At 52.4% G+C, this 285,445-nt stretch overlaps 1 protein-coding gene across 2 annotated transcripts; it reads right to left on the bottom strand.

Moving 5' to 3' along the window:
* Positions 1-48,695: 48,695 nt before the first annotated feature.
* PLXNA2 (plexin A2) lies at positions 48,696-277,009 on the bottom strand. Of its 2 annotated transcripts, none has more exons than XM_052654101.1 (32): positions 276,790-277,009; positions 249,137-250,404; positions 243,021-243,203; positions 175,661-175,795; positions 133,515-133,615; positions 129,442-129,565; positions 127,586-127,739; positions 126,785-126,881; positions 123,556-123,670; positions 111,762-111,962; positions 109,891-109,987; positions 105,192-105,382; positions 86,313-86,464; positions 79,993-80,110; positions 77,636-77,772; positions 76,593-76,760; positions 76,366-76,459; positions 71,856-72,095; positions 71,099-71,242; positions 70,590-70,824; positions 67,700-67,842; positions 66,784-67,052; positions 64,867-64,933; positions 64,231-64,377; positions 63,454-63,613; positions 62,997-63,100; positions 57,854-57,953; positions 56,475-56,665; positions 54,485-54,654; positions 51,454-51,666; positions 50,695-50,845; positions 48,696-50,017 (listed from the first exon to the last, which is right to left on the bottom strand). In XM_052654101.1, the coding sequence occupies exons 2-32, from the start codon at positions 250,322-250,324 to the stop codon at positions 49,922-49,924; spliced, it is 5,685 nt and encodes a 1,894-aa protein (XP_052510061.1). In that variant the 5' UTR covers positions 250,325-250,404; positions 276,790-277,009; the 3' UTR covers positions 48,696-49,921. The 2 variants fall into 2 exon arrangements, with proteins under 2 accessions (XP_052510061.1, XP_052510062.1); XM_052654102.1 differs by having other exon boundaries at positions 64,231-64,329.
* Between the last annotated feature and the right edge of the window lie 8,436 nt (positions 277,010-285,445).

Raw genomic sequence — 285,445 nt, 5'->3', positions numbered from 1 at the left:
TCTACCATAGGGCTCGGCATAAAAAAAAAAGCACTGGGTAAATGTGTGTTGAATCAAATTGAATGATACGAGTTAAAAGGAGATAAGTGCTTGAAAAGAGGTGTTAGGGCGAGAAAGTTCGTTCTTTATCACTGGGGGATATGGGAGGTTTTGTTAAGAAGGTGACATCTGAAGGTTCTAGCTGATGGAAAGAGAAGAATGCTCGGGGTGCAAGGAACACCAGGGGGAAAGGCACAAAGACGGAAAAGCGCAGGCTGTTTGTTCCTTTTCTTGAGCTTCTTTGTGAATCCCTTGTGCAGTGCCTTAGACATAAACGGTGCTGAGAATAAACTGCATTGAGTGGAATTAAATCTGTGTCCCTTCTTGCCCCGCTAGGAGCGTGAGCCATGAGCTGGAGATGCCCAGTGGTCATAGAGGACTTTGGGTCAGAAGGAAAAAACTTCTCTTTGGTGCAAACACATCTAAGTGTCCAGTGTTTCATATCCTGCATCGATCAAGGTCTTGCAGAAACTAAATGGCACACGCAGACAATGCGACGGAAGGAGAGTTTAAAGGAAGAGTTAGAGCCGGGTGAAACCAGCAGGGGGGTGGGCAGTTACCTCGGGGCCAGCAAAGACCGTTCTGAGGCCTGAAGGCCAAAGGGAGGACGATGTGCCGAGTGTGAAGAGCCCTCCAGCAGCAGCTTGCCTCCTCTGCTGCCCGATCCCCGTGTGTACATGTCAGGAGGTGCAGGCCCTCTGAGCACCTTCTCCTCCTGCCCTTCGAGTCCAACTGGAAGCCTCCAGGGACACAGAGCAGGTGGGGAAGGTGAGCATAGGTCTCCAGATGGGGAATATCTAGTTTGTCTTGCTTAATTCTCACAACAACCCCACTTGGTTGTTCACTCATTAAATTGTGTCCAACCCTTTGTGACCCCATGGACTACAGCATGTCAGACTTCCCTGTTCTTCACTATCTTCCAGAGTTTGCTCAAACAGATGTCCACTGAGTCAATGAAGCCACCCAACCATCTCATCCTCTGTCACCTCATTCTCCTCCTGCCTTCAATCGTTCCCAGCATCAGGGTTTTTTCCAATGAATCAGCTCTCCACGTCAGCTGGCCAAAGCATTGAAGCTTCAGCTTAAGCATCAGTTCTTTCATGAATATTCAGGGTTGATGTCCTTTAGGATTGACAGGTTTGATCTCCTTGCTGTCCGAGGGACTCTCAAGAGTCTTCTGCAGCACCATAGTTTGAAAGCAGCAGTTCTTCAGTGCTCAGCCTTCTTTATGGTCCAACTCTCACATCTGTACATGACCACTGGAAAAAGCAGAGCTTTGACTAGATGGGCCTTTGTCTAGATTTGTCATAGCTTTTCTTCCAAGGAGCAAGAGTCTTTTAAATTCATGGCTGCAGTCACCATCTGCAGTGATTTTGGAGCAAAGAAAATAAAGTCTGTCACTGTTTCCATTGTTTTCCCTACTATTTACCATAAAGTGATGGGACTGGATGCCATGATCTTCGTTTTTTCAGTGTTTTTAAGCCAGTTTTTTTCACTCACCTCTTTCACCTTCATCAAGAGACTCTAGTTCCTCTTCACTCCTGCCATTAGGGAGGTATTATCTGCATATCTGAGGTTACTGATATTTCTCCCAGCAGTCTTGAGTCCAGCTTGTGCATCCTTCAGCTCAGCGTTTCTCATGATGTACCCTGCATAGAAGTAAAATAAGCAGGGTGACAATGTATAGCCTTGATACAGTCCTTTCCCAATTAGGGACCAGTCCATTGTTCCATGTCCAGTTCTAACTGCTGCTTCTTGACCTGCATACAGGTTTCTTAGGAGGCAGGTCAGGTGGTCTGGTATGCCCATCTCTTTCAGAATTTTCCACAGTTTGTTGTGATCCACACAGAGTCAAAGACTTTATCATAGTCAATGAAGCAGAAGTAAATGTTTTTCTGGAATCCCCTTGCTTCTTCTATGATCCAATGGATGTTAGCAATTTGATCTCTAGTTCCTCTGCCTTTTCTAAACACAGCTTGTACATCTGGAAGTTCTCGGTTCATGTATTGTTGAAGCCTGGCTTGAAGGATTTTGATATTTTTCTCGCGAGCATGTGCAATGAGTACAATTGTGTGGTAGTTTGAGGATTCTTTGGCATTGGCCTTCTTTGGGATTGGAATGAAAACTGACTTTTTCTAGTCCTGGGGCCACTACTGAGTTTCCCAAATTTGCTGGCATATTGAGTGGAGCATTTTCACAGCATCATCTTTTAGGATTTGAAATAGCTCAGCTGGAGTTCTATCATCTCTATTAGCTTTGTTTGTAGTGATGCTTCCTAGGGCCCACTTAACTTCACACTCCAGGATGTCTGGCTCTAGGTGAGTGACAACACCATCGTGGTTATCAGGTCATTAAGATATATTTTGTACAGTTCCTCTGTGTAGTCTTGCTACTTTTCTTAATCTCTTCTGCTTCTGTTAGGTCCTTACCTAACAGTTAGGTCCTTACCATTTTTGTCCCTCATTGTGCCCATCTTTGCATGAAATGTTCCCTTGGTATCTCTAATTTTCTTGAAGAGATCTCTAGTCGTTCCCATTCTATTGTTTTCCTCTGTTTCTTTGCACTGATCACTGAGGAGGGCTTTCTTATCTCTCCTTGCTATTCTCTGTAACTCTGCATTCAGTTGGGTATATCTTTTCTTTTCTCCTTTGCCTTTAGCTTTTCTTCTGTTCTCAGTTATTTGTAAGGCCTCCTCTGACAACCATTTTGCCTTTTCGCATTTCTTTTTCTTGGGGAAGGTCTTGATCATTGCCTCTTATACAATGTCACAAACCTGAGTCCAGAGTTCTGCAGGCGCTCTATCAGATCTAATCCCTTGAATCTATTTGTCACTTCCACTGTATAATTGTAAGGGATTTGATTTAGGTCCTACCTGAATGGTCTAAGTCATTTTCCCTACTTTCTCCAATTTAAGTCTGAATTTGGCAATAAGGAGCTCATGATCTGAGCCATAGTCAGCTCCTGGTCTTGTTTTTACTGACTGTGTAGAGCTTCTCCATCTTTGGCTACAAAGAATATAATCAATCTGATTTTGGTGTTGACCATCTGGTGATGCCCGTGTGTAGGACTGTCTCTTGTGTTGTTGGAAGAGGGTGTTTGCTATGACCAGTGAGTTTTCTTGACAAAATTCTGTTAGCCTTTGCCTCACTTCAGTTTGTACTCAAAGGCCAAACTTGCCTATTATTCCAAGTATCTCTTGACTGCCTACTTTTGCATTCCAATACCCTATGATGGAAAGGACATCTTTTTTTGGTGTTAGTTCTAGAAAGTATTATAGGTATTCGTGGACCTGTTCAACTTCAGTTTCTTCAGCATTAATGGTTGGGGATAGTCTTGGATTACTGTGATGTTGAATGGTTTGCCTTGGACATGAACCAAGATCATCCTGTTGTTTTTGAGACTGCACCTAAGTACTGCATTTTGGACTCTTTTGTTGACTATGAGGGCTTTTCCATTCCTTCTAAGGGATTCTAGACCACAGTGGTAGATATAATGGTCATCTGATTTCACCCATTCCAGTCCATTTTAGTTCACAGATTCCTAAGTTGTCAGTGTTCACTCTCGCCATCTCCTATTTGATCACTTCCAATTTGCCTTGATTCATGGACCTAACATTCCAGGTTCCTATGCAATATTGTTCTTTACAGCATCAGACTTTTCTTTCACCATCAGATACATCCACAGCTGAACATCGTTTCCTCTTTGGCTCAGCCTCTTTATTCTTTCTGGAGCTATTTCTCTGCTCTTCGCCAGTACCATACTGGACACCTGCTGACCTGGCGAGCTCATCTGTCATGTCATATCTGTTTGCCTTTCCATACTGTTCATGGGGTTCTTGAGGCAAGAATACTGAAGTGGTTTGCCATTCCCTTCTCCAGTGGACCGCATTTTGTCCGAACTCTCAAACATGACCGGTCCATCTTGGATGGCCCTGCCCAGCATGACTCATAGCTCCACTGAGTTATACAAGATTGTGATCCACACGATCATTCTGGTTAGTTTTCTGTGATGGTGTTTTTTGTTCTGGAGGCCATTGGATTGAAGTTCTTGCTTCTTCTTTCTTCCCTCTGATGGATGAAGATAAGAGGCTTGTGCAAACCCCACTAGGATGGTTTTAACTATTAACATCTGTGTATTATTGTTGAGGAAAACAAAGCCTGAGAGGTTGACTTTTCCAGGATCAGAAAGCTGCTACAAGAAAGTCTTGGGTCTTTACTGTGCATAGGAGCAATTGTTATGTGTGTATGAGAGAGCGAGCGAGAGCACGGGTAGGTGCTGAGCACAGGGATCCCGTGGCAGCATGGAGCCCTCATAGACCACCCTGAAAGGGAACCCTTGAAAGTTCTAGAGAAGCATTATGGATCTGTGGTTGACATTATAGTTCAGGAGCTAGACCTTGGGCATGGAAGCAGGAGGAACACCTGGGCCCCAGGCCCGGAGAAAGCTGATATGGTGATGGGCACAGTGAGCCAGAGAGGGATTCTCAAACTTTGTGGTCTCAGGAGTCTTCACACTCTTTTAACAATTATTGAGAATGCCGTAGATCATTTGTTTATGTGAGTTGTATTTCTAATATAATAGTTCCCATATTAGACACTAAAACAGAAATTTAAAAATTCTTATTTTCAATTTATTTAAAAATAACAGCAAAAAATAAAGATAATGATAGTAGAGTTATTCCATGTTACCCTGGAGAAGGAAATGGCAGCCCACTCCAGTTTTTCTGCCTGAGAAATCCCATGGACAGAGGAACCTGGCAGGCTACAGTCCATGGGGTCGCAAAGAATTGGACATAACTTAGCAATGAAACCACCACCACCACCATTCCATGTTAGTATAAATAACATATATTTATGAAATATATTTTTCAAAACAAAAATATTGTGAGAAAAGTGGCATTGTTTTCCATTAAAAAATATTTTTCATGTCTGACTGGATCCCATCTGCTTCTGCATCAATCTTTTGGGATTTGCTATTTTGGTTGAAATATGTGGAGAAAATCTGGCCTCATCCAAATACGTAGATAGAAAAGGTAGGAATTTTTCATAGTTTCTTTAGATAAATGTGGCAATTCATCTTCGATCCTAAACTAAAACTCCAAACATGACAGTTTCTTAAAGGTTATTTGCAATTGAGAGTTTGAAGCCATATCAGTAAATATTTCATACCCTATTGCATGTATTCCATGAAAATACATGGGTGATTCCTCTGCCACCAACAGATCTTTTATCCAGGCATGCCTGGACATTTGGAAAACATTATTTCACTGAGTCCTGTAGATTTGCAAATGTTGACACACCACACTATACAAGATTTTAAAAAAATCTTGTTAGTATTGTCACTGACCTCATCTGGAAAGATTTAAGTGTTGGGAAGCTATCAGTTCATGAAATTTTCCAAACTTTCCGCATGAAAGTCCAGTTTTACCATTGGCCACGTATCTGTCAAGTGTTTTCCTTAAAGTGACAGGTTCACTTTGCTCATTTTCAAGAAAATTCTAACCAAAAACATGAGTCTAAATTACCATAGCTTGTCGACTGTTCTTTCAAATAAAAATGGTGTTTCGTGAAAGGAGTAACTCATTCAGTTAACAGCCCAGTCGCTCAAGTGTTTTTTCATTTGGGACAAAGACTAGGTTTCAGTGTCTGAAAAAATGTTCTACGTGTACTTCTCATTTACTCACGCGGAACCTTAAAAGATGTGACTTAGGGTTGAGATTTAATAAAATTAACGATTTCTACTGCTTCATGAAGAGCATTCATGAAACTGTGAATATGAGATGAGGAAAACGTAAAATGACTGTTAGTTCAGTTTGGCATCATTACTGTGGTTCATGTGGGTGTGAGCTGTTTTACCCACAGCTGCCTTTGCACCAGCGTGCTAATGTCAACATAGTGAAAGAGATAAAGAATGTCTTAATATCATTAAAAAAATATTTTGACTCTTCTGACCCCTGAAAGTGTCTCGGGAATCCCAGGACTCCGTGGACCACACTTTGAGAAGTGCTGAGCTGGGCACTGGGGCGTAGGCGGTACTCAGAATGGGGAAGGCATGGCCCCTCCTGTGGCAGGAGCAGCTTCAGCCCCTTCCACACGCCCTTCACGGGCAGGGCCTGGGCCACCCGCACAGATTGCCGCAGCCAAGGGTGGGGGATGTATATGCCTGGGGTGAGGCCACTCCAATCTGAAGCTTAAGTCACTTTTCCTGCTTCCACAATGCAACCTTCAGAGAGTGGGGGCTAAAAGTGAAGCAGGGGTTGCGTAGGCAGCAGCTGCTAACACAGGAAGGAGACCCAGCAGGCCCACGGGTGGGCTCTCATTTTAGAACACACTCCGGGGAGACAGCTGGTTAGAGGTGCTGAGATGGCTCTGGGCTCTGGTGCTGGTCCTTACCCACCCAGCTCCTTTGCCCCACAACCTCTCGGAGCCTTTTCAACTCAAAGTTTTTGCTCCTTGCATAGAAGGAGAGAGTGTTCAAATGGAGGGGGAAAAAATAACCTCTCAATCTAGGCTCACAGATCTGAAGAGGAGTCAGGAATTTGAGGATCGGGGTTTAGTTCTATTTTCAATTAAAATCCTACATATGTCTTACTTGTATATTAAGCAAAATCCTCTTATGTGCAATCCTAACTGATTCTTAAGTCTGATGACTCACAGTTGCCACTTCTAAACCTATGTTTGTGGTCCATGCCTTTCTGCCTCCCACCGGAAACCCCCGACGCCCTCCTCTTCCACCCCCATGTCAATCCGCTTCCCTCCTCTGCTTTAAACTGGGCTTGAAATTCACCTCCTTCTGCGGAAATGTCCCTGGGATTCCATTCTCATTCCCTCAGTGATAAGAGCCCTAGAGCCCCAGTGTGTGCCAGGCACAGTGCCGAGGGTCTTGATGTTTCTAACTCTTCTTACAGGAGTTACTCTCTTCTCCCCTCTCTCTCTTCTGGTTCTAACATCTCATCTATCAGCACGTCCTGTGAATTTCACCTCTAGCACATAACTGGAGTCCATTCTCCTCTCTCGACCTCCACACCACCGCCCAGTCCAAGGCTCTGTCCTCTCCTGGCCATGTGGCAGCACAGCTTCTTCCTGGTCTCCATCCCAAACCCCATCCCAGCAGAACGTAGCTCCTTGAGGGCAGACACTGTGCACCACGTTCAACACTGTGTCTCCAGTATCAAGCACAAAACCTGACTCGGACTATCTGTTCAAGATTTACTTTTGAACAAACAGATGTAGGAGTGAATACATGAAGAAATAGTAGCCATTTACTAACAAAGAGAGGGAGGCTTTTAAAAGGAACGTGCCCGTGATCTCACGATCTCACCAAGAGGAGAGATGCCAGCCCTGTGTCTGGGTCCCTAAGATTTGTATACTCTCTATTATCCCACTGGCCTTGCTATAAACTCATTTCACACTTGGGTCAGATATGCACAACCCTTTTTATCAACATTTCGTTTTTGATGAGTTTAAATTGATTGTAAAGTCCTTGGGGGAAGGGAAGGATGGGAAACGGTCGCCGAAGTCCCCGCGCCTGGGAATTGCTCCTGCTTTGGGTTAGGAGGCTCAGGTTCCTCAATAGGATCCATCAATGTCAGTCTTGCAGTTCTTTAGCAAGTAATTCCACCGCACGGAAGCTAGTCTGATCGGCATCTTGCGGACCAAATTGTTTCTATGACTTAGTGAAGCCACAGGGAAGCAGTGGGCCATGGTTGCGCCGGGGTGGCAGCAAAGCAGTGGGGGAGAAGCAAGTGGGATCGAGATTCACATTGGAGGGGGAATCGGTAAGGCCCCAGCAGCTCGAGGCAGGGGGATCGCCTTTCTTGAGGGGGACCTGGACTGAACTGCAGCGCCCCTGCCATCAGCCGCCCTCCTCCCCACGCAGGCAGGCTGTGCCCTCATCCTCGAGGACATGAGTGCCCCTGACGCTGCCTCTTTCCCACCAGGAGAGCCTGAAGTCATCTTTCATCTACCCGTCTGTTCTCCCGCTCAATCTCTCCCCAAGGACAGTGGCCTCTTCCTGGGTGAGGCTCTGCTTCCTCTCATTTTCTAGTTCTGACTGTATCTCTGACCATCTTCACCTCTGAACAACCCTTTCCAGCCCCACCACTCTCTACTCAGGCCTCCCGAGTCTCCCTGATGTCTGTGGATGTCCAACCCCCGCAGCGTGGCCTCAGGCCCCATGTCCAAGTGCCCTAGCTGGTCCAGGGGCCTCTTTTCTCCTTAGGCCCCTACGCTTCAGCTGGACTCACGTCCCACTTCCTTCTGCACAAAGGCTTTGTTGTCCTTGGAAACCTTAGAGTCTTTGCTCTGGAATCCAGAGCCCTAAATGACATCTGATCCAATCTGTCACTCAGGTATCCCTTCTAGAATCATCTCTGTTACAACAGTTTCCTCTGCAATGAAATGGTCTCTACAGGCGCCCTCCTCCAGGGAGGCACCAGCTCCCCATGTGCATTTTGTTTGGTGTTTTGCAGACCTTCACACCTTAACCCCTGCTATTTGTTTTGTTTTAAATTGTGGTAAAAAAACATAACATAGACTTTACCATCATAGCCATCTCTGAGTTTACAGTTGAGTGGCATTAATCCTTTCTCATCGCTGTACAGCCATCACCACTATCCATCTCCAGAAGCTTTATATCTTCTCCCGCTGAAACTCCACACTCAGTAACCATGGATTCCCCTGCTTCTCCCAGCCCCTGACGACCCTCAGTTTGCTTTCTGTGTCTATGAATTTGACTTCTCTAGGTCACTCATATAGGAATCACACAGTGTGTTTTTGGGAATGGCTTATTTCACTCCACTTAATGTCCTCGAGGCTTATCCGTGTTGTGCGTCAGAAGTGTCTTCCTTTTCAAGGCTGCATAGTATTCCATTGTATAGATGTTCTCCGTGACCTTTATCCATTCATCTGTGAACACATTCAACTGTGACACTTGGGTGGCTTTAACCTTTAGGCGATTGTGAATGGGTCACCTGAATTAAGCATCAGACAGAAGAGCTTAGATCGCAGCTTTGTTAACTTTCTAACATGGGTAAGATGCCTAACCTCCGGGAGTCTCAGATTTCTTGCACGTGAGACGCAGGGATCTTCTGTGTCTGCCATGATTTTTATAGGAGTGAGTGGTGTAAGGGATGTGAAGCGATTGTGAGAGAACCTGATGACTAGCAAGTGCCCAGAACAGGCGAGGAAGATACCCCTGCCTGGCAGGTATCACTTATCAGACAGAGCTCTTCTTTGTGTGTGTGTGTGTGTGTGTGTGTGTGTGTGTGTGTGTGTGTTTAAAGTCACAGTAGTTTTATCTCCATCACTAAGCCTAGAATCTCAGGGGGGCAGGAACCTGAACATAATAAACAGTCACTGACTTTTTGCTGATTGTTTGCCTTGGGAATGGTTGTGTGTGGCCGTGTTATATAAGAGCATGAATATGAGTGTGTGTGTCCCTGCCTGGGCTCCCTGGGGAGCACCAGAGAGGGTGTGAGGATGCCTGCTTGGTGGGCAGGGTTGGCGTGGGAAACAATGTCTGTGCAGGCAATGTGTGCACCCGTGGGCCTGGGGGGCACAGGTGCATGCCCGTGTGTGGAGCTGCCAGGCCCTCCTTCCATGCCACCCTCTCCGTGGGGAGGCGGGTGTGTGATCCTGGAGGTGGGGCCAGAGCCAGACAGCCGTTGAAGAGTGGACGCGACGACTGTTCTGTCCAGATACAATGACTTTGTTCTGGCAGATTCTTTGTTCTGTCCAATGATCCTCCAACCACCTCCCCCCCAACCCCCATCCACGCCAGAAAGAGTTGTTTTCGGCGCCAGCCCGCCCTGCCCATCCCCGAAGCCCAACAGAAGGACTGTCGCCACTTGGCTTTTGCACACCCTGGCCTGGTGACAAGGCGCTCGCCTCCCCAGCGCCCCCCGGCTCCCCCGGCCACTGCGCGTTGGCAGGTGTGAAATATTAATTGCCTCGCTGGGGACTGGGCTCTCTCTGTCTGTCGCGTCTGACCAGAATATCATTCTCTCCTGCAAACATAATTACGGGGAGCGGGAGGGGCTGCCGGGGGGGGGGGGGGCGGGGAGGGGGCGGAGAGGAGATGCAGGGCTTTTTTTTTTTCCCTTAATCGCCTCTCGCCTGTCTGTTAATTAGGAGCCGTGCTTCGCGACACGCTGAGATATTTTGGTTAATTATGAAAGAGAAAAGGACAAATTTGTCACGTCTTTTGTTTTCGTTCCCCCACGTCTGGTGGTGACAGCGGCGTGAAGGCTGACGGACTGCTCAGGAGACGGGCGCCAGATGCTCCGCCGCCCCCAGAAGCGGGAGGGGGGCCCGGGGCCGCGAGGGGGGCGGGCGGGGGGCGACCCGCAGAGCCGGGTTCGGGGCCTGGCTCGGTGGCATCCTCGGGCGGCAAGTGGACAGGTGCACCTTCTGGGATGTGAACGCGGCCGAGCAGACGCCGGGAGCCAGTGTTTCTGCAGGAGCCCGGTCCTCCCGGGGTTGGGGAACAGGGGACACTCACTCCTGAACCGTCGGGTCTGGGCTCTTGGCCTTAGGTGAACACCCACCTGGACCAAGGCTGAACTTGCCCTCGGCAACCAGCGCAGACAGAAGGCTTGCTGCGCCTCCTAGGGTCTGAGGCAGTGTGTCTGGAGGGGAGGGTCGGAGGGTGGGGGCACAGCAGTGTGTCAGTCCCTCCGTCCTCTCCGACTTTTTGCCAAGCTCTGTACTGGACTGTAGCTGCCAGGCTCCTCTGTCCCTGGGGTTTTTCAGGCAAGAATACTGGAATGGGTTGCCATTTCCTCCTCCAGGGAATCTTTCCCACCCAGGGATGGATCCCCTGGGCAGGATCTTTACCTTCCGAGCCACAGGGAAACCCCGGGGGGTGTGCAAGCTATGTGTGAAAGTCGCTCGGTCGTGTCCAAATCTTTGCGACCTCATGGACTATACAGTGCATGGAATTCTCCAGGCCAGAATACTGTAGTGGGAAGTCTTTCCCTTCTCTGGGGGATCTTCCCAACCCAGGGATCGAACCCAGGGCTCCCGCATTGCAGGCAGATTCTTTACCTTCCAAGCCTCAAGGGAAGCCCAGGGGTGTGCAAAGTACAGTGTAACACTCTGAGCCCGTCTTGGAATAGACCACCCAGGGGATGTGGAGGGGAGCGCTGGACCTGTCTGCCAAATGTTCAGCTGACGAAGCCCTATTTCAGGTCTCAGCTTGCACCTTACTCCCGTAGGCCAGGGGAAGAACGCCACCTATGGAGTCTAGGCTCACTGAGCTTTTCCCGTGTGATGGTTGATTCTCTGTGTCAGCTCAGCGAAGTTATGGAGGCCAGCTGTTCACTCAAACGCCCATCTAGATGTTGCTACAAAGATATATTTCAGATGTTCTCAACATGAACAATCAATAGACTTTGAGTGAAGTGGATTGCCCACCTTTGTGTGTGTGTGTGTGTGTGTGTGTGTGCACGTGTGCACGTGCTCATCCAGTCCGCTGAAGGCCTGTTTTCTGAATAAGATCGAATTGACCTCAAGACTAAAACACGGAAGTCCCCCTGCAGTTTCTTGCCTTCTAGCTGCCCTACAAACTTCAGACTCAAGACTATAGCAACTTTTACCTGAACTTCAGGCCTGCCAGCTTTCTTTACAGATTTCAAACTTGCCAGCCCCTACAATTCCTTGAAATAAATCTCTTTTTTTCATATATATATATACATGCACTTAGTCGCTAAGTCATGCCTGACTCCTTGTGACCCTTTGGACTGTAGCCTGCCAGGCTCCTCTGTCCATGGGGTTTTTCAGGCAAGAATACTGGAGTGGGCTGCTGTTTCCTTCTCCAGGGGATCTTCCCGACTCAGGGATCGAACCCCTGTCTGCTGCATTGCAGGCAGCTTCTTTACCCAGTGAGTCACTGGGGAGGCCTATGTGTATACAACCTCCTATTGGCTCTGTTTCTCTGGTCGACTTCAGCTAAACCCCCATCACAGCCTGGCCTTGGACTTGCCTGCTCTCCCGTCTGCCTCCCGTGAGGGCGGATACTAAACTTGGCCCTGTAGCCTCCCCTGGGTCTGGCGGACGGCTTGCCTGTAATAGGCCTTAATTTGTATTTGTTGCATATTGAATGAGTTCATTTGGGAAACAAGAAAGACCTATATCCCCCAAGCCAATCAAACAACCATTCACGGCAGCCCAGGCAGTTCCTGACTTATAAATGGGTTGAGTTCCAAAAATTCATTTGAGTTAGTTGTCTGAAGCTTTTTCCCACAACGACAAGGATATCAGTGCTGGCAAGGCTCCCAGGCGGGCTGCCAAAAACCTATTTAACCCAGAGTATAGATTAAGTACTGTGCATTTGCCATGAAAAATAGTAGAAAACAATACTCTTGTAAAGCTAGTAATTAAAAGAGACATATGATAGTATTGAGTAAAATAGGTAAACATTTTTTATTTTGAATATTGGTGTCTGAGGAAAAATGATTAGAAGAGGATGAGAATGTAGAGAGAGACATGGAAAAGCCTAAATGGAATTTCAGAGTATTTCCAAGGGTTTTAGAAGTCCATGAGACTGAGTTTTTATTTCGTCTGATTTCTGTACAGAACTCAGGGTTGTCCCTCCCCTTCCCCGATTGCTATATAATGAGGCCAGCTTTTATTGGTCTCAGTGAAGGTCAGTGGTTTGTTCACAAATGTAACAAAAAGAGAGAGTGAAGAAATCTTCGGGTGGCGGGGGCGGGGGGTGGGGGCGGCTTTGGCAAGAGTTAGGGCTTCCCTTGCGGCTCAGCTGGTAAAGAATCTGCCTGCAATGCGGGAGACCTGGGTTCAAGAGAAAGAAAGGGGAAAAGCCCAGCATAAAACCGGAAAAGGGTGTGTGCCTGCATGGGAAACTGGGTCCCTTGTGCTGAAGTTCATTGAGTCTTGAGAGGAGATGAAAGAGAAAGAAGGCAGGCTGGAGCATGGCTCCATCAGGGCCCAGGATCTGAAGAGCTGTAAGCATGGGAGAAGGCAATGGCACCCCACTCCAGTGTTCTCGCCTGGAGAATCCCAGGGACGGAGGAGCCTGGTGGGCTGCAGTCCAGGGGTCGCTAAGAGTCAGACACGACTGAGCAAATTCACTTTCACTTTTCACTTTCATGCACTGGAGAAGGAAATGGCAACCCACTCCAGTGTTCTTGCCTGGAGAATCCCAGAGACAAAGGAGCCTGGTGGGCTGCCGTCTATGGGGTTGCACAGAGTCGGACACGACTGAAGCGACTCAGCAGCAGCAGCAGCAGCAGCAGGGATGGGGAGGTGCGCAGTTCCTCATCCCTGTCACAAGGAGGCACTGTTATCCTGTTCTCCAGAGGCTGGCGGTGGGGGTGGGGGGCGGGGGGTGTCTCAGCCTAAAGGAGTTGGAGGGAGAAAGTTGGGGAAAGCAGGAGGGCGGAGTGTGGTGGATATTTCCAAGCTGAGTGTTACTCCCACAAAGCCATCTCTGCTTATAAGGATGGAGATGAGTGATGTGGACAAGTGCCTGGAGAGCCAAACAAGGGACTTTGGCAGTGGGTGGGCCACAGGGAGGGTGAGCTTGGGACTAGCCCTTAAGGCTGGTGTGGTGGGACCATCAGGAAGGCAGGGGTCAGGCAGGCAACATGAGCAAAACTCATGAGCTAAGAGGTTGCTTGGTGTGTTCAGGAGAGGGAAATAACCCCAAGGTATTGACTTTGTGACACGAGCAACACAAGTGGGCATGTTAGGGTGGAGAGGTTTGGGGAGGGAGGGAAAGAGAGCAAGACCATAAGTTCTTTTCTTAGAAGAGCCAAGGCTTTTGAATTTGAAATAGTTTCCGATTTATAGAAGAGGTACAAAGAGAGTCCAGAGTTCTGTGTACCCTCTACCCAGCTCCCGCTGCTGCTGACATCGTACACAGTCATTATCCATTTCTCAAAATCAAGACGTGAGCATTGAAACAAGACTAACAGGTGAACAGCAGACTTCATGCTAATTTCTCCAGGGTTCCCGCTAATGCCGTTTGCTGCTCCAGGAGGCCATTTGGATGCTGCGCTGGAGTCATCCTTCACTCCAATCTGCAGCCGTTTCTCAAACTTCCCCTTACTTTTCATGACCATGGCGCTTCTGATAAGCACTAGTTAGGTGTTTTGTAGATTGTCCCCCAATTTGGGTTTGTCTGATATGTTCTTATGATTTGAGTGAGGTTATGGAGAAGGCAATGGCACCCCACTCCAGTACTCTTGCCTGGAAAATCCCATGGACGGAGGAGCCTGGTGGGCTGCAGTCCATGGGGTCGCTAAGAGTCGGACACGACTGAGCGACTTCACTTTCACTTTTCACTTTCATGCATTGGAGAAGGAAATGGCAACCCACTCCAGTGTTCTTGCCTGGAGAATCCCAGGGACGGGGGAGCCCAGTGGGCTGCTGTCTATGGGGTCGCACAGAGTCGGACACGACCGAAGCGACTTAGCAGCAGCAGCAGCAGCATGAGCTTCTGGAGAAGGAAATGGCAACTCACTCCAGCATTCTTGCCTGGAAAATTCTATGGACAGAGGAGCCTGGCGGGCTACAGTCCATGGAGTCACAAAGAGTCGGACACGACTGAAGTGACTTAGCACAAGCACGCATGGGCTTTTAGGAAGAATACCACTCTGGCAGAGTGCCCATCTCATCCAGTGACGTCACAAGGCCCATGGCCTCAGCATGACGAGCCATGGATGTGAGCCCTTCTAGGCACTCTCTGAACGTGCAGCCTCAGCCTGCTTTTCCAGAACAATCTAGTAGTCCTGCCGTCGTGTATCTTACTAGAAAAAGCCTCAGTGTTAGTCGCGCAGTTGTGCTTGACTCTTTGCGACCCCATGGACTGTAGCTCACCAGGCCCCTCTGTCCATGGAATTCTCCAGGCAAGATGCTGGAGTGGGTTGCCATTCCCTTACCCAGGGGATCTTCCCCAACCAGGGTTCAAACACCAGTCTTCTGCATTGCAGGCAGATTCTTTATTGTCTGAGCCACCAAGGAAGTTCATCCCCTGGGTAATTCCTCATCAATGTTCCCTACTAAAAAGTCTCCATTTTTCCCTCCCCATACTCTGTTTGTTAGAAGGGACTCACCCAGGCCAGACCACAAACAAGGGGATGGAATTAAGCTCCACTTTCTGGGGGAGAGTGGAAAAAAAATTGTGGAGATGTGTTAAAACCACCAGGTAATCATTGAGGGGGCAATGCTTTGAAGCTAAGCAGATATCCTCTTTCCGTGAGTTCATCACTGGGTTAGCTGATTTTACCCAAACTACAGCACAGAGGACACAGAAGTGAGATAGAGGCAGGATGAAAGATCCAAGGGCCCCTCGGACTGGGGACTGGTGTCTGAGAGCCAGAGAGATGATTCTTCTGCCTGTGGTCAGTCGCCCAGCTGCATGTTGCCGGAACCGGGGCTAGGTGAGGGTTCAGGACCTGGCCGGGGCCTCTGCAGATGGGTCACGGTGGTGACAGAAGTGTGTGGGTGCAGGTGTTGGGGGAGAGAGGTGCTCTTCGCTTGGGCTTCTGGAGATGAATTCTTGGCCATCTTTTGCGGGAAAGGGGTCAAGCACTCAGCTGTAAGAATTCAGTCTGTCTTATCCCCTGACCCTCCCTGCTGGGGGCTCTGAGACTGGCAGAAGTGGAGGAGATGCCCTCCAGCTTCTTTGAGGGTCTTACATCTGAGCTGTGATTGGAGCCCACTCAGCAACTGTCAGCAGCCTCCTCCGTGGGGTTGCAGCCTGGCACGGCGCTGACCCACTGGTTGGTGGTCTGCTGTTAAGACCCTCCTCTACCCCTCCTCCTCCCCAGACCTGGGGAGTCAGTCTTCAGCTGGGACTCACTTGAGCTCTGCTGGTGTGTAAGCAGCCGGATGCACCATCATAGGAACTGACGTCCCAGCATCGGGGCCCTCGAGGTCTTGCCCCTTCTCTTTCTCCCTCCACATCCCTTTAAAAGCCAGTGCCCAAACTGGGAGCCGTCTGTTTCTGAGAGCTGGGGATTGGATCGGCTGGAGGCATGCTTAGGACCTCCTTCCCGTCCTTGTCTCTGCCACTGTCCAGCCTTTGAGAGACAGGCTGACTTGGTGGGGTGCAAAGGGCATTATCCCAAGATATCTCCGAACTCTTGGCATCCTGGCTTGAGTCACAGCTGGTCCTTACCGTGGGTGTGGCAGGTGCCTTAAATGCACCGTGCATTGTCCCTTTCAGCATCTTTGGCCTGTCTTTGATTTACTTGATTCTACTGATCTGTGACCTGGCTCCATCTCATTTCTTCCCAAAACCCTCCCTGGATTTACTTTATTTATGTCAACTAAATTTGACCGTGGCTGATTTAACCTCAGCTCTATGCTGTCTGTATTATTGAATAGTTTCAAAGTGAACATTCAGGCTCCCTATCAAGAGTAGAAGCCCTTTGAGGAGATCTCCTGCCTCTCTAAGTCTGTGTCATTGATGGACAGGCTGAAGGGCGGAGGCTGAAGCTTTTTGTCATATGTGGTCCCTAGTGACTCAGTTCATCCTTCAGCATAATTGAAGATCTGGATCAAACTTCCAACAGTCAAAGGATGTCCTGCCTACGTGTGTGTGTGTGATTGGGTGGGGAATGTTGCTTCTTATTCTAACCCTGTGGTCAGATCTCAATACAGCAACTTCTCTATTTCTTGAAAAATTAGAAGGAGGCAGAATTATTCTTTCTCTAAGGGATTCAAAGACTCCTCCCTTCCCTGAGGCCACACCCCCCACTCCCCAATGCCTGAAGAGAGAAAGCTGGGTACCTAGACTAATGATACCCTGGACAGACATCTTCCAGCTGTCAGGAGGGGGGAAAGTACACTGGTTCTGCGCAGGGCTTTTATTTTTTTCCCTTGCTTCCTTATTTGCATTCAGTAAGGGAGTGACACTTTCTAGAACATAACCTCCCTTTCCCATTCCAGGAATCTAATTGTTATTTCTGTGTTTGTGAAAGATAAAGGATTAGCAAGAATGCTTTGCATCAAGTCGCCATTTGTAAATGCTTTGTAATTATTTATGAAATTATCCTGCATTTTACAGCATGGGAGATAATAACTTAAATTGATGTATTAAACATGCATAATCATTATTTTAACCATATTAAAGGCACCTCTGTAGAATAATCATTTCACAAACACGAAGAAAGCCTGCAGAAGTGGCACCTTAATTTAAGACATTACAGGATTTGTGACACCCAAATCCACGGCCCTTTTTTCTTGATGACAGATGGAGTTTCTTATCTGGCTGCAGTGTTCTTTCTTGAAGTGAAAATGAATTCTTAAATTAAAAAAAATATATTATCGAGGTAATTTTGGCAGTGTGGTGAAGCAATGGGAGACGAGATAAGGAGCAGAATTTCCAGGGGCCAGAGCAAAATTGGACAAACCTGATCTATCCTTGTCTTGATCCTCCCTACTCCCAGGGTACTGGGAGAGTCGTCTGGTCTTCTGCTGGGGCTCTGGGGAGGAGTTGAGAACTGACTGGTGGTGCAGGCTGGTACATCATTCTCCTGTAATGCCAGAGCTTTGGGGCTGTTCTGATCAAAGGCAACCCCAAAATAGAAGATCCATTTCACACAGCAAGTGGTCTCTGTAACGAGGAGGAGTATCGGGGAAAATGTAAAATTCGGCAAAAAGGGGTGAGGAGAAAGAGGAAAGAGGAAAAACATAATGCCAGCTTATTATTTATGTGAAGCAGGTTTATTTCATTTGTTTATGTTTTTTTTTTCTTCTTCTCCAGATTAGTGGATCCAAGGCATATATGCCAGTCTCCCTAGCAGTGCCTGGTGGGCTGCAGTCCATGGGGTCGCTAAGAGTCGGACACGACTGAGCGACTTCACTTTCACTTTTCATTTTCATGCATTGGAGAAGGAAATGGCAGCCCACTCCAGTGTTCTTGCCTGGAGAATCCCAGGGACGGGGGAGCCTGATGGGCTGCCGTCTATGGGGTCGCACAGAGTCGGACACGACTGAAGCGACTTAGCAGCCGCCGCAGCCCTAGCGGTGCAGCGGCACTATCTCTGCTGGTGGTGCCCTCTGCTGGTCACTGTCAGAATTTCAACGCTGTTTAAAGAGTGATCGACATCTCTTGGGGCTTCCCAGGTGGCGTTAGAGGTAAAGAGCCTGCCTGCCAGTGCAGGAGACGCAAGGGATGAGGGTTTGATCCCTGGGTCAGGAAGGTCCCCTGGAGGAGGGCATGGCAACCCACTCCAGTATTCTTGCCTGGAGAATCCCATGGAGAGACGGGGCTGGTGGGCTGCAAGTCCACAGGGTCGCCAAGAGATAACTGAAGTGACTTAGCACGCACATCTCTACCGGTAATGAAGCATCCCCCAGGGTCTAGGCCCTGGGTTACGTATTTTATGAGCATAATCTTAGTCAGTTCTCACAACAATCATTAGATAAAAAAAACGGAACCTCAGACAGTTTAAATGCAGATCCAGTCTCTTAACTGCTGGACGGCACTGAGTCAGCCGCCAGGCTAGAGAGCTGACCTTGGGTAGGTGGTCCTGTTATTCAGCCCCAGCCCTAGCGATGAATGCAAATCTATTCTGCATTAAAGACCATACTCCAGAGTCTAAATGATTCCATGTGGGAGTGCAGTTTAGTTTCTAACTTAAATCCATCAATATCTCAAGTGCATGCTTTTCTGGGGGTAGAGTGAGGCTTTGAAATACATGCATTATTTATTCTACGATCTAGTGATGGGCCCTGTGCATTTAAATATTGGAAGTCAGCTGTTCTTCTTTGCTCTAACACCTCATACCCAATCTCCATCAGGAAAATCTATCAGCTTCACCTTCAAAATATACCCAGGATCCAGCTGCTTTTCACCAGGTCCGCTAATTACCATCTTGGTCTAAGGCACGGTCATTACTTCTTTGTGTTACTGCGCCAGTCTCCTAACTGATCTTCCACGGTCTTCCGCGGTGGTCAGAGCCAGTCCACGAGAACATCGACTGGACCATGTCCTTTTGTTCGTCTCCTCCAGGTACAAGCCAAACGGTCTCATGAAGGTCTGTAGAATCCTACAAAATCTGGCCTCTCTGATCACGGTTGCCCTTTCTCTCTCCTTCCCTTTTCCCCTTGTTCACACTGCTCCAGCCCCAAGGGCCTTCAAGGGATTCCTGGAATACGCCAAGCTCTGCCTCTGAACTTTGCACTGACTGCTCCTTCTGTCTGGAATGCCCTTCCCTCAAATGTCTTCATAACCTGCCTCACCTCCTTTAAACTTTTGCTCAGATGCCACCTTCTTAATGAAGCCTACCCCCAACAACCTACTTAAAAGGACATCACTCTACCCCTCACTGTCAATCTTCCTTCCCTATTTTATTTTTCTGACCTGACGTTGGTGCTGAAAGTCCAGCATCTTGGAAAATCTTTTAATCCTGGAAAACTGGGATTGATGGTCCCCCAAGTGGCGGGCAGAGAGGGCACTGGAAGGTGGGGACAGCCGTCCCCAGGAGCTCCCGAGACCCTTGCTCCAGCCTGGGAGTCCGGGGCAGGGGACTGTCTTTCCGTTGCTGAAGGATGGAGAACGGCTCCATCTCAGAAAAAGCCTTTTGAGTTATTGAAATTGCTGCTTATTATGAAGAAGAAAGTGAGTTTCTATTTCCCAGTAAGTGGTGCAAGAGTAGAAAAATGATAGTGTAATGATGTTCCAGTGGAACAATTATTTTCCTGAGATGGAACAACATAAAGTATCACTTTGATTACACTCTGCCTACTTATTCCACCCCCTCCAGCTGGGTTTACTGGCCAATAAATCTTCCGGGAGCCTCCCTGACCCGGGGCTGCTACCTCCGCAGGGACTCGCTGGCTAGCCGGGTCCTCCTCTGCTCGGCTGAGCCTGCTTCTCTCAACCGCCCCTTGAGATGATTCATCTAGGCCAGAGCCAGCGGCAGAGGTGAAAGGAGATTGAGGCAGAGAGGCAGGGGGCTGATCAGAGACCCGGGGTGTGACCTTGAACCAGAGATGAAGGCCTGCCCTGGGGCTGGCTGGAGAGGACTTTGGTGGACGGACGGAGGAGAGGGGAACCAGGAAGAGATTTTAAAGGCAGTTTCGGAAGGGCTGTTTGCACGGGGAGGGAAAAGAGGAGGGTCACTCAGAAGGTGACGAGGGGTCCAAACCAGCAGAAAGCCTTTGGCGGCGTTCATTGGTGCTGCCAGCTGAGGCGAAACGTGGGCACTGTTCTTTCGCTCTCTGATTGAATCTCCAGACACACTCAGGTTGTTTGGTCCCTGAGTCCGTCTCAGTCTGCCTGTTGTTCTTGTACAGTCGCTCAGTCGTGTCCAACTCTTTGCGACCCCACGGACTGCAGGACGCCAGGCTTCCCTGTCCTTCACTGCCTCTGGGAGTTTGCTCAAATTCATGTCCATCGAGTCGGTGATGCCATCCAACCATCTCATCCTCTGTCGTCCCCTTCTCCTCCCACCTTCAATCTTTCCCAGCATCAGAGTCTTTTCAAATGAGTCGGCTCTTCGCATCAGGTGGCCAAAGTATTGGAGCTTCAGCTTCAGCATCAGTCCTTCCAATGAATATTCAGGGTTAGGCTGCCATAATAAAGCACCACAGGCTAAAAGTGAGTGAAAGTGAAAGTTGGTCAGCCGTGTCCGGACTCTTTGAAATCCCATGGACTCTACAGTCCATGGAATTCTCCAGGCCAGAACCTGGGGTGGGGAGCCTTTCCCTTCTCCAGCGGATCTTGAGTGGCTGAAATAACAGAGCTTTGGTTCTCACAGTTCTGGAGGCCTAGATCAAGGTGCTGGTCAACATGGTTTCTGGTGAGACCTCTCTCCTGGCTTCTAGACGTGTCCTCACGAGGAAGAGAGAGAGAAAGGGCTCTGGTGTCCTTTCCCTTTTCTTATAAAGGCACCAAGTCTCTCGGATTGAAGTCCTGCCTCCGATCTCATTTACTCTTTATCACTTGCTCTTTGTTCATAGGCCCTGTTTCCAAATCCATCGGGCTTTGACCTTTCATTTGGAAGGGGTAACACCAGCATCTATCCCGTCACGTTGCCTAATTAGAACTGATGCCTCCTCCTGGGCCCTGGCTTCACCCCAGAGATGCAGTCTGGGAAAAGCTCACCTCCAATCAGAGGATTACATCCTGTCCCCAGATATTTAAATCAGTGGTTCTCAAAGTGTGGTCCCTGAACCAGCAGAATCAGCATCACCTCGGAACTAGTCAGAAATGCCCACCTCAACCCCTCGAGTCAGGGATTCCGGGGATCTGTGTTTTAACAAGCCTGCTAGACAATTTCAGTGTAGGACTGAATTTGAAAACAACTGTGAATAAATGGAAGTCTCCCTTGAGAGGGCTTCCCAGGTAGTAGTAAAGAGCCTGCCTGCCAGTGCAGGAGATGTAAGAGGCACAGGTTCAATCCCTGGGTTGGGAAGATCCCCTGGAGAAGGGCATGGCAACCCACTCCAGTATTCTTACCTGCAGAATCCCATGGGCAGAGAAGCCTGGTGGGCTATACAGTCCATGGGGCTGCAAAGAGTCAGACACGACTGAAGCAACTTCGCATGCACGCATGCACTCCCCTGAGAACTGTACCTAGAGATTTTTAACCTTTAGAATCAGAGTCACTGGGAGAGCTTATAAAAATATAGGTGGTCCAGCCCCACCATCTGAGTCTGTGATACAAGGGCCTATGGTGAGGCTGGAGAATGTAGATTTCTAGCAGGTTCCCAGGGAGGCTGATGCTGCTGGTCTTGGGACTTCTGGGAGCTCTTCTGGGCGCTTTGCTGGGAAGATGCTCACCATAGACCAGGTTCCAGGTGTTCTCCGCCCCTTCACTCCAGACTGGCCGGCCCTGGCTTCCCACAGTCACGTGCACCTGGACGGCTGCTCCGTCCAGTGTGGTCTGGTGTTGGGGTTTGGGTGCCTGACACTCTCAGGCCAGAGCTTCACCAAAGGACCTGTCAATTCAGGCTCAAACCGGATGTGGGGCATAGGTCCACCTCACCGATGTCCACGAGCTGGTCCTTGTCTCTGACCCGGCCTCTTTTGCCACTTCTGTTTCAGGACTAAGTGGGACCCTGGTCAACATCTGATCAGGGTCCTGTTTCCTCCCGGCTGGTGGAGCCTGGCCTTAACTGTGCTGTGATCTCCTTCCCTAACACCCAGCTCTCGCACATCGCCACACCCTTGTTTTACTTTCTGCTCCTGAACCTGGATGCTGGAGCCAGGGCCCTCCTGCTAACTGCCAGACATGACTGATTCTCTCCTCCTGCTTCCCCGGTTTTCTGAATTTGGCCTCCTGGGAGGTGATTCTCAGCCTCTGAGCTGTCCACTTGAGCATCCTGAGGGCCTAGGCCAACCACTGCTGCTGTTTCAGCCCCAAATCCTCGGGTCCACACCAATGCTAGCAGCAGCGGCAGTTCTCACAGGGCCGGTCCACCCCTGTGGGAAGTCCTGGCCCCAAGTCCTCCATGATCTAGCCTGTCCACCCAGCTGTCCATGTCCTGAACCATGTCCAGGGATGTGACAGGCCCCCAGAGCCATGTGCCAGGACACGGTCCAGCCTGGGAGAAGCGACACTGGCGCTTGGAGATGCTGTATCGCTAAACCCCATGTTGCCATGGCCATAGAGGGATGCGCTGTGCTGTTGGCTGGACTCCCGAGTCCTTAGGATTAAGGACAGGTGGTGGGTTTTTATTGCACTGTTATCAATTATAGGGGTCCTTTAGCAATTGCTGGCTGGGAAGGAGAGGAATGAAGAAGGCTATGGTTTTTGTCCTAATTTGTTTGGTTTGGGGCTGGACCCCAAGCTCTGGAACCACAGTAATTAGCCCAGCTGCAGAATTGGGCACACGAAGCACGTGGCTGTCACTGCCTCAAGGGCCGGGCTGGCACCAGACCCTTTGGAGCTAACGAGGGGGCTGCTGTCAGCTGGGGGAGGGGTGTGAGTGTAGCAGCAGATGTAGGTTGGGGGGTGGGGGGTTTTTAGTTCCCAGCCTCCCCTCCCGACTCCTTCTCTCTCCTCCTTTGGCGTTTGGAGCTGCCCCATTGCTGAGTCTGGGGGTGGGGGTCAGGGAGGAAGGGAGTCCCCTTGGGATTAGGAGGGCAGAGGTGAGGGAGGGGCACATGGAGTGTCTGACTGGCATGGAGGCCCATTTAGTGGCCAGGCTGGGATGATCTGGTGCTCACCAGGCAGGGACAGCAGAGGGGAGCGTGGGGAAGTTGTGCAGAGGCCCGGGAGACAAGGGCAGCTGCCATTTGCCAAGCCAACCAGAAAATTGAAAAGATGGCTCGGCGTGCACGCGGCGCTCTGGGTGGGAGAAGGGTATGCACGAGTCAGGGGCATGAGGGGGCACCGGGCTCCCCAGAAGGGCTCTACGGAACCAACAACGGGGACCTGGCTGGGAGCATCTTTGCGCGTGGGGCTGGTCGGTTTCCCCCGGGAGTGCATTCCAAGTCCCGTCGCTGGAGCTACGAGCTGTGCCAGGTGTGGGCACTGTGGGTGCACACCCCCAGCCTTCAGGGGGGCTGCTCCACGGCCTCTGAAGGAGGCTTCCCCACCCTGGCTTTCCGTCCATCCTTCTCAAGCTCTAATTGAGACGCCCAGTTCCCAGCGTACCCGTGTGAACAGTTAAGCCGCTTCAGGTGCTTGACCTCTGTGTGCAGCAAGGGTGTCCAGAATTTGTGGCATTTTCTGACTCCAGGTCTCTGCTCCCGATTGTAGAAGGAAATCACGGCAGGAAAGATTTAGGGCAGACATTTAGGAAGGAACTCATAAAAGGAGGTGAGGAATGCGGGGGAAAGGAGCTGAAGGTTTTCTCAACAAGCCACTTCAGGACTCCGACTAGCAAGTCAGATGGGGTGAAGCTGATGTCTGAGGCCTGGAGGCTGGAGAGGAGTCCAGCGACCAGAGACACTGAGGGCTCTCAGAGTGGGCCGGGACCAGATGCGGACCGGGGAGCTAACATCGCGCCAGCGGCCGCTTGCTTCCTTGGCTGAGTTGTCTTCCTTGCCGTGTGCCCAGAGTGATACCGCAGGGACACAGGGCCATTCAGAGACGAGCGGGGTGCGAGGGAGGCCGGGCCGCCGCCCTTTACCTCTGCCCCGAGGGGTCTGTGGGACACACTTCCTTCCTCTTCCCGTCAGCGGGGCTGGAGGATGTGCTCTTCCCCGAACCCCTGGCAGACGGCAGCCGTTGGCATTCCCTCTGGCCCTTCCTGTTCCTAACAGGTCTGAATGGCCAGAGCTTGAAGAGGCAGTGAGTGAAGTCGCTCAGTCGTGTCCGACTCCTTGCCACCCCACAGACTCTACAGTCCATGGAATTCTCCAGGCCAGAATCCTGGAGCGGGTAGCCTATCTCTTCTCCAGGGGATCTTCCCAACCCAGGAATCGAACCCAGGTCTCCCGCATTGCAGGCGGATTCTTTACCAGCTGAGTCACATGGGAAGCCCTTGAAGAGGCAGGGAAAAGACAAAAACAAACAAACAAACAAAAAACAAAAACCAACAACAACCCAGATCCCGAGAGAGGGTCAAAGCGGTGAGAGGCCGAGAGAGAGGTATGTGAGATAACTGAACACCGGGCTCTTGGGCTGAGGTTTGGGGAAGGTGGGGAGCCTCATTTCCCTCAGGCTGAGCCCAAGCCGGCGGCGGGGGGGGGGGACACACACTCTGCTGCGCTGGGGTTGGGGGGGGGTGCGGGACGGGGAAGGGCCCGCAGCATCCATGGCTGAGACAGCTCATTCTTGTGACCCGCCGTCTCCCCCACGAGCCTCTGCCCTGCTCCACTTCCATCTCCCTCTACCAGGAACTCTGGTTGAACAGCATCAGTGCCTGTTTTGTTCATCCTGTGTCCTCTGGGCTCTGTGAGAGCTCGCTAGAGTTGGTGAAAAGAGTATAGGAAGAGGGAGGTATGGCTGCTGGCGCGCGAGCTGGGGCACAAGCCTGCTGCCATCTCCACCGTGGGCCCTTCCCGCTAGCTTCTCTCTCTTCTCCAGGCACCTCCTTTCTCCACACCCTACTACCATCTTTCTCTCTTTGCTCAGTTTTCCTGTTTCCCCTCCACAGACCTGGCCTGGTCCCTGGCTGTTCTGACGCGCACAGAAAGATGCATTTATAGCGTGCTTTCTCAAGGAGTCCTCCACGAACACCCAGTCCCTGTATAAGGATGTGCTGCCAGGGTCCCACTGTGTACTCCCTTCCTGGACCTTCCTGGACTCCGCCTGCTCACGCATCTCTCCGGGCATCTGAAAGGATGGAGCCAGGCCACATCCAGGCAGGTGGAACAGGCCCCAGCTGCGATTTAATTGTGTCCCTCTGACCACACATTACCCTGTGTTCACACTCACCTCCTGCTGTTTGTGTGTGCTAAGTCACTTCAGTCGTGTCCCACTCTGTGTGACCCTATGGACCACAGCCCACCAGGCTTCTCTGTCCATGGGATTCTTGGGCAAGAATACTGGATGGGTTTCCATGCCCTTCTCCAAGGGGTCTTCCCAACCCAGGGATTGAACCGGCATCTCCTACATCTCCTGCATTGGCAGGTGGGTTCTTTACCACTAAGCACCACCTGAGACGCCCATCCTGATGCTTGCCACCCCCTTTAAAAAATCACAGAACTTTCAAGCACCTTGACAAGAGACAAATCACATTTTCCTGATGTGACTGGCTGGATATTGGAGCACTGCTCCCAGAAGATTTATCGGTCAAAGTAGCATTGTGAGAAAGTGTCGATGCTTAGAGCTCGGTGCCTTTTATTTGAGACTAATTTGTAACACAGGCAATAATTGTAGAGGAATTTTTGAGAAAGAGGGATCAACGGGAGGACAGGTACAAACGTCAGGATGTCATCAGTGATTTGGTCAAAAAGTCAGCTTGTAGAAAATACCTGAAAATCAGTACATAGTTACCCGAGCTGCCTAAGCCTTCCATTTCATCCTGTGTTGCCGTGGAAAATAACAACCCAGGAAGATAAAGAATGAGCCAGAAATTATGCAAGATTCTCATCTGTCAAAGAAGTTGTTTATCCCACATACTGGTTTCCAGCCCTTAAAATGAACCTGGCTTGCCCATACATGTGGTCCCACCTTTGGAGACAAAAAAGAACCTCAGTGTGGTAGGTAAGCTTTTAAGATGGCTTCTAGTGATCCCTGCCTCTTGGGAGTCACTCACCTGTGTAATCCCTTCCCCTTTAGTGTGGGCTGGGCTCACTTCAGTTCAGTTCAGTTCGGTTGCTCAGTCGTGTCCGACTCTTTGCGACCCCATGAATCACAGCACACCAGGCCTCCCTGTCCGTCACCATCTCCCGGAGTTCACTCAAACTCGCATCCATGGAGTCAGTGATGCCATCCAGCCATCTCATCCTCTGTTGTCCCCTTCTCCTGCCCCAAATCCCTCCCAGCATCAAAGTCTTTTCCAATGAGTCAACTCTTCGCATGAGGTGGCCAAAGTACTGGAGTTTCAGCTTTAGCATCATTCCTTCCAAAGAAATCCCAGGGTTGATCTCCTTCAGAATGGACTGGTTGGATCTCCTTGCAGTCCGAGGGACTCTCAAGAGTCTTCTCCAACACCACAGTTCAAAAGCATCAATTCTTTGGCACTCAGCCTTCTTCACAGTCCAACTCTCACATCCATACATGACCACTGGAAAAACCATAGCCTTGACTAGACGGACCTTTGTTGGCAAAGTAATGTCTCTGCTTTTGAATATGCTATCTAGGTTGGTCATAACTTTTCTTCCAAGGAGTAAGCGTCTTTTAATTTCATGGCTGCAATCACCATCTGCAGTGATTTGGGAGCCCCAAAAAATAAAGTCTGACACTGTTTCCACTGTTTCCCCATCTATTTCCCACGAAGTGATGGGACCGGATGCCATGATCTTTGTTTTCTGAATGTTGAGCTTGAAGCCAACTTTTTCACTCTCCTCTTTCACTTTCATCAAGAGGCTTTTTAGTTCCTCTTCACTTTCTGCCATAAGGGTGGTGTCATCTGCATATCTGAGGTGACTGATATTTCTCCCAGCAATCTTGATTCCAGCTTGTGCTTCTTCCAGCCCAGCGTTTCTCATGATGTACTCTGCATAGAAGTTAAATAAGCAGGGTGACAATATACAGGCTTGACGTACTCCTTTTCCTATTTGGAACCAGTCTGTTGTTCCATGTCCAGTTCTAACTGTTGCTTCCTGGCCTGCATACAGATTTCTCAAGAGGCTGGTCAGATGGTCTGGTATTCCCATCTCTCTCAGAATTTTCCACAGTTTATTGTGATCCACACAGTCAAAGACTTGGGCATAGTCAATAAAGCAGAAATAGATGTTTTTCTGGAACTCTCTTGCTTTTTCCATGATCCAGCGGATGTTGGCAATTTGATCTCTGGTTCCTCTGCCTTTTGTAAAACCAGCTTGAACATCTGGAAGGTCATGGTTCATGTACTGCTGAAGCCTGGCTTGGAGAATTTTGAGCATTATTTTACTAGCATGTGAAATGAGTGCAATTGTGCGGTAGTTTGAGCATTCTTTGGCATTGCCTTTCTTTGGGACTGGAATGAAAACTGACCTTTTCCAGTCCTGTGGCCACTGCTGACTTTTCCAAATTTGCTGGCATATGGAGTGCAGCACTTTCACAGCATCATCTTTCAGGATTGAAATAGCTCAACTGGAATTCCATCACCTCCACTAGCTTTGTTCATAGTGATGCTTTCTAAGGCCCACTTGACTTCACATTCCAGGATGTCTGGCTCTAGGTGAGTGATCACACAATCATGATTATCCCGGTCATGAAGATCTTTTTTGTACAGTTCAAATGAATAAAATATGGTAGAAGTCTGTTTTAGGCCACTAAGTTTTGGGATCATTTGTTATACAACAGCAGAGACCCCGAGACTGATTCTTGATCTCTAGGGCCCCTTTAGAGCCCTCTGTTCACCACTGCCCCTCCTTTCTGTTCTCCAGCTTCCCAGTTCTATCTCCCAGCCCCTAACCTCTTGCTTTGACTCCATCTTTAGCTCCCCCTCCAGTTGCTCTGGTTGATGGTCAGGTCTTGGCCTTACCATGTGGCTTTGACCTTGGGACCTCTCCAGATACAATGTGAGGGGTCTTCCTTCTGATTGAACACTTTATAATCTTGTGTAAGACACCGCTTACCTCCTGAACCCTATGCTGGCCAGACCTGCCCTCCCACCTGCCCCAGACCCACCCCAAAGAGGGATCAGGGCGTCAACTGACTCACCAGAGCAGGAAAGCCTAACCAGACACTCTGGAAAGATTTTCACTGAAAGCTGAAACAACCTCCTTATCTTGAGAAAATCCCTTGCCTCCGTGGCCCTTCCCCGTTCTCTTCGCGTTCCTATCAATCTGGACTTTCCTGCATTTGTTAGCTGATGGATGGCAAGTGGTTGGCCCATTACTTTGTAAAAACAAGATGTTGTTTTCAGATATTTTTCTTTCCTCCCTCTTCCCCCTACTCCTGCCTCACTTAAAAGCTTTCATTCTTTAAGTCCAGTCAGTATTTCATTCATTATTATCATTATTTTTGGAGTTTAGACATTAAAATGATTGAGTCTGGGTTTCACTATGGGCCTCTGGTGACTTAGGATAAATATTCTCTGAGACGGAGGGAGTATTTGGATACTTTTTCTCAGTCACTCTGGTCTCATGATAGTTCTGGCTTCAGAGTAAACCTGAGGCCAACTGAAGTTGGGGCACAGAATTAGAATTCGATTCACGGTCACTGGGTTGCCCATAGATTCTGACGACTCAAATAAAAATCTAACATTTCTGTGTGGGTCTGGGGGAAACTGGACATGACATGCCTCATCTCTTGTCACCAAGACATATCCTAATAGGAGAAATGCTTGACGACACGGGAAGGGTGCCTTGCCTATAGGAGACGCATGCTAACTGTTTTAAAGTATCTGCTGCGAAGGTGAACAAGACTGTGGAGGTCCACCCACCTGCTTCCTGCAGTGGCATCATCTGTGGTCACCCTGGAATCACTGATCAGCTCAGTCCCGAAGCATTGTCTCCCTTGAGGTCCAGACCCCCAGACCTGCAGCTCACCAGACAATGCCCTTGAATGCCCCGCAAGATCGGAAAGCTTTTCATACCCCAGATCGAACTTCTTATCTTTCCCCCAAAGCTGCCCCTCATCCATTCTCTCCCATCTTCTGGAATCCCTTCGTTTTGTTCCAGCTAGAAAGCTGGGTTCGGATACAACTCCTGTGTCTCCCTCACATGTGCTTGCGGCCAGTCTCTGAGTTGGGTGGATTTTATGTTTCATGTGTTTTTTTTGGTCTTTCTTAAAGTATACATTTTATTGACGTATAGTTCATTCACAATGTTTCCAGTGCATGGCAAGGTGATTCAGTTATACATATATGCATATTATTTTTGAAATTATTTTCCATTATAGATTATTCTAAGATACTGACTATAGCTCCCTGTGCTATACTGTAAACCTCTGTTGCTTGCTGCATATCTATATTTTTAAATTAGAAATCTAGTATTCTATTCATACTAAGTCAAACAAGCAGAATCAAAACATCATACATTTTTTAGTTAGGCAAAAATTCAGAAGTTTTATAAAATACATATATATCATACATATTATTTACATATATTATACAGAAGCTTTTCTACTACGCTTGCTAAAGGCTTGAGAAAGAACATCAATAAAAAAAAGAAAGAAGAGGTGGAGAAACTAAAAAATGTAAACTAAATGAGACGGGAGCACTGACTAGGAAGTAGACACCGTGAAGCTAACTATATTGTTCAGCCGCTCAGTCGAGTCCGACTCTTTGCGACCCCATGGACTGCAGCACGCCAGGCCTCCCTGTCCTTCACCATCTCCCAGGGCTTGCTCAAACTCATGTCCTTCAAGTCCAGCCATCTCGTCCTCTGTCTCCCCTTTCTCCTCTTGCCTTCAACCTTTCCCAGCATCAGGGTCTTTTCCAGTGAGTCAAACTAGATAAAAATAAAAGATCGTCATACAGTGCAATTGTTTTTGAACGCGGCTGCTCATTAGAAGCACACCTGGAGCTCTGGAGAAAAGACAGTGTCTCGTATGTTTCTTGAGTGGGGCCCCTCCCTCCACCTCCACTGTCCCCTCATGTCTCTTCTGCGTTGCTTCTAACCGGCCCTTTGCTTCCGGGAGCCAGCTCATCCCCACATCCCTGCCAGAGAGACCAGAACTTTAAAACCATTCAAAGACTTTTTATCACCCTTGGGTAAGCTGTCCAAACTGTGAGTGTCATGGAAAGACCTTACCTGATGTGATCAGGCCCGGCTTCCTTCTGCAGCCTTTATCATTTTTTCTGAAATGCACCTTGAATTTGATGTTTTAGGCACAGTGAAGATTGTCCAACTACTTGCTTAAGGCTTTACATACTAGGTTTCCTTGCCTGGGAATCTCCTCCCATCCTGTTGGCTCCCCACTGCACCTGGGTTTCTTCTCTTTTTCCTTCCAAACTCAGCTTAGCTGCCACCTCCCCTGGCGAGTCTTCCCTATCCCCAGGCCTGGGTTGGCTATTAATATTTCTCAGTGGGCTCCTAAGTGCCTGGTGCTTGTTCTGCCATTGTTAATACCTGCTTGCCCATTGAGAGCGGGGGTGACCATGTGTCTGGTGCCTCAGACACTGCCTGGCCCACAGGAGGAGACTTGAAATAATTCACCAGGAAATGAAGGAATGTGCCAAATACACTGAAGGGGAGTTTTCCAATTTCTGGGAACCAATAGGTAATAAAAACCTCCCCCTGCCCCCTCACCCAGCAAAGAAACTTTAGCTAGTATAATGTGATAATATTATAATATAATATATAATACAATTATATATATATATATATATGCCTTCTTTGGTGGCTCACATGGTAAAGAATCTGCCTGCAATGTGGGAGACTTGAGTTCGATCCCTGGGTCAAGAAGATCCCCTGGAGAAGGAAATGGTAACCTACTCCAGTATTCTTGCCTGGGAAATTATACATAATACATATTAATAATACATAAAATATATAAATACATAAAGTCCATATATATTATATTATATATATGTAATATATAATATATCATAGTCTAATGAGTCCTAGACTCAGGGTCCTTTGCCTCTTATTAGGAGAAGTTACTGAACATGGGCTCCAAAATCCCTGCAGATGGTGACTGCAGCCATGAAATTAAAAGACACTTGCACATTGGGAGAAAAGCTATGACCAGCCTAGACAGCAGATTAAAAAGCAGAGACATTACTTGGCCAACAAAGGTCCATCTAGTCAAAGCTATGGTTTTTCCAGTAGTCTATGAATGTGAGAGTTGGACTATGAAGAAAGCTGAGCACTGAAGAATTGATGTTTTTGAACTGTGGTGTTGGAGAAGACTCTTGAGAGTCCCTTGGACTGCAAGGAGATCCAACCAGTCCATCCTAAAGGAGATCAGTCCTGAATATTCATTGGAAGGACTGAGGCTGAAGCTGAAGCTCCAATACTTTGGCCACCTGATGCGAAGAACTGACTCCTTGGAAAAGACCCTGATGCTGGGAAAGATTGAGGGCTGGAGAAGAAGGGGATGACAGAGGATGAGGTGGTTGGATGGCATCACCGACTCGATGGACATGAGTTTGAGCAAGCTCCGGGAATTGGTGATAGACAGGGAGGGCTGGCGTGCTGTAGTCCATGGGGTCACAAAGAGTCGGACATAACTGAGTGACTGAACTGAACTGAACTTAAAGTGAAGCCTTAGCTTCTGCCACCTGTGAAGCAGGAGCCACCTCACTTTCCAGACAGTGTGAGGAGCAGGCAAGGCGGCGGAGGCCAGGGTGTCCATCTCTGTAAACTCCAGGCTAGAAGGCAGTTGTTCCGTCTGCTCCCATAGAAGCCTGGACCCGGGGCAATGAACTTGTGCTTTCAAGAGCAAAGCTGACAGAGCAGACTTGATAAGGGCCCTGGTTGTCGGATATGATAATAATAGTCTCATTTATTAATATAAAGGCCCGCTAATAGAGGCGGTACTTTTAATTAGCCAACACGGCCACGATATTAATTTTTATCCAGAGTTATTTAAGTCCAAGAGCCTTCCTCCTCTCTTCTGTTAGCACTTAGCTGGAGGGCGATTGAGAACATTTGTAATTGGATTTCTGCACAGGACTTAATTATAAGGAGACAATAAAGCCCTGAAATGTGGCAGGTTCTACCCTGCTAACTATTATTTTCCAGAGACTCGCTCAGACCAATGAATGTGCAGATTTATCTAAATTACAATTTTTAAACTTAACAAAGCTTTCCCTCCCCTGCCCTGCCAGGACCCAAGAGGACTCTGCTGGGAGTGCAGCTTTGCAGGGAGGCGGGCACGGAGGCCGCATGCTTCATTCCTGTAATCAAGTCTTTCGCTCCACGGGCCACCGGGCGGCTTCCCCAGGCCCCTGGGGATCTCGGAAGAGTATTTTCTTCCCTTGGCCAAATGGCTTATTAATAGAATCGGCTTATTTATATCTCACCCAGAAAATCCCAAAGTGACACAGCAACAGGGAGATATCGAGCCAATTAGTTGCTGGGCTTGGTGTCGTGGGGGGAAAGCTAGTTATTAATTTACTGCCCTTCACCAGTGGCAGAATCGATTCAGAGGAAACCAAAAGGAAAACAAGAAGAGGAAAGCCACGTGTTTCAGATCATCTGGGAAAACTCAGAGAGACAAGGCTAAGCCACGCATACCTTCCGCAAAGCTGTCTAACCATAGGGGAGCAGGGAGACCAAGGCCCCCGTCGGGGGTCAGCCAGCTGTGGCCTGGGCACCAGCGCTCATCCAGCGTCTACAAGGGGCCCGTGTGCTCACACCACTGCGTTTGGGTCTCACAACACTCTGCCAGGTGGGCGCACTTCATCCATTTCACAGAAGAAACGCTCATTCCTTCTTCACTCATTCAGTATTTGTTGAATCTGCTCTGGAGAGACAGTGGTGGCCAGAACGGGACCTGCACTCTTGCGGCATTCTTGGCTCACGTGGAGAGCGTCCCACGATCGTTAGCCAACATCATACATGAGCCCAGGTGGACTGTGCCAAAGCCAAAGCCTGGGGAGTCACTGCTCCTTCTCCCTGGGTGCTGGGTCCTGTGCGCGGGGGGCCACGACAATGCATACTGTGTGAGGGCCCCTCTACTCCCTAACTGGGCAAGCAGGGGCGTGAAAGGGTCGCCAGTGGAGGGCAGTTGAGTTAGGGCTGGAAAGAAGAGGGTCTGCTGAGACAAGGGGGTGAGAGGGTTCTCTGTCTGCTCACAAGAGTGATTGTGGAAGAGAAACGCAAGAGAACAGTACTTTTAAAATTACACTCAGTATATTTGCAGAAGTTGGTGGCTGGGATGGGAAACATTGGAGAAGGAAATGGCAACCCATGTCATTTCAAACCATTCCCAGTATTCTTGCCCGGAGAATCCCAGGGACAGAGGAGCCTGGTGGGCTACTGTTCTTGGGCCCACAAAGAGTCAGACACGACCGAGTGACTCAGCACATATGGGAAACAGAACAAGTAAGAGATGAACTTCACCCACACTCCCACTGTCTTATTCAGATCATTCTATAACACACTGTGGACAGTCTTCCAAATCATGAAAGATTCTATGAGGGCATAATTTTAAGTGATAGGATAATATTCCATCTTGTGGCTGAACTATAATGTACTGAACTTTCCAAAACTTGGTGGATATTCAGAAACTTGGGGCATAGTTATTTCGACCTATCATTATAAATAAAAGAGATGAACGTTTATGTTTGTCCATATTTTCACTTGTTCAAAATCGAAGTGGAATTATGGCAACAAAGAGAATGAATATTTTAAAGGCTCTGGAGGCTTATTACCATGTATTCTAGAAAGATTGTACACATGTCTATCATGCTAGCAGTGTGTGAGAAGCTATGACTGCATCATACCTTCATCAATACTCCACATTGACTTTTACAAGAATTTGCTAATTTGATAGGGCAAAAAATGCATTTCATGACTGTGTTTTCTTCTCATGTATTGACTGCTAGCGAGGTTTAACAGCGCTTTGTATATTTAAACAGTTATTAATAGTTGTATTTCTTCTCCAGATAGCCTATTCTTGTTCTTTGCGCATTTTTCTTTTGTGTTTAGCGGTTTCCGTTATATATAAATGCTATTTTATATTTTAAGAACATTAATTTTTTTGATGTTTTTGTTGCAGACATTTTTCTCAGGTTGATTTTGCTGTTTATTTTTCCTTTCTATGTTTTTTTATAGACATGGTTTGAAATTATATGCAGCCAAATAGATCTATTTTTTCTTTGTGATTTTTCCAATTGCTTTTATACTTAGAAATTCCATCTCCACACTGAGATAGAAATAGTAATCTGTATTTTATTACAAGTATTTTATGGTTTCTTGTTTTACATTTAACTCTTTAATTCATCCGGAATTTAGTTTGTCCTCTCGTGTGTGATAAGGATTTAAATAGATTTTCCCTCTAAATAGTTAACATTTATCCCAGCATCATGTATTAAATAATATTCTCTTTCCCCATTGACTTGAATGCCACCTTTATCACACATACAGTTTTTTAGTATACAGTAGGATATTCTGAGCTGTCTTATCCTGTTCAGTTAGTCCTTCTATTATAATCACACTGTTTTAATTATTGTATCTTTATACAGTCACGTCTTTTAAAATATGACATATCTGTATGTGAAGTGGAGCATTTGGTTATCTGGTGGAACAAATCTCCCACAATTACCCTGTTTTACAAAAAAAATTGGCTATTCCTGCTCGTTTTCCAGATGAATTTTAGAATCATGCTGTTTAGTTCCAGAAAAAAAAACCCGATCCCATTTGGGACTTTGAAAGGGATTGGATTCAACATATATCTTAATTCATGAGCCATTTGCATCTTTGTACTGTTCAGTCTTACCATGTGGGAAAATGACACGTTCTGATTTCCCTCCCCCTCTGCTTCCTTTGTTTTGACAGGTTTAACCCTTTGAGTTAAGCGAAATTTTAGTGTAGGCTGTGAGATGAGGATCAAAATTGATTCATTTTCAAATAACCAGTTTTCCTTGATTCCAGTTTTTGCATAATTCACACCTTCTCCAATAATTAATGACGTTTCTTTCATCATTTATCAAGTCCTTAACTATACATCAGGGTCTGCTTCAAGCCTGTCTAGTCCCGCTCGTCTCTCTATTCTTGTGCTAACGCCGCACTGCTCTGATCATCGCCTTGTCTTTCCCAGCACTGGTTGGAAATGCCATCCCTTCCAGATGGCTCTTTGGAGTCGCTGCCTGTTTCTCCCAAGCTGGGATTCATTTCCTGAACAGAGTCAACCCTTTGGCCAGAACCTCTGGTCAGAGCTTTTCAGTGACTCAGAGGACTCGGATGGAGTAGCCGGATGCCAGGCTTCAGTTTCTGGTTAAGAAAGCACCGAGGTGGCTGGAGACAGAGGGCCGACCTAGGCCCCTGCCTGCTCTCACCATCTCAGGACAGCCGAATGGGGCAGCTCCAGACTCCAGACTGGGGAAGAATGCGGGAGAAGAGGGGCTAGAATATTTCCGGGAGGTGGTGTGAGATACTAACATAGACAAGAAACCTCCCCACTTCTCAAGTGACTGGTAAGCATGTGCACGCCTGGGCTAACGACATCATTTGTCTAAATTCCCCCAGAGCCCCCTGAGCCAATACCACAATTTACAGATTAGAAGTCCTGCTCAGATAGAATGTGTGCATGCTAAGTGGCTTCAGTTGTGTCCAGCTCTGTGCGACTCCATGGACTGCAGCCCACCAGGCTCCTCTGTCCAGGGGATTCTCCAGGCAAGAATACTGGAGCGGGTTGCCATGCCCTCCTCCAGGGGATCTTCCTGACCCAGGGACTGAACCTGCGTCTCTTACATCTGCCTCCACTGGCAGGTGGGTTCTTTATCATTAGTACTATCCGAAGCCCCAGAGGGAATAAGAAGCAACTAATATCACCCAGCTACTAAGCAGCAGAACCTGTTTTTCACTCCGGTTGTCTCCGATCTCAAGGCCCAGGATTATCACTTCTGTCCTTGGGTGGCTCAGGCCAAATAGGAACAGCAGCCCCTCCCCCAGGCTCCTCTGAGCTGGGAATTTGTCATCTGGAGAAAACATTTTCACCTCCTTGAGCTTTGAGGGTTCTCTGGCTCAGTGCTTATGGTGGTAGCATCTGGTGGTGTGAGCTCCAGGGGTTCGAAGCTGGTCTCCTGAGCCAGGGTGCAGAGGCCTCCTCTCCACCCAGGTTAGTGGGGTCACCTGAGGGTCCTTGCTCTTCTTAGCCATGGTGGGAACTCTGCCTGCAGGTCCTGTTCCCCACGTCCACCAGCCTGCTGCTGCCCTGACTTCCCAGCCAGCCAGGCAAGTGGGTCATCTAGCTGCTGACTCCTGAGCTTGGGTGTGTGTTGGGGGAGCCCTTGTGCCTGGTGAGGGTTGGAGCTAGGGCCTGGGGCCTGCAGGGAGAAGGAGGACGGGGAAGCCCATCGCTTGAAAAAGGATTCTGTGGACCTGGTCACATTCTGTCCAAAGCAGTGGCTGAGATGGCTAAGACAGCCAGAATTTTAAAATAATAAGCACTTGTTTATTTAATCTGGACATATATCTGGAGAAATTTGTGATTCAAAGATACATGCACCCTGGTGTTCACAGCAGTACTGTTTGCAATAGCCAACCATGGAAGCAACCTAAGTGCCCATCAATAGATGAGTGGGCAAATAAGGTGTAGCATATATATATATACAGGATACTGCTGCTAAGTCGCTTCAGTCGTGTCCGACTCTGTGCCACCCCATAGACGGCAGTCCACCAGCCTCCCCCGTCCCTGGGATTCTCCAGGCAAGAACACTGGAGTGGGTTGCTATTTCCTTCTCCAATGCATGAAAGTGAAAAGTGAAAGTCAAGTCGCTCAGTTGTGTCCAACTCTTAGCGACCCCATGGACTGCAGCCTACCAGGCTCCTCTGCCCATGGGATTTTCCAGGCAAGAGCGCTGGAGTGGGGTGCCATTGCCTTCTCCGATGGATAGACCTAGAAATTATAAAAATGAGTAAGTCAGAGAAAGACAGGTATCATATGATATTACTTACATGTAGAATCTAAAATATGATACAAATGAATTTATCTGCAAAACAGAAAGAGACTCACAGACTTAGAAAACAAACTTCTGGTTACCAAAGGGGAGAGGGTGGAAGGGAGCGATAAAGAAGGAGTTTGGGATTAACCGATACAAACTGCCATATATAAAATAAACAAGGTCAATATCCTACAATAAATTCTAGCAGAAAAGAAAATGAAAAAAATACACGCAACTGAGTCATGTTGCTGTACACCAGAAGCTAACACAACGTTGTAAATCAACTATACATCAATAAAAAGAATTTAAAAAGAAGACAATCTAAATTTGCCCCTAATCTTGGTCAATAAACAATGAGCACCTGGTCCCTTTCCCACCCGTTCAACCAGTGGGTACTTGTCCCTATGGTGCCGTCCTCCTTTCCATGAGAAGTCAGTCCTTATTCACGTCCCCACATATCGACATAGTCCCCACGTTTAGTTTCTCATGGTCTATAGCATATTCCATTCTGTCAATAATCCATAATTAAAGAAAACGCATTTCGAAAGCTGTCTGGGAAGGGCCATGCATGGACAGACTGATAACAGAGAAACTGGTGGTGGGAAGATAAAAAATGCACTTGCTTGGTGGGGGCATTTTACTTTTGGGAGCGAGGCATAGAAAATGTAACAGTGCAAACGGTTATGCTGAAGCTCTTCCTCTGGCTCAGGCAGAGCCCTGGGCTGGCAATCTAGCCACCCGGGCTCTGAGCTTGGCTTTTTGATTAATTTACTGTCTGTGTTTTTATAAGATGCTTTCTTCCTCTGGTTCTCAGACTTTTCTCTTTTTGTTCGGATAGTCATAGAATCCGTAACACTCTGGAGATGGAGGGATATTAGAGTTTACTTCATCTAACCCTCTTGTTTTACCGAGGAGGAAAAACTGAGCCCTAGAGGTCAAATGACCGGCCCAAGGTCAGGAAGTCAGCCGTGACTTTGCAGATGGCACCTCCGCCAGCCTCATGGTTGTGGGAATCACGTCAGAGATGGAGGGTCTTGCACGCCCTTGAAGAAAGGCGCGGCCAGCCCCTTCATTATTATTCACGCCAGCCCAGCTTTGAACCCTCAGAGTGGAGTGTTTCTCCATCTGAGCTGCTGACACGCGCCCCCTGTATTCCTGCCTTTCCTTCCGGATGCCCACGGGGTGGTTTCACCAGGCTCTGTCGAGAGACGGTGGCAAGGGCTGTGAGGTCTCCACCTGAGCCTGGTGACCACCTTGCTTCCCCCCTGGGTCCCGGCCCCCTGTCTCCTGTCTTCCCCATCTGTGTGAGCTGTCTTTCTCGTTGCCCTTGGAACAAGCCAGAGCACCACAGTGCTGCTATTCTGCGTTGGCAGAGTCTGTGCCCTGTTTGGCTTGTCATACGCATCTCACCATCTTGCTGCATTTCTGTCTCAGTTCCCAGAAAGCTCAACATGAACAAAGACATAGGCACGGGGGCTGGGATGATGGGGGCTGGGTGGGGCTTTGTGCCCCCTGGGAATCTGGGCTGCTCAGAGAAGCCGCAGCCAGGGAGTCCAGGTTCCGATGGTGCCTCCTGCAGCAAAACCGTCTGACTGTGTGGTGCAGACTGGAGCGAGGCCCTGGGAGCAGGTTTTGTCCATTGAACGTTACAGAACGGTGAAAAGCCAGCAATGTCACTGACGCAGAGAGGGAGGAGACTCAGAAAGTGATGAGACCAGCTCGAGGGCGAGGGGGAGGGACGGAGGGCCATCTGAGGTATGTAGAGTCCCTGTCCTTTCTTCCCTACAAGGTCTAGGGGAAGGGGCCTTGAAAAGAGAGGCGGGCAACCTCGGGGGAGTGGGACGGAGCACAGAGGAAAGGGAGGATCACATCACACGTTTCCAAGTTCAGAATTTTCTAAAGACCAAAATCAGAGACCACCAGAGGAAGGTTCCTCAAAGCTAGTGTTTTAGACTGAGGCTCTCCTTGTTATGTGCTTTGCCCAGTGTCCCCCTGACTGTTTTCTGTGTGTCTCTGATAAAAGACAGCTTTCATTCACTGCAAAGGAGCACAGAAGGAGGACGGAAATGGCAACGGGAGGGTAGGAATAGGGAGCGTCCAGGCTGGGCGGGAGACAGGGACTGGCCTCCAGCCTCCCTAACATCTGAAGTCTAGGCTGGTTCTCTGTAGGTAGGAAAACGAGGACCTCAAGACTCAGGTGACCTTTGCTATGTTCTTTGGGAATGCTTCAGAAACTATGCCCCCCAGGCTCTGAGGATCACGTCCTGACATGGGGAACTTAGACAAAAGAGCTGTGGCTGGGCCTGGGGGAGTGGCTGTTTGCCCCTCGGCGGACCCTTAAAGGAACCCAGAATTCTCCCTCCTCCGGCAGCTGCCTTCTTCACGCTCACGTTGGGAATTGCTCAGGCTCCTTGTACTGTTGCTCTCAGCTACTCCGAGTTTACTCTCTCTGATTTCTTAATTCTTATGTTGGCTCCATACTTGGCCCTTGCTGTTTCCATAGTTCCTTGAATCTGAAGCTATCATTTTTTTCTTAAGTGGGGCTGATATGAGGGTCTCATTAAACAATCCAATGGGCAGTAGTAACGGGTGGTATGTACAGAGGGCAGGGACTTAGTGCAAGCTTATGGCCCTAGGGGTTTCTTGGTGTTTGTCAGGGGATGAGTTGGAGAGGGGGAAATGGGAAGTTATTGTTGAATGGGTATAGAGGTTCAGTTTGACAAGATGAAAAGTGTTATGTGGATGGTTGCATAACAATGTGAATGTATTGAACAGCACTAAATGGCACACTTAAAAATGGTTAAGATGGTAAATTTTACGTTATGTGTATTTTACCACAGTAAAAAAAAAAAAAAAAAACGACAACAGAAACTCACCAAAGTGGATGGATTTACAGATCATTTGCACTGAGTTTAGCTTCAGTGTTTGATGGGAGGTGATCTGTTTTTCCCTCACTGTGTTGGTGAATTTTTTTATGTCAGTTTAGTTAGGCTGTGGTGCCCAGTTTGGGCAAACACCATTCTAGGCACTGCAGCAAAGTTGTTTTCGTTGTGGTTAATGTGCAGCTGGATGGCATCACCAATGCAATGAACATGACCTTGGGTAAACGCTGGGAGATGGTGAGGGACAGGGAGGCCTGGCATGCTGCAGTCCACGGGGCTGCAAAGAGTCAGACACATCTGGTGACGGAAGAACAGCAGCAACAATAACACTTATAATCGCAGCCTTTGAGAAAGCAGGCTGTCTTCCACGGTATGGGCGGGGGTGGGGGGTGGGGGCTCGTCTAACAATTGAAAGTCTTAAGAGCAACACTGTGTTTTCTCAAAGAAGAAATTCTTCCTCTGCCCTTGGACCTGAGACCGTGCATCAGCTCTTGCAGAAGTTGCTAGCCTGCCAGCTTGCCCTGCAGATTTCAGGCTTGGCAGCTTCTACAACCGTGTGAGCTGATTCCTTAAAATTTCTATCTGTCTACCTCCCTATCCACACACATACACACTCAGTTAGACACACGCACTTCCTACTGGTCTAGTTCTGGTTCTCTGGAAAACCTTGAATAACACACTCACCTGAAAGCAGCTGAGGATGGAGGTGTTCAGGTATCCAGAGGGGAAACAGGAGGGACCCTCCTCCCAGGTCTGCTGAGTGCTACGTTCTCTCTCCTCCTCCGTTTCCTCTGGAATTTGGTTCCCTGGGGTAAATGCCCTCTGCTTCCAGCCTACCTGCCCTTCTCTATTACCCCTGCCTTGGGCCTCAGAGTTGTTCCACCCCCTGGCCTTCTAGGTGGAGTGTCTTTCCTATGAGGTCCCCGACACTTTTGGACCCTGGTCCCACTGAGGCTTTCTGGAAGCCATCTCCTGACTTTGTGGGCACACGGCCTCCAGCTGTGGATTTAGCATGCACAGATTTGGTTTGATCCATTCCGCTCTTCCCCTCTGCGTTTACCTGGAGCTTGTTTGCTGGCTGGCTCCTAAGCGGTTCTGCCTCTGGGTAAAGCCTTAGTTCATCTCCTGCTTTCCTTGGTCCTCATCCATGCCTAGGTTCCTAAGGGCTTTACTCTCAGGCACCAACTTTTATTGCTGAAATCTATGAGCATTAATTCTGCTTCTTCCCACAGCCAGGGAGAGACTCTCAGAGCCTCCGGTAGGTCCTGCTGGACTGCCTGTAAAAGGAGGGTGGATGGTTAAGCCTCTCTTTCTTTCTCTCTCATTTACCTATTACAATATTTATGGAGTTCATTATATGTGTTATCTTATTTAACCTTTGCAAAACCCTTATTTAATACAGATAATCCCCATTTTATAGATTTGAAAACTGATATACAGGAAAGTTATGTGACTTGTTTCGGGCCAGGCATTTTGGGAATGGAATTTAACCCAAGGCAATCTGAATCCAAGGCCTGTGCTCTTAGCCAAGGATTCTTGAAAACTTGCTGTTAGAAAAGATGGGGAGAGTGAGGAATAAAAGAATTCGAGGCATAAAGCAAAGCCAGGAATAAGGTAAGTATTATAATGGGATGCAGAAAACCCTACCCACGTGCTGCCAGTGGACCACGGACTTAGCTCCCAGCTCCTGGCAGCCAACACTCACTGAGCAGGAGGTTTGACAACATACGGCGTCGCCCTGATCAAGCGCAGACCACCAGCAGAGCCCGCTTCCCTAAAATCGTGAAGGTTTCCCCTCAAATCGAAAGACCCAGCTCTCTGAGAATCCTAGGGCTGCAGTTGACTATGCTATTTTGTGCTTGTAGTAAAAATGAGCTCCAATTCCCACTAAGAAAAAGGGTGAGTCTTTCTCTCTTAGAATAATGATGAGCGTCGATATTAGATTGTAGATCTGAGAAAGGTTGCAACTGTAAGACTTGGTTTCGTTCCCCTCTTTGTCTAGCAGAGCCAGGTTTAGTGACGCGATGGGTTGACAGTGATCGTATCGAGCGACGGCGGCTAGTAATGGATGCTGAAGCCTGCGCTCATAGCACTTGCCTGTTACGAGGCCAAGGATCAAGGTCTGGGAAGACTTTCAAGTATTAAATGGTTCTAGAGCGAATGGAAGGCAGTGTTGTGCAGTGGAAAGAGCAGAGTAGCTGTGTGACCTTAAACAAACCCTTTAACCTCTCTGCTCCTCAGACTATAAAAATGGAATCTGCCTATCACACGAGACCCTGAAAAAGAGGATGTTTCAGTGTCTGCAATAAGGAGGTGGTTCATAGCTCCCTGCCATGTCGTCATTCATTCATCCAGAAGCTTCTGATCGGGCACCTGCTTCAGGTCCATCCGGTGCGTCCTGTGCTCTGTCCTGGGACGACGACCGTGAGCGGGACAGACAGATGCCTGGTGGATTCCCTCCTCCACAATTTCCTCCTTCCCTGAGGATAGTAGTTTCTGCAGCAGATATTCAATAACAGTGGTGCCTCAAGTTCAAGTTGCTGAGGGGAGACACGTTGGGGGGTTGGGAAGAAGATTGGAGAAAGTTTGGGGTACAAGACTCCATGCAGAGAAATGGCCTCTTCCATCCAGCCCATATGGGCCTGCGTCCCAGCCCAGCTGACCCCAGGGTCCCCAGGCAGCAGTGGCGGAAGACAGTCTCGTCTAACTGCCTCACGCCGCCGAGCCTCCAGGAGCTGGCCGGGGCCATGCCAGTGCTTCTGCTGAGGAAGGATTATAGTTTTGTCAGTGAGGTGGAACAGAGTGCCTCCAGCGCTCAAGGTCTGCATTTAGAAGAGAAGCGGAGGATGGTTTAACGTTAGCCAAATAGCCTGGTGCACTCACAACAAAACCCTGCGTGCAATTGAAAATGATGCACTAACCACACACAGACCCGGGCGACGTGATCTCCTGTCCCTCCAGGGTGCTGTGCTTGCATTTCCTCACCCTCAGGACCACCACGCATCCCTCCACTCTTGCCAGAAGCGAGTGTGTGTGTGTGTGTGTGTGTGTGTGTACACACAACACCCTAAACTCAGAGGCTGCAGAATAGGCACTGAAATCTCTTCATAGGAATTGTCTCTTCAATCTACAATAATCTCATAACTCTAGCATGTCCTAGATTTATCAACATGCACTTGTTGATATGATTTTGTTTTTCAAAATCATTTTGAAATCATTTCAAAAAGTTTTTGAAATCAAAATTTCCTAGGCCCCATTCATACATGCGTGGTCTGTCCATATAAAACTGGGCTATCCCCGAGATCAGGGTCTGTGCCTCCCCTGTCTGGCTGGAGTCACCCTGAAGGCAGGGGCTGTCTCCACCATCAGACTGGAGACTCTCTGAGGTGAGGGCTGTGTCTTATCCTTAAGGACCCTCCCCTCTTGGTGCTGGGGGCGAGGCTGTGGGCCCAGACACAGTTCTGATCTCGTGGTGGGGGAGAGCGGTGGTTTCCTGGCATGCTCAGTTGAGATGTCAAATTGACGAGTTATCCTCATCTGCTCCTTTTAGCAGCTGAGAGTGGAAGAATCACCCCCACACTCTGGAACACGAGAAAGCAAAACTGGGAAAGAGAGGTGGATGGGACATGGCACCCTCAGGCCAAACCTCAGCTCCCTACCTGGAGGCCTCTTTGCCTCTGGACTCCACGTCAGTCTGAACTGCTTTAACCCCAGGCCTCTCCCCTGGGCTGGATCTAAAAGCACACACTGTCTCTCTCCTCTTTCCCTTGATTCACACTTAATCCTGCTACGGAGAATTAAAAAAATAACAGCCCGTAAAATTCCTCCATGGCCCTGTTGAGACACTCCTTTTTCAGGATCCTTATGACTCTCAGGCTGATGAAGGCAAAGGCTGTCTTTCTCATTTAGTGTTTCGTCCCCCAGCACTCACCACAATGCCAGGCTATGGTAGGTGCTTAAAGTGTTTAATAGAAAGAAATGAATGCAATTTTCAGGAAGCACTGCGGGTGGATTTCCTCCTTTGGAGACCTCTTTCACCCCCAGGAAAGTACCTCGATCTCAGATCTGCACTGTCAGCCTCTTGTTGGAGAAAAGCAATGTTCTGGGTTTTGGGGCTAGGGGGCAGTGTTCACCTATGGGTGCAATCCAGTGTGAGTGTGTGTGTGTGTTGACACTGATAACTGGACATTCATAAGCTCCAGCTCCAGAGTGTGTGTGTGTGTGTGTGTGTGTGTGTGTGTGTGTGTGTTGACACTGTTAACTGGACATTCATAAGCTCCAGCTCCAGAGTGTGTGTGTGTGTGTGTGTGTGTGTGTGTGTGTGTGTTGACACTTAACTGGATATTCATAAGCTTCAGCTCCAGAGTGTGTGTGTGTGTGTGTGTGTGTTGACACTGTTAACTGGACATTCATAAGCTCCAGCTCCAGTGTGTGTTCTCGTGTGCGTGCGTGTGCATGTGTGTGTGTGTTGACATTGATAACTGGACATTCATAAGCTCCAGCTCCAGAGTGTGTGTGTGTGTGTGTGTGAGTGTGAGTGTGTGTGTGTGTGTGTTTACACTGTTAACTGGACATTCATAAGCTCCAGCTCCAGTGCGTGTGTGTGTGTGTGTGTGTGTGTGTGTGTTTACACTGTTAACTGGACATTCATAAGCTCCAGCTCCAGTGTGTGTGTGTGTGTGTGTGTGTGTGTGTGTGTTTGTGTGTGTGTGCGTGTGTGTGTGTGTTGACACTGTTAACTGGACATTCATAAGCTCCAGCTCCAGTGTGTGTGTGTGTGTGTGTTTTGACACTGTTAACTGGACATTAATAAATTCCAGCTCCACAGTGTGTATTCTCGTGTGCGTGTGTGTGTGTGCATGTGTGTGTGTGTTGACATTGATAACTGGACATTCATAAGCTCCAGCTCCAGAGAGAATTCTAGGAGTCCCTCAAAACAACTTAGCTCATCTTCCCATGAGTACCCTCTTCTTAAATATATCCATGAAACGTTATTCTGCGTATATGCTACCGAACAACCACGTTTCTTTGACAATATAAGGATTTTTATCCAGTAAACTTTATTTATATATAACAACAGTACAAATTGTGTCCTTGGCTTGCAAAATAGGAGTGTTTCATATTTACAATAGGTACACAATAATATATTAGAGTAACAAAAAAACTCATTTTATTGGAACATTTTAAATACGTAATTTTCTTACAGCTTTAATTTCACAACACCTGTAAAAACAACAAAACCAGACAGCTATTATTCTATTTTCTTAAAAATATATATATATAATACAGATTCCAGTGTGTCAAGAAGAGTGGGTTTGGGAAGGAACAGTTGAGGGGAGAGGCAGGCGGGCTCAGGTCCCTCGTCTCGTGGTCTAAAGAGCTTGTCCCCCCTCCCTGATACACCTGGCAATATCTGCTTTGCAGGGGGAGCCACGTTCCAGCACGTTCTCCTGCTGTGGTGCCGACGTCGGACAGCACAGGAGGACGGAGTCAGGGCCGTGACCGAAATCCGGGCGGGCCTCCCCTCTACCCTGAGGCCGCAGCACAAAGGACAGAAGGGAATGTAGTCAGCATGTCCACAAGACTTCCCAGTTTGCTGACGGGGCTGAGGCCCTGTCTCCCAGGACCTCCCTAATACCAGGGGTGAAACTTCATCTCTCATCCATGACGTCGTGAGCCCCAGAGCCCCACCTTCACTCTTGGGGAAACTGGCAGAAAGGGAAGAGGTAGGGGAAGAGAGGCGGGGTGACGAAGAGGATGCAGCCACCTTCTCAAAGCTTCTTCCTGAGACAAGGCACCAGAAGGCCCTGAACCCACAGGGTCCGCTTCCACCGCCCTGGGTCCGCCAAACTCCCCTGCGTCCTCTCACCCACAGAGCTCCCACCCCTGAGCCTCAGTTCTTTCCTGTCCATGGCCAGGCCCCAGGAGCCTGAGTCAGGACACAGCGTGGCAAGGAGCAGCGGGCCCCACTCTGGGCAGCTGCCGGCTCAGTATTTGCCACGGGTTAATAGATGAAGGCGGGAGGAGAAGGGGATGGCAGAAGATGAGATGGCTGGATGGCATCACTGACTCGATGGACATGAGTTTGAGCAAACTCCGGGAATCGGTGATGGACAGGGAGGCCTGGCATGCTGCGGTCCATGGGGTTGCGAGAGTCGGACATGACTGAGCGACTGAACTGAACTGAATGGTGGCAGGTGTGGCAACTGGGATGCACCTGGAGGCTGATCAGCCAGAGGCTTCTAGAAACATTCCTTATTTGTGCTGCCCAGACCATCGCAGTCCAGCCCACCCCATCCATCGCTTCTGCTTCGTGCTCACCAGGGCCAGGGGCCTTGACTGTTATTTCTTGTCCTCATCTGGTGGAAATGGAGGAAGGTCAGGAGCTCAAGAGGCAGGTGGAGGGCCACCAGAAGAGACGACAGCGGTGGGGACAAGAAAGGCCCTTGTGGCTGGAGGACTGTCCCCGGAAGCAGGTAAGGCAGCTGGGTCAGTCAGCTTTCTTCCGCCTTTCTGCTCCCCTTTCCTCCAAAACGCGTGCCCTCTGCAGGTCTGGGAGGAGGGCTAAGGTGGTGATAGGAACCAGCAAGTGGAAGAATGTCTGTGCGCTAGAAGGAGGTCCTTCTCAATCTCGTTCATTCCTCAGCACCTGGAGCAGGGCCTGGGGAACAGTGTTAGCTCAGGAATGCTCCCTGAATGAATGAATGCATGCAGGAAACAGCTCCATCCCACGAGTGAGGCTCCCAGGGGCTCCTTGCTTTCAATGACTGAACTTTCCAAGGATGGGGAGCGCTCCATCAGAAGTGGATCAGAGACAGTTCTGAACTGGGCTGGAGCGGGGTGACAGGAGTTGGGGGCAGGCCCGGAAGCCCCGGAGCCCCTGTGGAGGTGGGGAGGCGGCAGCAGGCCAGCTAGAGGGGCTCAGGTCAGCTCGCCCACCTCGGGCGTGGACACCCTCTGTCTTGCCAAAGGCATTTTCTAGGGTGCTTGCCCTTTTCTGGTAAACTGTCTCTTGCACACTTTGGTGAAACAAGATGGAGCTGGATCAAACTTTCAGAGACAGCAGTCTCTCTTGGCTTCCCTCCGAGATGGATGGCGTTGTGTGGGGGCAGAGGCTGTGAAATGAACACTCAGTCCTTACATGAGGTTGGGGCATCTCCATGTTGGATGGCGGTGAGGAGGGAGGCCCTCTCCTCCCATCCTGCAGGCCATGGACTCTTGGTGACCCAAAGCCAAGCAAGGCTCTACAACCTTTACCCTCATGGCCTGATGAGTCCCGTGTAGTTTTCCTTGATCTTCCTTCCTTCTTTAGGGATGCCCCCTGCCACCTCCTTCGCCAGCCCCCCTTGCCCAGTCGTCCCGAGAAATCCCGAGAAAGGTGGTGATGCCTCTCGTGTCCACTCTCTGAGCGACCATCCCCTACCATTCTCCCACTCCCCCTACCAGACCATCAGGGACTCAGCCCCAGGGGTGGTAAGTGGTCACCAAAAGTAGCCTCTGGGAAACAGCGGGTAGATGCATGGAGGTCAGGGTTGGTCATGACGCAGCTGAGATGTCTAGCTTTTACATCTTGGTGGAGCAAAGCCCGAGGTGCCGATCTAAGCAGCGGTGTGACCAGACCACCTTCATTTGGAGCTCAGAAACAAGACGAGGGGAGGAGCCGCGCTCATCTGTGGGCAGCACAGAGTCCCCCGCTCACACTCCCCTTGCCGGTATCTCCTCGCCTTTCATCCCCATATAGCGTGGGCTCTGAGCTGATAAGCTTTGGGTGCTACGAAGGGCGAACACTTTGGCTTAGTGCAGAAGGCCAGTCATTAGGATTTCTTTCAGGCTATTCGCAGGGCCCAGAGAAACTTTTAGCAGAAGTGGATTATCAGAAGGAAGTGGTCTTGGCATGGCTGGTTGTGAATTATAATGAAAACAGCACGTTTCCTGAGTATTTTGCTGAATGCTTTTCTCGTCCCATTTGTCAGCCGCATTCAGGCAAGAAACCGGACCTGAGGTGACCCGGTGATGTCTGCCGTGCGGGGAGCACAGCGATCCAAAGCCACATGCCAGCCATCGAAGCCAGCCCTCTGAGCTCCCCCTTCCCCGGCTGCTTCCTGGCAATGCAGTGTGGTCAGCAGAGTCTCTGGAAACTGGAAGGGTTTGAAGGTAAATCCTGGCCCAGAGGAGCCGAGGCCGAGTTAATTACAGAGGAAGTGACCCTGGTCTGGTCTCTCCCCGGTCCCACTTCCCAGCACTGCGGCCCCTTGCAGAGCAAGGCAGATGGGACCTCTCCAGCGGCTTCTCTTCCCATCCCTCGCCTTTCTCTCATCCTTTCCACCCTCTCTGTGGCTGCCTGCAGAGAACTTGGAGCTGGCTGCTTGGATCCTCACCAGGGTAGGAGGCCTGGAAGCTGGTGGCTGTCCAATCACCAGGGCTCTGCACCAGTGTTGTGGGGGTCCTTCCTCGAGATGCCCCCACTGCCTTCCACAGGGCCTCCGGATCAGGGCGTGGAGCTTTGGTCTCTTTATCTGGAAACTACACTCAGGACGGCTGGGCATCCATGGATTTAGGTGTCAGCAGGAAAGAGAGAAGCCCAGTGAGAAGCCACCCATTAGTCCTTTGAACTCAGGAGGACGCGAGAGGCAGAGAGAGAGAGAGAGAGAGAGGCAGAAGACGCAGCCTGGGGATGCTATCGTCCTCTCTACGGCGGCCTCTCTAGTGCTCAGACCATCAGGAGCGTCCGCGTACGAGCAAAGGGTCATCTCCCCTCTCTAGGCACAAGAGAATAAAACAAAGAAAGCACAACAATAAATACTGCAGCTTCTTGAACCTATGCTCTTCAAGTATTGCTTGCTGTAAACAGTGTTTGATTTTTGTTTTCTTTTTAATTGTAAGAAACCACGGGCAGACTGGAGCAGAGTCTGAACACCCATGTCCCCCCGTCGGCTCCCGAATGGAACCTCCCAGAGGCCTGGCCCGCGCTCCTCCAGGGCCCTGCTCCCGGCGAGCCTGGTTTACAACGGGGATGGATATAAGGCAGAGCTGCCCAGCATCCTTCGGGAGACCGGGTGTCCCCTCTGAGAGAGGCCCAGCTCTCATGTCTGGTAGTCACTGTAGGGAAACCCGAAGGAAAAGTACCAAAATCAGCTCCTCACTTGTTGAGGTTTGGGTTTAAAGAAAACAACCAAACAGTAGCAAAAAGCATCGGTGCTCTTGAGACACACATGTCTGCTGGAGAAGAGGACGCACGGACGTGCGGACATAAAGCTCAGCTTTCTGTCAGCAGGTGGAGCCTGGGGGCTCGGCTGTTGGTGCAAAGTCCCACCTTCCCCACCTCTTCTGGCTTCATCGGCCACTCTTCCTTCGGAGCGTTTGGTGCCAACTTGTGCTCATTCTTCTCCTCCTCACTTCTTAGACAAAGAAGGTTTCAAAGGCAAGGAAACGATCAATTTCTCTCAGCATCTCTTTGTAGGCTTTTTTTCCAGTTGTTGGGAACCAGGAGTTGTGCGAGGAAGGAGGGACAGGGGCAAAAGAAGGAAGGGGGACAGAAAGCAGAATTAAACGAAAGTTGGACGGGATGAACAGGGAGGCTTTTTGTTTTATTTCTGGTTTTCCTTTTTCTTAAAAAAAAATTAAATAAAGTTCTCATTATTTCCCCAATATACATCAAATGAGTTTTCATGCAAAGCAGCAGTCACAGAGGCAGAACCGTGCCCAGCTGCGCCTCTCAGCTTGAAGAACCACCTTCTCCAGGCCCCTGCATCCCTCTCGTCGTGGGTGGCTGTGATGCTGCTGGTCTCTCCCTGCAGGGACCAGCTGGGACGAAACTTGGCTGGCGTGGGGAGAGGGGCCCTCCCCTCTCCCCAGGGTTAGGGTCTCAGGAGACAGCAAGCTCTGGGGCCTGACCCCCTTCACTTGTCCTTCCTTCTGAGACACCCAGTGTGACAGCTTTCGTGGGTCCCTCTTCCCAGGAATGGGAGGCTCCATCTCTCAGCTCTCAATGGACATGGCGTTGATGAGCTGTTCCACCTTGTACGCCAGCCGCTGGCGCCGTGCCTGCTCGTCCTGCTCCAGCGCGCCGATGAGCTGAGGGATGAAAACAAAGGTGGGCAGGCTCAGCACTCAGCATGCGAGATGGCTTTCCCCACACCCTTCATCCTTCCGTCTGCCTTTCCATCCTGCCAAACGAGCACAACTCTAAATAACGCGGATGATCACCTGAACAGGGGTATGATATACGTATGTGTGTGTATGCATGTGTTTATCGAAAGCTTTTAAAACATTAGGCATACAGGAAGTGCTGTGTAAGCGTTAGCTATGACCACGATGACCACTGCTATTACTGTGTTCAGGTACGATGCTGATGCAAGACTTGCTGTCCTGAAGTTGTCCTCTTCAGGGTCTAGCCGTGTCCACCTGTCTGTCTGAAATATTTCAGCTGACAGCTTCTGCCCAACTGCAAAGAATAGTCTGATTCGCTCTTTCAGAAGGGATGAAATTCATCATCTACTTTGAACTGGGCAACAATGACAATATTCAATAAAAGTGTTACGTATTGCATTAGCAATGAAGACAAGACAAAATAAGGCGTAAGAAAGCACAGGATGAATCAGGAGAGGACAGGTTGCCTTCCAAAGGAAGAGCGGCTGACTTTTTGACTCCGTGAATGTTTTCGGAATTACCACCCATTGCTGTTGTTTAAGGATGGAGCCCGGCTTTCTGGTTAACCTGCCTGGCCCTCTTGGGGCGGGTTTCTGCCTCACCTCTTCGCTGTACTTGCTGACATACGAGTAGATCTCATTGAGGGCACTCAGCATGTTGAACTCCACGGCATGCAGGCGGGACTGCTCGGCGAGGTAGGCATTCATGTCCTGGTCACTGATGGCGGGGAGTTTGGCAATGTCTGCATAGTATCTGCCATAGAGAGGACAGGCTCCTTGGTGAGGGGCTCAGCAAAGACTCGCCTATCCGTCCCCTGACCCCAGGACCCCAGAAAGGATGGGTGTCCCCTCCTGCTTCCCTGTTCCTCTTCTAATGAAGCTTGCTCTGGCCTCTGCTCTCAAGCTGAGTTTGGGGCCTGGACACTTGTTCTCCTTCAGGCCAGAGTCTGCAGCGCTGTGACCAGACTCTCAGTATTCACATTCCAGGTCAGCGCCCTGCTAGCTGTGTGTCCTTGGTAAGTCACTTGGCATCAGTGGCCTCCTCAGTAAAAAGGGGATGATAATAAGACCTACTTCACTGCTCTGCTGGTATTTTAGTGAGATAATACATACAACATCTTCATCAAAGTGCTGGATGCTTAGCATATGCTCAGTAAAGGGTGATCAGAATGCTAAATCTGACTCAGGGGGTGCAAAGCTCCCTTTTCCTCCCCCAGCAGGAACTCTGGGCAAAGGAGAAAGAGGTGAGCATGAGGTCTGGAAGGGACCACAAGCAGGGCTTTGAGTTCTTGGTCAGTGAAGCCCAGAGAAGGGAATGAAGCAGGCACTGGGGGCTGGACCGGTCCTCAGGATACTACTGACCTCTCCACCCAGCTCTTGTAGCTGGGGATGTCCTTGGCGTAGAGCAGCTTGTTGGAAGGCGAGTCCTTGCCCAGCCGGTGCTCTGAAGTTGAGCAAGAGTCCATGAAGGTCTGGGCTACCACGGAGAGGCAGGCATCCGTGATGCTGCCCTTGTGGATGTCAAATACAAACTGGGGGTTCTTGATCACATTCACCCAGAAGCGCAGAGGGAGGCTGGAGGAGAGGGCAGAGGGGTCTCTGAGGGCTGCGTCCGGGCCCGGCCCCGTGCCATCCACTAATATTCCTCCCAACCCCACAAATGCAAAATTCTCTCCGAAGGGCAAGGGAACGGAATCACAGACAACTGGTCCAGCCAGGGCTGCGAATTAAGCCTTAGCTTTGACTGATGCTGGAAGAGAAGGAGCCCCATTGTGCCCTAACGGGAGGCGCTGACCTCGTGCTTCAACAGCTCCGAGGTGGGCATGGGTGGCTTTACTTCCTCCTGGAGGTTTTTCCCAAAGACTCCTGTGCCCCTGGGGGAGCCTAAGTCTAGAGGGCCTGCACCGCTTTCTCAGAGCCCCAGACAAAGCCCCCAGGCTCCCAGAGGCCCCTTCCTGGTGACCGCAGCCATTGTCCGGAAGGACGGGGCAGCAGCCCCAGCCTCGGAGTGGGCACAAAGGCCCCACCTGGGTTCCCCGCCCAGCCAGGCTGGCTGGCCGCTTCCCAGGGCTGGCCCCGCCACGCTGGGCGGAGGAATGGGCTCCCCTGGGAACAGCTCTTTCAGGGCGCTCCCCAGGGCGTTCTCAGCTCTGGGCAGGGGCAGAGGCAGAAGAGGAGGCCATTGTTGGCACGCTGGGAATGACTCGCTGGGGCTCTGCGTTTTTCCCACCCTGAGAGCAACTGATCAGTCGTTAGGAGAATTCTTTCTGCGACTCGGGGAATTTATAATCGGAGGAGAATGCGTTTTCTCTGCTCCTTTGGCCGTGAGGAGGATAAGCCCATTTATTCCCCTTCAAAACCAGAACAGCTGCTGTTTCTGTGGCCTTTTCCAACTTGGCCTCCTCTCCAGCCGCCCGCTGGCCCTTAACTCTTTGGGCTCCTCTCTGCAGTGAGCTCTGTCCCCATTTGTCCTCTGGGCTGACCTCCCCTCTCTCCTTCCTTGTCTCTTGAATCTCCTGGACCCCAGACCTTCCCAAATGTCTCCAAGGCCCATGCCAAGTGTTGGGAAAGATCAGCTTTGCCCAGATCCAAGGCCTTCCATTAGAACTTCTGCCTATCTCTGCAGTGAAACGAGGGATCCTTCATTTAACCTGGAGGGGGCGGCCTGGGGGAAGAGGTGGCTCCTCTGGTCCACTCTCCCTTCCCCAGCAGCTCTGAAAACTTCCAGTGTTCTCTCCTTGGACATTAGGAATCTGAGGTCTGGCTAAGAGGGCTGTCCCTGCCACAACTCCAGGGGAGGGCGTTTCTATGACTTGCCCAGATACAGCGGGCACGGGGAGGAGGACAATCCAGAACTTTCTCTTGATTTCCGGGCCGGCCTGGGGGTGGCGGTGGAGGGGAGCGCCAAAGCCACGGCAGAGCCACAGCACGGGCCCTGGGAATGCGGACGGAAGGCCGGTCTCAGGGGCCTGCCCTGGGGGGCTCCACGCCCCAAGACCACCAGACCTCTTCGCTTCGCTCTGCTGTGATCAAAAGCTGCGGCCTCTGGAGGGCTTGGCAGCCACAACACCCCAGAAAGGGAGGAATAGGTGGGGTCCAAGGCCGGGTTTTCCCCCAGTGTTTGGCTGGTTGCTAGGACTTTGGATTCCTAAATAACAGCCGGGGCCCATCTGTGCCGGCTCTGTTTTCTGAGGTAAGGGGTGAGTCCAGACAGCTGTGTGGGCGGCCTGCCCAACTCCAGGCCTGGCCCTCCTCTCTGCCCTCTCTCTGCTCCTTCCTGAGGGAAGGTCTGTGCTCTGGCTCTTGGCCAGGCCTGGCGGGACATGAGGGCCTGTCTTCAGAGTGGTCTGAGATCCAGGTTCAAAACCCAGCAGAGAGACGTCTTGTGCGAAGGGCCTTGGGGAGCCGTCTCTCCCTCCGCTGGGTCTGCCCAAGGAGGGCCCCTCCGGGGATGGAGTCAGGCCCGTGGGACCTCCTGCCTGCGGCTTCCTGAGAGCCACGGAGCTGGGCCTTAAGGGGTCGCGTGTGCAACAGCCTTCGCTCATTGGTGAGCTCAAGTTCACCGCAGGTGCAAGCTCTCCCCCGGCACTGGCCAGCCTCCCCAGGGGTCTGAGTTTAATGCAGGGCTCTCCTCATGCCAGGACGTGCCCGAGACTCTGCTGTGCTCAGGAGGCCCCACACTGCCTGGCCCGCTGCTCGGTCGTCTGGGATGTGGCTCTGTGTGTGGGTTCCCCCCGGCTCCCTCTCCCGAGAATCACAAGTTAGAAAGGAGGAGGCGTGGCCTGGGGAAGGGTCTCGGCCTGAAAGGGCAGGAGCTCCAGTGTGTGTGTCCTGGTGCTGGGCCCTGGGCCGGGAGGGCCCTGCCTTGCGCCTGGGGCACACATCAGCTCTGTGGAGCGTATGTTTGTCCTAGGAGCCTTGGATTACCCAGCCACAGCAGAGAACAGGTTCCACCCCCCCATCTTCCTGGTCCCTGCTGGGCCCTACCCCACGCCCCCACCCCCTGGTCCCTGCTAGGCCCTATCCCATGCCCCCATCTCCCTGTCCCTGCTGGGCCCTACCCCACGCCCCCACCCCCTGGTCCCTGCTGGGCCCTACCCCACGCCCCCATCTCCCTGGTCCCTGCTGGGCCCTACCCCAGGCCCCCAACCCCTGGTCCCTGCTGGGCCCTACCCCACGCCCCCACCCCCTGGTCCCTGCTGGGCCCTACCCCATGCCCCCATCTCCCTGCTCCCTGCTGGGCCCTACCCCACGCCCCCACCCCCTGGTCCCTGCTGGGCCCTACCCCACGCCCCCATCTCCCTGGTCCCTGCTGGGCCCTACCCCACGCCCCCACGCCCTGGTCCTGGCCTCGCCGGGCTGCAGCCCGCCCTGGGCTGCCCGAGGGGTTTACCAGTTGCTCTTCCAAGTGTGCCGCACGTCTGTGTCATGGATGCTGTGTCTGTCTGCCTGCTCATCCAGAAAATCGAACATGTACTTGATGGCCAGGGGGAGCGCGCTGCCCCGGTGCACAGTGCTGAACAAGGTCTCAAACAAGTCGTCCACGAACTTCTGCAGGGTGCCCTGGGGGAGGGGCGGTGGGAGAGGGTGAGGTGGGGGAGGGGGGCCGGCAGCAGACGCACAGGCCGGATGGTGCCTTGCTTGGACTGACCCTCCCTCGGAAATCTGTCTGCAACACCAGGCTGTGCAGACAGGACGGCGGAGGTGGGGGAACGAGGGTCCTTCTGGGGTGTCGGGGAGGTGGGAAGGACTGATGGGCTGCAGGTTTCCAGGAAGAACCGCCTCCAACCAGGAGCCACATGCACACTTATGCTTGTGTCCCTGCCAGGTGGGTGTGGGCAGGGGGAGTTTGATCAAAGACAGCAAGTGCTCTGAGCTCAGGCTTCCCACAGGGAATGAGCGGCACAGGCTGGTATGAGAGGGTATGAGAGGCCATCTAAAGAACCAGCCAGAGGACGGGGACCCTCCCAGCAGGAGCAGGGGAGGACCACAGAGGGTCTGGCAGGAAGGTGTGAAAGGGCTCACTGTGTTAGCAGCCTGGGATAAGTGGGGTCTGGAGTTAGGGCGGGGCGGAGGGTACAGATCCAAGAACGCTCAGGCACAGCCCTGATCACGGGGCCTTGGAGGGTATCGGCGGGCAGGGCCAAGGCTGGGCCTGGGGCCCACAGTTTGCAGGTTTAAGAAACATCTCTGAAGGTCAGTAAATGTCCAACCTTTTGGTGTCTCTTTGTGAGCATGCAGCTGCTAAGTTGTGTCCAACTCTTTGCAACCCCATGGACTGTAACCCACCAGGCTCTTCTGTCTGTGGGATTTCCCAGACAAATACTGGAGTGGGTTGCCATGCCCTCCTCCTGGGGAGCTTCCTGACCCAGGGACAGAATCCATATCTCCTGTATCTCCTGATCTGGCAGATGGATTCTTTACCACTGAGCCACTTGGGAAGTCTGGTCTCTCATCAGCATATTATTTGAAGCAAAATTTGAGACACATTCTCTAATGGTGTATTTCTGTGACACTTCAGGGAACAAGTCTGAGAAGCCACTGTATTAGAATTTCAGCAGCATTTTTGTTGGTTCAGTGGAGGAGAGTCCTGTCAAATACAAGCTATATATGGTTGCTATGCTTATAGGTATACTGTTCTCTGCTGGGGAGGCTGGCAGGCTGCTTTAGATCTCAGCTTCTGTCAGCATTTGTGGGGGTAGATGAGATGGCTTCCCAGGTGGCTAGTGGTAAAGAACTCACCTGCCAATGCAAGAGACTCAAGAGACATGGGTTTGATCCCTGGGTCAGGAAGAGTCCCTGAAGGAGGAAACGGCAGCCCACTCCAGTATTCTTGCCTGGAGAATCCCACGGACAGAGGAGCCTGGAAAGCTACAGCCCATGAAGTGGCAAAGAGTTGGACTTGACTGAAGCGACTTAGCACGCACACACGTGATGGAATGGGGAAGGGGAAGCTTTCCCTTAGACTACCAGACAGACCAGGGCTTCACGCTTTTCCTCCCAGTGTGGGCAGAAAGTGGTAGATAAGGCACTGATAGAGGAAGACGGCATGTCCGTCCATCTCATATTTACCAATAAAAACCCCAGTATCTTCTTGAAGGGTATGGGGACCCAGAAGCGAGAGCACTGGTCCTCTGCGGAGTAACGGGGGAGCTTTTGAGTGAGCCGGGCAGACCACTGTGATTTTTGCCGCAGGGTAGAAAACAGCAGTGGCCTGATCTCTAGGTAAGTGTGCCCCAGGACGAGGCCCTCCTTGTCCAGGTGGGTCCCCTTGAGGGGCAGAGCCCATGGGATCCTTCCTACGCCATGGGCCGGGTAGGGGCTGGGGCAGGACACGTCTCTGGGGTGCCCTCCCTGGGCCGAGGCAGAGCAGGGGCTGTTACCTTGGTGGCCAGCAGCCGGGTCAGGTAGATCTCTGACACCATCTTGCTGCCCCGGTCCCCCTCCTTCTGGTCCCCGTGGTCGTGGTTCTTCACCAGGTGCCACACCTTGACCCCGCTCTCCAGGTCCGGGGTGATCATGGGTGCCCGCGACCGCAGGCTGTCGGGGCTGCCTGTGTACCTGAAGGAGGAGTCTGCGGGGAAGGGAGCGGCGGAGGCCCGTGAGCGGCGCGTTTCCTCACCCTTGCTGGTAGAACCCTTCTAGAATCCCTGCCCCACTGCTGCCCTCACTAAGAACAAGCTGGTCTTGATTGGAAGGGAGCCCTTGGGGTTTCACGTTTGGTGAGTTATTTTAGTGATGCTTGGCTGGTGTGAGGACAGCCTGAAATCCTGTTACCAAAACGAGGCTCTGGAAATTCTGTGAGCTGGAGTGGCCCTGGGGAATACAGGAGTACCTCCATCCCTGACGCTTCCAGCAAAGACCAATCAATAGGTGGGATGTCAGCCAGATATTCTCACGGGGCTCTGATCGAAGTGTGGACACTAAGGGTCTGTGGATGGAAAAGCTCCCTCTCGGGAGTTAAGGCTCCTTCCTACTTAGGGCCCAGAATACAGAGCTGCCTGAGCCCCGCCTGCAACTGCTGCCTTCAGGCCTGCAGGGTCCTTTGGCTGGACGGCTCGAAGCCTAGCACCACCCAGAACTAGAGGAACGGAAACTCCTCAACCTCATCCCCAGAGGGCACTGGGGACCCAGCACTCGGGGCTGGAAGGCCTGGGATGGCCACCCCAGTGCCCACATCGGGGTACTACTGAGAGCCAAAGGGGAAGCGAAGCGAAAGCGTTAGTCACTTCAGTTGTGTCCGACTGTTTGCGATCCCATAGACTGTAGCCCCCCCGGGCTCCTCTGTCCATGGGATTCTCCAGGCAAGAATGCTGGAGCGGGTGGCCATTTCCTTCTCCAGGGGACCTTCCCAACCCAGGGAATCGAGCCTGGGTCTCCTGCATTGTGGGCAGGTTCTTTACCATCTGCGCCACCAGGGAAGTTATTTGGTCCGTATCACCGAGAGCTAAAGGGGGACGTTGTTAATGATTCAGCCAGGACAGTAAGCATACACTGGGACTGGTTTCTGCGAACGTCCCATCCAAGGGCCTCCTTGGTTCTGGGCCCTTCAGATGCCTCCATCAGACCTGGGCTATCGAAGGAAAGAGTCACGGTGCCATCTGGTGCCACAGCCCCGAGGAGACAGGCCATTCCGGACTCCTCTGATTGCAGGCCAGCTGCAGCAGCGGCACAGGCCTCCCACTGTCCGCAGGGGTGGGGAGCAGCCCCTGGAGTCACAGAAGACGCCCCTGGCCGCCCAGGCCGCCTCTGCGGTCCTCACCGTATCTGCTGATGGACGTCCGGGAGATGCTGGCAGAGGCGGGGATGTTGTAGGAAGAGGTCTGCTTGGGGACCAGGGCCACCACCGATCTGTCTGACACCTGGGGAGGATACGAGAGAGACACTTCGGGTGGATGTTGGCACCTGGGGAAATGGGATTGTTGATACTTCTAGAAGCTGACGGAATAGGTAGGGGTAGAGGGTACGGAGGTGAGGAATGCTAGGAATAATCATTGCTGCTATCAGTATGATAGCTACTTGCCACCTGTAGCTGCTGGGCTTTTACAGTCTGACTTGACCAAAGGGAGATGCCTGGGAAGTGTTTGCGCTCAGGTATGCTGGAAATGTACAAGATACACTGAATTTCAATGACTGAGGCTGAATAAAGGTATACGAACTGTCTCATTAGTAATGTTTATGTTGATTATGTGTTTAAATGACAATTATCTCAGATCAGTGGTGTTAGAGACAACGTTGTTAACATCACGTTCATCTGTTCATCTTTACTTTTTAAATGTGACTAGTAAAAAAAAGTCAAGGTATCCATGTGGTTTGTGTTTCTGTTAGAGGGAGCTGGGGTAGCCCAGCCTGCCTTCAGTTCCGTGAGTTACGTACGACTGTCCCCATTTTACAGAGGAGGAACCAAAGCCCTGAGTGGCTGAGCTTCGTCCTTCAAGGTCACACGCTTCATATACGATAGAGCTGAAATTGGCCACCAGGCTGTCGGGCTCCAGAGCACGTGTTCTTCTCATCACATTCTAATTCGGGATTTTATTTCAAGACACCCTGGTCTGAGCCCATTTTTCCCTTTGGCTCTAATTTTTTTCTGGCCTGGGTCCTATAATGGTTCAGCCACCTTGAGGAGCTTCCCCAGAGGGCAGCTGCTCCTGGGGACTCAACAGACAAAGAAGGTGTCTTGCATGTCCTCTGTGAGGGTGCCGAGGCTCAGCACCCAGCCTGCAGGGCGATGGCTGATAAATGAGGCACCATATTGAAGACATTTGGGGCCATTTTGATTTAAGATTACCCTCCATCCAATAAAAATGGAGAATCCCCAGAATTGTGGCGATCCAATTAAACCCCTAACGCAGAGGGAATAAAACAGCTATAATAATGTTATGGGCCATAAAACATTCCTATTAAACCATTTTTTATTTTAACAATTTTTATGAACTTTATAAGTTTGATTTATAGCTGCACCAGTCGTAAAACCATCTTTCTGGGTCTTAAATTGTCAGTCCCTCTCTCCCACCAAAAAAGAATTAAATGTTGGGAAGTCAAACTATAAATGAACATTAGTGCTAACGAGATTCCCTGATAGCCAGTTTTAGCGGTGGTGTTTAATTTCATCCTCCCTATAAATCTGCGGGAGCCCAGGAAGTTTTTAAAAATCTCTTTGTTAATTAAGGTTATGCAGATTTTTCTCCTGTAGGGGCTCCGAGGACCTTTGACTCCTGGGAGGGTAACAAGAGGGCAATGCTTTGACTTGATGGCATAAAGCTGCAGGGTCCAGGGCTCTTCACAGTGCCTGGAAGATGCCAAGGCATAGTTACTTCCCAGAGGGGGCAGCTCCGCGGACCATGGGCAGCTTGCACCAGGTCTGACACAAAGGGGAAACTCGCCACCTCAATCTTTCAGGAACTCTGCAACTAGCATCCTAGAAATGATACTTGAATGCCTGGCAGGGGCACGGGTTTATTCTCCTGGGGAGAATGGATTGCGTTATCGTTTATGGCTTGTTGTCACCTAAAGAGAGATTCACAAGGTGACTGGAATGACCACAGTTCAACTCAGTTCCCACTCTCATCACTAAATCGCTCTTGTCCTTAGGCTTCAGTTTTTCTCTCGACCAACACATGATGCCAAGCCGTGGTCAAGATGCCTGGCAGGGTCTGACCTTGCCTCTGTACTTACTAGCGACACGGCTTCGGGAAAGTCACTTAAGCTCTCTGTGCCTCAACTGTCTCCTTTGTCAAAGGGGATAACAATTGTGTCTAGGTTTGCTGTGAAGATTAAAGGTGTTAGAGTGAGTAAAGGTGGAGCGCAGTGCCTGGTGCCCAGTGAGAGTCAGTAAATGCTGGGGTTACTGTTGTTATTATGATTATCATCACCATCACCATCACCATCACATCACCACCATCGTCCTCACCATCATCATCACCGCTGTCACCATCACATCACCACCACCATCACCGCCGTCACCACCATCATCACCACCACGACCACCACCATCACCTTCACCATCATCATCACATCACCACCATCGTCCTCACCATCATCATCACCGCTGTCACCGTCACATCACCACCATCACCACCACCATCATCACCATCACCGTCATCTTCACCATCACCACCACGACCACCACCATCACCACCATCATCCTCACCATCATCATCACCACCATCATCACATCACCACCATCGTCCTCACCATCATCATCACTGCTGTCACCATCACATCACCACCATCACCACCATCACTGTCATCTTCACCACCACCGTCATCTTCACATCATCACCATCACCACCATCATCACCATCACCGTCACCATCACATCATCACCATCACCACCATCACCACCATCACCATCATCACCATCACCGTCATCTTCACCATCTTCACCATCACCACCACGACCACCACTATCACCACTGTCATCTTCACCATCATCACCATCACCACCACGACCACCACTATCACCACTGTCATCTTCACCATCATCACCATCACCTTCACATCACCACCATCATCACCGCCATCACCATCATCACCATCACCGTCATCTTCACCATCACATCACCACCATCATCCTCACCATCATCATCACTGCTGTCACCATCACATCACCATCACCACCACCATCACCACCATCATCCTCACCATCATCATCACTGCTGTCACCATCACATCACCACCACCATCACCACCATCACCACCGTCATCTTCACCATCAACACCATCATCTTCACCATCAACACCATCATCTTCACCATCACCACCGTCATCATCACATCACCACCATTATCTTCACCACCACCATCATCATCACCGTCATCTTCACCATCACCACCATCATCACCATTTTCACCATCACCACCATCATTACCATCACCACCATCATCTTCACCATCACCACCATCACCACCATCTCTCAAAGGGAAGAATAATCCCTGTTGTCCCCTGTCACTCAGGGCTGGCATGTGGGAAGTGCCTCGCACAGAGTAAATCTCAGTAAATATTTGAGGAATGAATGAATACATGAATGATAAATGACATTGGGGAATTGAAAGTGCTGTGCGTGATGAACACTGTAATGAAGAATATTCCGTTCTTCTGACTGGGAGTCACAGGACAGACAGCCCGTTACTAAGCATTAGGGCAGCAAAGACAGAGGAGCAGCGCATCGCTGCCTTTGAGAAACATAAATTGGGGGCGCAACGCTCTTTTCTTTTGCACTTTCTTCTTCGGTTCTAATTGGTTCATTACAACTGTGCTACAGGATGCTTTCCTCAGTGTGAAGCGGGGTGGGGCGGGATCAACAGCGTGATTATAGCTACTGTGGAGAGGTATACACATCCTGGTAAACCTCGCCTGTGGTTTCTAACATTCCCAACCGCATTCGCAATTCAGGACCGCGTCTCCACTCATTCATGAAGAGCTCAGGGTTCAGGGAGATTAAAGTCACATCACCGGCAAGTGGGGAAGCAGGGGTTTAAATAGCGCTCACAAACCCTCTTCTCTTCTCACTATACCTCACAGTCTCCATTTAGAGTGGGAGTCCAGGCCAGGTGTCAGCCTGGCAAATGCAAGGAGGATGGAGCCTGGAAGGGAACGTTTTGGGGATTTTACCCCTCCCCTAGCTTTCTGTGTGCACTGAAAGGCTCCCAGCCAGGTCCTGCTGGCCTTTAGGACCCCCAGCCTCCTGGCCCTTGGCATCTCAGTGTGTGAGAGCCCAGCATGCCAGCCCTGCACACCCTCCCCGCGTGAGGCAGGGACAGAGAGTGATGCTATTAATCAAGCAGTCCCACAGGGTCCTGCAGCCCGAGGCGCTTCCTCTGGTTAATTCCCCTCACTGACTCTCCTTTCCAGCTCCTATTTTAGTATTTTTTTAAGAATCCCTACCAGCCTACCTGTGCTTAATCTTACGGAGACCCCAGCTGTGAGCAGTTACCCTGCGAAGCAAGCAGAGTGAGAGCTGCTGCCTCTCGGATCTTCTGTTCTTTGGCTGGGATTTGTCTTTTTTGACTGTTCCTTTAGTGTGTCTGCTGGTGCGCTGAACGCTCCACCTGCTTCACCACTTCACGGGGCAGGGATCACCATTAACTCCATTTTACAGATGAGAAGAGCAAGCGCTTAAGCAGCTTCCGCAAGGACACCAGCGGGTAAGCGGCAGAAACTAAGACTCAATTCCCTGCTTCGTTGCGGGCGCGAAGTGGAAGGTAAGCCGCATTAGTCAGAAGTCAGAGAAAGTGGCAGGCGCCTCTGAACCTGTCCCTGAAAGATGCGATTTTTCTGCACGAGAAGAGCTACACTCTGTATAGGATGGGAAGGTCCCACCGGACCCCAGAGCTTAAGTCACTGTCTCAGGATGAGTCTGGACACTCGTGTTTTTACATCCCCCTGGTTATTCTAATCAGCAGGCGGGGCTGAGAATCGCCGCTCTGGACTCAGGGAGGAGTCAGACAGAGGAGATGCGCTGTGCTGTGCTGTGCTTAGTTGCTCAGGCGTGTCCGACTTTTTGTGACCCTATGGGCCACAGCGGCTCCTACAGTCTGTGGGATTCTCCAGGCAAGAATACAGGCGTGGGTAGCTGTTCCTTTCTCCAGGAGATCTTCCCGACCCAGGGACTGAACCCAGATCTCCTGCAGAGCGGGTGGATTCTTTACCAGCTGAGCCACCAGGGAAGCCCAAGAATACTGGAGTGGATAGCCCATCCTTTCTCCAGGGGACCTTCCCAACCCAGGAATTGAACCAGGGTCCCCCACATTGCAGGCGGATTCTTTACCAGCTGAGCTACCAGGGATTCCCCGGTAGATAGGGGCGACAGCAAAACTCTTTTAGGGCTTGAGGGCCTTAGAGCAAACCTTAGAGTTAGGGGGCATTTCGGGAGGGCCTGGGTCCCTGGTGCAAAGCCCCCTCACCTGATAGTGCATGAGCGTGTTTAGCCTCTTCCAGTCGCCCTCGATCTTGGTCGTGATGTCCTCGTCCTGTAGCACGACCCTGGCGATCCGGCCTTGTCGCCACTCTGGGAGGAGGGGGCGGGCAGCAGTGTGAGGGGCGGGGGCCGGGACCGCCCCGTGGGGCATTCTCTAGGGGCCTGGCAACCCTGGCTCCCGGAAGTGGGGACAATGACAGCACTTAAGATGTCCAGGGCTCTGTGGGTGCAAGGCTGGAAGGAGCCTCCTGGGAGGCGGCCACGTCTGAGCAGGCAGTGCCCTGGGAGAAGGATTTCGCCCGGCTCCCCACCTGGGAGGGGGACCCAGGCAGGCCCCCAGGGGGTGCCATCTGCTGGGCAGGGCGTCCCATCTTCCCAGCCCGCCCCCCCAGCCCCAGTGCCCTCAGGAGCTGCCCTGGTGCCCCCAAGGCCAGGGCTCCTACCCAAGTCCATGTCCACAGCCCTGGGCCGCTGGGAGTAGGGCACGTTCTTGTAGACTGCATCGAGGATCTTCTCCTTGACCTGCGTGATGGTGTCACAGTTTAACACCTTCACTGGGATCTCCGGGCTGTTCTCGTTGTCAGGGTTGACGCAGTTCAGAATCTGCAGGTGGTGATCGAGGGTGGGGGAGAGGAGATGTGAGTCGAAGATGTCATTTGGGGGTGGGGAGTGCAGCCCTGGAAACGTCTCTCACCCAGGCTCCTCCTCTTCACAGAGAAACGAGCGTCTGTCTGTCTGTGTCAGTTTCTCCCACCTCCCAGCCATCTGCCGATGGCAACCTGGGTCCTTCTCCCCACTCTTCTACTTCTCAAAGAGCCAGGACTCCACCCTGTAGCCCCCGATGGCTTAGGGGAGGCGGCCATCCCGGGTCCAGGGTTTAGGAGTGGCTGCAGGTGGGCTGACCTCCCGCCTCCCTGAAATCTCTACATTAGAAATCAGCAGACTTCTTCCCCATCATGCCAACTTTCCCAGGCCCGATGCTGGGTAATCTATGGTAAACTGAGGCAATCAGAGCTCTTTGGGTCCACCCAATGAGATGGGGAAGAGGAGCCCAGGCTGGCGTGCCCACCCTTGGGACCCTGGACTGGCCCCCAGGCGGGTCTCCCGGCCTCGCTGCAGAGCCCTCAGGCTGGCTTGGCAGCCAGACGCTGGGGCGGGGCTCAGAAGCAGGAGGTCCGCGCTGTCCCGCCAGGCTCCCGCCAGGCTCCCTGCCTCCTCACCAGGGTCTTGTAGTCGATCTGCTGCCGGATGAGCTTGTCCTCGCTCAGCGAGTAGCGCGCCTCGCCAGTGATGGCGTCGATGGGGCCCTTCTCCATCTGCTGCTTGATGGCGCAGTACAGCATGAACAGCGGCTCCCCAGCACACTCCTGCGGGCACGGGCGGGCATGGGCGGCGGGGCCCCAGCCTGCCTCCCCCTCCCTCTCCTGACCCTGCTCTCCTGCGGGCACGGGCGGGCATGGGCGGCGGGGCCCCAGCCTGCCTCCCCCTCCCTCTCCTGACCCTGCTCTCCTGCGGGCATGGGCGGGCATGGGCGGCGGGGCCCCAGCCTGCCTCCCCCTCCCTCTCCTGACCCTGCTCTCCTGCGGGCACGGGCGGGCACGGGTGGTGGGCACAGGCGGCTGTGGGTAGTGGGCACAGATGGACGTGGGCAGCGGGGCCCCAGCCTGCCTCCCCCCTCCCTCCCTCTCCTGACCCTGCTCCTAGGCCCGCGTGGTTTTGGGGCACCTGGCCAGGTAAGTTCCTGCTCCAAATGGAAGGTTGGGGGTGCATCCATGCAGCCCTGGCTGCCAGGCTCAGAGGGGCAGCTCCCCCATCCCGCTCTCACCTCCCAGTCCCTGCCCTATTCGCATTCTCACCTTCAGGAACTTGTGCAGGAGGAAGGCAAACCAATTGGTCAGCATCTTTTCCGCCACAGACTCTGTCCTGGGGAGGCAGAAGGGGTGAGCCTTCATGGAGGTCCTTCATGGAGGGCTCCCAAGAGGGTGCCTGGCTCTTTGGGTGGACTATGGCCCAAGAGAACCCAGGGCTGGGAGCCAGGACACTGCGTCCTGTCCCGACTTCGCCCCAATAGCAAGACATGAGACCTTGGGCCAGAGGCTTTTGCCTTTTGAGCCTCAATTTCCTGGGAAAATGGAGTGGCACTCTGGGTCTACAGACGCAGGTGCCAATGACACCCTCCTCCAGCCCTCTTCTGGCCTCAGGGGGATAAATACAGTTTCTCTGTCCCTCTGAGGTTTCCTGCCTGGTCTGAATACTTTATATGCATATCTAGCAGGCTCCTGGTGCCTGCCTCTCCAAACACTCAGAATCAGACTGAGTTCAGATCTCAACTCTGCCGTGGACTGGCTGTGTGATCTCGAGTAAGTCGCTTCTCTTTCTCTGGATTCAGTTTCCCCATTTCTAAATGGGGAATTAATCATAATAACAACAACCACAATTAATAACGGTAACCACCACCACCATCGTCATCGGGTACCCCACAGGGCTGTTGTCAAGGCTGAATGAGTCGATGTAGAAAAAGCGCTAAGAAGAGTGCCTAGAACCGGAAGCTGTCATCACCGCTGACACGTGGGGTCTGGATCCAGCCTCTCACATAGAGAGCCGTGTGCATGAGCGTTTAGCTAACGGGGGATCTGCTTCTGCAAGCCTTGCCACCCCCAACCCCCACGCCCACCCCAGGCCGCAGCTCTGGGGACCTGGGAAGGAACAACACGGCCCTGACAGATCCCTCAGGGATGAGGACGCTGGAGGAGTACTTTCACTCCCTGCACGTGGTGCAAATTATACCCTCCAGTTGCAGTAAATCCCAGGCATTTGCCAGGGTGGCTCAGCAACCCCGGGCCTGAGAGACAGTGACAAAGGCAGAAGAAATTGTAGCTTTCTCCGTGGGCTCCTCCCAGCACCCTCTCCCTGCATTATGCCTGAGATTAGCTCTAATTTAAATACAACAGTTCTTAATGAGAGTTTCTAATGCTCAGACTGGCAGAATGGGGGCTCTGTACTCATAACACAAAGCCATTCTTCCTCCCTCCTCACCCCACGTGGGGTCTGGAAGCCTGAGACCTTGCTAGGAGAAGGCTACGGAGGAGGTGGTGACATGGAGGTGGTTCTTTGTGCTGGATCTCTGGGGCCTCCAGAGACGGTGGGGTCGGGGGATCGATGTCAAGGTCTCTGACCCTCTTCCCTGCCGGGAAAATGGCAACTGGGGTGGGGTTGGTGGTAAGTGCTGGTGATTCAGATCCCAGAAGCTGGGCATTGAAGGCACAGGCTGCACCAAATCCTTAGCTGGGTGCTGAAGGGAGAACTCCTGCAGGGATGGGAACAGCCTCTGCCTGCGTTTCCAACATGGCAGCCACTTGTGGGGACCAAGCCCTCGGGATATGGCTAGTGCAATGGAGGGACTGAATCTCACACTTATCTAATTTTAATTAACAGCCACATGTGCTATGGCATTGGACAGTGAAACCCGAGATAAAGGGGTGGGAGAGAGACTTGGAGATGAGTGTTATTTTGCTCATGAGGGGGCTAAACAGCAGAGACGCTGCACCACTGGCCCCAGGCCTCATGATGAGCCGCTGGCCGCGCTGGGATTCAGGCTGAGATGCACTGGACGCCCAGCCCCTGTGGACATGGCCCAGCCGTCTGGGAAAGGGGACATGAGATTCTGTGCTGGGGGGCTGCAGGGACACAGGCTTTCCCGGGGAGGGGTGCTCCCCCACCACGTCCCCGTCCAGACGCCAGCTGCCTCCCCAGCCCCGGGGTGCAGGTCTGACCTCCGGAGCAGCAGCTTGGGGTGGTTCTTGTTCTCCAGGTTCTTATCGATGAGGTCGGACAGCAGCTGCTTGAGGACGTCGGTGGCGTACTCCAGGCGGCCCTGCAGGCCCGTCATGATGAGCGAGGCCACGTTGCCGCGGTCCCGCATGGAGAAGCTGCGCTGCAGCTCCAGGGTGCGGATGAAGGTCAGCAGGAACACCTTGTTGTTGATGAGCTGCGCGAAGAGCTTCAGGGCCTTCTCCACGTGCTGCTGCCCGTTGCCCTGCACCTGGGGACGGGGTTGGCAGCATGGCATCAGAGGGCGGGCTTCCGGTTCTCCCCGGGGGTGGGGGACTCAGCTGATGATGACACCAGCTCTAGGACCCTCTCCATGGCACTGATAGCCACCCCACCCCAGAGAGGCAGGAATGCCTGCTCTCTGCGTTCTGAGCTCCCAGTGGGTGGAGAGGGCTGGGCTCCAGAGAGGATGCTATACATCTGATTGCACCAAGGATCCAACACAAGGGGAGCCACCCCATCAGACTAGCTGGGTTTACTCCCCTCCCCTCCACCTCCTCTGTCCTGATGTACTCTCTTCAGTAAAACAAACTCAAACTGAGAAATGAACGGGCAAACCTCACAGAATCATGGGTCTTTCCTTAAGCCACCTCAAATCCATTTGGAAATGAGGCCAAATCTTAATTAATTCAGTCCGTAATTAAAGAATGACAGTCAGCCTTCCCCTGGAATCATCCCGAAGAACCCAGGTGCCCCCGTGGCCGTGAGATTCCTGTTCAGAAATGTCCCCGTGGTGCTGCTGCTGCTACAGGCGGTTTCTCCTCCTCACTCATGACCCTCCTCAGCTGCGGGGCATCGCCTAGGAAACCCAGGCCCTGGGTCCCCAGTGGGCAGCTGGGCGAGGGAGGCAGGTGTTACCTCCAGCTCACGCAGGACGGGATGGTCCTCGATGCCCGGGAATAGGACTCGCATAGCATAGGTCCTATAGTCCAGGTAGGGGATTCCTGAGCGGTCCAGGTCACTGGTCAGCTCGTTGATGTCTGTCTGGAGCTCGGCAAAAGCTGGGAAGGTACAGGGGAGACAGGGAGACTCAGGAGGGGAACCCAGACAGGGGAGGGGAGAGGCAGAGATGTTTGTGAAGGAGGAAGGAAGGGCTGGGATGCAGAGACAGTGCGTGTGTGGGGTGTGTGCACCTCCAGAGGGAGTGAGCTAGCTCCAGACTGCCTTTTTAGGTGGTGGGGATATGGGTGATTTCTATACTGTTTCCTCCTCCATGTGTGTATGTCTTTACTTGCAAAGTCGTGTCTGACTCTTTTGCCACCCCACAGACTGTAGCCCACCAGGCTCCTCTGTCCATCGGTATTCCCAGGCAAGAATACTGGAGTGGACTGCCATCATCTTCTCCAGGGGAATCTTCTCAACCCAGGGATTGAACGTGCAACTCCCGCATTGCAGGTGGATTCTTTCCTGCTGAGCCACCAGGGAAGCCCATTTCTTCCTCTATGCTTATCTATAATTTTGAATTTTCTATGTATTACACGTGCTATTAAAACAAAGGAAGCACATGAGACTTGGGTCATACAGGTGATACAGATGCTAGAGATAGGTGAGAGACTGGTTGAGCAGATCAAATAAAGACCAGAATAGGCAGCTTTACTCCCCTTTTCCCAGCAAAAGAAAAAAATCAGAATGCAAAGACTTGGGGGAAAATGAAAATCAAAACCACCAGGAGATACCGCTTCATACCCATTAGTATGTGTGTGTGCAAAGTCACTTTGGTCGTGTCTGACTCTTTGTGACCCTATGGATTGTAGCCGCCAGACCCTGCTGTTCATAGGATTTCCCAGGCATGAAGACTGGAGTGGGTTGCTGTGCCCTTCTCCAAGGGATCTTCCCAACCCAGGGATCAAACCTGCATCTCTACCTCTCCTGCACTGGCAGGCGGGTTCTTTAAGACTATTGTCACCAGGGAAGCTCCACCCGTTAGTATGGCTAATGTAAATAATGGAAAATAACAAGTGTTGGCAAGGGCGTGGGAAAACGCAAACCTTCGTATCTTGTTGGAGGGAAAGTAAACTGGCACCGCTGCTCTGGAAACCAATTTGATGATTCCTCAAAAAATTAAAGAATTGTTATCCTATGACCCATCAATTCCTTTCTGACATATATGCCCACAAGAACTGGAAGCAGGGACTTGAATAGATACTTGTACACTCACGTTCACAGCAGTATTATTCACGATACCAAGAGGTGGAAGCAACCCAAATGCCCATTGACAGATAACCTGATAAACAAAACGTGGTTTCTACACCTGATGGACAATTATCCAACCTGAAAAAGGAGTGAAATTCTGCCACGTGCTGCAACGTGGATGAACCTTGGAGACATGATGCTAAGGGAGATAAACCTGCCAAAAGGACAGATGCTGCCTGATGCCATTTCTGTGAGGCTCCTAGAGCAGCCGGAGTCCTGGAGACAGAAGGCAGAAGGGCCAAAGGGAGAGGAGCACGGGGAACGCCCGTTTCTGAGTACAGAGTTTCAGCTGGGAAAATGAGGGCAGTCTGGAGATGCATGGTGGGTATGGTCGCGCAACATGCTGAATGTACTTAATACCCCTGAGGAGTTTCCCAGGTGGTACTAGTGGTAAAGAACCCACCTGCCAAAGCAGGAGACAGAAGAGATCCCGGGGTTCGATCCCTGGGTTGGGAAGATCCCCTGGAGGAGGGCATGGCAGGCCACTCCAGCAATTTTGCCTGGAGAATCCCATGAACAGAGGAGCCTGGTGGGCTGCATTCCATGGGTCGCAAAGAGTTGGACACAACTGAAGTGACTGAGCATGCACACTTGCTTGCACACACACATGCACACAATGCCTCTGAACTGGAGGGGAGAGCACTAGGGTATAGAGATTAGACAGTTAAATGGTAAATTGTATGTTATATATATTTTCACACACACACACACACACAACTGAGAACGCCACCAAACCAGCCTTAGGGTGCCCTGCCTGCCAGGCCCTTGGCCAGTAGGGGCTTCCCCTTGACGGCAAGCCTGCCCCTCCTCTGTTTGCCCTACCCCTGGCAGAGGGAGGAGCCATGGCCCACTTTCCCAGCCCAGCTCCTCGCAGGGGGCTTGTTCTGATCTTGAAGTTTGCAGAAAAAGAGAAGTGTTTTGATTCCTGATTGAGATGTTTACCCAGAGAGTCTGCCGGGCTCTCAGCCCAAGGGGACACCAGGTACACCAGGTACACCAGTCACCTGGCAGTGGCGGTGTCTTGGGAGATGCAGGAAGCACAGTCTCCACCATCACAGTCTGAGATGCCCTGCATGTGGCCTTCAGAGGCTCAGCCGGCAGCACAGGGTGACAACGCCCTGGGGGAGGGGACGGGGCAGGAGGGGGGACGCGCTCTCCTGCCTTTTCTGCTGCTCCGAGGGGGGCCAGGCGAAAGGGGCCATTCCCACGTGGGGATCTAGAGTCTGAGGCCACAGGGCCCAGGAGGCTCTGCCCGTGGGGACACGGAGGGCCACCTGCTGTCCCAGGAGAGAGGAAGGTGGCCAGACTGTGGGATGAGTCAGAGCACAGCGGGACAGAATAATGTGATCAGACCTGGGGCCTCACTGCGCGCATGTCAATAGGACTTCTCTGGCCCCAAGAGCAGAGGAAGTTCAAAGGAAAACAGAGGTCGAAATGGAGGTTGACAGCTTGGGGTGGACAAGATCGGAGTAAAGATGAGAGCTGTCTCAGAGAAGAGGGGTAATAAGGCTGGTGAGGAAAGCGGTTCCGGAAGCGAAGGAACGGCCCCACTTACCTTCCTTACACTCCAGGGCCACACGGGACTCCAGGTTGTCCATCTGCATTTGGAGCCGCTTGAGAGTGAGGTCATTCTCTCGAGACTTGCGCTTGTAGGCGATGAGCACAATGATGACAATGATGAGCAGGAGGCTGCCTCCCGCCGCGATGCTCACAATGGCGGGCAGGGTCAGCAAGCTGTCTGAGATGACGCTCACGGAGCCGGGCGAGAACACCATCCCGCCCACGTGGACCTGTGTGTGACACACGCACACAAACGCTGTCGAGCCGTCCAGTCCTTCTCATTTCAGAAAGGACAGGAGCAACCACAACCACACAGTGTAGTCTGACGACCAAACAACTTCCTGCAGATTGCCTGCCTTTCTTTTCTTGTGTCCTCTGCTCCTAACCATTTCAGTATAGAACCTTGAGATGAGGGGATGTGGAGGAGCTGGAAAACCCTTTGGCTACGATAGATTATACATGCAAGGTGAGGAGGGAAGAAAGAATAGAAGGTGGTTCGCTCACCATGACCTTGTGCTCCCCCGTGAGGTTGGGAGGCTCGCAGAGGAGCTGTGTCTCGGACACGGTAACGGCACATGGGGTCTCTCCAATCAGCACTGTGTAGTTGAGTTTGGCACCTCCAGAGGCAGGAGGGCAAAGATTTTTGCCCTGCAGATAATAGCAATCTTATTAGGAATAATTGACATGTGCACACAGAAGTTAATTGCCTATGTAAGAAGAGATTAAAGAGAGAGGGTTAGGGCACCAATGCAAAAACCAAAGAGGCATTCCATCGGAGAGGACATCCATCGCCACAATTTAGAGAGGAAAAGGGAAAACAAAGGGAGGAGAGAACGAAAGGGAAGGAGAGAGCGGTAACGAGGGAGGAAGGAGAGGGCAAACAGCAAACAAGCGAAACGTTGCAGGGGAGGCCGCAGGGCGAGAGCTGAAAGCAGTGGAGGAACACACCCTTGGAGGGATGGTACCGGGCACCGTGACCGCCTCACATTTGAGGGCAGTTATGGTGGCCGCGGATGAGGTCAATGAAGGACGTGGCTGCTTCCAACGCACTGCAAGGCTTTTTGAGCCCAGTGTCCGCAAGAACACAAAATACTCCCCAGGGCTCCTTGAGAATCCCAAGCTCAAGATACGTCACTGCGTGGGTCTGTAGCTATTCCTGAGCTCCCTTCACAGGGCGTTGGCAGCGATGGAAGACTGTGGGCACTGAAGGGAGGCGAGGCCAGGATGGGAGAGGGGTGGTCTGGCCATGCTGCGCTCCTACCTTCAGAATGATGGGGGATCCTGGCTTCTGATCCAAGACTCCAGTAGGGCTGAGCAGTTCAAAGGTCGGGTTGGGGTAGTAGATGAACTTGGTGTCGTTGTAAATCAGCAAGGACTGGACATTGTTGAAGACAAATCCAAACTCGTCTGGCCGCTCCACGGTGTCCAGGCCGGGCCGATAGTCCGTGGTCAGCGAGGGTGCCAGGCAGGTCAGGGTGGTGGTGTTCACAACTTTGCACACCTACGGGGCCCAGAGCGCAGTGTTCCAACACCCAGCTGGCAACACTGCGGGGTCACACGCCCTAGTCCCACCTTCTGCTTTGTTTGGCCGGTCTCTAGTGAGCTACTTGCTTCAGGAAAAGAGCTGTGAAATTGTATTTTTCTGTTGTTGGTTTTGTGTGTGTGTATGTAGGAGGAGGGGTGCATTTTAACTTCATTTCTTCATTCGCCCACACTGACTGAGCACCTACATTGTGCCAGGCACTGTGCCCAGGAGCTGGGCCATCAGTGAAACGGTCCCAGTCCAGGGCGGAGGCAAGGATCCAACCAGCATCACAGTGTGGCCGCAGCAGAGGGCCTGCGGCCCACGAGGGGCCGTGGCACTGCTAAAGGCACGGATGGAGTGAGAAACGCCTGGATGGGGGAGTCCCCGGCACTCTAGGGGTGCCTGTGTGTGTGCACCAGCCTGTGTGTGTGTGTGTGTGTGCGCGCGTGCGCGCGTGGCCTGAGGCAGGGTGAGGGTGACTCATGGGAGCTTTCCTTTGGAAAAAAATGAATGAAATTTAACCTGGAGAATGTGTAGGACTTTCCCAGACAGCAGGGATGGTAAAGGATCAAGTTCCAGGTGGAGAAAACCCGTAGCAAATGCCTGGGAATGACGGGGCATGAACAAGTGAAGAAAAGAGCAGAACAGAAGCCGTGTCCTGTGTGTGTGTGTACATGTATGTGTGTCTATGTATGTGTGTGTGTCCATTTGTGTGTATGTATGTATAAATGTGTGTATATATATGTGTCTATGTATGTGTGTCCATGTATGTATGTGTATATGTATGTATACCGGTGTCTATGTGTGTGCATGTGTCATGCATGTGTGTACATGTATGTGTGTATGTATGTGTGTGTCCATGTGTGTATGTGTGCATATGTATGTATGCCTGTGTCTATGTGTGTGCATGTGTCATGCATGTGTGTGTATGGGTATATGTGTCTGTGTGTGTCCGTGTGTGTGTGTATATGTATGTGTATGTGTGTGTATAAATGTGTGTGCATGTGTGTATGTGTGTCCATGTATATGTGTCCATGTGTATGTGTGTGTATAAATGTGTGTCTATGTATTGTGTCCATGTGTGTATACATGTATTTATATGTGTGTATAAATTATGTGTGTATAAACGTGTGTGTCTATGTATGTGTGTCCATGTGCGTATGTGTATATGTATGTATATGTGCGTATCTGTGTCTATGCATGTGTGTGTCGTGTGTGTGTGTTCATGTGTGTCCGTGTGTGTGTGTGTATATGTGTGTATGTATGTGTGTATCTGTGTCTATGTGTGTGTGTGTGTCCTGCGTGTGTATGTGTGTATAAATGTGTGTGTGTGATGGGATGTGGGAAGCTGTGTGAGACGAGCACACAGTAGGTGTTCAGTTAATGTTTACTGACCATAGTGATGGATGAAAAAGCTCCTTCACCTCCTTCAATGTTCTAGTCAAGGTCTCACTCTTCTCCGAGAGTCCCTTCACCGTCCATGGAGGTGCGACCGTGGTATCGCCCCTGGGTTCACAATGTCCTTTTCTCCTGGGTGGGCCCTGGTCTCCAGCTAACAGCTTGCTGAGCTGGCCCTCCTCTGCCGGCTGGTCTAGGGGCTGCCCAGGCAGCAGCCCAACTGGAGACCCCGCCCTGGGGCCCGAGCGCGGTCTGGACCCCTCCCCACTCCTCCCGTCCTGCTCTCTGCAGCTGCTGGGGCTGCGGGAGGCTCGGTGTCCCAGCAACCGCCAGGGGCATGTGTGAGAACCCTGCTCAAGTACGCGCTGTCCTGGCAGCTCCACACGTGTTGTGTGTCCGGCCAACATACACAAACCCGGGCTTCACGTTTGGAAAACAAGATGGTGTGTGAGAGGGCAGAAAAAGCGGACACTTGCATGGAGATGAGGTCAGCGCTCCAAGCCTTAACCCTCCCTTTCCAGGGGGAGTTGAAGAGTTTAAAGCAAACAGTTCAGGAGGGCTCCATGCCGTCAGAGAGCAGTACCCACCCCGCCTTCCTCAGGTCCCCTCAGCAGCCCCCTATGAACCCAGAGTCCCTTTCACATGCCAGCTGGGGACACCCTGGCAGGAGGGAAACAGAGGTGCTGTCAAACGGGCAGAGGAGCTGAGCTGGGGGTCCCACCCCGGGGTCCGTGGGACAGACCCCCAGCCTGAGCACCGCCGCCCTGCCCGCCCCGTCTCCTCTCCACTCGCTCCGGTGCCCCTGGACGAGGCTCCTCTGAGAATGAGCAAACCACCCCCAGACAAACAGCCTCTGTTTGCTCCCTGCCCGGTGCTGCATCGGCACTTTGCCTGCCAAACATTCCTTCGGGTTTGGCGGCCTGCACTCTGGCCCGTCCCCCTGGGGCTGCTTCCAAACCCAGAGGCGGGGGCGTTAGCGCCAGGGCCTGAGGGTAAGGTGGGCTCCAGGCAGGGCCAAGGGGACACACAGTTCTCTCCCAGCACCCCTGAACGGGAAGGCACTGGGCAGAGCGGACTGGCTTTCCCTCCCGGGACCGGCTTGCTGGCGACATGCACCCCCAGGCCCTTCCTCTAGGCTGCAGCCCGCAGACACCAGGCAGGTCACTGTTGGTGCTCAGGGCCCCCCATCTCTCGAGAGGGAGAGGCTGCTTCTTAACTCCTTGAAGCACTGAGGTCCTGGGGGATGGGCGGGGGGAACTGCTGGGGAGATTCCTGCCAGCGCATCCTGGGGAGGGCAGTAAGACCCAAGCATTCTCAGAAGGATGTCAGCTGTTGAGGGGCCCTTCCCAGCTCTGTCTTCCCTTCAAACAGCTTCCTGGGGACTAACCATGAAGCCTTGGAGGTTGACCTTCTCAGTCATGTGCTCATCCTACAAAATTCCCTCTGTGCTAGACAAACCGTGTCTTTCATTTTCTGCATTCTGATGCTTTGACCTCTGGGGTCTTGCTGACCCTGGAGGGACTGTGCCCCCTCCCCAGGCTGGCCAGTTCCTAGAGACAGCGGACAGGAGGAGGTGGGCTGTGGCCTCAGCTTGAAAGTGGAAGGGGACACAGTCTCTCTTGCTCAGGTATCAAGCTCTCCACTGGGACACAGAGTCATGTGCTCGTCTAGGCCACAGAGCTGTTACCACGATGTGCTGGAGGTGATAGACTGGCATCCCACGCCTCTGGCACGATGGAACGTCAAGCCTACCAGCATCTCACATAGTCTAGTTACCAAGAGTCAGATGTGTGGGACTGAGCTTGGCCCTATCACCTGCCTTCTTCATGTCTGGGGGCAAGTCATTACTCCCTTCTGGCCCTATCTTCTAAGCTACACGAGGAGAAGTTTGGACCAGATGATCTCTGAGAACTTTCCAGATCTAACCTTCCGGCAAGTCTGTCATTTTGTGTATTTGTGTTTCCCAAGGAAGCTTCAAGCATGCTGGGAACGCGTCAGGAAAAAGAGCATCGATGCAACACCACCTTCTCCATCTCCATCTCAGCCTCATCAATCTCCAGAAGGTCAAAGCAGTAATAATAGTAACTCATGTGAAAAATGATGGCCATAATGGCATCTCCTGGACTATAATTATGAATACAGAAATGTTTTAGAGCATATTGACTGAAAAGAGAAAGATGGAGCCAGTGGAACAAACTAAAAAATTTATAACAACATAGCAGACATTCTGCGTTTACGATAGAGAACTTTTTTTAACGTCACAAAAATCCACAGTAGGGGAAAAAAATTAAATTACGTGGCTCTGCCCAGGACAGCGAAGTGAAATGTTCAGCTTGATCGTCTTAGCAACCAGGATGGACTTTTCTGCATGCAGTGACTAGCGTTTATCAAGTGCCAGCCTCATTGCATCTTACAGATCCATGAGGAGAGTCTTATCATCAGCATCTCTAGCCGGGGAAGGGGGGATCAGAGAGGTTAAACAACTTTATCACGGGTGTACAGCTAATAGATGGCAGCGTCCTATTTCTAATTTGAAAACATGTGAATCTGCAGCCAGAATTTCTTTACCCTCTCACACTCCTCTGATCAGACCTCGAAGGGAACATGGCAGAAAACAGGAGCCCTTTGGCACCATGTCCGAGGCTCAGAAGCCCTACTGGGATAAGGAGTCACGCGACAACAGTTATACTGTAATTATAAAAACCACTGCAAGGCCCCGGTGTTTGGGGCCATGACTGCGGACTCTGCTCTGGCAGTCGAAGGCCCCAGGGCTAACAGACCCCATCATCTTGCCAAACACACCCATAGCCGCGTTTCCTGAGGGCCGGGTGGACGCGCAGGTACTCACGTTGACAGATTCTTTGCCGTTAAACTTGACGCGGATCCGCGGCTCCTGAATGACATCCAGGTTGAAGCCCGTGATGGTCAGGGGTGTGTGGCCACTGGGAAGAAGCAGAGGCTGGGTGAGGGAGACAGCCCTCTGCAGCCGCCCCCACGCTCCGCGAGGACGCGGGCGGAGCCGCCCCGGGGCGGAAGGGGCTCGGGCGCGGCGGCTGGGCGCCTCCTCCGCCTCACCTGGCAATGCTCCACTCGGGCTCGACGCGCTGCACCCGAGGGTCGTCTATGTACTCGAACTGCAGGTTGCTGTCCACTCGGGCCCGGTCGACGCTCACGGAGACGGGGACGGGCCCCAGCCCATTGGACGACGGGGGCGAGACGCACACGATCTCGTTCATGGACCGCCTGCAGGCAGACCGCAGGAGGGTTAGGAGCCGGGGCAAGGCGGCGGCCTCTGGCCTGAGAAGGCGCTTTCCCCCAGTTGAAGGATGGGCTCTTCTGTCCTGTTCTACTCCAGGCTAGGGAACATCTCTTAGCAGTGTGTATCAGTGTCTCTTTCTACTTGAGCTCCAACTCTGGTTGGGTTGGGGAGGCAGCCAATTGGAGAAGGGGCTTAGAGAAGATGGGGCAGGGGCAAGGCTCCTTGGGGTTTGGGAGAATGCCTGTCTTTCTGGATTTTTCTAAAACATGACTATTTAGCCAGTGCCTGGAGTCTGGTTGGTCAGTTGACACATGGAGTATGTACTATGCAGAAAAGCGAACACAGAAAACACACCGTCTTGGCCCCAGGCTGTGTATGGTCCAGGCAGGAGGTCTATTGAGCAAGCTGGGTTCCCATCTAGGGATCCCTTTCAGAATTCTCTCTGGATTCTCTACATCCCCAGGCTTCAACTTTTACACACGAGAGGTGCCCCGAGGAGGCATCTGTGCGTCACGTGGGGACAGAGGCCACGCTTCTGGAGTCACCACAGTGGGGACCTAATGAATGCTCCCTCGATCCTGATGGCGGTTGAGTGCTCCTGGGAGCCCTGCTCAGAAGCAGGTCGCATGGGCCTCACTTCCAAGTGTTTGTAGGACTATTTAGCCCTTATGATGCGATTCAAACTGACTACTGGCAGGCATTTCTCGCAGTGACTGGAGCAGGGTTTGGGGCTAGGATGTGACGCATACCATGGAGACGGTGGGGCGGGCATATATGTGAACCTGCACACACATGTGCCTGTATGTGTGCACAGCCCGCACACACATGGTCTCCGAGAGCGCCTCCAAGCCCCTCTCACCCGTAGAACTCGCAGGTCTGGTTGCCCAGGTAAACGGCCACGCTGCTTCCAGACCCGAGATAGTGGCCCGTGATGGTCACCATGGTGCCTCCAGACTCAGGCCCGCGGGTGGGGTTGAGCGACAGCACAGAAGGGTTCTTTGGGAGGAAGCAGAGACATGATCACGGCTCAGGCTTTGCCCACAGGGAGAAGCCCAGGCTAGGCTTAAACAGACAGAAGGGGGAACTCCAGACACTCTCTGCCCACCCTGGAGCTGAGACCCTTTCTAAGAGGCGGCTCCGGGCATATCCAGGGAAGGCAGAAAGGCCACGCTTGGCAAGTAATTAACTCCCCGGGGAGTCTTCTGCTCATAACCCTGATGGGAAGGCAGAGATGACACTGACTAATCTATCAATTAGTTTACAAATTGAGAACAATTGAGAATGCTTCTCTATCTGCAGCAGTACTGATTTTTTTGGCACAAAATCGATAGTGCTGAATAAAGCATCCCTGTCTGGACTGGGCCACCAAGAGTCTCCGTTAATGGTCCAAGCTCACATCCTCTGAGCCGTCCCTCAGCCCGAGAGGGGCACGGCAAGGTGCCTGGTGCAGGCACTCATCAGTAATGTTGGCTTCCCCGACCTTCACCAGGAGGATGGCCTATCATTGGTTGGGATGTTCTACTAAGCCCATTAAACTATAACAATCACCCTGAAGCCTAAAAGCAATGTCATTGGCCTAGAATGCATCAGAAAGAAATTGTTTCTGCCCAGTGGGCAGCAGAGTGGAGTGGAAAGTGCATTTAACTGAGCAACCACGCAATGTGAACTCTAGTCTGCATCAGCCACTCGCTAGCGATGTGATGCAAGCAAGTTCTACTCACTCCTGGAGCAAGTTTCCGCGTCGGTCTGGGCTGGCAAGCAGTCTCGCTTGCTACTCTGCCAAGAGAGGAGGAGGGCGGCGTGGCCTCTGGAGCCCTCCCCGCTCGTCACTCTGCCATTCTCTCTCCACCTAGTCTTTCTGAGTTTGCTTCTCACACAAGACCCTCTCAGATGCGGGAGGTGGGCTGCATGTGTGCATGCACGCGTGAGTGCGAAGTCGCTTCAGCTGTGTCTTGACTCTTTGCGACGCTATGGACTGTAGCCCACCAGGCTTCTCTGTCCATGGGATTTGCCAGGCAAGAATACTGGAGGGGGTTGCCATGTCCTTCTTCAGGGGATCTTCCCGACCCAGGCATTGAACCCACGTCTCTTCTGCCTTCGGCATTGGCAGGCCAGTTCTTTACCACTAGCACCACCTGGGAAGCCCGTGGTACCCTCCAACCCAAGAGAAGACAGGTATAAGGAAAAGGTGGAGTTGCAGAGCTAACAAGGCAGAGACTGGAAAACCTAAAATAAGCAGTAAAATGCTTTAGACAGAAGAGAATTTTGTGATCTAGTAACTTTTCAATACTCTGAGCAAGGCTGGTTTGACCCCCTCTGCAGGGCGTTAACACTTTTTAAAGCCATGTTGGTTAGGTGTCAGAAAAGGGACTTCTGGGCCCCAGAAGAGGGTTGTTCTGAAGCAGTAAAGAAAGTCTTTGTGATTCCACCTGCTGCCTGGGTGTGAAGAAGCGTTTCCAGGGCTGTGCATGTGTGTATGTACATGCAACACGCCAATACACGGAGCAGCTCACTCTTATGCTCCTCTCCGTGGCCGCACACACAGACCCGTGTCCCTGCAGGATTTCAAATGGCTCCTCTAAACTTCCTCTTACAATATCCCTGGCAGAAAAAAAAGCATGTGGATAAATATAGACCCTTTTAATTAGGTCCCTCAGGCTATCTGTCCTCATTAGGCTGGAATTAGACAAAGATATCACATTGGCAGGACAAAGGGCAGCGCCTGCCCACCCTGCGTTGAGGATCCACTTTCTAAGAAAGGTCTGATGTTGCTTATTCAGAACCCTGACCTGTGGCTCCCTGGGACTCCCAAGTGTCCAAAGAAGCATTGTTGGTCATGAACTCGACTCACCCGGGAAAGACAGGCTTTCCTTCTTCTGGTCCCCTACTCAGTCTGCAAGAAGCCCGGAGGCACTGGCTTGGGAAGGGGAGGGTGGGACTTTGCTGGGAGAAGTCGGGAGCAGAACTGCCCAGGTGGGGCTAGTGGCAAAGAACCCACCTACCTGCCAATGCAGGAGACAGACGAGATGTGGGTTTGATCCCTGGGGTTAGGAAGATCCCCTGGAGCAGGGCCTGGCAACCCACTCAAGTATTCTTGCCTGGAGAATCCCATGGGCAGAGGAGGCTGGCAGGCTACAGCCCAGAGGGTCGCAAAAAGTCGGACACGACTGAAGCGACTCAGCAGCAGCACAGCCCAGCACGAGACCCAGTACTCACCACAAAGGTGTACTGTTGATGGGACTTGGTCATGAACTCCGGCTGACACTCGCCAATGCACAGGCGCACAGGCCCAGAGGTGGTTCCCACGAGGGCGTGGCCCATCTCACAGACGATCCTGACGAGAGAGCGAGCCTTCCCGTCAGAGACTTGCGGACAGCGGGCATTCCTGCCCCTGCTTGCTCACCCCACCACAGTCACAGTGAGTAACTGAACAGTCTTACACCAGGGCTGGACCAAGACGGCTTGCTCAACCGTGTGGCTGTGTGACCTTGGGTCAAGGACTTTCCCTCTCTGGGCTTTAATCTCTCATGGACACAGTGAGAAGGTGGATGAGCGCATCTCTAAAGACCTGTGTCCCTTCAAAACGCTGTGCTGCCTATTTCTATGAACAAGCCTGCAGTCCCCGGTGCCTAGTGCAGGGCTTAGCACTGAGTCCTGTCCCAATATCCGTGGGATAAACCTAATGCCCTGTAGAGAGACCGAGGGGCAGGGCAGAGGCAGTGACAGGCCAACAGTTGAACACTCCCGAGAAGAAGGACTGAGGACTGATTGGGCAAGCTGCCTCGTGTGTGGTTTGTTTCCCTCCCTGTGGTTTGCAGTGAGGGGACAGAGAAGCTGGCCAGACAGTGAGCTCCCCGAACCGGAGCTCCCAGCTGAGCGAGAGCAGCGGCGTCCAGCGGCAGCGGGGGACGGGGTGGCAGGTGGATGAGTTCATTAGCACGGCAGCCGACACTGGACTCCCACTTAATCAAGGGCTGAGCGCAGGAAGCTGGTGGGCGAGGCGGCCAACCAGCCCCGGGGTTGGAAGCCACGTCTCACGTCAACAGGAGAGCTGGAGGGAAGAGGGGGCGGGGCACTCCTGCTGCTGCTGTGCAAAATCGATGCCCCCTCGTGGGGCGGGGGCTTCCCTGGTGCCTGAGATAAGTCACAAGCACATTTACAGACCGGTTGCCTCAGCCACAGCCGCCTCTAGCAGTGGGCAGCAGCTGGAGCATATGGGAGGAAGGGAAGAAATCAGATTTTGGGGGGGACCTCTTGCCCGGAATCCTAAGGCATGGGGTGGGTGGGAAAGGGCCCCACCAGGCTTGGTAAAGAGAAACCCTCCTCCCAATGCCATTTAAGAGTTCTGAGCAGTCTGGTGCCCTTGGTAGGCTGGCTTAGTGGGGAGCCAGAAAAACAGACCCCTCTCCAGTAATCCTCAGCATTATCCAGGCACGGTGGGGAAGATCCGTGTTTAACCGAGCGATGCTTATCTCAACAGCTTCTCTAGGAAGGAAGGTAACTAAACAGAGATTTCATTTCGATGTAATAAAACTTGCATTAAACAAATACACGGTGTGCTCGTGCACACGGCATGCCACCGAGCTCCATCTCCTTCATAACAGTTAATCCCAAATAAGTACTTTCACTCCTGGTGAATATTTACTTAACATGCAATAACTGTCTTATTGCGTTTAGCATATTAAGTTCGACAAGACAGTAGTGGGTGCATGTTGAAGGCTGTTCTCCCCTCCTTTTCGCCAAGAATAAATAAATTAATTATGAACCCACAGTAAAGATGATAGTGGTGATCAATTAGTATTTTACACATAATTGTCTCCTTAAACCTCATTAGTGGAGCATTTGAGAAGCTTCATTTAAGGTACCGCATGGGGTTACCTCCACGCTGCTTCCTGCTTGGAGTAACAACCCTCCTACCGGGTTTCCTGGGCCCCAGCGCCTGCTCCTGTCTGGGGTCCCTGCCATCCGATCCTGCTGACCTGCACTCTCCAGCGGCATCAGCGGATTATCTCTGCTCTGTGCTGGAAGTGGCAGGGAGGGGAGGGCCAAGAGGAGGAGGGAGCAGATGAGTCTCTTTCTTTTCTCATCAGCGCTTTCTTGTCCCTCACTCACCCCACATTGGTCACTGTGCTGGAACCACCCTCGAGAAGAAAAAGCAGGAGGAAATCAGGGTGGGCTCAAAGTCAGGGAAAGAGGAAACGTGAGAACACGTGAAGGTCATGGGCATCTTTATTCCTCCTGGGACCTGTCTAAGAGAGGAGAAGGCCTAGGATGGCCTGTTCTGCTGTCCTTGTAGGGGGTGAACCACAGGGCTGGGGCCTCTTGGCACACTGTCTTTCCCAGAACATATTCTTGCTCAGGGTTCATGGCCCAAAAGGTGAGCTTTGCATGTCAAGCACCTGTGAGAAGGCGAACGGAGGGGCGAGGGCACTACCCCACGGCCCAAGGCTGAGCGCCTGCAGCTGGCTCTGAGTGTCCCTCCTGGAAGGGAGTGATGTGGGGCCCAGGGACCGGTCTGCAGGGAGGGGCCTGCAGCTGAGTCCTCTCCCTGCCAGTGGAGCGGGCTTCTACTTCATCCATCCCTCTCTTGAGTGGACAGGGGCAGCAGTGGGCTGCAGAAGGGTCTATCTGGTAAGTCTAAGAACTGGGTGAGAGTGCTAAGGACGCAGACCACGTTGTAGGGAACTCTGAGGACCTGTCACTCTTCTTCCTTTTCATTCCTGGGACCCAGTGCTTGCAGTGAAGGATGGAGAGGTCCCCTTGACTGAGTGGATCTGTTACTGTTACTGGTATTTGATCCCTGAGCTCGAGGGCAACTGTAGGGAGTGCAGAGGGTTATACTGAGGATGAGGGTCAAGCCAAAGTGGAGTCTCTCAATAATAACAAGAGCTCCAGCTTACTGAGCTGCCAGTGGCAGGCACTGTACCAGACAGGATCTCATGTCATCCTCAGACATCCTAAGGGTGGGTCTTACTGTCTCTATTTTTACAGACAAGGAAACCAAGGCTCCGAGGTGCTAAGTGACTCACCTATGGCCACGGAGCTGGGAAGCGGCAGAGCTGTGATTCAAATCCAGGTTCAGCCTGGCTCCAAAGCTCATGCCTTTGATGCTCCTCCACTCTGCTGCCCTAACATCAGCGGAATGCTCTCTGTGTGTTTTGTGGAAGGGACAGAGTGGACAAGGTGGCTGTCCTGGGGTGCAGCTGAGGTTGCTGGCGGAGGTGGAGGATGGTGAGGTAGGGAAGACCTGGCTGGGTTCCTAAGGCTTCGAGATTTACCCAGCTGCACCCACTCCCTCCCTGGCAGGACAGAACCACAGGCAGTGGTGTGGGTACCACTTCCTCCTTCAGGCCTTACAGGTCAGCAAAGTTCCTGTGGTTAGACTTTTGGGGACCTCCTACCTCCCTGCCTCCCTGCCTCCTCCCAGCATCCCCGATAGCTTCAGTCTTCCTGTGTATTACCTGAGACAGGAGCTGGGGATGTTTAAAGTTTCTCCTTGTAAAATGAGGAATTAGACTAAATAACCCTTTAACAGTAGCTTCCACATTTGAAGGCTTGACTCCTCCTGGTAGACAGTGGGCTTCTGGGTCCACGTTAGTGCCACCAATAATGCTTTCTAATGATGGGGGCTGCAGATCCTGTGAGGCACAGAGGCTATCATTTCTGATATCCTAGGGACCGTAGAAGTGATTGCAGAGATCTGTTTCTACAGACCCACTTTCCAGATGAGACATTTGAGGGTCATGGAGCAAAGAGACTTGCCCAAAGTCACAGAGCTCATCAATAGCTGAGCTCCTGGCACCCAGCCCAGTGCCCTCACCCCACCCTGCACCACCTCCCACAGACTGGTATGGGTGGCGCTTTTCTCCCCATGAGCACGCACCCTTGGGGTGGGGAGCACAGCACATGCAATCTAACATCCATCAAGGCATGGCTGAGCTCGTAGGTACAGCGGATGAGGGAGGCCGGGGGCGGGTCTGAGGACCTCAGCTAAGTCTGTCTCATACAGAGCCCGTCTCAGGAAGGGCTGAGCGGCAGCCTCAACCTGCCTCTCATCACCCAGGAAACGTCCTGTGATGGAGTCATCCGGCCCTCCCCAGACCTGTGGGGCGCTGATTGCAGGACTAAGCGGGACCCTTTAACCAACATTAACCTAATTGCTGAGTGATAGATGGCGTGGCACAAGCATATGGTGAGTCATTACCGTGCCTGCTAATCCTGCCCGTGCCCGGGACTCTGCACTGGGCCCATTTAGCCAAATTCATCTCTCGCAGACATCTGTAATGATTGTGCCTGCTGCTCACTGCCCGGGATGGAGGCTTTAATGATGTTAACAAACTCTGAAACCTCGAGAGCAGTAATGAGCCTGGCACGGCTGGAAGCCAGGGCTGCGTGCAGCCGAGGTGCAGAATGCGCCTGTCGCCTCCTGTCTGCCCTGCGCCCGAGGAGACGACGGGGGTGGTTTTCTAGGGTGCCTACTGGCCTAGGCAGGGACCCCTGGCAACCATTCACCTTCCCAGGCTCCTTTTGTATCCTCACTTTCAGTTTTTTTTGGGGAACTTTCTTCCCTGGGGACCTGGGTGGGTGTGATGCATTTGATTTCAAAGATGGAACAAGCTTTCCTGATGTTCCCAAGGCACGTTACGGGCTCCTCGTTTTCATCTTACTGAATTCTCCCCCAAAACCCACTCGGTAAGAATCGTGGTTTCCATGAGGCCAGTGAAGGCTGGAGAGACGGAGCAGTTCACTACGGTCTCAGGGCTGCCCGGAGTAGGTAAGGCAGGACTTAGAAGGCTTTTTGACCCCAGATCCCAGGCCATTTCCATGTTCAGCTGCCCAAGACTCAGCACCTCTCAGGTCAAAGCCTTACCCTTTCATCTCCCACAAACCCTTTCCTTTGCAGTCCTGTGGCATGTCACCAAGCTGGAGACCTGGCCTGTGTCCCGAGGCCTAGGGCATGTCTGTGAGGCCAAGGCGGATTTGGGCTCAGTGTGACTGAGTGTCTAGCTGGGTCTGCCGGGGCGCTGGGCTCTGTAGAGACCGTCTGACCACAGTCCGCAGGCTTCTGGGTCCTGTCCGCTAGCTTTCCCCTCCCCTCCTGGCTCAGAATCACTACTTAAATATTTCCCCATTCGCCTCTTCTTCATCTCTTTCCTGCAGACCTGGCCAGTCTCTCCTCCAGGATTCACTCCTTGAAGGGCCAAGGCTGACAGTGAAGGGTCCGGTCTGCAAGATCTGAAGGTCCAAAGGATCAGGCAAGCAGCTCCTGCTTCCCCTGCCGGGAATCCCCAGAGTTGGAGAACTCATCCCCCGACTCTGACCCTGTCCTGGCCATCCTGGAATCATGGCCTCTGACCCAGAAAACCACATGCTGGCGGACCATGGGATTTCCAGGCCACTCTTTACTGGGAGTCTCCCCTGGCTGTTAGGGAACAGCAAGAGGCCTGAACCAAAACTTAGGAGACCTGAGTTCCAACTCTCTACCGCCACTTATGCCCTGAATGAACGGGGGGGTGAGGGGGTGGGGGGGAATGTCACTTCACTTCCGAGTCTTTTGCTCTTAAAATAGTGATAACAACGTCTACCTCTCAGAGTCCTTACCAATTAGAAGTGAGAGGATGGATGAGAAAGCGTAAGTGCCAATGAAAGACACCCTGTCATCTTTTCATGGTTGCCAGCGCCACTTTTCTGGTTGTTACTCAGGGCTGGCTTGAGGGAGGCTGCAAGGGGTGGCGTTTAAGGGGAGAACCCGGCTTCCAGCCCTGCTCACAGCCAGGCTCCCAGTGCCCCCTGCAGAGCTGCGTGCCCGCTGGACCCAGGGTGACATGGCCCAACTCCACCTGAGAAATCACACAGAAGACCCTGGCAGCCCCCCCTTTCTCCCTAGCGGGGGAAACATCACTCCCGCTGCCCTCCCACCCCAAGCAGCCCCCCAGCCTCCTGCCCACCTCCTGTCCACTGACTCCACAGCGGCCACCACTGCCAAATGAGCACCCCAAATTGGAGCCTATGTCACTCCGGGAGCCCCGCTCGCCCGTCCGCCGCTACATGCCTATTTTCTAATTTCCAGCTGACATTTCCCTTAGTGAAATAAATGAATTTGCTCCGGCGGAGGCCCTGTTCGGATTAAGCTGCTGTCAGAGCCCCACGAGCCAAACAAATTGTTGCCTGCAGCCCACCGAGTGGGATGCCTTCCAACAGGGCGGCCGGAGGAGAAGGGGTGGGGGAGGCCAAGGAGGAGAACGGACGGGCTGGGAAGGCGGCTCAGTCAGCTAGTGGGCAGGCGGAGACCAACCGCGGGGCAGCCTGGCCCCGGCAGCCCTGACGCCAGAGGAGCCAAGGAAATGGAAATCACACTGGACAAGACGCTCGAGGAGCGGAGGTGGGCTAGGAGAGGGTCCCGGGAAGGCTTCAGCGAGTGGGGTCCCTGGGAAGAGGGAGGCCGGGGGTGGATCTTGGAGCAGTCCCAGAGGAGAGAGAGAGGGGCGAGTCCTCCCCAAGCTTTGGCAGGGTGGGCCCGAGTGGACTGGACTCACTGCTCAGCGACGATGTAATCCCCCGGCAGGGGCGTGCAGGGCACCCCGGCCACCTGCACGTGGTGGGCGATCTCCGAGAAGTCCAGGCCCAGGTTCACGCCGTGGATGGTCACTCGAGTCCCCCCTTCAGGAGGTCCGGACACTGTCAGGATCTGCGGGAGGGAAGCGGGAGGAGTAACTGGTCGGTCACGGCAGGAGGAGCCGGGGCACCCGTTTCCCTCCCCGCAGGGAGGCTTTGGAACACCTGGAGTCAGGGGGGAACTGTGTTTCCACCTCTTTTCAACTTGTCTAGGATCCCAACGTCACTATCCCGACAATGAAGTTGTACCTATTTCATTGGTTCTTTAGGACCTCCATCCGACGCCGCCTTCATTCATTCGTCCACTTATGAGAAAGAGATTAGGAGCAAGTACTGGGCTCAAGGCAGTGCTTGGATTCACTAGTTGCCTGACTGAAAGCAAGTCTCAGAATCTCCCTGAACCCCAGGTCTCTTTCGTTGGGAAGGCAGATAATCCTCTCTAACCAACCTCACCCTGGAAGCTCCCACATGGAGGGTTTCCAGGACCATCCTGTCAACTCCCAAGGGCTCTCTAATTGTGACAACAGAGGATGAGATGGTTGGATGGCATCACCGACACGATGGACATGAGTTTGAGCAGGCTCTGGGAGTTGGTGATGGACAGGGAGGCCTGGTGTGCTGCAGTCCAGGGGGTTGCAGAGTCGAACACGACTGAGCGACTGAACCGAACTGAACTAAACTGTGACATGTTATGCCGGCCACCCCTGTGTGCTAGCCTCAGCTGAGTTTACAACAATGAACAGGGAACTTGCCCTCAAGGAACTTAGTGGTCAAGGAGGAGGAGATAAGAAGGCCATAAGTAAGGCTGATGCAGGGTACATAGTGATAAGGCAGATTTGAAGGAAAGGCTGTGGGAGCTCTGAGAAGTCCCTGATTAAGGGCTGCTGCAGGGGATGACCACAGACGGAGAGTTTATTTGATATTACTCAACACACACACACGAGAGAAAAATCCTGTAACTCGATCATGCTAGTATCAAAGAAATAGCTTCCTGATTTTCCAAATTTTGCTGGCTTCTTTCCCAGTGAAGTGACGTGAAGTCGCTCAGTCATGTCTGACTCTTTGCAACCCCGTGGACTATTGCCTGCCAGGCTCCTCTGTCCATGGGATCTTCCAGGCAAGAATACTGGAGTGGGTTGCCATCTCCTTCTCCAGCGGATCTTCCCAACCCAGGGATCGAACCCAGGTCTTCCATGCTGTAAGCAGATGCTTTTACCATCTGAGCCACCAGGGAAGTCTCCCAGTAGCCAGGATCATTTATTTACTCATTTCTTAATTCAGTCACCAAATGCTGACTGTTTGATTTTATTTTGATGCAACAGGAAAAGGAACGTGTAGAATCAGGCTCTCCAAACATGTAAATTTCTATCTGAGAATGAATCAGGCTCCAGGAAAAACACAGCTCTTTGGGATCCAACAGATTCCAGGGAATAAGTTCCTACTTCGAGGTCCATAGTTATCCAAAGTAGGAGGAAATTAGACACAAACCCAACCTCAGGCAGAAGCACAGAATTTCGGAACAGGAAGGAGAGCCAGGGTATCTTATTCTAAGATCATACCACCTGTATACATGGACCAAATAGAAAAAAAAAAAAATGTCCAGGGCTCTTTTTACTGCACATTAGAGAGACAAGACAGTAAGGGAGGGAGAGAGGCAAGGAGGGTGGGACAAGGCCAAGCATCCACTAGAAACCTCCAGGTGGGGTCTCTGGGCACCGATGAGCAGTGAGCACAGGTAAAAACCCTATCGAAGGCTCTGGAGACTCTTCCTCCCGCCTGTCTTTCTCAAGGGGGCACTGCTCTCTGCCAGCGATGTCAGCACCATGCATGAGGCCTCCAGTGTGGCCGTGAGCGCCCAGGTGAGAGCAGATAGGGAGGAGATGATGGTCGCGGTGGAGACACGACTGAGCAACTGAGCAACTGAACTGATGAACACAAATCAATCAGATTCATGAGATAAATTCCTGAGGGAGGGAAGGGGGTGCCCAGAGGCCTGGGCACTGGGTGTGGGGTTGGAGGTCAGGGGGAGTCAGGGCGATTTGGAAAGAAAGGAGCTGGCAGGAGGAACCTGTAGCCCCATGCCTTTCCTGTCTCTGGGGATTCTAAAAATAACCAACATGAGATCTTGGTTGTTCCACCCTCCCCTGGTGCCACTTCCTCAGGTCCCTGGGCCTCCTGGGCTCTGGGAGATGGAGACTTGTATGGAGAAATAGGAAAGGGTGGCCTCCATGGCCCTGCAGGAGAGTGTCAGGAGGAAGGAGGTATCTCTGAGCCGGCGCTCTCCCCTGATAGCCCTCCTTCAGCCACCTGGATGCCAGGAACCTACTGAAAACCCTGACAGAACCGTGATGATTGGCTTGCTCTCTTTCCTTCACTTTTTTTTTTAAAAATACATTCTCTTGCTCACGGCAGTTAATTACAACCTTTCAGAAACACTGTGAAATGAAATCTTTCTGGAAAGCCTAAAAATATTTCGGTCTTGCAGGTAGCACGTGGGGATGGTATTGTGGCTATTCTGTGGTGTTGGCAGGTCCATGGGGCAGTGTCTTTCTGCTGGGAATTCACCGCAGTGACCTTCAAGGGTCTGGGGCAGAGGTCTGGTCACTTGGGGACTGTCACAAATGGACATTTGTGAGCACAGAGCTGCTCAGAAGCATAAGCCAGCTTATGCTGTTTAGAGATGGGAGACTTAACATTATTAGCAAGCATTATCATCTTGGCATGAAGACACATCAAAGACATGGATAGTTAGGGGTGTGGAGACCCAAGTCTGAACCCTTCTAACCCAGCTAAGAGCTGCTGGAATCCAGACTGGGACTATCCTCACGGGTTAGGGGCAAGTGGCTTGGGAGTGTTGGGTCCCTGTGGGTCTTCCCCACACAGTACACACTATATCCTGGGCCTCCAGCACCTGGGGAGGTGGTGAAGGAGTTTGAGGGTCAGAATACTCAGCAGCCACTGTGCCCTGGGGCTTACATGGGGTATAGCTTCCCTTTTCTTGCTTAAGACAAAACTGATGAACAAAAATCTGGCTATCCAAACCACAGATGAGGTGGTGAGAACCTGATTTGCAAGAGGATTCCCAAGGCCGCCATCACGGATGCTTTCCAAATCGATATTGTTGGCTCAGACCTCTCTCCTGAGCTCCATATCCATATATCCAATTGCTACTGGACACCTCGACTTCCACATGCATGTCCCTCAGGCACCTCAAATTTCACCACGTCTAAAAATGAACTCTTAATTTTCCCTCCTTCCACCCCCAGCCTGATTGTCCTCCCAGATCCTCTTTCAGGGTTAATGGGATCACCATGCACCCAGCTAGGGATCTTGCAAGCATCTCTGTTCCCCTTCCTTCTCCTACCATGTGTGATAAACGCAGGGACCATCAGTGCTGGCGCCCAGGTGTCTTCTGAATCCGTGCCCCACTCCGGTGTCAGGGGAGGTGATAAGCAGACCTGTGTCCTCAATCACACTATCCTCAGTCTTCCTCTGTGCGATCTGACTTCCTCGCACGGCCAGGTGGCCGTCATGGACACATACCTGATCTGGGGACTGGTTGCTTGCTCTTAAAACCTTCAATGGCTCTGGCCCCTGTCCAGGCAAAGTCTCTGACTCCCGGGCTGGTCCTTCACTTTCTGATCTTAGTAACTTCAGCCACATCAGCCCTCTCACTCTGTCCTCCCAGTGCTCCCCAGAGCCCAGGGGTTCCTGTACACACAAGGCACTCTAAAGCTCTCTGTGCCTTTGACCCTGTCATTTGCTTTCCCCACTGGCTTGAAAATTAGAGCGAGACAGGGTGGAGGTCTGGGCTCAGTGGAACAGAGACAGGAGTCCCGTGAAACTCACCACTTGCCACCTGAGGGCTTCCAGGTGACTCTGAGAACAAGAGTCAGGGTCTGCCAAAGCCCTGTCTGCGTGGTGTAACATCCCGGCCATCCTGCTCTCATTTCTCCCCAGGACCAAGTATGGAGGGGAGGCTCTGGAGGGGAGGCTTGGAGGAAAAGAATGTATTCTCCAGAGAGGCCATGAACAGGAGTCTTCAGGACACTGCCCCAGGCCCAGCAGTGCCCCACCCTGGAGACTGCCTCCAAGACTCTCTCTTTAGTACAGCAGGGTTAGATGGCAGGGCACCCACCATGGCACCCAGGAAGCTTGGTCCCCTTGGGAGCCACGTCTGGCCTCTCCATGTAGGTCTACAGGGAGGCAAGCTGGAGGAGTCCCAGACTATTGCTTGTAGAGCTCCGGGGAAGGCCTTCCAGAACTGGGAGGAGGTGTGGGGCCAGAGAGGAGAAAGCGCTAACCTCCCGCAGAGGTGACGCGAAGAGAGTCCCCCCACGGTCAGAGGGAGACCAAGAGACAGCCAGGGGAGCGGCCAGATCCATGCGTCTTGTCTTCTGGTTTCGGAGGGGCCCTGGGCTGCTGGCCGCGCATGGGTGCAGAACGGGGCCTGATGCTCGGGCGGTGTCTGGGGCCCTGGGCGGCCGGCCGCACAGGGGCGCAGAAGGGGGCCTGACGCGGTGTCTGCGGCGGGAAGAGAGCGAGCTTGGGAGGGGGACAGACTCTGAATTCCAGCTTGATACTTACAAGCTAGGTAACCTTCACTCTCAGTGTTCTCATCAGAAAACAGATACCAGCGCTTGCCTCGCAGGGATGCGGTGAAGGTGAAATAAGAACACTTGGAAAGTCCCTCATTTGATGATGGTTGCGAGAACAGGTCACGATAGTCGGCAGTTTCCTTGCTAGCGTTCCCCCTGCACCTGTGTCTTCCTAGGCCACAAAAACATGGCGGGGTGGTGGTGGAGAGGGCCTAGAGGTGGCAGGCATCTTTCTATTTACCTGGAAAGAGGACAGGCGGTCCAGGGAACGCATAACTTAGACGGTGCTTGGCGGGCTCACCCAGGGCGGAGAGAGACGCGGGCTGATTGGAGAAAGCCGCAGCTTGGTGGGGGCGTGGCTGTGCCGCCCGGGGCGGGGCCTTGGTGTCCACGGGTTCACGGCTCCCGCCAGAAGCCTGTTCGGAGCCAGACATCGCCCTTTCACCCAGAATAAATTTGGGAAGGCACTGGCCCAGTCTAAAATGGCCTTCATTCTTCGCTTCTCGTCACTTCTTTGCCCCTGGCTATTGGCCATTCTGAGGTAGATGGGGCATTGCATTATGAACTCAATGGATTCTTTCAGGAAAGTAATTCTGAATGAGACACCCACACAAAGGGTTTGACAGTTTGGGATGGATGTGTGTGCACGCGCGTGTGGGTGGTGGGGGTGTGGAGAGAGGGGGGAGGGAGCTGAAATCTTGTGAAATCAGCTGGGAAGATCTTTATACATGGACTCATTTCAGCTCCATGCTTTTCAGCACACACCGTGGAGCAGGGATTGGTGTCCACTCTCCTCTGTGGACCCCAGAAGGGAGAGCCAGAAGTAGGGGAGCAGCGGGGAGAGACAGAGCAGCTGCTGAGGGGGGGTTCCGGGGGCGACCAAGGGCCCCCCCCAAGTTCTGTGCCGGCCCTCGCTGTGTGCTCCCCCTTGTCCCCTCCCTGAGCTCTGGTTCCACTCTCTTACGTACTGTGCGTGCTCCCTGGGGGAGGGGGGGCGCCCGTGGCTACAGGGTCTGAAGCCTGTGTGCCTTTGACCCATGGTTCCCTCTGCCCCTCAAGCGTGATGCTAACACATGCTTACCCATCACGCGAGGCTCTGCTAATGACACCTCCTCAGAAAGTCTTTCTCTAACCATCTCGGCAGGTTTAGGAGCCTCTTTGCCTACACCCCCACTGCCATGGGTGAACGCCCCCGACAGCAAGGGTCACCCTGGAGTCTGTCTTTTCTCCGTAAGACAATAACTATCTCGGGACAGGGACTTCCTCCGTTTTTCTTAGTAACCTGACATAGCACGCTGCCTGGGACAGAGCAGCTGTCAAGACCTGTCCCCAGCATTTTCTTCCTGGGAAACACTGGGCTCAGGCAAATTCCGGGACAACCTGGGTTCTCGAATGACCGCTGCAAGGATGGAGATAGGTGCCCAGGTGTTGCTTGGAAGTGGGGCAGTCTTTTCACATTGGAAGCATCAAGTTCTTCCTGCAATCTCGCTGACTTTAGCTCAAGCCAGTTTCTGCTGTGATTTCTCCTCGAATGGAGGACTGAACAGCTGCCATCTCATCAAACCTCTTTCAGATACTGAAGACAGCAATTAAGTCACCCTTGGTCTGTGCTTCTGCAATTCCGTCAGCCTTGTGTTGGAAGCTCTTGTTTTCCAGGCCCTTTGATCATTTCAGATGCTTTTCTTTGGACCCTCGGATATCCATGCATCCTCTGAGAGTGTAAGAAAGAAACGCCAAGCAGGCTTGCGGCTTGAGCAAAGGCCTGCTGATTCATTGCAAGGGAGGCCTGTGCCAACATCGACTTCCCCTAGTGCGGGCTTACACGCCACTGGCCAGGCAGGCCCCGGGCAAACCGCCGGGGGAGGTAAGCCCTTCTCTTTCCCATATGCTTGTTTTACTCCCTGGAATCCCTTTCCCCATTTCGGTCACCTCTCGCCCTATGTGTCTCTCTTCCCTAAAGGACCTCTGATGCGCATGTGCTCTGTTGATTACTCGTATCTCACTCTTTGCGCCCCCGTGGACTGTGGTCTGCCAGGGTCCTCTGTCCATGGGATTATCCAGGCAACAATACTGGAGTGGGTTGCCGTGCCCTCCTCCAGGGGGTCTTCCTGACCCAGGGATAAAACCCAGGTCTCCTGGTTTGCAGGTGGATTCTTTACCATCTGAGCCACCAGGGAAACGCCAAAGAACCCTTTAAGTGTGTTACTCACTCAGTCATGTCCAACTCTCTGTGTGACCCCATGGACTGTAGCCTGCCAAGCTCCTCTGTCCATGGAATTCTCCAGGTGAGAATCCTGGAGTGGATAGCCATTCCCTTCTCCAGAGGATCTTCCGGACCCAGGGATAGAACCTGGGTCTCCTGCATTGCAGGCAGATTCTTTACCATCTAAGCCACCAGGCAAGAACTGAAGAACCTTTTATTTGCATCCTGCTGAGACTTAAGTTGTGTTATTACCTTGCCTTAAGAGTATTGGCTTTTCAACTAGTTGTAGAATTAAGTTTGTCTGTTTGCAGGATTCAGAAGGAGAATATGGGAAACACATTAAGGCAGAGAGAGGGCTCAGTCCAGCAGCCCCTGAGCCCTGTCCCAGAAGCAATCACAGATCACGCCAGGATCACGGTGTCTGGCCCCAGCCTGGGCCATGCCCCTCATCTGCCCACTGTAGGCCCGGATGAGCAGGTCAGCAGGATGTGGGATGAGGCTGGCATGAATGATGGGAGGGGACAAACCAGGAGACTCCTGTCTCCTGTGGGTCCTCTAAAAGTCTCCAGGAATTCCCAACTTGGGGACCCACTTCCCCACCTCCTCAGACCTCACCTGCCAGCAGCCCAGCCTAGCCCACGGCACGCCTGAGCACTTCCCCACCTCCTCCCCTGCCAGCAGCCTAGCCTAGCCCACAGCACGCCTGAGCACCCCAGCCAGATCTGTATTCCTGCCAGCCTACGTCATGTTTGTTTTCCACCGTGGGTGCCGTGACCTGGAAAACAGCCGCTGTGATGCTGCACTCGCCCTGATTCTTGCAGCCGCTAATTGAACAGTTCGGAGGGAACTGTGCCACAAAGCCGCCCAAGGGCGAGAGCAGATGCAGCCGATTAATTACAGCTGGGGAGCTCCACGGGGCTACACCGGGAGCAGAGGGAGGTGCTGGAGGCCCAGGGCCTGGGCAGCCTCGGGAGCACTGGCTGGGCCACTCCTGGACTTGGGCAGAGCCTTGGAGGCTGGAGTTGGGGCAGATGTACGGGTAGATGGTTAAGGGGTCACAGGAGAACCCCTCAGTGGTGGGAGCCTCACGAAGACTGGCTCCCATCCTAGAGACCCTGTCTTCTCTGTTTATATCTCCTGCCTGATAGAAGTGGGCATCAGCTCCAGGTTACTAAAGATTCTGATAATGGTGCCTACTTATGAAGTTTTTCATTTTTTAAGTACTTATCATGAGTCAGGAATTGTGCTAAGGGTCTTATATATTGGGTTTTCCCTGGTGGCTCAGACGGTAAACAATCCGCCTGCAATGTGGGAGATCTGGGTTTGACTCCTGGGTTGGGAAGATCCCTTGGAGAAGGGAGTGGCTACCTACTCCAGTATTCTGGCCTGGAGAATCCCCATGGACAGAAGAGCCTGGCAGGCTATAGTCCATGGGGTCGCAAAGAGTCGGACATGACTGAGACTAACAGTTTCACTTTCTTATATGTTACATCTCACTTAGAGCTCATGACAAACTATGAAGGAGGTGCTACCATTCTTTTCATTTTACATATGCAGAATAGTGTTCTGGGTAGGTGAAGGAACCGGCTCAAGGTGACAGAGTGAACGGCAGAGCCCAGCCAGGTCCACCTAACCGGTGCCTCCAGCCTCCCCACCACGCTGCCTGAGTCTCCAGCGTCCTGCCGGGGCACAGCCCCAAGGTCATCGGCTATGAGAACTCATGCCCCAGCCTCGTGAGCCCCTCTGTGCAGGCCTGCCATGGCTAAGGCCACACTTGCTGCCCTCCAAGGAGCTCTGGAGTTGGCTAGCCACCATTTCTCCGAACTTCTCAGCTTCCATCCTCCCCGCTCTCTGGCCCCGACCCTGTGAATGCCCACACCCGCCTCGGCCTTGCCCCGGTGCCATCGCTCCCTGTGCATTTGAGTCTCCCCAAATGATGCTCTGGGTGGGGACCACTGGCTTGCTTCCCATCTCTGTAGCAGGCTTGATGACGAGTGTGGTGCCCACTCCATTCCCTCCCCCAGCCCGTGGACTGACAGTTCTATTTGTCTAAGTGAACCCAGGAAAGAGATGAAGGATGCTACAGGGTCAAACATGGGAATTCCAGAGTCAAGTAGCTAGGATGAACTCCTAGTTCTAAAGCTCACCAGCAGTGTGACATTAAGAAAGGTATCACTCTTCATAGTACCTTGGTTTCCTCATCTGTAAAATGGGGCTCATGATAATTGCTTCCACCTCATAGAAATTGTCATAAGGTCTAAATGAGATAATATACAGACAGTGGTAAGTTAGCAGTGCTACGTCCCAGGTGAGCATTCAGTGAATGCTAGCTATCTTTTTTCTCATTACTATTTTATGACTAAGAAATCTCAGCAGAAGCCAGGCCAGTTGAGTTCCAAAAGAGTTCAGTTCAGTTCAGTCGCTTAGTTATGTCAGACTCTTTGCAACCCTATGGACTGTAGCACACCAGGCTTCCTTGACCATCACCAACTCCCAGAGCTTGCTCAAACTCATGTCCCTTAAGTTGGTGATACCATCCAACCATCTCATCCTCTGTTGTCCCCTTTCTTCTGCCTTCAATCTTTCCTAGCATCTTTTCCTAGGATCTTTTCCAGTGAATCAGTTCTTGGCATCAGGTGGCCAAAGTAGTGGAGTTTCAGCTTCAGCATCAATCCTTCCAGTGAATATTCAGGACTGATTTCCTTTAGGATGGACTGGTTGCCTCTCTTTGCAGTCCAAGGGATTTTCAAGAGTCTTCTCTAACATCACAGTTCAAAAGCATCAATTCTTTGGCACTCAGCTTTTTTTATAGTCCAACTCTCATATCCATACATGACTACTGGAAAAACCATAGCCTTGACTAGACAGACCTTTGTTGGGAAAGTAATGTCTCTGCTTTTTAATATGATGTCTAGGTTGGTCATAGCTTTTCTCCCAAGGAGGAAGCGTCTTTTAATTTCATGGCTGCAGTCACCATCTGCAGTGAAAATGGAGCCCCCCAAAATAAAGTCTGACACTGTTTCCATTGTTTCCCCATCTACTTGCTATGAAGTGATGGGACCAAACGCCATGATCTTAGTTTTCTGAATGTTGAATTTTAAGCCAACTCTCCTCTTTCACTTTCATCCAGAGGCTCTTTAGTTCCTCTTCACTTTCTGCCATAAGGGTGGTGTCATCTGCATATCTGAGGTTATTGATATTTCTCCTGGCAACCTTAATTCTAGTTTGTGCTTCATCTAGCCCAGCATTACACATGATGTACTCTGCATAGAAGTTAAATAAGCAGGGTGACAATATACAGCCTTGACCCAGAAGCAAAACAATGAACTCCACAGAACCTTAGAAATACTCAGAAATTATGGGTATCCTATACCTCGAAGTGTTGGTTCAGTTCAGTTCAGTCACTTAGTTCTGTCCGACTCTTTGCGACCCCATGGACCGCAGCATGCCAGGTCTCCCTGTCCATCACCAACTCCTGGAGCTTTCTCAAATTCAAGTTCAGTGTGTTGGTGATACCATCCAACCATCTCATCCTCTGTTGTCCCCTTCTCCTCTGGCCTTCAATCTTTCCCAGCATCAGGGTCTTTTCAAATGAGTCAGTTCTTTGCATCAAGTGGCCAAAGTATTAGCTTCAGCATCAGTCCTTCCAATGAATATTCAGGACTGATTTCCTTTAGTCCTTCCTTTGACTGGTTGGACCTTCTTGCCATCCAAGGGACTCTCAAGAGTTTCCTCCAATACCACAGTTCAAAAGCACCAATTCTTTGGCGATCAGCTTTCTTTATGGTCCAACTCTCACATCCATAGCTTTGACTAGATGGACCTTTGTCAGCAAAGTAATATTTCTGCTTTTTAATATAATGTCTAGGTTTTTCATAGCTTTTATTCCAAGGAGGAAGCGTCTTTTAATTTCATGGCTGCAGTCACCATCTGCAGTGATTTTGGAGCCCAAGAAAATAAAGTCTGTTACTGTTTCCATTGTTTCCCCATCTATTTGCCATGAAGTGATGGGACTGGATGCCATGATCTTCATTTTTTGAATGTTGAATTTTAAGCCAGTTTTTTTCACTCTCCTCTTTCACTTTTATTAAGAGGCTCTTTAATTCCTCTTTGCTTTCTGCCATAAGATTGTTGTCATCTGCATATCTGAGGTTATTGATATTTCTCCTAAAGTGGCTTCATGTTTACAAGCGTCCCATGCAAGTGGATCCTCTGGGCATTGTTCTTGGTGGGGCTCAGGGCTAGGGGAGAGAGACAAGTTGTAGCAGGGGAAAGCCAGGCATGGAGACTGCCTAGCACGGTGGTGGCTGCCTCTCTGACAGACCTTTGCGGCTCTTGCTGTGTCTGCAGCAGGCTGTCAGCACCCTAGACTGTGTTCTTAAGAGGAGATGGGAAAGGGGAATTCAGAGCCTCCCAGCACAGCCAAAGGCAAGGGTCCAGAGGAGTCACTCAGGGTGGAGCGCCCCCAGTGGACGGTTACACTTTGCATCCAAAGCTCCTGTGTCTGAGGTTGGGATCAGGAGGGCTCTGCCCCCTCATCAGGACAGGCCAGGGAGGACACTTGTGGGTACGGAGACAGTTAATCCTCTCCTGACTAACCTACTTACTCCTTTCCTGTTGCTTAGAGTTTTCCTGACTTTAGAGGGCAGTGATGCCAACTTTGTGCCCGCAAATTTTGACCCCAGCCTGGCTCCCCAAGGCACCTGGATGCTGAACCCAAGATAGCAGACTGTCACGTCCTTTTCCACCTTTGTGTGTCTGTGTGGATGCGGACATGGGCATGTGTGTGCTTGAGCAAGCGTGAGCACACTGTTCACGGCAGAGCCCAGTCTAAGAGCTCTGCAGGCATCCATAGCAGCTCTCTACGCGGCAAGAATCCTTGCCGGCTCTTAGCTGATAGCACATTCAAAACCTAATTGTTATCTCAGCAGAGTAACTCCATTATTCATCCTGACACCATCCCCCGTTAGCTGTTTGTTGCAGTGATGTTATATTAATGAGGCCGGCAAATAAATGAACAGGAGATCAGAGGGCCGACTTGTTTCTCAGGAAAGCTGGCTGACTTATTTATTTATTTGTTGGGAACTTTGCAGCGAGTCACTCTCGCCCTGGGCAGGTGGCTCTTGTCTTTTCCCGCGGAAATTCGCTGTAGCCTTATAGATAAATAGTTCCAAGTATCCAGCTTGCCACACAGTTTCACACAAGCATTTACAACTAAGAGAATCTAGGAAAAAGATCTGCTTTAAAATATTAGGGCAAACAGAGAGCGGAGCGGGAGGAATCAAGATCAATGGATCATCTCAAACTTCTAGCACATCGAGAATTATTTATGCCTGGTTTCGGAGGGCAGTGTTGGCAGTTTTCTACAACTGGTTTTCTTTCCCGGTTACATGTACCTAAGATAATGTTAAACAGAATGGATATTCCCAAACGGGGGGCTAGTGAGGCGTGGGGAGTTACTGAAGTTGACAACTTTATACGGAAAAGCTACAAAGTGGTTAATGGAGAGACCACTGCAAAACCAGTTCTCCTAGGATCTGGCATCAGTGTGACCTTACCGGACAGCGTGGCAGGGGACTTCAGAGGCACACAGGAGTGTCTCCTGGTACCCAAATGGTGCAGGCTCCTGATCACTCGCTGAGGACCCCAGCACCGGGGATTTGTCCCTTGCATCCCAAGCCCACTTCGCCTTTATTTCACCTCAATCTCCATTCTCACCTGCAGACATGAACTGCCTGGGCCCCAGCCTTTGCGCTTTCCCATCAACTGAGATGCTTGTGAGAGCAACTTTCACTGTGACCATCATCCCATTCATAGATGCGACCAGAAACAAATCGAACAGTCCGATAGTTTTAAGGACCACATGCAATTAAAGTAACACCTCCCCTGGATATACAGGAAGTGATCGCCTTACACTTAAAAGTGCCCCCAGATGTTCTACCATTTTTCTCCCCGACTGATAGAAATAAGTGTGGACTTAATTATCTTTAGGAAGACAGGGAAGGGTTATTTTAAGACTTAAAAGAGTAGGCAATGTCTCCAGTTTGTCTGTATTTCCTGACACTGACCAACAGGACTCGGATCCTGGGCTCAGATGTTTTGGGGGTGGGGTGAAGTGGGAAAGTGCACAGCCAGGGAATACTTCTTTATCCCTCTGGCCAAGAGAAGGAGCATCAAAAGGTGGGGCAAGTGCACTCTGGAGTCAAGAAGCACTAGTGAATTTGTCTTGCCACTAACCAGATGTGTGACTTTGGGCAAATTATTTTCTCCCCTAAGCACTGTTTCCCTGGCTCTTAAACGGAGATAATGACAGTCATCTTGCAAGACTGTCATAAGAAGGAGCAGGTATGCGGAATCTAGGGGTTCTGGCACATAATAGTGTCTTGTTAAAGAAAAGCTATTATTCGTAAGACTCCCGGAACTACGAGTGTGACTCATCTGTTCAGGTCCTTGGCCTGACTGGTGTTCTTGTTAGGTGTGGAGCTCTAGGTCCCTGCTGCAGTCCTCTTTCCTCATAGCAGACAGCTGCAAAGGGTTACAAATTACAAATCTCTGTCTGAAGCCCTTTGGGAGAACTAGAGCAGCCTGCAGGGCAAGCAGGTTCCAGCCTCTTCCAGGTGGCCAATGTTCAGGGACAGGCTGGCTGCATCGCCTGGCCACCCGACTCAGGACTAATTTATCCACGTGATAACTTCTAACCTTATCATGCCTGAATAAATTCCTTAGAACCATGGCATCTCCTCTTTTTGCTTAGAATATTCTGTTGTGGGCATTTGTGTTGAATTTTATCCCCCACAAATTCACATGTTGAATCCCTAACTCCCATCACCTCAGAATAAGACCTTATTTGGAGATAGGGTCTTTACAGAGATAATCACATTAAAAATGAGGTCATCAGTGTGGGCCCTAATCAAATATGACTGGGATGCTTATTTTAAAAAATTGGAGACAGACATGCACACAGGGAGTACACCTTGGTGATATGAAGGCTGAGGTCAGGGAGCTGCTTCCACAGGCCAAGGAATGCCAAGTACTGCCCCAAACCACCAGAAATGAAGAGAAAGGCTCGAACATATTCTCCTCGCAGCCCTCACAGCATGAACCAACCCACTGAAAGCCGGATGTCAGCCTTCTGGCCTCCAGAACTGAGAAAGCAAATTTCTGTTTTTTTCTTAAGGTCCCCAGTGGAGTCTGATCCCTGCAGCCCTAGCAGACCAATGCGCTCGCTTGGAGTGGAGGCCTCTCTCACAGGTGCTCCGATGCCTCCTGGCCCTTCCCGAAGTTCTCTCCCAAGAACCTCTTCCACTGGCCGTTTCTGCTGAGCGCTGCCCACTCAGTTTCTCTGGGCTTTGCTTTCTCTCTACGGGACGGCTCCTAACATCCTCCACGGTGATGTCCTGGCAGGTCCCTGAGGCACACGCTGGGGAAGAACAGAAGCGTGCTTTCCAAACCTCCGCGCGTCATCTCCTGTTCTGGGGCCTGAACAGGTGACACGTGTGCAGACGCCCGGGATGACAGCTGGAGCGGGGACAGCCTGGGATGCCTCCCGCCGGGGACAGCGTCATTATCACACCAAGGGCTGGCTGAAAGGGAGCAGACGGTGAGTCCTGAGGGGGTCCTAACCTGAAGTTGAGGCAAACTGGGAAACTCAATCGGCTGGAAGACGTGTCCTACATGGAGCTGCCACAGGAGATGGCTGTCTAAGGGAGGGCTTGGTTGCCATGGAGACAGCTGGGTTAGCAGGGGTTAAGGCAGAACACAGCTGTTCATCCAACTAAGCTTCAGCTCACTCCTTTTCCTAAAGTAGAATTCCTTGGAGGTCAGCTCACTGGTTGCCCTGCCCCCGCAAGCAAGACAGCCCCATTCCAGTCCCCACTGGTTTCCAGCAGTGGGCATTCTGCTGCTCCCAGGAACCACCGTGGGCCATCAGAGAATCTTCTCTCCTCCCTCCGGAAGGATCTTTGCGGTCAATGGCACCTGTTTACACGTGGGCACATCTTGAGGGGCTATACATTTTTGAAGATAAGAGAGGGTCAGAGACAAGAGGGAGGTATGTAAAAAAGAGCACAGAGCTCATAGAATTCTGATTGTTAAAAAAAGAAAAAAAGAGCTAGGCCAACGTCAAGGAATTAGCCAAGAAAGCTGAGGTAAAGGAAATGAGTTGACTCTTCTTAAAAGTCACTTTTAACAAATCACACGTTCTTGGGAACAGATGCCGCTGAAATGAGGTGGTGCTCTTCTCAGCTCATGCTACAGAGGTTAATTCTCCTGATTACTGGTGATGCTAACTGATCACTTGGTTAAGATACCTTAAGCCCTTAACCACTGTCCACCAGGCTTCTTCACAGTAAAGTGTATACGAAAGTACTCTATACCATTCTTGTTGTAATGACCCCAGGTCATGTGGGGAGAGAGCTTGAGGCTCTGTGAGTATCCCATTTCTCACCGTTCTTTCATTTGCTAATTTTAGCCTTCTTTGGACATTGCTGCCTGAAACAAAGATTACTGTGAACTTTGCTAAGTGGTATTTCTGTTTCCCTAAATCCTTCTATTTTTAGGACTTGGAATTCTAGTATAAAGAGGAGCTTCCTCTCTCCCACATTGTTTACTTATATCAATAAGGACCACACATTCTTATATTATTTTCTCGCATCGAGTACATTAGGATGATTATTTATTTTCTTGCTCACATTGCCCTAGATTTGGCCACTGGGGCTAAATCAGGTCGGCTAATGCGTGCAAACTAGTTGTTTTACTGTTCCTTGCTAAACATATATATGTCACTTGAATTTAATCGTGAGAAAACCATCAGACAAATCCTGATTGAAAGACATTCTACAAAATAATGGTCATGAAAGACAAAGACTGGGGATTCGGGCACTGAGGAGTCGTGATGACGAATGCCACACGTGATCTGGATTGGAGTTTGGACCAGAAAAAGGACATCAGCGGGACGACTGGGAAATGTGAAGAAGACATGTATATTGGACAGCGTTATTCCATCAGTTAATTTCCTGATTCTGATCATTGTACTGTGGTTATATAAGATGCTAATTTTGGAGAATCTGGGTGAAGGGTATATGAAAGTTCTTTGTACTATTTTTGCACCTTTTTATTAGTCTGAAATTATCTCAAACATGCCAAGTTTAAAAAGTAAAAAATGGCTTTTGTAAGGAGAGGAGGCTTGGTTGGGGGTAGGGGGTGCAGGCTGAACTCGGGTAGAATGTTCCTGCTCCGGCTTCTCCCACCCACGTGTCCTGTCCGGAGTGCCTGCTGTCCCTGGAGTGGCTGGAGACACCGTGTGGGCTTGTCTCTCTCCCCTGATGTTCTTTCTTTGTCCACAGCCTCTACTTGAAAAACACCAACGGGAGAGACCCCACTGCTCAGGGTTTCCACTTCCTGCTGCTGCATTCACTGGGAAAATCAATTACCACCTAATTACCTCAGGGGGTTAATTAGCATCGAATAGCCTGGGTGTCCCAGGGAACGGAGCAGCCTGTCAGTTCCCCGGTCAGTGAGCAGGGGCCTGGGGGCAGAGGTTTCTCCTGAGAAGCCCGCCTTTGGGCGGGGCTGGGGCAGCAGTCAGGGTTGGCAAGGGTGAGAGAGGCTGATGGAAACTGGTCCCTACTGTCTGATCCAAGCGCCCCTGGACCGCAGGTGCAGAAGCAGAGAGACGAATCACAGCCACAGCAAGAATTACAGAACGGAGCAAGTTCTCAGGGCAGCCGCTGCTGGAAATCACTAGAATCAGGGAGAAGGCACGGAGCCCTGAGCGGCTCAAGGAGCTAGCCGTCTGGGGGCAGAGGCCGGGGTGCCACCAGCAGTCCCGGCGAGCACTTTGCCGATGAGATGAGGGCACAGGAGAGAGTCAGTAGGCACTACCAGCGGGCATGGCCAAGAGAAGGACGGGATCATAGAAGCCTGGTCTTTGAAGGGCAGTGTCCACACTCTCACAGCACCTTCATACAGGGATGGATGAGAACCCGGATGGAGGGACATATGCTCCTCCAGCACCTCGCTGTCCCTGGGATTCACAGTCCTGTGTATACACGGCATCTGGTCTGTACCCACTAGGAAGGCTGGATGTGAGGGATGGGGAAGCCCACTTCTTTTTTACTTTACAATCATACAAAAAAGGATTTTATTTTGGGAGATCGATTCCTAATTTACGGCAGGTTTTACTTCCAGAAATAAAACCCTCAAACAACATAATCTCATTCTCTCTTAAAGGCTGGCATGCTGAGCAAGGAATGTTCTTTTTACTGTCAGGTACCAGGGCTCTGCCTTTTGGTGTGCTTTCAGCCACCAAGTCACCCACAGTAACATGCTATAGTCTTTTTTCTTTAATTACCTCTAGTGAAAAAGCAAAAAGCAAATCATATCATTTAAAGTCATGATCTTTACAGCGTGCCTTCCGCTGATCCTTCCAGCCCCATTCAATTAACTTAGCTCTCAGCAACCCTTTGAGGAGTTCTCTTTCTCCAGTTTCTATCAACTTTTGGTTAATCCATGCTTTCTACTGCACATCTTTGTTCATCTTGCTAACCACACTCTTCGGCTGCCCGGACCTAGACCCTCAGTTGAAGCCCCCTTCTTGTTTAATATTACTTGGGCAAATCATAGACACTTTCAAAATGTTCTTACAATTAAATATATCTGAGCTGAAATGTAAGCTCTGCCATTGTGAACTTGGACAGTTCCATCACTCAGAGCCTCGTTTTCTTCCTCTGTAAAATGGAGGTGAGAATTTTGGCTTCTCATGGAGTTTATGAGGGCTAAATGAGACAGTGCCAAGCACACCAAACACATATTTGCTCCCTCTTCGAATATCTCATGGTAGGTTAACAATACTCATTTGATCTTGAGGCTTCTTCTTTCTTCTTCTTTTTTTTTAACTGATCTGAAGCTGCAAAATGGTCGCAGGGATGTTCCATTAGTTTCCCAATACTCGGTGACACAGGCGAGAGCCAGACTTGGCTTGCTTTGGCCAGTAATGGGAAAATGAGGCAGGAAAAGGGAAAATGCAGCTGCTCAGGGAAGAAGCAGAAGAGGAGCAGCCGCTCCTGCTTTCTTTTTTCTTTTCTTTTTAAAAAATTTTTTGCCAAACTGCATGGCTTGTGGGACCTTAGTTCCCTGGTGGGGGATCTAGAACCCGGTCCATGGTAGCGAAAGCCCGAATGTAACCCACTGGACCAGCAGAGAACTCCTGCTCCTGCTTTATTAGACTTACAGAGCGGTACCTGCCCTGGCTGATACTCCTAGTCATCATAAGGAATGTGTAATTAGTTTCAAAGTGCAAGCGACAGTCGGTGAGTAGGGAGCAGTAAAGAGTGATGGGCTCCCAAGGCAACCAAAGTTAAACGCAACTATTCCTCTCCCCGGCCATTCAAACCCCAAGCAGCTGCGTATTCATTCACATCATCTCTTCACCTTCCCTTGCAACTGACCATTCAGGAAACATCATGTTTTCCCTCCTCAGGATAATTAGTTACCTATTTCTTTCCATTAAAATGCACAAACGAATTGGGACAGAAAGGAAGCCCGGGGAATGGTACGGTGGCTCATGCAGTGCCTGCCTTCGCTTTCTCCTTCCCTTTTCAACTTTGCAACTCTGAGCTAATTGCAGCCCCTGACATCACATTTCTGCTGAGAAAAGCGGAGCCCGTTTTTTCTGAAATGTTTCACCCACCATCCAGCCAATTTCTCGTCCCCACCTGGCAAAGCTGGCCTGGCAGGCAGGCTGGGCTGGCTCTGCCTCCTTGGTACACACATGCACACTGAGGCACATGCATGGCTGTGCATGTGCATGAGGACACACTCCCACACGCTTGTCGCTTATGCTTGGACTTGGGCCATCGGGACACCATGAGAGGCGTTATCTGCCCTCGCATTAACCTCGCTCTACATCAAGCGTTCTTCCATAAAGGCTCAGTTCCCAGCGCCCTGGGGCAGTTAGCTCCTGGCCATCCCGTCCCACTCTGGGAACGTGGGGGGCTTACCTCGGTGATCTGAGGGTTGGAGCACTTGACGTTGTGGCTGGACCAGTCGAGCCAGGGGCTGGAGGAGCTGCCGCAGTGCTGCCGGAGGGTGCATCTGCGCTCGCCGCTGCACCAGCCACACTCAAACTTCCGGTCAGCCTTGAGGCAGAGGCCGCAGCTCTCCCGCTGGGCTGCACACTTGTAGAGGTGGACTGCAGAGAGAGGGACGGGGCGGTCACACAGGGAGCTGCTTACCCTCTGCTTGCGAGCGTGATAGAAACCGCCCCGTCCATGGATAACACCGACTGTCATTATCCTTGCAAAGAATAACTGACGGGGAATTAATAATAAATTGAGGCTCTTAGCAGTCGTTTAAAGGGCACGACATAAAATATTATTATTTAAGAATTCTGGCTCTAGATTAAATTGGATCAGGGCTTTCCTTGGAGCTTCAGCACTTCCTAGTGATGTAACAAAGAATTTAAATTCTTTGAGTATCTAGTCTGTAACACGGGGATCAGATAGTCACTTCAGTTCAGTCGCTCAGTTGTGCCTGGCTCTTTGAGACCCCATGGACTACAGCATACCAGGCCTCCCTATCCATCACCAACTCCCAGAGTTTACTCAAACTCATGTCTGTTGAGTTGATGATGCCATCCAACCACCTCAGCCTCTGTCATCCCCTTCTCCTCCTGCCTTTAATCTTTCCCAGCATCAGGATCTTTTCAAATAAATCAGTTCCTTGCATCAGGTAGCCAAAGTATTGGAGTTTCAGCTTAAGCATCAGTCCTTCCAATGAATATTCAGGACTGATTTCCTTTAGGATGGACTGGTTGGATCTCCTTGCAGTCCAAGGAACTCCCAAGAGTCTTCTCCAAAGAAGAAGACTAACTGACTAACACCACAGTTCAAAAGCATCAATTCTTCGGCGCTCAGCTTTCTTTATAGTTCAACTCTCACATCCATACATGACCACTGGAAAAACCATAGCCTTGACTACACAGACCTTTGTTGGCAAAGTAATATCTCTGCTTTTTAATATGGTGTCTATGTTGGTCATAACTTTTCTTCCAAGGAGCAGGCGTCTTTTAATTTCAACGCTGCAGTCACCATCTGCAGTGATTTTGGAGGCCCCCAAAATAAAGTCTGTCACTGTTTCCACTGTTTCCCCATCTATTTGCCAAGAAGTGATGGGACCAGATGCCACGATCTTTGTTTTCTGAAATGTTGAGTTTTAAGCCAACTTTTTCACTCTCCTCTTTCAATTTCATCCAGAGGCTCTTTAGTTCTTCTTTTCTCTCTGCCTTAAGTGTGGTGTCATCTGCATATCTGAGGTTATGGATATTTCTCCTGGGAATCTTGATTCCAGCTTGTGCTTCATCCAACCTAGCGTTTCTCATGATGTACTCCGCATATAAGTTAAATAAGCAGGGTGACAATATACAGCCTCGACGTCCTCCTTTTCCTATTTGGAACCAGTCTGTTGTTCCATGTCCAGTTCTAACTGTTGCTTTTTGACCTGGATACAGATTTCTCAGGAGGCAGGTGAGGTGGTCTGGAATTCTCTTCTCTTTAAAAATTTTCCACAGTTTGTTGTGATCCACACAATAATCATTGTTTTTCGTGAGGTTTGAATGAGATGTGGTATATTCAGTGATGAACACAGTGTCTGCAACATAGCCTATGTTCTATACCTGCTTATTATCTTTTCTTTCAACTCAAGCCACATGTTTACACTGCTGCCTCTATTTCTGGCACATATGGACTCGTTGAAAGAGGTAAGGACTGATTTCCCCATTTCAGGCAAAAATGAAGCTCAAAGAGAGCTCAAAGAGAGAGGTAGGGACTCTCAGAGTTTAAAGGTCAGTGCCCCAAGCTGGAGAACATTTGCTGCACTTCTAGAATGCAGGTCCCGAGAGGAGAGGCGCACACAGGGCACCTGGTGGGTCTGAGAGAGATGCCAGCTGGGCTTTCAAGAAAGGCCACGTGCCCAGCGGCGTGGGGACAGGGCTAGCTCATAAGGAAGGAGGGTCAACACAGTCTTGTGGGTGGAGAGAACGTCCCGAAAGAGGACAAACTGGCTACTTCTGGAGTCCGCATATGCTTTTGGTTTTGTCTCTTCCTGACGTAGAAGCCCTAGACAGGCCAGTGGCAGAACTGTTTTGTGAGCCCGAGGCTCGGTTGTTGTAAGCTGGTGTTTTGAATTCGGAGTCCCAGGAGGAATTCTCTAGAAGTGGGATACTGGAAAGCCCTTTCTCAGTTCTGGTCAAGCACACATGAGCTCGCAGGCCCCTGGGCAGCGTGCATCTGAAGGCCAGGGACAGGTCCCAAGATAGGGGCATTTTTTATTCTTTCATGGGTTTATTCTTCCCTTTTATTTTCATCCTTTTCCTCTGCTCTGCCAAGCATTCCTCAATCTCAGCTACAGAGACTACATTGAAACATCCTGATCCTACGGTTTCTTATGGTATAGAGCAGGAAATGGGAATCTTAAAATGAACAGGTCCACACTGCATTTAGTAACATGCATGAATGGTCCACATCTAATTCCTCATTTGAGCCTCACGATGGCCCCCCACTGCCCAGGCAGAGAACTTGGGACATGCAGAGGAGCAGTAATTAGTGTGAGTTCATCTAGCTATCAGTGAAAGAGGCAGGATTCGAACCCCAGTTTGTGGGATTATGGAATCCTAGTCCTTTGCACCATGACTTTCTCCACTCAACAGAATGCATTAGCTTCCAGGGACAGAGAGGCTTTAGCTTCCAGGGACAGAGAGGCTCTGGGTGGGAAGTGAGTGTGAAGACACCCATGCATTCAAGCAGCTGCTTAAAAGTTGTTGGGCGCCAAAAGGGAGGATTCTGATGCAACAGCTTGGATGTGGCCACTTTTTTTTCTCTAAAACTCCAGGTGCAAAGGCAACCTCCGGGAACTAAGCCCAGATTCTCAGCAGGCGAAATGTCTATCTCCTAGCACTGAGAAAATTTGAAAGGCAACCCACTCCAGTACTCTTGCCTGGAAAATCCCATGGACGGAGGAGCATGGCAGGCTACAGTCCATGGGGTCGCAAAGAGTCAGACACGACTGAGCGACTTCACTCCATGACGAGAAATAGAAGAATCCCCCAGCCTGAGTTCTGATTTTGATGGCAGCATCCAGCACAGGGATGGCAGCGTCTGGAGGAGAAGCCGAAGCACTTGCAGGTCCTCCTGGGGCCTTGGTCCCTCTCTCTGTGCCCCTGGGGTGACCTCAGCCTGAAGGACAGGCTTGTGAAAACCCTAGCTAATTGAAACGTGACATGTGGCTCATGGCCCAGGTCAGGGGACAGGGTTCTGGGGGAGGAAGTTTCACATCTCACAGTGGCCTGAGCCATGGGAGGAAGGACAGTGACTTGGTTGAGCTCCACAATGTGACTGTCTGGGTTCAAATCCTGGCTCTTATTATTTGACTCTTGGTCCATTTCTTTCTTTTTTCAACTTCATTGAGGTGTAACTGACAAAAAAATTGTATAATATTTAAAGTGATAATTTGATATACTACAGAGCGAAAAGATTCCTCCCATCTAGTTAATTAATAGATGTTAAGAACACACAAATGTTAAGAACATTTAAGTTCTGCTCTCTTAGCAAACTCCAGCTCCATAACACAGTGATATCAACCATAGTCACCACGCTATAATTAGATTCTTCTTCATCTTAGGGCTGGAAGTTTGTACCCCTTTACCAACTTCCCCCTATTTCTCCAACCCCCTGACCACTTTTCTATTCTGTTTCTGATGAGTTGGGACTTTTCTCCTCCCCACTCAGATTCCACATATAAGTTATCCTACACAGTCTTTGTCTTAAAAACACGGAACACTTCGTGAGCTTGCATCGCTTTGTACAAGGGTCAGGCTGCTCTCTGCCTCGTTCCAATTTTAGCGTCCGGGTTGCCAAAGCCAGCAGTCTTGGTCCCTCTCTTAGCGTCTTTGGGTCTCAGTTCCCTTATTTATCAAATGAAGATAATGCTAGGGCATCCTCCTCAGGGTTACAATGATTAGGAAAAAAAAAAAATCCTAAATAAATCACTCAGTGAGTGCCTAGCCAGGGTGCTCATCAAACTGGAGTCACTTCAGTCACTCTGGAGAGCTGGAAGGAATGCTGTATGGAGGGCAGCCGTCCTGGCATCCAGGAGGACCTCCACGTGGGTCTGCAGGACCAGAATGAGGCCACCTCATGGAACGCCCCCTCTCGCATCAGCCCAGCTCCTTCTCGAGGTTTCCCACAACAGCCACGCCCTGGAGTCAGCAAGCTGGGCCCTCCCACCCACCTCAGGACCGGGGGAGCAGACTGACAAGCCTTCCTGGTACAGCGACTAAGGCCAAAGACAGGGTGAACCACGACCCCATTGGGAATAATATCTCCATTTCTAGGGAAACCAGCCGGACGTTCCTGCCCGCTGTTCTCCTGGTCAGGTTCCACAGACACTTCAAAGTCTCTGGAAGGCAGAGGAACAGGCGATGATCCGGCAGCCACCCGGCGGATGTTCTAGTTGCAATAAAACAAGGTTCCCAACAGCACTCCTTTGATGTGCCAAATGTTGCTTTAGGTGCCTCTGAAGAGTTCCGCAGACAGGGGGAGTGTATCAGTCATGGCACTGCGGCCGCTGGCTCTGATCCCTCTAGCCCCGGTCTTTCCCAGGGTCGTGAAAAGATCAAAACTCGACCCGGAAGTAGCTGCCTACCTTTCAGGTCCTGAGGATTGTCGATGATGAAATTGCCATTCCACACCACGGCGAAATCCACAGCCAGGTTGCTGATGTCCATGCCGTCATACTGGTACTGCGGGGAGAGGGGCGGGGACACACGTTCACGAGGAATTCTATCCTGGGGGTCAGGAGGCTGCTGGCATCCCAGGGGGCCAGGAAACAAACCAGGGGCCCGGGTTCCCTCTGGGATGAGAGAGGAGCAGATGGAGAGACGAGAGCCCCAGGCGCCGCTCACATCATCCCTACAGTGCCTCCCTCCGACTGCCAGTCACTGGTGCCAACAGGACCCCGCTCAGATCCTTTTGCTGGCATTCAAAACCTCCTATAATCCAATCCAGGCTTAGTTCTCCAAACTTCACTTCCACTGCTTTCCTCCAGAAACCTCTGGAGCCCCTGTCTCTGAGCAAACTCTCTTAAGCCCCTCGCTGCACCTTCAGTTCACACCTCACAAGGAAAGCCTCCCCTCTCCTGACAGCCTCCAGCCTCCAGCCCCTTGCCTCTTCTAGCCTGGCTCAGACGCACCTTCCCCCAGGGGTCTTCTCTGCCCTCCCTCCCAGCCCACCCCGTGCTCCTCGTCCCCTGGTGTTTGGTCTTGAACCCGGCACTTCCTGGGATCTGCACTGCGTTTTCCCCCATGGAAGTCTCTTTAGGAAGTCCACACACCACTCTGGACACCCCGCAAAGCCCTGACACAGCACGTGCATAACAAACAGCAGTGCCTCAGTGGTCGATCGGCCGGGCCCTGCAGGGGCCCTTTCTTTCCACGTGTGAGCTTTACTTCCGTCAACAGTCCACTAGGGACAGTGCCCAGAGCTCTGTGGGCATACCTCTGAGCAACCTAACCCCTGAAGGCTACCAAGCCACAGGCGGGAGTGGACTTCCTCCGGTGTTGATTCTGCCTGGGACCCTCAGCCCTCAGACACATCAGAACCCGCCCCTCTGGTGGTCCAGCTCCTGAGCCTCGGCGGAGACCGCCCCTGGGACTCCCTGCCGTGGGGGCTGCCCAGCCTGGTCACGCGGCTCCCAGGGCCCGTCACTGTCCGCCCGCCCCCCTCCCCGGCCCCGGCTTCCCGCCACCTTCCTCCCTTTGTCGTGCTCCACGGCTTTCTCATCTCCCACCTTCCCTGGGTGCTGGGCGGTCTTCCACCAATTACAAATTCTATCAAGCGCCCGTGACCTGGGAACCTGACAGCTCCCTGATAAGAGGCCCAAGACTTCTCTTTATCGCTCGCAGGCGAATTACCTTCCCTCAGCACCTTTGTCACCAGCCCCCCCCCCGCCATCTCCCAGCTGACCCCCCACGGGCGGATACAGGGAGCTGGCAGATGAAAAGATCTTCACTGGGCTAGCAGGATAATGAAACACCTCGTGGGGCTCTCTGTCTAGCATTCGGGATCGGTTTAACTCTCGCTGCTCTTGAGGTTCACTGTGTCCTCCTCCTCTTCCCCCCTTCCCCACGGCCTTCCTACCTCCCCCAGTGCCTTCCGCAGCTTTCCTCCCATGTGGTACCCTCCCTGCATCCACTCCCCGAACTGGGGCAGGCTCTGGGGTCACACTGACTGGTGCTGAAAAAGTTTCACCAAAGGCTAAGAGGTACTCTTTCAACTCAGAGGGTGCAAAGCTCTCAATTTAAGCCACGGGGGTCCTTGCAGCCCTCCACTCCCTCCAGCACCTGCCCTGCTCTGCTGAGGAACCCCAGGTGTCTCTATATGCTCCTCTGTCTCTGCAGACATGGGTTGCTTGTGGACGCGGAAGGTTCTAGAAGCTGAGGGGAGGCCAGGCTGAGGCCCTGGCTCAGGTGTGAGAGAAAGGCCGGCTCTGGCCAGCCTGGGCCCCGGTCCTCTTACCGAACTGTTCTGGCACTGGACGCTGGAGCTGTTGAAGCGCAGGGCGGGGACCCGGTGGACAGCCCCCTGGATGTTGAGGACGCATTCATAGCCCCGCTGGCCAGACTGAGGCTGGGGCAGGTTTCGGGCCTTGAGGGTGATTGGCTTTACTTCCCCGACAGGTATCAGGATCTCCTCGGTGGGGACCAGCTGGGGGCAGTCCTGGGGAGCAAGCAGAAGGCCTCCGTCTGGTCTGTCCTGGCTCATACCTCCCTACTCCCCAAGCCCGGGCGGAGGGACAGGCCTTCGATGCCGCTCCAGACCCCCCTGCATCCAGGCGGGCTGCCCCCGAGGACACTCCTCATTGTGGAGTCGGCAGGGAACGTGAGATCTATCTCTTAGCTCCGGGGCTTTGAGACTGTCATCCCCAGCCCACGAGTCATCCTGAATCTGATGTGCGTGTTACCATCGAGGAATTAAATTTTCAAGCCTCGCTGTGGCAGGTTGCGGAATTTTTATCTCCTGAGACACAGGCTAAACGAGGCTCCACATGTGCCTGTCCCCAGCCTGGATGCCCCCACTGCCGGTTGCCTCTCCCCACCGGGCTCCAGCTCCCCACCCACTTGCACCGTCCATGCCCGAAGCCATCTGTTATCAGCAGCCTCAGCTCCCAGCTCCGACTGAGCAGTCTTTCCAGGAGGTGGATCAAGCCCCCACTGCACCCACCCCCCTGCCTCAACTATCAGTGCTCTAAATGCTTGCTCTGGCTTTTTATCTCAGTTCATTACCAGGCCCGGCGTGAAGACCATGTTGCTTTGGAAAACAAAACAGAAGAAAAAGAAAGTCCTGGTGGGCCCACGCTGCGGGAAGGACCATGAGAGAGGCAGGACGCGAGGAGGAGAGTGATGTCCCCCAGCTCTTCTTCCAGAGGCTGTTTCTCCGCCAGAGGCCAGATGGCCACCTCCCCACAGCTCCAGCCCCCTGCCCATTTTCTCCCTCTCTGAGAGGACATTGCCCAGTGGCCTGGGGCAGTGAGGACACGCAGCCTCCTTCACGTGCAGCCGTGTCCTGTCTCCAAGGATCAGCTGGGGCAAGTCTTGAAGGAGGCGCCTATTTCCTTGTCCTCTGTGGTCCACGGTGGTGGTGGTGGTTCTTTAGGGACGGTGTAGGGTTGTTCTGTCGCTCTCCTGCAGAAGGTGCTACTGGCATTTAGTGTAGGGGTGGGCGGGGGAGGATGGTGAACTTCCTCAAGGTGTAGGACAGTTCGGTTCAGTTGCTCAGTCGTGTCCGACTCTTTGCTACCCCATGGACCGCAGCACGCCAGGCCTCCCTGACCATCACCAACTCCCAGAGCTTACTCGAACCCACGTCCATTGAGTCAGTGATGCCATCCAACCATCTCCGCCTCTGTCGTCCCCTTCTCCTCCTGCCTTCAATCTTTCCCAGCATCAGGGTCTTTTCCAATGAGTCAGTTCTCTGCATCAGGTGACCAAAGTATTGGAGTTTCAGCTTCAGCATCAGTCCTTCCAGCGAATATTCAGGACTGATCTCCTTTAAGATGGACTGGTTGGACCTCCTTGCAGTCCCAGGGACTCTCAAGAGTCTTCTCCAACACCACAGTTCAAAAGCATCAAGGCGTAGGACAGTCTAGAACAATAAACGGTCCTTCTCCAAGGCCCAAGGCATCCCAGGAAAGAAGCCATTGGTACGGCAGGAATGTTGAACGATAGATGGCCTGTGGCGGCGGGGTGAGGGTAGGGGGTGGGGGATGGGGGGTTCTGGCTCAATGTGGGCTTCAGCAGTGGGCCTCAGAAGGAAGTCCTTCACCATCTGGCCCCCGCGTCCCTATTACTCTGAGATTCCTGTGCATCAAGGTCCAGCCATACCACAGAGGAATTTAAGATTAGACCTGAAGAGTCATCATCCTTACTCATCAACCTCTGGTTCTCTGAAGATGCTTTTCTCTCTACCGGAAACACTCCCCGTCCACCCCTAATCTTCCTCCTGGCCCCTGACTCAGCCCTCTTTAGTTGCTGCTGCTGCTGCTAAGTTGCTTCAGTCGTGTCCAACTCTGTGCGACCCCACAGACGGCAGCCCACCAGGCTCCCCCGTCCCTGGGATTCTCCAGGCAAGAACACTGGAGTGGGTTGCCATTTCCTGCTCCAATGCATGAAAGTGAAAAGTCAAAGTGAAGTCGCTCAGTTGTGTCTGACTCATAGCGACCGCATGGACTGCAGCCTACCAGGCTCCTCCGTCCATGGGATTTTCCAGGCAAGAGCACCGGAGCCTTCAAACTCAGCTCTGCAGCTCCTTCTTTGTAGAGCAGCCCCTGGCCCTGGCCCTAGCTGGCAGGCCACAGATGCTCCCCACCCCTCCCCTGGGCCCTCCGCCAGCAGCACTGAGCCCTCACAGTTGCAGCTTCCTGTTGACTTGTCCTCCTCACTGGCCTGTGAGCCTTGAAGATTAGGCTGCATCTTACCCACCTCCGTATCCCCAGGCTTTATCCCCATTCCTGACATGTAGTGGACAGCTGCTCATGGCTTGTGGGAAGGTAAGTGGAAATCAAGGAAGTAAAGCAAGAGACACAAAACTATCTCAAACTTTCCTTTCGGCTCCAACTTCCCAGATTCTTCAGAGATGAGGGTAAATCCCTGTCTTCCGGACATCTAGAGACTTGGGCGGGAGTTTGACTCCCAAAACTGGGATTGATTTGAAATGGTCACTGTTTCTGGAGTCACAGGCTTGCTAAATTGGTATGTCCGTATCTATGGAGGAATCCTGAGGATTTACGGAAAGCTGGATCCAGGAGAAGTGTGCCACAGAAACCCGTCTAGGAGGGTCTGGCAGAACCTCTGGGGTCATGGAGCCATCCCTCGGTGACTGCCTGTGAGGGCATGGGCAAGCTCGGTTTCCACAGGAGACAGAATCAGGAGGCAGCCCCAGAACAGATGGGGCCCTGTTTAGAAGCCAGTCACTCAAGCTGCCAACTCATAAACTTGCTCTTTGCTGCACTTTTACTTTCATTCCCCGAGGGCCCTCTTGACAGAGTCTTTCATATATTTATAGCCAAGAAAAAAAAAAGTGAACACCACTTTAGGAAAACCCAGGCATCCCATAGAAAAGGAGATACTATTTCCTGTTAGTGGCTAAAAATCCTCATTGAGTCTAATAAATCAGAATTTTAATTTAGACTGGAAATAAGGCTACAGTACAGCAAGGGGTGTGTGTGCATGTGTGTGTGTGTGTGTACCTGTAAGAGAGAGAGGGAGAGAACAGATTTTCAGAATCAGAACTAGTTGATATATTGTAAAGGATGACCCGTTGTTTTTCACCTCTAATGAGCTCAGAGAACAAATTCAAATTTCACAAGCAGAGTTTTTAAGATGTACTTTTGGGAGTATGATGTCTTAGGTTAGTGAACAAGATTGTAGAATCCTATCAACCATGAAAAAAATACATGTATGCATGTGTACATGCAAAAATACACACCTACATACCCACATACACCCTCATCTTTCGGGCTGGGTTGTCTGATTCAGCCTGAGAGTTTAAGAATCATAAGTAGACTTTGCGAGTACTTTTATGCATTTTTAAAAGAGATTCTAAAATTTTATTTAAAAATAATTCCTGTGGTCTGCTGTTTCAGACTCTCTGGGACTGAGCTGAAGGGTGATGGTTAGGGGCTTCCAAATGCCTAAAAAGGGTTCTGAGATTGCCCCTGGAGAAAAGAATCTCAGGATTTGCTTGTTTTTTTTTTTTTTTTTTTTTTTTGGCTATTTCTCTTGGGCCAGACAGAATCGCATCCTTCCTTGCATTCTCTAGGGCAAAGAAAAGAAGTGGCTGGTGCCCAGGTGTCCTCTCTTCTCCTAGGAAACAGGGGATACACAGACTCCTTGGGTTATGAGCTGGTTCTGCTGGCTGTCTGGAGGCGGCAGTGGGTCTTGGGTGGGAAAGGCGGTGGTGCGGGTGGAAGGTGCAGGAGAGCTGGCAGCCAGGAACAGCGCCACGCTGTCGGAACGCCAGTTCCTCTGGGGTTTGTGACAGGTGATGCTGCGCTGCGCTGCCTTAGTCGCTTGGTCAGGTCTGGCTCTTTGGGACCCCATGGACTGTAGCCCGCCAGGCTCCTCTGCCCACGGGGATTCTCCAGGCAAGAATACAGGAGTGAGTTGCCATGCTGTCCTCCAGGGAATCTTCCTGACCCAGGAATGGGTCTCCCGCATGGCGGGTGGATTCTTTACCGTTTGAGCCACCAGTGAAGCCCAAGCTGCAGTGGGTAGCCTCTCTCTTCTCCAGGGGAGTCTCTCTGACCCAGGAATTGAATCGGGGTCTCCTGCATTACAGGTGGATTCTTTACCAGCTGAGCTACCAGGGAAGCGCAAGCTACAGTGGGTAGCCTCTCTCTTCTCCAGAGGAGTCTTTCTGACCCAGGAATTGAATCGGGGTCTCCTGCATTGCAGGTGGATTCTTTACTAGCTGAGCCACCAGGGAAGCCCGTGGAAGGTGATAGGTTTCATCAAATATAAAAGGCCATTTCCAACCTGTTTGCTCCTGGGAGCACACACACACACCTGCATACAGACACATGCTGCGCCCTTCATGCAGAGCGTGAGGACTGCTGTGAACGCTGCTGAAAGACATTGCTCCTGCAGACCCCCGGTCTCCTGAATGACCTCTGTAGTTCATTCTGCTCCTCCCTCTGCCTCTAGGTCAATGGGCAGCAGGATCCCACTCCTTAGCAGCAAGCTGAGTTTCTATCAAGATGAGCAGATGCCCTGTTTGGGGACATCCTGGGGGAGGGGTGGGCTGAGGAGGAGGAGACGTGAGGGGGGAGGGCAGGATGCTGGCCCTGCAGCCTGATGGACAAGCCTCCAGGCCACATGGTCCACCCTGTTCTGTACTTCACCAGCTCTCAGCACGGGGGACCCTTCCTTCAGCCCTCGGAAACGACGGCTCCCATGTGCAAATGACATTATCTTCACCCATTGGACTTCAAAGAGAGAGAGCAGCCCGCATCCGGGTAAGCTAATCGGATTTATGTGGTTCTATCTTTCCCCCGGGACAGGGTGTAAAGGAGATATTTATGTATCTACATCTCACTAGGCCTGGTTTAGCCATGGTGGGAGATGAGCTTTTCAAGCTGAAAGCCATATATACTCCGGCGCACACCCGCTTGCAAACACTGTGTCACTGCTTCACCTGGCCCAGGGGGGCCCAGATTTCTGGGACCCCATCCGAGACTGGCTGGGCTCTGAGTGGGGGGAAGGTCTGGCTCATGAACTTAAAAGCACTCAAGAGATGGCTCAATTGAAATTCAACTTCCTCATCTACAAAATGGGCTCCCAAGGTGGCGCTAGTGGTAAAGAGCCCGCCTGCCAATGTTGGAGACTTAAGAGATGGGATTTCGATCCCTGGGTCAGGAAGATCCCCTGAAGGATGGTATGGCAACCCACTCCAGTATGCTTGCCTGGAGAATCCCATGGACAGAGGAGCCTGGTGGGCTACAGTTCCTAGGGTTGCAAAGAGTCAAACATGACTGAACAGATTTACCATACAGGCATCTATAGAATGGGACCAGTTATACTTGACAACTCTAGGTTGCAGGCAAGAGGGACATGAAGGTCTGTCGTCAGTGGTAATAAACTGGATTAACCATGTTAATATCATCACTGCATATTTCTCATGTGAATGCAGGATCAGAGGACTTGAACTTATTCAGCGCCAGCTTGGGAACACTGAATCATGATTTCTGCATTTATGTGAGGATCATAGGAAAACTGTCTAAACTCATCAGTTCATTTATCTAGGACAGAATTTACTTCACAGAACAGTTACAACTGAGGTTAAAAATATACACGTATAATGTTGCATATATAATAAACTCTCAACAAATGCTAACTGCTAATATGTTTATTTTGAATTTCATTCACTCTGGGACCTCCCTGGTGGCTCAGACAGAAAAGAGTCTGCCCTCAATGCGGGAGACCCAGGTTCGATCCTTGAGTCGGGAAGATCCCCTGGAGAAGGAGATGGCAGTGCACTCCAGCATTCTTGCCTGGAAAGTCCCAGGGATGGAGAAGCCTGGGGGGCTACAGTCTACGGGGTTGTTAGTCGGACTGAGCGACTAACACTTTCACTTAGCACAGAGGTTCTTGGTTTTCAGGACTAAGCCTGGGAGCATCGGTCCATCAGCCCTTTGGAAAGAAGTGGGCAGACGTACCTCATGTACTGGCCACCTTTGCGTCTGGACGTGGTACTACTGACCTGTCCTCCACAGGCAGTTTCTCCATCTGTGCGAATGGATTTGTGTGGGCCCCTCCACACTGGGGGGCTTCCCAGATGGCACTGGGGGTAAAGAACCCGCCTGCCAACGCAGGAAATGGAAAAGATGCGGCTTGGATCCCTAGGCCAGGAAGACCTCCTGGAGGAGGGCGTGGCAACCCACTCCCGCATCCTTGCCTGGAGAATCCCATGGGCAGAGGAGCCTGGCGGGCTACAGTCCATGGGGTCTCAAAGAGCTGGACGTGACTGAGTGCCACACATACGCTCTCCCTACCCCGGACCCTCATGACCAACAGCACAGAGCCTGGCTAAGATCAGGACTGCAAGTGTAGCTGAGACCATGGAAACAGACACGCGAACTGGGCCTGATTTTCTGGAGAAAGCATCCTGTACTCCGCCTTTTGGGATGCCTGAGTTCTCTGTAGCCTTAGGCAAAAAAAAAAAAAAAAAAACTAAATTTTTAGCATCTTGGTTACTACATCTGTCAAATATGAATTATGTGAAACTGCAGGTCCGTTGTGAGAATCAATTGAGATGCCATATGTCAGTGGTTCTCCATCTTCGGCTTACTCTGGGATGGGGCCCAAGAATTTGAATTTCTAACAAGTTCCTGAGTGATGCTGGTGCGGCTCCCCTCCCCCACCCTCCTGTCACATGCGAGAGAAATGCAAATGCGTTATGTCTTGGCTTTGCTAAACAAATCAATGGGGCTAATCAGTTATATATTGTTTCTAAGAAGTAGATAGATGTAAAATTTTGGTTCAAACTGCAGTGGGGCAGGGGGGAGGGGGCTTACTGGAAGCATAAAAGATATTCTAGGAACCCCAAAGGGACAGCTAAGGGATCTCCAGTTCATAGAAGAACCTGAGGATGCCAGGAAAGACTCCCGACCGAATAAAGGAACCTCGCTCAAGCTGAACACATGCACCTTTGTGGTTCCCCCCATTTTCTGGGTAGGGGCTTCCCCCGAAAGCAAGCTTCGGACAGCAAGCAGCAGGGTCTGCAGGCTGTCAGCTGGGAAGTGATGTGTGAGGGGCTGCAGCCCTGCCATCTCCTAGGGTCCTGCCTCCCGCTTCCCATCCTGAGCTAAGTCAGGAGCCTGGGGGGCCCGGGGCCGCCCCTCCGAGAGGGCCCATCCCCAGGGTGGGGCCTGGGGCCTGTCAGCAGGGTGAGGAGGAGGAAGCGATGAGACTAAGGCATTTCTCTCACCTCCAGGAGCAGACATTAAGGAGAGGAAATGAAAACGGAGCCGGGAAGCCTCTGGCTTTCCCCCGAGGGCTCTTTTGGTATTAATTTAATCCTAACTTCAGATGGCAACCGCCTCCCCCAGGCCCGGCTCTCTGGAATTCTTGAGTTACCCGTGGCCAAGAGGGAGCTGTGTTCCAGGGACTTCTAGAGCATGTGAGGGAGGCGGCATGATGCCAGCTAGCCCTCTGGGCCTCAGGCCCCTGGCCCCACACAGGGCAGAGTTACTGTCTCGCTGGGTCTTCCACCCCCTGCCCGAGCTCCTGTGGCTTGCAGGTCCTGTCAGGCTTGGCTCTGTGTTTCTCTGGGCCTGAAGAAGTCCCGCCGCCAGGAGAAAATGGAGTGGCTTCTCATCCGGACGTCCCTGTCATCCCCTCTCCCCATCTCTCTCCCTCTCCCTCTCTCTCAGCATTCTGTCGTCCTCCTCGACTTATTTCATCAACCAAGTTAGGAGGTTAAGGGCTCCCCTTGTAGCTGAGTCTGTAAAGAATCTGCCTGCAGTGATGGAGACCTGGGTTCGATCCCTGGGTTGGGAAGATCCCCTGGAGGAGGAAATGGCAACCCACTCCAGTATCCTTGCCTGGAGAATCCCATGGACAGAGGAGCCTGGCGGGCTGCAGTCTATGGGGTCGCAGAGTCGGGAGCGACTGAGCGACTAACACTTACTAACTTAAGTTAGGAGATTAGAAGTGGTATGAAGGTCAGTGTCTGAGGCCCTTCGCTGCCCAGCCTTGGCCTCAGCGTCACCCTGCCCCCGGCGTCCGGCCTCCTCTGGCCGTTGTCCTGTGGACGCCCAGGCTGGGTCCCCCCTCTCTCCCACCGCACCCTCGGCTCATGGGTCCTTTACTATGGGTGAGGAGACAGGCCTGAAAAGCGGTCTCAGCCTCCTGCAGGATCCCGGGGCTGGGATTAATTTCCGAGGCCCACTAAGACCAGCGTGGCGCTCTCTGGGCAGCCACTTCAAAGCATCCCGACTGGCTGGAGGAAAGGCCTCCCTGAAAGGTTCTCGGGGCCCGAGATAACTGGCTCCATCCCGCGGAGGCACCTGCGGTTGGGTCTGCCTTAAATACCGCCTGTGGACACCATCTGTGTGTCTTTCTTTCAAGACAGGCAGATTTCATTTTTTTTTCTAGCATGAATATAACACATATTGTTTCAGAAGCTAAGAAGAATTCAAGGCCGTGTGTGTGTGTGTGTGTGTGTGTGTGTGTGTGTGTGTGTGTGTGTGTTTGGGAAACCTTTCAAAGCTTACTTTCTTCTTAAATTAAAAGTTTAAAAACTTAGATTTATTGAGGTATAACTGGGCTTTAGCTCAGTGGTGAAGAGCCTGCCTGCCAATATAGAAGACACGAGTTTGATTCCTGGGTCAGGACGATTTCTTGGGGAAGGAAATGGCAACCCACTCCAGTGTTCTTTCCTGGGAAATCCCACGGACAGAGGAGCCTGGTGAGTTACAGTACCTGGGGCTGCAAAACAGTCCAGCCTGACTTAGCAACTAAACAACAACTGACGAATAAAATCGTGAGGTATTTAACCCTGATGAGCCTATCCGCAGGGCGGGGATAGAGGCGCAGACACAGAGCGGGGGCTTGTGGACACATCAAGAGGAGGAGAGGCTGGGACGAACTGAGAGAGCAGCGCCAAAATATCTGCACTGCCATGTGTAAAACGGACAGCTGGTGGGAAGTTGCTGTATAATATAGGGAGCTCAGCCTGGTGCTCTGTGATACCTAGAGGGCTGGGTGGGGGTGGAGTGGGAAGGAGCCTCAAGGGGAGGCGAATAGGGACACTTAACAGGTCAGGAAGCAACAGTTAGAACTGGACATGGAACAACAGACTGGTTCCAAATAGGAAAAGGAGGACGTCAAGGCTGTATATTGTCACCCTGCTTATTTAACTTATATGCAGAGTACATCATGGAAACGCTGGGCTGGAGGAAGCACAAGCTGGAATCAAGACTGCTGGGAGAAATATCAATCTCAGATATGCAGATGACACCACTATTATGGCAGAAAGTGAAGAAGAACTAAAGAGCCTCTTAATGAACGTGAAAGAAGCGAGTGAAATAGTTGGCTTAAATCTCAACATTCAGAAAACTAAGATCATGGCATCTGGTCCCATCACTTCATGGCAGATAGATAGCAAAACAGTGGAAACAGTGACAGACTTTACTTTTTTGGGCTCCCAAATCACTGCAGATGGTGACTGCAGCCATGAAATTAAACGATGCTTGCTCCTTGGAAGAAAAGTTATGACCAACCTACACAACATGTTTAAAAACAAAGACATTACTTTGCCAAGAAAGGTCCATCTAGTCAAAGCTATGGTTTTTCCAGTAGTCATGTAGGGATGTGAGAGTTGGGCTATAAAGAAAGCTGAGTGCCAAAGAACTGATGCTTTTGAACTATGGTGTTGGAGAAGACTCTCTAGAGTTCCTTGGACAGCAAAGAGATCCAACCAGTCCATCTTAAAGGAAATCAGTCCTTACTATTCATTAGGACTGGTGCTGAAGCTGAAACTCCAGTACTTTGGCCACCTGATGCAAAGAACTGACTTATTTGAAAAGACCCTGATGCTGGGATTGAAGGCAGGAGGAGAAGGGGATGACAGAGGATGAGATGATTGGATGGCATCACCAGCTCAATGGCTCATGAGTTTGAATCAACTCCAGGAGTTGGTGATGGACAGGGAGGCCTGGTGTGCACAGTCCATGGGGTCTCAAAGAGCTGGAAACGACTGTGCAACTGAACTGAACTGAATGGCTGATTCATATTCTTCTACAGCAGCAGCTGCTGCTGCTGCTGCTGCTGCTAAGTCGCTTCAGTCGTGTCCAACTCTGTGTGACCCCATAGATGGCAGCCCACCAGGCTCCGCCATCCCTGGGATTCTCCAGGCAAGAACACTGGAGTGGGTTGCCCTTTCCTTCTCCCTTCTACAGCAGAAACCAACACAAAAGCAATTATCATCTAATTAAAAAAATTACGTGTACAACATGATCATGTCGATCAAGGTGCTCTTTCTTGGAAGTAATTGTTACTTCTACCCTGATTAGGAGAGACAAGAAACTTTCTTGAAATCTTAGACAAGGAGCTCCAAGGAACACTTCCTATCAATGACGTTTGGTTACAGTGGTCATTGATTCCTCTATGTTTTCATGCATGCACACTGCAGACTTTCACTGAAAACGGTCCTGAGGATTTAATGATAAGATATAACTCCTGCCTTTAAGGAGGCTGTAGTCAAATGGCAACCCACTCCAGTATTCTTGCCTGGAAAACCCCACGGACAGAGGAGCCTGGGAGGCTACAGTCCACGGGGTCGCAAAGAGTCAGACGCGACTGAGCGACTTCACTTCTTCAGTCTAATGTAAGAGGGAGACAGACGAAGGTCACAGCAATATTTGTACATGCTACACATCACTTGTTTACATTTATGGATTTCCTAAAAGGTAGAACGAGATGGGGATGTATATTCACCCACATGTGTGTTTGTGGGAAGAAGTAAGGTCTCTACAATTGTTCAAACCCAACTACTGGTCACCCTGGGGCATGGAAAACATTAGATATGAGAAAAGGACATTGACCTAGCAGGCTTCGTTGTCCTAAGGCCTGCTGTGAGCTTGTAAGAAAGTGAACCTCAAGGAAACATCACTGGGTGGGATTATTTATTGGAAAGATAAGCAACTTATTATCTCCCTGTGTTGATAACAAAGGTGGAACCGGTGTTAGGGATGGCACATCAACTGTGCTCATAAAATGTGACTTTTAGCAAGCCTGGGTTCTTTTCACCAGCGGACTGCCTCTCTCTTCTCTAAGGCCACCTACTCAGTCCTACAAAAGAGTCAAAGAATCATTGAATTTTTGCCTAGGAAGAGAGGCTGGCATGGAAGAGTGGTCGAGAGTGAACGTGCTATTAAACTAAACTATGTCTGCAGCCGAGCAGAGGGCTTAAAACTCAGAGAACAAATGCCATTCTCTACACTCTTCTAGACCGTGGAGCCCGTGTGGTTGGATATGTTTCCTCTGAGCTTTCAGTCTCAGCTCTCAGCTCCCCTTGTACTTTTGAATGAATACAGTTCCTGGAATCTAGCAAATACAGCACACGTCTCCTTCTCAGGAGTATTTGCTGACTTTTTTTTTTTTTTTTTTTTTGGCTTTATAATAACCTCTCTGGAAGAAGCCAACCTGGACCAGGGCAAGGAGATGGCCAAGCTGTTGGACTGGCCATCTGAAAAGGGAGGTCTGTGCGGATTCACTGGGGATGTTGCCGTGCCAGGCGGAGCCCTGCTTACCTCTGAAATGTTGATCCGACCCTCCTGGAAGGAGCAGGTGGTGGGGTCATGAGTACAGAGGTTTCGGTATTTGCACCAATGGCAGCGGAAGGCGCTGTTGACACAGGACAGGCACCTGCAAAGACGCAGACAGTAAGAGGCAAAGAGGAGAGCACACAGGGAAGGGAAGGGGGCCTGGGAGCCCACGTGCCATGATGGAAGTCTGTCACCCGAGTCTCTCAGGGGGGTGGGCTGGGGGGCATCCCCAGCCCTGAAAATTGTGGCTTCTTCCTCTAAGATGCTCAGGGGACCAGGGGACCAGAAAATTGAGGGAGAAACGTGTCCAGAGTGGGAACGTCTCCGAAAGCAGTGGAGTGCTGGAGTTGCTCTGTTTCCGCTCATGACAGCCAATTATTCATATTTTCAGGAATGTTGCAAGCGGGTCATCGACATGATAGCAGCTTGAAACGAGCCACAGAGGGAGTATTTATGCCATAGAAATTGGAAAATGCCACCTAATAAGCTTTTCTCCCTGATTTCTGATAGCTAAACATTTGCCAGCCTAGCACCACTTATAAGAGGGAATGGCCCAAGGAGAGCAGCGATAGGAACTGGGCTGACCTGGTTCCTGTTTTGCCTCTGGCCCTGCCATTAGGGCTGCCCTGAGTAAGTCACTTCACCTGCTGAATCAGAATTTCTTCATCCGTCTGTACTGAAACTTTTCTGTCCACTCCAGGGGGTTGTTTTGTGTCAAACAAGATAACGTATAGGATGTGGTTTTAAAAAATACAATGCTAAATGTATTATTTTTAGGGGCTTAACGTACCTGTTACTTCAAGCTCTTAAAGCATATTTGAGTGTTCACAGGTGGTTCATATCACTTGTGTTTTGGAGTTTGAGTGGAGTGAATGGTATCAGCTGATAACTCTGTCGCCCTCTCCAAGTAGCCAGACATGGGAGCGACAGGCTGCGTGTGGCTCCTGCCCTTCTCGCCAGGTAGAGCGCCTCTTTCCCTCCGGTTTTCCCTGCATTCTGTGTATCATCTAGGCTCCCTGTGTGCGGTCAGACCACCGTCAGGGAAATAGGTTTGGCCGGTGGAGTTGACCTCCTCGGTCCTTGCCAGATCCCCTAGTCCAGGACCCACCTGGCAGGCACATGGCCAGGTCTGCAAACTGGCGCCACCTGCTGGGGCTCTAACGGCATTTGGGCGGATGGGGCTTGATCCAGGGCCCATTGGCTTATAAACCACGGCGGACCAGGCGCGATATCCCATCGACGCTTCTTCCCCATGCCGGATATTTTCATCCCCTTCTAGATATGCCCATAGTTATTTCGTTCCTGAACTTAGGCCAGATGGATTGGGTCCTCCTCACATCTTACGATTCAGCAAGTAAATCACAAAAATGGATCAAGGATGATGAGATCAGGGTTTTTCGAGAACAGGCTTGTCCACTTGCTAATTTGGTGACCTCCAATGGAGCACCTATCCCCTCTGGGCCTTAGTTTACCATAGTAAAAAGAGAGGCTTGAACACGATCCTGTGATTTGTAACTGGACGGATAAGATAAGACAGTGCGTGGCAATAAAAGGTCAAAGATACTTGCGTTTCTTTCTGCTAAAACTTGCTGCCCGTGACAGCATCTCCACTGCCACGGTAATCCACGGTTGAGAGCGGTGACATCACACTGGGGTGTTGTGGAGATGAGGACGTTCTCACAAGCAATGGGTTCCATCACCACTGTGCTGGAGCGTGAGAGGGGGTTGGGGAGTTCCCACTCCAAGATGCTCGCGGTTCCCAAAACACGGTAGCTGGGATTGGACACAGGGCTTAGGGGACGATTTTAGCCGGTTCAGCTTCTAGCGCCTTGTCTTGGCTCCTCCCAAGCCACTTTTTATCACTTGTTCTGTCTTTCTGTCTCATCTACTGATTTGTCCCAAATGGGTCCAAGTGATGTCTCCTTCCTTAGCTACTCTGGAGACCTGAGAACTCCAGCAGATGATTCTCATCATGAAAATCCAGATCAGAAAAGGGGAAATGAATGAAGCTCGTCTGTCTGTTTTCATGGCTTAAAGATTCCTTTAGGGCTTAGCTGCTAACAGAGCCTTTCCCCACACGGATTGCTGGGCCCATCGTGGCCACAGCCTGGACCCTCAAACTTGATGCCACTGGAGTCCACAGGCAGATGCTGTCCCGGGCAACAGGAAGGATGGGTCCACAGAACGTTCCCAGGTGCTTCTCCCTCTGGCCTGGAGCTCTTGGTTGACCTCTGCTCCTGCCTATGACCAAGGTCACATGGCTCTTACATGGCCCTATTATAGAGACCCCGGTTTCTCTTTTTCTAAATCACACAGCACATGAGTTTCCAGATGATGTGGAAAGAGTCTCAGTTTCACTTCAAGAGAAGACCGGCAGAAACTAAGTATGGGTCTCTCTCCACTCCTGGCCCCGATTTTTACTTATGAAGTGCGCCTGGCTTTCTGCACAGCTGTAAGAACTCATAGCCATGGCACTCAGCTGCTGGACGTGGCTGGTGAAGTCAGATGGGCAGCACCTAAGCCCCCTGGGGACCGATGGTTGGGTCTGGTTTTCGCTTCCTCCTTGAAAAGTTGAAGGCTCAGTGTGGAGCTCGGTAGAGCTGAAAGCCTCCTCGCTGTGTCCCAGCCCAGGTCCTTTATTCGGGCGCCGGGTGAGGCCATTTCCCCAGCCTTGCCCCTTCCTCTGAGGCTGTCATCTCTGAGGCCCTCTTCACGTGCCCATGGATAACGTGGCTACATGCCGCTGGCTGTCGATCTCCACATTCAAAGCCACCACCCGCTGGCATAAAAGGGAGGACTTTCCTTCAAGCTCCTGGGTTGTGACTTCTGTTTCTACTTCAAACCCGTTTTAGCTTGAGAGTTGAGGGTAGGGTGTGTTGCAAGGGAGACTGAATGAGATCAGAGGCTGTGGACAGCGAATGCCATTCAGTTTGGTATAACTGAATAAACTGAATATAACTGGAATATTTATGGGACACTTTTCGCTGTTCTAGACAAAGTGCCACATCTGATCAGGAGATTGGGTGGTGAACGTAAGACCGTTCTTGTTCCTAAGGGAACCCCCCCACACACATATCCAGACCTGAGGCAAGTCGGCTTCTGGCCTGGCCCTGCCAGGACCCACTTGCTCACCAGCCTCCTCTGACCTCATCTCTAAGGGTGCTCTTCCCGCTCTGACCCTAATGACTGCTAGCGCCACTAGGGGCGTGCTTACAGTTGGTGGGCACTGCAGTTGTAGAACTTGAACTCAGTGCTGACGAATATCTTCCCTGTCTCCTTGGATCTCAGCTGCAGCTCTAGCCCAAACCAGTCTGAAAAAAAAAAGGGGGGGGGGGCGAGGAGGAGAAAGTTACAAGCTGGGAGCCCAGTGGAGAGGCTGAGGGGTAAATCATTCAGCCACTCCGGGGCTCCCATGGGGCAGTGATGGCAGATGGAGCCTTCCTGAGTCCTCTTCCAAGAGTCCCTTTTGTCCTTCTGATCACCAGCCCATCACTGAGACCCAGACACCCCAGGCCCCCCCCTTAGGGAGGAGGTGACGGATCAGATCTTGTAGGGTCCCCTGCCTAGGTTGAATATGTTCAGTTACTGAAAGACTGTCAGAAATATCAGGGTCACCAATATAAAAATAAAATTTTTAAAAATACATATATCAGGTCAAAACGTCTAAAAGCCCCCAGTTCTATGGAGAGAACCTACTAAAAACCACTGGCTGAAGCCACCGATGTTACTCGAAGGGAAGGGAAGTCTGGAAAAACTCTTCTGCACACTGTGCAGGCTTAACCCAAATAGGAGACAGGGACCTCCCTCTTCCTGAAATTTCCTTGGGGCATGACAGCTTGCTTTCAAACTTAAATGGATTTACAAGTCAAATTAGAGTCTGGCGTAAGAAGACCTAGTCTGGCAGCTGTCAGTCGGTCTGTGCTGACACTTGCCACCCTGTCTCCTGGGTTCCCTACTCTGGGCCAGCTGATCAAGCAGCCCCGAGCATTTGATGCTCACTGCAGAGGCTTCTTACCCTGATCCAGAGGGATGACAGGCACATCCTTGGGTCCCGGTGAGATGCAGATGACCTGGCTCCCAGATACTTGTCCCTCTACCTCCGTCAGGTTCCCAAAGGCACAGGAGATGCCCACAGACAGATCGGGGGCATCGCTCACAACCAGGCTGAGCTGTGGGCGGAGCAGAGAGACGATGCTGTGGGAAGACCCTGCAGGGCTCAGGAGACCTGAGCTCCAGGCCTGGCCCTGCCGCTGTCCACTTGCTCACTCCTCTCCCTGGACCTCATCTAGGAAGAGGATGTCGGTCCAGGAGCCCTTCTAGCTTTGACCCGGAGCCATTACCGTAGCACTGCAAGGGGTGTTGCAGGGTCGGTGGTCTTTATTATTGACACTACTTTTCAGTCTTGTCCAGAATCATAAAGCACTGGCGGGAGAGGAGGGGATGCTAGAGGTGGGGGAAGTTCCCAAAGCCCATCTCAGCCCGAGCTCGTTTTGACATGAAAGCATGCAAACTTGAAAAAAGCCAGTTATGAGTTGAACTCATCACAAACAAGCCTTAGGTTCACAGAGAACATGTGTCACCAGCCTGGAGGTTTATAAGGAGTTTACCATTTGGCTGGCTCCCCACCCTGGCTGTCATGCAGGGGCTGGCTACCAAGGTGGTGGGCTTCTATTCTCGGTCGGCCTCTGGCTCTTTGCCCCCTGAGTGCTCCCCGAGAGCAGGGCAGTTGCCTCACAAGGCGCTTAGGGGATCAGAGAAAGGCAGGGAGTGGACACCAAAGCCCTGGATGATGTCTGCGGTTCCCTAGGCTTCCAGGGAGGCAGGCCAGAGGTCTGCAGACTTTTTAAGTTTGACTATCCTCCTCTGAATGGTAAAAATATCACAGACTGTCAGAAGAATGATCGAGAAACCGTTTAATAGCAAAACACCGCTGTGACTTCCGTGCCCTCGGAAGTGGGTTTGTACTAAATGACAATATGATATCTAAGTGGTATTGGAAACCAGAGGAGAGAAACGTGACTCCCAGTGGGGAGTGCCCATGGGGGTTCGCGGTGACAACACCCCGTGTCTTCCGAGAAGCGAGTCCTGAGGGAGGGAGGTCTCGCTTTGTCTTCCCATGATGCCTGGAGGGCTTTCTCAGCCGCAGTGGCCATCACCTAGCCTTTCCATACATTTGTCTGCTGCTGAACCTCTGCCCCAGTTTCGTTTCCATGGGGCCGAGAGACTTAGGTACAAACTCTGCTGTTCGTTCCCTCAGCTCTGTGGGAGCCAAAACCTCCCGGTGGGGATGAATGAACGCAAGTCTTGGGAGGTTCATTAACTAATTAGCATTCGTGAATGCCCATAAAACCTCCAGAAGGAAATAACCGCGCAGGCCCGAGGACGCGGAGTATTTGGGCTTGCACCTCGACAGGTGGTGAAGGACTGCTGTACCTCTTTAATATTCTCTTTTGGCACACCCTGTGAATTAAGCCTCAGTCTCTCTGTGTCTGTCTGTCCGTCTGTCTGTCTGCCTCTCTCTCACATACACATACAAAGGCAACTCCAAGTTCCTGTGAGCGACTGTACCAGGTGGTCCCTTGCAATCTCTATCATACACCACAGAATGGGATGGGATTGCATGATGCTGCAGAGGCTTGTTGCTAAATGCAAAATGTAGATTTACAAACCAGATCAATGGGCGACGGATCTGCAAGGAGCGGGGCGAATGACTGGGTTCTGGGTAACGACAGGCGTTACCATAGTTTTCCTCTAAAATGTCCTGGAGTGCATGGAGTCTGATCCGCTTACACTGCGCTGGAGTTAAAGGAACACACCCACGCCTGTGCGCGCGCTGTGCCCCGCCCCCAGGCCCCGCGCGGGCTCACTCACCAGCCGGCTGTGCTCAGACACGGAGATGCTGCTGGGGTGCACCTCGAGCCTCACGCACTGGCTGATGCTGGCGGCAAATCGGTTAGGCTCCCAGGCCCGCTGGCACCGGTCCCTGCGGGAGCACCTGCCACAGACGCACAGGGGTGAGTGAGGGGCTCTGCAGCTCTGAGGCCCGTGTCCGTCTTCTCAGGGCGAGCTTCACTCCTCCCAGAGGGCTCGGTGACTCCCAGATGGTCTCTACTGCGGTCAAAGACAGGCTAAGGGAGCTTTCCTGGTGGCTCAGTGGGAAAGAATCTGTTAGGGGAAGCACCCCGGCCAGGCACCACAGTCACCACTGGCATGAGCTGTTTTATGACTGGAGGTCCTGGTGAGGAACACGGAACTAAGAAGCCACCACCCACCGGAAGAGTTCGGGAAAGGTCAAAAGGAGACACCACATGTCCGACCCCCTCCCAGAATCCTCCTCACAGGCATCCATCTTGGCTGAACAAGGCCTGCACCACCAGGAAGGACTCTTGAGTCAGAATGATGGGCTAAAGACAACCCGGAAACTAATCCCATCACCATAAAACCCGAGACTGCGAGCCACGTGGCGGAGCAGTTCTCTGGGTTCCCTCACCCTCCTGCTCTCTGCCCAGCGGCCTTTCCAATAAAGTATCTTGCTTTATCAACACGTGTATCTCCTTGGACAATTCATTTCTGAGTGTTAGACAAAAGCCCAGTTTCGGGCTCTGGAGGGGGTCCCCCTCCCTGCAACAAATCTGCTTGCCAATACAAGAGACACAGGTTCAACCCCTGATTCGGGAAGATCCCACATGCTGTGGAGCAACTAAGCCCGGGCACCACAACTCCCGGCCTATGCTCTAGAACCCCGGAGCTGCAACTACTGAAGCCCACACACCCCGGAGCCCGAGCTCTGCAACGAGAGAAGCCACTGCAACGAGACGCCCGAGCGCTGCAACGAGAGGAAAGCCCGCTCGGCAACGGAGACCCGGCACAGCCAAAAATAATAAAAAACAAATTAGAAGACTATTTAAAAAGAGGACAGACTAAGAGAAGTGGGATCAACGCCCCTCCTCCCAAAATGAGAGCTGCAGTTTAGACGTAAAGAATAGCTCTTATAGACAGCATCTTTATGGGAAGCTCTGTGAGTGAGGGAGGGAAGGTTGGGGAACAGAAAACGTATCAGGCAAAAGGCAAAGAATGTGAACTCTGGAGCAGGGTGCTTGGGTTCTAACCCAGACCTCCAGCCTGCTAGCTGTGGCCCCACTTGGCAAGTTCCTGGAAGTCCCCACGTGTCAGCTCCCCCAGCTATAAAATGCTGGGCCCAGTGATAATACTGTATCTCACAGGGCTGGTGTAACTATTAAAAGAATTAGTGTTTAGAAAATGGCCTGTTCTTGGCCCTACTAAGAAAAATATTAATGATGATGGCTATGGATATTATTATTATTCCCCACCAGGGGCATGTAAAACCCTGGATAGGGTCTTAGCTGTGTAGGATAGCGTGTGTGTGACCTTGTGGCTGGATTTCCGGCTCTTTGAAGACAGGGGCCATGTTTTATTCATTGAGATATTCCACCTGTCACATGGTTTATTTTCAATAAATGTTTGTGAAACACAGACGGAGAGGCACGGGCAGGGTTGCCTCTGTCAGGAAGCGCGCGTGGCGGCTTCGTCCCCCATCTTCATCTCTGGTCCTTGGCGCTGCGGGCCACAGCAGCAGGTGGGCACTGTGACCCCTGCACACACGCTCCAGGGCTGGCGCTTCTCCGACCAAAGCGCCCCTCTGGGGACGCGACAAGAGTCCACCACCCAGCGGAGATTCCCACCGAACTCCCCACAAAGTCCCTCCCCCCGACCCTTCCTTGCCAGGCACATAATGGATCTAAATATGAATGCTGCCAAAGGAAAGAATTATGGAGGTTTAAGTGAATCCTTAAGATAGCTCTAAAGTGAGCTCTTGACTGGAGCCTTTATCTCATTGACTCACTGAAATGGCTCTTTTTTTATCATACTATTTATGGCAACAGCCCCAACAGAGATAAATAGCCTCTGAGACAATAACACACTTGCAAGAGCAAGGCCTACAGAAGAAACAGGAGGGTTTCAGATCCTCTCCACCCCCCACCCTTGGATCCAGAGGCTCTTGAGCTACCTCCCTCAGCCCTCTGCCTCTGCTCAAATCCAGTGCGTGGTCCTGGCCACTGGAGGTGGTCCCTCCACTAGGCCCCGTCACCCAGGCAAGGGGACGGCGGGTGGGTGGGCAGTGCCCAAGGGGCTGAAAATGAGACCGGCCAGGAGAAGGGAAAAGTCCGTGTGAAACTGGGGAAAGGCTTGATGCGCACGTGTTGCAAGAGGCAAGCTGAGCTGTTGGAAGGAGCGGTGCATCCCTGGGAGGTGATGAGAGGGGAGGGACTCAGAGCGCAGAGAAAACCTGAGACCCTTCCTGAGGTCATTCTAAGTCAGCCCGGCTGACCTGGCCCAGGAGGAGGACGGGTGGTCTGGGAGACTCGGACATCATGGCCAGATTGGCAGGGAGGAGCAGGGTGGTGGTATGGCTGGACCTGTCCACCGCCCAGTGAGGGGGCCAGGTGACCCAGGCCACTGCGAGGAGCTGGGGGTGGCTGTCGGGTTCCGTGGAGGGAGAAACCCTCATGAGGAAAGAGAGCCTGCTGGCTGTAGGGCCAGCTTCACTGATGGGAACCCCAATTGTAGCCACCTTTCAATGCTGGAGACCCAGGTTCAATTCCTGGGTCAGGAAGATCCCCTGGAGAAGGAAATGGCACCCCACTCCAGTACTCTTGCCTGGAAAATCCCATGGACCAAGGAGCCTGGTGGGCTATGGTCCATGGGGTTGCAAAGAGTTGAACACTGAGTGACTTCACTTTTCCCTTTCCGGCATTCCCGGGGCCCAGCAGGGGCGGCATCAGTATCTCTGCCACTTGTCTGACCCACGTGGCGCCGCTCTGTCCGGGTTCTGGTGAGGGCATTTCTGCAAAAACTTTTCTGAGGAGCCCCTTACCTCCGAATCTAAGCAGGGAACCCAGGATGTGTGGGCGCCAATCCAGTCCGGATTTTGCAACTGTGAGGCGCTCGCTTCGCTCCCTCCCTGCATAGCCCTTCCAACACCTGCTGCGGAGGCTGGAAGCCAAGAGCGATTGTGCAGGACCCTGAACTCTGGCCCTCCGCCTCCGCCCCCACCCTAAACCGGCACTTCTCGTGGGGGTGCTCTGCTGGCTGGCACGGAGCCCTGGAGTTTCCGAGGCCCCTGGGGAGCAGAATTCCTAGCCAGCCGCCTCCCCCTCTGCTTTTGGAGTTTCTTCCCTCTGCTCTCCCTCTGGGGCTCTTGGAGTTAGGAAGTTTAAGTGCGATTTTGCATTTCTATTGGGCTGGTATTCAGTGGCAGGGGGGTGTATCTGAATAGAGATGCGAGGCCAGTTGGAGTGAGATGTAGGCTTCTTGGAATCAGGGACTGATGAGGCCAGAAGGGTCCTCCCAAGGGTTCCAAGTCCATGATCATCATTTTGACTTGTGTAGCTTATCCTGAGATTCCTTACTGCCAAAGCATTTATTTAGCATTTAATCCTCACAGTTCACCTGCGAGGTAGGCATTATCCCTTTTTAGCGATGGGGAAAAGGAGGCCCAGGGTTGTCAGTGGACCATGCCGGGTCACACGGCCGCTCACTGGAGTCCAAACTCCAGGAAGGAGGTGCCTTGTTCAGGCTACAATCTAGAGACGCTTTAACTTCCCTTGCAAGCTCTTCCAACACCACTAGCCTTCCCTGTAGCAAAGGTACAGACTTCAGAGCAGCTGGCCAGAGATGGAGGGAGTAGGGGTCGGGTTTTGGAGGTGAGACCACAGAGGCACCGCCCTTGCAAAGAAGGCACTCACGGCCTCTCTTCTTATTTGCTTTCAGCACTCCGACCACAATTAGAATTACTGCTCAGCAGAGGGAAATTCCTCTCTCCCTGCAAACTGAGGTCACATCCCTCATCAACATTTCCAGGAAAGTACCTGGTCTTCTGCATTCCAGGTTTTTTTTTTTTTCCCAGACTGTGCCAAACTTACATGTTGTGCAGGGCACACCAGCCACAGTGAGGGTCCCCCGAGCTCAGGCACTCTCCGCAAGTCGTGTACTGCTCACAGGATTCCACGGGGACCCTGGTGATCTGGCCGAGAGGGAAAAGACAGCAGGTTAGATCAGGGAGTGATGCCTCCAGACGGTGTGTTCAGACTCAGTTACACCTAACCACTGTAGCTCAAATGGGAAAGAATCTGCCTGCAATGCAGGAGGCCAGAGTTCCATCCCTGGGTCGGGAAGAGCCTCTGGAGCGGGGATAGGCTACCCACTGCAGTATTCTTGCCTGGAGACTTCCACGGACAGAGCAGCTTGGCGGGCTACAGTTCATGGGGTCACAAAGAGTCGGACACGACTGAGCGACTCACACACACACGTGCGTGTGCACACTGGCACTGCCACCACCCCTGGAGAGGAGACAACAGGGCTGAATCCGTCCTTCAGTGTTCTCGTCGGTTTCCCCTGCACGGGGCAGGCACAGCCAACAGCCCCCAGGCTTCTGGCCTTCCCCAGGGCTGGAAGCAAGCCCTCCAGCCTCTCTCTGCCTGCACTAAAGTCCTCAGGAGGGCTGGGCCTGCTCCAGGAAGACGCTGGAAATGGTTAACTCTGCTGAAAGGCCATTGAGTGCCACCAACTAGCCTCTGAAGAGCTTTCAGCTGGGCTCGGGCTGAGACATCCTGCCTGCAAAGAAAACACTGATAAATAAAAAGAGAGAGAAGGAGAAACTTTCCCTATCAAATAGTATTCACCGAGTGGCACCGTCTTTTTACCGCCAACCAGACGCACCACCTGGATCCAATTAGCCTATTCTCTGATGTCTGTATTCAGTTTTCCCTAGTAAATCTCCCGTCCTTTGAAAAGTCTGGCTAAATGGGAACAGAGATGAGCTGCCTGTCTGATGCCGTCTTGCTGGGGAAAGGGAGTGTGTAGCTCAAGCCCGTGACCTGCCCCCCTACTAGAGCAGGCAGCCTTCCCTTCCTGGCTTCCGGGTGAGGCCATGCTGGGACAGAAACCAGGCCTGTGTGCTCATTACTCACCCTTACCTGCCCAGCGGGTGTTAACATTAAGGCCAGGCAAAGGGTCAGAAGATTGAAGTCTTGCATTCGGTCTGTCCTAGGTCTCTGTCGATGGCTGAGCCCGCAGGCAGCTGGGCTGCAAAAACATTTGCTAGGCTGGGAATGGGATCTCATTTGTCAGGGCAGAGAGGTTCCCCACCTACTGGACGTGTGAAGTCAAGCGGAAACACAACCTGTGGTCCAGCAGCCCAGTGTTCCACCTCTGGCAGGGGGATGAAGGGTCTGATGGAGACGCCTTCACAGCATCCTCCCAAGAGGCTCGGGATGGAGTCTAACACGGCTCACCCAGCAACCGTTTATCAGATGTCACTGCGTCAAGGCTCCAGTGCTGTGTGCTAGAGAAACTGCAGTGAACCGGACACAGATTTGCACCCCCGGAGAGCACGCAGCCCGCGGGACTTGGTAATTACAAACCGAGCCCTACTCTACATTGTGGCGAACATCCATCGCAAGCGATGGTTATATGCCCCGGGGGCCTTGGCAGCTTAAAGGCGGGGCCACTCAGCACAATCTGTCTGGAAAACGGACCAGCAGCTGAGTATGGGTGAGTCAGGGTAAGAGCGGGCCTGCTGCAGGTGCCTGGAAGGGCCTTCCTAGCTGAGAGATTACCATGGGCAAAAGTAATCATGGCTGTTGGTACACGCAAACTCAGTCCTGTCCGACTCTTTCACGACCCCGTGGACTGTAGCCCACCAGGCTCCGCTGTCCATGGAATCTTCCAGGCAAGAATACTGGAGTGGGTTTCCATTTCCTTCTTCACGGGATCTTCCGACCCAGGGATCAAACCTTCATCTCTTGGTCTCCGGCATTGGCAGGCAGATTCTTTACCACTGCCTCACCTGGGAATCATGGCTCAGTTCAGCTTAACTCAAGTGTGGCATGCATACTGGATGCGACGAGCTGAGAGATGGTGTACGTAACCAGGGGTCAGATTGCGAAAGGTTTTGGGTACCAACCCCAGAAACCTTCCTTCTCTCTATTGGGTGCCCTCCCCCGACTGACTCATTTGCCCCACATCTTAACACTTAACATTCTGAATTACACAGCTTTTCCCTCTGAGTGACATGATCGGCTTTAAGCATTCCTGAGTTGCCTTTAATAATAAAATAAATGAGATGCAGAAAGCATACGTGTAAAATCAGGAAATTTAGTTTAAAAAAGCAGATATTCTAAGTGGAGGTTGGAGGACAGCTGGTTTGAAATAGCTCATGCATGACAGGTGTGTGGGTTTGAGTGGACTCTCAACTCAGAGGTCCAATCGGACCTGACAGGGTGATGGCATGGCTCTGGGGGCTAACTGGGTCATAGGCCGCGTTAATGGACGTGCTGTCGGGACGGAGCTGCCCCACCCTGGGGAGTTCCCAATTCAGGGCTGGGCAGCCTGCCCCTGCAGACATGCAGCCCCACCAGACAGACTTCCCAGAAGGGTGGTCACGATGGGGCGGGACCCAGCGCTGGCATCTGAGGTGCAGCTTGAGAGACCTGGATGTTTCTTTAGCTCAGAGAAGGTGAATCTCAAGGGGGAGCACAGAAGTGGTTTGCCGTGGTTTGAAGGGCAGTGCTGTGACGGAGATGAGACCCAGGGGTAAAGAGATCCAGGAAAGCCCAACAGAAGAACGTCAAGGCTGTCCAATAATGCAGCAGGCCAGGGTTCCAGCAGGGACTCCCGTCCGTGGGAGGCATGAGCTGAGTCAAGGGGACGTGTCTGGGAGGCTTCGGAAGGTATACTTCTGACCCAGAGGAAGGCCGCCTGAGTCCTTCCAGCTCTGACTTTCAGGACGCTCCTAACTCCTCCCTGCGACTGCTGAATGACGTGGACGGTTCAAAGGTAATCTCCAGGCATACCACTGGCCCCTGACGGCACCCTGCCTTAAGGACCCCCCGCTGACCCCTGACTCATGGCCTATGATCCCTGCTAGAAGCACCTTTCCGGCATGTGACTGCCAGATGCTCTCCCCGCAGCCCTTCCCCACGCCTGGGGGCCCTCAGCCCTTCAGGGTATCTGTGACCCCAGTCACCCAGGGGGGCTTCCGCTAGTGCCCTCCCCCTCCCAACCTGCCCTCGGAGGCCCGAGAGCCGCGGTCCAGTGCCCGGCTCCCTTTCCTGGGTTTCAGGCTCCGTGTGAGTGATGTCTGCATCTGGCTGGAAATTAAAACAACTGTCTGCATTGCATTCGGCCCGTCTGTCAAAACACAGCCCTGCTCTCAGCAGCTGGGGAACGGGGCCCTGAATGGGAGCAGTGTCTCCGGCAACAAAGCCCACTTTCACGCCAAGTGCCGCGGAGATAGTGAGAAGCCTGTTCTTCTCCAAACACGAAACCAACTGCACAACTATTTTCCTGTTTCCTGGGCCCTCCTGGTGGGAATTTTTTTTTTTTTTAATACACAGAGTTGAAGAGCAAAGTGAAACAGGAAACTTTTATGGGAGTGGGGGTCCTAAAACTTGAATTTATTCTCTTCTCGGAGATCTAACAGCCATATACAAACCAGAGGAGAGAAACGTCACAGGGGACTGGAGGGCGGCGCTCAAAGTCAGGTGTTTCCACGGCTGCTCTGTCTTTCCTATAATCATGTGCTTCCGTATTCATTCATCAACTTGTAGGCATTGATCACATCATACAGAAAGGCCAGTGCTGGGCACTTTAGGGCAATAAAATCAACAGCAGCATTAAAACGCAGCCATCACCTTCAAGTTGCAAGCAGCCGAACAATAAAAACAAGAAAAGTGATGTGTGTTCTTAGGTATCGAAAGAGGGCTGAGGGAATTCAGAGCAAAGAAAAGACTACTTCTACGTCTATGCCATCCAGCACGTGGGCCAGTGTGGCTGCCAGCATCTGGAAGGGGCTAGTTCGAGTTGAGACACGCTCTAAAGACAACCGGACATAGATGACACAGCATGGGAAACCAGGATGGAAAACAGCATGTTACTAATTCTTATTGACTAGTGCTGAGAAAATTTAGTAAATCTGGGGTTAAATAAAACCTAACAATTGATTTCAGCTGCCTCTTCTTACTTTTTAAAATATGGTTGCTAGAAAACTTAGAAGGACACACGCCGCTGGGTGCCTGGAGTTTTGTTCTCGTGGGGGGAGCGTGGCTCTAGACGGGCATCCCAAGGAGGCTTTGTGAGCGGTGTGGCCTGGGTCTGGGTCTTCAAGGTGAAGATCCAGATGAAGAGGGTCCCGGCTGGAAGGAACCGCATGAGCAAACAGGAAAGCAGAGCTTGAGGGCCAGGAGTGATGAGCATATAGAGATCTGGGTTGACTTGGGAAGGACAGAGAAGTCCACGCAGCAGGAGCACACAGTGTAAGCTCTCCAGTCCATCACTTCTTGGCCAAAAGAGTGTCCTCTGTGAAGAGGCTTCCTGGATCCTCAAACCAACACCCTTGGCATGACCCGTGAGCTTAAGAGACATCAGAATCCAGAGTCCAACTGAGTCAGAAATTCTGGCATGAGGCAGGGCCTGAGAAATGGCTCCAACAAGCTCTCCAGCTAGTTTTTTTATGAGAACCACTGGTAAACGTGACCTCACATCCTGGGAAATCTTTTTAAATGTCAGGCTCTGCCCGGGGCCACGAAGAAATAGAACCAAACTGCCTCGGGGCTGCAGAAGGAACTAGACTGCTTCTCGGGGAGGAGAGCTGGAGGCTGGTCTGGGGACCGCTCCTCGGCCCAGGAGGAATTGATTCCAGTATCTCTGAGTCTATGGCGGACCTGAAGGAACCGAATTCAAACTCCTGGGGTCAGGGGCCACTCAGCTGGCACCAGACAGGCAACAGGTGGGCACTTGCTCTGGGGCCTGGGGGAGGATGGGCTGGGGGTGCGCGCTGTCTCGGGGAAGCTCTAGAACGAAAGGGAGCTAGTCCTGGAAAGTGTCCACCGCGTCGGGCGGGGCTTTGTCAGGCTGACTCAGGGTCTAATGGGACACTCGATGATGACACTTTAATTAGTCTTTGTTTATTATGATTGTGCTTTCATGATGCCGGAGGCTCCCCCGCCCCCCACCCTGAGTGCGGGGATCCGGGTGGCTGGGTGGGCACATGGGTGCGGCGGTGAGGACAACCCTCCCCTGCTGCCTCCACCGCCTTCTCCCAAGACCACGGGGTCACGCCACACTGGAGTCCACCCACTGCTCACTCAGCATTCATCTCCACTTGATCTTAGGCCTCGTAATTAAGCCTCTAATGAATGTAACTGCCCTACTAAGTCATTTACTTAAGAAACCCTCTTCATTAAAGGTGACTCATACTGCGTTCTTGGCTTCTCCAGCTCCGGGGCCCCAGTCTCCAGGGCCTCCCCTTGGCCTGAGTCCCAGGGGCTCATGTGACACGGGTGGGGCTCGGCAGGGCGCAGAGTTTGGAGTGGCCCCTGCTCCCCACCTGCCCCCCCTGTTGGCGCACGGGGTGAGGGGTCTGGCTCAACAAGGGGTGTGACAGCAGATGACCATCGGCTTTGGGGACAAGTCACCAAGGGAAGGGCTAGAAGCCGCCTCCTTCCTGAAGGTCTCGAAGGACATGGCACACCTGCAGGGCTAGGACCATGCGGGAAGGCCCTGGAGACCTCTGTGACCCTGGTGGTTACCATCAGCCTGGACAGTTACTCCGTCAGGTGCCAAGCTGTCCCTCTTCAGAGAAGAGCTCCCCAACAGTGGAGTGAGGGACAGCAGAATCGAGGGGAAAGAGAATCAAGCCCGCATCTCTGCCACCCTGTATGGACACCTAGAAGGAGCTACCGGGTTCTGAGAATCCGGGGGTGTCTACGGGAGAGACACCTGAGTTGGAAGGAGACCAACGTAGAGATTCTGACCATGGGCTGGGCCTGGGTCCCCCATGACCCTTCAGTATTTACAAAGCATTTATACGGTGGGCTTCCTTGGTGGCTCAGAAGGTAAAGAATCTGCCTGCAACGTGGGAAACCTGAGTTCAATCCCTGGGTTGGGAAGATCCCTGGAGAAGGCCATGGCAACCCACTCCAGTAACTTTGCCTGGAGAATCCCAAGGATAGAGGAGCCTGGTGGGTGGGGTCGTAAAGAGCTGGACACGACTAAGCAACAACACACACACACACAAAGCCCTCCACTGGGCTTCCCAGGTGGCAAAGAACCTGCCTGCCAAAGAGGGGACATGAGAGGCCAGGGCTCGATCCCTGGGTCGGCAAGATCTCCTGGAGGAGGGCATGGCAACCCACTCCAGTAACCTTGCCTGGAGAATCCCCATGGACAGAGGAGACTCGCGAGCTAGAGTCCACAGGACCGCAAAGAGTCGGGCTCGGCTTAGCATGCAAGCTCTCCACTGGGCATCAGGCCGCACTCTCTGCTCTCTGGAGCCCATGGTTTGGTTGAGGACAAAACCAAGGAAACTGGATCATCTTAACATGGTAGAACAGACTCACGACGGAGGGACATGGGGGACATCAAGCAAGGGACAGCTGTGACTCAGAGGACAAAGTGCAGAGGCTGTCCTCGGGGGCCTTCCACGTGGGCAGTCTGCTCCAGAGGGGGCAGGAGCCCTTGGCAATTGGGCAAGAGAGAGACGGAGAGAGGCAGGAATAAGGGAGAGCCGCTCCCCAGGCCGCAGTGGCCCTCTCAGTCCCTGCTTCCCCGGAACCTGCGCCCCACCCCCCCGCCCCCGGCCAGACGTCCCCACCTGTCCCCACACATGTCTCCTGCCTCCTGCCGCAAGCAGAGAAACAGCGGCCTTCTCAGTGGCTGAGAGCCAAGTGACGGGACTAGGAGGGCACACACACAGCCTGTGTGGAAGCATGCAGTTGGCCTGAGCCACCGCCTCGGGGTCCCCGGGGCCCCCTGGCAAAGCGCACAGCAGCTGAGGCACAGCCGGCTCCCGGAGCTGCCCTCCCGTCTCTCGTCCCTTCTCCTGATGGGCCCTCCCCACCAGCCCACCCTCTCTTCCCTTGGAGCCTCTAGGGTCTCAGACCTCCTTTCTGCTCTTCTTCCCAAACCAGATATGTTTTTTCAAGAAGCAACCTGATGCTCATCTACGGTCACAGGCCGAGGGCAGGCTGAAGGGAGGCCCTGCCAGGGCTGGTGTGCGGGCTGGGCTCCGCGGCGCCGTCACAGCCAGGCCGGGAGAGGGTGTGGGCACACTCTGCATGCTTATCTCGCTCGCTGTGCTCAGCTCCTGCAGGCAGAGAGGCTGCGGATTGTTAGGTAGTGGGAGATCCATTTGCTCCACCAGGAAACAGAGGCGCCCAAGGTGGCTCAGATGAAGAATCTGCCTTCACCATGGAGGGAGACCCAAGTTCGTTCCCTGGGTCGGGAAGATCCCCTGGAGAAGGAAATGGCAACCCACTCTAGTATGCTTGCCGGGAGAATTCCACGGATGGAGCCTGGCAGCTTACAGTCCATGGGGTCGCAAAGAACTGGATATATCTGAGTGGCTAATACACACGAAGGGTCGGCTGAAACCCCTGGGCCCGTCCCAGGGAGTGGAGAAGGTCAGCTGGAGGGGAGGGTGTCCTCCATGGCCTTAGTGGTGACATGCCATAAGGGATCTTTTGGAGAAAAAGAGGGACAGGAGGTTCAGGGGTCAGTCTGGAGGCTGAGGTCAGAGCGGGATTCAAAAGGTGGGAAGCAACCAGAGGGCAGGCTGGGCGTTCATCTTTTTGACTCCACTGCTCTTAGGAGCTGGCCTGGGCCTGGCAGTTGTTACCGGCTGGCACGGATGGGCAGGGAGGAGTCTCTCCTCACAGGCTTAGCCAAATCTTGTCAGCCCCGTGGGGAACAAGTGCAGCCGGCCTGACAGCTTAGGGCTCTGCCTTCCCTGTACGCCTGATGGGGCCAGAGTTCAGGGTTCCCACAGGAAGAGAAACACGGGCACAGACGTTCAGGGAGGCCTCGTCCAGCCCCCAGCCCTGGCCAGAGTCTCTCAGGCACCCAAGCCAAAGTGGACCCTCCAGGGACAGGCCAGCCTCCCCAGGCTCCAAACACACCTCATACAATAAATAGCCCTTTGGCTCCACAAGACTTCATGGAATAATACCCTTGTGCGCTCTCCCGCGCTTTACAGGCAAAGAGCTGATTGTCAACCGGATGCCTGAAGCGGCATTTTAACCTCGTTCTCCTCTGCCAGGTGTGGCTGGGGGCAGCCGTGAGACCCCCTCTTTGGATGTGAGGGGGACCGAGGCCTCCGCTGAGGGCGCCCCGGGCCCACGCCACCCTCCTCTGAGCGGGCAGTTGGATGAGCTTTGTCCAAGGAAGGGGATGAGGCGGCCGTTCACCTGCATCTGCTGCACTGTGTCCTCTGTCCCCTCACCTGAGGCTCACACCAGCCTCGCAGGGGAGGGAAGAGACCCACCTTGCTTGTTGCAAAGCTGCTGCTGCTGCTGCTGCTGCGTCGGGTCAGCCGTGTCCGACTCTGTGCGACCCCATGGACGCAGCCCACCTGGCTCCCCCCTCCCTGGGATTCTCCAGGCAAGAACACTGGAGTGGGTTGTCATTTCCTTCTCCAATGCATGAAAGTGAAAAGTCAAAGTGAAATCGCTCAGCCGTGTCTGACTCTGCGACCCCATGAACGGCAGCCCACCAGGCTCCCCTGTCCCTGGGGTTCTCCAGGCAAGAACACTGGAGTGGGTTTGCCTGAGTCTTGGGTTCAATCACCTGCCCTAGTTGCACGCCTTGCAGGTGGCGGAAACGGCACTGGAGTCCGGGTGTGCCCGACTGCCAGGCGGGGGTGGTGAGGGGGGTGCGGCGGCATCAGGCAGGGAAGGCCCCTCGCCTGAGGCTGCCCTGAGGGCTGTCAATCAGGATCACCTTTCTTCCTTCTGGACACGGGGGCGGCCCTGTACTGACACTTCCCCTCTTGACTGTTGCCGGCCGCGCGCTTGGCTTTCTCTGTTTGCTGATGGAGAGTCAGCGGGTGGATCTGGAGCCAGACGACACAGGGGCTGATGTGAGTTGAAGAGGGGGAAAGGCTGGTGGGGCTGAGGATGCCCTGCGGGATATCTTAAGAACCTGCCAGGACCAGAGCAGTGGAAATGAGGTCCCACACCCTCTACCCTGAGCCACGAGCCCTCAGCCAGTCCCGCCTGGAGGCCGAAGTAGCAGGGGCTTCCTATCCTGGCCTTGCTAGTCATTTGCAGTGAGACCTCGGCAAAGCGGCTTAACCTCTTCAAGCCTCCCTCCCTTACTTTTAAAACAGAGCCCACCATACCCATCTCACTTCATCCTGCCTGCTCATCAGGGAGCAGAGCCCTTCTGAGCTCCTATTTTCAGCTCCAGCCTTTCCAACGAATCAACTTCCCAGTAATTAATGTGAAGAAGTCATTATTTATTGTTTGTTCCCAGGGTTAGGTCCAGTTCTTTAAAAATCAATAGTGATGTGTGAGAGCCCCTTAAATCCTCATAAAGTAAACACCAATCCAGCCCCCTGCCCATCCTCTGAGCTGCCAAAGTCACGTGACTAATAGCATCAAGAAGGAGGCGTGAACCTCCCAGGAAGCCAGCTGGAGTTTCTGGACCCTGTGATTGCCGCCAAAGCAACATGCAACCTTCTGACCAGAAGCTGACCCTGGGGCTGTCTCCTAAGAACTCCTGACTATCTGGACCCCCGAGGGTGGAGTGAAGTTCAAAGAGAAAAATCTATTTTTAATGACTGGGGGGAGAAGAGTAGAGTGGCTGAGTAGTTTGGAGTAATTAAAGCTATCTATCACTCTGAGAATGGGAGCCAAAGTTGGTTGAACTTTTCAATGATATATTTTTTTCCCCTTCTCATTCATAAAACCCAGCAGAGGGTCTTGTAGGAGTCAAAGGGGAAAGGATGACGGGGAAAGCAAATTCTGGCCCCAAACAGTGGAATTCATGCTATCGATGAACACTTGGGTAAGGATGGCCCCTCCTGAATCCTTTTGGTAGAGGCCGTATTTACTTTGTCCTGGTTAAGTGGGGCTTTGAAGGAGATAGTCTTCAGTTTCAAATCCAGCTGCTATGATGATCAGTGAATAAAGGGTCCTCATTGACCTCCTTGTGCCTCAGTTTCCTCCTCTGTAACAATGCTGACAATAATGATATTAACTTTGCAAGGTTGTTTGGAGGTTTGAGTGACATTTGTACATGGAGAGCCTTGCACACAGTCGGTGCTTAATAGCGGTAGTTACTGTGCTGTCTCTCGGTGCAGACCCACTGAAGGTGGCAGTGTTTGCAAGGGAAGCTGCAGGCTCTGCACTCCGCGTGGGGTGGTCTAGAGCGAGCCACCTCGCCTCTCTGTGCTGAGACTGCTGATCCATCATCTGGGGAGAATTACATCTGCACAGTCCCTCAGACTCTTCTTATTCATGACACAGTCCCTGCTGGAGGCTGAAGAACACAGGACTCTGAGGCTAGGGGCCTAGTTTCAGGACCCTCGCCTGAAAAAAGTCAAACCGGGCTTAGTCTCCTAAGAAGGTGGAACTTGGGCGAAGGAAGGACAGAGGGAGGAAAGTGAATGGGCGAAGCAGAAACATCCAAACCCCACACCACACTTTCTCAGACAGGACTCCTGTGCCAGACACACTAAGAAGGTACAAGGAGGGCCCTTTCTAGTTCTGTTTTCCGGAAGGATCTACAAAGCAGCAGAGATGCTGATACTATGTTGTCTCCATGACAACCGTGGATTTATTCAGTGAGGGAAAGCAGGTGGGGTAGGAAATAGGGGATGAGAGGATTTGGGAAATAGGGCCTAAGGAATAGCTAAAACAGATCTCTCACCTGGAGACCAGATGGCTGGGATTAGAGAGGGCCCACAAAGCTCCCCACAGGGCCAACATCAACTCGTCATCAGCCCCAGAGGGGGAGAGTGATGATGGCAAGGGGATGGAGTGATGAAGCAAGGATCCCAGTCACCAGCCCGTTCCCATTCATTCATTCACACTCCTGTGCGTCCAGGCTTTTCCACGGGCCCCTGGATGCCGAGGGCCCAGGGCAGCCGTGCCACGTGGAGCCTGAAACATCTGAGAGTGGGACATCTGCCCAGCGCAACCTGGTTTCTGGGCCCCACTCCTTCAACTTCGGGCTCGCCTGCCTTCCGGTCACCTGGAGAGCCAGACAGGAGGGCGTGGCCCTCCTGTTAATCCTGAGTTCTCTTTGACGGGTCTGCCGTCCATAAGCTCTAAAAGGTGAGGTCTGGGGAACACATGTACACCCATGGCTGATTCATGACAATGTACGGCAAAAACCACTACAATATTGTAAAGTAATTAGCCTCCAATTAAAATAATTACAAAAAAAAAAAGTGAGGTTTGGGGAGGGAATCATCAGGGCGGTGAAGAGGCTGCTCAGACACCTGGAGTAAGAACACCTTTGCTGTTGCCTGGGTAGGAGGTGGGCTCCTTCAGTGTTCTCTGAGAAGGGGACTCAGGGACTCCTCTAAGACGGCAAGTGGGCCTTCAGGACACCGCTACTCCCCAAGGAGTTCACACCAAGCCCCGTTTAGCAGAGTTGCTGGCATTGCCTCCCGACCAAGCTCCAGTTTCTGATTCCTGGTGCCCGACGGCACTTCCGCCTCGGGTGCTGGCACGCAGGGTTACTGAGACAAGCTGGTGGGGTCTCGGGACCTCGATACCTTCCCTGGAATACACTTCTGGGATAGTGAAGGGCCCCCGGGTTGAAGTTCCCAGGTAATCTTGATGCAGGGAATGCAATCCTCCCAGACAGTAAAAGCTGGACTCAGCTCTGGGTAAGCCAAACCTCCCAGGCCCCTTGTCAGCCCACCCCCAACAGCAGCTGCGCACATAAACAGAGCTGTCTCAGCCCTGCCCACGGGGGCTGGGTCGGAGACGGGCCCCCTCGCTGCCTCAGCTGCCACACAACTCTGAGCGGACCGGAAGCCACTGCGAAACAGAACTCTGGTCTGCAGTAGACCCAGGGAGTGCGTCTTTTCCGTCATCTCTCAATGCGCCTTTCTAACTATGACACGACGACATCTCATCCTCCCTGACACATTTGATGTGAAAACACCCTGATTTTTCTTCGTATGCTGAGTGACTAGCTCCCCTAGAAAGGACAGAGAAGTTTCTTGTGATTCACAGCTTTCTAGGACAAGTTAGTAGGTGTTGGATAAGTGTGTGTGCACATGTGTGTAAGAGACAGAGGTGGAGGATACGATTGTATGTTACAAAAGTCTCCTCACTTAATATTAAGATTTTTAACTTGCTTTCAGTATGCCTGTGTGGGTGCTAAGTCGCTTCCGTCGTGTCCAACTCTGAGACCCCATGGACTGTAGCCCGCCAGGCTTCTCTGTCCACGGGATTCTCCAGGCAAGAATGCTGGAGTGCGTTATCATGCCCTCCCTAAGGGGATCTTCCCAACCCAGGGATCACACCGGCATCTCTTATGTCTCCTGCATTGGCAAGTGAGTTCTTTACTACTGAGCCGCCTGGGAGGCCCTGCTTTCAGTATAGAGCTCGCTTATTCATTCATGCACTCAATTCATTTCCCTGGAGGACGGCACAGCAACCCACTCCAGTATTCTTGCCTGGAGGATTCCATGGAGGGAGGAGCTTGGCGGGCTACAGTCCGTGGGGTCGCAAAGAGTCGGACGCGACTGAGCGACTCACACACACTCCTTCACTTAACCTGAACAAGGCGGTGTGAGGCTGAATGCCGTGCCTCGGTGCTGCTTTGGGAAGCTGTAGAGACGGGCCAAGTGGATAAAGAGCATCCCCGCTGGTGGAGAAGCCAGAAAGGGAAAGATGAGAGGTTCAACGGGGAGTGAGCCCTCTGGGCTGAAGGGGCCAGTAAGGCATTATCCGGGGCGGGAGGCCTGGCAAACTTGGTGATATCTTCAGAGGCGGGAGTGGCGGAAGATGCTGTGTGAGAAGGGAGAAGCAGGAGCAGGAGACGGCCACGCGAACGTGCAGGGAGAAGCCGAGGGACGGGCATGTCCGGCGACGCAGGGGCCAAGGCGTGGCGCCCAGGCGGAGGCGGGGCGGAGCTCGGCAGCTCCCTCCCTGCCGGGCGCCCCCGGGGCCTCGCGCTGCGGGGGCCCATCCTCACGGCAGGCGGGGCGCATGGCCACCGTCTCCCTTCGCCTCCCACACTTCATGTGCTCTGCACACCCTGGGCTCTCCTCCTCAAAAAGGCGTAGTGCTTGAGGGCACGGGCCCCACAGTCACGCCGCCTGGTCCAGACCCCTGCGCCTTTGCTTCTCAGCCAGTGTGAACCGTGGCACGTTACTCAGCTCCGAGCCTCATCTGTGGCTTCCATGGTAGCTCAGAGGGGAAAGCATCTGCCTGCAATGCGGGGAACCCGGGTTCAGTCCCTGAGTTGGGAAGATCCCCTGGAGAAGGAAATGGCAGCTCACTGCAGTACTCTTGCCTGGAGAATCCCATGGACGGAGGAGCCTGGTAGGCTACAGTCCACAGGGTCACAAAGAGTTGGATATGACTGAGCGACTTCACAAAATGGTGATAGCTATAGCACATACCTGTGTAGGATTTCTCTCTGCAGATGGGGAAGAAACTAAGGCACAGAGAGGCTTAGCGAATCTCTTGATAGTCACACAGTCACAGTGGGCTTCCCTGGGGGGTCAGACGGAAAGCATCTGCCTGCAATGTGGGAGACTCGGTTCGATCCCTGGGTTGAGAAGATCCCCTGGAGGAGGAAATGGCAACCCACTCCAATATTCTTGCCTGGAGAATCCCATGGACAGAGGAGCCTGGTGGGCTAAAGTCCATGGGGTTGCAGAGTCGGACACGACTCAGCTACTAACACCGCATTAAGTAGGTTGTAGTCAGTAAGTCGTAGAGCTGGGATTCAAATCTTGGCAGGTTGGCAGAACCTCCCCACTAAACTGCCTCTCAGGCATAAAGGGTGACATGGGTTGGAAAACACTTAGCCCAGTGCTTGGGATACAGCTGTTAGCTATTATTAATACATGAAGGGCCGGCTATATATCCTGTGTAGGCATGGAGTTCAAAGATGAATAGACTTTGGGTCCTGATCCTGAAGCAGTCATAGTGTTGTCAGGAAGACACATGGGATGCCAGTCATCACGGAATCGCACTATGACTGGGATATGGCAAAACTGCAAGAGCAAAGAGGAAGGGAAAATCAGGGAAGGCTTCTCAGAGGCAGTGTTCTGTAACCCTGGCCTCGGCTAAAATACAAACAAAAATCAATACCTTCCCCCTGCCAAAAAAATAAAAAATTCAAAAACAACAAGAAAAAAATGCTTCTTGGAGGAAGTTTATAATCCAAATATCCCAGCCCAGTGTTTGAGCATTTTAACCTCTGCTCCCCACCCGAGCTCACATCCCCATTCCAGACTCTTCTGTCAGCATGAATCCCACGCCTTGCAGGCGGGCCTCCTCTCCTGCTCTGCATGGTTTTGCCTCCTTAACTTGCTTTGCGCACACGTTCCTACTAATCAGAATGTCTTTCCCTCCTGAGCACGCAAATCCCTGCTCCACGAACCCTCTTCCATTGACCTCTGTGACCCCTCTCTCTGAGTCTAGAATCCGATCCTCTGCCCAACTGGCAGGACTCTGAACATATTTTTTAAACTCTTTTGAGGTCTCTATTCACAGGGCTCTACTTTCTATTTCTTCATATGAGATATCCCTGTATGTTCCAACTCCAGTTTCTTACATAAAATAGGTCTATAAATACCTGCTGAGAAGCTAATCACACTTACCGGGTGATCCAGGTTTTATTTTAAGCTCCTTAAGTAAATGTACTAAGAACTATGCAAAGACGCTGTAGGTGTGGCTGAGGCTCCTGGCATTCTGCTGGGATCCATTAGGTGACGCAAAGGCTTTTTTTTTTTTTTTTTAAATAGAGTTAATGTTTATAACCCAGCAGAGGTGCATGGTGTCATGGAAAGGACATGACTATTACTGTCAGAAGCACTTGGCTCAGCCGCACCATATGCTCAGCTGTGCTGGGTGAGCCACTTAACCTCTCTGAGCTTCAGTTTCCACACCTGTAAATATCGGTGGATGTCAGAACGAAAGCATCCACCAAGGTGCTGAGATATGACTGCTGTCTACTAAGTAGGATGGCTGGCTTCAAGCAAGATTTAAGAGTAGGTTCTTAAGATCCAAGTACATGAATCTTCTACCTTTTACTCTGCATCCCCTGACCCAGATTAATGCAAAGTGGTTGAAGAAGAATGACAAAAGGATTTTGTGAGATATTCGGAAGAAGGCCCTGGGATGCTGTAACCCAGCCACCCTTCATTGTGGGTTAGTTCCTCCGTTGTGTCCGACTCTGCGATCCCATGGAATGAAGCCCACCAGGCTCCTCTGTCCATGGGGATTCTCCAGGCAAGAATACAGGAGTGGGTTGCCATGCCCTTCTCCAGAGGATCTTCCCGACCCAGGGGTCGAACCCTAGTCTTCCACATTGCAGGCAGATTCTTTCCCATTTGAGCCACCAGGGAGGCGCATTCATTATGACCTCTTAGGAAGCTTGAGATGCATCCTCAGGACTGCAGGGGTCAGAGTGGACAGGAAGAGCTGGGAAGCAGGAAATCCAGAGAGTAGGGTAGCGAGCTCTCGGGAGACACAGGGAAGGCAGGACTTTGGGAGGCCACTGAGCTCCCTGGTGACGGTGACAGGCTAAGGATGTGCAAGGACTCAGTAATGACAGCCTCAGTGGGGGAAGATAAGTGACAGAAAGAGAAGAACTATGTCTCCCCACCTCTGCTAGTGGGGAGCATGCAGCCGACCCAGGGCGCTGGGGGAGAAAGATGTGGGCATCAGGGAAGTCCAGAGTTTTACTTCTAGTCTGGAACCAGGCATTATACTCCTGGCTGGAGGCTGTGTTTGAGACATGAAGGACTTTTTATTATCCAAGAGTGAGATGATGAGCTAAGCAGCCTGCCCCATGCAGAGGTGAAAGAATGAACAAAATAAAGCTGTGATTTGGTTCTCCGGCATACCGGTTGAGTGTGAGAATGCTAACAACTGCTGTTCCTAACTTGCTTGTTGTCATGAGGGTCACATGAAATGAGAGCCGGAGCAGTACCTTGTTCAAGATTGAGTTTACCGCACAAACGCAGGGGAGTTTATTGGTGTTATTTCTGGGGATAGACTGATAACTTATTGATGACACGATTTTTTTTTTAAAGGAAATGTTGCACGTCAACTCTTGGATGACTTAGCAGACCATTCTTTCTGAAATTCTGGTATCCTTGCGGTTAGTGAACAGGTGTGAGGTCTCTTGTTCAAACTCAAGGGTCAAAGGGATTTGTGAACAGCCACAATGGGAAGGAAGCCTGTCAACCCAGTTGCCTTCGTCCTCCTGGAGATGCAAGTGCGATCATTAAATAAGACATCCCAAGCTGGTCTAAGTTAGGAGACCAGGATGTGGCTAGGAACTGGCTTCTGGCTACAAGCCCTCTCAGCCCAGCCAGGCAGGAGCCACCAGTGCAGACTCTGCAACCTCGCCTCGCCTGGAGGCTGGTGCAGGGGACGGCCCACATCGTTCCCTTCCTCACTTCCTTCTGTTCGTGGCCTCCTTTGATGGTGGCCTCAAATGTAACCAATGACACGGAGCCTCTGAGCATAGAAAGGAGTGGAGGGGGAGGTGGGGAGATGGAAGACAGACAAAAGATTCTTTATTAAAAAAACAGGTGCTTAAGAAATTAATTAGACCAAATAATCACCGAGTTGTCTGAGTCTATTTTACTTGGTGCATGCCGGGTCTGGTGGAAAAAAAAAGGGGGATTTTAAATAATTTTGGAGTTATAACTGATGTAATTAGGTGCTCAGTGAACACTTAGCATCGAGCTGTGCTTATTAAAATTACTGTTTTAATCAGAACATTGGCGGAGAATCATTAATAATACAATGGCTTGATTCCCTGGAACTCTAATTAGACCTGGACTTTTAAGCACCTGAGCATAATCTGGCTCCGTCTGGATAGGCACGACGGGCGATGCATTATTATCTCGGGGCATGCAGGGTGGAGCATCAATACAGCTATTTCGTGACTGCCTGAGTGCTTTGTTTCGGAGTGTGAGAGCGTGCTGAGGGGGTACCAATGCTGAAAGATGGAGACAGAAGTGGAGGGGGTCAGCCAGGGGCCCGGGGTTGGAGGTCCTGAGGAAGAAAGGCAGACAGCGACTTCTCCCACTGGTGCAGGCTGGACACACCTCATACACTGTCCTGCAGAGGCACCACCCAGCCACGTCCCAGAGCCAGGTAAAGGCCATTTCCTGGGATGCTGTGTCTCCACGATGGCCTGTCCCTCATTCAAACCAGACGTGCATCTGGAGGGGTACAGCTTTAGTCCCTGCCAAGCCACCGCACATCAGAGGTCTAATCAATGGTTTGTAACGCATGGGTGTGCGCTCAGTCGTGTCCAGCTCTTTGCGACCCCATGGACTGTAGCCCACCAGCCTCCTCTGTCCATGGAATTTTCCAGGCAAGAATACTGGAGCAGGTTGCCATCTGCTACTCCAGCGGCTCTTCCTGACCCAGGGATCGTCTTATATGTCCTGCTTTGGCAGGCAGTTTCCTACCACTGTGCCACCTGGAAAGCCTCAGCTGATGGTTTGCTAAGTGATAATCAAAAGTTAATCTGGTGGAGGACTGGGGCCACTTCTTCATTTTCCTGTCCAGCATTTTGTGTCACCCTGGAGAGAGATCAGGAGACAGGCTGAGTTTCTCCAGAACCTTCTAACCCTTAGGAACCAGAGAAGAAGGGAGGCTGAGTGGATGGGTTCTGTCCCCTGAGACACTCAGCTGAGCTGGCATTTCAGGAGAGGGATCCATCAAGGCTTCGCAAACAGAGCTTTGGTTTTGCTACCCCTTCAGCTGGCAGCTCACTGACTTGGTCCCCAGTGGGGCTGAATCTTTGGATAGATGTCACAGGGGTGGGTGGCGGAAAATAAAGGGTGGGCATGCTGTCCACCCTCCTAGAGCTTGCTAATTATCTGGAAGGACACAACAAAGATGTGAAAAAAGGACTTAGGACACTTAAAAGGCAGATACCAAGAAGTGAAAATTAAGCTGGAGTCAGACAAGAGCTATGTGGAGTTAAGCGGTGATCCAAGTGTGATGGGAGGGGTCCAGGCCTTCTGCAGGAGGGCTGCGGGGGCCTGGCTTCATCTGCTGAATGCGAGGGAGGCAGCCTCTCTGTGTCCCCATCAAGCATGCCTCTGACTGCAACTAGAGGCCTTGAGACAACAGGTTTGAGTCCTCTGAGGCTCCCTTTCCTGGTCACCTCTAGCCAATACAGCCCTTTTGTGCAATTTGGAAAAGGTGGCCCCTCTAGGTGCATGGTTTGGTAAGATGAGTAAGGACTTGGTATTGGCTCCCCTTGGCCCTCAGCTGAAGAACTGACGCTTTTGAACTATGGTGTTGGAGAAGACTCTTGAGAGTCCCTTGGACTGCAGGGAGATCCAACCAGTCCATCCTAAAGGAAATGAACCCTGAAGCTGACACTCCAATACTTCGGCCAGCAGATGTGAAGAACTGACTCATTGGAAAAGACCCTGAGGCCGAGAAAGATTGAAGGCAGGAGGAGAAGGGGACGACAGAGGATGAGATGGTTGGATGGCATCACCAACTTGATGGACATGAGTATGAGCAAGCTTCGGGAGTTGCTGATGGACAGGGAAGCCTGGCGTGTTGCAGTCCATGGGGTCACAAAGAGTCGGACCCAACTGAGCAACTGAACTGAACTGGCCCTCAGCTTGCAGCACATAGCCTGAACCATCACATCCACTGGCCCTGATGCCCAAATAGGGTGTGCGTGTGTGCTAAGTGCTTCAGTCGTGTCCGACCCTTTGTGACCCCAAGGACTATAGCCCAGCAGGTTCCTCTGTCCATGGGAGTCTCCAGGCAAGAACACTGGAGTGGGCTGCCATGCCTTCCTCCAGGGGATCTTCCCAACCCGGGGATCGAACCTGCATCTCTTACGTCTCCTGCATTGGCAAGTGGGTTCTTTACCATTAGTGCCACCTGGGAAGCCCAAACAGGGCGTCTCTAGTGAAACAGGAAGGGGAAATGCATAGTGTGGCTTGACCAGAGTTTTACCCAGATGACCCACAGACAGAATAGTTTTGGATTCCAAACACTGTCTCTTCTAAATCCTCTTGGGCAGGGGGCGGTGGGGGGGGGGGGGGGGGGCAGTCCAGAGAAGGTGGAAGTCAAGAGTGGCTTGAGGAGCAGAGAAGGCTCCATGGAGGAGGGGGATTTGCGGAGGGGATGGGTGAAGTGTCCTGGGCAAACTCCAACAGACAGAATGAGCTTTCGGGTGTGCTCTGGGGACAGCAAAGGACAGGATAAAGCACGTCCCCTTTGAATGTCTTTTCTTTCCGATTCCTCAGGAGTAGCCATTTTGCATATGAATTAAACAAGTAAAACAGCTCCAGGCCTCCCTCAAGGAAGATTAGTCCAAAGCAAGAATCTGTCTATGAACCAGCAATGCAGGGAGGAAGGGTGATCTCCATCCCTGGGACCTCTAAGGATGAATTCAAGGTCCCTGATGAGTGTAAGGCTGGTCTCAAGACCCCCCTCCAACTCCAAGCATGTCTTAGGGGAGGGAGCCTGGGAGGCTGTCACAGGAGAGCGGGGAGCATCCCCTGTGCTTTGGAAATAAACGGCTAGGCCTTAATTCAAGGATCTGGGCGCTTCTGAAAATAAAAAGGATACAGTGAATGATAGCCTCCCGAGACACACACACACCCCCTTCACTCTACACACACATACTCTTCACACAAACACTCACAAACACAAACACACATTCATACCCTTCACTCACACTCCACACCAGCACACGAACAGCACGCACACTTCACACATCCTCCCACCACACGCGCACACACACACACACACATTCACGTCAGACACACTCATGACACACAGACATCCCCATCACGCTTGTCACCCCACCCCCACCCCCCCAACCCCCTCTGCCTACACACAACTGCGAGAAGGGCCGTCCGGACCTGCCTCCCTCCGGCTTGTCGTGAAGAAGGATCAGGGCGCTCCGAGATGAAACAGAGCAGTTAAAAGTGACAAACAGACTTCTAAACAGGACTAGGCTTTTAATGAAAACCATAATGAATGGAACAAATGGAGGGCCACACAGATATCACCCATAAGTGGCCATAAATATCGGACCAACAGATGAGATCGTGGATACTGCAGTTTTGAAGCCCATCAAATGACTGCTATTAAAATTCATCAATACATAACCCAGTCCAGACTCATATCCAAGGTCCTCTCATGCTCTGGAGAACTGACTCTGAGGCCAGAGAGACCTGGCTTTTGAATTCTCGTTTTGCCCCTTGATGAGCTTGGGTTACGCTGCTCGCTTGAGTCTCAGTTCTTTCATCTATAAAGTGTGGATAATTATCCCCTTAATGGGGATGTTGTGCAGATTAGATGAAGTCCTAGGCAGCGATAATAATTTATCAATATAGTGAACGATGAATGTTCATGGTTCTCTTGTCCCCTCCCCTTTCAGCTTCCTGGGGTCAAGGAAAGCCTGCTGGCTGGCGGGAGCAATAGGGAGAGAAGGAAAAAGAGGGGAAGCAGAAGGGACAGGTAGAGCGGAGACCAAGGCAGGAGATGGCAGGGTGGAAAAGGGAAGGAAGAGAGAGAGGATAGCCAGACCGCCCGGAGGCCGCCCGCCGGCATCACCCACGGTGGGCAGCCACGCCTTCTCGGGTGAGGGTGCCCGAGGACCAGTTGTGGGGTAGCCACCAATTATGGCCCACCCTTCCCATGAGTCCTCTGTAAGTCACAGCTTTATTGAGGTATAATTCACATACTAGAATACTCACGCACGTAAAGGGTACAAGTCAGTGGTTTTCAGGATATTCAGAGTTTTGTGTCCATGACCACGATCAATTTTAGGGCATTTTCCTCACCTTTCAAAAGAAACCCTGTACCCATTAGCAGTCACTCTCCATTTTGCCTGCCTGTCCCTGCACCTCTCCAGCCCCAGGGAAGCACCGGTCACCTCTCTGTCTCTATGGATTTGCTATTCTGGACAGTTTACGTAAATGAAGCAAGCAACAGGAGGTTTTCTGTAGCTGCTTTTTTTTTTTTTTTTTTTTTTACTTAGTATCATGTTTTCAAGGTTTGTTCCTGTTGTAGCATGTATTAGCAACTTCCTAAATTTCTTTCTTCAAGGCCAAGCAGGTGGAAGACCAGAGCTTCACACACACACAGAAGCCAGTGTCATGACGGACACTGTCCAACTGTCGCCCGAAGAAATCTCACTGGATCAAGATTAGTTAGTAGTTACAGACTTAGAGGTTAGGCAGTTGGAGTCTATTTTTTACCACTGAGGAATAACAGAGGAGAAAGGATTCATTCTTTTGAGTGTGTATTTTTTTTTCCGCACACACTATACCCTTTATACAAAGAAAGGAAAGCAAAAGAGGATCCAAATGTAAGAGTCTCCTGTCTGCGGTTTTATGATTTAGATTTAATGTTAAGAGGCAAATGAGCGTCTCTTGGTATTCTGCCCATATGTCTCTCTCTTACCTCTTAAAAGTGACAATTCCCAGCTCTATTTTTACAGTGTAAAAGAATGACTCTCCTCTAATGCTTATCTGTCATTGTTTATGTTTCAAGTTAATTTTAGACATTCAGACTGTAGCCTTAGGATGCAGGGAAGCGGAGACATCTCTGGGCCAAAGGCACCCCCCTGAAGGAGGAGGGGCTTATACACTGGACTGAAATGACAAAGCTATTCATTGGACTCGGGAAATGTCAATCACCTTTGTTCTATAGACGATGCGAGATGTGTCCCTGAGGGGCAGGTTCTGAAAGATACAGGCTATCTATTCTGTCCACCTGGCTCCAGAGTGAAAATATTTGAAGACTAGATTGTTGGTGAAGCTTCAGTCTCTGTCCTGATGCCCACCATTATGTCGTGGCCACTAGATGTTAGTCTAAGGCAACAGACTGGTTCCAAATAGGAAAAGGAGGACGTCAAGGCTGTATATTGTCACCCTGCTTATTTAACGTATATGCAGAGTACATCATGAGAAACGCTGGGCTGGAAGAAGCACAAGCTGGAATCAAGATTGCCGGGAGAAATATCAATAACCTCAGATATGCAGATGACACCACTCTTATGGCAGGAAGTGAAGAGGAGCTAAAAAGCCTCTTGATGAAAGTAAAAGAGGAGAGTGAAAAAGTTGGCTTAAAGCTCAACATTCTGAATACGAAGATCATGGCATCTGGTCCCATCACTTCATGGGAAATAGATGGGGAAACAGTGGAAACAATGTCGACTTTATATTTTTGGGCTCCCAAATCACTGCAGATGGTGATTGCAGCCATGAAATTAAAAGACGCTTACTCCTTGGAAGGAAAGTTATGACCAAGCTAGACAGCATATTCAAAAGCAGAGACAATACTTTGCCAGCAAAGGTCTGTCTAGTCAAGGCTATGGTTTTTCCAGTAGTCATGTATGGATGTAAGAGTTGGACTGTGAAGAACGCTGAGCACCAAAGAATTGATGCTTTTGAACTGTGGTGTTGGAGGAGACTCTTGAGAGTCCCTTGGACTGCAAGGAGATCCAACCAGTCCATCCTAAAGAAGATCAGTCCTGGGTGTTCATTGGAAGGAATGATGCTAAAGCTGAAACTCCAATACTTTAGCCACCTCATGTGAAGAGTTGACTCACTGAAAAAGACCCTGATGCTGAGAGGGATTGGGGGCAGGAGGAGAAGGGGGCGACAGAGGATGAGATGGCTGGATGGCATCACCGACTCGATAGACATGAGTTTGAATGAACTCCCAGAGTTGGTGATGGACAGGGAAGCCTGGCATGCTGCGATTCACGGGGTCGCAAAAAGTCAGACACGACTGAGGGACTGAACTGAACTGAACTGAACAGTTAGCTCAATTTTTTTAGAATTTAGCTTAATGCAAAATAGAACCTGATATACCATGCACTAATATCTATGCTTCAGGAAAACCCACCAGAAGAGGGTTATGTGATGCCTTTTTGCTTTCCTAGAAACTGATTTAGCTTGAGCTCCAGGGAGAGGAAATTGTCCACAGCCAGGCTAAGACAGAGGCACAGACTACAGTGGCCTCAGTTGCCAGACACGGGGGTCGTGGTTGCGGCCACAGGCGGAAGCTGGGAAGAACTCAGAAATGAGGAGTGACTGTAAAGCTCAGGTACAACAGCTGGTGACTTCCTATCTGGGCTTTTCAGTGACCCGTATCCCTGGGCACCTCAGGGGATACCTGTGTGTCACAGAATTAAACTCATGTTTAGAACTACATCCATCAGAAAACAGCAATAACTACACCAAAGAGTCTGCGTGTAAGGCCCTATCTCAGGAAATGAAGCGATACAGTGTTGCTACTCTAAAAAGGTCAAGCGTTGTTTATTAACCATGCTCAAAGAAGCTCATTAAATCTGGGAGCGTGAGGACAGCACCGGCTAACATCATGCATGCGACACGGTTTGCGTGGCGGCGGGGCCCCCGCTGGGCCAGATCCGCAGTCTAGGTCTCCGGCGGCTGCTGCTTGGAAGCCACAGGCTCGGCGGGCTGCTGTCCCGTGCCCAGCACCTCTCTCCACGCCATGCAGCGGCGGGGAGGCACTGGTCACAGTTACTCAGCCCTGGAGCTCCTTCTTGTCCTGAATTTACTCCTCAGCCCACCCTTGGCAAACAAGTAGGTGACCCCAGGTGAGGGAGATAGGACTCCAGAGAAAGTCGGGGGACTACTCTCTATTAATCTGGGCATGCTCCAATTTGCACTAACAGCATACGTTTGCATGTTGGATTCTGGAGGCCCCAACTGCAAGAGTATTAGATAAAATAAAATTAATTATTGTAATCCTCTGCGATCACATTCAAACCCAATATTCTCAGCTTGGCACACAGCATAGGTTTGGCTGCCCACTTCCCTCCATGCTTTCCTATTAAAGCTATTTTCTCAAACGCTGATTGAGTTCTGGCTGTATTATAGGCACTGGGAGGGTGTGGGGTACCTCAGACCTGTATCAGGCCCCCTGAGTAGCTTAGATCCTAATGAGGGAGGCACCAAATAGATATTCCCTCCAGGTATGTAGCTTTTACCATAAAGTTAGACAAACTCAGAGCTAAATTCATTCTGCTTGGGGTCCGTTGGGAGCCCGTCTTGAGTTCTGATGGGGGCATGAAGGTCAAGGACTCAAGAAGGTGGCAGCAGGCAGATACTCTCTTCTTTCTACAAGTTCAAAATACCTGCCTGGATCTTTCATCTGTATTCTGTGTCCTCTCCTTCTAGGGAGGCTGTTCATGAGAGACACAACTCCTTGAGAAGAGAGGGCTCGAGGCTGAAGGAAGGCCCGTGGCTCTGGGTAATTGCTGGGTGGGCCTGAGACAGTGCGTGTGGTCAGAGAGCAGGATGCCAGCTTAGCCTGACTTCCTGCAGAAATCTGCTGGGCCTTGGCAAACAGTCTTGACATGGAGCCGTGGCGTGGTTCCTTCCGGCTTCTGCCTGAGCTGAGGCTTTCCCTGTGGTTCTGGAGATGGGATCAGTCATAAAATATGGGCCCTTCCTTTTCTTGGCGAAATCAGACTCCCCGCCTACCAGTCTTCAGTGGATACTAGTTGATGAACTGCCCAACATGGCCAGGGCCCATCTAGAATGTTCAAGAGCTTTCTCAAAAGCTCCTTTTGCTGTGTGCCAGGCACTGTGTTCAGCGCTGTGCCTACGGCACCTTATTTCACCCTGCAACATTTGATAGAGTCTACCCTTATAGACAATTTATCTAAGAGGAAACGGAAGGCTTGATAAGACGGGATCGTTGGATGAGGGTCAATATAGTGAGGGGTGGGGCCAGGATTCCAGATGTGCTTAACATGGAGTCTGCCTTGCCCCCACACAGCTCAGTCTTCCAACCCCAAGAAGGTAGCATGGCACGTGCTTGGAGGTTCCAGCATCCCTCGGCCTGCCTGGCCTTTCTGGGTGTCACAGGCTCTGCTTTCTCTCTCCCCTGCTCCCCTCCCCTCTCTACCACCAGAGCACTTCTGGAAGGAAACTCACGAGAAGGGAGGCAGGCACACCGTGTCCTGGGCCCAGGGACAGGTGACCTTTCCATTTCAGCACCTTTATAAATCTTACCTAATGAAGTTAAGGGGAAAAAAGAATTAATGAATAAATGAAGGTTAAATCACTCCCTGCAGAAAATTGATGCTGACAGCGAGGGCCAAGAAGAGAGCTTGGAAAGCAGGGAGATGACTTGCCCGAGAGGCTTTTAAAATTCCTCTCACCCCACCCCCGTTCAAGGGAGCTGGAAGGCTGGCCAGTTCTGGGATGGGCATTGAAGGCTTTGGGAAGTCCAAGGCAGATGGCCTGAAGGTGATGGAGTCAAAAGCCTTACTCTACCTTGGACCATTTTTTCCAGAAGCGAATTTGCATATGATAGAATATGGGTGCATGTGCGTACACATATGCACACAGGCATGCTGTAGATACAATTGACTCCTGCAAGACACAGAGAGTTTGGCTGTGCCGGGCTCATTTCTGGCCTTCTGGGACCCCTGTCAGCACCCACTTCTTAGCCATCTTTATCTTCTCATCACCTCTACCCTTGTCACCATTCCCGATGACGAACCCCCAGGCCTGCCCATCTCAGCCCAACTGGCTCAGAGGGGCTGTAGGTGAATGTGTAGCTGGCTTTAGGGATGAAGGAGAAAGAAAAGCTGACAGGGCTGTGGACCACTGCAGCCACCCAGGCCAGGAGCTCGCACACAGGGTGGCAGAAGTTGAAGGGAGATGGAGAGAAAACTGCAAAAGTCAAAGGACACACTCTGGGGTGAGGAACTGAGAGAGACTCAGGCTCTTCCAGGCGGTGCTGCTGCCTTACTGAGAGCTCTGGGGCAGGTCGCTTACTGGCTGACATCTGTGTAGCTCCACAGTGAAACCGAGATGGAGAAGGGGCCCCGCAGAAGAGAATCGGCAGCAGAAATCCTCCCTGGTGGGAGCAGTGAGCAGGAGCCATCAATAATTCTGGTTCCCCTTCCTCTCTGTGCGTGCTCACAGGTGTTTAAGGCTCCGATCATGAAGGCGGGGTGGCTCAGAGGGCCCAGGGCAGCTCGCCCATCCTAAGTGTGATGGGACCTGGGAGGCAGGAGGCCAGCGCTGGGTTGATGGAGGGGCTGAAGGTGGGCTGGAGCCGCGTGGTGGGCGGCGGGGAGCAGAGAGGTGATACGGAGCCAAGAGCCGACTAGATCGACTAGTAAATAAAAGGTCACAGTGATTCTCCCCAGGCACCCAGGGAGAAGCAGGCAGAGAGCTCTGCTGACGGCAGGAGCTGACAACTGGCAAATGAGCCTCTGCAGTTATCTCTTCCCTTCCTTCTTCTTGTCTCATAAGACAGAGGCTAGAAATAGATGCAACTGGCAGATGACTGAAGGATGAAAAATGAGCAACATGTTAGTGGAGTGGGGTTGGCGGTGAGGGAGCTCAGGGGTAGAGGAGCACGAAGCTCATGAATGAAGCAGAGGGAAGGACAGGGATTAGCTGGAGCTGCTTCCAGGGTCTGGCTCTTCCTCTGTCCCAGGCATCCTGCAGGGATTAGTCACTGAATCTTCTTAACACCCTTATAAGGCAGGTCTTACTCTTCTCCCCATTTTTCAGAAGGTAAAACTGAGGCTTTAGGGAGGATAAGCCAGGCTCGACTGAAGAGTGCCAGAGCCAAGAATACAGGCCCACCTGCCTCCAGAGATGAGCTCTAATCTAAAGATTATCCAACAGTGCCTCTGAACCCTCCCTTTTCTTGTCTTTTCCTCTCTTCCAAGACTTCAGGAAGTGTGTATTGAGCACCTAGTAAGGGCCAGTACTCTTGCCTGGAAAGTCCCAGGGACAGAGGAGCCTGGTGGGCTGCAGTCCATGGGGTCGCTAGGAGTTGGGACACGACTAAGCGACTTCACTTTCACCTTTCACTTTCATGCATTGGAGAAGGGAATGGCAACCCACTCCAGTGTTCTTGCCTGGAGAATCCCAGGGACAGGGGAGCCTGGTGGGCTGCCGTCTCTGGGGTCGCACAGAGTCAGCCATGACTGAAGCGACTTAGCAGCAGCAGCAGTAAGGGCTGAACACTGTAATATGTCTTTGGGAGACAGAAGCCGCCTGGACAGCCAAGGTCCCTGCCAGCAAGGAATGCTGTTGGGATGACCAACTGAATGAACCGAACTGGCGCACTCTCCTTTCTTTTCCCACGAACCTGCATAGGGCAGAGGTTTCCCTGCCGCACAGCGGGAGGGGTGACTGTCCTGAGGGACGGGGCGCTGGCCTGGCCACAGGGGGCTTCAGCAGTGGTTTCTGCCCGTGGAGGGCCTCTTCCTTCTCACCGCACATCTTTTGACTTGCTGCTCAGCTCCAAGGCCTGGCCAGGGGCCCCGCTGGTGGAGGAGGATCACAGAGAGCTGGGCATGGGCTTGTTTCCTCCTGGGCACCGTGTTCCAGCAGCCGGGCTGGGGAACCAGCGGTGCCTTCTGTCTAGGCTGAGGCTCCTCTCCTCTTGACAAGAGGAGGTGGGGAGCGCCCACCAGAAGGCTGCCTGCCTGTGAGCTGTGGATATTCCATGAGGACTGATGCCCCAAGACCCTTGCCTTCAGCTCCAACATCAAATTTAGGGGAATGGTCCCTGAACATGCTGAATTCTTTCATGCCTCCATGCTTTCCCTCACTTGAGAAGCGTTCCTTTGCCTTTTTTTTTTTTCAAAAAAATTGAAGCAGAGATGATTTACGATGTTGTGTTAGGAATCACAGGCTTCCCCCACGGCGGCTCAGTGGTAAAGAATCTGCCTGCAGTGTGGAAGAGGCAGGTTCGATCCCTGGGTTGTGAAGATTCCCTGGAGGAGGGCATGGCAACCCACGCCAGTATTCTTGCCTGGAGAATCCCAGTACGGGCTACAAGTCCATAAGGTCGAAAAGAGTTGGACTCAAGTGGCTTAGCACTCATGCATGTTAGTAAACACAATAAAGTGATTTTTCAGATTCTTTGGCTTTTGCTTCCACTCAGTGAACCCCCATCCTTTCGTAATATACCGAGAATATCACCCCCTCCAGGAAGCCTTCCTTGACTCACCGGCTCTGTTGGGTAGCACCCTCTCACACACTCCCAGTGCTCTGCACACTGTATTGTAAATTTGGATGCGTGCATGCATCCTGGATCTGTGATTTTGTGAGGGTGAGCTCTGTGCGCACAAGAAGTCCTCAGAGGTTGTTGATGAGTTACTTGGTGGGTGAATGGCTAAGACACTGTTCTCAGCTCTGTCCATTTCCCCCTTTTCTAATCTTCCTTCTGCCTGGCTCTCCTCTCTGTCCATCTCCCTCTTCCCATCATTAAACATGACTTGATGGACAGACTGAACCCAGACTGCTTGGAAGCCACTGACGGCTGATAACACGGCCAGTTCTTCCTCCAGCTGGTGCAAATTTCAAACCCCAATCTATAGGTGGTCTAGTTGGGAGTGGGGATAACCAGAAGCAGGAGAGAGGAAGGGAACTCTGGGCAGAGTGGTGAAGGCTCGGGGAACTGAACTGTGTGGTGTGCAAACTATGAAGGAAGATTGTGGCTGAGACGCTGGGTCCCTGAGCAGGGTAGGCGAGATCAAAGGGCCAGCTGGAAAACCACAGCGAAGTAGGGCTCTGAAAACAGCAAGCCTGCCTGCAGGAGAGGGGGCATGACCACTTCCCCCCGCAGGGAGCACAGCAGAGCTTCCTGCCCTGTTGCAGGAAAAACTCGTGTTAGTGTAGAGACCTCTCCACAGCCCAGAACACAAAGTGATGCTATTTCCACCTCCCTTGTCTCCACGTACCCCTGTCTCACGCGCACACACACATGGATCACAGACGCCGATCCGAGTCAGCCTCCAAGGGCTGTGCCCACAGCCACCGTCTGAAATATATTTACGGCTGCAGAAAACACCCACAGGTCATGGCCGCGGAGAGCATTCTGATACATTTTATTGATGGGGAAACTGAGGCTCCAGTTGGTCTTAACTCAGAGGCACTCGTGACAGTCTGTGATGAGTCCCTGGAGGCAGGATCCTAACTTCCCACTCCCCCGACACTCTGCCACACTCACCCCTCTGCTGCCCCTCTGACTCCCTGGCAGCTCAAAGTTGGGTTCTAAATGTTGTCCCCTAGGCCAGCCCCAGAGAGAAAACCTGTCTGACAGGCAGCATGTGTGAGCGAGCTGGGCAGAACTCACGGGTCGTGAAGCAACCCTCTCTCTGGTATTTCTAGAAACTAGCTTAGGGGGTCATTTCTGGCTGGGGAGCTCAGAAACTTTGCTCTGGAGAAATCCACTAGTGATCAGCTTCCGTGTCGGGGAAAGCTAGTGCTCTAGGAACCTCTGGATAAAAGGCCATCTCACAAGGGCAGTGGGACCCTGGTCCAGGCGGGCAGGACTACTGAGGGACCACCTCCCCGTGTTCCCTGACGGACCCCATGGAGTATGGGCTGGGCTCTCAGAACGCTAACTTGTGCTTCTTCCCAGGGGCTCACTGACCCCCCTCACCCGCGCCCCTTCCCTCACACCCGGACAATCTCTTGGCATCTCCAAAGCTGCATCTTCACATCATAGCAACTGTTCCAGCTGCCAGCGGCTGGAAATAACTGCATGGGGGCTCCCCTTGATGTGGCCCTCTTTTGTGTTGATCAAAACACCAAAACGAAATCAGGCTCTCCACATCTGACTGAAGCCTAATTGGAAATCCAAAGCGGCACTAAATGTTACGGTCTAAATAAAACACACTCGGTTACAGAAACTCCACATGGGGAGTGTGAGAGGGCGCTCTAGTCGGGAGCTGAAACGTAGGTTGCAGGGTTCTGGGGCGTCGTGATGGGGCCCCCGCATTTGGCCGGATGAGACAGACTCAAGATGGCAACACAGAAGGCTCTTGAGAGCCCAAGAACCCCTGGGTAGGGCTAGCAAGGCAGCTGATCGATACCTGTTGCCTGGTTCACACTTGGAAATGCACCTAAAATGCTCAATCAGCTTTGTGCAATGTCTCTCACGCGTCTGCACCTGCCCTCCTTGCAAAGGTGTGAGTCTGCCAGACAGGCCGTGTGATTGAGAGCGCAGGGCAGGGCTGGCCTCACCCCCTGGGCGCCTTGAACCGGGCTCCTAAGTGGTGGGGGGATGGCAGGCAGGGCAGGAGCTAGCCTGGCAAGCGCCTCTGCCCCGGCTCTGCCTTCTAGGAGTCTTCGGGGGGGGGGGGGGGCCTGGCCTTGCTCTGGTCACTGGACCCTGCCACCCCTGACTTCCCCCCGTGTCACACAGAGCTGAGAATACCTGTCTTTCAAGGTTGCTGTAAGCGGCTGAGATGATGCTGGCAGAGGACCTGGCCTGCCGGACAAACAGCAGCTTCCTGGGGCGGGTGCCCTCTCTCTTTCCTCTCTGACCACCAGAGACATTTCCTGTGACTGGACACACCGGGCAGCAGGCCTCTATTGGTTACTTTTTTACAAAACAAAACAGCGCCCTGCCCCAGAGTCCTTGGCGGGTGTCCAGGGAGGAGTCGTGAGTCTGGCCTCGTCTGGAGCCCTGAGAGCGGCAGGTGGACGGGGAGCAGGCGGGGCGGGCCCGCTGCAGCCGTGCGGCCACCAGGGGGCGCCATCCCAGGAGGACGCGGGACAAGGCTCAGCTTCACTCCGCATCTGTTCCCGGGTGGGGGCGTGGGGGGGCTGTCCTAGCTCTGCCCGCGGGCCAGCTCGGGGGCCCTGGGCAAATTACCTAGCCAGACTGAATTGCAGTTTTCTTATCTATTAAAGAAATAGCAAAGACAATACTATTTATCCCAGGAGATTGTTGTATTAGCCAAGGTCATGTTTGCAAACTATCAGAAGAAAAACACGACCTATATGTTAGTTAGATTTCAACACGTCTTAAATTAGGTAGAGCTGAGAGGCAAGGCGGGGTGGCCAAGTTTCTTTCCGAGGTGTGGCTGTGAGGGGAGCTTGATTTGCAGAGCTTCACCTGGCGATTATGCGTGGGGCCACAACCGTAAAAGCATAATTACTGTTACTAACGTTTATTAAGCAGGTGATACGTGTCAGGTACTTCTCAGAGTGCTTTTTAATGTATGAATTCACTTCATTTAATCTTTTTAATGTATTCATTCACTTCATTTAATCCTCAATGTCATAATTATCCCCATTTTTAGATGAGGCAAGCAAAGCACAGAGAGGTTAAGCAACTGGCCTAAGGCCACATAGCAGGAAGCCAGTATCTGAACCCAGGAAGGTGGGCAGGCTAGCAGTCTCTAGAGCCCATGCTCTTCATGGTGGCCAGGAAACTGCCCATCATCAGGCGCTATCTACTTCTTTGCACTCTGGCTTGGTGGATACTTTGGTTTCAAGGTCTCAAAGGTCCCCTGTTCTCACTTATAAAAGGAAGGACCGCCCTTCACCAGACAGTCCCTGAAGCTCCCCCAGCTCTGGACTGCTATATCAGGGAGAGGGTCTGTCCTCTGAGTGAGCCCAAGCATGGAGGGACAAGGAAGGGCTCCCCATGGTCGGTATGAGTTACTTCAGTCACGGGGCAGGCTGTATATCTCTGCGATAGTACTGCTCACTTTATATCGTAATTTATCTATACATCATTCTTCCCCACCAGAATGTACAGTCCCTGAGGTCAAGGATTATATTTTATTTATTCCTATACAAAAGCATGCTGAACGGCGGTGCTGTTGTTGCATTGTAAAGAGCAGAAAGAAATCAAGAAGGCACCTATCTTCAGAAATCAAGAAGGTACCTATTTATAAGACCTTTTGCTGGAATATGACTTAGAAAGATTGCCCCGTCTACATCTGCATATGCAGATAACTTGCCAGTGGACAGCTCAATGCATTATACATGGTAGACACTTAATGGTCTGTTGAATGAATGAGTCTGTGTATGCAAATGAGATGCAAATCTTTCCTTATTTTAATTTGACCCTTGGGAACATCTTCCGGGACTCCCTTGGGCTTGGGTAGCTTTAATGCTTTTTAATTGAAAGTCTTTTTTTTTTTTTTTTAAACATAACCGATTTTCGGTCTGGCCTGTGCTGAGTGAAGCTGTTGCCAAGTTGGGAAAAGAATGCCGGGCTGGACCAGGTGACTTAGGATTAATTCTGGCTTTTCTGGTAATTCGGGGAATGATGTAGGAAGTGATTCCCTTCTCTGGCACCGTTTTCCTCATCTTAAGTATAAGGGGAGGAGTTCCTTCTGGGATTGAGGTATGGTGATTCCCTACCTCTCCATCCTAGGAACGTCATTCTGGGTCATCAGAGAGTCAGCATCCAGCAGTCCTACCTGGTGAGAGACATCACGTCCCCTGCCAAGGATTAGAGGAAGAGTCTCCAGCCTCCCTGCCCATTTAGTGAAATGAGCTTTTTTGGCACCGGTTCTCCCAGCCTGGGCATTGTGTTCAATCATTTCTTTCCAAACCAAAGGATTTTAAAATAAGAGGCTGGAGTTTTCTTTCTTAAGTACAAGCCAAGCGCCTGATTAATAGGGTGGGTTTGTGATTCGCTTCCTTCATGTGAAAATATTTATTAAAAATGCTCCAATAAGAATATTAATAGCCAGGGAATCAGCTCTGTGTCAGCCTCTTTGTTCCCTGACATGTGAAATGAGGGGAGAGGAAGAGGGGAAGAAAAAATCAAACTCGGGCCTGGGGTGGTCACTGGTCCCTGCGCCCAGTCCTCCGGGAGGCAGGCTTCGCCCCTCCTTTGGGAAAGACGCTGAGATGTGTGCTTGGTTTCTGGGCCACACTGAGGTCCTTAACGAGAAACACGTGTGCATCAAAGGCCTGGATTGAAAGTGACACATTTGAAAACACAAGTACGGCAGAAATTTGCTTATCCTCACTTTCCTAGTCCGCAGACTCTGTAATTCTCCCCCAGAGTCCCCCAGGCTCTGCTCCAGCCCTTGCCTCCTCAGATTCCCTCCTTCCCCGGCTGCAGCCCAGGCCTCTCAGTCCGGGCAGAGGGGAGGCCTCCTGTTACTGGGGCTCCGACCGCCTTGTAAAAATACACCTTGGCACGCTCTGCCAGCGCCCTGGGAAGCCTTATCACCAGGACTAAACAAATGTGCACAATCAAAACAATAGTCTGAGATGTCAAAATAAATGAGCAGGGGCCATCTGGAAGGATGGCTCTGCACGTTTTTTTCTGCTCCTTCCCCAAGTCGTTAGAGGCCCAGGGGCTTGGCCGTTCAGTGGCCTTGGCCACAGGTGACAGACTTAGTACCCTTACATCACAATAAGGCCCTTTGAAAATGCTTCTTATTTTTGCCCCTTGGTCCCGGTTTATAGTTGACAGGCCCTCCTCCGAACCAAGGAAACCAAAATTGATTCTCAGGTGAAGCTGGCTGGGCTGGCATGCTAGAGGCATTGGGTCTGTCCTCCCAGCCTTCTCCCCTACCATGCACGGGGTCTTAAACCAGTGCAGGAAGTTGAGGGGCAGGGGTGTCTCCTGCGCTTGAGACCTTCAGAGAAGGGCGGCTTCATAATCTTTCCAAAGAATTTTGATTTCTAGTAACTCCAGGCCAGAGTTCTCCTTGCCCCAGCTCTCTGAAATGACTTAAGGTGGAAGTGGTTAGAAAGTCACTATCCATTCATCCACATGAAGTCCCATTGCCCTGCCCTGCATGTGAAGGTAGGTCGCCCAGGAGAAGGGTCTTCTAAGTGGGCTGCTGCAACACTGCACAGGAAGACAGACCGGGACAGCCCTTGAATATCGCACGCCATCGCCTGGGCAGTTTCCAGGTAGCGTGATCCTGTTCCTGATGGATTCCTTCAAAGGCTTCCCAGAAAGAGCCGCCTTTGATGTGGGTCTCCTTTAGGGCTCAAGGCAACCTTCAGTCCATCAACAGCAAGCTTTAAAGCTACTGGCACTTCTCTGCGAATTTAGGGAAACCAAACCAGTTCTGGGGACTCTGATCTTAGGTGTCGGGTGTAGCTCAGGCTGAAATGGAAGCTGGCCTGCTCCACGCCCCATGGGCCTCATACTGGGGTCAGGACGGGTGAGCTTTGAAGTCCTTACCAGCTCACATGCTCTGTGGGTCCCTGACCCTGCGAGACAGGAAACCATGTATTTATCTTCCCCGTGCCTTGGGCCTCAAAGCGGGGTCATGGGCTACACCCGCCAGAGTCACGGGGAGACGGGCAGTAGAGAGGTGAGGAGGCGGGCGGAAGAGGAGACTGTATGACTTCTAAGGTTAAGGCATAAAGAAGGCAATAACATTCCCACCTGTTAGGTAGTTAGAATAGGAAACAGGAGTCCAGAATGGCGGTGGCCAAAAGACAAGGAAGGGAAAAGCCTGCGAAAAAGAAACAAAGGAAGGTCCGAGGACCTGAGTGAGGACCTCAGGTGGGACAAACAGCACTCCTGGCTCGCCCGATTTAGGGCAGGCCCAGGGGGAGGAGAAAAAACATATAAAAAGAGGAGCCAAAGGGCAGGGGTCTCTCTCTCCCATGCGCTGGTGTGCTCCCTCCTCTCCTCCCGCGTCTTTGGGTCGGCATGCCCTCACGCCTCGAGGATGCATTTTCCTGCTATTTTCTAAATAGAATTGAGCTGTAACACGGAGCCGTAACATGGATCTGTCTAAGAGCTATAACACAGTCTGTCCGAGACCTGAGAGCTGTAACAGTCTGTTTGAGAGCTGTGACATGCCAAAGGCTCTAACGTCCGGTGCTTCGAATTTTTGTTGAGACGAGACAGAACAGGGCAGAATACGCTCGCCTGACACACCTGATCTGAGGGAATATTCACTCTTGGAGCCTTGAGCGGCCATGCTCAGGAAGTCTGAGCACCTTCAGGCCGCCATGCTGGGAGGAAGCCCAAGGTGCAGGGGGCGGCCTCGTGGAAGCCACCGTGGCTGACGGCCCAGCTGGTTCCAGCTACCATGCATGTGGAAGGACGTGGCTCCAGGCCATGCTAGCCCTAGCCATCCAGTCCCCTCAGCCCATTCACGTCTTCCCAGCAGAGGCTCCAGTCTGGATGCCGCAGAGAGGAGACAAGCAGCCTTTGGGGCACCTGCCTGAACGCCTGACTTAAGTCTGTGAGCATGGCGGCTCCATCTACGGCAGGGAGCTGGAGATACAGTTCACTTTGTTGCAGAGGTCAGACATGGTACGCCCCCAGGGCAGCCCCTTTCCAGCCCACTGTCCACACACATGGCCAGACAGGAGCCTGAGGTCAGACATGGTACGCCCCCAGGGCAGCCCCTTTCCAGCCCACTGTCCACACACGTGGCCAGACAGGAGCCTGAGTCTTGGGAGGTGACCAGGGCTCAGGGTCCCCCTCCCTCCTCTCCACAGATGCCTGGAATACTGGCCTCCTGGGCCTCACACACGAGCCCAGAGCTGCCTCCGTCTGTATCAACGGGAGTGGGACTGTTTAGTCTCTGGGCACATTCCTGTATTTTAAAAATAAATAGCAGATTGTGAGCGACTCAGCCGGACACTGTTGTTCAACCAGGACAGAGGTTTCTGAGGCGTCCCTTGGGATTGAGCAGCAAGAATGTCAGGTTGGAGGTGTTTGCCTGAGACTGGGATCTGTCTTAGCCATAATTTACAGTGGAGATGCTTCTGGCCCTCCCTGGGGTCTCAGAAATTCTAATAATCCCGCTAATGACAATGTTGTTGTTCAGTCGCTCAGTCGTGTCTGGCTCTTTGTGACCCCACGGACTGCAGCACGCCAGGCCTCCCTGTCCATCACCAGCTCCTGGAGCTTGCTCAAACTCTTGTCCACTGAGTCGGTGATGCCATCCAACCATCTCGTCCTCTGTCATCCCCTTCTCCTCCTGCCTTCAGTCTTTCCCAGCATCGGGTCTTGTGATAATGGTGATGATCATTGCCACTTATTGAAAGCACTGACTGTGTGTTAGACACAATGCTAGGCAGTCTGTATACTGTCTCTCAATCCTCGCAGCAGTCACCACTATTAGGCCCATTATACAGATGGAGAAAGTGAGGTGTCGAAAAGTGAAACAACTTTCTTAGAGCCATACGTCTAGTAAGTGGCAACAGACGACGTGCAAGATGGTCTGACGGCCATGCTCCTGCTATTAATCACTATGCTATCTTGCCTCTCCAGGTCTTGAAATAGCAGCATCCCATGCCCTCACCCACCCTAAACACACACACACACACACACCCATCGCCAGCCTCTCTGCTGTTCCCAAGGCCTTTTCCAGCCTTCGCGGAGCCATTCTCCACTGTGACTCCCTTTTTCCATTTCACCCTTCGCTGGATCATTTTATGCCTCTATTCCCTCTGCTAATTCAAACTAATTAAAGTATAAAATAGAATAATTGCTTCCATCCCCATACTTCTTTCCCATCCACCCCGCGTACAGGGGGAGCTTCCCTTTCGGAGAGTGGCCAGCCTGACGAGTTGGGTGGAAACTCAGGCTATCAAGTTTCTTTTCATCTCGTGACCTAGGTTTTCACTTGGCTCACTGCCTGATTTTCCCTGGACCCGCAGTCTGACTTCCATTAGACACCGAGGATGTGGTAGCAGCTCGTATCCCCTCCCACAACATCTGCCGGTCGATTCGCTGTCGAGGAAGCCGGGGCGGACTTTCTAAGGAAGGGCCGGGCAGCCTATCAGTGGAGCACCTGGGCAATTAGTAGGATTGGGGGAATTGGGTCCCAAACACTCCCCTGGGACCGGCGGGCCTTGGATCTATTAGCAGAACATTAACACCAACTTGTCAAAGGTCGTTAAGCAGTGGCACTAATGGCCCAACACTTCTTACTAGTCCTATTTCTTAATTACATTTAATTAACTAAGAGAGGGAGAGAGAGAGGAAGCTTGCCTGAACACAGGAGCCTATACTGGATTGTTCTGACTCTGTGGGGAGTCGGCGTCAAGGATACAATAGGCACCGTGATTTGGGGGAAGGGGAGGGAAACGGAGACAAAAGCTAGGGACCCGGGGAAGGCAGAGATGAGAGGAGGCTGCCCAGAGGTTTACTGTAAAGTGGGGTGATGGACACCCCCATTCCCATCATGTCTTATAAAGTCTTAGGTCTTTCAGGGAACTCCAAAGTCTTAGATCATTGCCTCAAAACAGGAATCTGCTTACCCATGGTGGTGATTTAGTCACTCCAGTCTTGTCTGACTTTTGCAACCCCATGGACTGTAGCCCTCCAGGCTCCTCCGGCCATGAGATTTCCCAGACAAGAATACTGGAGTGGGTTGCCATTTCCTTCTTCAGGGGATCTTCCCAACCCAGGGATCAAATCTGGGTCTCCTGCATTACAGGCCGACTCTTTAGCAACTGAGGCACCAGGGAAGCCCATAGCCACCGTTCTATCCCCACTGCAGGTTCATCCTTGGGGGAAGAAGTTCATAGGAGCACACACAGCCTCAAAAAAAGCCTCCTTCAGGAGGTTCTTTTGGTCTAACCTCAAGATTGTTTCCTGTGCTTCTGAGGCTGTCTTCTGGAGATGGAAAAGAGTCCTGACCCCCAGACCTTAGACAAAGTCTTTAATAGCTGAAAGAGACTCTACAGTCATATTTATTCTCTTCATCTTTCCAGCTGAGGACACTGAGTCCCTGACAAGTCCAGGGTCTAGGTCACCCGGCTGGCTAAAGGGGGGCCAGGAGGAGAACTCAGGTCTCCTGGTCCTGGCAGTGCCGACCGCCACTTAGCTTCCTCCTAATCAGCACCCACGGTCGCCGCCCTCCTGCGTAATGGATCCTAAGGGCTGAGAGCTGGGAGGGGCCGTCAGGAATGAGCGTTTGTGGTGTGTGAGGTGATGCGGCAGGAACTCCCTGCTTGCCGTCTCAGCCCATATCACATCGACCCCCGTGAGACGAGGTGGTGGGACTTGTCTGAGGCCACCCTGTTGAGAGTGTCAGACCTCAGACAGGATCCTGTTATTAGACGCAAATCCTCCATTTCCACCAGGATTCACTGGTGGCTCAGACGTATAGCGTTTGCCTGCAATGCAGGAGACCCGAGTTCGATCCCTGGGTCAGGAAGACCCCCTGGAGAAGGAAATGGCAACCCACTCCAGCATTCTTGCCTGGAAAAATCCCATGGACGGAGGAGCCTGGCAGGGAGGGGGGGCTACAGTCCATGGGGTCACAAAGAGTCGGACATGACTGAGCAATTCCACCTCACTTCCTCCATTTCAGAAGGGAGGAAATGGAGGCTGTTAAGGGGGTCATACATCCAGTATCAGAGCAAACTCTGGACCAGAACGCACGGCATCCGATTTCATCATCATCGACTGTTCTCTCCCCACACATTCAGCTCCTCCCTTAGAGAGGTCCAGGCTGCCCGCGAGAACTCTGCACTCGTCGCCGCTTGCCTCAGATGGCCCTCCTGGGTGGCTCTTGGCCCCCCTACCCGAGCCCGGCCCCTGGTGTGATCCCCGGGGTAGTGACTGGCGCATGGCCTGTGGCTCTCCAAGCGACGGGACTCCGAGCTCTACCGCCAATTCCCCGCCCACCCCCCCGCCCTGACGCTGCCCACTGATCCGGGCTCGCCTGGCACAGGGACCTTCCCAACTCACAGCTCACCTGATTCAAGACAGCCACAGGGCATGAAACCCAGACTCCTGCTACATCGGCCCAGTGTGAGTTACTACTGAGCAGCTCTGCTTTGGTGCAAACCGACAGGACCTGGGCAGCAGACCCAGAAGATGAGACTGAAGGAGGATTATTCAGAAATGAGCTGCAGACGCTGGTTTAGTCAGCGCTGATGCTTTCAGAGGCAACATCAGATATGGTTTGGAGAGGTCATTATATTCCCTATAGGCCACTTATCAGCCTCCAGCCCTTTCCTTTGGTCACGTTTTGAATTCAATTTCAAAAAGCATCTCATTTGAGCGAAAGATATGAATCCCGTGGACAGAGGAGCCTGGCAGGCTACACAGTCCATAGGGCTGCAAAGAGTCGGACAGGAATGAAGCAAGCGAGCATTTAGCCCAGAGACGTGTCTCAGCATTGTCTCAGTCCCACCGAAGTCTCACTGGTCACTTCTGTTGGCTCTTTCTGCTTTTCCACTTCACGGGGCTCCGAGAACCCAAGAAAGAATTTTTATCCAGAGACATTCGCTGGATCATGGAAAAAGCAAAAGAGTTCCAGAAAAACATCTATTTCTGCTTTACTGACTATGCCAAAGCCTTTGACTGTGTGGATCACAATAAACTGTGGAAAATTCTGAAATGGATGGGAATACCAGACCACCTGACCTGCCTCTTGAGAAACCTATATGCAGGTCAGGAAGCAACAGTTAGAACTGGACATGGAACAACAGACTGGTTCCAAATAGGAAAAGGAGTGCGTCAAGGCTGTATATTGTCACCCCGCTTATTTAACTTATATGCAGAGTACATCATGAGAAACGCTGGACTGGAAGAAACACAAGCTGGAATCAAGATTGCCGGGAGAAATATCAATAACCTCAGATATGTGGATGACACCACCGTTATGGCAGAAAGTGAAGAGGAGCTAAAAAGCCTCTTGATGAAAGTGAAAGAGGAGAGTGAAAAAGTTGGCTTCAAGCTCAACATTCAGAAAACGAAGATCATGGCATCTGGTCCCATCACTTCATGGGAAATAGATGGGGAAACAGTGGAAGCAGTGTCAGACTTTATTTTTGGGGGCTCCAAAATCACTGCAGATGGTGATTGCAGCCATGAAATTAAGACGCTTACTCCTTGGAAGAAAAGTTATGACCAACCTAGATAGTATATTCAAAAGCAGAGATATTACTTTGCCGACTAAGGTCCGTCTAGTCAAGGCTATGGTTTTCCCTGTGGTCATGTATGGATGTGAGAGTTGGACTGTGAAGAAGGCTGAGCGCGGAAGAATTGATGCTTTTGAACTGTGGTATTGGAGAAGACTCTTGAGAGTCCCTTGGACTGCAAGGAGATCCAACCAGTCCATTCTGAAGGAGATCAGCCTCTGGGATTTCTTTGGAAGGAATGCTGCTAAAGCTGAAACTCCTGTATTTTGGCCACCTCATGCGAAGAGCTGACTCATTGGAAAAGACTCTGATGCTGGGACGGATTGGGGGCAGGAGGAGAAGGGGACGACCGAGGATGAGATGGCTGGATGGCATCACTGACTCAATGGATGTGAGTCTGACTGAACTCCGGGAGTTGGTGATGGACAGGGAGGCCTGGCGTGCTGCGATTCATGGGGTCGCAAAGAGTCAGACATGACTGAGCAACTGAACTGAACTGAACTGATCAGCTTGCTCCTCAGCCATACTTAACATCTTCTGAAAATATTAATATTATGTCAATCTGGCTCTATTTCTTCAGGGGTTCCCAACCTCTGAGGTGTAATGCCTGATGATATGAGGTGGAGCTGGTATAATCACAATAGAAATAAAGTGCATGATAAATGCAATGTGCTTGAATCATCCTGAAACCAACCCCCCACCCCACCCCCACTGCCATCTATGGAAAAATAGTCTTCCATGAAATTGGTTCCTGGTGTGAAAAAAGGTGGGGGACCACAGGTCTGTTTGATCCCTCTGACCATCCTTTTATGCACCTGCCTAGGGGACCATCTCACCCATCCTTCTAAATATGTAGATGATTCTGCAGAAGCATTCAGAATGGTGTTCATCAAATGATGACACGGTGTTACATTTGGGGGTGTTTGGTTTGGGAACTTGTTATTTCCTTTTCTGTATGTGTTATTTGAATTTGTATGATGCTCATCTACCATTTTAAAGAAATAACTGTTTGTCTTATAAACAAAAACAGGAAGGAAAGGCAGAGCATTTATAGCCTCCAATCTGATGCTAAAGATTCCCTTGTTAGATTCCAAGCAACTTAAGGATAGTGACCAAGTTCCATTTATTCTGATGTTTTTCCAGAACATTGTTCCCAATAAATACATGACCAGCCATTTTTTTTTTTAGGGTTATAAGTTCCCATCTGGACCTGTTTATGCCTTGATCATGGGGGTTACATAAAGGAAGGTAAAAAAAAAAAGGTGGCTTCAAGAGGAAGTGGTATAATTTGCCGATGATTAGCCTATGATTTGTGTCATCTCTTCTGAGAAGGACTTTTCAAGTTAGAGTTGCAGCCCTACTGCCCTTATGCCATCAGGTACCCGTTTACCTCCGCCTCCCTCCCTCTTCCCTTGTCCCCGATTCAGAATTCACAAACACAAACATGGAGGAGAGAGAGAGAACGCCGGGCCAGGTGAAGCTGATGTCTGACGCCTGGGATCTTTGCAGAGTGTTTTGAGAATGACGCCCGAGCAGGGAGGCAGCTTGCGAGAGCTTGCTGGCCGTCCAGCACACCATCCTTATCTAGCCCAAGTCAGTGTCCTCCGCACCAAGACAGAGTCCCGGTCCCTTCTGCTTCTTATGGCCTTGGTCTTACCATGTGCAGGTCAATGCCAAGACTGCCGCCACCGCTGACCAACTGCTGACCCACCGGCAATGAGTGGAAGAGGAGCCAACTTTTGCTAAGGTCTAAGCTTGGCTTGCTGCGTCTCCATTGCTTCGGTGAATCCCTGTCCCCCGCTTCTCTCGCCCTTCACTACGGCTCTCCTTGCATTTGCTTTCTCTTTGCTCCTACATATTCAGATTGAATAAAACCCCGAGGGAGTAGCGTTTCACCCAGGCGGGTGGGGAACCCACTCGGGGGTTACCTAGCAAAGGAGGGCGGTCCATTTCTCAGGGCTGCCCATCTCCGCAGGCAGAGCTGCAGCTCCTCAGTGCTGGCCAACTTCTACCCTGCATCCCTCTAAGACTCAGGCCAAGATTTTTTTAATCTCCTTTTGAGGCCCTATCTTGGGTCTATCTCTCCCAGGACTGAGTCCAGCCTGGAGGCCTGGATTATTTACACCTCTTTGGCTCCCTTGAGCAGCAGATTCTGTGGGCCCGGGGCAGTAAATCTACCTTCTAATCACACCAAGCTGCTCCGTGCAGTCGGCCCGTTCTTGCGGGGCTGTTCATCATGTGCTCAGACAGGGTCTGTGGCCTGCAGAGAAGCTCCGGGAAGCGACTGGCCCCAGTGGCTTCTCCCTGACTCCCTGCATAAGCTTCCCCGGGCCTCTGAGCAGCAGGCCCAGGGGTCTCTCTTGTTCCGCGGAAAAGCTTCTGCACAAAGGTCATGGGTTATCTGCGCCTCCCAGGCTCGGGAGAGCAGGGGTGGGTGCCAGCACGTACCTGCCTCTCGGACATGATGTACAGGTAGCGCTGGTCGATGGAGAAGGCCATGTCCCGGAGGATGGGGCTCCCATCTTTGAGCACGGAGACCATCTCATATTGGACCCCACCGTGGGGGGGACCATCGGCTCGAATCTGCGAAAGAAACAAGGGCATCCTCAGCATCTGTCCTCGGCAGTCCCTTGTGAATTCCCTGCCTGAGCCTAGAGCAGGTAGTTTATAGAAGATAATTCTCACGTCTGGTCCCCAAGGGCTACCCTGAAGCAGGCTGGGTGACAGGGAAGACAGAGGTGCTTCCTAGTTCAAACAGCCCAGTTTCCACCAAGAAGAAACCTTTTCCAGGCAGTCTGAGTGTGCTGGTCTGAACCTTCTAATGGTGGGTGTATTTGTGTGTGCAAATATGTCTTTGGGTGTGATCTGGATATCCTTATATGGTTATTCTTGTGTGCGTATGCACACGTTCTCCACACTGTGTGATGGGGGTGTGTGAGTGTGTGCTTGTGCACACTTGCTTGCGATTTGGGGCCGGAGAATCAACATCTACACATGATGGTTCTGCCTTGAGCAGGTAGGGGAGGATGGTGGGACCAGCACAGAAACCATCCAAAAACTGGTCATCGAGAGAGTCAAGATTTTAGGATCTCAGAAAGAGGTTTCTGCTCCCGCCACCGCACCACAACAATATCCCCTGAATGATGTGTGCAAATCCCCCAGGTGACTTTGGGGAGCCAGGAATCCCCGAGGACAGAAATTGGGAGTCAGTCTCAGAGTCCATCCCAGGCTAAAAAATCAGGAAGAACCTAGAGGTCATCGAGTCTGGCGCTTCTCAGGCTCGATGTACATGAGAATAATCTGGGGAGTTTTTAAAACACGTGGCTGGATCCATTCATCAGGAACTCTGTGCTGGGGGACCTGGCATCTTCTTTGGGTTTCAAAGCTCCCCGGGGGACGCTAATGAGCAGCCGGGGTTTAAAAGCACCAATGTCACCTACGGTTATCAAACCAGCATGCCTGGAGAACCGCCTGGAGGGAATGGAGAAATTCAGCCCTGGGTCTATCCCAGAGTTTCTGATTCAGTGGGAATGAGGCCTGAGAAATTTCGTTTCTAATAAATTCCCAGCCGATGTGGATACTACCGGGCTGGGGGTTGGAGAAACATTCCTGTAGTCTAAGCAATATATGAAGCGTCCTGGTAGCTCAGGCGGTAATGGCTCTGCCTGCAATGCCGAAGACAGGGGCTCGATCCCTGGGTTGGGAAGATCCCCTGGGGAAGAAAATGGCAACCCACTCCAGTATTCTTGCCTGGAAAATCCCAAGGTCGGAGGAGCCTTGGAGGGCTACAGTCCACGGGGTCACATGACTCAGCGAGTAACACTCAAGTTCTACGTAGAATTTGGAAAGCCAGCGGAGAAAGGCCCCTGAGGACCATCAGTTCAGACAGAGACAAGATGACGGGGAGCCCATGGTTTGAACACACTCCTCCTGCCAGGCTTCCTGTTTCCAACACAGAAGCTGACTGCTGACCAATACTGCCACCCCGGGCCGTTTCTTTGTTCTCTGTCCATCTAAACCCCCTAGTTCAAGCCCACTTCCCCCATAAAGCCTTCTCCAATATCTCTACCACACTAATTGCTCCTCACCCTGAGGGCTTCTTTTTCCCCCCACCAGACATTTTGTCCTGAGATTATAATCAATTGACTTGTTCATTGTATATGTATTAGCTAATGCGTATTGACTACCTACCTAAATTGTTTTCTGATTGCCTCACATGTGCGTAAGTAAATTGTTCTGATTGCCTCACATGTGCGTAAGTCCACCGACATTTTGAGGGCAGGAATGCTTTCTGTTTCTCTGAGGACTAGAACGAAACAGGGAACAGAGCTGGTGATGGATAAAAGGGACTGCTTGAGAAATGCCTATTGAAAGGACATGAACTATGATCCAGCTGATAAAGCATCGTGGGCTCTTTAGTGCTAAATCAAAGTTGAGGTCAAAAAACAGTTTTCTCTGGATGATTTTAAGATGAAGTCCCTCCCTCCTATTCACTTTGATTTCTCTCTTGGACTTCTAACCATCTCCTTCCCTCTGCCCATTTCTCCCACCCCACTGAGAGCAAGGACTTACTCATCGCAAGGGCTAAGCATGGAGCCCGATGCCACAGCAAGCATGCAAGCGTGGAGGTGCATTTGCAGTTTTTACTGGCCAAGTAGGGAAGGTCAGGAGCATTTATTTACCGCAGACTTGGGAAAGTTGGATTAGTGCTCCTATTCACATGTTCTTAGAGGGGCCTCAGCCGGGGTATGGTCTGCGATTGTTAACTTGGGCTGGACTGGCATGGGTAAGAAGGAGACCATGATCCCACTGTGGGGTGGGGTACAGTGGTTCTGGAGTTCCTAGTGGCAGAACCAGCAGATTCCTGCATGAGGCCCTGTGTCTGGATCCCAGGGGTGGGGACAGTGGAGCCGGGCGAGAGTCAAGGTGCCGTGTTCTCCTTGCCTGCTTCATGGGTGACTTTGGTGAGAGCTCTGGCTTTGAAGATGAGGAGGTGACCTCAGTGGAACCAAAGAAACTCACTCTCAGCCACTCTTACCCCAGAAACTCCCCTGTAGGGTGGACTCTTTTCCCCTGAACTCCTCTTTCGACCTTTTTCTTCCTAACTAGTGGCTTCCTACTGTTCCAAGCTGTTGCCTTGGCAACTGTCATTAAAGCCCCTCCTTCCAGGAAGTGGTGAGGGGGCTATTTAGTTCATTCTTGTTGGGTGGAGGAAGAGTCGGGGTCGCCAATGATGCGACCAAGGTGGAGGAGGCCGAGGCTACTGCCCTCCACCCTGGAGAGAATCTCATGATGGACTCAAGCAGAGGGAAGAACAAGGGTCTCAGTCTGGGAAAATGCCCCACAATTAAAATAGCTCCCCTTAGCTTTCAGAGCAGCATTCTCTCTTAGATGGAGAAATTCAAAATTTCCAAGAGATTCTTCTAGAAACATAGTAGCTTTTAATCACAAAAGTTCTCCAGTGGGACTTCCCTGGTGGCCCAGTGGTTAGAATCTGCCTTGCAACACAGGGGCAACGGGTTCAATTCCTGGTCAGGGAACTACCATGGAGCAACAAAGCCTGTGCTCCCGAGACCACAAGCCCCAACTGGAGAGAGTCCTTGAGTCACAACGAAAGATCCCTGTGATACAATGAAGACCCTGCATGCCACAACTAAGATCAAATGGAGTCAAATAAATACATTAATATATTTTAAAAAGACTGTTAAAACAAAAGTTCTCAGGCTACTGCAGGATGTACGGGGAGATGTGATAGTCGTGACTTCTGATTGGCTTAACCTCACTATTCCATATCCATAAAATGGGAGAGTTTAAGCTCTGCTTTCTCCTCTGAAAAGGAAATGTCCCAGTGCCATTTACCACCCTCCCTATGACAGCTGCTCCTCTCCAAGGATGTTTTAATTCTCCTCCAGGCACTGGCTCAGCCCCAAGAGCTGCAGAACCATCACCTTACTTCAGGGCTGGCCAGCTCAGGATACCCCCACCTGGGCAGGCTGGTTAACCCTCTGCCAGATAAATCAGCCTCCTCCCCAAAAGGCTGAGCACACACACTCAGAAGGAGGAACACCACGTCTGGCCCTCCCTCTCCGGGCCCCAGGACTAGATGGTACCCATGGCCATGTTGGAGTGGAATCTTACCAAAGATAACTTATCATCACATACTCTGGAATGTCCCAGTTAGGACTAATCCCAGTCCTTAACATTTTTTTTCTGAATAAGAAGCCTAAACTTTTTTTTTTCCTGTCTACAATCCGAACCTTTCAATAAACCAGTTGAGGCCGGAATCAAACCTACAGAACTCTGAAAACATCAGAGCTGAAACTAAACCAGAACAGGAAATGTTCTTGATACTGAACCTGAACTGAGCTAGCCTATGTCATTCCCTCTAAATCCCTGGAGAGGGGAGCAGTCCTGCCCGAGAAGTCTGTTCTGTCCGCCTCGAGCTGTGCAGCCCTCCGAGATCACAATGAGAAGACAGAGAAGATGGAGAAGGCGGACAGGGGGCTGGGGTCCCAGGGATGAGATGCAGGCGGGACCGGCCAGCTGGGCAGCAGAGGCCGTTCCCTTCCCTGATTCCTCTCTCCCTGTGCACAGGACGCCAAAGCGTGACACCAGGTTCCGGGGTTTCTGCTCTGACTGTGCTCTTGCTCTTGTCTGGGCTTGATTTCTGCCTCCTGTTCACTTTCAGGCCAGTTACCTCACCTCCCCGAGCCTCAGTTTCCCTCTCTGAACAGGCGATCTGCTCCATGCCTGTCACAGGAGAATCACACACTTAGGGAAACTGCTGGAGCTGTGGGGCTTTGGAGCCCGTCTCACCCAAGCCCTTCCACTCGTGGACGCAGGTGGTCCGGGCTGGCCCTGGGGCTCCCACCAGCTCCATCCAGGGTGGTCCAGAGGAAATCACGGCTGATGAAGCCAACACCCCTGGACGGAGAAGGGACAAGGGTGGTCCTGCTGTAATTCAAACCCAGGGGTCCCCATCTTTCTCTGCCTTGTAAGTTTTCAGTTTGGATGTTGCCCTCCATCCTCCCCAGACACAGGATGGGGACGGTGAAGGCTGCGGCGGAAACCCAGACAAAAGTGGATTTTAAGATGCAACAACTTGCGTCTGTCCTGCAGTGTCCCGCAAACTGAGTTCTCTTCGGCTTTGAAGCTTGTGCCCCAGGGCCAGGATCCAATGACCACAAGGACACAGGACGCTGAAATAGGCCAGGAATCCAATCCAAGAGAAGGGCGTTAGACTGAGCTGCACAGGCCCCCGCCAGGTAATCCAACCAGGCAGAGGAGGAGCGTGGAGTCGGTGCAGGGCAGGGAGGTGACACAGGCCAGACAGGGAAAGCCGGTCACTTCAACCTGTCTTTCTGGTTGGGCTCCTCCTCTCCTGGGAGGGCGGGACCTCAGCGGACGCGCAGATTTAGCACTTGTCATTTTGCTTGGACACTGCTCAGAAGGTGGGACAAGATGGACAGTGTCCTACAATGGAGGGCGACAGTCTCTACAGAGACCAGCAAAAGAAAAATCACGTGCCTAAACCATTGCACAAGGAGGCTGAGGCTCGGTCTAGTCAGAATTCCTGCTGAGAGGAGCCCCTGCTGCTCAGTGGGAGACTGCAGGAGGCCGCGCCCTCCTTCTCAGGAGGGCTTTGAACTCAGGATGACTTCTTTGGTTCATGGTTAAATGTGGACCTGCCTCAAGGTAGGATGGACCTGGTGGATTTTTCAAAGGGCCCTGTTGGCCTAAAGGATTTAATAATAGCTCCTATTTCTATTGGAGCTTATTTGGTGGCTCAGCGGTAAAGAATCCACCTGCAATGCAGGAGATGCCAGTTCGATCCCTGGGTCGGGAAGATCCCCTGGGGAAGGAAATGGCAACCCCCTGCAGTACTCTTGCCTGGAAAATGCCATGGACAGAGGAGCCTGGCGGGCTGCTGTCCATGGGGTCGCAAAGAGCTGGGCACGACTTAATGATTAAACACACAACCACGTCTATAGCTTTACAATGTGCTGACTGCTGTCGAAAGTGCTTAACAAAAATGAACTAATTTAATCCTTACGAGCCACCCCTGAAGGGCATATTATTACTGTTCCCATTGTACAGATAGGAAATTGGCGGCGCAGAGAAGGACATCACTTTCTCAAGACCACACAGCTAAAGAGTGGCAGAACTGGGTTACCCACACAGAGTCCAATTTCTCAGAGTCACTCTGTGACTCTCCTAAGAAATATTAATGGGTGCACACAGCCGTTCACTGCAGCTGAGAACAGAGGAGATGGGTAGATGAGCGTCCAAGCCCTGTCTTTAGCTGCTCTTCCTCTTTCAGCCCCCAAGGCCACAGTGGGACAATCACCTGTCTCCTGGAGGTGGCAGTAAGCTCAGAGCCTCATTTGGGAGGGCCGTGCTGGGAGGCTAAAAGTCAGCTGATGAGGGCTGGCTCTGGGGCAGGAGGAGGTGAGCTGAAATCCAGGGGAGATTTACTGTCTGGTCTTCCAGGTGGGAGGGGCCTCTTCGAAAGGAGAATGAAATAGTAATCCTATTAGCAGTCACTTGCCTTTAAATCACAGCTAGGTCTGCACAGAAATTAATGACAGCCTCTTTACTTGAATATCCAATTCAAATCAGCATATCCAATTAACTAGCTTACCTGCAGGCCCCTCCAAACGCTTTTTCTTATGCATCAGCTTCTTCTCTAGTTAGTTCAAAATTATGGGGCTTTTGCTTGGGATCTGACACTCTCATATTACTTTATTAGTAGTAGTAGGGGTATTAGTAGTCATAGTATTTTTTGTAATAGCTGTTGAGGAGCCATAGAACCAGGGATCTTCTTGGGCATCTCAGTAGGAAGCAGACTGGTTTGAGAGGCAGCACCCCGCAGAGGGAGGCGCTGGCTTGTGTCTGCAGGGCTGGGATCTAATCCCAGCTTTCTCATTAATTGGCTGTGTGACTTCAGGCAAGTCGCTTCACTTGTTTGTGTAATAGGTTCCGCGGCTGCCAAATAAGGGTGGTAACTTCTGTCCTCAGAGCTCAAGCAGGATGTTGTGAGAATGAACTGACTTATTAGCCATGAATTTCAGGACTGTCCAATATTCATTCAGGACATGGCCTCCTGGAAGCTAGGCTTGTGTTGAGAGCTGGGGACGCTTTGAGAAAAGGTTCCCTTAGGAAGGCCCAGGAACAGGCAAGTGGACAATCCCATCAGACCTCACACACCTGGGCTGCCCCGTGTGATAGAGGTTTGCGGGGGGACATCCAGGGAGGCTGGCAAGGAGGGGAGGGCTTCATGAAGGAGCTGATACCGAAACTGAGAAGCAGGAGGGGAAGGAAATGCAAAGTCTCTGGAAACTTTATAAAGTGTGACATAAATATAGAAGTGCGATTATTACATCCAAGCCCAGATTTCTTGGAAACTCAGTTTGTCAGACCTGAGTAAATTTGGAGAGGGTGAGGCTTTTGATATGTAGTCACTGAGGGCTCAACAATTTCCGCAGGTCTTACCACCATGTGTCGTAAAATTCCCCTTGGAGGAGGCCTGTATTCTTTGATTTTATTTCTGCCTCAGGACTCTGGACTTGCGTAGTGCAGAGTGTGTGTCTACATGCACGAGTGTGTGTGTGTGTGTGTGTGTGTGTGTGTGTGTGTGTACGCGCACACTGGGTCTGTTGAAGAAGGTAGAGAAGCCTGCTGCTGCTCAGACTGAACTTGGCAGTGAGTTAATGAGTGTGTGTGTCTGCAGCCGTGCCTTCAGTGCTTCGAGGGCAAGGATTCGTGCTGAAGTTTATTTTTGTAGAGTTTCATGACCCGAATTATTGATAGATTGAAGTCTCTGGTAGATTCGGTCTCTGAGATTCTTCCTCCCTCTCTCCGGCACTCACTACACGTGAATCCACAGACGGCCACGGACACACCGCAGCAGCGACCTCCGGGGTGTTGGAAGGGGCTCAGCGCCCCTCTCTCAGCCCCCGATCTGTGCAAACGGCAGTCACACACAGTCCAGTGGGGTGAGGCTCCCTGGAGGACAGCTGGGAGCCTGTCCCTAAACGCTCGGATAATGGCAGAGGACATAAGAGCCTGGAAAACGTGGCCTGTGGGTTGCATGGAGCCAGGAGAGACGAGGAAGAGGGAAACTAAGGATCCTTCCGGTCCACGAGATGGAAGGAGGTCACTGAGGTGCACTAAACTTTGAGAACTCCAGTGACCCTCACCCTTGTGCGCGCGCGCACACACACACACACACACGCATCCTCCACACACACACACACACACACACACACATGTATCCTCCATCCACATACACGTGGATGCTTCCTGCACTGGTCCCCAGTGAGTTGTCGGTCAATCCTGGGGCTTTGACACTGGAGACTGACATTTCCAGGTTCAGTTATTTCTGTTTCTGTGCATGTTAGGAATCTGCCCTAGACAGTAACCAGGGGGTGGTCGGGCTAGCACACAGGCCTTGGGGCTAGAGGCTCCTGGATTTCAGAAGGCCAGCTCAGGGAGGGTTTTCTCCTGGAGAGCAGGGAGAGGGTCCCAAGAGGAACCACTTGCCTCTGGACTTCTGCATCTTTGGACGGGCTGAGAACTCTGGCTTCTGAGGACAGGGGATGTGGTGACTATGTACTGAGCAGAGACTCTAACCTGGGTTGGGGACGTTAGCTGGGGTTCTCTTCTAAGTCATGACTTCTCTGCTCCTTATCAGCCAGGGGTGGCTGGCCAAGGCATCACCATCCAACGGCCCACAGAGTGGCGAGGAGCAGTCTGTCTTCATGCCTTCCTGGGGGTAAGGACCGACTGCACTTCACAAGGGCACCAGCTCCTATCTCAGGGCCTGGCCCTGTACTTCTCACGGGAGACCGACACCGAGGCCCAGAAGCACCAGAATCCAGCATTCTGGGTCTCGTTCTACCAGGGAGGGCTGGCAGGGGCTGGGGAAGGGACAAGAGAAAACAAGGGAGGTGAGTGATGTGAGGCAGTTCCGGAGCTCTGACCTGAGACCAGCCCTGCCTTTCAAGGATGCTCCAGCTCAAGGCTTGGGCAGGTCAGGAGGCTCCGGGAACACGCTGAAGCTGCCAGGGGCAGAGGAAGCACTTGATTGTTCTGGGAAACAATAAGATAAACACAGCGAGGAACGAGGGACGGAAGAAGCATTAAGCAGCCTCAGATGAAATCAAATCACGCAGCGGCAAAGCAATAATTCACTGGGAGCGCACAGAGCTGGGGGGCGGGGAGCATGGAGGGGTAGCAAGAGGAATTCATAAACAATAATGAGCGTCTCCTGCTAAATTCAGAACCTCTGTTTATCCAAAGCTCTAGCAATGTTGGAGCCTCAGGATCTCCATTCGAGCCATCACACCCAAGTGACTGGCCTGGGGAGGCCCTGGCCGTGTGGGGATACAATCTAACCGCTTAGGCTTTTTGAACTGGGAATGATTTAGAACCAACCTTTAGGTCCACGTGGGGGCAATGCAGGCTTCTCCAAGCTCTGAAACAGCATGCAGAGAAGACGAGGCATATGGACATATGCCCCCCAGGGTTAACTACTACCTTGGAAAATTTCCAGGGGGCGCTGGCGGAGAGGAGTGGGGGTGGGGCAAAGGAAACTAACATGTCCTGGGGCTGGATATACATAGGGCTTTTGAATGGCTTATCGCCCTTATCAATTAGTTCAACATATATATGGAACATCTATTGAGCGTTGACAACCAGTGTGCAAAAAAGCTGGAGACACAAACAGTGAAACACTCTGCGGGGGGCCTTCCCGTCTTACAGCATTAGAAACAAAGTATCAAGCGCAAGATGAGGCTGCTAGGAGGGAGCCTAGCAGACCTCCAAGCAGAGGCTGCCTGACTGCAAAGCCTGCAACTCAGCCTCTTTCACTCAGCCATCCCCCGGGGCCTCGGCTTTCCCTAAGTCAAACAGGAGGACAATGCCTGCCCTGGGACTAAAAATTACATCTAGAAAGTGCTGGGTGTCCCTGGAGATAAGTCCCTGCGAACAAAATAGATCATATAGCTGTCTCCTCCAGGGTGACAAAGAAGGCCACCTGCAGCTGGAAAAAGAGCAAAACAGGGCCGGTGCTGAAGAGGGTTATTACACTCTTTAATTAACTCATTCTTTTCAATGGCCTAAAATTGCCCCACATTTTATAATCTGGAACAGTAATCTCTTGCTTTCATTAACACGGAGGATGGCATTTCAGGCTGGAAAGACGGGAAGCGAGGTCTAGGCTGTGAGCATGGCTTTCTGACACTGGGCTTGTGCCTGAGTGCAGGAGACTCCCTGAGACTTTAAAAGGAAAAGTCATTTTTTAAACACGCATGTGGCATGTGTCGACCACAGTGCAGAAAATGTGCAGTAACTGAGAGAAACATCCATGTCGCTGTACTTCTCTTCCCATTGCTCACGGGCTAGGTCTGAGTCTTTATTGCCTCTTATCTGTGTTCCTGCAATAACCTGAGAAGTCTCCCTGCCTCCAGCATATTCCTGCTCTAATCTGTTCCACCAAACACTGCCAGATTAATCTTCTTAAAACACTTATTTGATCCTGCCTTTTCTGTATGCAAAATCCTTAAATTTCAGGTGTTTGTAATTTTCTTTCTCTGGCTTATCTTGGTCTCCTATTTTTTTTTTTTTAAATGATGAACACACACTACTTTTGGAAGATGAAATAAAGGAAATCACTGCATGCATCCATGCGCGCGCGTGCACACACACACACACACACACACACAAATTACCTGTAATTTTCCCAATTGAATGGAGAAGGAAATGGCAACCCACTCCAGTACTCTTGCCTAGAAAATTCCATGGATGGAGGAGCCTGGTGGGCTACAGTCCATGGTGTCATTCAGAGGTCTAACTCACATGACCTTCTCACCATTTTCCAATTCAGTTCAGTCGCTCAGTTGTGTCCAACTCTTTTCGATTCCATGGACTGCAGCACGCCGGGTCTTCCTGTCCATCACCAACTCCTGGAATTTACTCAAACTCATGTCCATCGAGTCGGTGATGCCATCCAACCATCTCATCCTCTGTCGTCCACTTCTTCTCCCACCTTCAGGCATTCCCAGCAATTTTTTTTTCCCATTAGGTCCCCAGGTTCTTGGTTTTTATACCTCTGCTTAAGAATTTATTTTACTTCCTAGATCTTAATCATCCTTCAAGGCCCAACCCAAACGCCACCTCCTCCATGAAGCCCACACCAGTCCCTCCTTTGAACCCCCACAGTACCTAGCGTGGCGGTTAGGTACCCCGCAAGTACCTAGGCACAGGTACTTGTGAACATGTGCAGTTATCTTTCCTGAGACTGCTGTCAGTCCCTGGGAAGCAGACACTGTGTTCTGTGCAGCACCGTATGCCTTGGGTACTGGGGACTGCTGTGCACTGAGTAGGGCTGCAGGAACACACACTGATGGAGGGATAGATTCTTGCTGCTGAAACCAGGCAGGAGTGGATCGCAAGTCACAGCCCACGTTGATTTAATCCCCCTTATTGTTAGACTGGGCTTCCCAGGTGGCTCAGTGGCAAAGAATCTGCCTGCCAATGCAGGAGATGCAAGTTCAATCCCTGGGTTGGGAAGATCCCCTGGAGAAGAAAATGGCAACCCACTCCAGTATTTTTGCCTGGGAAATCCCATGGACAGAGGAACCTCGTGGGCTACAGTCCATGGGGTCGAAAGGAGTCGGACAGGACTCTTTTAGAGTTACTAAACTTTAGTGACTTTAGCTGAGTCACTTGAGACCGAGCGACTGAACAGCAACACATTGTGAGATATCGTGCCAAGGGCTTTACACACATCTCACGTAATCCTCACAAAGGTCTTATATCCCATGTCACAGGTGAGAAACTGAGGCACAGAGGTGTGAGTACCTTCCTCAAGGTCACAGAGCTGGCAGGCAGCAAGCTAGAACTCAACTCTCTTGGGCCTCGGTTTTCCCATCTACAGAAAAGAACGGGCAGAGAGCGAGGCAATCATGTCCATATATCTACCCCACCCCCCACAACCAAATCTTCTGGAACCTGGCACACAAACACACTGCTCACATTAGCACCTGTTAAAATGATCTTTTTTTGGCTCCCATGGGATTGGTAAGAGCTCTTAGCAGGAGGTGTTGGAGAAGACTCCTGAGAGTCCCTTGGACTGCAAGGAGATCCAATCAGTCCATCCTATAGGAAATCAGTCCTGAATATTCATTGGAAGGACTGAAGCTGAAGCTCCAATTCTTGGGCCACCTGATGCAAAGAGCTGACTCATTGGAAAAGACCCTGATGCTGGGAAAGATTGAAGGCAGGAGGAGAAGGGGATGGCAGAGGATGAGATGGTTGGATGGCATCACCAGCTCAACAGACATGAGTTTGAGCAAGCTCCAGGAGATGGTGAAGGACAGGGAATCCTGGCGTACTGCAGTCCCTGGGGGTGCAGAAAGTCAGACACGACTGAGAGACGGAACAGCAGCAACTATAAACATGCAAGGTGCTGCTCTGAAAAGAAGCACTAAGCTGGAGCTCTGCTGGCTCAGCGACAGATGGAGAGGGTGGGTTAAGGTCACGAAGACGGGCTCAGAGTTGAGGTCCGAGGAACAGGGTCCGAGAAGGGAAGGGCAGTGAGGACAGAAAGCCTCCACCGCCTGAAATCCAGGGTGGCCGGTGCAGCTCAGGGCTGCCCTGTGGGCTCCGCTGTGTCTGACTTCCTGGCGGAGCCCAAGGGCAGAGCAGGCAGCTGAGGAAGGGCCTAACTCTGTTAAAAGATTCTGTTTAAATAGCTGTCATTGTCACACCTTTCTCCATCTCCCCTCCCAGGAGAGGGACTTTAATAATCAGCTGCTTCATGACAACAGACCCCTAATTAATTCATTGCTGTTCTTCGGGGGCCAGATCATTCTAATCAAGGTGGGCTGAGGGTGGGGTGGGGTGATGAGCAAGGACCGTGTCGTTTGCTCGATCCGCCATGGACTCTAGCCACCTACCCAGGCCTCGCTGCTCAGAGACCCTTCCCGGTCACCAGTTTCTCTCAGGCTGGACACCTGCTTCTCCTCAATGCCCGCCCCCTCCCGAGCTGACACCCCACAGCTGCCAGGCGCGGTGCCAGCACGCAGCCCCTGCTGGGGCCTGGGTACCACATTGCCTGCCGCAGGTGCCAGGGGCTCGCGGAGGGGGCTGGTGAAGGCGGGGAGCGGGCTCGGCCTTGTGCACTGTAAACCTCATACCGCCTTTTCTCTGAACAGAACATCCTGTGGGCTCCAGGGTCAGCCAGGTGCAGCGACTGCCCATCTTTTTCGGCTTCCCATCCTCCCAACTCCTGAGAGGGTCCCACTGCCCAGAAGGCTATGAGCCCCTAGACTCTGGGCAGCCACACGCCACGGCACCCAGGGGGTGGATGTCTCTCTGCAGCCGATGGGATTCTTCCCATGAGGATATGAGCAGAGGACAGGGGTCAGGAAGGCAGGGGGCTGTCCTAGGGATACTGTGAAACAAAACATAAAACTCCCCCCCAAGGCAGGTCACACCTGAAAAGAAAGAAAGTGAAGTCGCTCAGGCGTGTCCAACTCTTTGCGACCCCAGCTTCTCCACCCATAGGATGTTCCAGTACTGGAGTGGGTTGCCATTGCCTTCTCCACACACTTGGAGATGACGGGAATTAAACAGCGCCCAGGTCTCGTCTCTGTGAGGAGGGCAGCCTTTTCAGAGGGGTTTGCCGTTTCCTCTCTGACACGTCAGGCTTCCCTCCTGACAGGTGTAGACTGTCCAGTCAGGGCCGACGTCTTAACTGGCTGGGGGTGGAGGCTACACAGGGGACCTTCAGTCAAGGGAGTTAATTTTCACTTTCTTCCTCTGCAAAAATGGTGAAAAAAAAAAAAAAAATACTGCCAGCATGACAAGGCTATGGTAGCATGACAAGGCTATGGTGAGGACCAATTAGATAAGGAATCTGGAAACAACCAGGACTCTGGAAAGGGCTGCACAGAGGTGAAGGCTTTCTGATTGATTTACTCTTGATCCACAGACTTGGGTGGGACCAGACTGAGGAGGAAAACTGGGCCGGGAGGGACTTCTTCAGGGGCCCGAGGCTCCCCGCTCCCCAACTCTCAGCCCTTTCCCAGGGGAACAGCTGGGGAAGGACGCAGGGGTGGGCAGTGAGGGCAGGCGCAGCGGGTGCCCTTTGTGGGGCGGGAGGTTGCTGCCTGCTTCTGAAAGCGACCTCTTAGAGTGGAGGCGTGGTTTTGCCAGGGTCTCCTCAGGACCTGTGCTGGGGATGCTGAGGGCAGAGGCTGCTGGGCCCCCAAAGGATGGCTGCATTCCACTGCAGACTCTTTCTGTTCTGTGAGAAAGAGGCAAGTGAGGGGGAGGCCCCCGGCTTTTCCCCACAGAGAGAAGGCCGCTCGGGGCAAGCCTCCCCACTTCTAATCTGCTCCTTAAAAGAAAGAGCTAGAAGGAGCTGCAGCTTGGCTTTTGTGTAAAGTACTAAGGCGACCCCCCTCCGTGCCCCTCCCACCCCCCACCCCCCCAAATCCTATTTTTTTTTTCCTCTTAAAAGAGCGCTCCACCTCTCCAGGGACCGGAATCATTAACTGAACAGCACTTTGCCTCTCATGGCTTTTGACAATTTGGCAGTGAGCTCGAAAGTACCAGAGAAACTGCGGGAAAAAAAAGCAGAGCAGGAGTGGGTGGGCCAAGGGGGTGTGTCCCAAAGACCAGCTTGGTGTGAGCCCAGCCCAGGCTGACCCCGTGATGATCGGGACGGATCTGCCTCTCTCATCCCGCCCAGCTCTGGGCGTCTGCCCTTCTCTCCTCCGTCACCTGGAGGCTGCCTGGGGCTGGCTGGCATCCAGTCTAGACAAGGGCTGCCTCCGGGCAAATCAGCAAGGGATGCCCCTCACCCCACCTGACACCTGAACCTCACCACGACTTGCAGAGGAGGGCCCCCTGAGGGCAGAAGTCTGGAGAGAGACCATGGGGCTGGGCAGGGAAGGATGGGCCTTCCCTACAAGGAGAGACGGGCCTTCCTTTGCTGAAAGGCCAAGTCCTGGGCGTCTCCAAAGGGGAAAGCAAACGGGAGAGACAGAAGGGTCATGGATTTCCCAGCCAAGTGGTGATAAACACAAAGCTGAGAGACACATCTTAGGCTGCAGGGCTGCAGAGCTGCTCTGAACCATCCCAGTCCTTAGGGAGTGATGGCTTTGAGGGGATTTCTTAGGGGGGGCCACGGGTCCCTGCCACCCTGGTGAGCCTCCTCGCCTTGTTCAGGCCTCCTCCTCATGCTAGGAAGGTCGCCTTCGTCAGTAACCCTGGAATGCAGTGCGGCTGCCACTAATTGAGCGCATACTATGTGCTACATGAGGCAATAGCTGCCTTATTCCAAGTACCTACTTTAATCCCCCAAGCCCCCTTTACTGATGAAGACACGGGGCCTCAGAGAGGTCAGGTTAGCTTTAGATCACATAGCCAGTAAGTGGTAGAGAGAGACAGGAACCTGGGTCGGTTTGATTAAATAGTCTTTTACTAAGCTGCGTACCTCCCCAGTGATGCTGGGAAAGATTGAAGACAGAAGGAGAAGGGGGCGGCAGATGATGAGATGGTTGGATGGCAACATCGACTCTATAGACATGAATTTGAGCAAACTCCAGGAGATAGTGAAGGACAGCGGAGCCTGGGGTGCAGCAGTTCATGGGGCCTCAAAGAGTCAGACATACTGACTTAGCAACAAGGCCTCCCCAAAACGCGTTCACCCTTGTCTTATAAAGGAGGTTAGCATCTTACTGTCGATCATTTAAAGGCTCTTATTCTGCTGTCTGAGCCCCATAGAAGTGCCCACAAAAATAATAAATTCCCAGAAGCTGAAGCTATTGAGTTCATTTTATTCAACTTTCAACAGAGTGCCAAGCAGAAAGAGGGTGATTAAAAAATTGCATTCTGTCCTTGAATTAAGTTAGAGCTCCAGAAAGCCACAAACTTGGGCCTCTAAAGCTTAACCAGCAAGTTTCACTTTCCTCAAAGGCCTTATCCACTTGCCTTTTTTTGTTGGTTACTCCACGAGAGCAATTCACTGAATGATGACTTCTACAAGGATATCACAGGCCTGACACTTCAGTGGAAGGTAAGGTAAGAAACTGCCACATACAAGAGGCTTCTGATTTTGATGTCAAACTTTTCCCCTGGTTTCTGTATAAGGGCTCACATGGTGAATTACAGAATGCAATGTCTGGAAATTGTCTCTCTTGAAAAATAAAAATCTCTTTCTATTGGAGATTAAAAATTTCTAGTTCATCCCATTTCCCTTTTTGATGTGGCTGCCAGGATACTCAGGGCAAATGAGAGGCTGGATGCTGGTGTCTATTTTGGCTTTATTCTTAGCATATTTATTTTTGCTCCTCTCACGACTTGGGCCTTCTAGTCCAGGGGTGGTTTTTGTTATAAATGTTTGCCTGTCTTTTATGTTACCTAGTTCTTTATTTGGAAAGAAGTGGGCTACGACATATAAATGCATATAAATAAGCATCTTCAAGGACTGAAACACTGTACTGCACAGGCTTGCATTTTGTTGTTTGACGCCTTGGTGTTTTGTCAGGTCTTTGCACAATGTGCTCAGATCCTCTGTGGACAGGAGCTGGCCAGGAGGTGTTTCTGGGCTATTTCCAGGATGGTTTTAGTGTATGTGAGAGGGAAGAAGTGAGGAGATTATCGCTCATAACTTAGAGCCAGAGTCAATTTCCATTCTGCTGGGCTAATGAAAATCCATAGCTCAATGATGGGTTTGGCCCCTAATACTGCTCCCTCAGATTAGTTCAGTTCAGTCACTCAGTCGTGTCCAACTCTTTGCAACCCCACAGACTGCAGCACGCCAGGCTTCCCTGTCCATCACCAACTCCTGGAGCTTACTCAAACTCAGGCTCCCTAGCTATTTGTAAAATGGAAGAATGAATGAGTAACTCAATGAATGAATGTCTCTCTGAGCCAGGAGCTTCTTCTCCTAGAAGAGGAGGCAAGGACTGGCAGGAAGCCCTATCTTCAGGCCACAGAAGGGACTCCAGATCACTAGGATCCCAAAGGAGCCACGCTCTTCATCCCAGCCTCGTCCCCCTGCTGGGATGAACCTGCTCATCACCTGCGCTGTGGGTGGCTAAATGGGTCTGTGTGCCGGGTGCTAGGGGAAGGAGAGCGGGGAGAGGAGAAGAAGGAAGGCGGGGGAGGCCTTTCTGTCCCCCCTCCCGCCTTGAAAGGGACCCAAAGGCCAGCCCGCGAGGACGATGGCCTCGGGGATGTCTCCTGTCTCCAGCAAGCCCCTCCCGCCTCCTGCCCGCCCGTCCCCTTCTCCCTCCCTTCCTTGTGTTTCTCCTGTCACTTCCAGTCTCTCTGCGTGTCTGTGTCTGTTATCCCTCTTTGTCTTTCTCTGTGCTGTCTCTCTGCCTCTCTCCCTGTCTCTCTCCAACACGCACACACACACACACACACACACACACCTCTCCCGGATCCCCAAGAGAGACAGTCTTGGAGCCCTCCTCCTCATCTCACAGCCACCAAAGGGCAGAGGACCCCAGGCTGGAGCACAGGGTGCTTGCGCCTTCCAACCTGCCCTGCCTTCAAACCTGGACTTCCATTCGAATCCCAGTGGCTTTGCCCACATCAGTTGGGCTAATTTTTTCCTGTAATTAAATGGGAGCCTCCCCCTCCCATTCCATCTCTAATCCCAGATAATTAGCTCTCTGATTGCCAGTGCTGGGCAGGAAACCTCGTGTTTGGAGAGGGATTTTGGACAGACGGATTAGGCAAACACTATGGAGGAAGCTGCACTGGGAAAACAGGCTGTTCTCAAAGTTTGTTGTGAAAAGAGATTTGTGGTGGGCAAAGGGCCTGTTCCCTCCAGGTGGTCTGAGCTGCCTCTGATCCCGTCAGGCTCTCCAACAAAGGAGAACTTTACTCAGATTTCAGGATCCCTCTGGTGGGCTCTGTTTCCAGCCCACTAAGCTAAGGGTATTCCGGGGGTCAGGGGTACTCCTTCCTGCTCATGGAAAGACAGGGGGAGAGGCCCACAGGTGTCCAACCCCACATGCTGTCTGGGTGGCTGTTGTTGAGTTGCTCAGTCCTGTTCAACTCTTTGCAACCCCACGGACTGCAGCACGCCAGGCTTCACTGTCCTTCACCATCTCCCAGAGTTTGCTCAAACTCGTGTCTATTCAGTCAGTGATTCCATCCAACCATCTCATCCTCTGTCATCCCCTTCTCCTCCTGCCCTCAACCTTTCCCAGCATCAGGGTCTTTTCTAACGAGTCGGCTCTTCATATTAGGTGGCCAAAGCATTGGAGCTTTAGCTTCAGCATCAGTCCTTCCAATGAATATTCAGGGTTGATTTCCTTTAGGATGGACAGGTTGGATCTCCTTGCAGTCCAAAGGACTCTCAAGAGTCTTCTCCAACACCACAGTTCGAAAGCATCAATTCTCTGGCACTCAGCCTTCTTTATGGTCCAACTCACGTTTCTGTACATGACCACTGGAAAAACCATAGCTTTGACTAGACAGACCTCTGTCGACAAAGGGATGTCTCTGCTTTTGAATACGCTATCTCGGTTTTGGGTGGTGATCAAAGGTTAATCAATTACAGTGGGTGATAACATGGCACCATGACCCCCTTGATCAGGTCCCCGGGGTAGGGAGGTGCCGGGGACATGGGGAAATAAATCCCTCTCCAAGAGGCTTTGGGAGGACACCCCAGAGAGGGAGGGGACAAGGAGTCCTGGGGGTCAGGGTCTCCAGCTGAGGCGGGCACTTATCACTGCCACTGCCACTGTGCGGAGAGGATGGTCGGAGGCGGTCTCCACCTGATGTGAAGAACCGACTCGTTAGAAAAGACCCTGATCCTGGGAAAGATTGAAGGCAGGAGGAGAAGGGGACGACAGAAGATGAGATGGTTGGATGGCATCACCAACTCGAGGGAGATGAGTTTGAGCAAGCTCTGGGAGACAGTGATGGACAGGGAGGCCTGGTGTGCTGCAGTCCATGGGGTCGCAGAGTCAGACACGACTGAGTGACCGAATTGACTGGCTGACCTGGATGCCCATCCAGATGTCTTCCTGACGTGGATTGGGGGGACACTCTCTGGCCCCTGGAGTGACCACAGGATGGCTTGAACTCTGAGGCACCTCCTTCTTTGGAGCTACGGGGAGCCGTGAGGTTGGCTCACTCTGGTTCTGAGAGGAAGGGGCAGGAACCCATGCTGGGGGCTGGTGCGGAGGGGATCTGTGCCTTTAGAGCTGGGAGAGGGTGTGCAGGCTAGTGGGTTGGCACCTGGGGGATTTGCCCAGCCTGCTGGTTAAGGCGCCGGGCTCTGCGTTCCCACAGCGGTGGCTCCTCCAATGGGCTCAGGGCGCGGGGGAGGAGGGAGGCAGGCCGGGGATGGATTCCAGACGGGCTATCAGGTTTGCCCACAGCCCGGCTCTGAGGCTCCTCTGGTCTCCGCAGCTCCTCGGCTCTGATTCAGCCGCAGGGCGAAAGCCCGCTCTGGAATGCCAGTGAAACCCAACCTGCCGCTCCCACCAGCCTCCCCCTCATCCCCTGGGCACCAGAGACTGCACTCTCCTTCTCTGCCCCTTCCCTCTCTCCTGGTGACAACCCCCCACCCAGTAAAGCAGGAATGGTTAGAGCTGGGAATTTGGCTGCTGGCTGGGCCCCCCAGGTCTGGATCACTGACCTACTTCCTCCAGGGAAAGAAGTAGTCAGATACAGTCCTAGGTTCAAGTTCTGGATATTTGAGCACGAGGTGCCTGCATAGGGAATCGGGGGATAGAGGGCAGAAATGCCTCTCGTCTCTCTGACTCTCAGATCCTCTTGCTCACTGTGACCCAGGCATGGGAGGGAAGAAGGGAGAAGCCAGAAGCAGGCAGAACAAGGCAGTCAGACATCACTGGGCTGCTGCCTGGCTCCCAGACCCACAGTGGCTTCTCACTGAATCCACTCAACAGCCTGGAGGGAAAGGGAGCTCCCTCCATCTCCATGCCACAGACTAACATCCTGAGGCTCCGGGAGACCTGGAGCAAAGATTTGACCACAAACACTTCTGAAGAGCCACGTGCCACTGATCCAACCAGTCCACCCTAAAGGAAATCAGTCCTGAATACTCATTGGAAGGACTGATGCTGAAGCTGAAGCTCCAATCCTTTGGCCACCTGATGGGAAGAACTGACTCACTGGAAAAGCCCCTGATGCTGGAAAAGATTAGAGGTGGGAGAAGAAGGGGACGACAGCGGATGAGATGGTTGGATGGCATCACCGACACAATGGACATGAGTTTGAGTAAACTCCTGGAGTTGGCGATGGGCAGGGAGGCCTGGCGTGCTGCAGTCCATGGGGTGGCAAAGAGTCGGACACGACTGAGGGACTGAACGGACTGGCTGATGTGCCAGGGATAGTGCTTACGGCTTTAGGCATATAGAAACAAATGCAGAAGCCAGGACTGTTTCCCTTATGTCACACGATTAATAGATTAATTACTCTCATAGAGGGCCCACTGGGTCTCATAACACAATAGACTTCCACACACCCTCACCCACTCATTACTGTTTAAACACGATCCAGTTCATTTCTGTCCCACAGAGAGAGGACGGCAATATTGTCAAAGTGGAATGAGGGGGTCACGCAGGGACTTCCTGTCTGACTCAGTGTCTCTTTTGGTGTCAAGGTTCTGCTCTCTGGTGAGCTCATTTTAAAGATTCTGGAACCTTCCAGCATGGCCTCCTCCACCCGGGGCTGGTACTCCTGATTGCTCAGGTCTGCCTTGGGTCGTTTGTTAATGACGGGCAGGCTGGAGGTGACGCTACCTTGTCAGGGTTGATTAGCTGGGCAGAAATTTGCATTTTGCTTCTGAAAGCCAGCTGGGGTTGGCTGGCAGAAAGCAGCAGGGCTCCAGCTTCCGTAGAGAAAGCCCCTGAGGCCAGGCATTTGAATTAACCACAGAAGCCGGTTCTCCCCTCTCCCTCTGCTTCCTCAAGCCCCTTCTTCACCTCTCCCCTCACACCAGAAGGCTGGTTAACCACAGCAAGGGTCTCTCTGAACGTGCTGGCAGAAGAAAAGGCTCCCCCCAACATTTTCTTCTCTTCTCCTTCCTCAAAGAAGACACAAACCTCCCTCCAGCCTCTCTGGAGAATTGTTGAGGGAACAGGCTGTCTCAAAATGCCATTAATACATCTCTCAAATTAAAAACAGCCCTGGAAGGTTCAACCTCACGAGAGGGGTTCAGGGAGACACGAAAGGTGTTCGTTCACTGCCCGAATGTGCACTAGTGTCAAAAGCGCCGGCCCAGGCTCGGGTCCCTGGCCCTGTCCCGGGACACACAGCCAGCCCGGGGCAAGATGTTTCACCTCCCTGAGCTCTGACCTCACCCTTATTAATGACACAAACACAACTGTTCTCTTTCTGCCCCCTCCTTAATTTCAGGGACGCGACCCCGTTCCGGCAGAGATAACAGTCTCGCTTCTCATCACATGCCATCTTCTGCGCCTCCCTCCCCTGCCCTCGCTCTCAGCCGCCGTGCTATTTTAAGTTGAGGCTTCCAGCCAAAATCCGTACTTTATTAATTACGCGTCAACTACTCTCTGTAATGTTTAATGCGTTTTCCAGATTGTATCAAGTCCACGGTGAAGGGAGGAGTCTGAACGTGGCCTGGGTGCCTGGCGGGGAGGTGCCGGGAGGGGCTGGGATTGGGCCGGACTGTGTCTTCTGGACTCGGCTCCCTTCCCTTGCACTCCCCACCCCCCACCCCTGGAGTCTCTGTTAGGGTCAAGTCCTGATCTGGATCACCACTCCCTACGTAAAGCACACGCAGCCTCCCGACTGGAAGGTAGGAAAACCTGCCTCAGTAGGAGAGGCCAAAGGGCTTAGGACAGTGGACATCCATTAGCAGGAGGGGCCCGGAGTTGAGCGGCCATCTAGAGCGTGGTCACTGCTACACCGGGAGAAGGCTGAGACGACGCTGACCCTCTGTTCTCAGAAGAGCACACAGAAATAGCATTTGTGTTGGCTCGGAAAAAGCTGACGAGACCTGGATCTCACACCCTGACCGTGAGGTTCCTTTGGCTGTGTGATTCGAGCAGGTCCTTCAGCTCATCTGGACCTCAGTTTACCAATCAGGAAAACCAGCATTAATTCCAAATGACCTCTCCGGTCCTTTCTAGCCTGAGCCTTTTGTGTTTCTTTCTAGACCACAGGAGAAGCGGAATCTCTTTGGAAGAACACAAAGATGAATCCTGTGTGCTTCCTGACCTCCAGGAATTCACAACCAGGCAAGAAGAGCAGACAGCAATCACATAGGAAATAAAAATAATAGCAAACAGGCCCCTTTCTGCGTGCTTTACCCATGGCAATGATTACTTGCCCACAACAGCCCCACTGAGGCAGGTACCACTGTGCATGCATATTGCTGATGCGAAAAGGGAGCTTAAGTGCTTGGCCAAAGACACACTAGCAAACAGACCAAGTCTTGAATCCACCCCAAACTCTGTGACACTGGTCACTGCGCAGGCTGCCTTGGACAGAGGAACATGAAATAACTCAAGCAGGCAACTGGCTTTGTTGGGTGCTGTCACCAGTAGCAAGATCTTAATGGACTGAATGGGAAAACCAGGGAGGGCTTCACTGAGGAGGTGGAACCAGGATGGTGGACTGAGAACAGCACTGAGAAAGGAGCAAGCGGCCTGGAGAACCTAGAACGAGGGGTGTGCGTGTGGCAGACGTGGGGAAGGCGTGTGGGTGGAGGTGAGGGGTTTCTGGTGGCCAGACGCTGGGACCTTGCTCAGGGGTCTGAGCTACCTCCTAAAAGCTGTGGGGCCTTGTGAATAGGGTTAGAGACTATGGCCCCTGATGCTGGGAAAGACTGAAGGCGGGAGGAGAAGGGACGACAGAGGATGAGATGGTTGGATGGCATCACCTACTCAATGGACATGAGTTTGAGCAAACTCTGGGAGCTGGTGATGGACAGGGAGGCCTGGAGTGCTGCAGTCCATGAGGTCACAAAGAGTTGGACACGACTGAACGACTGAACTGAACTGAACTGAACTGAGGCTGAAGCTCTAATACTCTGACCATCTGATGCCAAGAGCTGACTCATCGGAAATAACCGTGATGCTGGGAAAGACTGAAGGTAAAAGGAGAAGGGGGCAACAGAGGATAAGATGGTTAGATAGCATCACCCGCTCAATGGATATGAGTCTGAGCAAGCTCCGGGAGCTAGTGATGGACAGGGCGGCCTGGCATGCTGCAGTCCATGGGGTCGCAGAGTCGGACACGACCAAGCAACTGAACTGAACTGACTGAACTTAAGGGAAGGGATGCAAAGCCAGCAGGGGTTCAGGAGCAGGCGAGCAAAGCCTCAGCTGGGCTGGGGCGGGGAGGCAAAGAGCAACGCAGGAGGGGCACCTGGGGAAGACAGAGGGCCGGCTGCTCGTGGGAGGCTGGGGATTGGGGACGGCGGGGGCTCCAAACTGCAGACCCCAGGACTGAAGCAGGGAGGCTGATGAGGCCTCCCCAACTCAGCTTACAGCTCACTTCCCTGGGGGAGCCTCTTCTGACCTCCCACCCCCAGGAGCTTTGCATCCCTAGGCACAGGTCCTCACTTGCATATGGGACCGCATAGATCCCTTTAACCGGGGCACCCCTGTACCAAACAGCAAGTCTTGTGGTTACTTGCTGCTGTGTCCTTTTCCCTATCTGAACTGAGCTGTGTTCAGCCCTAGGTGGAACATAGCTTGGGGTACGGCGGTGCTCAGTAAAGACTAGCTCAGAGAACTGAGCTCTGCCTCTGGGCTGCACACCCTTCTCCCACCCTTGGACGTCAGCATCATGCATTCTCATCACCACTTCCCTGGGGTCTGAGCCTCCTGCCGAGCACAGGGCGGGGGGTGCGTTCCCGTGTCCCCCTGTCCACTCTCCCCGCACTGATGGGTTCTGACACCTCTGTAGCGCTGGCCGGGTGGCCATAATGAACAGTTTAGCATGGAAATTGGCCTCAGCAGGAGGGGCTGGTGTGTGCGTGAGCCATTACAGAGGACTCGGCTGGGGGACACCTTCAGCCCACAACCGGGCTCCCGCTGAGGAGACCTTCCCTTCCGTAGCCAGCCCTTCCCAGCCAATCCGCCCCTGCCCGCTGTCCGAGCTTTCCCCAAGCTCCTCTGGGCCACCACTGCCAACCTGGACCTGAAGAGGGTCCCTGGGAGGGGCTGAGAGACCCCCTCGTGTTCCCCAAATCCTTCTCCACCTTCTGGAGTTGGGGCCTCGTTCCCCTGCCCCCTCCAAATGTAAGGAGTGCGTGGTTCTTCCTCCCTAGTCCCTCCTCCCATGGGTTCACCACCAGTTACCCCTTGCTGGTGTCTTCCCTTGAGAGCCAGTTCCAGACTCTTCTAAGCAATGCTTGCTACCCAAATTCCAGTGGGATTTTGAGAGGAAAGCGAAGCCAGGGGCATCTGATCGTCACTGTTTATCTAATACACGCTGTCGCTGAGTCGTGCCGGACTCTTGTGAGACCTTTCGGGAGGTAGCCCACCAGGCTCCTCTGTCCATGGGATTTTCCAGGCAAGAATACTGGAGTGGGTTGCCATTTCCTCCTCCAGGGGATGTTCCCGACCCAGGGATCGAACCCACGTCTTCTGTGTTTCCTGCATTGTGGGCAGATTCTTAACCTGCTGAGCCACCAGGGAAGCACTGATCCTTATGCTGTGGAATAACGTGGCTCTTCTACATACAAGGAAAGGGGCCATCCCTGAAAATGCCCAAGAAGGGGGGATTCAGACCCTTCTGGGGCCCCGCGGGAGCCTCCTTCGCCTGGGGCCTGGAGCCAGCCTGCCCTCAGTGTCCATCATCCGGCAGGGGTGTCTGGCGAGGGCGCTCCGAGGACATACTTAGTAGGCACTGCCTGATGCTAGCGGCACTAATGGATTCTGTTATCTCCCGGGACCCTTGTCTGCAGATCGGCAAAGCGGAAGGAGGTGGCAGGTTAAAAATACTCTGTTAGCAGAGCGACTTAGGTGGGGGCCGGCTATGGGAGTTCTAGGCAGGAGAGGTCTCCGCGACAGGAAGTCAGGAGTGGAACCAGATGCGCTGGACTTCAGCCACTCTTTTGCCTCCAACTCGAATTTGCAAAAGAGCTCGGAGACGGAGGGGTTCCCTTTTTGCCTCGTTTACGAGGTCTGGACAGTTCCGTATTGGTGGGTCTACTGCAGGCACCTGGCCCTCCCTGCGTCGGCGGATGGGTGCCTAGGCTCTGATTCATTTTATAACGCTCATTCTCTTACCCTGGAGAAGGAACTGTGGCCTGGATGGGAGAGCATAATAACACCCTACCTTTATAGAACACTTTTATTGCTTCTGAAGTCTTTCCTCATACTATACCTCACTGCAGCCTCACGACGTGCCTGCGGGGTGAGAATTATTATCCCAATTTTATATATGGGGAAACAAAGCTCTGCGGGTTTATGAGACTTGCCCAAGGTCACGTATCTAGGAAGTGGCAGAGCATGCACTCGGACGAGGGTTTTCTGGATCCCGCATCCTCTATTCTCTCAACAGTTCTGCTCCATAATCATCCTCGCAGGGACATACCCACCCACCAGGCTCTCCCCATCAGCTTAGGACAAACCCTCATTTAATGTCACTGGACTTAAAAGGCCCAGAGGCCCAGGTGCCTCTACTAGGTTTAAGGCCAGTCCAGCCTTAGGCTGGTCTTGGAGGATTTGTCTCACTCTTGCGGGGACCCAGAGGCAAGTGTGTGGCTGGGGCCCCCCTCTTCCATCTCAGGACTTCAGAGCCCCAGCTCTGAGAGGAGCCCAAGCATCCAGGTGGGACTTTGTCCTCGACGTGGACGAGGGCACCTGGGTCTCACTTTTTGACCAAGGATGACAAATCTCCCGCAGTTTCCACTGGCAGACTGATTCAGGGCTGACTATACTCCCTCTCCTGCTCAGAAACATCCCCTGGAGGGCTCACTTCCCGCGACAGGCTGAGGGCTATTTGTGTTGGTTGTACAGATAAACTGCGGGTCACCTCCCACGAGAAGGCAGGGCCCACCTCCAGTGGCCCAAGGACACGAAACTCTGCAAAGATGCCCTGTCTCCACCAGGTTACCTTTTCTCACATTTAACATGTGGTGCGGAAGGAAATCAACCCCAAACAGCAACATTTTGGAAGGGAGAGAAAAGAAATCTCAACTGATCGGGAACTTCTGTACAAAGGCTGGCAGCTGGTCACCCGAGTGCCACCCCAGTCGCCCCTTCTCTCGGTGAGGTCTCCGGCTTGGCTAGCTGCCCTAAGAGCTGACACTAGGCTGATAATGTGGGCAACTGGCCACCAGGGTGTGTCTACTGAGGTGGGAGCAGAAACTCCAAAGACAAAGGAAGATAGGCTCACAGACCCGCTGGGATGTCCTGAAGACGTGATGGGGAGAGAATGCACCACTTCCAATACTGCTCGAAGGCCTGCTACGCAAAGCTCGGTTCTAGGCACAGACAGCTGAATGCGATCTGGGCTCTGCACCCAGCAGCTCGCACTGGGAGGGAACCATACGCATAACTTTGAAACTTAATGACAAATTCAGGTGCAATCTTCAGAAACCGTTCTGGAAGTTCAAAAGGATGAGAGATTGAGTCCATAGGGTAGGGAGCAAGGAAAGGGAAATCAACAAACATGCAAAGCGGGAGAGTAACACACGCAGAGCGGGAGAGTAACGAAATCTGCAAAGACCACAAAACGACTTCGTGCACTGACCTCACGCTTCACCAAAGGCAGGAAGGGGCACAGATTTGGAGGAGGGTGAGGGATACACACGGGCAGGAACTTGGGACAAAGGCTCTCTCCCCTGACGGTTTCTGAGTGAAGGGATTCATCACTTCTGGCTTCAGTTCCTAACACCTCACCTGGCTCCCTCCCTGCGGTCCTCCTCCTCCTCGCCCCCCGAAACCACTCAATTGCCGGGCGTGCTGGGATTCTGCGCAGCTCAGCACCTGAGTGAGTCTGCACCTGGGGCTACAGGATGGGGGAGGGAGTTCCCAAAATAGAGAGCAGAGCTCGGGGCTACGATGGAATGTCAGCTCGATGATTTCCCTGAGTCTCTAGGTCGCTGGGGACTGGCATCAGCTAGACAAAGGAAATCCAGGCGCCGTTTCCAAGCTTCACTGACTTCAGCCACTGCCAAGGTTTAGCCCTCCTCGCTCTCTAGCTCTTTGACCAGAGCTCCTGATGGAGGCCGTCCCGACGGTCGAGAATTTCCTAGAGCTCCTTGAAGAAAAGGGTTCAGAGGAGAAGGCACCAGGAAAAGAGCTGGTGTCTCTCTCCTCTCACCCCACCGCCACACCCCCACACACCGCCACATACACACACACACCAAAGTGAGCGGCTAATGCATTCATTAACTACGTCGTTTTGAACGTACTCCATTGCACCTCGTTGTCTGCAACTGCCATTCCCTGGAGGAGCCATAATAGGCTCAGTGCACACTATATAATTAAATATCAACACGTGTGTCCCCTGCCCAGCGCTGGGATGCGTTTACTGGAGTTAATGAGAATCGGAATGGCCCTACTGATGAGGAGCCCACGGAGGTAGGAGGGCAAGAGACACAAGTCCCCTTCTGGAGCTGAGGGGCATACGCCCCCATCCTCCTGTCTTCTCGCTGTCCAACCACCCGACCCCCTCATCCTGCCCCCAGAAGGGCTTCCCAGGACCCCCGATGGAAACTGCTCGCTAGACCGCAGGCCAGAGCGCCATCAGCTTCCCGCTTCTCCAGTGTGAGCGAGCCACGGCAGCCCGCATGTGGTACATAGTGACTAGTTTTCGCTTAATACAAATTGCGGTTATTCAGCAGCCCAAATGCCAATTCCCCGCCGAGACCCCCGTCGCTGATACCCCGTGCACAGACACAGACTCGGCAGATACAAGCACCAGCACCTGTGTGCCCTCCTGGGCCCTGCTCGCCCCCCTCAACCCATCACAGAATGACTCCCTGGCTTCGGGGACCAGTGTAATCAGGACTGATTCAAGTGACAGGGTGAGCTTGCCGTGCGGATTCATTTGGGTGGAACCGCAAGGGCAGGGCTTTCGAGTTGGAAGGCCTGGCTTTATATTTTGGTGCTGCTGTTCTTGAGCAAGTGACCTAACCCTTTGGGGCCTTGTTTCTTTTTTTTTTTTAAATGGAAAGTGTGCACAGTGACACCTGCACACTGGGAGGATTAAAGGGCACGATTTACAAGAAACGCCAGTGCTTGTCTCTCTCTCCCTTCCCTTCTGCACACATAGCTGCGTCTGGATGGGGAGTGGCGGCGTCTACCCAGAGGAGAGGAGCGGACCACGGGGATGGAAAGGTGCCGTCCACTCAGGATGCTGATTTCAGGGCAGGCCGCCAGACCCCAACAGGCTCTTTGCTCTATTCTGCACTAACGTGTCCCCAACCCCTAGAACAGTAACTTATACACAGCAGGTACTCAGGAAACACTGAATAAATAAGTGAATGACACCCTTTCTCGTATTTCATCCTCATAACAAACCCCTGTGGAGGATTGTGTTGTCACGGTTTTGTGAAAGAATGAATAGGCTCAGAGAGGCTGAGTGCCTTGTCCAAGGCACAACAGCTAATTTGGAAAAAAACAAACCAGGTGCCTGATTCAAGTGCTCTTGCTGGTGCTTTCATCAGTGGAGCTTTTCTAGTTTACGAAAAAGGGAAAATGAATACAGAAGATATAAAGTATATGTGGTTTTAAAGAATAACAAGTGCTGCTCCTGAGAGGCTAATGCCCATCCCCCACCATAGTTCTTAACCAGGACATGGGGCCACAAGAGGCAGGACATCTGGGAAGCAGAAGGCTGGGTCCCTCTAGGATCGGGGACTCTAGACTCCACCCCCATATTCATTCCAAAAGATACCCTGCCCCTTCAGCGGTTTCCTATTAGTCTGTGCTGATCATCAGCCCATCTTGCACGCTTTAGAGTGAACTCCCTGGAGAGGGTCCTGATTGTCCTTGCTTGGGCCAAGTTATTAGACGTGGAGCAGCTGGGCTGGGTCGAGGCCGGCCCCTCCCTGCACTGCGCTCCCCTGCATGCTGCAGGGAGAGTCGGAGGAAAGAAGAGGCTGACCTCTGGGAGTCGCGGGCAGATGGGAGTGACAGGTCACACGCTCCAGATCCAGACCTGACACATACTGAAAACCTGATAAACAAGCGCAGATTAATGGGGTGACGGCAAGACAAGGGAGAGTTCAGATGGTTCATATAGGATCAGAAAGAATCTTGATGTGCCAGCCTTGTGCGCTGATAAAACTGAAACTCACCAGGCAGAGCTCTCCGTCACCTACAGGAGACTGGGTATTGCAGAGCCCCAGCCCCAGGGCAGATCGGTGCTTCACCCAGAAGGATACTTTGGGTGCACCTGGCCCTGTTCGGAAATAAGCCAGAGCCCCTCTCCTGGAACACTTGCTCTAGAGTGAACCCTGCCTTGCAGGCAAGGGGGCAAGGGGCTTGGGCACCAAGGGGTTGGGGGCACCAAGGAGTCAGGCTTGGACTTGGAGATAGCATTGGGGTTCCCAGGGGCAGAATCTGGGGGATGGGAGGGGAAGGACAGAAACAGCGTGTTCAACAGGTGTCAACGTGGACTCGGATCAGCAGAGGAGGGACCAAGACCCACAGCGGCGTGGAAACTGGGTGGGAACTGGATTCCAGCCTTGGTTCTGGCACTGGCTTTGAGTAAATCACCTCCCTTTCACACACTCGAGTTTTTTTTAACCCCCCAAAACGGAAAGTCTAGGCTGGATGAACTTTAAAATCTTCACTATTAAAAAAGAAAGAAAAATCGGAAATTTCAGACTTATTACTCCCTCCCCAAGTATCTGGACTTTCCTGGTCACGGCCAGTCACGGCACCCAGGATGTGCAAGCGCTCCTCCGGGGTGGGGTGCCCCGCGCCTCCCTTATTAGCTATTCACCACCTCTTCTCACTCCCAGCCCTCTTCCTTTCCCCATATGCAGATGGCTTTGTTTTCCAAACCTGATAGATGCTGACAGGTATATTGTCTCAGCATCACCAGACTGCCAGAGGCTGCTTAAGTCAAATGATTTTCTTTCCCCTAATAACTTAGAGGAATTTTTTTTTTCCTCCTAAAAGGCAAAAAAAAAAAAAGTCTTAAAAAAAAAAAAAGCCTTTTTTTTACCTTAAAGAGACAGTGTCATTTATCTTCCTCTTTAGCCCAAAGTCAAATGAAAGGAACGTTAAACAAAGACCAGCCTGCCTTGGAGCAGTCATTTGTGACTGGAGGCTGGGGAGAAGGAGGGTGGGCCTTGGGGACCATCTCCAGAGAGTGGTGATTGACAGCCTGGAGGGGAAGCGGAGCGGGGGCGGGTGGGATCTGAACCTCAGCCAGGAGGAGAGCCACAGCCACCCACAGAGAGGGGACGGGCGGGGGGTGCCCTGCAGGGCTGCACGCCTGCCAGGTGAGGGTAAGAGGCTGGCTGGTGGGCAACAGCTGTCTGTGGGGGTGCTCCTCACCGGGCTAGCTGCGCCAAAGACCTGAAGATGGAATGATTCTGGCGTGGCCAAAGTTGAACAGGCTTCATGATAGGATTCCATGACCCCAAAGTTACTTTGGCCTTTGGGACAGGCCTAGATATTGACCAAAACTGTCTACAATCTGCATTGCTTTTAATAAACAATCAACCATGATTGGTGATCTACCAACCAAGTTCTTTAGGCCCCTTCTGAGTGTTAAATATCCCATAGTATGAAGCTTAAATAAAATATGGTCCTTGCTTCTCAAGAATCCCAGGATCTAACGAAGAGGATAAGAGAGGGAAATAAACAAGGAACAAAGCCAGTGAGCAAATGTCTGACTCCAGTGACAGTCATGCCAGCAGTTCAGGGACCAGTCAGGGCTGAGGAGGCAAGCCTTCCTGCAGCGGGTGACGCTCCCCAGGGATGCAGTAATGGGTGGCCCTATCTCAGGATGGGGCTCAATCTGACTGCCAGACAGAATAAGGGGACACATATTAAAGGTAAGTAGGTAAATTTGCTTCACACTTGACAAGCTTGGAAAGAGGTCAGTTGTCCATATCGAAAAGGAGTGGTGATGGAGATGGCATTGCCACCACTTGACCTGAAAGGGCTATTAAGAATTAAGGATGCTGGGAATGGGGTGCTTTCAATCAGACTTACTTGCTGGTAATCATAGTCATAGCTTACTTTTATTGAACGTTTACTATGGCCAGACACTGTTCCGATCTTTAAAAGTGTTATCAGAGTCTGCAGTCTTCACGTGTCGGCTTAGTTTCTTCTGTACGCAAAGTCAATCGGCTACATGTCTACATACTGCTGTTTCTTAGTCTCCACGTCGTGTCCAGTTCTTTTGTGACCCCATGAACTGTAGTCCGCCAGGCTCCTCTGTCCATGGGATTTCCCAGGCACGAATACTGGAGTGGGTTGCCATTTCCTTTCCCAGGGGATCTTCCCAACCCAGGGATTGAACAATTTGCATTGCTTTTAATGAACAATCAACCATGATTGGTGATGTACCAACCAAGTTCTTTAAGCCCCTTCTGAGTGTTAAATATCCCGCGGTATGAAGCTTAAATAAAATATGGTCCTTGATCCCTGATCCCTGAACTGATTCTTGAACTCCTGGCATGACAATCACTGGTATCAGAATTTGCTCATGGGCTTTGTTCCCTGTTTCTTTCCCCCTGTCTTGTCCTCTTTGTTAGATCCTGGGATTCTTGAGAGCAAGGGCTATATTTTATGATCTCTCAGGTCTCCTGCATTGGCAGGTGGGATCTTTACCCTAGCTAAGTGCTTGCAACTTAGGGCTGCCCCTCTTTCCCACTTCTGATGCCACTGCCAGCTGGATACCCACGACACTGCCTACATCTGCAGCTGACGCGAGCTCACACGGGTCTGAGCTCAGCCTAGGCAGGCTGAACAGAGCACGTGCTCTGACACTTATCTCACCGCTGGGGAGCAAGGGTACTGAGCTCTTGGGTGGCAACCATCCCAAGGAAGCCGCCTTGTGTTTCTAGAAGATCCCGGAGGGCAGAGGGTGCTGAGCACATAGTGTCCCCAGGGAGTACTGAGTGCGTTGCCTGTTGTGCAGAAGGGAAGGCTGAACTCCTGCCTTGCCTGGAGTCCCCTCAGGACCTGCACAAAGCAGCTCTCTGTCTTCAGGGGACATTTCCTCCAGTAGCAGAGGAGATGGGGCTAACTGAGTCACACGGGGCTGTCTGGCTGGAGAAGATGGGTCCCTCCAGCACCTTCTAAACAAATGTGACCAGGGCTTCCCCAGAGGTGAAGTGGTGAAGTGTCCGCTTGCCAGTGCAGGAGACGTGGTTTTGATGCCTGGTCTGGGAAGATCCCACATACCTCTACAGAGCTAAGCCCTCGAGTCACAGCTATTGAGTGTGCATGCCCTAGAGCCTGCGCTCTGCAATGAGAGAGGACACGGCTTCGGCGATGAGAAGCCCTCCGCTGCGAAGCAGAGTAGCCCCCACTCAGCACAACTAGAGAAGAGCCCACGCGGCAACGAAGATCCAGCATGGCCAACGATAAACACATACAATTATTCTTAAAAAATACATAAAATAATGTGGCCAATTAGCCCATGGACAGAGAGTCCAGGCCTAGGAGGGAGAAGGTTCCCAGCTGGGTGGCCTGGAGCCAGTCCCTGCCCTCTCTGGGCTGGAGCTGCCTGGCACAGCCGAGGGTGGTGGAGGGCTGTGGTTGAAAGGGAAGCCCGGACCCCTTCTTGCTCGGCTGGACTCCAGGCTGAACCACGACGGGGCTGCATGAGATGGGGCAAGGTACTTCCCTCTGGCAAGCCGAATTTCCTCATTCGCAAGGTGGGCTGGTGCGGGACTGTGGCTAATACACACGGAGCACTCAGCACGCGAGGGGCTCACTCGGATGGCCGCGCTCCCTGCTGCTGCTCTAAGGCTCTCGGATGCGTGAGCCCTTCCAAGGGCTCTGAAAAGTTTGTGGCTCGCTTTCCCTGCACCGTGTGTACCATTTAGATTCCGACTCCACTAGCATTTACTGAGCGCTGACTACATGGGAACACATTATCGTCCTTAATCCTCACAACAAGTCCTGTGAGTCCTGTGTTACAATGCTCATTAAGGAAGGAGAAAAGCTAACCTCAGAGAACTTCAGCTACATCCTCAAGGTCACGCAGCTAGCTCAGGCTGTCGGGATTCACGTGCGGCCCCACCCAGCCTCCGTGCACCCCCGTCCATCTGCAGGGGGACAAAAGGCCCAAGCTACGATCCCCAGCTGTCGCATCTGGCTGAGACCCGAGGCCCGGGCTCCGGTTCCAGGCAGATCCAGTTCTGGGCCTGAGTGTGTTTGGTGAACCCGTCTCCAGGGTGAGTCGGGGATTTGCCAATGAAAATGCTACAGCTGAACCAGCATTTGCCAGCCATACTGGGGCTGAGATTGAGGGGAACGGAAACGAATCCTCTCATTACAGGCCTGGCCTGCGGAGGGATGGGCAGCACCGGGCCAGGAAGAACTCTCAGCAACATCTGCTCCGCAATCTCCACTTCCACGTCCGCGGCGCCGCCTGGGATGCTGCATGGGGACGTGCTGGGATGCCAGGCTGTGAGGTGTGTACAGACACACACACACCGTGTACGGACACACACACAGAAGGTACAGACACACACACGTGTATGGACACACACACGCCGTGTACAGACACACACACACACACACACACACACACACACACACACACTGTGTACAGACACACACACACACGCAGGCACAAACCACACCAGGGGCAGAACAGGAGCCCAGGAGGAGATCCTTGGAGAGAGGAACACTGCAGTGAGAGTGAAAGCTGCTCAGTCGTGTCCGACTCTTTGCAGCCCCATAAACGGCACAGTCCATGGACTCTCCAGGCCAGAACACTGGAGCAGGTAGCCTTTCCCTTCTCCATGGGATCTTCCCAACCCAGGGATCGAACCCAGGTCTCTGGCTTCTGCCAAATCCTCTCTGAGGACGGTACTGCGGTCAGAGGCCAGTCTCCGCAAATGAGTCCAGGGTCTGCCTGGTGATGGAGGGGCCCAAGGACTGGCCTCAGCTCCTGTGAGAGGGGCTTCTGGATGTAGGAAGGAGGGGAGTGTGGGCTCCTGGTAAGACCTCGGGTTGTGTGAGAGGCTGAGGGCGAGGGAGAGAAGGGCTGACTCCCTGGAGAGCCCGCATTCCTGCTCTGTTCTTGCAGGGCACTTGGAGGAGGCAGGCAGGAACACAGAAGGCAGGGTCATAAGGAGACTTCGCGGGTTGGGGGTGGGAGGAGGCGAGAGATGCCCAGGGAGGGCAGAGGTGCTGCCTAACTCTCCTGCTGGTCGTCGGCCAGATGCGGGGCCAGATGGAGGAAACGGGCTGGGGTGGGCGCTGCGTGGCTGGGCAGGGTAGAGGACGCGGCCGAGGGCGGCATCTCACCTGGTCGGCCCACTCAGCGATGCCATCAGGGTAGGGGGGCGGTTGCCATGTCTCCTGCTAAGCCAGCTACTGTGCCAGGACCATGCCCCTGATAGGCAGCCTGCTGGAGGCTCTGGCGGCTCCCTCTGCATTAAGTCTCCACCAGGACTCGAAGCCCACAGGACACTCCTGACTCTGCACCAGCCCCGAGTCCTCCCCTCCTGTGTCTCATCCTCAGGGTCACCGCTGCAGAGGGACAACGCTGCCAGGACTGCAGTGGTGGGCCCAGGAGAGACGTGCTCAAGGAAATGAGCTGGTGCTTCCCCGTCTCCCTCAACATCCCAGGGACACCAAGGAGGTGGGATTTGGTGCCCTTGATCTGACACCTCCCCGACGCTGGAACTCTCTGGCCTGGCCTGGCAGACTGATGCTCTCTGGAAGCAGCTGTGGCTGGACCTTTGTGTGCTGGCAACTCTGTGGGTGCCTCTCCCTGATGCTCCAGAAAACAGAAGCCAACAGCACCTCCGCCGGGCCTCCGGCAGTGAGCAGGCTGGCTTATGCTGCAGAAATCTTTGGAAGGAAGCGAACACCTGGAGACCCTGGACCACTTGGAAACTAGACTGAGGGATGACGGGAAAGAAGGCTAAGGCGAGAGCGTGGCGGGGAGGGCAGGATGCGCTAGGCTGAGAACAAATGTGGATGTTTCAGTAGGTCCACTCATCCCAGAGCAGTGTTCGATGGTGAGCGTGGACTCCACTATGGAATACGGCCAACTGCTGGGGAGCGGGGCCATTCCTTCTCAGGGGAAGCGCTCCCTGCCTTCACCACTGGACACCCCCAGGGCTGGTAGGGCTGCCGCCCCGGAGTTCTCCGAATGGGAGATACAAAGGCTCCAGCATCCGAGTAGGAAAGGAGAGAGGCCACCTGGCCCGAAGGGTGAGCAAAAGGTAAGGTTATATCTTAAAGAGCCTGTCAGGGTGGACAAGGCCTAACTTTGCCTGTGTCCCTTAAAGTTCTTGGCAGCCTGGTGAGGACTCCATCCGCCTGCTTGAGCCTGTTCTCTGCTCGGAGCTCTGGGACCAGCTGGCTCCCACCCAGTAGTCACTGCTCTCCTGGGAAATGGGCTGGAAAGCTGGAAGGGTTATCCAGAGTACCAGCGGGGGATGGGAGCTACAACTGGAAGCTCTGGGGAGCAGAGGTCAGGCTGCAGAAACAATATAAGAAAGGCAGTCTTCCCAAGAGAGAGCCTAAGGAAACTGGCAGCCCCAGACAGAGGGCCCGACGAGATAGTTGCCAGGCACCCAGGGACTCATCCCAACTGGCATCAACCTAATTCCAACCTTGTCACTCATGGTTGCTGGATCTTGGGAAAGACTGAGGGCAGGAGGAGAAGGGGACAACAGAGGATGAGATGGTTGGATGGCATCACCGACTTGATGGACATGGGTTTGGGTGGACTCCGGGAGTTGATGATGGACAGGGAGGCCCGGCGCGCTGTGATTCATGGGGTGGCTAAGAGTCGGACGCAACTGAGCGACTGAACTGAACTGAACTGAGGGACTCATTGGGATGGTTAAAAAGCTGGACATGGGTTTGCCTCCCATTGCGTGGCATCTTGGGGTTTCGTTTGAAGCAAGCTGATGGACGGCTCACTTCTGCGTCTATCTGAAGCTACCGGCCTTATGCATCCTCCTTTATCTCGTCTTTCTCTGGTGCTTTACAGTTCACAGAATGCTTCCAAATCCAAGTTTGATTTCAGATCATAAAACTCTGTTGAATAAATGGGTAAGGAATTATTGCCATTTCACAGGTGAGAAAATGAAGGTCAAGGGACACTGCCTCTGATATTCGTTCCAACAGCATTTCCAATCAGATGATAAGAGCCAGTTTAGACAGATCTCACAAAACCTTCTAAATGCAGTGGAAGTAAGCCCTGCAGAGGGAATCCAAATGGCTTGCAATTAACTCTGGGGACCATCCATTTCCATGGGAGTGAGCAGGATGCGGGGCCATGACCCCTGTTATCCTTGAAGTTATGTGTGTATCCAAGGATACCCTTACCTGCCCAAGCCGGAGCCTTGATCTACCTAAGCACAGACTTTGAGGCTATACAACAGCATGACTTGGGGTCATGGAGAATAAGATCCAATGACCATGAGTGACAAGGTCAGAATTAGGTTGATACCAGTTGGAAAAGCCTCAAGAAGAATGGGAAAGAGAACTAGAAAAAGTCCTGAACTGCAAAATAGACCAAGGATGTTGTTCAGACCATAGAAAGTGCCAGGGAAAGTGATTTTGCTCAGGAATGTGACAGAGGGTGCAGGCGGAGGTGAGCCCGCGGTGGACCCAAGGCTGAACCTTTCACAGTAATCCCTCTGGTTATGCCCCTGACTTGCTCAAAGACCTCAAATGGCTCCCCCTTCATTCCGGAGGCCAAACCCCTGAGCATGTCATTCAAGACGGCACACCGCCCGGCCCGGCCTGCTTCTGCGGCAGCTCTCTCTCTCCTTTCCCTTCCTCCTCGAGCACCTCGAACACGGAGCCACTCTCAGCCTCTGGACTGCACACAGCACCTTGGCACAGACTGTCTGGCTGCCGCCAGGGACTGACCTTGTAGCCTTTCTCCAGCTCGAAAACCCCTTCCTGCTCTGTAAGCTGAGCTCAGCGCCCGCTCCCCTTTGCCGCCTTTCCCAGGCCAAGCCACCGTCCCCTCTGCTTTACGTGCTCGGCACTCGGCATGTGCTTCTGTCTTGGCGCTGTCCTATGACATTGCTTCCGACTGTTAACACAAGGCAAAGGGTGGCACGCGTCTTCGTGTTCTCCCTACCTAACCCTTCAGAATCCAGTACGGTGCCTACCTTCCAACAGATGCTCGGGAGCTGAGGACTGGTTAGCAGTACACATCCTAGAACCACACTGCCTGGTTCGCTCTGCCTCTGGTGAAACTTAACTCAGCTCATAACCTGATCTTCCCTGTGCCTCAGTTACTCACTAGTCTAACGGAGATAACGATTCCAGATACCTCACAGGACCATCATGGGGATGAAAAGAGATGATATATGCAATGCTCTAGGACAGTGGCACGTAGTAAGCACTGTGTAAGCATTTGCTATAATGATTATTATCTTTTGAATGAATGAAGAAACAGTTTGGAATCAGCAAGCTGGTCACATTTCTCCTCAGTGACCTCAGAAGAACTCAGGCTATAATCTAATGTAGGGGGTGGAATAAAGTTCTGATGAAGAGAAACACGGAATTACGGTCAGCAAAAGCCTCGTCAACGGACTGCAGAACTGGACCTGTGGTACTTCAAGCGTGGTCCCCACATCAGTGGCATCAGCCCCACCTGGAACTTGTTAGAAACAGAAATCTCAGGCCCCACACAGGACCGGAGCTTCTGAATCAGAGCCCCTCACAGGGGTGGGAGACACGGCCGTGTATGTTTTAACAAGCTTTCAGGTGACTTTGATGCCGATTTGAGTTTCAGAACCACTGGGCTAGACTCTGCCCACTTCTTATAATCCAGGTATAGTGTGTGCCCTGAGATTTCAAACCTGTTGCAAAACAAGTTTCGGGCCTGTGGCTGATTCATGTTGATGTATGGCAAAAAAAAAAAAAAAAAAAACCATCACAATATTGAAACTATCCTCCAATTAAAATTAAAAAAACAAACAAACAAAAAAAAAAAAACAAGCTTGCGGCCTTCCCCAGAGGACCAGAGCAAGTATCAAGGGGGCAAACACTCCTGCTCATGGGAGACCATGAGGAACACAGCTAGCCTGGTCTCTGCCAGACAGGAGCAGGCCACCGAGGGTCAGCTCCGGCCCGCCTCCCTCCTTTTCCTCCAGAGGCGTGATGTAAGAGCAGAGAAAGAGAAACGGCCCTGTTCCCAGGACGCAGCTTCTGGAGGATCCCTGAGCTCCTCAGTGGGCGGGTATGCGAGGGAGGCTACGGCACAGACTTGTGGGAGCCTCGCTTTGAGAACATGTGCAGATAGTGGGCACCCCAGGGGGTGGGGACAGTGGGCACAGAGAGCCTGTCATCCTCTGCGGAGCCCGAAGCTCAGCTAGAGGAACAGGTGGGCAAGACGCAGGGAGGAGGGCTTGGCCGAGGCCCAGCGTTCCCAACAAAGGTTTGTACAGTGAGTCAGGCTGGCCTCAGCCTCCCCCGGAGGAAGGCTCGCCGAAATGCCAACTGAAGGCATCAGTCTTCAGGGGGTGGGGAGGGTGTGTTGCCTGCCTCGGCCTTCTCTCCAAGGGGTCCTGAGGTGTGAGGGCTAGCAGCACCTGGGCCCTCAGCCCCCTGTCTGGGAACTGGCTTTTGAGGCCGTGCAATGAGGCACAGTGTAAACACCATCTCCAAGAGGATGGGAAGAGAAGAGTGCAAGCGACTCAACCCTTTCATACTCAACTGAGGATGATTTAGGGCCGTGGTTTGCAAAGTGCAGTCCCTACAAGAGCGTCACCATCATCTGGGTACTTGGCAAAAATCAGCATCTGGGAAAGACACGTTCATGGGCCACATGCCCCGCTCCATGAAATCTGAAACTCCCGGACAGGGCCTAGCAATCTGCAGTCCAGCCAGCTCTCCAGGTGACCCTGAGGCACGTTCAAACCTGAGAACCACTGGCTTGGGGCCTGGATTGAATCTTGTTCTTGTCTGGAAAGAGGGAGACATATGCCATCTCTCAGCAAAGAGGCCTCCCTGCTTGCCCAGGGAACCTAACCCCGCCATGCAGTGTCCCCACACAAGGATACAGGCGCTGGACCAGGGCCAGGGAGTCTCAGGTGACCGGGCAGGGAAGAGGCCCTGTGGTTGGTAAGGACAAGTAGAGGGGTGGGGAGGCTGCCACAACTCATTTTCTTGGAACACAAAAGCCCAGAGGAGGCCTGGGCCTCCCTGCCATTGAAACTGGTCAATTACAGGATGATGATGGTGATGTTACCAATAATGATAATAATTGCACCAATAACGTGAGGTCAGACAGGCACGTTCCCGTCTTTGGTCAAGGGGTAAGGTTGCCGTGTGGGTGCCTTTGCTTCTGATTTAGAGGAAAACCTGGATTTCGGCCAGCTCCATTTCCACACCTGGGGGTGCAGCGGGGCCCTGGCCCTGCACCATCTCTCCCTTCTGCTGGATCCTCCCTCCTGCAGGTCAGCTCCTGCTCCGGGCCCCGTGTGGGTAGATGCAGGGCTGGGGATACAATCAAGAAGCAGGCGGTGCCTGTCTTCCACCTCCTAGCAGACCGTCCCCTGGATGTTCATTCACAGACAAGGTGACAGCTCTGGAGGCCGGGGCACAGCCCTGAGGGTGGCAGAGGGACAGGGTCACCCTGGATGCTGTCTGCACTGGGAAGATGAGGGGCCTGGGCTCTGTGGGCCTCCATCTCTCTCTCTCTCTGTCAGGCAAACCACAGAGAAGCTGGAGGAAGAAGCCATGCCTATTGGTCGGGGTAGCAGGCCTCAGCAGACCCGTAAATACTCTGAGCTAATGTCTCCCCTTAGAGACTGTCTCCTCCCTCCCCAGCCCAGAGAAGCAAGACAGCAGAGATTCAGACTCTCAAGGAGAGAAAAGGTCATCTGGTAGCAATCTCCCTCCATCATCGTCCCCGACGCCCGCCCAGCCTGTCTTTCTTACACTTTAGATTTCTCAGGGTGAAATATTTCCCTAAATGCTACAGCGTTTCTAGGAGGATCAAAGGGAACCACCGAATGCCCAGGCCCTCCGTCACCTCCCTGCCGCCCCACCCCCCCTGCTCCAGCTTCAAACACAGGAGGAAATCGGCGCGCGGACCCCTGTCATCGCCAGCGGTGACTTGTGGACATGTGCTTGGGTTATTTCTCCTCCACTACAAGGGGTCTGGGCAGCTCACAGGGGGCTTGTATTTTTTTTTTTTTTTTTCAGAACTATGTGTATGTTAAAGTCATTAAGGCTTGGAAAGCGGGGGTGGTGGGTAGGGGAGTAAAGGCCATTATATGGGAAGAGAAGAAAAATGGCCTGTCTTCAGACTGTCCGTGGAGGAAACGCCTCTGCTTCAGGGAAGGGGGAGAGGGGCTAGGTGCAGGTCTAAGTGGCCACCTCCTGGCCCGGAAGGCTACAAGCAGGATGCGCAGGATAAGGGGTCATCGCTCAGTCCACTCCTTGGCATGCGGTGGTCATGGCTACCTGGGGGCTGGATGGTCACTGTGTGCACGTTCCTGAGACAGAGCTGGGAGGCAAGGCAGAACCGGGAGAGCCGACACCGACCCAGCCCTGTGCTCTCTGCATCTGCTTTCGCGGGGCAGCCATGTGCACGCCATGGGGCACGAGCGATATCCCCGTTTCACAGAGGAGGACCCCCAAGCCACGGTGGCCAAGGGCCTTGCCCAAAGTCAGGCAGCGAGCAAGTGGCGGACAAAGCAACGAAGACAGAGATCATGTGATGCCATGGCCCTATCTTTGGAGACTTGGTTCCAGTTAAGACCAGCTCGTGCTGCGGAGTGCCTGCCCTTCAGGAGGATTTCCTGCTACCGACCTGCATGCTGAAGCAGCCAAGGGGAGCTGTGGGAGAAGACATCTAAGCTGCGGGAAGAGTCCTACTGGCTATGCTCATGGTAGGTCAACTGTTTGGTGTCTCCTCACTCCCCGGGCTTGAGGGGGGCTGGCGGGGGCTGGTTCTTCTGGACTCCCAAACTCCCAGCCTTCCAAGCAGTCCCCGCACTGACCTCTGGGCTTCCCTCGTGGCTCAGATGGTAAAGAATCTGCCTGCAACGTGAGAGGCTCAGTTGAGATCCCTGGGCTAGGAAGAGCCCCTGGAGAAGGGAACAGCCACCCACTCCAGGATTCTTGCCTGGAGAATCCCGTGGACAGAGGAGCCATGGGATCGCAAAGAGCTGGGCACGACTGAACGAGGTGCACGAGCTAACTAACGGGGCCTGAGCTCACCACCACCTCTTCTTTCCTTTCAGACCTGATTTTGCCCGCACAGAAGACAGACACGCAGGGTGGTTCTCTGGAGCCGCATGGCGATGCTGGAAGCTATCAGAGCACTGCGGAAGCTGCGTCCTGGCTGGACCCTGAGGACACCAGCCGCCCGCTTGGCTGAGCCTCTGTGGTCCCGGCTGTGGCCTTCCCAGGCACTTCCGTCACCTCCCTGGGCTGAGGAGCCTGGGGGCAGGCGGGGGTGCAGGGGAGACCATTATCTAATCCTTCCCCCAGGTCGCTGGCCCTGAAGGCTGAGCCCCGTTCCCCAGAGCACATGCTCCAAATCACCGCTCCAGTGACAGCCTTTGTTTGCCTTGGGAGGGAAGTTCTGGAAGGATGAAAGTCCGATCCCGCTGGTTGCTCCACGGGCCTCCTTTGCCAAAACATACTGTGAAACGACCCCTGACCTTCCCCTCATACTTTCCCTGCTCTACCTCCCAGCAGCCCCGATTGCCTCCCTCCCCGCCCCCCCCACCCCCGCCCCAGGGAGGCTTAGACAGCTCAGTAATTTAGGGATCGCTGGCAAGAAAGGTGCAGAGGTCAGAAGTCAGTGAGCGGCTGGGAGGGGAATTTCACCCCCGGTTTCTGCCAGACCCCTCTCTTCTCCCAGAATCACCTCCTCCCCCAATCTGTAGGCCAGCCCCCATGGACCTGGCGGGAAGAGAGAGGGTCTGGGCATAGGAGGAGGTGGTGGTGTGCCAGTAGGTACGAGGAGAATGTGTATTTTTAAATCCACGTCCTGAAAAACAACTTTCAAGATGCAAATGTGCCCCTCCAACTTTCTTATTTGGAAACTCAGCTCGGAAAGGAAATGCTGAAATGCTCCATTCCCCGGAGAGTGTACCGATTTAGGAAGTTCTATTACCTCACTCCAGCTCCTCCCTGCTCTCACTGCTGCACAAACAACCGCGAATTCACTAATATCTGTCCTCTGTCCCTCGCCACGGCCTGTTCAATCTAGCTCAGCCCAGTTCCAAAGCGCAGAACTGGCGAGGCAGTGAGTGACTCTAACTCAAACCGAGAGCTGGCTCCTCTCTCTTCCTTGAGAAATCAGAGCCACCAAGAGAACCGCAAGAGAATGTTGCTGCCCTTCCACAGCGATTAAAAGCCCCTTGCTTGGCCCACAGAAGTGGAGTTTTGTTTTTTGGGTTTTTTTTGGAATGACATTCATGGAAGGTCAGCTTAAGAAGAGCCTTCCCACGCAATTTCCTTATTTTGCAGAGAAGGAAACCAAGGGGTATCTGTCATCATTCTGCCGTTGGCAGCAAAACGGGGGGCTTTTCAGCTGTCTCTGCAGATGGGGCAAAGCAAAGGGGCTTGCAGAGCTGCCTCTCAGGTGAGATGACTTGTGCAGGGTCTGTGTTCTGGACTCCTGGGTGGCCACCTACCCTGAGAGGGACAGCCAGCCTCTGTTCAAGGAGGCTCCATCCGCTGCTGGGCGATAAATGAACACAGCTTCACAGGGTGGTCAGTTCGCTGGCTGCAGGAGCTGGCAGAGGATGCCTTTCTGGGATCCGAAGGAGGAAGACGTCCCTCCTGCCGGGCTTTCTCCTCCTGCAGGATCCAGCCAGGACTGCCAACCTCTGGCCCAGAAAGAGGGCTTTTCCCCTCTTCCTGTTGTGTCCCCGGAGGAACTGGGAGGGTTGAGGGCCGAGAGGAAGGTGGAATTCATCCAATCTGGGGTAGGGAGCGCAAGCTCTTCTGGGGCTTCCTCCCCTTCCGGGAGTGAGGTCCGGAGAATAAAGGTCACAGATGGGCTGGTCACATGTGTTCTTGTGTTCCTGGGAGCGGGGGAGAGCATGTAGGACCGAGGGTCTGACGGCTCAAGACAGGGAAGAAGTCGCTGACAGCTCAGAGACCAGACAGGTTCATCCCGGATCCAGAGGGAGGGCAGTGAGGGGCCCAGGAAGCCACTGCCTTGAATGTCGCTAACATTTCATTTCACCCTCGCTCGACCTCCCTGTCTCCCTTCTTTCCCTCTTAAGCTCCCGCAGCAGGGGATGGGGAGCAGAGGAGACCGGGAAAGAGGGCTGCAGGGCCTCTTTGACTCTGCTGACTGGAAAGAAACGAAGGGGCAGAGACGGAGGGCGAGCAGAGGTCTGCAGCTGCAGCCCTGCTCTGCATGGCGCCCCCAGCCCCACTGCTTCCGAGGGTCCCACGCGGGGACGGGAACTGGGCCAGGTGCAGGGGAGGGCCCGGGTGGTTCCCAGGGCAGGGGGTGGGGAGGGCTGGGCCCCTCTTGTTCCCGCCCTCAGTGTCTTTCGCCTGGGGAACAGATCATAGAAAGCAGCAGATCTCGTGCTGTAGGCTGAAAATGCAGCTCACTCTGGGGGCTGATGGAAAACAAACTCTGCCTAGGCATCTGACAAAGCTCCCCACCCCCTGCCCCCAACTTTTAAATTTGGACTGAGAGACGGAGGATTCTCTTTTAGGCTTGAAAGGTGTCCTAGACTTTGGGGTTCTTTCTACTGCATATTCCCAAACGGCACCATCCAGTAGACTAGCCACTTGCCACGTGGAGCTACTTACATCACAGTTACTTAAAATTCGGGAAAATCAGGAGATTCAGTTTTTCAGGAGCGCTAGTGTGTGTCAGTCTCTCAGTAGGCACTTGTGGGTAGGGGCTACGGTACTGGCTGGAAGAGACATAAACATTCCCCTTATCACAGAAAGATCTTTGGGACAGTGATATTCTAGAAAGGTTCTGACACGAGCCTGACTTTCATTCCTGATTTCTTCAGATGCTCACATGCTGGCCTCCGCCTCAGAAACGAGGAATGACTGGCCTTAAGGATGGGTCTGGGGTGGGGTGAGATGGGTAGGAGGAAAGGGAGGCGTAAGAATGCCACAACTGCCCTGCTCTTTGCTGCCACTCTGGACATCTTCCTTAGACCCTGCATCTCTTTGCTGGTACTAAGCTATTCAGTTTGCCGGGGGAGGAGCGGCATGGGGTGTCTGCCGTGGAGGAGGAATACAGGTGATAGCTCCAGCCAAACGGGTTTGGCAATAAGGTCCTGCCTCCCATCCCCACCCGCGGCTTCAGAAGCATGTCAAGGGAGGTATATACCAAGGGCAATCCTACAGGAGGTGGGTGTAGCGTCATTAGCCCAACTTACTCATCACACCCCTGGGCCTCTAATGGGCGGACATAGGCAGGGATGGGGGGAGGGGCACAGGCTGGGGGTGAGGCAAGTGGTTATGCTTCAGTCAATTCTGAAAGCTGTTGACATGATGGAAATGGGATAAGAGGTGCAGTCAGATACTGGGCTCGCCCAGCTTACCCTCCCACCCAAAGCACTCACAGCCCTGGCTGCCTCACCCACCCCGGGAGGGCCCTTGGTGGAGATAAGCTGGGAGGAGCACACGCCGACAGGCATCTATGCTCACACACACATGCACACAAACCATACACCGATCACACATGCACGTACACAGAGACACACAGACACACCACACACACATATATAAACGCATGTACATGCACAGGGACATGGATATACACACTCACACATACATGTGTACCACACACGTCATGTAATTCCAGGGAGATTCTGGAAGGAATCTTGAGCCCAGCTTCTCAGTAAATCTCAGTTGCTCCTCCAGACTCCCAGGGGCCCAGCAGATGGTCCCAGCCAAGCAGGCAAACTTCCCAACGCCTCTAAAATCAGGGTCTGGGCCCCTCCAAACCCAAAAGTTCAATTAAGCTTTGTTCTCACAGGTGGGAAGCAAATGAATGCGGAGCATTCCTCCCCTTCTCTGGGTCATCAGCTCTCAGTCGTCACCCCTCCGCCGGCACCCCTGCGCTTTCCCATATGGTCCCCTTGCCTCTCACACTCCGCTCTGAAGATTAGGTTGCAGAGCCCAGAAAGATCTCCTTCCAAGGCGTCCTCTAGATGGCAGAGACTTGACAGAATAGTTCAGAGAACTCTGGGCTCAGAGGCTTGGCCTCCATCGGGGAGCCTCTGTTGGTCTAGGAGTGGGCCCCTGGGGATTAAGCCCAAGGACCCCAGTATCTCCCATGACACTTGTTTCCTTCTCCTAGAGCCTGGGAGAGCTGCAGGGAGATCCTTCTGCTTTCCTCTTTCCAGAGGCACCTCCTCCTCCCTGCAGAGATAATTGGCATGACTGGCATAAATAGATCCATATAGCTCTCTATAAATACACCCATCTTTAGCTATATATATATATATATATATATATATATATATATATAGGGTTTTTTTTTTCTTCTTTTTCTAAAGACTTGCCAAGAATTCCCCCGGAGCCCTTTCCATGACACAATAGAAAACCAGCAGAGTCATCAAGTTTGATCGTTCCCACAAATACAGCTTTGGGTTGACCTTTGCAAGACTCCCTCGAACCCTGCTTCCAGTAACTCAGCCCCTCCAGCCCTCACAGTCCGCATACCCCTGGCAACCACAAGACACAACTCAGTTTCCTGAAGCTGCCACTTTCTTCCTCATTGGCCTCTGTCTGAAAACAAACAAACAAACAAAAAAGAATCTACTGCTTTTGACCTATCATTTTAAAATAAATCATAGGCTTTGTATGTGAGCTCCAGCTGGCAGCAGGAAGAAATGAGCCGGGCAGCAGGATCCCTTGGCACTCAGGGACACTGTCGTGAAGAACGGAGTGTAAGTGGCTTTCAAATGGCTAGACCTCTGTGTGCAGGATGGTGAGCCGCCCGGTGGGCGGGCTTAACAACCACCGGGGCGGTAAGCAGAGATGTGGTGGGTCTCCCTCTGACGGCTCCTGGGATAAACAGGAGGAACTCCAGGGCGGAAGCAGAGCCAGAGTGGGAAAAGCCATCCAGGTAATGACTTTCAAGGGTGTTATCATGAGACAGACTCTAAGAACTGTCTCTCCATCACCCTGCATCAGCACTGCTGGAAACAGGCGGAGCGGGGAGGAGGGAACAGCTGGCGCCTCTGTCTTTCCCCCCCTCCACCGCTAAAGGCTTTGGAGACTGGAGGCAGCCCCGGGGACGTTCACGTGAGGTATTGAGAGCCTGGCCACATGTTGACACCACATTTCATCCCGAAACAGGTTTCCTTTTCTTGATTTTCCAAGTAGGGGTTGGAGGAGTGGATTCATAAGTGGAAAGTAGAAAATACCCAAGAATAGGAGAATCAACAGAGAAATGCAGAAAAGGTAATTTGGCAAAAAAAAAAAAAAGCTCCGAACTTAGGACTACAACTCTCACAGCCTTTCTTGTTCGGTATCCTTTCTTTCTAAAGTTGGGTTGTTATCAGTGCACCAGAGAACGCCAGCAGGTGCTGCTGGCAGCTGTTTAACGACAGTGTCAAGAGTGTCTTCCAGGAAGGTAGGCTCGGAGGCAGGAGGCAGTGATGGAGAAAATGGGATGGAGGGGGGATGAGGAGGTGGTCCCCACATCTGCGGAGAGGAAGCTGAGCGATGGAGCGCTGCTCTGGGAACTGCAATGCTATTTTGCACAAAAGTCTTCCTGTAGGAAGAGACTTATTTCAGCGTTTTGCGGACTTAAGAATTCTGAGCTGGAATTACGAGCAGCTCACTGTGTCTCTGGGCAAATACTTTAGCTCCTCTCCTCCGCATCCCCCATTTGCTCCTTTATGGTTACTGACTCCCCTGAGGATCAACTGAAAGGACCTGGAGTCCCTGGGAGAGCGATCCCAGAAGCCTCCAAGGGTGACGAGTCCTGCAATTATCCCACATCTGGAAAAGGTAATGGCTCCTGTCCTGGCAGGGGCGTGTCACAGACCAGCCAGAGGGAGATGTTTGGGTTAGCTAGCTAATCTCAGCTCTGCAGGGAGCCAGAGACACCAGGCAGGGCTGGCTTTAGAAGGACGGGGCAGCAGCCTTCACAAGGAGTGCATTCCTTGTGAGCGCTTGAGATCTGAAATGCTTTTCTGCTCTGTGCTCAAGCTTAGTTCCCTGCAACCCATCTCATGAAGGCAACTCTGAAAACTTCCCTGGTCAAAACTCTTCCTTGGAGAGACCATGACACCTAGAGTTGTGGGAAGACAGATGTCCTCAGGGCCCCTGGCCCTTCCTGAACTGCTGATCCCCTTCCTGCTGGGACGGTGACCAAGACCTGGTGGGAATTTCTGGCGTTTTGCTCTCCACCTGCAGGGCATCACCGGGTCATGTATTCCTGAAGTCTAACCTGCACATGTCCGCTTCTCTTTCCAGGGCCTTGCTCATTCTATCACTTTAATGGGGAGGGGTGTTATTAACCTACCATCACACGTTTCAGTTTCATTCAGTCGCTCAGTCGTGTCCAACTCTTTGCAACCCCATGAACCACAGCACGCCAGGCCTCCCTGTCCATTACCAACTCCCGGAGTCCACCCAAACCTATGTCCATTGAGTCAGTGATGCCATCCAACCATCTTATCCTCCATCGTCCCCTTTTCCTCTTGCCCTCAATCTTTCCCAGCATCAGGATCTTTTCAAATGAGTCAGCTCTTCGCATCAGGTGGCCAAAGTACTGGAGTTTCAGCTTCAACATCAGTCCTTCCAATGAATATTCAGGACTGATCTCCTTTAGGATGAACATGTAAAGATGTTCAATTGAGGGGGAGGAGGGCAAGGCTTGGGGCAGAAGTTAAAGCAAGGAAATGTAATTGCCTGGGTCAGGAGACATATGGTCAGACTGCAATGGTGACCTAGCAATAGAAATGTCTCAGAGTGTCTGAGGCACCTAATAAGATGTGGCAGGGTGGGGCGGGGGAAAGAATGAGAGTATTGAGCCTAACATTTGCTTTCCAAAAGCTTTCACACATATTATTTCACTCAATCTCCCTCTTAGTCCTTAGAACTAGGAACCAGAATTATCAAGGTCTCCACTTTGGATATAAGGGAACAGGACAACTTTCCCAAGGTCAATGGCTACAGAGCAACAGCTGGAGCCCAGGATCCTTGATGTCTGGGCTCCTATTCCCCTGTTCCGTACCCACCCCTGCCCCAGCTGCACTGCTAGAACTTCAGTGAGAGGGCCCACGGCATCCTGTCTTCAGAGGAAGAGAGAAGTAGGCAAACATATCCCACACCTTCAAATAGACTGCAGGTACCCGAGGAGAGGACCCCTGTGGCGTTGTCTTTTAAATTTCCCAAAGGCCCATCACCTACAGGGTTCCAAGAACATGTTTTAAATGGTTGCTTAAGTAGGATATAAGAAAGAATCCAGCGAGGGAGCTGAGGCATCGTGGGGACTGTGAGCTTTGAACCAGGAAAGGAGAACTTCTGTCAAGGCTCCAGGGCTCACGGACTGAATCATCTACTAGGAGCTGTTTACCCCACCTTCCTAACGGAGATAAGGAGATGCACCTCTCAAGCCGCTACCGGAACTGAACGAGACAGGGAGTGAGAAGGACACTGCGTGCTGTAATGACTAATGCTGGACCTTCCTGACCCTGCGGTTCAGGAGGTCACCCAAGATAAGACAGCAGAGAGGAAAGGGAGCTCCTCTTCTGAGGGTCCTTAGAGCAGAGCTCATGCCTCTTGCTTCGGGTGGGCTGGGTGTAGTGCACCCAGGAGGGGAGGGTGGGCTGTGTCCAGAGGGCAAAAGGCCTAAGTGCTCGGCAGGTGCTCAATGAATGGGTTTTCCTTCTGTCTCCATTCATTCTAGGAGAGGCGCTGTTGTGAGAAGCTGGAGGAGAAGGGCAAAAGATCAGTGGTGAGCACAGTCAATAGTCCAAGGCGTCTTGAAAATGGCTCCTGGCCCCAGCATCTGAAATGCTGTCAGGATACAACTTTAAAAAGGGTCAGCTGTGGCACTGCCCACTCTTCCGTGGCGTTCTTTGGACCTCTGCTGGGTTGAGGGCTAAACGGGAAATGTGGGTGACTCACATGTTGTGCCAGGGGGTTGGCGGCTTTGGTCTAAGTCACCCAGCTAACCGCAGAGGCAGGGCAGGATGGCCGTCTTGTGGTCGATTTGGGGGCCTAGGCTGACCCATGCACACGGGCCCCAGAAAAGACCCAGAGCAGGTAGGCAGGCCCACTAGGAGGATACACAGACTACACCTCCCTCTCCGTGAGCCCCTGGGAAGAGCCGACCTGGGGCTGAAGTGGGAGACGGGGATACTGGCTGGCATTTCCTAAGGACTCACTCTTCACCAAGCACCATGCTAAAAGCTGAACATGCCTGACCTCATTTAATTATGGAAAGCACCCTTCAAGGTATATCTCATCATTCTCATTTCACAGATGACGAAATCAGAGCTCAATAAGGCTAATTTTCCCAATACCGTCTACCAAGTAGGTGGGCCAAGATTTGCACCAAGATAGTCTGATTCCAAAGTCCACATTCTTCCCACGACACATGCAGGGCCCGTCCAGACGGCCCACCAGGCAGGAGCCACAGATAAAATACCACACCTCCTCCAGCACACACTAAATCAGCACAAAGAGAAGCTGGAGGCTGGCAGAGAGCAGATCTTTATCAAGACACTTCAGGAACGGGAGGAGAAATATTTCCGCCCTTCTCCCAGCCGAAGGGTTGGCTGTGTTTATAAGATGAGACACGTTTTGAAGGGAGGGGAGTGCGGGTGCAATCTCAAGCGAAAAAAACCACCCACACCAAAATAAACCTGAAGGCAAACTGGGGCCTCAAGGATGTGGTTCCATTGCTTATGTGAGTGTCTGGGAGCCTGGGAGCGTGCGTGTCTGTGCGGGGGAGAAGGGCAGCAGGGGGCAGGGAAGGAGAAGCAGTGTCTTTGTCATCATACCCAGTGGCATTTATCAGCTCCGCGTTCCTCCCCAAACTTGCGCTTCTCCCGTTCTTACATTTCCTATTTTCTTTCGCCTGCTCTGGAGCAGAGAGCTAGCCTGCTTTAATGGACGAACACAGACTGTGGGGCCTGCAGACCTGGTTTTCCTCTCCAAATCCACCACCTGACTGAGTTGTCCAATAAACACACGCGGCATGAATGAATGGGGAAATAATTCCACCTCCCTGCGACTTGGTTTTCTCATCTGGAAAGATACATAGTCCTGGCCCCTGTGCTGCGGAGCAGTTGGGAGGATTAAATGAAGCTGAGTGCTTAGCGCAGTTGGCTGGCACAGAGCTGACGGCCCATAAATGTACGTTGCTTCGTTCAGTTTCTCAGCTGTAGCACTGCAGCATGTGGGGCCGGGTCATTCTTTGTTGTGGGAGTTGTTCTGTGCATCCTGGGATGTTCAGCAGTATCCCTGGCCTCCACCCAGTAGATGCCAGTAGCCCCTCCTGCCCCAGACATAACAACCAAATGTCTCCACACCTTGCCAAATGTCCACAGAACTGCCTCAGTTGAGGGATATTGGCTTAATGTAGTTAATGATGGTATCAGCAACAAGTAATATATTTGAAAGCACATAGTAGGCATTGATAGTAATATTCACATTTTTTTGAATGAGCAAATGTATGAATGAACATGTGAAGTAACCATGGATATAGTTCTGTACCTTCAAACTCTTGGTGGCAGGAGGAATACCGTCTACTAAGTTCTGGACTCCAGAAGATTGGTGGAATCACAGAGCGGGCTGGGCAGAGCATCTTGGTATCTCTGCTGCCAGCTGTTTTTTGGTGCAGACCTGGTACCCAGGGGGCTTCTCTGGTGGCTCAGAGGGTAAAGAATATGCCTGTAATGCAGGAGACCCAGATTTGATCCTTAGGTCAGGAAGATCCCTTGGAGAAGGAAATGGTTACCCACTGCAATATTCCTGCCTGGAGAAATCCCTGGACAGGGGAACCTGGTGTGGGCTTATGGTCCATGAGGTCGCAAAGAGTTGGACATGACGGAGCAACCAACATACTGGTGCCTAGTGGGATCTGCAGACGAGAAGTGACAGGTGAGTGAGGCTGTGAGTGAAATGAGGCTGAAGGAACTTTCCCTTCTGGGAAAGGGCAGTCCCAAAGGAATCTGCCTGCAGCAGTTGACGGCTTCAATTCCTGTGTATGAGATGTGATGGCTTGACTCACATGCACTCCTCAAAGAATCCCATCTCTTGCTCTTGGCCAGGCAGAGACATTGCTAGGAACTCCTCAGTGCTCCCTTATGTGGAGGAGGACACCCCCACAAGCCCTTTCTGACTCCCACCGAGAAGATGCCTTGCGACAGGGGCAGAGAGATGACTTCTGTTCTCGGAGTTCTTCCCCCCACCGCTCACCTTCCCTGACTCCTTCCTTTCCTTTTAGGCATGTACTGAATGACTGCCATATTATTTGATCCTACAGACGCAAATGCAACCACCATCCCAAACTGCTGAGTGTACTGAAGGGCAGGGACAAGAAACAGGAAGATGAGCAGACATTTAATGGCCGTGGGCGACACCCATGGAGCCCTGGTCCTGTTCTGGACGCGGACCTATGTGCTCTACCTGCACTGGCTCACTTACATGCAGCTCATGTAACTCAAGCCTGTGAGACAGAAACTTTCATTATTTCTAGTTGGCAGATGAAGCAGCAGGCATAGAGAGGTGGTGTGATTCCTACAATGCCACCCAGGTACCAAGGGACAGAGTCAGGAGTGGAACCAGGACATCTCTTAACCACTGTGTTCTCTACTCTGATAGCTGCATGATGGGGCTCCATGGAGCACACAAAGCGGGGGCGGGGGGCTTCCTGGAGGAGGTGATGTCAAGGCATCTTGCCAATGAGAAGGTGTTAGGTGGGCAAGGGGAAGGAAGTGTTCTAGTATGAGAGGACGGCACACAAAGTCCCAAGGTGAGAAGGCCACGGAGACGCATCAAGGTTCTAGGAGTAACTCACGCCCTCCCCGTGCACACCCCTGTCTCTGGCCTCAGCCTGGGCTTGGAAGCATGGGCTCAATGATCAGGACGCCTGCCTCTGGCCTGGGCTAGTCCTCCGGACACTCACGTGGATCCGCCCATTTGTCCTCCAGTCCTAGCCTGTGCTGTCCGATGTGGCTTTACAACCAGGACAGGGACTGGCGCTCCGCCTCCTGCCCGCATGGCCTTCCCACAGGCCTGATCTAGCCCCCATGCCTCGGCTCTCACTCGCCTCCTGGCCTTGGTCTGGGCTCCTTCTGTCGCACCTTGTTCTGTTGCCACTCACACCAGGTTGGGAATGGGCGCTGTTGTTGTTGTTGTGTGCGTGTGAGAATATGCACTTGTACGTGTGTTCATGTGCATACATGTGTCTAATATGTGCGTGTGTGCATGGTAGGTGGTGAGTATGGTATGGGCATGCCTGTTACAAGAGGTGCACACCACTCGATGGTCAGGTAGGGCCGAGATTTCATCACCTGTCATTTGAACTTACTTTTTAAACAACAAAGGAATCATACTGGTAACCCTGACACATATTCAGTAGATGAGAGCAAGATGCTTTCATCGAAGGAGGATGGAATTGGGGGACTGGAGTCATCGCCTTAGAGCTCAAAGGCACACTGCCTAAAAGCCACGAGGGAAAAATTGAGAGAATGACACTGATGTATAAAACAGCTCGTGGGAAGCTGCTGAATAACACAGGGAGCTCAGCTCGGTGCTCTGTGATGACCTAGAGCGGTGGGATTGGGGGTTGGGAGGGAGGCTGCAGGAGGAGGGGCTATATGTACCCCTACTGCCGACTCACACCGCCGTACAGCAGGAGATGACACACCATTGGGAAGCACTCGCCCTCCAATTAAAGATGTATATATTAACAAATTAGAGTCAACATTGCAGGGTCACAGACCGCCCTGAGAATCTGATGAGAGTAATGGGCCCTCTACACACACATTATGGACATACAGACGTTTGCAGAACATTTGTGGGGGCAGATCGTGAACCCTCCCGAATCCTGGAACATTGGTGAAAAATCTGGTGCATTCAGCTCCTGCCACATCCTCCTAGCGGGCGTCCCTGCCCCTCTGACTTTCCGAGGGAGAGGTATAAGATGCTGGCGGCTGCAGCACGGTGAATGACGAAACCCAGACAAGTCCTGTCACTGCTTCATCTGCTCAAGGAGAAGGGAGGCCCAGGATCTGGAAAGCACAGCCTTCTTGTACTCACATTCTTGGGACACGGGCATGGCTGTTAACGTGGCTCCCACACAGCCAGCCCTGGGCAGTTTGGGTGTCAGAGATGGTTGCTGCCTCAGTTTTCCACACTAGCTTAACGCCCGTGAGTTTCCCTATCTAGAATGCACAAAGGATCGGCAGCCAGGGTCTGATCACAGCGCTATCACTGGGTGATGCTGGGCAAACCACTTGACTCCGCTGGGCCAGCTTCCTCATCTGTAAGATCACAGCCTGTGGGGTTGTTAGGATTACTAGCTGAGCTCAAAATGGGTGCTGTATATATGAAAGTTCTTTGTACCTCAAACCATTGAGTTCAAGGGGGTTCTTAGTATCTTGGCATTCAGAGAATGAATGACCAGGAGATTTATACTGAGAGAGCTACCTTCTGGACTGGAACCAGGGAGGAAAGCAGAGACCACTTTGACTTAAAGGGGACAAATTGATGCCTAAGGGGTAAGGGTTCGTTCAGGGTCATCTCTCGGTAAGTTGGGATAACCGGAAGCACTCACAGCTTAGGGATGTAGCTCTGGATGATCCCAGCAACATCCAGGGGTCCTGGGCTCATCGGCCCTCTCTAAGGGCTCCCATCCCTCAGCCTCTGGGGCAGCTCCTTACCACCACGCCCCTGGCTCTCTGTGCTCAGGTGGGGGCTCTGGTCTACCACGTAAGATGCAAATCAGCTTCCGAGTTCAGAGCCAGGGGAAAATGAGAGGGCTCTTCATTGGGTCTGCCTGCTGTTAATGAGCCGATCTGGGGGGAAGGACCGAGTGAAAACGAGGACTCACTACCCAGAGTCACCAGAGTGTTTCGCACAGCCGGGCCGATGTCTGCGTTTTATGTGGCACTCAGCCTGCTGGTGCCTGGGGCCCACAGGCAGGTTTATGAGATTAAAGCCCAGTGCCCAATAAATAATTTAGCAGCTTACTGCAAAAAAAATACACGCGGTATAATAGCTACTATCTCCAGCAGCCTGATGTGTACAGACATTTTAAATGCACACCACTTTCATCTGCTTGTATCCATTTGATGTGGGGTCTGGAACCAGAGGAGGAGGAGAAAAAGAGCATCACCTCCACCCTCTGTCCATGTCCTGCCGTGACGACGGGGTTGAGGGTGAAGAACACTCTTCCACGCACTCATTATTCAGGGCTTTGCTGGCAGACCTTCCCCACCAATCACCTCCTTCTATCTCTGCTCCGTTCTTTGCTTGCAGTGGCTGTTTGTGCGTGCAGAAAGAATCTGAAAGCTCCACCAGACCAATTATTCATTCAGAATTTGGTTTTCTTCTCCCAGGGGTGCCTTTTATGGAGCAAAGCTGGCTCCAGGTGTTGGCCCCTGTGGCGTCACAAGCAGCTTGTGTGTGGGTGCCGCTTCAAGCCGAAATAAATAAATATCACCTCCAGGACCACCAGAGTCCTGGCTGAAGTTTTAATGAGGCAGAAGTTGGCAGTGATTGATTGGGAAGACTAGGTCTTGGGCGTAAAGGAGGGTAAGAGGACTGGAGAGGGGAGAAGGGAGAAGGGAGGGGCTGGGGTGGGTGTCCCAGGGACACGGGGTGGCGGAAGGCAGAGACACTTGCAGGCAGTGGCTCCAAGATCCAGCAGCATCAATGGCACAGGAGTGGCACGGAGTCATCTGTGCAGCAACATGAGCTGGCAGTGGAAAATGAGGCCAAAGGGAACCATCCTCTTCTTATTGGAAAGTTTACCGGTTCTGATCACAGTTCAGGGACAAGGGGCTTCCATGGGAATGAGGGAGCGTGGTAGGATTTCTCTCTGGCTTTTGCAGAAATCCGGGACTGTGGCATCCACTTCTGCATCAGTCCCTTGCTTCTCCTTCTGTGGGCGGCAGCTACCCCAGACCCACTGATCCCCCTAGCCCCTACTCTTTGTGTCTCCTTGGCCTTGGATACATTTACTGCCCGTGGCTGTGGTTTATCTCCCATTGTTTATGGCCTGGGACAGGCTGCCTACAAATAGCTCCCCAAAGAGTGGGGAAATGCAGGCATCTGCCATTCTGTGAAGCTCTTTCCAGAAATGAAAAGGACAGTCATAAAATATTGCAATGGTGGTGGGGGGGTAGGGGTGGAGGGTAGGTAACATGCGTCATAAAAAGCGTAATGGACTAATGCTAATACACAGACTGGCTGCAGCCCAGGGGTGTCTGCTGAGCTCAGACATAAATATTGGGGAGGCACCAAGGAGACAGATTTTTTATTTCTTTGATTTGATGGTGGGGGGAGGTTGGGCATATGTCTTCCTCTGTTTCTCTGACTGTGGCCATTCCTCTGGGGAGACCCACAATCTGTCTGGGACTGAAGCTACTCTGTGTTTTATGGATTCCAGAGCAGGTCGACTCTTGGGAAGACTGGAGGTTCAGCAGCACTTGTGGGAGCATCACCTCACTGGGTGAGCCCGTGGGGGCTTCGCTTGCACCATTCAAGATCTTGCAAGTGACAAGAGGCCACAATGGGATGAGCGTTAACTGTGCCTGTTGTGCTTGAATGCATATGTGAGTAACTAGGTGCCTGCCCAACAACAAGCTAATTTAAAGAATTAAAGGGACTGATATATGCTCTCTGCTTGGTGGGAACCAAAAGAACAGTGGCTCCCTCAACAATACCCCAACACGAATCTCTATCCCTCTCAACTTCAGGCACAAAGAGTAAAATAGTTGTTTACTAATTTGTGACAAATTCAGGTACTTGAGGACTGAACCAAGCACACTGTTTTCCAGGCTTTTCTATCAGTCATCCTCTGGCTAATGTTGGCCACTGGCCCCTGCTGTCTGCCTACACATTTACCTGGCCATATGCCTGCACACAGAATGGGTAAATGTACCCTGGAGGTGTGGGCTGAACCCAGAACTGAGTAAGACTCCTGTACGAAAAAGAGCCTCCATTCCAGGTGACGCTAAGGTGCTCTCACCCCTTTCTCTCTGCCTCGAGGCACTAAGCACCGGGGAGCCATGCTGGAACTCAGGGCCCCTGAATACCCAAGGATGTGTTCAGTCCACCTAGGACTCTGGGTTACTTGAGAATAAAGAGAAACAGCAGAGACTTGGGTGTCTATGGTGGGGTGAGGAACCCCTGTTCAGCCTTCTCGTGTGTAGTGAGCAAAAGATCAAAGGCATTTGGAATTGATGCTGCAGCTCACCATTCGTTTGGAGGAATCAATTTTCCATGTGCTGTCCCTGCGAATAGGTGGGAAACAGAGCGGCGTTCTTCCGAAAGCCGTGGGTACCAAGAGCCGCCTCTTCCCGTCCTGTACATCCAAGCATGTACGTGAGAAAGGGGAAGGGAAGTGGGGACTCTCATTAGGTACAGAAGCCCCGTGATAAGCAGTTCAGACACTTCTTTAAAATCATTATGATCCTTACGAAGTAGATGTTACTATCCCTGCTTTAAAGATGCGAACTTGCAACTCCAAGTTTCCAAGAGGTTACGTAACTTAGCTAAGATCACAAATTTAATAAATGGGAAGGTTAGGATTTGAACTGAAACCACTGTCTTCTCACAAGGACTTAAAAACATGAAAGGAAAAAAAATCAATAAATTATGATAGGAAGGAAAAATTATTTTCAGGCTGAAGGTCAAATGGGCAGGGACTAATGCATCCCTTATGCCGACTGGTGCACATTGCTATTCCCAGGGGCCAGGGCCTGTCACCACACGTGTCGTTGGAAAAGGATTAGAGGACCCTTTCATGCACCATGACACATGATTACTCAGAGGCTGAATGGGGGCATCGGGTCTCGAGTGCTGACCTGGGGACCTCATGATAATAAAAGACGGGGCTCCTCAGTCAATGGACCTGCTGGAGGTTTACCCGGGAAGGCATCTCATCACGCTGGACAGCTCGTCCTTTCCCAGCAGGCTAGCAGTGGGCTCTTTTAGGTGTGAGGTTCACTGGTGCTCTCTGGATGGGAGCCCTTGGAATCAGTTATGAGTGTGTGTGTGTGTGGGGGGGGGGGGGTCATGCTTACTAATCGCCCTAGAAATGCGGCCAACTGGGACTCTCAATAGGGGTTTGGCTCAGCCCCTTCCAGCCAAACTTGGGGCATACCGAGACACTTTTCTTCCCTTGGTTGGTTCATATCCCTCTCAACGTCTGAAAACAAAATTACCAGAGTACCTTAGCCTAGTCCCTTAGCCTAAACTAACTAGAACTAGGTTAAACTTAAGGAAGACCTTCCTGACTCTCTGCAGCTGGACCATGAGCAAGCAAGTTGGCTCTGGAATATCCTTTCCCAAAGACTTGGAAGTGCGAGAGACATACCTAATTGCTGCCCACAGCCACAGGGCAGGGGAGAACCTTCCCGCCAGCCTCACCTTTGCTCGCTGGCATTTTAGTAAAGGCCCAATACAAATATAGAATGTATAATTTTCGCGTCATTCTTGGCAAATCCCAGGTGCGCCCCATTAGCAGAGTTCCAAGGATGCCATTTCTATCAAGAAAAAGACATGCCGCATCGTAGAGCTTAGCTCAGGGCCCTATTAATAGCAATCCTAATTATATGGCTGCAAATTTAATTCATAGCAATGATTAGTGTCAGAATCAAAGGCATCAGGCATCAATATTGATGGAACTGCATAAGCTCCGTAAACAGAGAACAAGCATTGCGACCCACCCACCCACCACCCCCCAGCAGTGGCTTGCTGTTAACTATTGCACTAAATGTCTCTTCCAATTTCTCCAGATCAAAATGACTCCATTGCTCAGAGTCTTCCTCCCCGCTGCCGAAACCTTTGCCCGGCCAGCTCCGAACGGTATGACGGGCACACAAAAGACCCCAGACAGCGTCTTTGAAGGAAAGCTGGGGGGCTCCAAAGGATGATGCGCTTGACAGCAGCGTGATGCCCCACGCTTGACACAGCTGCTCTTGGCCTCGTCAGTAACACTGCTTTGTGTCCCCTTCAGAAAGCTCATGGCAAACAATGATGCCTGGGGAAAGGGGGGTCAGCTGGGGACTGTGTGGCACAAAGGCGGCCACCCCATCCTCTGCAGTCTGGGCTGCGGTGGGTGGGGAGGGGAGGAAGAGGCCTGTGGGGGGGGTGGCACCAGGCAGCGTGTGCTGAGGGGACAGCTGCCGTGGCCCAGGCCTCCCCAGCACCTTGGCTGGGAAGAGGGCAAACTCGGTCCCCCCGACTCTCCTCTCGCAGCTCCTTGCAGCTCCCTTGGGCAGGTGGGGGGGTCACCGAGGAGCCAGCCGAGCCTTAGAGGAGGGCGGCCCAGGGCTCAGCGCTCGTGGTTCACTAAGCCCAGGTCTGGAGACAGACAGGTTCAGATTCCAATCCCAGCTTTCCACTTAGTAGCAATGGGGCTCTGGTTAGCTACCTAACTCTGCTGAGCCTCCCTCTGCTCATATGGAAAATGGGCATACTATTAATCCTTACCTTATAAGGGTATGGCGAGGCTTAACTAAAAAGCCACTTACTGCAGGGCTTAGCACCCGTGTGTGTGTGTGTGTGTGTGTGTGTGTGAGAGAGAGAGAGAGAGTGTGTGTGTGTGTGCTCGTTTAATTGTGTCTGACTCTTTGCAACCGCATGGACTGTAGCCCGCCAGGCTCCTCTGTCCATGGGATTTTTCAGGCAGGCATAGTGGAGTGGGTTGCCATTTCCTTCTCCAGGGGATCTTCCCGACACAGGGATCAAACCCGAGTCTCCTGTGGATTCTTTATCACTCCCCCACCTGGGAAGCACCCTACTTATCCTAAAATAACGATTCATGAGCTAATAGAAACCAAGAGAATCTGGGTCGTTGGAAGTAAAGCACGGTAATGGTACAAAAGTGGTAGCAATAACACTAGGGAGGGTCACGCTTGTAGATACAGTGGTAATAGCAACAACGGCTGCCGTTTATTGAGCATCTACTATGCACCAGGCCTGACAGAAAGTGCTTTACAGCCCCCGCGTCCGACGTGCATAGTGATCTTGCAAAGTAGCTTCAGTGGGTCCGTTGAGGAAACTGAGGTCTGCTCAGGATCACACAGTTTATCTAAGGCAGAGCTGTGCAACCCTAGGATATTAAGGTGGGCTTGGGAGCATGCGAAGCACAGCGGATGGTTCCATTTTAGTTAATAATACCAAGCTGTAAGAGCAGAACCAGCACTTCCCCCAGCCCCGCCTTGAGGAGGGGTCAGTACATACTGTTGGATGATGTGGGACTTGGAAAGCTCTCCCTGGTGACTAAGGCAGCTGGGTGGCAGTGTCCAGCAGGGTTAGATTAGTTTGGCCCGGCTGGCCTAGTCTTCTAAGAATTTTCTTTCCCATGATTAGGGCTGGGGGCAGGGAGCAGGATTCGCTTCCTCCATCTGACCTTGCAAACATGTCACTAAAAAGGAGGCTGATCTGACAGCTCCACTCCCCCAGGGAGTCAGAGGAGAAGTGGGCTTCGGGGGGCAGCCTCAAAGATGCTGGTAATAATAATGGAAGCACTTTTGTTGCCAAGCACCAGAGCAAGCACTTTTCATACAAGATTTCACTGTGTCCTTCCAGCAACCACGCAAAGTGTTTATTACTACTACCCACTCCACAGGAAAAAAAAAAAATGTGAGGCTCACAAGTTAAGTAACAATAGTAATGGTACTGAAATGCATATAAACTCAGCACCCCGCTTTTCATAAATTATTTTGTCATGCTCTATTTTTTCGTCATCACTTGTTATCTTCTAAATACACTGTAGATTGTGCTTTCTCATTATTTTCTCATCGGTCTTCCCATATTAAGGAATAATCTTCTCTAGGGCAGGCAGTGTTGACTTTTCACTACTGTATACCCAGCAAATGGTGCATAGTAGGCATTCAGTACATTTTTGTTCAAAAGCAAATGATTTCATTTAATTCTCATTACCGTCTCACGAGGCAGGTATTATAACTGTCTTCATTTTACACATGAGGAAACTAAAGCTCAGAGGTCAAACAGTTAACAGCTGGAGTCAGGACTGCACTCTGGAGGCTCAGATGCTCTTTGTTATGCAAACAGGCTCCTACCTGAGGGCAGGAGGGCAGGACCAGGGGGTCTTCGGAGGTCTTGTCCAACTTTGAGCTATTTGCCATGCTCTGCATCCACAAGCAGCCAGGGCTCAATGGTCCAGAAGGATGTACGTCGATGCGGTTTGTATTTTCCTAAAGATGCTCCGCAAACATTAGCACTGTGGCCTCTGAAAAATTCTCCAGAACCTATTTGGGCCACTTGGGTTCCGAGAGCTTGAATCAGGACCCTTGTGCTTCACCTGCTCTGAGACACAGCCTGGACTGCAAAGGGTTCCTCTCGGGGTGTGGTAAGCAGCCAGCTGAGCATGCAGCCTGGAGCCTCACGCAGGGCCTGCCCGAGACCAAGCACACAAGGAGGCACGCAAAAGGTACAAACAGTAAACGAATCTCTCCACTCTCCTTTCAGAATGGCTCTGGGAGATCAGGGCCTCTTCCCTGGAGCTCAGCTGGGGCTCCAGATAGAAACCCACAGCCCTCTCCCCGCTTGTCATGGTCAAGTAGGGGAGATGTTTTGGCCGGGGGCAAGGGTTTAGGGGGATTCTGTAAATATGCCCCCTTCCTTGTGCCAACCAAATGCTGCCTTTCCCAGCTTTCAGAAGACTGGTTCTCGGGACCCAAGAGGCCGATAAAACAACAAAACAAACAGCGAGTTTGGCGGCAGGAGCCTGGGCACGGAGCCAAACTCATTACTAGGGATGTGATGGTGAGCTCCAACCACCACCCCAACCTCCTCCGCGCAGGCCCTAGGGCAGGAGGAGAGAGTGTCTGCTTCCCACTGCCCCCAGCCTCTGGAGCTGCTGCTGAAAGGTCTCGGGGAGCCAGAGCATCGGCTCAGTGGTCCCAGGTCCCGGGACAGCCGCTGAGTCTCCTGCAACAAGAGCCGCGACCCTGGCTGTTTACTTGATCCAGGGTTCACACCAAGAGACGAGTGAATCATTTCCACTCCCAGGAATGAGGAATGAGTGGCTATTGTTCGGTGGCGTTGGCTCACAGAGAGGGGCATGTTTCTCAGCTTTGCATCCAACTTGGCTTTCCGTCCACAAGACAACCCCGCCCCACAAGGGAGCCAAGTCATAGGTTAGGAACGTCTGTGTGGGAGGAAGCCTAAATGCCAAGGTTTCCGTGTTGCTAACGGCAGGGCTGTGTAACCTTGGGCAAGATATTGAACATCCCGGGGGCTCCGTTTTCTATGTTTGGAACATGGAGCGGCGATGCAGGGAGCAGTCACCACCCTTAGTTGGAGTATTTGTGGAGGATGCAAAGAACTGTGGAAAGATATCTTACAAATAATCAGTGTTATCAAGTAACTGAGCCATCAGCCCTAGGGCCCGGGAGGCTTAAGCCTTCTGTGCTCCTGATGGAGCCTTTCCAGCTCTTAAGCTACTCCTGCAAGAAGCTTGCAGTTTTCCTGACTTGGCTCAGTAAATCGTCTGTGAGCTTACAAAGAGAAGAATAGGAATGGGAAGGGACGTCAGACGGGTTTCCTGTGGGCTGCAGACTGGAGGCCTTGCGCTGCTAGGTCCCATGGGGGAAGGCAGAAAGAATTTTCCTCAAGAATTTCACAGGCATTCTGGTGGCTGCCTTAGCCATCAGGAAAGAAGGTGGAGCTAAAAGAGGCCACAGCTCTCCCCAGATCTTGAAAAGGCTGAGTCTCTGGGGATTTGCCAAAATGTCCGGGAGTTCGTCCAATAAACAGAGGATTGGCATGGGGGATGGTGCTGGGGAGGGACGTCACCTGGGCCTTTGTACCTGCCTCCCTGCTGGAGGCAAGCCTGCCCGTGATGCAGGCGAGGCAGATGGCTAGCCGTGCTCTCCTGGGGATATACAGGTGACAGCAGCAACCCAGCTCCCTTCTCCCAGCTCTATCCACATTTCTGAGAGCTCAGCTCCACCCTCTTCCAAGCGCTGTTCACCAGCAAACAAACTCTCTTCCTGTCCTGGCAGTTCTCTTGTTTCTTAGACTCCTCACCCGCCTGCCCCTTCGCCCAGACCTGCACACCGCATCCCAACTTCCTCCCTCTGCAAAGCAGCCACGTGAACAGGAGTCACTCTTGGTGTCTGTCTCTATACCACTCCATGCAAATGCATGTCTGGCCTGGAGAAGGTACCTCTGAGACAAATTTCATGAGCACCTGAGGGGTGAGAGACAAGGGATCTGACCGCAGGGATGGGCGACATCTATGGAAAAGAGGGTCCCTGATCTCTAGGATGGTGACTCTCAAGAGGCGGGGACGCGTTAGCAGCCGCTCCCATGTTTGTCGGAGCAAAGCGGTGGGGTATATGAGGAGGGCCTTACGGGCTAGGTGAGGACGGGCCTCGAGCAGGAGGGGTGTCGCGGTGCAGGGACAAGAAGGAGAAGCAGGCCCCCTGCTCTTGGGAGGCCCTGGGGTTGGGGGGCTGGAGGAGGCCGAGAAAGGGGAAGCCAGGCCTTGAGGCGGTGGTTCCAGCAGGTGCGAATGAAGGAGAGGAACCAAGAGGTCTTTGCCCCAAGCCCTGTGAGTCCCGCCTCCTGCTCCTGGCGTCTCTTGCCTTCTCGGCTCAGCCCCTTCCCTCCTACAGCCCGTGGCCTGCCTCTGGGACTGCATGTGCCAACCCGGGACGTGGTAGACAAAGAGCTCGAGGTCCCTGTGGCCACAATCTTCCGTGTCTGTGCCGGGGGACCCCACGGCCTGCCTGCGGCCAGGAGGGGTGTCGGAAGTCAGCCGTGCCTAGGTCTGGGGGGTCCTGCTGTCTCTTCCCTGCCCTGCATCCCAGGCCAGCCCACCCTCGCCATCATCTGCACCCTGTCTCACCCTCTCTCTGGGCCAAGTGCCTCCCTGCTGACCCTGAGGGGCCTTTCTGCCACACCCGGAGGGTTAGCACAGACCCAGCAGGGACTTCAGAGCCCACACACCCCGGGGGCCTCGGCCTCCTGGCTCTGGACGCCTCATCTGGCCCCCCTTAACCCCCACTCCTACCGAAGGAGGCAGAGCCGGAGCGGTGTGGCATGAATGGAAAGTCACGTGCGTGGGGAAGGGCCCCTCCACAGCCTCCCTGATTGGGGGCCACCCAGGCTCTGCCCCAGTGTTTCCACTGAGACTGGGAGGTCATTTCCTCTTGAGTCAACCCTTTCTATGATGGGACAGTTTGGCTACAAGAAGCTTCTTCCTTACACTAAGTGGAAAGCTATTTTACCGGAAGCCCCACCTGGTGGCCCTCTGGTGCCCTTTGGGGCCGCACGAATCAGTCTAATTCATCTGGCACAGCTTAGCGGAGAAGCCCGAAGCTTGGGAAACCAGGTGATCCAGGTTCGAATCCCGGCCCTGCCACTTACTTTGCGTGCAGCCTTGGACACATTTCTTTACCTTTCTGGGTCTCCGTTTCCTCATCAGTAAAATGGAGGGCATCACAGCACTTACCCCATTGAGTGATGTAAAGATTAGATGAGTCAGGAGATAAAAGCTCTATGAACAACACTTAATAAGTGCTCAGTAAATCATACTGTGTGAAGAAAGCTGTTAGGTCCCCTCCTTTATTCTTCTTCCCTTGGGCTAGCAGCCTTTTAAACATATTCTCCAGAGAGCAAGACTCCCATATCCTTCCAGCCCTTGCTGAGCTCATACTTTTTAGTTGACTTAGCCCTCTTACAATGTTATCTCCAGTGCAAAGTGGAGCCACAACTTCTCAGGACTTGGAATTCGCTCTTTTGTTCGTGTGGTGAAGACTAATTAACTCCGCCGGATCAGACAGTTGGCTCACAAGGTCAGTGAAAATCCCAAGGTCCTTTTCACTTGATCCTCTTAGCGCCTGAAGCCTCAAGCCACTCTGCTTCTTGGCTTGCACCTCACCGAGTCCTCCAAGCCCCGCCAGGCACTCTAGACCTTCCTGACACATGCTTTGCATCTTCTCAATGTGGCAGCCGAGGTCTACAGGGGCCCTTTCTCCCACCCTCAACTCATCACTTTGTTTCATTCAGTCTTGGAGTAAATCCTGGTAAGCTTCCTCTTCCGGGAAGCCCTCCAGGTTAATCACCTGGTTGCAGCTGATATCTCTGGAACTGTTCCATCTCTGTGGGGGATTCTGGCCTGTCCTCTTATGGCCTCTACTGCCCTGGTCCTTAGGCTCTGCACGTATGACCCCTCTGGGTCCTGAGGTCTCGCCCTTCTTCTGTTTGTTTCCTCCGCGTGTTTGCAGCTCGGCAGGCAGTGGCCTGTCTGCACTGCTCTCTGCCGAGGGCTGGGTGTGAGCACGAACGTGACACAGCGCAGAGCAGTCCTTCGCGGTCCTGCCACTTCTAGCGAGTCTCTGCTTCCTCTAGCCGTCCCCACTCGGGACATCCTGTTCCCATGGGCGGCCATGGACGCAGTCCACGCGGTCTGACAGACGCCTGGCCAGGCAGGGAAGAAATGAGTGGCTCTGACGCACCCAGCTTCCCTCCCGTCTCCAAACTCTTGGCTATTTTTTTTTTTTTTTCTTTATTTTCCTTCCTGTGTTGAAAGAGCTTTGGGGCCTGGACCATGGTAGGGTTTCCTGGGGACATTCCACAGATTCCTCATGGGCCATTTCTCTGGGTAAACGGGAGGCTGGTGGGAGCTGGCATTGGTATCAGGTGCTTCCAAGGCATGTGGGTGGAAAGGAAGGGTGAGTCGCCCCAGGAGAAAGAGGGGCATTATGAGCTCATGGAAACAGGCAGAGAACAGCAAAGCCGAGAGAGAGGAGAAGGAGCCAGCCTGCAGGTTGGAACAAGCTGTGGGTGGCCACACCTCCAGCCTCGTCCTTGAACCCTGCAACTTGCCTCCTTAGTGACCTGTCTGCTGGGGTTCCTACAGGGCGAGGAGAGCCACCTGGAGAGCCTGGCTTGGAAAGGTGCCCCAGCAGCCCCCTGTCTGTGTGCACAAGATGCACAGAGGCAATGGGAAGGTGCGCGCAGGGCCCTTTGGGCCTCGCTGGGGGGTTCTGCCTTCACTCAGCCCTCATCCGTCCATTCAGAAAACGATAATTCCCTAACTCAGATCCAGAGTCCAGCAGAGTGAAGGTGCTAGCCCCTGGCTGAACCTTGTAGCAAGCCTGAACCCGAAGACTGTTCTCAGCCTCCACCCTCAGGCTCCGTGGCTGCCTCTTTATGTAAAAAGGGTGCCAACTTGGGTGTCAGGGCAAGAGGCAACTTGTCCTCATCTCTAAGCTTGGATGAGTCATTTTTCCTCTCTGGACCTCAATTTTCCTGTCAAATAACACTAGTGTTGGGCTAGATGGTCTCTAAGACTTCTCAGAAAAGGGTTCTATTTTTCAAGATAGTTTTGGGGCCCATCCCAGGAGGGAACATTTGATGAAAGGATGAGGCAGGAAGAAGGAAATAAATATGAATGAAGCATGACTTCCGCCTTTAATAGAACTTTTAAGAGAATAGAGACAGGGTCACAGGAATGATCCAGAAGAGAGACTGAAGGTTCCGGAAGGACAGGGAAAGATGCTGAGCACCAGCCTGGTTGTGGTTACTGCTGGCCTTAGAAAGTCCTTGTGCAGTTGAGATGGAGGTGGTCTCTACGGGCAGATGAAACAGTAAGAGGACCCCTCTGGGGGTATGTTTATACCCAAGGGCACTCGGCTTGACTAGGAAAGTTCGGGCTAGATTTCAACTCCCATAGACCCTTTGGCCCAAAGTCCCTGGGCAAAATCTACTCGACTGTATAGATAACCCTGTAAAAGGTAGCCAGCCTCAGAGTGTCCAAGTTGAACCCTGTGGATAGAATATACGCTGCGCTCAGTCGTTCAGTTGCGTCTGACTCTTTGCGACTCCATGGACTGCAGCTCACCCGGCTCCTCTGTCCATGGATTCTCCAGGCAAGCACTAGAGTCCGGTGTCCTTTCCTCCTCCAGCGGGTCTTTCTGATCCTATGCTGCTTTTCAGAAGTCAAAGTATAGTTGATTTATAATGTTGTGTTAAGTTCAGGTATGTGTGTGTGTGTTCGTTGCTCAGTTGTGTCCGACTCTTTACAATCCCATAAACTGTCCCCCTGCCAGGCTCTCTGTCCGTGGAATTCTCCAAGCAAGAATACTGGAATGGGTTGCCATTTCTTTCTCCAGGGGATCGATCCAACTCGGGGATCGAACCCGGGTCTCCCCCACTGCAGGCAGATTCTTTACCATCTGAGCCACACCAAACTGATTCAGTTTTAAATATATACATTCCTTTTCAGATTCTTTCCCAGAATATACCACTTTTAAATCCTAGTGGAATCTCAGAAGGCCAACCCCTTCTCTCTCCACTTTTGGAAAAGCAAACACAGGGACCACACGTACCCTCAGTCTCCTGGGCCTGAAACCAAGCCAGGGCCCACAGTCCCAGGCCAAGCAGAGGGCGCAGGGCTGGAAGAGGCAGGAAGCTCTCCCTTGAGTGAGGAAAGGCTTAAGGGGCTCTGGTACCATGAGAAGAAGAGGTCTGTTGGGTTCAGCACCTCCACATCAACCCAGACCAGTTTTTCTCACCTCGGTTGGCAGCAACTCAGAACAAGCAGAACACGGAACTTCCTCCTCAGGCTCCTTCCCTGCCACCCTCCTTCCCAAACAACACCTCTCCAGAGGCTCTAAATGGATTAGGAGGGAAGAGCTACAGGGTTGAAGCCAACATCAAGGTGAAATGCAGAGAGGTCTGGCCGGTGCCTTGATCCACAGGTGGGAGGACGGGGAAAAGGGGCAGGAGGAAGGGGTGAGCGTGGGAAAAAGGGATTAGCAGGGACCGGAAAGAATGCGGCGGCTGTAATCCCACGTAATGAACCAGACTGTGCTTCGTAGTCTCCACGCCCGGGGTGCTAGACAAGCAGGTACAAGCTGCCGGCCTCAGCCTGCCATGCAGGAGGCTTCCCGCGCTGCCAGCCCCAGAGGGCCAATGCCCTCCTGCAGGCAGAAGTGCCCAGGGCAGGTACACACGTGTGCACACACACACACACAAGGGATAAGATGTCTACTTCCTCCTGGGTCCTGGGGGTGGGGACGGAGGGGCAGGGAAGGGCCTGCGATTGCAGGAAAAGGAAAGACAGGGGAATGGCCTTTAAGCCAGGCATGTATACCATCCCAGAGCTGCACCCCATTTACTGAGAACCAGAATCCATCATCTGCTTCAACCAGCTGCTTGGGACTCAACAAAGACTTTTGCTCAACTCTAGAAGCTGTGGGGAGGGATTTGTGATGTGAGCCATTCATAATATAGATAATCAAAAAATCAGTTCTACTTGATTTGAAGATACCATTTGTTTTTTCTCCTTTAGCCAGACACACCTTCCTAATTCCTTGGTGTTTCAACAATATTGAAATATGTGTATATTCCCAAAACATTCATTGACCAACAGCTAGAGGAAGAAGCTGGAAGATAAACCACGAATTACCCCCTAGTGCCATCCCCGTTTTAACTGCCACCACCCCAAGAAAACCGAGTTGCCTCTAGTTACAGCATCGCGACATCCAGGCTCAGACCCTTACCTTTTTCAGCTTGCCGCTTTTTGTCCCCACGAACACCACGCTGTAGCCGTTGTAAACGTAGGAGGCCACTGAGGTCATGCGGTCCCGGCTGGTGGCATACAGGGTCAGGCCCTCCACTGGGACCGAGCCTCCAAGTGGCTGGTTGATGTCCAGTCCACAGAAGTTGTCATCGATGGGCACCGGCTGGAGAGAAGGGGAGGGACCGGGGGCGAGTGTCAGCGGGGGTAGGGCGGAGTCACCCCACACCAGCCCAGCCTCTGCGGCCACCAGCCTGGGACACTGGGCCTCGGAGAAGTGCAGGCATGGGGACTACCGTATGCTGTCTGCGCAGACCCACACACCCACCCCGTGAACCCACACTGGCTCCAGTGAGTCCAGAGAGAGGACCCAGCAGCTTTCTTCCTCCTGCACCCTCTGCCACCCAAAGATCACTGGTGGCAGTTTGCAAAACTGATCGCTGGAACTCATGTCCTTGTCATTGAAACTCCCTGTGGCCATTGGTGGGGCTCTTTCTGTTTAGACAGTGAGGATTCAGTCTAGAGGCGGCAACCTCACAAGATTCTTACAGCCTGGAGGGGGCTCCTTATTTGTTTCCTGGACTGCAAAGTCCTGCCTCTGGGCATGAGGAATTTTCAGCCATTCCACATCCAATACTGGGGATAGACTGAAAACAGTTATCGTAATACTGAACAGTGCCTTATACTTTGGAAAAGCCACTTCATCTACATGAATCTCAGTTTTTTCACGTGTCATACTACCTGCCCATCTACATGAGCGAGTCACTGGGGAGGAAAGGAAACGATGCCTGCAAAGATTGGTCACGTTGTACAGTGAGTTTCAGGCTTCCCTTATGGTTCAGCGGGTAAAGAATCCACCTGCATGCAATGCAGGAGACATGGGTTCTGCCTGGCTCTGGCAGATCCCCTGGAGGAAGACATGCAACTCACTCCAGTATTCTTGCCTGGAGAATCCCATGGACAGAGAAGCCTGGTGGGCTACAGTCCCTGGGGTCGCAAGAGTCGGACACGACTGAGCAACTAAGCACAAGCACGCAGCGATTTTCACCTTCGTCTTTAGAGGTCTTCGATGGAATCTGGGTCGATTCTGAGGATGAAGACCTTCCCGTTAGCAGCCTTTTGCAGGGTGTGCTTGTATAAAGAGTATCTATCAGGAGAGACTGGGGCACTTCAAAAGGAGATGGCCTTGAGCAAGTGAAAAAATAGCTGGAGAGAAAGATTTCTACCCTCTGCCCTACCTCTGTGTGGCTCTGTGAACCTTAACTAGTAACATCCTCTTTAGGAGCTTTTAAATTATTTCCAAGATCTCTCTCAGCTTAAAAAAGAGAAGAAGAAGAAGAAAACAGACTGCATGCATCCCGAGGCCAGGGCCTGCTAAGGAGCGCGCATTCTCTGCACTGTTTGGCCTGGGGCTGGCCATGACGGGTCCTCTGAAATGGCCTGGCTGATTACACAACAGGGGACCCTTTGGGGAAAAGTTGCCAACTCTGGGCCTGAAAGAACACTGAGCCCTGTTGCAGCTGTTCCTTCTGGGTCTGGAAAGGCATCCCGGGGAGGAAGGAAATGATGGTCACAGGAAGCATGGAAGGCATGGTGGAGAGACGTGTTCCCATCACGCTCCTCCTCTCAGCCACACCAGGGAAGAGCAGGCTGACTTACTGGCCCCTGACAGCCTCATTTCCTAGGAAGAACTGGTGTATCAGCGTTTTTTTTTTTTTTTTTTCTTTTTGATAAAACAGGAACTTCCCTTCCATTCCCTGTTCAGATCCAAAGGGAACAGTGCTTGCATCCTTCTGATTCCTTGGTGTTTCGTAGAGATCTGCTGTTCCAACAAGCGAATCGTGGCACTACGCTTGTGTGTGGTTGTGTGTGTTTATTCTTTAGGAAAGGAAACTTGAGTCTTAGGTTAAGGATTACCTTGAACTCTGGATTTTATGTAGCTCTGCACAATAGAAGGGATAAGTTTCTCAGGAAGGGAGTGAAGCAATGACCTGCTCCAGTCAGCTCAGGAGGGATGCCCATACATCTATCTCTGCATTTGGCGGCATCACACTAGTGGCTTGAAATCATTCACAGTGGGAGTATTTACACCAAGGACATTGGCAGATGCTTCTGATCAAGATCCCCCAGCCCCATCTCTTCCCTACCACATCCACTGCCTGCATATAACCATCCGTTTAAGACTCACCAGCACATCCCTGGAGCCAATGAGGGAAATTTCAAGCTCCCTAGAAAGGCAGGTCAGAGGACTCAGCTACCACTTTTTACATTTTCTACTTCTCTTTCTCATCCCTATGCTGTAGGCACAAGTGTCCCAGTAAAGAATCAGAAAATCTAGATTGTAGCCCTGCCTCTACCCCTAGCCAGACGGGTGATCTTGATCTGTCACACACCCTCTCTGAGTCTAAATGTTCTCAACTGTAAAGGAAAAGGATTGGAGCAGGCAATTGTCAAGCTGCCTTTCGGCTCTGAAAGTTCTTGATTTCACGGCCTTGCTTTCTTTCCCAGTCTCTCCAGGGACCAGTAAGGCTGCCGAGCCTGGGCTCAGACATAACCCAAGCCAGCTTCTGAGAAATGATGACAGAAGCCGAACACTTGGTGATTTTGAATTTTTCTATATCCCTCCTGCGTCTAGAATCCCCAGATTGGGAGGGAAATGGCTTGTTCTGAGCCTAAGCTGCCAGGATTGGCCAGCATTTCTTTCTCTCTTCTCTAAGTTGTCAGATATTCTCAGACACCTGCTGCCGTTTACTTTGTCCAGAAAGGGAGAGCCTGAAGCATGGCTTTCCTTAGGAACATCATGGCTAAAGGCAAAGAGCTTGGATTCAGAAGTCCTATGGGCCAAACCACATCCAACCCCCTGCTGTGCCATTCTGTTGTATTGATGTTAGCAATTGAGTTTTGGGGATCTTTATTCTTCCATCTGTCAAACATCCTTGCTTTATAGGGTCATATTAAGGATCAAGTGAGATAACCCTTAAGTTGGCCAGCACAGCCTTTAGGACAGAGCTGCTATTCAGTGAGTGAGGGTCCCCTTCCTTATTTCTTTTCTGGGAACAGAGCTCAAAATCTTTTATCTGAGAGTTTCCTGTGAGTCCAGAGAGCATGTTAAAATTAAGCCCTGGGACCTCTGCTTCTCTCACTCACCCTTATCCCCCTTTGAGGCCACTGGAATGCCTCTGGGTGCCCAGGTCTGGGACTATAAGGACGGTAAGGGGCCCTTCCTGTTGCCCCCCACCCCACCCCTACTACCCAGGCGGCCCCAGCAGAGTCTGATGCTCAGGGTGGGCGTGGTTAGTGCGGGGCTCTTCCCTCCGAGCCCTAGCCCACCTGCTGTCCCCCGCCTTTGCGGCCCTTTGGGGCCCTTTGCTTACTAGCCCGGGCTTGTCTCTGCAGACTGGGGAGTCCCGTGAGGGTGTGGGCTCTTCCTCCTTCCTCTGGCTCAGAAGCAGGCAGGAATCAGCAGTTTCCTCCTGACAAGGCCCCCTCTGGGCAGTGGGAACCGGGACAGACTCTGCAAGGCGTTAACCCTTTCATTCCCTTTCCTCTTCTCTCTTTTTTTAAGTGCTTGAGGGAATTTTATTTATTCATTTAACAAAACTGTGGTGGGCAGCCTGCTGTGCTGACTGAAGGCCATTTCTTCTTCTTTTTTTTTTTTTTCGGTTGTCAATCTGTATTTTTGTTTTATTATCTTTTAAATTTATTTTTAATTGGAGGATAATTGCTTTCAATACTGGGTTGATGTCTGCTGTACAACAACGTGAATCAGCCACAAGTATACATATATACCCGCCCCCAGGAGCTTCTGTCCCCACATCCAAGTCATCACAGGGCACTGGGCTGAGCTCCCTGGGTTATACAGCACCTTCTCACTAGCTGTCTATTTTACACATGGCAATGTATATATCTCAATGCTACTTTCTCAATTCACTGGGGCCATAGGTTATAGAATTTCAGGGCTGTAAAGAACTTTGGAAACTATCTAGCTCAACCTCCTCATTGTATAAAGGTAAAATAACAAGAAATGAATGGTTCTTTAATTAATATATAGCTGTCATTTATTAGATGCTATGTGCCAAGTATTGTGCTAATACATACTTTTTCTATTTAATCCTCATAAAAACAGACTTGCTATTTCTATTGTTAAAATAAAAATACAACTCAGATCAGGTACGTAACTTGCCCAAAGTCACACGAGTGGTAGGACTGACTTGTAAACACAAATCTGTTGGAATTCCAGGCCTGTGGCCTTAACTACTGTTCTACTGGACCAAGAAACTGACAGCAGGAACAGAAGCATCGTCTACGTGTGATTTTTTTTTTTTGCTTGCTTTAAGAAGTGGCTTTTGGTCCCAGTAGCAGACACTCCCTCTTCAGGGGTTTCAAAAGGCAGCCATACGGGTCACTTGGTGTCACACTGATCCCCAGGCTGCAGATCTCGAGTCCACAGGACTTTGCACAGAAATCCATCTTAGAATTTGTCACACTGCATAACAGTTAACTAATCATGGCCAACCTAACACGCCGGGCATGGTGTTAATCTTGCCACATCTGATCATCCCGTTGAAGTAGGCATTATGAGTCCCACCTCACAGATGACCATGTAGACACACTAAGCTACTTCTGAAGCCAGGAAGTAGCACAGATGGAATCTAAACTCTGAATGCCAAACTCTTCGGCATTACACACACGCTGCTTGCTATTTTTATCTCTCACTCTCTTGCCCATTGGATTATGATACGTTGGAGAGTAACAATCATGTCTTTTTTATGTCTGCATTCCCAGTGCCTAGTAGGGTGCTGGGCACTCGAGAGATCTTTGATACTCTCTTGCTGAATGGATGGACGGAGGGAGGGATAAAGGGAAGAATGGAGGGGTGGATAGATGGATGACATGACGGATGGATGGACAGACTGATGGATCGTGGTGACCACCGAGATGGCGGCCTTCTGATCCTCTCACAGGACAGGGCTCGCCACTGACTTCCTCATCTCTTCCATCCTCAGGTCTGGACTCTGAACTCCCCTTCCTCTCCTCCTTTCCCTCTGCCGGGTCGCCTGGTTCTTCTTCCCTAGCTTTCAACCTATCAGTCACGCTTGACCCCCTTTGCCCTCCTCCAGCTCCTCCAGCCTCCATACCTGCCTGCCTCCTTTACCCCTCACTGTGGCCGGCAGGGCCCTGCGTGGGCAAGACGTGGTCCCTGTTACCCCTGACCGGCCTCCTCTCCAGCCACAATTTCTGCCGCATGCCGAGGTCCAGCTGCAGTGGCCGCCTCGCTCTTCGTCAGGCGCTCGGGGCATGCCCGGCATTCTCTGCACTGCTGTTCCCGCCCACTCTGGAACGCTCTCCCCAGATACCCACACAGCTGGCTCTTCCTCATTCTTTGCTCAGATGCTGCTTTCTCAATGAAACAATCCTCTTGGGTCCTGCCTCTCCCCATTCCCTGCTTTATTTTCTCTCTACAGCAACTGTCACCACTGGAGCGACTACCCGTTTTATGTATTTCTATGTCTTGCCTCACTAACGAAGTGAGTAAGGGGCTTTCTCTGGTGGCTCAGACGTTACAGAATCTGCCTGCAGCGCCGGAGACCCAGGTTCGATCCCTGGGTTGGGAAGATCCCCTGGAGGAGGGCATGGCAACCCACTTCAGTATTCTTGCTTCGAGAATCCCCATGGACAGAGGAGCCTGGCGGGCTGCAGTCCATGGTTCGCAAAGAGTCGGGCACGACTGAGCAAAAGTCGTGGACACACACCCAAAAGCTCCATGAGGGCAGGTCGTGATGTGGTAGGGTTCACGGCTGAAGCCGGCAGCGCTTACGACACTGGATGGGATATATGCGGAATGATTCCGCAGGATCACAAACGTAGCTCAAGTGCATGAGCCTGCCACCTCCCTCATTGCAGGCTGCGACGGTCTGGGTTGTCCAGTAGCAAAGTCATGTCTGACTCTGCAACCCCACGGACGGTAGCCCTGCCAGGCTCCTCTGTCCATGGGGTTTTGCCGGCGAGAATACTGGAGCGGGTTGCCATGTCCTCCTGCAGGGGATCTGGGGGCAGGCGTGTCCTGAGCCGGCTGTGTGCCGGGGGCGTCCTCCTTACCGCCTTGGTGCATTGCACGTCCTTCCCCAGCAGCCAGTTGAGCTCCAGGTTGCCCTCGCCCTGGTAGCAGGACTGCAGGCGCTCCTTGATCTGCAGGTTGACTGCGCGGATGGGGAAGGCGCAGAGGGCGGAGTCATCCGGCGGCTGGTGGTACTGCTTCTGCCCTTTGGAGAAGATGGCGAAGAGCACGTCGTCCTGGCCGCTGATGTTGAAGGCCCGCGCCAGCGCGTCCCCGGGCTTGGCGAGGTAGGCGGCCTGCAGGAGGCGGTATTCCACCCCGGCCCGCGTGCAGCCGAAGGGCAGGGACACGTAGGAGTGGAACTTGGGGTCGTCCTTGCAGAGCCGCACGATGCGCGAGGTGTAGAAGAGGTCCCCGGCCGAGTTGATGGCCACGCCCTCGGGGGTCTCGGGCTGGACCGTCAGGAAGTAGACGAAGCCCCCGCTGGCGAAGCCGTAGATGTAGAAGATGTCGAAGTGGGCCACCAGGGCCAGGGTGTCGGAGGGGATCTTGATGAGCGAGGAGACGAAGTCGCTGTGCAGCTCGTAGTCAAGCATGGCGGAGGACTCGGGGTCGCGCGGCAGCTTGCGGCTGGACAGCGTGGGGAAGTAGTCCTGCTTGCCGTCCACGGCCGTGCCGATGAAGAGCTTGCCGTCCTCGCCCTCGGAGCGCACGATCACCCCGTACATCGTGCCCGTCTTGTTGACGCTGGATAGGTAGTGCTCCTTCTTATGGGACGGCTCCACCAGGATGAAGAGGTCGTCGAGCCGCAGCAGCTTGCACACGCCCTGGTACAGGCTGCCGCAGGCCAGCAGCCGGTTCTCCGAGTAGTCGATGATGAGCAGCTTGTTGACGTTGTTGGTCAGCGTGAGCACCTCGCCGCAGGGCTGCACGATCAGCGGCGGGTAGCAGGACTTGTTGTCCTCCTCCGGGCCTGTCTTGTGAGCCACCTGGATGGTCAGGTTGCCCGTCAGCTTGTACACGCGGTTGATGGCGCCCACGTACACCGCCCCGGTCCCGCGGTGCACCGTCAGGTGGTTGAAGGTCCAGTCGCGGTTTTCCGAGTGGAAGGTGCTGAACTGGGGCGCGCTGGCCGCCCGCGGCGCCAGCAGCACGCAGACGGCCGAGAGCAGGACCACAGGCCAGCCGTCCCCGTCTGCCGCCCGCGGCCCGGGCCTCCTCTGTTCCATCCTGAGCCGGCCGAGGGCCAGGACACAGGGCCTCCGATCTCTCGCGAACTCCGCCTCCCCGGCCTGGCCCTCACATGGTTCTGCAAAACACAAGAGGCAGAGCGGTCAGACAGAAAACAAATCCCTGGAGAACCGGCTTGCTTGACCCAGGAGCCTCTTCCTTCTGTATTTGGGTTTTTCTATTTTTAACATACATTCTCCCTCTTCGGGATGTTCAGGGAATCCTATTATCTATTTTGGTCTCCAGCTTTGACACTGTAAAATGCTTTTTTTTTTTTTTTTAAAAACTTTACAAAGCATCTCTATTTCTGTCCTCTTCAGAGATCGTTTTTACCGCTCAGAGAGGTTAACAGACCGAGTCCCCGCAGCCAGTGGATCCCAGTGTGGGGACTAAGGCCAGTCTTCCCACCCAGTTGCGAGGTTCCTCCTGCTCGCTCCCAGTCCAGTGGAAAACGCTCCAGCCTGTGAAACACCAGTGGTTAGGGAGGCCCTCTCCCAGGCTCTCCCTTCCGAATCTGGTGTCCCAAATAAAATTCCTTCTTATTTCAGCCGTCCACCCCCTCGCACTGCTGGTTTCCTCTTTCATGCTCCGTCCCCCACAGGGAAGGAAGGAGGGGAGCTGGTCATCTAACATTGCCTCTCACTGCCCTTCAGCCTGGTCCTCTATAGAGAGAATCCTGCAGTGTTAGCAGGGAAAACTTGTTCTGAGAGTGAGCTAGGCCCGGGGCCCACATGGGTGCTATTCAGGAGCCTGAGGAGTCCCCGGGGAAAGGGCAGACAACCACCCACCCCTCCTCTTTGGGTCGGGAGGATGTCAGCCACTGCCTCCCCGGTAAGCAGGGACCCTGTTGCCTCCTTTGCAGGTCGAGTCCAGCATGGAGCCGGCCACCTTACTCATGGGGACTGGCTGGCTGAGTCCAGCCTCAGCCACCTGGGCGAGAGTTCTGGGTTTGGGAGGCATGGGGAGGAGCCAAGGGAAGAGAGTTGAAGGTCAGTCACATGTCAGCTACTGCTGGGGCCCCGTGATGGTTTAAGGCTCCACACGGTCAACCTCAGGCTGCCCGCCCCCGCCGGTCAGTCCCCTGCCCTGACTTCCCTGCTCCCTCTCTGCCCTCCCAAGCCCCAGGTTCTGCAGCTTTTCCTACTATTCCAGGAAAGCTTGCCCAGAGGGGCAAGGGGGGGCTCCTGCAGACCTTCAGAGAGTGGTGGGCAGGGGATAGATGGTGGAGCCTTCCCATCGCTCTGCCTGCCCCTGACTTTTATGGGGGAGGTGGGGACAGTGGTGGCTCTAGCAGAGAAATCTTTTCTCCCGGCTGGACAGACTGGCCGGCAACCTTCTTGGACAAGTCCAGACAGAAGTCCGGGTAATGAGGCAGCAGGAGTGGAAAGGCTCACGCCCAGGATGGAGCACGTGCTCCAAGGCGGCCTGCTGCTCCTGCTAAGTCGCTTCAGTCGTGTTCAACTCTGTGCGACCCCACAGACAGCAGCCTACCAGGCTCCACCGTCCCTGGGATTCTCCAGGCAAGAACACTGGAGTGGGTTGCCATTTCCTTCTCCAATGCAGGAAAGTGAAAAGTGAAAGTGAAGTCACTCAGTTGTGCCCAACTCCTAGCGACCCCATGGACTGCAGCCCACCAGGCTCCTTTGTCCATGGGTTTTTCCAGGCATGAGTACTGGAGTAGGGTGCCATTGCCTTCTCTGTACCAAGGCGGCCTAGGAGAGTCCAGTTCAGCTCAGGTCAGCCGCTCAGTCATGTCCGACTCTTTGTGACCCCATGAACTGCAGCACGCCAGGCCTCCCTGTCCATCACCAACTCCCTGAGTTTACTCATACTCACGTCCATTGAGTTGGTGATGCCATCCAACCGTCTCATCCTCTGTCGTCCCCTTCTCCTCCCACCTTCAATCTTTCCCAGCATCAGGGTCCTGGATCCCTTTATTTATCCCCCACCTGGCTACATGGGGCTGGAATCTGGGATTGAATAGATGCCCCCTGCGGGATCCACGTGCTCTCTGCTCTGTGTCTTTCAAAATTTCCCCTGTCCTCTGCAACTGTGCCTCCCACGCCTGACAGCCCCCATGGTGCCAGAGGCGGGCCCAACCTGACCACTCGCCTCCAAGGAGGCTCCACGGGGATGCTGTTCTGGAGTGACTCATCAGGCCCTGGGCTTCATTGGAAAGAGGAAGGCACAGCGGCATGAGGCCCGGGCTGACCTCAGGGGCTCTGACACAGCCCTTCCGGCCCCACGCGCTCACCGGCAAAGCCTCCCCGATGGACAGAGCTTTCGGTTTGAAAATCGGAGGTTATTTTTAGCTATGTCCTGGGGCCGGTAGCCGGACGTGAATTCCTCAAGAGAAGCTGCGGAAAGGAAACAACAGAATCCTCACATTCTCCATCTGGGTAGGGAGCTGCAGGAAGCTGGGCTGTGCGTGCCCCTTCTCTGGCTGGGCGTGCCCCTTCTCTGGGCAGGAGAGCTTGTTTGCCTACAGGTGGAGGGCAGTGTGTCCCCCTCCACCTCCCGCCAGAGGATTATAGTTGCCGTCATGATGCACTTGGGGTTTGGCCTTCTGGGCAGGGATTTCTGAGACACTCTGGCATTGAGTGTGCAGGCAGAGAACCCCTGCCTGCCCCACAACTTACATGCACAGACATGCTTAGCCCATGGAGGGGGGAGATGGTCCCAGGAGCAGAGGTGATGCCAGAGGACACCAAGTGAGGTTAAGATGAACTGTCTCACTGCCCTGCCAGGCATCCTCCAGAGACATGGTTTGAAGTGTGAGTGGCTTCTGTTGTCAGGCAGAATTCAGGAAGAAATGTGGGACCTTGGGCAAGTCCAGTCTCATCCTCCTTTCTGGTAGGATGGGATAATGACGGTACCGACCCCTCGGGTTGTCATCAGAGTAAATGAGATAATGCGGGGAAGCCTCTTAGCATGGGAGCTGGCACTCAGTGAATGCTTAACTCATACCAGTTATTATTATCATTGAAGCCTCCCCAAGAGACTGCGCTTTAGGAATCTTGCCAGACCTCCTGACTTCTCTTTTCACTCATATTCTTCCTTTCCATGGGACTGAACACTGCGGGCAGCCCATTGAGCCCCAGCCCTCCCTGGCATGGTGAAGGCGTGCATCAGAGAAAAGGGAACAGATTGAAGGTGATCGTCTCCGGCACACTACTGCACAAGTCCCAGCACAGCTCTCTGCAGCCTGCAGGGAGCCTGGTGGAGGTACAGGATCCCAAGAGTTGAAGTGTGAGTGGGAAAACTGGCCTGGTGTCCAGAAGGCAAGGAGTCCTAGGGAAGGGGGCAGAGTGGGGAACTCAGAGAGACCTGTGTCCAAATCCTGCCTCTGTCAACATGAGTTGTGTGGCTTTAGGCTGCTCCAGCGTCACCCCGAGCCTACTTCTTAACCAATAAAGGATGTTATTTGATCTTAAAGAATGCTATTAAAACAAAGGATGTCATAACCAGTTGGAAAGACTTCTTCCTTCAGACAAAATGGTATCTTGAGACTTGCTTCTTTCAGCTTCTAGAGTCAATAATTGCAATAACAGCTGAGGTCCTTCTGTCCTGCCTGGCAGGGCTGGTTAAATCTAGAGGTCTCAACAGACCAGTAATTGTACTATTTTCCCCTTCCTTCTCAATCAGCGTCTACTCTGGGACAGACTGCTCCCGGGGACCAGCCACACAGATTCCTTCCACGGGACTCAAGGGTGGTCCACGTAGGAGCCACAGGCACTGGGGCCTCAGGGTCAAGAGGAGACGGGGTCCCCTGCAGTGCAGGGGTGGAGGGACGCTTGCATCTCACCTTGGAATTCACAAGGACAAACTGGCTTCAAGAGTGAATCGAGAGCCCCAGTCTTTCAATGCCAAGGCTGACATTACCAGGTAGCTCTTCCAAAGAAGGGTCTGGTTGGCAAGGTCTGGTCTGGTTGGTCCTGTCTGAGTTCAGGGTAAGGGAGAAGGGTACCCACCTCTATGCCTCTGATGAGATGCCATGTAGTGTGATGGAGAGACTCATAAGCTCTGGATTTAGGTGCTTGGATTCAAACAGAGGTGATAGCTGTGTAAACTTGGTCAAGGTACATAGCTGTTCTCTGATGCTATCTCACTAGATTTAATGAGATTGGCACTAGCATCTGCCTCACAGGGTTATGATGGTGAAGTCATTTAATACACATAAAGAACTTAGAACAACGCTTGGCCCATTATAAACGTTCAAGACACCTTAGCCTTATCAGTAGTAATCTATCTGTCAATATTCCCAGCTTTTCATCTCTGTCCATCCCACGGTCTGTCTTAGAATAAAATGTCCATCCTTGTATTTGGTAGGAGCCAGTGAACATACGCATATGATTTTGTAGAGCTAGGATTTCCTCCTCACCCCAAGTGTCACCCACGGGGATTTTCTCCACGATGCCTCCTTCCTGTCCCTCTTCCTCTCTCTGTCTAGTTTGTGAAGTTGCTGTGCCGCATGCGTTCTCAAGAGCCACACTTGCTGAGTGGCCGTTCTCCTACCAGCTTCCCTCTCCCCCGTCCCAAGTCTCAAATGAGGACACGCCGCCCTGGGATGCCAGCTCGACCTGCAGAGCGCTTGGAGCACTGATGCCAAGGGGAGGCCACACTCGCCTCTTTGGGAAGCAAGAGTCACTAAATATTTCATTTCGAGGGCCTGGTGAAACCATCTCCCTGATGAGGCCTCAGGAAGCAGGTGTTGGTGTCAGCTAGAGGAGGCACCTAATACCTTCCCGATCAGATGCTGCAGACACCAGGGGCAAAGCAGGGGCGAGACGACAAGCATTTCCAGCTCAGCTCAGCGAAGGATTCTCTCCTCCCCACAACCCGTTCTGTTGCCTTTTGCAGGATATCTGGGAGCACAAACCTCTATGCTTTATTGGCCTCCCTTATTGCAAAAGGAAAGAAGAGGAGGCAGGAAGAGGAGTTAGCATTGGAATACAATTTTGCTAAACTGAGTGAAAGTTCTTGATGCCAGAGCTCCCACCCGTGGGCCCATCTGCACCTCCTGGCACCATCATCACCAACATCATCCAGGCTATGATATTTCTCATCACAATAACAGTAAAGGTGTCTATTATTATAACTGCACCAACTAGGTGGCTCACACAGCCAGGATCCTGAGAAGCCAGAATCCAGACAGTAAGTATGAGGAGGGGGGCTGGGCGCTATTTACAACAGGCAAGATGTGGAAGCAACTACAGTGTCCATCCACAGAGGAATGGATAAAGATACGGTGCACATATACAATGGAATATTACTCAGTCATAAAAAACTGAAAGATTGCCATTCGCAGCAATGTGGGTGGACCTAGAGAATATCATACCAAGTGAAGTAAGACAGAGAAAGACAAATATTATAATGATATCACATATGTGGAATCTAAAAAATAATACAAATGAATCCATATACGAAACAGATGCAGACTCAGACATAGAAAGCAAATTTATGGCTACTAAAGGGAAAAAGAAGGGGGCAGGGATAATTCAGGGGTATAGGATTAACAGATACTACCATATATAAAATAGGATTTACTGTAATATACAGGGTGCAATATTCAATATCTTATAATAACCTATAATGGAAAAGAATCTGAAAAAACATATATATATATAACTGAATCACTTTTCAGTACACCTGAAACTAACACAATATCAGCTATAATAAAATCAACTGTACATCAATAAAACAAAACGGACAAGGAAGCCTAGTGTGCTGCAGTCCACGGGGTCACAGAGAGTTGGGACACGACTGATCGACTGAACTGAAAACGAACAGAAAACGAGGCCTGTGAAGTCAGAGGAGTCAGCAGCTGTTCCTGGGCTTCACCTAAAGCCCTTTCATCTCCCAGGGCAGGGAGAAGCCTGTCCTCTCCTCGGCTGCCCCTCCTAATGAGTGGCGCCTTTAAAGCAGGGATTCCAGGCCGGCGCTGAAGGCAACTCTAAGATGACTCCAACCCACTTCTCTTTTTTCAAAGGAAGAAGCCAAAACACATGGAGAGGAAACAAATCGTCAAAGGTGCGTCAGCGTGACTTGGAGGCAGGTGCCAGCAGAACCCAGATCTTGTGGCCAAAGCCCCGCTGCTTCCTCTGCTGTGGGCGAAGTGGTCCCGTGGGCAGGTTACATTTAGCCTCGAGGCTGCCCTGTTTTGGGGGTGCAGAAGATGCCTTTTGATGGTGGAGGCCCAGTGATGGCGGAGGTGGGCCTGGCACTGGGCCTGGACAGGGAGGTGATAATGCAGGGCAGACTCGATGGGTGCGGATTAAAGCGCAGGGGAGAAAAGGGACACAAGGCTCCCCTCTGTGTCAGGGGAGAGAGCTCCTCCAGGCCCAGGCAGGCCCAGGCGGTCATCACACATGAGAAGGGTTCCTCTACTGTGACTGGTTTTCCCAGTGGTTATGTATGGATGTGAGAGTTGGACTATAAAGAAAGCTGAACGCTGAAGAATTGATGCTTTTGAACTGTGGTGTTGGAGAAGACTCTTGAGAGTCCCTTGGACTGCAAGGACATCCAACCAGTCCATCCTAAAGGAAATCAGTTCTGGGTGTTCACTGGAAGGACTGATGTTGAAGCTGTAACTCCAATACTTTGGCCACCTGATGCGAAGAGCTGACTCATTTGAAAAGACCCTGATGCTGGGAAAGATTGAGGGCAGGAGGAGAAGGGGACGACAGAGGATGAGCTGGTTGGATGGCATCACCGACTCGATGGACATGGCTTTGGGTGGACTCTGGGAGTTGGTGATGGACAGGGAGGCCTGGCGTGCTGTGGTTCACGGGGTTACAGGGAGTTGGACACGACTGAGCAACTGAACTGAACTGAACTGAGACTGAGGAGCTCCCACAGCATCCTGTACCATCTTCCTCGGGCTTGCGGATAACCTCACAGACAGGACACGTGTGTCCCAGCACAGACCGCGTCTTTCTTTTTCTCAAAGAGTCAGAAATAGAGCAGAAGGGATGGGAGTGAGCTATCCAGCAGGCATCCTATCCAGAGAAGATCTCGGGGAATCCTGCCAAGGAAATTATGGAATTTTCTGACACTGAGTTTTCCTGACAGCTGTTGAGGAATACGCTTACCCAGAGGCAGGGGACTGGTTCCAATGACCCAAGAAGGCAGCCTTCGGGGTAGGATTTCTATGAATCAAAATCTACAAGAGTAAAACATTCTCAGAGCAAAATTCGGGGGCCCTGCCTTGCCTCTCGTGAGTGGACTGCTCCTGAAGGACCCACACGCATGTCATCTGCACAGCTGTACACGCCAGGACTCCGAGCGTCACTCTGTCGAACAGCGACCTCCGCAGTAGTCCAGGCACGGTGGGTAGCACAAGGTGAGTGCCAGGGCGCGCACAGAGGCCCCCAGGGGACGCCGACAGCTGAAAGGCCTCAATTAGAGTGAAAGGAGTTATCTGGTATTTAAATAATTATTAGATGGAAGGAGTAATCATCGGTTTGAGCTGATTTTTTCCCCCACTGTCACCCTGATGGCGTCTATAATATTATTATTCAAATGCCCATGATTCTCATTGAGAAGAGACCAGGAGAGAAAGTGGGGGGAGGGGGAGGGGGGCAGGGAGAGGGTGGGGGAGAGACTCATTTAATCTCCATGTGACCATGTGACGGGGCTGCAGGAGGTACGATTAGTCTTTTTCTTATTTCAGCTGTCACTCAGGCACAGACACCCGAGATTGTTATTAGCGAGCGTATTTCACGCACGCGATTTAAAGGGAAAAGGGGAGGGAGTGGGGTGGGGAGAGGCAGAATTTCCGACAGAAAATAACAGGACCAGAGGAACAATTTAGACGTCACTGCTGTACCAGCCGCATCTGCTTCATTAATCGAATGTCATTTCCCCCCCCAGACTTGGCTGTTCTGTGAAGCTAAGTGGCTACACCTTGCCCCAGAGCAAGAGAGAGGAGGCGAGGGGAGACAAGAGGAGGAGGAAAACGGGCCTCTGCCTACGTGGCCTCTGGGCCTCTTTTCTGAGAAAGTGAAATAGATGACATTGTGTTCCCCAGCCCCCACCTCTCTGTGTGTCAAGGCAACTTTCGGTAGCATCTGAAAGTTGCTCCTCTCACTGTGAGAAGGGAGATACCCTGCTTATCCTTCATGCCATTCTTTTCCACAGGTGGATAAATCTGATCCAGTTTCAAATAACCAAGGAGTAAGTGAAGGGAATGTGGGGGCTTCCCTAACACTGATCAGCAGTTAGGGAAGCACCCAGATTTCGGACGGTGAGGGGGCCAGGCAGGTGCCTTGCATCCCCCGTGAGTGCATGGCAGGGGCATGTTCTCTGCCCCCTAGATGGCACCATGGGCAAGGTAGGGGGCAGGGGAGGTTCAAGCCTGGGCCCTGGCACGAAAGGCAGGCGTCTCAGGTGTGCCTCCGCTGACACGCACCCAGAAATTCATATGGCAAAGCCTTAATCCCCACGACCTCAGAGCAGGACTGCGTTTGTTGTCAGGGTCTTTATAGAGGTAACTGAATTAAAATTAGATAATTAGGGTGGTGCGTGTGCATTATAAGTCACTTCAGTCATGTCCAACTCTTGGCAACTGCATGGACTGTAGCCCGCCAGACCCCTCTGTCCATGGGATTCTCCAGGCAAGAATGCTGGAGTGGGTTGCCATGCCCTCCTCCAGGGGATCTTCCCCACCCAGGGATCGAACCCACATCTCTTATGTCTCAATGCACCAGTGTCCTTACAAAAAGGGGGCATTTTGGGCACAGAAACAGATAGGCTTTGAGGGAAGACGGCCACCTGCAAGCCAAGGAGAGAGTCCGGGACAGCGCCTTCCCTCACAGCCCTGCCCACACCCTGACTCCAGGCCTCCAGGAGGCCGCTAACCCCCCGGTGTCTAAGCCACCCCAGGGTGGTGCTCAGCCACAGCAGTCCTCGCTAACTCCCGTAGCCAGGAGGAGCGATGCACTCCACTGGCTGGGCTTGGGACCTGCTCCTTGAAAGAAAAGGGTGTTTGTGGCGAGGGGGGTGGGTGGAAACCACCACAGGGCCAACACTCCTGGAGATGAAGGCCCCTTCGGGTCTCTGTGAGAACCGGGGGCGGTGAGACAAGCTTCCCTTCTCACCCAGGCAAACACAGGGTCCCTGAGCCCGCTTTGGCCCCGGCGGGAGTAGAACCTCTCACCTCTCTCGCTGCTCCTGCAGGCAGTTCCGGTCCATCTCGCCTCCCCCGCCCTCTTCTGCTCCGGCCCAGAAGAGTCCACGTGTCGCCTGCCCACCCCAAGGACACTCGGGGATACTCTGTGGCCCCCCAGGAGCCACATCGCTCCATTCCCACCGCAGACCCTCCTCCGGCCTGTCCTCCAGGGAGCCCTGCCTCTTCACCCCGGTTGCTGTTGTTTTTAATTTCTCCCAGGTCTCCCAGTGGGCTCTCCTCGAGCCCTGGAAACCGCACCAGCTCTCCCAGCGCCTTAGCAAAACACGCCGTGTTTCTCCTCTCCGCTCACAGGCTATCAAAGTTTGGAATTGTCTCCCTGCATTATGAAGGGTTTCCAAAGACAGGCGTTGATTTGAAGGGCTGCAGCAGGGAGGGGCTGGGCTCCTTTCTGGGGCGCTGGCTGGGCTGGCTCGGCCAAGTCAAACAAGATTCATTACCCCGGGGGCGGGAGCAGGGAGATACACCGCCTGACCCTGCGGACCTGCCCCATATGTCACGGGCCTGTCAGAGCTCTCCCAGAATTCCCTTTATTATCTAAAGGTCGCCCCCCGGGCAGCGCGGAGAGGGGCCCACGGTATAAACCAAACTGCAAGAGCCATCAATTTCAAGCAGCTGCCAGCCGGCCACCCCTCCCTGTCCCCCTTCCGTGGGCTCTGCCCTCTTCAACCCCCTCTGGGGGATGGCACAGCCCCGCCTGGCCGTGACCACCTCACCCGCCGGGGCAGAAAGAATTTCGGTGACTTAGCGGGGCACTGAGCCTCCAAGCTGTGCCCTAGGAGTATGCCTGCCCTCTGCACTATGGGCCCCTAGAAAGGCTACCCCACTGGTCCCCGGACTCCAGCTGGACTGTATCCAAACCACCCCAGTGGTGGCGTTGCTCTGTGGGCAGGCCTTTTGAAATCAAAGGACAGGAAGAGGCATTTTCAGGCCCCTTCCCAAGTCTGGCAAAGGAATAAAAGTGGGAATCCAGCTTTGCTAAGTCAAATCCAAATTCATGTTTGAAGACCTCAAAGCTGAAGGGCCATGAATAGTAGGATGATAAAAATTTCCATGATGGCAAAAATAATAAAGAGGAGCAGCTATCACTAGTATTATTCATTAACCTTCTGCTGTGTGGCACACTGCTAGATTCTTGGCAAGCGCAATGGGTAATTTTACGATTATCCTGCAAGATAGGTATTATTCTCCCCATTTCACAGATGGAAAAAATGGTGGGAGGGTCCTATCTTCTCAGGAGGGTTGAGAAACCAGCATCGTTCTGCTAGGAAGCAGAACTTACTGACACCCATGCTTTCCCCACTCTTTCACGTCACTGAGATATTTACAAGTTATTTTTCAACCAAATTCTCTTGTCCCTGGTCTGGGGAGACTCGCGAGGATGTTAAACAAGACTTGGCAAGGACTTCAAAGGTCAAGCCTTGAGGTTCCCATTTTATCTGGGTAATGGAGCAGGGCTGAAAGTGGAGTGGCCAAGACCGAGTTATCTGTTACAAGGTGGAGTCTGGAGGTGCTTTGTGACAAAAGGTTTGCGGGCTGGCAGTCACCTTTCAGAGAAATTCCCAAAGATCTTTCCGAGAGGCCTGGCAGGGTGTCTCCTGCCTTCTCACCCATGCTCACTGTACAAGGGAGAGCCAGGACCTCTCAGACAGAAATGGGACCAGAGAGCAGGGCACAGGGCCCAACTAAGGGGTTAGATCTTAAGAAATTACAGTCACTCCACTAATGGCATATTATGCTCCATTACCTGCCATATTTTCAAACAAGAGTGACACACCTCCAGATCTCAGCAGGGGAGGTGGGGGGAGCGGTTGTTGGAGGAGGCAAAAGAGCGAAGAAAGTGAAAACACAAAGCCCTGGACATTCATCTCAGCTCAGGCAGGGGACTGGCCCTACATGCCACTTACTCTCTGGGAAGCGGTCCTGCCTTTCTCCTCTTGAAGAATTTTAACAGCCCCCAGGAGACCCTGGGTGAGAGCACTTGCTGTTTCTCTTGCAGACCCTCCTGCTTTCTGTCCCATGGCAGCCACCGAAAGAGCTCCAGGGACCAGGGGAACTCCCCATCGCTGATTCCTTGTCCTGGCGTCAGGGAAAGTGGCCATTAGTGCCAGATCAAGGTGCATTTTTTTTTAATGCTGTTTCCAGAAGCTGGGGTTCCCAAAGTTCAAAAGAGTGGTCCTCTTCACCAGCAACCCTGCACTGCCTCCTTGAAAATGTGCGTGTAAGATAGTCACCATCCAGGCTTCCCACCGGCATCAAGATTGAGCCGAAGACTTCCTGCAAGGTGTGCCTTGTGCTGCTTCATTCCTCGTGCGTCAGAAGACTTCCGTTGACTGACTTTGCCAGGCATATGGCCAAAGCATGATATCCACCCATGGAAACAACCTCCTCGGCTCCCTGCTGTTGCCCAGACAGACCCGGGACTGCTAAGTGCCCAAGTTCAAGTCCTCCCAAGCTGGCTCTTCCGTCTTTCTCTGGCTCTCCTTCCTACCTCTTCCAGAGTGACTCCACTCCTAACGAACTTGTTCATTTGCTGAGTCCCCAAAACACCTCGCACAGTTTTATCTCTGGAATGTCCATCTCCACTTTCTTCTTGGCCTATCCAAACCCTGCCCATCCTTCAGCATTTCAGGAAGCCTCTAGACGCGCACCCATCTCTTCTCCAAAGTCCATTAGAAATTGCTGTTTCTAGCAGACATTGCACTTCAGTGTCGGCCCTCTTTTTCACGTGACCATGTCCTACCTTCCCACCGAAGCAGAGGTCGTTGACATCTGTGCAGGGTTAGCATTAGGCCTTTGACTCAGGACTGCACGCAGTCTCGGAGAAGGCGATGGCACCCCACTCCAGTACTCTTGCCTGGAAAATCCCATGGACTGAGGAGCCTGGTGGGCTGCAGTCCATAGGGTCGTGAAGAGTCGGACACGACTGAAGCGACTTAGCAGCAGCAGCACCAGCAGCAGCACTCAGTCTGACTTGAGGAGAGCAGGGTAAAGGCGAGGGGATTGCATATGTGCTTCCCTCACCCGCTAGGCTGCTCTAAGCCATGGTGGAATAACACACTTGCCTCAATTATTTGTCATAACTGGTCACTGGGCAGCAGTGAAGAAGAGGGTGAGCCATTTGGGAAGGATCCTGGCTGCTGTTCATCTTGGGCCCACTGGGTAATGAGCAGATGTCATTAGCCAGGTGGATAAGGCGGGGAAAAGGATGGAGCAGAGTAGGAAGATGCCAGCTCTCCTTTGAAGAACACCCCCTACAGACAGGACTGGTGCAGGAAAAGCCTTGGCAAGAGAGTGCCAAAGCCATGAGTCCTACATACACTATCGTCAACCACATTCAGAAATACACACTCATGAGTGGCCGGCAGACAGCGTAGCGTGATCAGCAGCAGAGGGGGTGCGGTGAGACTCCCCCCGCCGGAAGGTTTCGGAGGAGGACTCTCCTATGAGGAAGTCAAGCTCACCGTGACACATGGCAGCAGATGCAGAGGGAAGGCTATGGTAGGATGTGAGTGTGTGCTGAGTCACTTCAGTCCTGTCTGACTCTTTGTGACCCCATGAATCGTAGCCCACCAGGCTCCTCTGTCCATGGGATTCTCCAGGCAAGAATACTGGAGTGGGATGCCATGCCTTCCTCCAGGGGAATCTTCCCAAACCAGGGATGGAACCTTCGGCTCCTGCAGCTCCTGCATTAGCAAGCAGATTCTTTACCACTGAGCCAGCCGGGAAGCCCTTTGGAAGTAGACCTGGGTGCAAGTCCTGCTCTACCACTTACTAGTTCAGTGACCTTGAACATGTTATTTAACCTTTTGGAGTCTGAGTTTCCTTAACTGTAAAAGGATACCTCACAGGGTTGTGGTGAGAATGAATGAGAAAATAGACGAGGTGTTTTGCAAACGCTACGGTTTTGAATAAACACCAATTACTCTTGTTTCTGTTTTTGGAGAAACACTTGCAAGGGCATCATCTCCTTGGCAACAATGGCTGCCCTGGGTGGTGGCGACGAAAAGGAAGCCTTGGCCTCACGCAGGTGATGGGGTGGTTCTTGTGCGTGGAGCTTGGGGACCCAGGCCTCTGGGGAGGACCTGGGTGCTGCTGGTACCTAGTAGCCGTTACTCCAGCCCTTGGGCCCCACGCTGCCCTGGGCCTCACCCCCTCCTCTCAGGGCCCTGAGAGAGATTTAAGGGCCTCTTTTGGGCTCTGGGTGATTCACCAAGGTGCCCCTGGCAGGAAAGGGGAAGAGAGGACAGCTGGTCTACAGGAGGAAGGAGAGATGCTGAGAGCTGCTTGACCAGGCTGAGCTCCACATTTTGGGGGGGCTCTTCCCATGCTTGGGATATGGTCAGCACAATGGATGGAACTCCCCTCCAGTATCTTCTCTGCTTCTCCTTCTTTCCCGGGCTTTTCTGAACCAACAGCTGCCTTTGAATAAAAAGCTGTAACTCCTTTTTATGAGGAAGCTTCTTAAGCAGGCTCTGTCCCAACCCTGTCCCTCCCCACCTTCAGCTTCTATTATTTTACTCTCTTTGTCTGAGGCTCTGAGCTCTAGGCAGAAAAGATCCCGAGCTGTCAAGCAGCTTCTCTTAAGTAACAGGCGCACTCAGGCTCACATGGAGGAGGGGAACCGCGGCGGCGCTGGATAAAGGAGACACGTGGACACGGCGGGGCCAGGGATACTCTGGGCAGAGATGTGCTCACTTACGGGGCTTGCCTGTGCCAGACGCATTTGGCCTGGAGGACCCTGAGCACCTGGGTGAGCGGGGAGGGGAGAAGAGGCTTTTGAGGCCCTACAGCGGTGAGCAAAAGTGAAGGGCACAGTTATAGGGCAAGCTGGCCACGGCCGGGGAGAAGATTGTGCCGGAGGGGAGAGAGGGAAACACAGGCCGGGGCAGCACGGGGCCACCTGGGCCGGAGATGAGAGGGCTTTTCCAGGGAGGATCTGGCCCCCGATGATGAATGGGGTGTGAGAGAGGAGCCTGGAAAAGGGTAAACAGCCAGGAGGGAAGCGAGAGGGAGGGAGGCGGGGGCAGAAAGAATGTTGAGGTCAAAGAGCAAAGAAAACCGCTCCTGGAGTGATTAATTCAAGATCTAGCAGGCAGCCTTCAGGAGCCACATGTGCTCAGGATATGCTAGGCCCCGCCTCCCCGCCCGAGGCCCCGCCCAGGTGCCTGCAAGTCTATTTTCCCCAGACCCACTCCACACCCTCTGGCAAACCTTCCTTTCCACTTGTCCTGAGTCTCCAAGGGACCCCACTGTAGTATAAACAAGCATTTGTGTAGCGATCTTATAGCTAACTAATAATTTCACCTACACTGAGTGCCAAAGATTTCGAATTCTGGCACTGGAGAAGGCTCTTGAGAGTCCCTTGGACTGCAAGGAGATCAAACCAGTCAATCCTAAAGGAAATCAACCCTGAATTTTCACTGGAAGGACTGATGCTGAAGCTGCAGCTCCAGTACTTTGGCTGATGTGAAGAGACGACTCAATGGAAAAGACTCTGATTCTGGGAAAGATTGAAGGTGGGAGAAGAAGGGGGTGACAGAGGACAGGTGGTTAGATGGCACCACCGGCTCAATGGACATGAGTTTGAACAAGCTCCAGGAGATAGTGAAGGACAGGGAATCATGGGGTTGCAAAAAGTTGGACACGACTGAGTGAACAACAACATCCTGTTAACGCACCGCTCATGCAAGCCCGTGGAGAGAGGCGCATCAGCATAACCACTTCACAGACATAGGCAGACTTGAGGTGAAATATTTTGGAGAAAGCACTGATCTGGAAGTGGGCCTTGGACGTGATCCTGGAGTTACATCCCTCTGTCTGCTGCTCTGCTGCCTGCAGTGAGAGGTGCCACCAAGTGATACCAGCAAGGACAGACCCCCGACTCTGGAGGTCAGTATCCCTGCACCAGGCAGGCTCTGGCCACACCCAGCACACACTGTCTGTCACCAGTCTTCCAGAATGGGCGTGCAGTGTAAGGAGCGCAAGTCAGACCTGCGTTCGTGGGGGCAACCTGTGAGAGAGGAAGACGCCTGGCTAGGAGCCCTCCACCCAATGCCACTTGGCTCCTGTCCAGTCCCGGGGAGGGGCCGAGGACTGGAGATGGCTCAAGGGCTAGCGCAGGTATGGCAGGTGAAAAGAATCCAGAAATACGGCTTTGCAGGCAAAGAGGCTGGGGTGCCAAAGTCCCCTCCCCACCCGACCTGCTCTTATCTGTGGGGGAGAAAACCTATACTTGCCATCTCCCCTGCTAAGACCCTTGCTTCCGCGGTCCCAGCAGCTGGCCCGAGATAGCAGGCAGCCCCTACCTGCCTCTGACTGCCCCTACCTGCCTCTGACTGCCCTGTCTTTTCCAGCTCTCTACCCTGGCTCCACATGCTCTGAGTCCCAGCCCTGGCAGATCACTGATTAATTCAGGGCTGGTTAATAACCCTTCTATTTCGATGAAACAAGCTGTCTCGTTTTCTTTATTTTTAACACCGACTTTCGTTTCTTTGCTAAGCATCTTACTGTCATTTAAATTTCTCTGTCTCCAACCAAGCTGATAATAGACTGGAGTGAGCAGCTGCTTCCGTCCTGTTTATGACAGTGATTAGAAGTTAGAGCTGTGCAGGCAGAGAGCTGACCACGCACATGGCTCTGCCCCTGCTTGTAGACAGAGGGCTCACTCGGACATGATTAGGACAATTCCGGCTCCAGGAGAGGCCAGGGCTTATCCCAGTCCTCCAGCCTTCCTGGCACCCTGCTCCGAGGGGAGTCTTGGGGTGGGGGCGAAGGTGTGAGAACCGACTCTGTTTACTGTGGAATTTAGGCCAACAGCTGCGAGTCATTCTCACGGACCTGATACCCAACCTCACTTCTCAAAGGAGCCTTTTCCTGCATTGAATTCCCCGAGCAGCAAACAGAAAGACCCACGGTGAGAGCGCTGGGGTGTGGGTGAGGACTTCGGCCATCACCTCTTCCACCTTGCTGCTGCACAGGAGACCTGGTCATCTCCTTCCAACCTCTGCTTGAATCCCCCACGTGGATGCAGAGTTCCTTCCCTCCCTGGATCACATGACTGGCTGATTTCTCTCTCCTGTGTTCCCACAACACTTAATTTGTACAACTATTATTTGCTCATGTTCCCCTTTTTCCCTTGCCACAGTGGGAGCTCCTCAAGAGCCAGGACAGGGCCTTGCCTCCCTCACATGATACCCGCCACATAGCAGGTATTTGATAAACATTTGTACAAAGTTAATTATGTTGTGCCAACTTCAGCCTCCTTGCAAGTAATGCAAAGAAAAAAAAACAAAACGCAAAAACCCAAAACCTTTCTTCTGCCTGGGCAGGCTCCTGGGGAGGTGGCCTATCTGTCCCTACCTGGACAGGTGTTCTCCACTTCCTGTCCTCAGGCCAGAGGCCACTGCGTCCTCAGAAGACAGGGCCTTGCTTGTCCCTCCAGGCCCAGAGTGACTACAGGGCTGGTGGAAGCCTTGGCCTGGGAGGCTGGGGGCTCGTGGCAGGAGTCAGTCAGGTGGCCTGGGCCAGGTCCACCGGATCCCAGCCCCGCCTCCTGTGGCCTTCGGGCCCACCACGGCCGCCTGAGAAAGCTCGCAGGTGCGAGCTGGGCAAACCCGGCCAGCCCCGGCTCCCGCCTCCCGTTCCGGCAGTCTCCCAGCCAGCTCCGTCTGCAGACAGCTGCTCGGGTCATTGTCTCAGCCTCTCCAAGCTGTGAATGCCGAGTCTATAGAGACCGGCACGCAAACAGTGCCCACACTGCCTCTGGGGAGGGAGGGGAGAGCTGGGCTTTGCCAGGGCCATTGACTCTGCAAATAGCAAGGCCTGCTGTGGATGGGGCAAAGCTTGCTGGAGTCTTTAACAGCGGGGAGCGGTTTCTCCACACACTGCCCTGTGCCACAGAGAAGCGCGGGGGTGCCCGAGGGCTGGCGGACTGGCAGGGCAGGGGCGAGGTCCGGCCTCGGGGACACCTGCTCAAACCCAAGAAAGAGAGACGTGGTGGGGCACAGGGTCGAGGCATGAGAGGCTGGAAAGAGAAGTTCCCACCCAGGCAGGTGGAGATGTGTGCTGGGCCTGGCTGGGGCAGACGGACCTCCTCACTTTCTCCACAGCTCGACTGGCCAGGCTGGGTGACAACCGGCTTCCCCAGGCTGGACTCAGCTTCTGCATCTATTGTGTGGACTAGGGGAAAAGTTGCTATCAAACACTAGACGTTTCTCAAGTGTTCTACGTATAACACCTATTCTCTTGCAATGCAAGTGGTTTTCTTCATAACATTCTGGAAAAGAAACCCAAGGCACCTTGTCACCCTTATTTTCCACCTCTGGCTCTTGGGCAGTGCTGCGGAAGGCACGGGGCTCCCTCTGCTTGCATCCACCCTCCCGTGCTGTTTCCAACGAGGGGCCAGGCTCTGCGCTGAAGCAGGGAGGGCTGGGTGGAGGGAGCTTCTTGGGCTAGTAGAAGACAGCTTCTCCCCCGACATCCTGCTACATTCTGCCCAGGGATCTAGTTCCTGGGCCCCAGGGTCTAGCTTGGGCCCTGGCCACAGTGTCTGCAAGTGCTTTACATGCTGTGTCCATCCCATTCATATCCACGCTTCTAGGAGCTCTCTCTGCAGACCAATGTAAGCTGATTGCAGGCAGGCAGCGAGGAGCCTGGGAACTCTGCCCTTTGCCCTTCATTGGAGGCTGACTCCCAGGAAAATGCCAGCGTGTCAGTTCTGTGACAGTATCCTAAATCTCTACTCTTAGATGTGAAGACATCAAAGCCCCAAGGGTAGCAAATTCGGAATTCAAACTCCATCTCCACGGCTTAGTGCTAACCCAGAGCCACACGTATGACCTGGGTGCCAGGATCACTGTGGGTTTTGTCCTCAGTTTCCAGTCTCCACTGAGCCTTAAGCTCTTCATCTATTTCTCTATATAAAAATCTTTAGCACACAGATTTTCTTTAAATAAAATCTTATTTTTATCAGAAAATTCCAAACAAATTTCAGAGAGAGAGAGAGGGGAGGGGAAAACAATCTCTAGCTTGGCTGTATTTCTGCCCTAACTTTTAGAATTATTTTGCACGTTGCGACAATTGTTGTTTTTCCAAATCCCTTAACATTATCTTCCCATGCCCAGCTCCAGAAACAAAGGCAAGTGAGGGTGCTCAGAGAGTCAGGGAAAGAATTCATCCCCACTATACAGATGAAGACATGGAGGTGCTGCGTGAGGGGCAGGAGGCCATACTCCCAGAGTGTCTTGGGGCTCCCTAGTATCTCCCTCTTTGACCGGGAAGCAAATGGAGGGTGAGCATTAGTCAACAGGTGAGAAAGCTTTCAGGAAGATGGAAGAGCCACAAGTGTGAAGGCAGGCCCTTTGTTCTCATGCATCAGGACCCTAACCTGACACTAGCCTCTTCCTGACCATCTGTTCTGACCCCCCTTAGCTGCTCTCAGCATCTTGAAGACGGGTGCCAGGTGTGACTTCCCAGTTTCACAAATTGTTCCCATGGTTTTCTCGAAGCCTCTCACAGCTAGGTTCTTGGGCCCAGAACCTTCAGGGCTTCACACGCTGGGGGTCACTCAGAATGGGGCGTTAGACTTGAATTCTGTTAATTTCCGGATAAACCTCAGGGGGTGTTTGCCTGGCTGAAACCCTAGTGGTTGTGGGTTTTAATTTCACAGAGAGTCAAGGGACTTGCCAAGAAGGTCTGGGTGGCTGAGGTGAGAGTAGGGGACCAGTCCTTTCAGGGGCTTGTGAATCCCTGACTGCCTCTCTCCTGGAAAAATCACCAGCCTCCAGCGTGGAGCAGGGACTCAGACCCTGCAGGGCTGGCTGACCTGGGCTCCCAGGGCTGGGCGCAGCTGTGGAGCCTGGCCCTCCCGCCTGGCTTTGGCCAAGGGCTTCCACTGAGAACCCCGAGTTCAGAAAACAGCCTCTTCTCCCTCAGGTAACTTTGTAGCTCAGGAAGAAAGAAAGGGAAGCTGCAGTGGTGGAGGGGCGGTGGGGGGCGGTCAGGGGAGGTGGGAGGTCAGAGGCCAACGTAATATTTACCCAGCCCAGCTGAGGGCTTTCGCTTTCACGGAGCAGGAAACCGCTTCAAAGCGGCAATGTCCCCTCGTGTTGCTTCTGCCTGCCAGCTGGCCCTCCTGCCTCCATGGGGCAGTCAGGGCTCTCTCACCCAGCCCTTCCTCCGTTCCTGAACCTTCCACCCTTGGCCTCTTCAAGGCAGGAACCCTCTGCCCTGCCTCCTGCCCAGAGAGGTGCCATGACTTGTCCGTGGTTGTACAGCGATGACCACACCTGGGCGCTCCAGCCTTAGGCCTTGGACCTCTCGTCTTTCCTCTGAGTCAGTCATCTGTCACTTGGGGACGCAGGGCAGGCACTGGGGTTACAATTCCTCACCCGAAGCCTCTATACCATCTACCACCAGAGCACCAAGAGGAAACTGAGGCCAAAGAAGCTCCTGGAGCCTCGAATTCAATGGTTCTTTACATCGGGTGGGGTTGGGGAGAGTGCTTACAAATTTCTTCTCTTCAGAAATACATACACACACATGCACACACATACATGTATTTCTCAAAAGCATAGACTTTTAAAGGTTTCAAAGGCCTCTTAAAGTCCAAGCACGCCCCCTGGTTCTTTCCATCCCAGGCCCGAGCCTCCCTGCACCCCAAATCTGATCTGGACACGTCAAGGTACAAGCAGAACACTGCCCTCCATTATGGGATTAGAGAAAGTTTTCAGGTTGAAGTGAGATCCGCCTGCTTGTAACCTCCCTCCCTTAATCCTCCCGGCATTCTCTGTGGACAGAACTTTTAAAGGAGAGTCCTCCAGGAGGCAGTCAGAAGGCAGAGATGGCTCTTGGAGGGGGCTTTCCTGCTCAGCCAAGGTGAGGGGGGGAAATCCGAATATATTTTCTCTGGGTTCCCTTTAATGGGTTCCTTCAGACAAAAGTGCGTGCACTAACAGCAGGATTCTGGACACTTCAACGTGAATACAGATGAGTAACAACATTTCCTGATGAAGCACAGTGGAGTCCAAGCTGCCAGCTCTGGGAGACCGGAAAGGGATGCAATTTACATAGAATACACAGTGCAAAGCCCTTGGGAGGGTGCTACATGGAGATCTCGCTCTAGGATGTTGACTAACAGAAGACAACTATAGTGGTGTCAGTTTAAAATCGGTGGAGGGGGGAAAAAAAAGGCTGGGGTAGCTCTGACAGGCTGAGGAAGGGGAGAGGGTGAGAGGGAACTGTGAGGTTTTCGGGCATCGCAGTCTCCCTCCCGGAAAACCTGCGCCTTCCACTGGTACGAGCAAAGGGGAAACTTCTGCACCTCCACTCCCTCTGATTCCCCAGCATACTGTTAATTCCATTCTGCCTTTACTTTCCTATTGAAATTCTGGGAGGGGAGGTTCATTTTCCCTCCCCCGCAGGATGCTGTAGTGTCTTGAAGGTAGGGTCAGTTATAGTTTTGTCTTGGTCCTGGGTGTTACACATTCCTGGCACTGCCTAAATGATCAATTTCTACTTGATTAAACCTAAGTGGGCTCCGATTCCAGGTTTCATTGTCTTTCTGTCTTGGTTCAGCACAAGGGCAATGATTCTCACGTGGAGATTGCACTCGGAGTTTGTTGAGCTATTCCACTCCTCTTTCTCCTATCCCTCCCCATCCCTCCACATGCAAACTAGAAACCGAGGTGGGAAGACAGGGTTGTAAATGCAAAGATACAAAAAGTTTAACTCCCCAGACAGCATGGAGAAGAAGTGAAGGTGCCTTAGTCAGGGCCTCCGCCCCTCTCTCAAAGCTGCAGAAAGAACACATGCTTTTGTTGGGGCGGGGGGACAGGCAGAGCAGGGGGGATAATCCACTGGCCCTGGGAGCTCTCCCCCACTTCCTTCTCTAAGACAAGCTGAACTCTTCAAGGGTGACTCCACTGCCTTTTATCTCTCATACCGAAAGCAATTTTAGCCAAGGGAAAGCAGGATTAGACTTTCATAACGTGATACATTTATCTTGTTTTTCTTTTTTCCTTGCTCTCTCCTCCCTCCCCTCCCTCTTTGACCCCAGGTAAACGTGAGCCAAATGGGGCGCCAAGATTAAATATCAGAGGACACCATCAGATCCTAAGAGATGCTCCTTTCCGGCCCGCTGCCATCCCCAAACTTTTAATATCTTCCCCACCCCCATCAGATGGTTACTGTCTGTTCAGATGAGAAAAGCCTCTGGACCCTGTTCTCTCCATATTGTCCTCTGCTGAAATGAAAGGGGGAATTATAATTCAGAGAAAGGCTCCCACAGAGAGTACGAAGACAAAGATAAAATCACTGATACAACGCTGACATGCGTTCAGCTCCTGAAAGGTCTCTTTTAAAAAGTCTCCTCGGGAGCAGTCTTGCCACCACCTGAGACTGTTTGGAAAATGCACGTTTAGGGGGGCTGGGAGAAGAGGAAGGCCTGTGAAGGCACCTTGGGGTCGGGCCAAAAACTTGCATCGCTGATAAAGAGAGGCTAGAGCCTCTCCGTGGCGGGGCCAGCTGGCGGCCAGGACTGCTTGAGAACGCCTGCCCACCCCCCGGCCCCCAGACGCATCCTGCCAACCCGGCAGGCCCCTCCCGGAGCGGCTTCCCCACCCTGGCCCCCCTCTTAATGCCGCAGGCGCCCTGTCCTGCTCCCCTGCCACCAGACGGGGCCCAGACATCCCACCGGCAACGGGACCCTACCAGTTGTGGTCTCAGAGCAGTGACAGCTGGGAGTTTCTAATATATCTTAACTATATTTTTCCCTTCTCCTAAAACAAAACAAACAACAAAAACAAATCAGAAAACACACACACACACACAAACCCTCTACAAAAGCCACTGTTTACAGCCCAGATTGGTTTTCAAGCGCCCCCTCTAGTGGAGAGAACCTGCAGCTTCGGTTTCCCAGTTCAGCCCCCTGAGGGCCTGGGAGGACCCGAGCGTCTTTCTGCCCCGCCCTTCCCCCCGGCCGTCCCTGAGTTTGCTCTCAGCCCTTCCCGCCCCTCTTTCACCGTCAGGCTCTCTGTCCACTGTCACCCGCCTCCCTCAGCCTGTCTGCGGCTGCTCCTGCATCTTGGCTTGGGTCTCACCTCGTGCGCCTGGCACGCCTCTATCTTGGTCTGCATCTCTGGTCGGTCTGCTGGGCTCCCTCCCCGCCTAGTTCAGGGCTCCAGGCCTGGGGAGAGGGAAATGCTTTGACCAAGCCTTGGAGCAAGTGGTCTGTCTCCGAGGGCCAAGGCAGGGACTCCTCACCCAACTCAGGTGCTCCCCGAGGGGAGGGAACCCAGCCTCACACGCGCTCCCTAGCAAACCTGGCACCCCCACGGGGCTGATGTGCAGGTGTGAAGCAGTCTGTAGCCTGAGCTTGGAGCTCCGGCCTTGGAGGCCCGCGTGAACCCAATGTGCCCCCTCCATCCACTCTCCCCACCATCCCGCCAGCATCCCCGTGGGGCAGCCTGCTGCCAGGCCAACAGCTGGCAGAGCCCCAGGGAGGGGCCGGCCAGCAGGGGTTGGGAGGAGGATGCTGGTGCCAGCGGAGGGGGGTAGAGAAAAGGGTCAGTGGGAGCCCGGGCTGAGCTGGGGACAGAGCGGAGACAGGGCGGACGGCCTGCGGTGAGGAGAGGGGGGCACAGGGAACACCCCCAACCTGCAGGAGACAGGACCAGGCCAGGGCAGGGGCCAATGCTGAGCCCGGCGGGAGCAGGAGCCTCTGCGCTGTGGGGCCCTTTGTCTCCTCTCCCCGCCTCCCCTCTTCCTCTGCCCTTACACTTTCCCAGTAGGGACCGGGCTCCCCAACAAAGAACTTTCTGGCCTCTATTTCTGCCCTGGAATCCCAGATAGAAGAGGAGAAGTTCCCTATGCCCCAAAGGCCAGGAAACGGAGGCCTGGAGAGGCTGAGGGCTACGCCCAGGGAGAAGGGGGATGTCCAGCTTTTACCTTCATCCCTCCTGGCCCTTGGGACCGGCTGTTTGACCCCCTCCCCCCATCCCCAGGAAGAACAGCCTTTCTCTGTCTCCACAGGGCTCACCTTTAGAAACAACCAGACAAGAAGGGAACACCCCCCCCCCCCACCCCTCATTTACTCTAATCAGGCATGAAATCTTTGTAACTAAGTGGAAAAAAAAAAAACTGTTTCCCATAAGGGAATCGGTTCCGTTCATTATTGTTGGAACTGAGCATCTGCGAAGGGGAGAAAGATGCTCTTAGAATGAATTGATAGCAGACTGGCCCTGGGCGAGGGCGGCAGCGCTTGGGGGTGGCTGTGTCCACGAGCTCTAAAACTATAGCACCTCAAAGCCTGCTCCTGCCAGTTTCCCTGTTGACCATCCTGACTTATTTGTAGTTCACAGACTCCAGTAACACGACGCTCCGGTCTCTTTATGATCAGAACAGGGCGGGGTGGTGGGGGGGGGGGCGTGGGCTGCGGGCTTGGCTTGGGGCGTCTCTCTTCCCCTCGGCTGTGATGGACACAGATGATACTGGCCCCCCCACCCCTGTCTGCGTGTGTGGAGACAGCTGTGTGGCAATGCAGGGAGACAGCTGGGGCGGGGGGTGGGGTGGTGTGGGGGAAGGATATCGCTCCTGGAGACAGAAATCGCCTCCCCCTGCCCCAAAGCCCAGAGCTTGGAGAGGCAGCCGTAGCAGAGGAGGCAGGACAGAGACTAGAAACCCCCCCAACAGTGACAACTCCAGCGCCATAAATATTTCATGGCACCTGAACTGGCGAGTTGAGGCTGCTGCCAGCTGCCGCCGTGTATATTTAACTGTGTCACTGGCCTCCCATCCTGCTCATGTGTTTCCTTGTAATGTGCCCATGAAATAAAGATGAACAGAATCGCCAGAAGGATCTGGAAGTGGGCAAGGAGCCTGGTAGAGAAGTAGCTGTTCTTCAAAGGGGGTCTCTGGAACCTCATGTTAAGCTCAGACTCCACGACAACAGCTGGAGAACTTTTGCATCTGACGTGCCTGCAGCTCTGATGGTCTAGAGGCTGGAGGGGGCAGATGTTCCCTGGCGCTCTGGGATCAGGGGTGGGTGTTCAGGGCAGATCTGAAAGCAGGGCCACCAACCTTGTAATTGCATCGTTTCTTTGGGGGTGATGGGACACCACCATTTACTCTTCATTTAGCCTAGGGCTGCAAGGCTAACCAGTCCCCCTGTCTGGCACCAGGCTATGAGTGACCATGGTCCTTACATCCTGTCAAAGAGAAGGGCCAGGTGGAATCCCCTTGCCAGACTCGCGGTCCTGGGCGGAGGGGCCCTTCCCACTCTCCATCACTTCCCACCTTGACGCTCCTCAGCCGCGTCTCCATTGCACAGCGTTCTACATGTCATTTCCATTTAGCTGGTCCGCAAGCCAATCTGCCCCATCCTAATACGATTTGCTGAGGACAGCGAGGGAGCAGAGAGGGCAGCCCACCCTGCCCTGCCGTTATCAGCGGTGCCCGGAGAGGGCTGGCTGGAGGGCTGAGCGGAACCACTCTTTCAGGTGACGCTGGCAGCCGGGGAGGCTCCGGGATGAGGAAGGGTGGGTGGAAGCAGAGATGCCAGGTGGAAGAAGGGGAAAAGCAAAACCTCACCAGGGCATCTTGGCAGATGGCTCTTAGTTTACCCACCTTTCCTCTGGACCCCCTCCCCACAGGCCTAGGTAATTACTTCAAAAGGTACTAGATGGGGATGACGGGAAAGTTAATGAATTCTCTTCTTGCCAGGAGGTCACGGGAGAGAGCTGCTAGCAACTCCTGGAGCATTCTGGGGTGACTGCACGAAAGTTGTGCATTTCAACTGGGAAGAGCTGAATTCTTCCAGCCAGAGCTATCTCTTTCCCGGGCTCTGTCGCTCTGGGGAAGGCCCCAGAGCCCAGAGACTGCCCAGAGGGAAGAGTGAAGCTTCAAGGTCTGGGAAAGAAGCCCAGCAAGACAGGAGCCTACTATTGTGTGCGGAGGCTGAGCTGAACCTGACTCCCAGCTCCCAGAAGGTCCAGCCCTGCCCAGCCCAGATACTCATCCTCATCTGCCGCTCATAACCCTGTCCACTGTGCTCAGGGAGAGAAGGAAGGGGATTGAGTGCGTTCCCAGATCTCTGTAGGTTCCTCCAAGCTGCTGGGTCCCCAAGCCACCACCTCGAGCTGGTCCTGTCTTGTGTCCCGTGTCTACCCACTGCTAGGATATGCCATGCTTGCCCTAGGATCTTAGATTCTTACAGGAGACTAATGATATTTCCTCTACCCACTTCATAGGGCTCTTGTTTCTAGAAACAGCTGACTCCCTCCAACTCCATCCCTCTGAGTAGGTAGCTCGAATGAGTCTGAGTAGGTAGCTCTTTACTCGAACAAGAATCATGCCAAACAGGTGGACATTCGTCAGGGGCCTGGGATGGTAGTTTCGGGATGGCTCTCTCTGTCTGACCATCCAGACCATGATTAACCTATGTATAGAGATTACCTGTGGGATGGAGAAATAGGGCTAGAATTTTCTAAGATCCCTACATCACTTGTGGGGTGGGGCAGGAAGAAGCCTAAGGAGAGAAATATCCTAAAGTGGCTTATAAGGGGCCTCTCAGACCCGAAATAAGCTCATCCTTCAGCCCCCGACCCTCCCCTGCAGCTCAGACCTGGGGGGGGGGGGTGGTGGAGGTGATGGGCGCTTCACCGCCAGGGCGCCCAGAGCACTTGTCCCATTCCGTGCCTTGGACTCCCTCCCTGAGCCTCGGGAAGCTGCGCCTAGGATTCCTGAGTCCCCTGCTCCGAAGAACCGCCAGTGGCCTCCAGGGTCTCTGGGCTCCAGACTGAACGCCGCCCTCCCCCCCGCCCCCAGTCGAGCGGCGGCCACCGTGGACCCGGCTTTCCTGCGGGTGCGGTGTCCGGGTAGGCCCGCTTGGGGCTGCAGCTCTCGGGACAGACCCGCCACCCCCGCGCTGCCCGGAGCCGCAGCTCGCCGGCAGGTGCGCCGTGGAGGCGCGCGGAGGAGCGCCGCCCGCCAGCAGCCGGTCGGGGAAGCGGGGCGCCGGCGGGGAAGCGGAGAGGGAGGCGGCCGCACCGAGTGAAGCCCGCACACACGCGCGCGCGCGCGGGCGCCGCGCTCCGGCCCGCGAAAGTGGCCGGCCCGGCGCGGGGACTCGCCGGCTGCAGCCGAGCCCGGGCGCTCGGGGCTGGGACCCCGCGGAGGCGGGGCGCCGGGGAAGCCGCCGCGGGGCGAGCGCGCTTCGGGAGGATCGGGCGGCGGGCAGGCGCCGCGGACTCCGAGCACCCTGCCTCGGGCGCCGCTTACCCAGCTCGGAGATGTCGGTCTGTCCTTCCCTCCCCGGTCCGACCGCTTCGGCCGCCGGCTACCGAGGCCGGCGCGCTGCCTGCTCCTCCGGCTGCCCACGGCTCGCGATCACGCGGGCGACCGCATCCACATGGAGTCCAAATTCATTAAAATCCACGTCAAGCCACCAGCCACTTATCTGTATTCCTGAAGTGGCCCCTCGGTCTCCGGCCCGCGAGCCCCTCCGTCCTCCGCCGCCCGGTGGCGGCCCCGCCGGGCGCGGTGGCCGGCTCGCGGGGAGAACCGGGAGGCGCCGAGGGGGCGCAGGGGGGGCGGCGGCGGCGGCGGCGGCTGGCGGTGGTCTCGCCTTGGGAAGCAGCAGAGCCCCGGCTGTCTTCAGATTTTTTCCAGCGCGACTTTCCGGGCTCCTCTGACATCAGCAATCGCGGCGCTTCCTTCCCTTCTCGCTCCCCGGGTTCGTTCACAGTCCCATTTCCTCCGGGAACCTGGCTCTCCGGATCTATTTCGAGGTTTGGCTCCGCTCGCTCCGGCAGCCCCCGGGCTCCCCACGGCTCCCGAGCTCGCGCGGGGTCCCTGTCTGGATCGCGGGGTCCCTGCGTCTGGATCGCCTGCCCTCTCGGCTGAAAAATTCCCAGCAACTGCGTTCGGCCGCGCTCCCGCTCCTGTCTGGCGCGGACGGCGCTGCGCCCGGCGGCTCGGCTCCCGCGGCGGCGGCGGCGGCGGCAGGGCCCTGAGCGCCGGCCCCCCTATCTTACCAGGCGGCTCATTATCATAGAGGCCGCGCGCCTTAACCCCCTCCCTGCCGGCCGCCCGCCCGGACGGGGGCCGCGCCCGCCGCTGGCACCGCCCTCTGCAGCCAGCCCCCTGCCCCTTCCCCACCCCCCCGCCACCCCCACCCCCGGACCTCCTCCTCCGCCAGCTGTCAACAAAGGACGACCAGCTTGGGCCGGGGGAGGCCGCCCCGCTGTCTGCTCGGCGCCCAACTCCAGCCCGGACCCGCCAGCCACCTTAAGTGGCCAAAGCGGGATTGCTTTGGGGGAAGGGGGGTGCGGGGGGTGGGCACGCCAATCGTGCTGGGGCCTGGGAATTCGGGTGGGGGCCTCGCCGAGCCCCGCGGGGCGTGCGGAGCTCAGGGCTGAAGCGGAGTGGGTGGGTGAGGTCAGTGGGGACGTGGGCACACCCCCCCCCCCGCCGGCATCACCTGTCACCGCGCGCACACTGCACAGCCCCTCTTCGTCTTTAATCTGAGGGGTGCGTGGTGGGGGGGGGACCGACCTTTGGCTGATGAGGTTAAGAAGGGGGCTCTCGGAATTTGTGCAAGCAGATTCCGTCTGCTCGTGAATCTCAGAAAGCCAACAAGCTGTCAAGTGAGGTTTGAAGTTTTTTTTTTTTTTTTAATTACCATTTTTATTATGTGAAGACGAGCCTTGCTCTGAATTGCCAGTTTTGGACTCTGGTTAGAGACCCTGGGCATCTGGCAAGTGAGGGAGGCTGAGACCAGCTGGGAGCTTTCTATGTCCAGACCCAGGAAGCCTCCCTGGCAGGGGAATCAGAGAGGTAGCGGTACAATAACTTGTTTTAATACACTAAGGTGAGAGGCGCCTGGATTCCGGATGGCAGTGCCTCGGTGCCTTAACTTGCTTGCTTCCACGTCCTGTAGAATCTCGGTTCCCCCGCAGCCTCTGCACGCGGTTTTGCGAAACAGGCCTGCGAGCTGGACCCCAGCGACTTCGCAGGATCTGCCTAGTCCCTGTTGGCGATCAGAGCACACGCGAGTTTACTCAATACGTCCGAGTATTCCGATAAGCTCCGTCTACTGCCCTCTCGTGGCCACAGGCTTCAGTGGTATAAAGAAAAGAGAAGGGGGGAAAAAAAAAATCACAAGAAACCCTGAAAGAAATCACACGTAATTCTTAGCGCAGCAGGGGCCTTAAAGAACAAAAAGAAAAAAAAAAAAAGAGAGAGAGAGAGAAATGTAGACTCACCTGTTATGTTGTGCAATCACCCCTTGAATTAAGTGAAGTATTCTGGGGGAAATGTAATATTTACTTCATCCACAGAAATTCGCTCATTTCTCAAAAGTTCTTTTCTCACTGTTAATTAGCTGAAATTTGTCTTCTTGTGACTTTCACTGGTTATTCTTTGTAATGTCCTGTGCAGCTGCGAAGAATTTGTTTAAGCTGTCTTTCCTGATCCATACCTGCTCTTTTCTTTGAACTTCTTTAGTACTTATTGTTGGTAGTCCTCCAGGCAATTATCATAAGTTACTCTATACTATTATTTATTTCTCTTCATAAGTTGGTCTTGTCTCTCCATCCAGACAGCCTTGCCTGCTGTCTTAACTTTGGTTAGACTGAATATAAACCACAATTTATTGAGGAATATGATTTGAAGAAGATGCTAGAAGACTTTGGAAAATGTCTTTATTTGTTTGATACATGGAGCATGGGTCTGGTCAGCTCAACCCAGGATAGGCAGTGGTAGGCTTGGAAATACCTAACTGGTAAAGCTTGAAGCTGAAAATTAGGGCCTTCTGATTCTCTAATGAAGTGCGCGTGACTCTGGAGGAGGTTCCATCTCTCTCTCTCTCTCTTTTTTTTTTTTGCTGTTGTTCAGTCGCTCAGTCGTGTCCGACTCTTTTCACCCCCATGGACCGCAGCACGCCAGGCTTCTCGGTCCTTCATCATCACCCAGATCTTGCTCAAACTCATGTCCACTGAGTTGGTGATGCCATCCGACCATCTCATTCTCTGTTGTCCCCTTCTCCTGCCTCCAATATTTCCCAGCATCAGGGTCTTTACTAATGAATTGGCTCTTTGCATCAGGTGGCCAAAGTATTGGAGCTTCAGTTTCAGCATCAGTCCCTCCAATGAGTATTCAGGGTTGATTTCCTGTAGGATGGACTGGTTTGATCTCCTTATGCCTCAATTTAATTGTCTTGGGACGATTTTGATTTTGGTAGCAATTTAAATAACTTTCTAATCCTACCTCCAGTGGCCCAGAAATCAACCCTAGAAGGAAGAGGAAGGGAGGTAAAATGAAGAAAGCTTCTCCACTCACGGCCTCCTTCACCCCAGTCTCCCCTCTCCCTTTCAGATGAACAGTGAAGAAAGAGAGGGAGAGAGAGAAGCCAGGCGGAAAACCTGTTCCAGGCAGCGTAACCCGATGCCACCCAGTTTGCACATTGCTACAGAGCACAGCTTGAGGTCTGAGTCCTGTGACGTGATGGGGGTGCCTGTGGCCTGCACAACAGTGGCAAGGACACTACTCGGTCTACTGGGAGGCACCTGTTAAAGTTCCCTTAACTTCTCTGGGCCTTGATTTGTCCATCTGTAAAATGGGAATTCTTACTTTCAATCTTCAGAGAGTTGTGAGAGCTAAAATGGAAATATATAGAAATGTTAGAAGATTTTAATAGTGTCATTAAAATGGAAAGATTTGTTCAGATTTTTCGTCCTGATAGGCTAAAACAAATATAGATCTTATTAGTTAAGCACATTATTACAACAATATATCTTGGGAATAAAAAAAGAACAACTCGGATTCATGCTGTATATTTAGATATAACACCCTCTGAGGCAATGGCAATATACATGAGCCTTTGATCTTCAAAGGTGCTCCAATAATCATATCTTTTTGATCACTGGGTATCCATTCATTCATTCATTCCACAAACATTACTTATTAAGAGTGACTTTATTAGATTTCTTAAATGGAATGGTACATAGTACATGATTATTTCCTCCACACGTATTTTTTTAAGGGAAATTATGTTGATAATCATGCTCACAGTTTCCGTGCCCTCAGACCCGTTTACATGTTTCTGGGACCTGAGTTTCCTGGTATCTGTGTGGGCTTTGATGTCTTCTTTCTCATCCTGTTCAGCTGATATGAAACTCATGGCCCCTGGGGACTCATCAAGCCTCTGCCAGCCCCTTGCCATTCCTCCTCATGCCCATCAGGAGCGATGATCACAGCCCAGCACAGCTCTGGGCAAGTGGTGGGTGTTTAGTAAATGTCTATCAGATGAACAGAGGGATGGGTGGGCAGATGTTTGCTGTAAGCCCAATCCTCATCTTTGGAAGACTGTAGCTCAACAGGGTTTCCCTCCCCCCAGCCACCTACCTCTGCAGGCCACGGTGCTCCTGGATCCTCAGTCCTGCAAAATCACCGGTGCCTGCTGCATTGCCATCCCAGGCCCCAGGCTCTTCTTTGCTGGTCCGCAGATGGGTGGCTTGGGCTGGGGAGGAGGGTCAGAGGAGTGGGAGAGCACAGGACAAAGGCACACTCCGGAATGGAGCCGAACTTTCCCTGGGAGAAAGAAGGGTTGCTCCTGCAGAGGCAGGTCTGGCTGAGCAGGCCTCCGAAGGCCTTTGCAAGCAAGCCTGAGACTTTAGGGCAGAATAGGCCCAAATGGGCAACCAGCCCACCCCCAGGGCAAGTCCTCTCTGTCACAGTAGCAGCTCCAGCCCCACAGATAGATGCCAGTGCGGCAGCCCCTCGGATCACGGGAGGTGTTTCTGGTGCTGGAAGGCAGCCGTACTTTGGCAGGCTTTCAGCATCCAGTCTGCTGTCTTTCGGAGGTTGGGAGGGTGGCAAGCAGTCGGTGTTGAGCATGGGAACGCTGCCTGCGAGTGTGCCCGTGCATACATTTAGGGGGCCTTGAGTGGCGCGGGGCCTGGGCTGGGGGGCTGCATGCTTGGAGCTGTGGGCAGGAAGCCAGTGTCAGCGGTGACCGTTGGGTGGAGCATGGTCTCTTAGCAGGCTTGCCTCTAACTCCCAAAGCTGAGACCGCGGATGCCACCGCCAGCTCCATCTCCCTCGGCTCTAAGAGGCCTGTCCCCTTTCGTTTGCCCCACCCGTCCTGAACCTCCCCATTTCACAGCGGGGACACGTTCCCTGGCGGGTGAGCCCTTCCGTCTCCCACCCCCCACCTCACTTTGGCCAGTGGATGCTGAGGTGGGCGCAGTGCAGAAGCAGCCGCCCACCTACCCCCCCTTACATGGGCTGGGACAAAGGGTCCGGTCTGATGGGCCAGACTGGAGTGTGTGGGCCAGGCCCTGTGAATGGAGAGTGGCGGGCCACTGGCTGGGCGCTGGGGACAGCGATCCAGGATGCGGCCATCGGGCACCTGCTCCAGGATTCTCAGCGCCATTCATAAAGATGTCAGCCGCCTCTCTCCTCCCCTTTCGGCCCTTCACAAAGCTCACGTTCCTGTGTACTTTAAACAGTAGCCAGCCTGTTAAGGCTCCAAATCAAACAAGGCGGGATTTCATTCCTTTCTCACTCAACCTCCCCCAAGTGGAGCTGGTGTGCCTGTATCCTCAGCTTCTCTCCCTAAGCTCCCTCCCTCTCTCCATCCATCAAGAATGCTGCTCTGGGAGGAGAATATTCTCTGGGAGGCTCAGCCAACTGCAGCCCTAAACCTATGTGAATGGGTCTCTGGATCCATCTAAAGACTCCTGTGTGTCCTGGGTGAGAAGGTTGCAGGGGGCGAGGGGTGAGCCGGGACCGCTGGGCTTCAGATGTGGGAGGTGAGGATGGGGTGAAGGGCTCAGCTCCGGCGTGTGACTTCCGCTACTGGTCTGTGCGGGACACTGAAGGCCTGAGAAAGGGTCCTCTTTGCTAGTTTCTTTCCCAAGAGATCCCCCCCAAAAGGAGACATACGACCGGTTTGGCCGTGTAATCCCTGGCTAAGCCTCTCCATGCCTCTGTTTCCTCATCTATACAGTGGAAATGATATCCTTGGCCCGCATGCTCTGCTTCACAAGAATCAGACACGATGCTCGCTGTGAGTTGGAGAGCACAACACATTTGTCTAACGGGGATGCTGTCTTAAAGTTCTAAAGGTCATTTTGAGAGCCACGCCTTCTCAGCTGCTGAATCTAAGTCCAACCTCTTGTTCGGTGTTTGAGAGAAGGAGTTGGGCGCCTTAGAGATACCCGTCTGCTTTTGGGGTGGCTACATCGTCTCCCCATCCTGTTGGCATCCCTCCTTTTCTCCCACGCATCCACGGGACGGTGCTGCAGACCGAGATTCTGCCTAGTTCCCTTCCTGTGTGGAAGCACAGGGCACTTCCCAGCTGCAGTAGGCCCTCACTGCGGGCCTGTCCCTGTCCACGTGCTTCTTCCAGACAGGCGGGGGAGGACTGGAGGAGCTGAGATGCCTTGGAGGACACTCCCGAGTGTACAGGAATCAGAAAGCGGTGGTCCCTCACTGCCTGAGAGACAGTATGAAGATGCTCTTTGGAGGTCCTTCTCTGTTTAGCCGTCCTCACCAGCCACAAACTCCACGTTAACCTCCCAGCCTGATTCAGAGGGCAGTCACTCTCCGAACTCCAGCCGGAGCTGGGCTGCCTGGCTTTCTGAGGATGCAGTGTCTTGTGGGCAGACACAGGCACGGCCTTCCAGAGTGGGAGTAAGACGGCGAGGACAGAGCCAGTGCAGTTTATTCCTCTGAGATCGAACCTATAGGGGAGCACCTACTTATTCCAGGCTTCTTCATTTAGACAAAGCGATACCTGCCCTTCAGTTGCTCATAATTGTCGTCATAAAGTGGTACATGCTAACGTGTATTGGGTGCCCACCTTGCTTCCATTACTGCAGTTGACAGTGTGCCTACCTGACTCCACGTCCTCACAAGTCTGGTCTTTGTAGGTGTTACCACCCCACTTTCTAGATGCAGGAACTGATGATTGGAAAGCCAAGGAACTGTCCCAAGATCGTCCAGGTAGTCCGAATTTGAACCTGGGTTTCTCTGACATCCCTTTTCTCTAGTTTTGTTCTCTTCTGAGGAGGAAAAAGGGATGAAAGTATGGGAGTCCTTTCTTCACGTGCCAGGACAAGGGAGGCTCTGGGCCTTAATTCCTGTTCTCAGCGGTGAGCTGGCCAGTGAGCCAGAGCTCCCTGTATCAAGAGGGCTCCTTAGGAGTTCCTCATCACAAGTCCAGCAGAACATCGCCGAGCTCCGCTTCTGCTGAAGGTCAGCAATGTCATTTTCTCCTACACAGGAGAGCGTGTTGCCATTGTTATGGTGATTATTATAAACAATCATACTGATGAGCTCAACTGTCCTCTCTTTTGCAGGGTGAATGCATTTAACAGTGAGACTTGGTCCAGAGGAAAGACGTTGCCCACACGTGCAGGTCCCCATTAGCTTCTGTCAACCTCTGCCCCGCACAACACCGCAGGATAATGGGGTGGTGGGCTGGAGCCCCAGCCCTTAGAGAGAGCATGCCAGTCGGTCACTGTGGGATTCACAGGGAGCAGGGCCAGCCAAGCACCGGTGTCTGCATTCTCCTTGATTGCATCTGGGCTCTGCAAACCCCAACAGAATTGAACTTACATCTCCTCCCAATTAGGGGAGAAAGGAAGACAAGAATGATAGCGGAAGAATTTCCTCCTGCCTTTGACGGCAGGCTCTTCAGGGACAGAACATTAAGCTCTTTCTCTCTCTGCCCCCAGCCTTCTCTCTCCTGTCTGATACCTGGAGGACCTAATGTGGTGCCAGGCCCTCCCTGGAACTGGAGCCTGTGTGTGATTCGAGCGATGATTGGGGGCTGGCTGGAAAAGCTAGACCCCGCCCGGGGGCTTGTCCCAGGTCTGCTGATCTGCTGGGAGTCAGTGCTGAGCAGGGGCTGGCGGGGAGGGGGCCTGCGATGCCTCCAGCTCGCTGCCTGACGGCTGATCCTGGGCCTTTTGGAGGGGGTGGGGGTAGGGGGATGGGGCCTTGCCCAGAGAAGGCTGGTGAAGAGTAAAGTCCACTGCCCTCACTGCCTAAATAACTCAGATGTCCTGGCATCCAGATGCCAACCCCAGGGCCTGCTTCAATGCTATAAATTTAGGGCAGGATGTGAATAACTAGTGTCACAAGGAAAATGTCAGAAATGGCGCAAGTCTTGGCAGGCAGGAATCAACAGTGTCATCACCAACATCATGAAACAATAGCCACCAGGAAAGAAATAAAGCCCTTTAAAGTTATTTGCTGTATTCTGAGTTTTGAAATCCTAGAAAGTAAGGTCCACACATTCCCCTCATAGTCAGTTTAATAATTCTGTTTTTGTCCCTTTTCTGAAATAAATTCTTGCTGGTTATCCTAGAATTCTTGCCTGGAGAATCCCATGTATAGAGGAGACTGGTGGGCTACAGTCCAAGGGGTCACAAAGAGTTGGACACAGCTGAAGCGACTTCGCACGTACGAGGTGGAAAGCAGAGATTAACAGTGAGAGCGATTCTGGTTCTGTCTTTCTCTTCTGACTCTCTTCGCCTTTCTTTCTGGGGTCACAGCACTGATTTTTGTTTATTTGTCTTTGTGTGTTTTTTTTCCCCCTTTCTGAAATGGCTTCTATGCACTCAGAATCAGTATTCGAATGACAAGGCTACTATTTCCATCAATAAATGGAGGTCGGACCCCCTCCCCTCTGGGTGTCAGGTGACCGGGGCGCTGACCCCGCTGCCACTCTTGCCTGGCCTTGCACGCGTCCCTTCCCTCCTTTTACCCCTGGTTTCCGCATCCGTAAGAAGGAGGAATTAGGCTCCTCATGCCCCTCTCTGCCTGTCCTCACTCCAGCTCTCTCCTTGGAGGACGGAAGAAGGGCCTTGGACATTAGACAGCTTGCTGGCCACGACTAAGAGAGCCCAGGGCCCAGACCACCACC

Source organism: Budorcas taxicolor, chromosome 16 (assembly GCF_023091745.1).
Source record: "Budorcas taxicolor isolate Tak-1 chromosome 16, Takin1.1, whole genome shotgun sequence".
Lineage (NCBI taxonomy): Eukaryota > Metazoa > Chordata > Mammalia > Artiodactyla > Bovidae > Budorcas > Budorcas taxicolor.
This window is presented reverse-complemented; position numbering and strand designations above follow the sequence as displayed.

Coding starts and splice junctions, on each gene's coding strand:
- PLXNA2 (XM_052654101.1), bottom strand. CDS start 250,324: ATGGAACAGAGGAGGCCCGGGCCGCGGGCGGCAGACGGGGACGGCTGG. Junction 127,740..129,441: donor TGTCTGAGCACAGCCGGCTG/GTGAGTGAGCCC, acceptor CTCCGCCCACAG/CTCAGCCTGGTTGTGAGCGA. Junction 80,111..86,312: donor GATTACATCGTCGCTGAGCA/GTGAGTCCAGTC, acceptor CTCTCTCGTCAG/GATCGTCTGTGAGATGGGCC.